Genomic DNA, 218,362 nt, shown 5'->3' with positions numbered 1-218,362 from the left:
CCATCACCCATGGATGAGAGAGCTTTTGTAGAAGTCCAGGAGACCAGAGGAGAAGTTCCAGCAACAACAACAACAACAAAAAATTAGAGCAAAAAATTCTAGTTTGAATGCATTGGAGAGGGTAAGAAGAACGGTTTGACTTGACTTGTACCACTCCTCTCCCAGGGCAACACAGCTGAGGGCCCAAGAGGGATCTTAGCCCCTGACTTCTCTTGTGGAGGGAGATGAAAGCATGAATGAGTACCTGGCTTCCCCAGCTGTGCAGAATGCCACCAAAGAGGTTTCTTTTCCTCTTTCCTCCTTTCCAGAGTACTGAATCTTGAGCTGCATGACTTCGGGGGGGGGGGGTGTGGGGGCGAGGGCAGTGGTGGGAAGAAACTGGAAAGCAGCAGATTGGGCTCTCAGAGGGCATTGAAGAGATATGGATCCTACCAACTGTGTCATAGACTCTATCAAGAAACTCAACTACAAACCATGGGGAGTACCTTGCCTGCAGATCCCCTCATCTGACCCATGGAGTACCCCAGTGCTCAGTGTTCTCCACTCACACGCACATAGCCCCTGCCCAGTCCTGTGGCTGGTTCTTTGTACAAGTTCCAAAAGTGGTGGCAAGAGCAAGGCTTGGCAGACAGCTAGTGAGCACACACAGAAGGTTGGCCCGAGTATGTGGGTCAGGGAAAGGCCACAAACTTGAGCTTTACAGCAACCTTTGGTAAAACAAAAGGAAGGCGGTCACTACATGGCCTGGTGTGGAGTCAAGAGAAGACACATAAGCTTAAGAACTCTGCCAATACCGGGAACAAGAAGTGTGCATCAGCTGTATTCATAGAGGGTCTGATGATACCTTCAAGTTACTAGAGGAGCTGATGGAAGTTAGGTCTCTCCTGAAGCCAGTGATTAAAGACTGGAGGTGACTGCTACTTCATATAGGAAGACAGCAATGCAAAACTTCACAAAACATGAAAAAAACAAGGAAGCATGACACCATCAACCGATCACAGTAGTTTTCTAGGAACTGACTCCACAACATGGAGCTCTGTGATTTATCTGGTAAAGAATTCAAAATAGCAGTTTTAAGGAAACTTGATGAACTTCAAGATAACACAGAAAGAGAATTCAGCAAAACCAGGAAAACAATACATGAGCAAAATGAGAAGTTTAACAAAGAGATAGAAAATTAAAAAAAGAAACGAGCAGAAATTCTGGAACTGAAGAATACAACAAATGAAATGAAAAATGTAGTAGAGATCGTTAGCAGAAGAATAGATCAGTCAGAAGAAAGAATCTGTGAGACAGAAGACAATGACTTTGAGACAATCCAGTCAGGGGAGAACAAAGCAAAAAGAATGGAAAAGAGTAGGGAAAGCCTATGTGATCCATGGAATACCATCGAAAAAACCAGTTTCTGAATTATTGGGGTTCCAGAAGGAGATGAGAAGGAGAAGGGGGCAGAAAATTTATTTAAAGAAATAATGGCTGAGAACATCCCAAGCCTGGAAAGAAATTGGATACTCAAGTTCACAAAGCTCATGGGTCACCACATAAAATCAATTTAGATCCCCTTCAAGACACATATAATAAAGCTGTCAAAAAATTAAAGACAAAGACTCTTAAAAGTAGCAAGTGAAAAAATAAAAGCTTGTAACTTGTAAGGGGCCCCTATAAAGCTATCATTGGGTTCCTCAGCAGGAACCCTGTAGGCCAGGAGAGAGTGAGCTGATACATTACAAGTACTGGGAAAAAACATCCCTGCCAACCAAGAATACACTGTCTGGCAAAGTTCTTCAGAAAAGAGGGAGAGAGATTTTCCCAGACAAACAAAAGCTGAGGGAATTCATCACCACTAGAACTGCCTAATAAATGCTGAATTGAGTTTTTAAAGCTGAAATGAAATGATACTAATTAGTAACATGAGAACATATAGAAATATACAACATACTGGTAAAGCTAAGTGTGTAGTCAAATACATAATACATAACAATATAGTATTATAATACTATAATATGGTGGTGTGTTAACTGCTTCACTCTAGTATAAAGAATAAAGGACAATAGTGTTAAAAATAACTGTATAGCTATAATAATTTGTTAATGAGTCCACAATATAAAAGAGGTAACTTGTGACCTCAAAAACAAAAAGGGGTAATAAAAGGTTAGTGTTTTATATGCTAGCTTCTGTGTGTTTTGTAAAATACACTGTTACACCTATAAGATGTTTTATGTTAGCCTCATGGTAACCACAAGGCAAAAACCTACAGTAGATTCACAAAAGATAAAAAGAAGGGAATCAAAACCTACCACTATGGAAAATCATCAATTCGCACAGGAAGGCAGCAAGAGAGGAAGAAAGAAACAAGGGAACTACAAAATAGCCAGAAACCATAAGATGGCATTGTAAGTCCTCTCCTCTCTATCAATAATTACTCAGTGTAAATTGATTGAATTCTCTAATCAAAAAGAATAGAGTGGCTGGATGGATAACAAATCAAGACCCAACTATACGCCACCTAAAAGAGACTCACTTCAGCTTTAAGGATACACGTAGGCTAAAAGTGAAGGGATGGAAAAAGATATCCCATGCAAGTAGAAAGCAGGGGTAGCTTATCCTTGTATCAGACAAAATGAACTCTAAAGCCAAAAATGGTAACAAAAGCAAAGAAGGTCATTATATAATGATAAAGGGGTCAGTTCATTAAAAAGATATGATAATTGTAAATATATATGCATCCAACAACAGAGCATCTAATATATTAAGCAAAATACTAAGAGATCTGAAGGGAGAAATAGACAACAATACAATAATAGTAGGAGACTTCAGACAATACTGGAGGACTTCAGGACTCCACTTTCAATATTGGGTAGATCATGCAGACAGAAAATCAACCAAGAAATGTTTGACTTGAACTATACTTTAAACCAAATAAGTTAACAGATATGTAGAGATCTTTCCATCCAATAACAACAGACTATACTTTCTTCTTAAGCACACATGGAACATTCTCCAAGATAGGTCATGTGATAGGTCACAAGTCATAGCAAATTTAAGAAGATTGAAATCATACCAAGTATCTTTTCTGACCACAATAATATGAAACTAGAAATCAGTAACAGGAGGAAGTATGGAAAATTCATAATCATGTGGAAATTAAACAACATGCTCCTCAACAACCAATGAGTTAAAGAAGAAATCAAAGTGGAGATCAAAAAATATCTTGAAACAAGCAAAAAAAAAAATATTCAAATAAATTAAAATGGAAACACAACATACCAAAACCTATGAGATGCAGCCAAGGTAGTTCTAAGAGGGAAATTTATAGATATAAATACCTACATTAAGAAAGATCTAAAATAACCTAATTTTATACCTTAAGGAACTAGAAAAAGGAAAACAAGCTAAGCCCGAAGTTAGCAGTAGGAAGGAAATAACAAAGATCAAAGAAGAAATAAATGAAATAGAGACCAGAAAAACAATAGAAAAGATCAATGAAACTAAGAGTTCCTTTTTTGGAAAGATAAACAAACTTGACAAAACTTTCATCAGATTAAGAAAAACAGAAGATTCCAATAAAATCAGAAGTGAAAGAGGAGACACTACAACTGATACCATAGAAATAAAAAAGTTTATAAGAGATTACTAGGAACATACACCCTAGAAACATATACCCTACCAAGTCTGAATTGTGGAAATAGAAAATCTGAATAGACTGATTATACAAGGAGATTGAATCACTAATTGAAAACTAACAAAGAAAAGCCGAGGACCAGATCGGTTCACTGGTGAATTCTACATTAAAGAAGATTTAGCGCTATTCCTTCTCAAACTCTTCCAAAAAATGAAAACACTTCCAAACTCATCAGGCCAGCATTGCCCTGATATCAAAGGCAGATAAGAATACTGCAAGACAGGGACGCCTGGGTGGCTCAGTCGGTTAAGTGTCTACCTTCAGCTTAGGTCATGATCCCGGAGTCCTGGGATTGAGTCCTGAATCAGGTTCCTTGCTCAGCAGGAGTCTGCTTCTCCCTCTGCCTGCCACTCCTCCTGTTTATGCTCCCTCTCTCTCTCTTTCTGACAAATAAATAAATAAAATCTTAAAAGAAAATACTACATCTGAAATGAATATAACACAATACATTAATTATACTGGAATTAAAAAATAAAATTAAATGAATGAATGAATGAAAAAGAACACTACAAGATAAGAAAACTACAGGTCAATATCCCTAGTGAATATAGATGCAAAATTTCTCAATAAAATACTAGCTAACTGAATTCAAAAGCACCTTTTAAGGATCACACACCATGATAAGTGGGATTTATCCCTGGGATGCATGGATGGTTCAACATGCAAATGAATAAATGTGGTGCACCAATTAATAGAATGAGGGATAAAAATCATATCCTTTTAATACATAAAGAAAAAACATTTCACAAAATACAACATATTTTCATGATAAAAATTCTCAACAAACTGTGTGTAGAGGAACATACTTTAATATAATAAAGGCCATGTATGACAAGCCCACAGCTAACATCATACCCAATAGTGAAAGATTGAAAGCTCTAAGATCAGGAATACCATAAGGCTAACTCTTACCACTCCTATTCTATATACTACTGAAGTCCTAGCCAGAGCAAAACAAGACAATTTTACTTCTTCCTTTCCAATTTTATTTCTTTTTCTTGCCTGGTGTGTGTGCGTGCATGTGTGTATAAAATACTAAAATATATATATATATATATATATATATATATATATATATATATATATATATATATAAAAATACTAAAAGCCCCACCAAAAAAATTTTTCTTTCTCTGTCTGGCTTATTCCACTTTGCATAACGCCCTCCAGTTCATCCATGTCGTCACAAATGGCAAGATTACCTTCTGTTTTATGGCTGAATACTATTCCATTGTATATATTTATATACACGACATTTTCTTTATCCATTCATCCATTGATGGACATGTGGGGTTCTATATCTTGACCATTGTGACTAATTCTGCAGTCAGCACAATCAGGAGTGCTGATTTCATTTTCTTCAGATATCTACCAAGAAGTGGGATTACCTGAATCATATGGTAGTTCTATTTTTAACTTTTTGAAGAACCTCCCCATAGTGTTTTCTCTAATGTTAAACCACCACATTTGTGGTGATTTGTGATGGTAGCCTAAGGAAACTGATAACAAGCCTCTAATCAGAGAAGCCAAACAAGATACTTTTATTTAAAAAAACAAAACACCGAGGGTAATGAGGCTCTGAGTTGGGCTGGTGAGAACAGAGGACAGATGGCTCTGAGAAACATCCATCGTCTATATGGGAAAGGTAGAAGGGTGATAAAAATTGGCTTGAAAAATGCTGTGACATTGATGGAGAAGAGGAACTCTTTTTTTTTTTGGCTTTTATTTATTTATTTATTTATTTATTATTTTTTTAATTATGTTATGTTAATCACCATACACTACATCATTAGTTTTTGATGTAGTGTTCCATGATTCATTGTTTGCGTATAACACCCAGTGCTCCATGCAGTACGTGCCCTTTTTTTTTTTTTAAGCACGTGCCCTTTTTAATACCCATCACCAGGCTAACCCATCCCCCCACCCCCCTCCCCTCTAGAACCCTCAGTTTGTTTCTCAGAGTCCATCGTCTCTCATGGTTCGTCTCCCCCTCCAATGTCCCCCCCTTCATTCTTTCCCTCCTGCTATCTTCTTCTTCTTCTTCTTCTTTTTTTTTTTTAACATATAATGTATTATTTGTTTCAGAGGTACAGATCTTTTAGAAGGAAGATGATTTATTCTTTTGGCTTAGAGGTGACATCAGAGCAGAAGGTGTTCAGAAGTGTGGCCTGCAAGGTACTAACCAAACACAGATGGGTCCCAATGTGTACTGTTTGCTTGAGTTCTACTCTTGTTTTCCTAGTTCCATTCTGGTTCTAGGATTATCCACCTATATCCACCTCTAAACAATGACGGCCCTTCTGTTTGCTTCACCAGAATCGAGTTCTGAATTTAGGCCAAAATGTATTTCAGTCTGTTCCTTGACACACAAAGTAGCTATTTGTTCCCAGGTCACAGTGATAAGAAATCTCTGTGATTCGTTTTTCTTACTCACATCTCTGTTTCAGATGCCTGCTCCCAGTTTGTGAACCCTTTGAGAAAAGGACTGTGTCTTTGCATCACTTGATTCTTGCCTTTGGCAAAGTCCTTGGTATCTAGTGGAAGTTCAGTGAGTGTCTTCTCTTTTGCCAAGTTTTTGATTTAGTGTGTACCTTCCTCTGGGTCAGTTTTGTTTTATCACAGATTAACATCTGAAAGTCTTTTGTTAATATAATATATATTAAGAGAATTTTTATCTAAAGCCATATAATTTTATATAAAAAATAGGGAGGAGAGACCATCATTACCATATAATCTATAATCCAGCTTTTCCCACTCTACAGAAAAAAAACAAAGCCTTATGGGAATTATGTCCATAATTTTGGAAAAGAAAAAAAATTGTTTTTAAGAAATTGGAGTGGTCTGGTAACAGTATTGTACCAATGTCAATGCCCTGGGTTTGCTTTTGTCCTACAGTGACTATATGCCATCATTTGGGGAAGCTGGATGAAGGATCCACAGCACTCTACAGTTTTTTCAAATTCCTGTGAGTCTATAATTATTTCACAACACAAAGAAAGAAGAAATAGGAGAATCAGTTAAACTTAAAGATTTGTTGCTCTTGAAATGATAATAATTTGGGCTGAAATCTGAAAAAGAGGAGTTACGCAGGAAGTAGTAGGAGTGAAGAGATAGGTCATAGGGAAGGAAGGAGAGATTTCAGGTGGAGGAAATAGCCTGTTCAAAGAGAGTTTGAAGTGCAGAAAGAAGGACATTGTGGTTGGAGCTGGCTGAACGAAGCAGAGAGTGGCATGAGGCACCTTGGGGGGGGGGGCGGGTAAGCACAGTTGCCTGCTTTCTTCTGGGAGCCCTCCCTGACAAAATGGAGTTTGGGAGTGTCTGAAGTTAAGGACCAGATCCTGAGCTATGATGACCATCCCCCACCTCAAACCCCAATCACCACACTGTAAGGAGAAGCCTAAGATACCCGGGGAGGCCACATGTCTTAACTCAGCTGAGCCTCCAGCCCACAGCCAGCATGAAGCTCCAGCCATGTGAGTGGGCATCTCAGACATCCAGCCCAGTCAAGTCTTCAGATGCAGACACAGCCAGCATCTCACTGCACCCTCATGAGATAAGAACCACCTCGCTGAGCCCAGTCAATTCAGAGAACTGTAAGGGATTATAAAAACCACTGTTTTGATTCGCCTGGGTGGCTCAGTCGGTTATGCATCTGACTCTTGATCTCAGTTCAGGTGTTGATCTCAGGGTTGTGAACTCAAGCCCTGCATTGGGCTCCATGCTGGGTGTGAAGCCTACTTAAAAAAAAAATAAAAAACCAAAAACCATTGTTTTAAGCCACTCGATAGCTAACAAGTAGTAACTCTTCCAGAGCCTGTAAAGGATTTTTCACTTACTTTAACTCTCTTGATCTTCAAAGGTATCCCTCTAGGCTGCAGTGTCTTGGTGGGCACCTGGTTCACCGTGGACTCCAACACCTGTAGCAATACCTGGCACGTTGAAAGTCCTCAATAAAAGTATATGTTAAATGAAACAAAAAAGTGTTGCTCTTTAAAAAAGATTAAACAAAAGATTTTCAGGGAGCACCTTCTGCACTTGTTGTCCTCTGTTCCACTTGGAACTTCTAACATCAAGGTGAAAGACCTCTGCCCTTGGAGCCTGGAGAAATCAGAATAGCAAAGAGAAAAGCAGGAATGCTTCCAGATATGTACAAAAGGCAAAGGTACATGATGAAATATTTTCACCTGGCCTCTTTCAAAAGAGCCAGTCTTGGTCATAAGGAAAAGTGACCTTGGAGCTGGAAACTAATGTTTTCGCTTTGTCCCCTGGGCAGCTACACGGAAATGTTTTCCCTCTTATTGATCGTCACTTAGTGTATGGAGAAGCACCTAGTCTCTCCAGTCAGAAAAACCTGGGTCTCTCTTTTGCCTGCCAGTTTGTTAACATGTATGATTCTTGGGCAAGTTGTTTATTTTTCTCTAAGCCTTTATTTCCTCATTGGCAATTAAGGGATTTCGACAGCTCCTTATTGGATTACTTGAGCACGAAATATTATAATGAAGGATTTAGGACAATATTCAATACCTAGAATATAAGCAAAAAAAAAAATGTGGGTTGCCTTCACTTCATATTTTTCTTGCTCTTCAGGGCTACCAGTTTTCTTATGTGAAAAGGAAGTTGTGTTTTGTATTTATTCCTTTGACAATTATCTGAAGTGCCTTCTGGACTAGATGCTGGGAGCACAGTGTTAAGACAAGGAGCCCACAGTTTAGGAGACAAGAAATTAGGTTAGTAATATGTATTGGTGCCATGAGGCAAGACTTCTTGGGGAATCAAGAAGAAAGCGATCACTTTTCCTGGAAGTGGTTTGAGGATTAAAAGGCTTCCTGGAGAACTGAGTATCTACCTGTCAGGTGGACAGTAGGGAAAGGGTGTGGACACAGAGAGCAATGGAGAACAGCCCGGAAGCCTGGAATGGGAAATGAGTCAGGATGGTCAGTTTCCTGTGTTGTGTGTTGGGAGGAGTGAGTGGTGGCCACCACAGGGATGAGTCTGCGAGGTAAGGTAGGAACCAGGCCCGAAAGGCCTGCTGTGCCAGAATAGATTGATTTGTATTCTTGCCGTGGTCTTTTGAAGTAGTGAGAGTATTGAGATACGCCTTATTTTAGAGGGTCCACATTCCTACACATGTGCAGTGAGATTTCATAAAATGAACCACATCTTACCTTTTTGATTTCCATTATAAAGGTGAAAATATATACCTTATGACTTCCATAAGTGAGGGAAGAAAAGAACACACTTTAGAAACCTACCCCGCATCTCCTAAGCACATGGGTAGCCCGCAAGAGAGCTGCTGTGTCCGTAGCATTTCATTCACAAGCATCCAAAGGGAGGCACAACTCCTAACGTCTTAGGCAGAAAATCACACTATTCTATTTGAGAAGGAGGGGAAAAGGCACGGTAAGGGAAGGAGGACTTTTTTTTTTTTTTTTTACCTTTTTAGTCAAAAGAGAGAGAAAGCTAAAAGAGTATTATCAAGGTCATAACTCTAATATTTTATTTCTATAATCAAACCAGTTTACAGCTGAGGCTTCCCTATCCAATCAGAATTTGAGTGTGACAAATTTTTTCATTTCCAAAAAGTTCATTGTCCTTCCTCAATTCTCTTATGCAAAACGTGACTATCGGTGTGGGCATTGACCCCACGACTCCCACCCTTTAGAGTTTAAATAGATGACTCACCTGGGATTTATCCGTGGATTGTTTACATTGCTTTGGGAAAGTGGCAGCTCCAGCCAAGCTAGAGCTGAGACTGTCTGAACTATCTGAAATACTGCATGGCTATAATAATCTACCTCCCTAAACTAAAAAATGGTATAAAACTCTCTGGGATCAGATATATTCCAAGTCTGGAATATACAGACAACACCTGCAGAGAAATAGGCCAAAATGGAAGTTGTTGGGTTAAAGTGGAAAACTACAGAAGGATTTTCTCTCTGAGAACAAATGCTTAAAAGGATCTTTAAGAATGTTGGATGATGTGGTGTTTCACAACACTTAGCAGTCATGAAAGTCTTTTGCATATACTTTAATTCTGAAAGCAATTTTTTGAATAGCTCAGTTTTCTATTATGGGTTATTATTGGCTGTTAACAGATGAAATTAAAATTCAAATACCTTTTAAATTCTCAAAATTTGCATTTCTACCAGAAGGGTTACTTTAGCCAACAATTTTATCTATTAGCATTGCATATCAAGGCCAAAGTCATAAGTGAGCTATGCAAATTATCAGCACCAAAACTCCCATATACTTTGTACATCTCTTTATGTTTATATTTCACTCTGTATTTTAACCACTTGCTTATTCTTCACTCTGTTTTGGTTATTTTTGCATACCTGAGGGCTGGGTCTCTATCTTCTTGTCTTATGTCCTCGTTGGGCTTAATGGCATGTCCTGACACAGTCGATGACCACTTCAAAAGTGTCTCATGAATCATGAACAGTCACAGTCAGGAAATGGCAGAGTTCAAATATCTTTAGCCACTTTCCAGAGACTTCCACCTTGAGACATGGGCCAAATATCTTCCCTTTGCTCTTCCCTGTTTACTCTCCACCCTTCTCTCCATACTGCTCTCTGCCCTGGGAGATCGACTTCTGTGGGTTCAGCTGAAGGGGAGCCTGGGAGAAGTTGGAGGGGCTCACTGGCCTTCTCAAAGCAGTTTTCCCTGTTTGACACTTAATACGGGTTCTGGCAACTGCTACCTCCCCTACATGCTGGCCTAGGGAAGGCAATGGCCCCCCATTTTTGTGGCCCAAAGGTCTCCCCTACCCATTATGACATATCCCCGATACCCTGTGTTCTGCCCATATCTTTATTACTAGTTCCTTCATTAAATCCTCCTTGAATATCTTAATTTGAGCGAACCATTCCTCTCCTGCTGAGACTTTGACTGATAAAAGACAGTTTGTATTATTGCAAAAAGTATTTATCATTCTTGACCAGTACAATGTTTGCTTTCTAAAAACCATCTCTATAGCCTCTGTAAGTCTAAATTCCTCCTTCATTTTTAGTCTCTCAGTGTGTAAAACCTCTTCCATACCACCGCATCCTTATCTGCCTCTCACCTCAGCCAAATTAAGATCACAGTCAAAGAAAGATCACACATCTTTCTTCCAGGGCTCCGCTCTTCACCCCTAGCTGTTCTTGCATGACTTCCCTGCTCTTGGAACTTTGAGACTACCTTTCTTAGAAGTAGCTTTATGTGTATGGCTAAAGAGAGCATGAATATTATGTTTTCAGTGGGTATTGGGGGGTGGAGGTGGAGGTGGGGGGAGGAAACACAGCTAAACAAAGCTAAATGATGTTTACTACAGAACTTCTCAATCTTCGATGTGCATTGTAACCCTCTGAGAGAGCAGTGTGGTAAGCAGCATTTCTCAAACTCATCTGACCAATGAACACTTGTTATCTAAGGGATCCTTGTTACCTACTTAGTACTTGCTGGCAATCCTCAGTTCGCAGTTTGGAAAACTTGGCTCTAGGGGGATACTTCTAGTTCATCCTCTCTACCTCCATAAATATGTATTGAATAAATGAACAAATATTGACAAAATTGGTCAAAGCTCTAAGAGGAAGGAAGTGGAAGACAGCGTTCTACAACCTTTTTTTTTTTTAAGATCTTATTTATTGATTTGAGAAAGAGAGTGAGGGGGGAGAGAGAGAGTGCACAAGCCGGGGGTAGGGACAGAGGGAGAAGCAAACTCCCCACTGAGCAGGGAGCCCTACACAGGAGTGGGGTGACTCAACCCTAAGACTTGATCCTGGGACTCTGGGATTGATTCCAGGACCCTGGGATGATGACTGGAGCCAAAAGCAGACACTTAAGCGACTGAGCCACCCAGGCGCCATGACAACCCCTTCCTTTTAATCCCGTGATGTCTGTGTGTCAGGATCTTCTAAGATGGTGTGAGTTGGGAGGTGGCCAGCACTTCCTCCTGCAAGATCTAGTTCAAGGTACTGATTGATGGTACCTGGCTACTGATTCAGAGGTCTTCTTCAAGCCTTTAAGCCTAGATTAACTGCAGATGCAGTTTCTCCTCTGGGCGTTCTGCCTTCATCCTGAACTAGCAAGGGGTGGAAAAAGGAGTGGACAAGAAGGACTAGGATTTATCAGGTATTTGCAATGTGCCAGCTACTATATTTGGATTATCTCCTTTCCTGGAGAAGCGCACAGTCTAGGAAGCTCACAGGAAGGAAAAGATGTAAAAATAAGTATAATGAATGCAGTCTAACATAACATAACGCAAAACATAGCATAAGGCTGTATGAATGAAGAGCTTGCACCCTGGTTTCTTTAACATCGCCTCATGATTCCACTATGTCAGCATCCATAAATATTGGCATTTGACTCCCTATTTTATTGTGGGGTAAGCTTGAGGCCAGACTGAGATAGCGTCCACCTATTCTCATGTCTTATGTAGAAAAATGTGCAGATTTTTGTAAGTAGACATAGTGGACTGGATGTTACTAAGAGGGTGGGGGGGGGAAATGAGCAGATTAGTTCGAGAAATCTTTTTAGCGAATACTTCACATCCCTTCCTCTAGTGATGAACAAATACAAATACTGGCTAATTTGATTTTAGGATCTTCTTCCTTTGCCTCTGCATTTTATTAGACAAAATGGATTTAGAAAATTAGGCAGCATGTTCAAGGAAGATGGAGTAGATGTATTTTTTCCTATTCCTCTTGTTAAGTCCAACTAGAAACACTGAACCTTATATGTAAAACAAACATAAGAAGTCTCTGAAAAAAGCAAACCAGATAAGGACATTTGAATCCAAAGAACGACATGGTAGTGAATTTCTGATTTTCCCTTTTGTTTTGTTTTGCTTCATTCTTGCCCCTTATGTCCCAGGCTTGGAGCAGAAGAATGTGAAATACCAGTGTGCACAGACAAGAAGGAGCCCCAATGAAAGCCTGTTCTCTCCGGCCAAAGGACCAGGAGAGGGGCAGCCTAGCAAGACAGAAAATGTTTAGACAGTAGCTACTCTACTCTAGCCAAACAACATGGGAAAAAACTGTGATATCACTCAGAGTCACACCTGAAAAGGCTAAGTGGCAAGCCTCAACTTCCATCCTTGTTAGGCTGTAAGAAGGTACCCCGACCTCACTGTCTGCCCCCAGCCATGTCAGGGAAGACTAAATGGAAGCCGACTTTTCATCCTCAGCTGATAGAAGTGAAGCACTCTCTTCCCTTTCCCTCCCAGGTGGTGTCAGAAGGGGTTCAGGAAGGGTTAGGACTTTCACCACCACACAGTGGTCCCAAGGCCACCTCGCCATCTTCCTCCTTCCCACCCTCATCCTTACGTACTTACCCCCACCCCCACGGTGCTGGTGGAGACCATGTGGAGAACTCTAACAATGCACTTCTACTCCTCTCAGCCAGGAAGGTAGCAGAGGAGGCCTAGTAGGAAGCCAAGACTCCCACCTGTGCCCAGCCATCATGAGGAACCCCTCCCACTTCAGGTGTGAATGGAGCCCAAGTGGAGAAACTGGACTTCTCTCCCCACTTACAGGAACGAGGAAGGAATGATACCCCTTGATACCTCTTTTTCTGCTGAAGTAATGTCTAAAAATCAAGGAAAACAGAAGGCTTAAGTAAAATCTAGAATCTTATAACATCATACCTCCAATGTCGATGGTTCAATTGAGTTACACTTAACAGACCAAGAACCGGGAAGATCTCAAACTTAATATGGGAAATCTCTGTACCTTCTACTTCATTTTGCCATGAACTTAAGCTGCTTAAAAAAAAAAAATAAAGACAAAAAAGAAAACTAAGTATAAAGAAAAATATTGTAAACAGCAAGGGGAAAATGACACATCATTTTAGGGAAAAATGATTTGAATGATACTGGATCTCTCATAAGAATCTATCTTTCAGATGCTGAAAGAAAAGCACCCTCAACCCAGAAGCCCATATTCAGTGAAACTATCCTTTAGGAATGAAGGAAAATGAAGATATTTTAATTGAAGGAAACCTAAGGAAATTTGTCACTAGCCCACCTACCCTAAAAGAAGGGCTGAAAGAAGTTCTCCAAACAGAAGAGAAAGGATAAAAGAAGGAAGCTTGGAATATTGGGAAGAAAGAATGTGATAAGCAAACACATTGCTAATACAATAACCTGTCTGTCTCCTATTGTGTTTTCTAAATGTTTTTGATGGTTGAAGCAAAAATGTGTTTAAAAAATTAGCCACACAGCCTGGTACCGTTTTAAATGTAAGTGGAGGAAAGATATAAGACCATCAGATGATAAAATAGAAGAGGGTAAATGGCTGTAATGGAGATGACATTTCTACATTTCACTCAAGCAAGTAAAATGCGGTAACAGTAGATTGTGGTAAATTATGCATATGTGCTGTGTAATACTCAGAACCATACAAAATGGGAGTTTAAAAAATGTTGAGGTAACCCACAGTCTCTTCCAGAAAATAGAAGTGGAGGGAATGCTTCCCAATTCATTTTATGAAACTAGTATTGCCTTGATACTAATACCAAAGACAGACAGATGGGAGGAAGGAAGGGAGGGTGGGAGGGAGGGAGGGAGGAAAACTACAGACCAATATTCCTTATGAATTTTGACACAAAAATACAATATATTACAACTGGGGAGGGTACAGGAGATCTCTCTGCGTTATTCTTACAACTGCATGTGGCTCTATAAATATCTCAAAATAAAAAGTTTTTAAAAACCAGAGCAAAGGAGTGGGTGAATACAATCTTAGATTCCATCTGATATTAGTAGAGCTCCAAAAGTGATTTACACATGATTGCAAACCCAAGTTAATTTTGCTTCGATAGGATTTCTGAACATTTTACAACACCCTTTCAATGGTTGAAGAACCCTTAGGAAGCCATCATTTTAAGGCTAGGAAAGAGTGCAGTGAGTAATTGAAAACTGGTATCAAATGCAAACTTGAGGTTACTGTTCCTTTTTGTTATATTATTTTATGGACACTTCAATATTAGCAAATATCTGAATCTGTAGAAAAGTAAAGTGCAATCTTTTGAAAAGGTACGGTTTTGTAATAACCTTAGGAGTAGGTCAACATAAATGACCTAAAGCATAGTAACCCTGTCTCCTGCTTATTCATTTCATCTCTAACCTTGGCACCTTGCAGCCATTCCTGTCCACCTAATCATTCCCCTAACCCTCACAGAGCACAAAAATTCCATTAGGCAATGTGACCTTGGAACTCTCAATGTGCACCATTACTCTATGCTGACAGAAATGATATCACTGTGATTTGTAGCAAACTCTTCCCAACTGCTTCTCGAAGGTCTGTCATGGTACCTTTGTAAGTCCACCCTGGTTTGAGAGGGTGTAAGGAAGAGTTCATTGGGAAAGAGAGAGCTGAATTGGAACCACCCTTATCTTCATCATCCTATGAATGCCTTCCAATGTGCCGAGCCAAATTAGTTAGGTGAATTGTATAATGAACAAAAGAAGACTGAGATCAAAAGCAAATTTTTTTTAGGAGAAAGCTAGGTCAGAAGTGGAGAGGGATTTTCGTTTTGTTTTTCAAGTGATGAAAAGGTTTTTAAGAAAATTTTTTGGAGAAAAGTGCAAGAGGTAGCATAGTTTGGAGAAGGTAAAGACAGGGGCAATCAGTCTATAAACTCTGAGAAGAAGATGGAAAAGTTAGGCATAGGTTGAAAAGTCCTGGTGGCAGGCAGTTTGGAAACAGTACTGGTAAGTGTGGCCACATGCAAATATAGTAGTTGAAGATAGTATCTAACCATCTTCAGAGATGAAAGGTCAGGGTTTTTTGCCACAAATACAGTGTAGATGAGGGAAAACCCACAAAGCATATTATGGTCAAGCTCAAGGTCAACTGGAGAAGGAGCTGAGTCCATCATAGTCTCTTCAGGGAAAACTGTTGCAAATTAATTTGTATTTAAAGATAAAATAAAATATTATAACATTATTGTATTATATAAATATTACATATTATCATATTACATATATATTTTAATGTATGTTGGTAGATGGCATTTGTTCTTCCTTTTGTCTCTTACTTATAGGAAACTTTTTTTTATACTCTTTTATGCTATAACTTTAAAATATTGATCTATTCAATACACATTTAATAAGCCTCCTAGTGCTGCGGAGACTAGAACTATAGGTAGGCATGGCCTCTGGCGGGCAGTAGTCTTCCCTAGAGATACTGAAGGGGCAGCTGGGGTCACATGGCCGGGGTTGGAGTCCTAATGCCATTGTGTCCAAGCCACGTGGAAATTCACCTACTCTTCAGCAATCCCAGTTTCTTTTTTTTTTTTTTTTTTTAAAGATTTTATTTATTTGACAGAGAGAGCACAAGCAGAGGGAGAGAGAGGGAGAAGCAGGCTCCCTGCTGAGCAAGGAGCCCGATGTGGGACTCGATCCCAGGACCCTGGGATCATGACCTGGGCCGAAGGCAGCCGCTTAACCAACTGAGCCACCCAGGCGTCCCATGCAATCCCAGTTTCTAATCTTTACATTAAGAATAGCTTCTCACTTGTTGACCTTAAACATGATTCTTGTTTTGATAATCGAATGGGATAATATATGTGTGTGATGGGCTCTGTTCTTTATAAGGCACTATATATTTCTGCATGATTTATGTGCTGGTTTATTCTCAGTCCATTGTAGGGCAGGAACTATGCCCTATTTTCTTTATATCCTCAAACCCCAGCACAGAGTCTGGCACATAGTAAGTGTGGGCAGCAAATGTTGGAGAGCTCAGTGAATAATCCTTACTCGCGTGGGTCTTACATACCACTGAGGTGACAAGAAATAACAAGGTTAATAAATCTGTGAGTTGTATAGTATACTAGAAGTGATGAATGCTGTGGGAATAAGAATCAAAATAGAGTAATGGGAACTGAGAGCCCTGAAGATACGGAACACAGTTTTTAAAGGGGACATCATAGTTGGTCTCATTGAAAAGGTGGTAATTGAGAAGAGACTTGTAGAAGGTGAGGGTGTTAGTCATGTGAATATTTAGGGGAAGCAAATTGGGGGCGGAGGAAATAGCTAGTTCCTTAGTTGGTGGAACTCTACCTCTCTTGTTTGAGGAACATGGAAGAAGCCAGTGTGGCTGGGGTGGAGGAACGGAAACCGAGGGCAGGGAGACCACGGAGAGGGTGAGCCACTGCAGGCATGGCTCTGAGAGTGTTGGAGATCACTGGAGAATTGTGAGAAGAGTGACATGATCTCTTTTCAGAAGAATCACTCGGGCTGCTGCTTTGAGAATGGACAAAGGCAAGAAGAGGGGGCAACAGCAGCAGAGAGATTGTTAAGAAGCTACTGTAGGGGCGCCTGGCTGGCTCAGTCGTTAAGCGTCTGCCTTCGGCTCAGGTCATGATCCCGGGGTCCTGGGATCGAGCCCCGCATCGGACTCCCTGCTCGGCGGGAAGCCTGCTTCTCCCTCTCCCACTCCCCCTGCTTGTGTTCCCTCTCTCACTGTGTCTCTCTCTGTCAAATAAATAAATAAAATCTTAAAAAAAAAAAAAAGAAGAAGAAGAAGCTACTGTAGGGGGAGCACCTGGGCGGCACAGTCGGTTAAGCGTCTGCCTTTGGCTCTGGCCATGATCTCGGGGTCCTGGGATCGAGCCCCACGTTGGTCTCCCGGCTGAGCGGGGAGTCGGCTTCTCCCTCTCCCTCCACCCTTCTCCCCACTTGTGCGCCTGCTCTCCCTCTTCATCTCTCTCTGTGTGTCTCAAATAAATGGGGGGGGGGAAAAAAAGAAGCCGTTGTAGTAATTCAGGTGAGAGATGACAGGGCCTGTACCATGGTGGTAGAACTGGATAAAGAGAAGTGGTGAGATTATGGAAATATTTTGAGGATAGAGCCCATAGGATTTCCTGACAGACTGAGTATGGGGTGTGGAAGACAGACGAGCAGACAAAATGACTGCAGGGTTTTTGCTGAGCAACTGGGAGGCTGGAGCTGCCAACTGAGAAGGAGCCTGTTGGAGGGGCCAGCTTGGAGCAAAGATCAGGAGTCAAGGTTGGGCACAGTAGACACCCCAAGAGAGATGTCAAAGATACAGTCATATATATGAGTCAGGAATCCAAGAGGGAGGTCTGGGCTAGAAATAATAGTTTAGAAATTGTTGGATACAGGTGGTATTTAGAGCCAGGAGGCTGGCTGAGATTACAGAGGGAGTGAGAATAGACAGAGAAGAAGTCCAAGCAGGGAGGCTTGGAGCACTCCAGCGGTAGTTTAAAAGTTGAAAGAAGAGGAAGACAGGGGCCCCTGGGTGGCTCAGTTGGTTGAGCGGCCAACTCTTGGTTTTGGCTCATGTCATGATCTCAGGGTTGTGAGATGGAGCCCCCACCCCTACCCCCCCCCCCACCTCGTGCTCTGCACTCAGTGGGGAGTCTGCTTCAGGCTCTCTCCCTGTCCCTCTCCCTTCAGCTTGCTCACGTGCTCGCTCGCTCTCTCTCTCGCTCTCTCAAATAAATAAATAAAATATTAAACAAAAAAAAAAAAAAAGAGGAAGACAAAGGAGACTGAGAAAGAGTGACCAGTAAAGCATTACAAAGTCCAAGAAATATGTGGTGTCCAGGAATCCAAGTGAAGAAAGTGTATTATGGAAAAGAGAATGATAAACTTGTCAATTGCTTAAATTTGTGAAGTAAGATGAAGGCAAAGAATTGACCTTTGGGTTTAGCAATATAACGGTTACCCGTGTCCCTTAAAAGAGCAGTTTTAGTGGTGTAAAAGAGTCAAACTTCTAATTAGAGTGGGTTTAAGGGAAAGCAGGGGGCCAGGAAATGAAGATAGTGATAGAAATAACTTTTTTAAGAAGTCTAGCTGCACAGAGAGGGAGACAAACCATAAGAGACTCTTAATCATAGGAAACAAACTGAAAGTTGCTGGAGGGGTGGGGGAGTGTGGGGATGGGGTAACTGGGTGATGGGCATTAGGAGGGCACGTGATGTAATGAGCACTGGGTATTATATAAGACTGATGAATCACTGACCTCTACCCCTGAAGCCAATAATATATTATGTGTTAATTAATTGAATTTAAATAAAAAAAAAAAAAAGAAGTCTAGCTACAGAGAGGAGAGAAATGTGATGGTAATTGGCAGGAGAAGTGGGGTCAAGAATGATTTTTTTTTTTAAGAGGGAAAAAAATAACAGCATTATATGTGCCAACAAGAGTGATCCAGTTGGGATGGGAAAGTCGGTGCTACAGGGAGAAAAACCATTCTTACGAGGATGGGATCTATAGTATAAAACGCAACCATCAGACCGGGTGGTAAATAGGGGCATGGACTTTGTTTCATGGTGAGACCTTCCAGATGGTTTTGTGTTTTTCTTCAGCTGTGTTCTTCAGCATAGTGTAGCCTTGCTGTAGCTGGATCATTTAAATTAGCCAGCATCGTGGTTTTACCTAGTGAGATCCATAAAAAGAGAGGACAAGGGGGTCGCAGATGTTCACAAGATGGGTTATGAAGGAAGAGAGTACATCAGGGAAGTCAAGAACAGTAAAAAGGTGGTGAGATCAATGGATTGGAGGATGAATGTGTTTAACCATCTGATACATTTGACATATCTTCTCCACTCCCACTTCCCTGCCCTTCTTAACATGGTGGCTAAGAACACTGTCTGGATTAGGGTTCTAGCTGTCAATTATAAGATCTTGATTCTGTTCTACTTTAATTTTGTTTAGCCCTATCTAAAACACATTGCCTTAGTTGCTATGGTTTCATAGTAAAGGTCTTGATAGCCAATAAGGCAAATTCCCAATCATTTTTCAAAATAAAGGCAGAGTACATTTTCAGGAAAAAAAAAGTGAGAAAATTAATCACCAATTAAAGGAAATACAAGATTGTTCTTCAGGTAGAAGGAAAATGACCCAAGATAGTGACTCTGAGATGTAGGAAGAAATAAAGAGCAAGAAAAGGACAAATACATAGATAAATATAAGTGAACATTGACTCTATAAAGTAATAACATTCTCATTAAGGGTCATAAATAGAGAAAATTAAAGTATATGACAACAGTGGTGTACAAATCAGAGGTAGATGAATGAGGTTTGAGAGTCCGAAGATTTTTGCATTGTTGTAGCAGAGGAAAAGGTAGCAATTGTTAGTTGAAGATACCTGTTATAATCTTTAGAAAGGGGTTATTTAATAGATAATAAGAGAATGTATATTTAATAAGCTAAGAGAAAGGAAACCAAAATAACAAAAATATTCAATAGATCCAAAAGAAGATAAAAATTAAGATTAAAGAAGAGGGGCGCCTGGGTGGCTCAGTCGTTAAGTGTCTGCCTTCGGCTCAGGTCATGATCCCAGGGTCCTGGGGTCAAGGCCCACGTTGGGTTCCCTGCTCGGCAGGAAGCCTGCTTCTCCCTCTCCCACTCCCCCTGCTTATGTTCCCCCTCTCGCTGTGTCTCTCTCTGTCAAATAAATAAAATCTTAAAAAAAAAAAAAGATTAAAGAAGAAAGATAAAGTGAACGGAACAAATGGGAAAAAGTAAGCTAGCAGAGTGGTGGAAAGACAACTGTATATATCAGTGAGAACAAAGGAGAAGTATCTCAAAATCCTACCCCAAAGAGAAAGTTAGGATTTCTTACAGCCTGAGTGTCATCGAGAAATCCAGCTTATCACAGTGGCTTAAATATGGGCTTTTTTTTTTTTATTTAAGATTTTATTTATTTATTTGACACAGAGAGAGAGCACACGCAGGGAGAGCTGCAGGCAGAGGGAGAGGGAGAAGCGGGCTCCCTGCCGGGCAGGGAGAGCCCGGCATGGGGCTCGATCCCAGGACCCTGGGATCATGACCTGAGCCGAAGGCAGACACTTAACAACTGAGCCACCCAGGCACCCTAAATATGGGCTTTGAATGAGTGACTAAGTGGATGGATGCACAAGTAGGGTTGTTTCATTGTTACCAAAAAAATATAAAAGGAGCCCTTGGAAATGGCCCTAGTACAGGCAAACACAGAAACACTGTCATGTTGGCCTGGCTCCTTTCTCCACCAACACTCACTTGTCCTAGATTCTCACTTCCATTCTGAGACACAGAAAACTCATGATAAGCACTTTTTCAGGGACAACTTTGTGAGCTGACTCAGACAGACAGGCAAACACATCTCATTACTGGGTGCATTTTGTTTGTTTGGTTTTTGGTTTTAGTTCAACAGCTTGCTACTGCTTCAGGTATCTGCCTTTTTACTCCCCCAAGACTTCTTGCCTAGAAACCGAAGAGGCTATCATCCCTATAGTCTACCGACTTTCATAATGTCCTCCAGCTACCATCAGGCCTTCTTTCAAACTAAACAATTCCAATGGCTTTCCTCCCAGAGGATCTTAAAAGAGGGATCTGACCACCTGTTAGACTCCTGAAAAGGGAGACTTCTGGTTGATCCAAAAGAGAGAATGCTCATGGTGATGGTAGACTGGATAAGGAGGAAAACTATTTTGAGGAAAACGTACTTAAGTAAATTCATTTCTATCACCTAATTCGAGAATATGCCATAGTTTCAGTCAACCCCTAACCCCTTTCTTTTCAGAGAGGTGTCCAGAAATTAATCAGAAGGGACGGGAACACCATACAGGGGACTCAAGTAGGCCCTAGGTGCAGAGACAATTTTGTATAGGGAGAAGTCTGAGATCAGAGTAGGGAGGCAGGGGAGGGCACTGGAGACTGGATTCTGGACCTGCTGATGTAGCCTCAGGCAAGACTCAGCCTCGCTAGCATCAATTTATTCTTGTAAAAAAAAAAAAAAAAAAAAAGTCGGGTTTTAATAGGGTGATCTGTACCAGCCCTTCCAGCCCGAAAGTTCTGTGTCTCTAAGTAGTAAGAGGGCACCAATAGCTTTCTCTTCTCCAAGGAGCATGATGTGCTGATACTAGGTCGTCCCCGGAGATGGTTGGGCTCCGTGCCCCCAGCACCCGACCTGGGGACGCGTTAAGCGGGAGGCAGGTCCGGTGCTCCCTCCTCGGCCGCCCTATGATTGTTGAGGGTCCTGAAACAACCCCCCGCACGGGTGTAAAAAGAAAATTGAGCGCCAAGAGAGTGTGACAGTCACTTTTGAGCTCGGGTGGCCCGCCAGGGGAGGCTCTCCGAGCACCGAGCCGCGGGAACACCAGCCTGGTGGCTCGCCCGGGTGGGCGGCGGCGAGGGCGGCCGGCTGGGCCCCTCCCCCGCGCCTGGCCGGCGGAGGAAGCCCGGTGGGCGGCGGGGGCTGCCTGGCGCCGGCGCTGTGGCCGGCGGAGGCCTCGGGAGGCGTCGCCGGGGCGCGGAGCGCGTAAGGGGCGGGGGCGACGCTCCCGCGAGCAAAGTCCAGGCCCCTGGGCCGCGGCGCACCGCGCTCTAGGCGGCTGGGACAGAGAGCGCGAGGTCCGAGGTGAGTCAGGCCCTGTGCTCCGGGCCGCGGCGGGAAACCCCGGGGCCGCTGCGCGGGAGACCCGGACAGCGGGGCCTCCGCCCGGCGCCCCTCGGCCCCGCGACCGTGTGCCCGAGGCTGTGCGGAGGCTGGTTGTACTCCCGAGCTGGGCCGGGTGCACCTGGACCTGAGGCTGTTGGTTTCTCCCCAGGTCGAGATGGATCGTGAGGCGGGAAGGAACGGAACTGTCCCGCGCCCCAGGAGAGCGGAGGGCGACTTTGAGCTGGGCAGCAGCAGGTACCTCGCCGGCAGGCACCGCTTTCCGTCACACGCCCATCAGCAGGGCCACATTCGGCTTCGGAAAGTGGAGCAAGTCTGTTGATGCCTTTGTGTCAGGGGCTTCTCTGGAGGGTCTTGCCTAAGGTTCTGACTTGCCTCAAGGAGTGTCTCAGAGGCTCCTTTTGGAACAGGCTTAGGAAGAAGAGGCTGCCTTTAAAAGTGCCGCTTGCCCACTTTGTGCCCATATTCGATGAATATCTGTGCTGTGTAACGTTCCTTGCATTATATAACTCAAAACTTTTACAGATAACTTTCATAAACATCATGTGAGTTTTCTTTTTAATAGAGCATGAGACATCTGCTGTTGATGGTTGCGCTTCTTGAACAAGACCAGTGAGGCAAAAAAACAAAACAAAACAAAACAACAACAACAAGAACAACAGCAACAAAAACCCTCCTCCCCCTGTTAATTCCTCTTTCTCCAGTGTTATCCCCTCCCCCCAGCATCTCGAAGGTTCCCATTTCTCCCTTTGGGGCAGTGAGGTGGAGAGGGGGACCATAGGGAGCCCCATTCTTCTGTAACCTGTGCTTCCAAATCAGTGTTTGTTCAGATGCAAGGGGGAAAACCTGAGCCCTTCATTTGCTTGCTCTTTCTCCAAGGTTTCTCTTTGGTTCTCAGGGGCCCTTGTTAAGTGCACTTCACAGGCCTTAGTAGGGGCAGAAACGACCAGTCAGTGGTGTGTTGTCCTTGTTTCCTCTTTCAGTGTGGGAATAGTGAATCATTTTTGCCTTTAGCCTCAAATAGTTTCTGAGGCTCTTATGGTCTCTGAGTTCATGCCCAGCCACCCAGAACTAATTGACCTGTGTCATCAAGTAATCACCCAGAGGGACCAATTTATCAGGTTCTGTAGTGTGTCCTCAAGCTGCAAGGGGCCTGATTAGCCAAGTGAAAATATGCCTACCTGATGTTTAAAGAATTATTTTAGTCTGTTAATGTCTTCCTACAGTGATATTGCTCTATTCCTTCTAAGTACCATGGTATACATTCATAAAAATTTAGCTTGCCAAATAGAATTAGAAAACAGATGGATGGTATTATTTCTGCCAGAGGGGGGAAAAATGCGGTTTTCATCAGCTGGCAATATAGGCTGGGATTGACTGTGAATCTATAAATAGATGGCATTTTTATGAAGGCTATTTCTGTATTGCACTGGCTGAACATTTGATGAGTGCACAAAGGAGCTCTCCGAAAAATGCAGTAATCCTCCAGAACCCAAGGGAGTTCTCAGAAGTGAAGTTCACAGCCTTGTATTGGAAACACAAGAAAACAGTTCAGAAGAGAAATACAGAAAGTTAATAGTAAGTTAAGACTGTAGGATTAAGAAAGCATATGTTGAGACTAATTTTTACTAAAAAAAAAAAAAAAAAGGCAGACCGAAGGTTATTCATTCCAAGGAAGTCAATCTCCCTTCAGTTATTTAGGGCCAATGGCAAGTTAGTTATATGCTAGTTCCAATCATGCTGCTATATTGCCTTTGGCACCTTCTTTTGAACATATTTAGTGGCAGATGTCTGTCTGATTTTAACAAATGTTCTAAATAATTTGGGATCAAGTCTTATGAGCAAAACTTTATCACCTACCTAAACTAAATAATTAACAAATTAAGCTAAATAAATGCATTTAGATTAAAAAAATATCCTCATGGAGTTTACATTATTGTAGGGAGGACAGACATAAAGAATACTTGTGCAGGAGCGCCTGGGTGGCTCAGTTGGTTAAGCGGCTGCCTTCGGCTCAGGTCATGATCCTGGAGTCCCGGGATTGAGTCCGCAGTGGGCTCCCTGCTCAGCGGGGAGTCTGCTTCTGCCTCTGACCCTCCCCCCTCTCATGTGCACGTGCTCTCTCTCTCTCATTCTCTCTCTCTCAAATACATAAATAAAATCTTAAAAAAAAAGAATACTTGGGCAAAATAAGTAAGCTGCAGCAATTAGAAGATAATGAATGCTATGGGAAATGTTAATCGAGGCTAGGGAAATCAGGAGTGCAAGGACGAAGTAGTCTGTAGTTTTAAATAGGGTGGTTAAGATAGGTCTTATTGGGAAGGCAGTATTTGAGCAAAGACTGGAAAGACATGAGAGGAGGGAGCTGTGTGGGTGCCTGAGGGGACAGCATTCCTGGCAGAGGTATCTGACCATATAAAGACCCTGCTATGAGAACGTGTTTGGTGTGTTCAAAGAATAGCAACAGCAGAGAGGCCAGGGTGGCTTGAAGCAAAGCAAACAGGAATAGGAGTAAGAAGTCTGGTCAGAGAGGGCGCCTGGGTGGCTCAGATGGTTAAGCGTCTGCCTTTGGCTCAGGTCATGATCTCAGTGTCCTGGGATGGAGTCCCGCATGGGGCTTCTGGCTTAGTGGGAAGTCTGCTTCTCCCTCTTCCTGTCCCTCTCCCTCTGCCTCTCCCCCTGCTCATGCTCTCTCTCTGTATCTCTCTGTCTCAAATGAATAAATAAAATCTTAAAAAAAAAAAAAAAAAAGAAATGTGGTCAGAGAGGTAACAAAGAGACATATCGTGTAGGGGCCAGAATCCAATGTAAGAATTTTGGCTTTTACTCTGAGAAAAATGGGAGCCATTGTAGGCTTTTTGAACAGAGGACTAGCATGATATGACTTGAGCTTGGGAATGATTATTTGCATGCTGTGTTGAGGGCAGACTGAAGTTGGCATAATTGAAAGTAGAGAAACTAGGCAGGAGTTCTCCTGGGCTATTGGGATAGCAGTGAAAGTGATGAGTAGTTGTTGAATTCTAATTATATTGTGAATGTAGAGCCAACAGGATTTCCTGACACCACTCCATATAGTCCTTCAGAAGAGTAGAATTTATTTTTGGGTCAATACAGATTTTTTAGCAACAGAAGAATTTAATTATTTGGCAGAAATTAACCTATGTGTTTTCTTTCTGTGTATGAGCTCTGCAAGGCAGGTGACCATTTCCCATCCAGATACCCGTGTAGTACCTTGGACAGTTACCTTTCCACTTGGTGATTGCCTTGCAGTGTTTGTTAAACTAGATAATTTGGACAATTTGTGGATATCCCTGTTTTATATTTGAAAAATACTTGGATGTGATAACTACTCAAGTTTATATTCAATGGATTGTGAAACATTTGGTAACAGTTTTAAATTCAAACAATTACGTATTTTTTTTACAGCAACCAAGACAAGAAAAAAAAGAGGAGGAACCTGATTGGACCATTAACTTTGGTAAGCTGTGAAATATTAAATATGAATAATTCTTGTTTTCATTCAAATTTGGTGTCTTGAATCAATAGATGTGGAGCTTCTTGTAGTCAACGAACCACATTCTCAAGGTAGATGATAAAAGGTAGGGGTAGGCTGGCTATGAAACAGAGCAGAGCTAGGACTAACTAACTGATTTCAGGAGAACACACCTCTGCATTTCTTTCACACACACACACACACACACACACCCCTCACCATCACTACCACCACCACTATCACACAAACCCACCCACCAAATTTTGCTTAAAATAAGCTTGCATATAAAGAAAGTGATTGTTAACTACAGAAATTTAGAAATAAGTAAGAAATCTATTTCACATTTGACTTCCAAGACAATTGATTACATATGGAGTAACTATTAGAGATTCTGATTATGTTTAACACAATTGTCAGTGCTTTTCTGCTGGCACAAGCAAGCCAACATGTTTTGGAAGAAGTCTAATCTGTTTTTCATTTGTAATATGTCTCAGAGAGGCGGGCCAAGAAAGTGTTTGCCTACTTTGAGTAAGTATGATGGGTTTCAGACTATGACAGCCTGTATTCCGTAACAAAGAAGTTGGTATTAAGTAGCATGTCAGCTGAAATCTCCAGCTTAGTAAATAAATGGATGAAAAGACACCAAAACATCCTGTCTCAAACATTGGTGCACATTTCTCATGTCGCTACAAAGCCCCTATTCATTCTCTTCTCCCTTATTGTTGTAGTGCTTTAGAGAATAAATTGTTTGTAAAACTAGATCTAGTTTTAATGTACATGTTTTAGATCTGCCTCCTTCAGCAAATAAAACACCACAAAACTTGAGGTAGAAACTTAGTGCATTTAATTTGAACCTAAACATTAAAATTTAAATTAAATTGAAATATCTTTTCTGCCTCTGAATAGATTTTTTTTTTTTTTTTTGTCCTGAAAGAGGTTCAGGACAATACCATTTCTAACAAGAATTAGAAATTCATCGTTTGGTTGAAAATCACTTGAATCTAAGTTTGCTTAGGAAACTGTGCTGTTGCTGTGAAATGTTTATAATTTTAAATTTAAGCTTAGAGACAGTGAAATTTTATTTGCTTAGAGACAGTGAAATTTTATTTAAGTAGCATGAAAAGCATTTAAAATGATCCTCAGTTTTATGTAAATGCTCACTAAAGAGAACATGACACGATGACCTGATCCTGTGCTTGTAACTGTGGCCAGTAGACCCCAGTGCTCTATGTCCCTTCCCTCAGAGCCACTAAAATGAACCTTGGAAACGCCAGTCCCTTTTCTAGCAACTTTCAGGATGCTTCTCCGTTTGCTCTTCACTATACCTGCTCCCCTTGTTCTGCTCCAGGCCCCGCCTGGCTTCTGACCCTTGTGTTCGTGTTTGCCCTGCATGTTTGGTGATGGAATTTGGCCTCCCTATACTGAACTTCTGGAACTCTGTGAGAACAGTTTGCACACCCCTCCTCCCCACCAAGTGTGTCTGACCTCAGACTGCCCTGGCCTGTTGACCCTGTTTGACTCAGCTTCAGCTCTCAAAGACCCCACTTCTGCTAAGCCTGACTCATCACTCATTCTCCTAGTGACTGCGTCTCATCCCCAAAATGGGGTGGGGTGAGGGAAATGGGTAGAGGGAAAAGATTAAAAAGAGAGGACAGGGACACCTGGGTGACTCAGTTGATTAAGCATCTGCCTTCAGCTCAGGTCATGATCTCAGGGTCCTGGGATGGAGCCCTGCATCAGGCTCCCTGCTCAGCAGGGAGTCTGCTTCTCCCTCTCCGTCTGCCCCTCCTCCCCCCAGCTCGTGCTCCCTCTCTCTCTCTCAAATAAATAAAAAATCTTTAAAGTCATTAAGCGTCTGCCTTCAGCTCAGGTCATGATCCCAGGGTCCTGGGATCAAGCCCCGCATCGGGATCCCTGCTCCATGGGAAGCCTGCTTCTCCCTCTCCCACTCCCCCTGCTTGTGTTCCCTCTCTTGCTGTGTCTCTCTCTGTCAAATAAATAAATAAAATCTTAAAAAAAAATAAAAAATAAAAATAAAAAACGAAATAAATAAAAAGGGACAGAGGGAAAGATATAGAGATGGAAATATAAGAGAAGATAGATGTAATCTAGAAGGCAGAGGAAGAGAGAAGACAACAGAGAAAGCCATAGAATAATCAGTCAAAAATGGGAAGAAAACGTGAGAAATGAGAGAGGGCTAAAAAGACAGCGAGGGACAAAGTCTTTGAAGTACTATGACATTGATTGGCTGGTAAGTTCTCGGGCATTGTACATGTCACTGTAACAACTGGTGTCCGCCTTCTAAGTGATAGTACTAAGTACACTGTACAGTGATAGTACTAAGTCTAGGACGGTTGGTGGGGCCCCTGCCTCTTTCTAACGTCAGTTCCCACACTGTGCACTCTAGGATTTCCCCTGCAGGGAGTTCCCTGAGCACTGCATGCAGTTTCTAGGCACCTTGCTCTTCTCAGCCTGAATACCCCCACTTCATCTGTACCCCCCAATTCTTCTTCAGCAAATTCTCCCGTATCATTCCAGATTCTGCAGGGAGCATCATCTCCTAAAGTACACATGTAGGCACTCCCTAATGTTTTCTCATTTCACTTCTGAGTTGCCTTTTAAAAAGCTAACTGAAACCTCTTAAAGAGAACTTATCCGTAAGACTCAGGAGATCTGTTTTCTCCCTATTTGTAATTCTCTCTCTGAAATATTTTGAATATTGTTTTAAAGGATGTGCTGTGTGTGCGCATTTATGTGTACTTAGTGTTTCCTCCTAGGAAACTTAGTGTTTTAACTCACTACATAAGGAACTCTGGAAGATCAAACCACATTTCTTAATGGAACTAAACTTTTATCCCTTCCGATTATATTGTAATCATTCAACCAAAGAAGATACTGATGAAACAGAATCAGATTATTTCTTCACAGGATATAAAATAAAGAATCATAAAATTAATCTGACAAGAATTTGGATGGAAATCCTCCTTCTTCCCTATTACATTTATCTGCAACTACTGACCTTAGATAAAGTACTGACCTTAAATAAAAGTACTGACCTTAGAGGCGCCTGGGTGGCTCAGTTGGTGAAGTGTCTGACTCTTGGTTTTGGCTCAGGTCATGAGCTCAGGGTCCTGGGATCGAGCCCCATAACGGGCTCCTGCGGGGCTCTGCACTCAGTGGGGAATCTACTTAAGGATTCTGTCACTCTCCCTCTGCCCTGCTCCCCCACCCCCACTCACTCTCGCACGCTCTCTCTCTCTTTAAAAGCAATCAGTCAATCAATCAATCAATCTTTTTTTTTTTAAGTACTGACCTTAAATAAAAATCCAAAGAACATCTAGTTGTGGAGAAAGAAAAATTCTTTTCTGTAACGTATTCTTTTATTTCCTTTCTTTTTATTTTTTAGTTTCGATATTCTGACTGGCAGGATAAATTATTGATGTCCCTGGGCACCATCATGGCCATAGCTCACGGATCAGGTCTCCCCCTCATGATGATAGTATTTGGACAAATGACCGACAAATTTGTTGATACTGCAGGAAACTTCTCCTTTCCAGGTAAGCATTTATGTATTAAAAAAAAAAAAACACACACACATTGTACTCCTTTAACTGGATGAAAGACCAGAAGTTGATTTTGCTCTTTCTCATCAACTTGTTTAATGGTTTGCACTTCTGACTGACTCCAGATGTCACTGAAGAAGTTATAAAATTCTCAGAAAATTCCTTGAATCCTCATTTAAATTTCAACAACTAGATCTCTCCTGTTTGACTTTTAATACAGAATAAGGGAATGTACAGAAAGCTTTGCATCTAAATAAAGCAGGGAAATCCCTCTACTTGAGGACAGTGGAACTATAATCTGAATATATCTACGCAATGTCCATGCCTTTGGTGATTACAGACACATTTCAAAATACTTCAGTTAGTATGGCCCTACTTCTTAGCTATACTCAGCTTGTAAATCTGTTGCTGGTTTTCTTTTTCTTTTCTCTCCCTGCACGCTTTTTGTAAAAATTCTATCCATCTTCTGTCTCTAATTAGTGGATCAACCAGGTTGACTGGAACTTGATCTAACACTTCACTAAAGAGTGAATGGTTTCAATATGAGAATGATGTGTTTTGAAACTCACACAGAGGAATGTGATTACTGAAGAGTCAAAGGAGTCCCATAGTTAATGTCATCCATAAGAGGGACTGTGGCAACAGCCCTGGAGTTAGGTTCCAGTGGACAGAGTTATTTTCATATTAGCCAGATTCAACAGTGAAAGTGAAATCTTGATGCTTTCTACCAAGCCTGATGGCTCAGTTCTTCCCAAGAGATTTTGTGGGCACTAGGCTGGAGAAGATTGAGTGACGCTTTATTGGCACACAGATTGTGGAATATAAGGGGAAAAAAAACTGATAAAGGAAAGGCAGCTTACATCGCAAAGATACCTGAGAAAAAGTGGACTCTGTCATTCAGATCAGGTAGGAGTTCTCAGTGTTTGCTGATTCAGAACTATGTATTTGGTTAGCATTGCAGAGCTTAAGTATTATTACCTAAGAGAATAGGATTGCTAGATTTATACAATAGGATCTGTTTACATAAACATTAATATCTTTTAGAAATCTAGTAAAAGTGCCTTTTTATTTTTATTTATTTATTTATTAAAGATTTTATTTATTTGTCAGTGAGCGAGAGAGAGAGCGCACAAGCAGGGGAAGCAGCAGCTAGAGAGAGAGGCTGGGATCGCAGAGGGGACTCTGGGATCATGACCTGAGCCGAAGGCAGACACTTAACCAACTGAGCCACCCAGGTGCCCCTAAAGAATAAACTTAAATAAACATCATCTCTATGAGATGAGCAAGTGAGCTCTGCTAAGGCTAAGTACAGCTAAGTACCTGATCTTCTCTCAACTTCCATGATTTTTGCTAAACCCTAGAACTCTCAACATACCGGCAAGCTCTCTGGATTTAGACTGAGTATGAAATTTAAAGATTTCACTTTCTCCAAAGAGGAATGACAATATTATCTTTACAAACTACTAAAGAGTGGACATGGGAAATTAATAACATTTGAGGGACTTCCCATCGCAAATCCTCTGACAGCCTATAAGCCTAATCACAAATGTGGCTATAGAAGAGCAGCAGGCGTTTCATCTGGAAGCTATAGAAAGTAAGTTGGCAACTCTGGGGAGTTTATCACCCCAGCAGTCACAGGTTTTTAAGTGACTGGTTCACGCCATTCCCCAGAGAGACCTTGAATTTGGCCCTGGGCACGGCACATGGCACCGTCTGCCATGCCCCGCTTCAAAGCTATTTGCTTGCATAATTAGAAACAAGTGAAAAAACAAACAAACTGTCCCAAATAAGAAAGTTGTGGAAGTATTCTGGTGTTAATGAAAACAAAAACAGGACTGATAAAATTGGTCCAAACACTAACTCATCTGTGCTAAGTGTGAGGCATTATTTTAACTTCATTTAAAAAAAAAAAACTTAGTCAAGATAAAATACGTAACAAAATTTACCATCTTAACCATTTTTAAGTATACAGTTCGGTAGTGTTAAGTATATTCACACTGTTGTACAATCAATCTCCAGAGTTTTTTCATCTCGTAAAACTGAAACTCTGTGACCATCAAACCAGCAGCCCTGCATCAGTCTCCGCACTCAGCACGGAATCTGCTTGTCCCTCTCCCTCTCCCATCTTGTTCTCTCTCTCTCTCAAATAAATAAATACAAATCTTTTTAAAAAGGCACTTTTGGGACACCTGAGTAGCTCAGTCAGTTAAGCATCTGCCTTCGGCTCAGGTCATGATCGCAGGGCCCTGGGATCGAGTCCCGCATCGGGCTCCCTGCTCCGCGGGGAGCCTGCTTCTCCCTCTCCCTCTGCTGTGCTCTCTCTCTATCTCTCTCAAATAAATAAATAAAATCTTTTTTTAAAAAGTCTATTCTTTAGAATTGTTGGATTCTTGGACAGTTGGACTTAATGGGAGTCAAATAGGCAGGGAATGTTAAAAGAAAACAAGGTTTAAATTACAGGAGGGTTTGGCAGTGAATGATTGTGAAGAGAGCGCATCGTGTCAACAGAATAAAGCTCCTCAGTGACAAGGTTTGTTCCCTCACAATGACTCAGCTGTGCAGAAACTATGCACATTCTGCATCCAAAACCTCAAGGACAGAGTCAGAGGAGACATTTTTTATGCAGAGCTTTAGGAACTTGATATATTTTATGTCAGGTCTATGTGACTGTAATGATCTAGAAGATTCCGTAGAGAAATCAGCACACCCTGCATGCCTTTGCATTGCTGCGTGGTTGAGAGGAAAAGGCACATTGGAGACCCTGGTTACCTTAACTCACTGTACGTGCCGCCTGTGTACGTGCACCAACACTTTGTTTTGTGCTGAATATTTCCGTAGGATAAGAGAAGTTCTAGGCAGAATTGAGGAAGGCAGACACTGATTTGAGACTTAAACAGGACAGGACTCTCTGTGTAATGTCTCGCTAGGTAATCCTTAAGATGTGCAGTTATTTAGACCCTTCACTTACCAGCTGTTTGACCTTGGGCAAGTTACTTAACCTTGTCATTCTTACTGTGCTCATCTTTGAAAGGTGATCATAGACTTACTGATAGAATTAAATGAGATGATTTATGTAAAGCACTGGAAGATAGTAAATGATCAATAAATATTGGGGAAAACTCGCTGTGAAAACTTGGAAATGAAATGACCACTCTAAAATTCTGTTTCTTCATCCATAAAATGAATGGACTTTATGGGAGCTCTCTAAAATAAATGGGCAGCTTCAAGAATTCTCCATTTCCTTGTTCTGGGAGGCATTCAGGCAGAACAGAGTGGGAGTTCTCCATCCCAGCACATTAGAATCAAATGAGGATACTTTTTTAGAAATGTGATGCTCTAGACTCAGCCCGAGGTTCTGATTGAACTGTTCTTGCATGGAGCCTGGGCAACTGTATATTTTTCAAGCTCTTCCATGTCAGTCTAACAGGCACATAACATTGAGAACCCCTGAACCAGTTGACTTGGAGATTGTTTATGAAACTGAGGTATAACAGGTAGCATCTGAGAAGACCAGGCCGAGGCCCTTTCAAATCTAGAGTCCCATTCGATTCCCAGATCTAGAATTCCAGATCTAGAGCCCCATGAGATGTCTAGATCTAGAATCCTGTGAGATTTCCAGAGATTTCTAGATTCCACCTAGAATCCCAGGTCTAGAGTCCCATGAGATTTCCTGGTCTAGAATTCCAGATCTAGAATCCCATGAGATTTTTTCTGATCTAGAATTTCAGATCTAGAGTCCCATAAGATTTCCTGGTCCAGAATTCCAGATCTAGAATCCCATGACTTTTCTGGGAACACATCAACACACATCTGCCTTACCTTAGTCCTTGGGCAGCAGAAACTCTCCTAGGAGCTCCTAGGGTTATTAACCCAGGCCTAGATTGCCATTCTTGGCTTGGACTCTGAAAAAGGAGCATTTCAAATTATGAATGCCCATAGTTTTTTATTTCCTAGGAGGGAGAATCAGTCTGAGTTATAATATCCTCACTGAGAGAATGTAAACATTTGAGGTAGGCATTTGGAGGAGAGTAAAATTCATTTAAGATTCTACATGATTTTTAAGTTCTGGGGAAAAACTAACCCTGTACACATATATGTAGGGTTTTCCCAAGGTTTGAACAATGATTTCCACCATTACCAAGTTTTAAGTAGCTTGTCTGCCTGTGATTCCAAATACAGTTCCAACTGAGCATCTCCAAGTTGCCATATTTAAGAACTCATAGAGGAACTGAGTACACACAACTGAATTGATAAGAACAGAAGTAAAATAGGGTCTAATTCCTCCCGGATCTGATAGATGATGGAGAGCTAGATTAACAAGAGGAAACACTTTACTCTGAACATCAGTAGAAGTTACAGTTTTGAGGGAGAAATTATGCCATAGTCAGGGAAGCATGCCTGGTAATTGATCCTGACAGTAGTTTGAGTTTAAATACATTTTGACCTTAGCCCCTTTTGGAAGAAGATGAGGAAGATACCAGAAAACATGACTACTGGGTTATTTATACATGATAAGTAAACAAAGGCTAGTTTCTGTCCTTGCATCATGGTAAATGGGAAATACCTACTCTGGTATGTTTTCTCAACAATGCTGTGGCGATATTTTGTCCTATTATTTTGACATAGTCTGTTTCCTTTATACCTTTTCATTTTGTCTTTTTTAAAAATTTTTTAAAGGATTTCATTTATTTATTTGAGAGAGAGAGAGAGCTCAAGTGCACGAGTCAGGGGGGAGGAGCAAAGGGAGAGGGAGAAGCAGACTCCCCACTGAGTGGGTTGCCCAACGCGGGGCTCGTTCCCAGGACCCCAGGATCATGACCTGAGCTGAAGGCAGACGCTTAACCGACTAAGCCACCCAGGTGCCCCTCACTTTGTGTTTTTTAAAAAGTGAAAATAAGTCATTACCACATGAAACAATCAGTGTAGTATAAAGTTAGGAGCTATGTGTATAGTGAGGACTCTCAGCCTGCTTGCTAACTGTGTGACTTTGGATAAGTTACTTTATCACTCTGTGCCTCAATTTCCTCATCTGTGAGATGGGGATTCACAAAACAGTCCTACCTCATAGGGTTGTGGTGAAAATTAAATGAATTAATACATGTAGAGTGTTCAGAACAGAGCCTGGCAGATAATAAAGGCTCAATACATGCTGGCTATTACTAAAACAGGAATGGCACATAGGCATTTTTATCAAATTAGTTCAAATTAATAGACAATGTATTTCCTTCCAATTAATAGCACTTTAAAAATACCAGAAAACAGTTTTGCCAGCAAACAGGATGTGGAATACAGGATGATGACCAGTTCCCAGTGATCCACTGTCTCATCTTTAGACGACTCACTTAATCTTCCTTGTCTCTAATTTTCCCTCCTTTACAATGCATGTAATTCAGCCTTTGTATTTCTTATGTCAAAAGGAAGCATGTAAGAGAAAACACGCATGTATTAAAATAAAACTAACAGAAACAATTACCTGTAAAGTGCTTTTAGCCACTAAGAAAATATGCCCCTTAAATCTTGTATTTTCTCTTGAGACCATTTCCTTTTCCTCCTCTGCCTTCTATATGCCCTGCATGCCCTCCATCAGCTCCTCTCTGCTGCCTTAGGAAGCCCTTTTTGCTAAAGGCCTGAGACCGCCAGGATCAGGGGCGAACCTAGGAGGGCTGTCTTTCCCCATCTGGGCCCTAGATGTCCTGCACCTAAATCCTTGGACTCTTTATTTGAGCAAAGTGAAAAGAATTCACTGAGTTTGAAAAGAAAAAAAAGATTTTTAAAACCTAGTAACATCTTTTAATAGTTCAACCTTTCAAAAATGTCTTATTTTTGTTTTGTTTTGTTTTTATTTAGTGAATTTTTCATTGTCAATGCTAAATCCAGGCAGAATTCTGGAAGAAGAAATGACTAGGTAATTGGCTAATGCATACATATATATATATGTAGGTATTATATATATAAATATGTACATTTATATATAAATATTTATGATATACTTTTAAAAGTGTTTTATTTGAGGATAATTGCAAACTTTCGGAGAATTTTAAGAATATACAAAGAGTCTCTGTATACTCTTTACTTTTTATTATATTCTTTGACCTATTGTTATCATTTTTTTAAAGATTTATTTATTTATTTTAGAGGGAGACAGAGAGAGAGAGAGAGAGAGAGAGAGAACATGAGCTGGGTAGGGGCAGAGGGAGAGAGAGAATCTCAAGCAGACTCCCTGGTGAGAGTGGAGCCTGACGTGGGCCCCATTCCAGGACCCTGAGCTCATGACCTGAGCTGAAATCAAGAGTCAACAACTTAACTGACCGAGCCACCCAGGCACCCCTGAATTATTATTATCATTTATACCCACCCCCCGACCTCCACCATCTGAGGTAACCTGCATACATCATCATGGCTCCTTACTCATAAATACTTCAGTGTGGTTCCTAAGCATAGGATACTCTCTTCGTAACCATAGCACGATTATCAACTCCAGTAAATTTAATATTGATAGAGTACTTTGATCTAACCCACCATCTGTATTCCAAGTTTGTCGGTTGATCCAATAATGTCTTTTATGGCGTTTTCCCTTCCTTCAGCCTTAATAGAAATCTCAAAAGTCTGTGACATAATGTTTGTATGTTTACTTATCAATTAATGTTGCTGATTTAAATGAGCTCCATCTGTATGTTACTGCAGGCCTGAAAGGCTTCTATCTGGAAACAGTTTGTAAAATTATATAAAAAGTATCTTTGAAAGTATCAAAACTGAATATGTTCTTTTTTTTTTTTTAATTCTATTTATTTGAGCACGAGCAGGGCGGAGAGCAGAGGGAGAGGGAGAAGCAGACTCCCTGCTGAACAGGGAGCCCGATGCGGGGCTCGATCCCAGGACCCTGGGATCATGACCTGAGCCGAAGGCAGACACTTAACTGACTGAGCCACCCAGGCACCCCAGATTTGTTCTTTTTAAAGATACTAACTTTCCTCTAATTTAGTTAAGACTTCACTCAAAGTTAGTTTGAATTTATGATGTTTTTAGCATACTATTAAAAAATATTTTTGAATTCTGCCAAAGAGCAAGAGGGTTTTTGTTTTTGTGTTTTTTGGCGGGGGTTGGGGGGTCTTGCTGTGAACAATATGAGAAAACTTACACTAAGTACCATTTCACATGCTTGATCTGTTTATTCCATATGTGAATAGTAGTGAACTTTTTCAATACAATAAGATATGCAAGTCTAGAATCTTAATTATGAAAGAAGAATCACACCATATCTACAAATTGTCAGTATCAGTTTTAAGATGATTCATTAACACCATTATTTTTTGCACTTAACCACAAAATGTATCTGTTTTCTGGTAATTCAAGTGAATAGATTTGCCATCATCCTCTTCTAGTTTAAGAAAGAGAAGAGAAAAAATGTTAATGTGTCTTTGTTACAATGTCCTACACAATCTATATGATTTCAGTAAACTTAACTCCCAATTTTGAAGATTTTTCCTGAAAGAGATGAATAAAGAAGAGTATTTAAAAGAAACTTTATAATTATTTTCCAGGTATGCATACTATTACTCAGGGTTAGGTGCTGGAGTTCTTGTTGCTGCCTATATACAAGTTTCATTTTGGACTTTGGCAGCCGGCCGACAAATCAGGAAAATCAGGCAAGAGTTTTTTCACGCTATTCTACGACAAGAAATAGGCTGGTTTGATGTCAGCGACACCACGGAACTCAATACACGGTTAACCGAGTAAGTGTATTGTTTATGTCACACTTTCATAACAAAATGAACCACTAACTATGTGAAAATGTGTCATGGTTAGACTTTAAATTAAAAAAATTACTAGATGAAACGTTTGAGATGAATGGGGACTGGATCATCCAACAGCCATTTCTAGCATTTATGTTCTGTGCTCCCATGCATTTTCCTTATCTGTTAGTTTGTTCTTCTCAGTGATTTAATAGGTTAATTTGAAGACTGAGCTCACATCTTACATTTACTTATCTTTCCGTGGAGCTTGCTACAGGGCCTGACAGATGTTATCCATTCAATTAAGATGGTTGAAGGAATGAGTATATGTGTGCGTGAAGTCACAGCAAGACTTGTCTTCGTAATTGTTGGCTCTTCACTTATTCGACACATATTTGAGGGCCTATTATATGCCACGCACTCTTCTAGATATTTATGATACACCAGTGAACAAGACAAAGATCTCTGTCCTCTTGTTGCTTACTTTCCAGCAGGGGGAGATAGATGACAAACTTTGTCTTACTGGAGTTCCCAGCAAAAGAGTCCCGAGCAAATGAAGTTAAAAAATCAGGGCAGGTCAAGGCATTTAGGACCTGGTTGGCCTCACTAAGGACTTCAGCTTTGACTCATAGTGAAATGGGCAGCCATTGGGAGTTTTGCTGAGGAGTAACACGTTCAGACTTCCATTTTCAAAGGATCACACTGGTTGCTATTTTGAGAAGAAAGTGGGTTGAGAGTAGGGCCGAGGGTAGAAGCAAGTAGCCCTTCCCTATTACTGTTGCAATGCCCTTCCTAACTCCTGCTTTTAAACAATTGGACTCATATGTTCAGAATGCTAATGCTTCTCGAATAGGATTAACTAATTTAATAGCATCAACTTTAATGATACGAACTTCTTAGAGGCATGAACTGAACCTGAATTTCTTCCTTTGTACAGTATTTAGGTGGGGAAAAATCCCATTCAAGAGGCTAACTGTGAACGAGGCTTGCAGTAGTGTGAACGAGATTTACCTGTCTATGTGTTTGTCCAATGTCTGCTTCGGCTCTCTGATTGAAGACCTCCTGCCCGTAACCACTTAGGTGTGATCTTTTTTAGTGACATCTCCAAAATCAGTGAAGGAATTGGTGACAAGGTTGGAATGTTCTTTCAAGCAGTAGCCACGTTTTTTGCAGGATTCATAGTAGGGTTTGTTAGAGGATGGAAGCTCACCCTTGTGATAATGGCCATCAGCCCTATCCTGGGACTCTCCGCAGCTGTCTGGGCAAAGGTGTGTGAATCGGGGGCATTTTCCTGTGGGTTAGCCCACACGTGCAAGAGTTATTTTTAACATGCAGGGTTCTGGTTCTTGTCGCTGTCCAGATCTGTGTGACATGTCAGTTGAAACCACATTTAAAAGCATGTTGTTAATGCCGTAATAAAGAAATCCATTTTTAATATGATTTAAAATGTCAGTTTTTACCTCACTTACAGATTTTTTGCACTGCTATTATTTGTTTGGGTAAATCTTCTGGCATAGTAGTTTAAACCACTTAAATGGTTATGTCCCTATTTAAGGAAACAGTTTTAAAACATAACATTCTTCCAAACCATTGCATGAATATAAGAAAAAATAAAGTTTGGATTTGTTTTATTCATTTTTAATTGTTACCTGTGACAGTTAAGTGGCACTCTGCCAATTTGGCCTTGCCCTAAAATAAATAAATAAATAAATAAATGAATAAATAAATAAATAAGTATATAACCTGTTCTACTTCAGACAACACTGCAGAGTTGAGAAATTTTACTGACAATTTTGCTCTTCTGGAGGTTGATGATTTGCTTAGTGAATTACTCGTATCTCTTTTATTTCGATTATTCCTTTACCTGTCTCCTGCAACATCTTGTTTAGCTGTCTTATTATTAAGCAGAATGCCCATGAGCAGATCTGGAAGTATTGTTTTCATAGTAATTAAAATCGTGATACAATAAAGGAAAGAATAGTGACTTTCCAAAGGAGTAAGGTTTTAGTTTAGTTTATTTTGCAATTAGCAGAGAAGAAAACATGGTAGGTGTGGAACTTGACATTAATCCTCAAGATGCTATGTAGAGAATTATATGTGGATTTTCTGTTCCTGACTACTCTTGGGAGCATACCACCAGGGTAGATCAGATCTAGCATTTGTAGAAGGTGAAAGGAGCCACTGGATCTGGTACACGGGCTGTTGTTTACTTCATGATGTCAGTGTCTGGGAAGGGATAGGGTTTGGGAAGAAAAAGCAAGTTAAAGAGTTGACCAGACTGCCTTTTAAATTTTCTCCCCATACGAAAGTCACGAATGTGTCTCCTCTGTCCAGATACTCTCAGCATTTAGTGACAAAGAACTAGCTGCATATGCCAAAGCGGGCGCCGCGGCCGAAGAGGCTCTGGGGGCCATCAGGACGGTGATAGCGTTTGGAGGCCAGAACAAAGAGCTGGAGAGGTCAGGAATGTTCTTTGTCCACTAGTTCAAAGAACCCTCTTTTGCATTTTGTTGCTCACTCTTTTGTGGTGTGTGTTGTGTTTACTACTTTCATTTTCTTAATATTAACCCCTCCCCCACAAAATATAGGGACACTTTGCTGATGTCTGGAGTTGAATGTCAACCCCTAAAGCAGGGTTCTTACCCTTTTTAAGTTCCACGGACTCCTTCGGCAGTCTGATGAAGCCTACGGACTCCCTCCTTAGAATAGTAATTTTAAATGCCTAAGACAAAATACAGAGGATTACGAAGGAAACCAATTATAGTGCAGTACAGTTTTCAAAATACTTTTAAACTGTGGTACAGTAAATACCTGCCTTTGTTGTTAGCGTATTAAATAATAAGAGCAAACTATGGGTCCAGTAACTATTATAACTCTGAGGTAGAAGTGCAGGTAAAAGATACTTCAGGGTATTTGTTTCAAGTGTAACATGATATAAAAATGATCCGTGATATAAAAATGATCCGTGATCTCTACTGGCAACAAAGCCATAGTTCCTGCTAATTCTGAGTGGTTTGTTGCCTATGCTGATAATCCAAGGAAATGCTACATTTCAGATACAGGTTAGTGAAAATAATTATATAATTGTTTCCACATTCGAATTCCTTGACCACGGATCCCAGGCCACATAGCCCTGCTCTACAGGAACCTGATAGGTAAAAACCAAAATGCCAGAACAAAGCCCACGGATAAAGGCTAGTCTGTTTTTCTTTAATGTCCCCAACAAGTTTTCTCCAAATAACATGCCCTAATACAAAGTATGATTCTGCATGAAGTCTTGCCGTTCCGTGGGACTTCTGGTACCCACAACTTTTTGCAAGAGAAATTCTCTGGAAATTCTCCCGCCTTAGAAGCCAAGTTGCCCTCCAGTCCCTCCATTTTCGTTCCCTATTTTTCCATTCTGTGGGCCCTCTTCAAAAGCGCCATGTTCCTTGTTCTCTGATCTCTTCCTGTTTCTCACTGCTGCTTCCTGTATCCAGTAGCCCACACACAGCACCCTAACCCTCCCTGCGACCTCTGGATGGGCGTGTAATCAGCACCGCTCCGTTAGCTGCAGTAAGCAAGCCGCCTCGGCGCAGGTCATTACAGCATGTCCTCCACTGTCCCCGGAGCCTGGTGTCACATGGGGGCTGACCTGAATCGCCCTGGGCCTTGGGGCCCAGCCACACAAGACTAATCACAGGGCTGGAGGCTCCCCAGGGACGCATCTCTGCAGAAGGAAAGCGGGGAGAGCTCACTGAAAAGTAGGCTGCTTCAAGTAATTAGACACAGAAACTTTTTGGTGGCAACTGCATTTTTTAAAAAAACTAATGAATCCTCAACATCTCATTTGGTTAAACTAAAAAAAAAAAAAAAGATACCTGTTTTTGTTAGAAACACACTATTTTATATGATACTACCCCCCACAGTCTCATTTTATATGTCTTGTGTTTTTTCCTAATTTTAGGAAGCCAAAATTAAATACACACTTTCTGTACCTAGTGTGGAAAAGTAGATTTAATTTAAACTGATGTAAACAGAAATTGTAATTTAACAGACCCATTATAGACATTTGTACCTTTGTATCGACTCCTAGAAGCCGGTAATAGGAATTTTAATTGTTACTCAAAAATGTAATAGAATGAGCACTCTTCAGGAGGAGATTAAATTCTAAAACAGCAATAGGAATAATGAGAGGAACAGAAATCACCAGGTTTGCCAGGTGTGTGTGCCAGCCCCGTGGTAACCACGCTCCGTAATTATCTTTCAGTATCAGAATTACCTTGCAAGGTAGGCATTATTAACTCCATTTTACAGATAATGTAACTAAAATCTAGAAAAATTGAGGAAGAACCCTGTATGTAGTGACCACTTTAGAACCTTGTGCCCTGGCTTGACAGTGGAAGATCAGCCTGACCAAAAAACACAAAACAAAACAAAACAAAAAAAAGCAAAGGCCCAAGTTTAAGTACAAGAATGTGTAAAATTCCAGTTCCTCACCCAAAGGGGCAATAGAGGAAGGTTTTTCTCTTCTCTAGAGAAGAGAAATTGAGCTGTGTAAAGAATCAATTGTAAGCATCGCACAGCGTATTTACGTTTTAGTGCCATTCTCCTTTGACTTGGTTTCTCTTCTCCCACCCGAACTTTGGCTCGTGTTGCTGGCCGGGAAGATGATGGCGAAGCTCTTCCATATCCCAGGAGACGTTCAATCCTGGAACAGCTACAGGAACCCTGGTTAGACTGGAAGGGACCAAGGGAGACGAGTCCAGGCCAGTAAAGAGAAGGCTCAGATGGGTTCTAGTCCTGGCTGATCCTGAATTGGCTCAATTCCCAGGAAGTTGGGTTTCAGCAGGGTTTCTTACTGTGTTGGCATTGTTCCTTAAACCTCCAACTACACGGGAGGCGAACCCGGCTCTGATTATGGATTGTTTTCTTGTTACAACGTTTTCCCCTCATTTTCTGGTAGGTATGAGAAACATCTAGAAAATGCCAAAAAGATTGGAATTAAAAAAGCTATTTCAGCAAACATTTCCATGGGCATCGCCTTCCTGTTAATATATGCGTCATATGCCCTGGCCTTCTGGTATGGATCCACTTTGATTATATCAAAAGAATATACTATTGGAAATGCAATGACCGTAAGTAGTTTTCCTAATATTTATGAAGAAACCAAAAATATTGTTTATCCATCTACCTTGTGTTTTCTTTCTTACTCCTCATTTTTGAAGAATGAGCCTGATTATAGGCTTTTCTCTTTTGGTGAACCTTTGCTCTGTCCTGTGGGCAGAGCTCGCCTTCTAGAATACACAGGGCACAATTATGAGCTGGGGGCAAAAAAGTAGCATGTAGTTAGACCACTTGAGAAGCTATACATCATATAAAAGGAAGTAAAAATTGAATGAATTTACGAATGAACAAATATGGATTGGAGGCATCCTCTTTCTGTCATTGAGTTTTCGTTATATAAAAAAATAAACATTATTATAGACAGGTCATAGTATGCGAGGATGCTAAGTTTACATAATATAAAACATCAGCTACTCAAAATATAAGATGGAAAATTATTCTGTTTTTCAGAATGAACATAGGTTTATTTTATGATTCTGAAAATAATATCTACTAGTTACACAAAGGATTAGAATACAGAATTTTTAAAATTACAAATTACTTAGAATCTAATAATCCATATATACTTAATGATAAGTTTTGGTATAGATCTCCCAGATCATTATATATATCTATATGTATATATATACACATACATATACATATATGTATATATGTATACATACATATACATATATACATATAGATATATATATGTTTTTTTCTTCCAAAACTGGGATTGTATTATGTGTATCTTTTTATAACCACTTTTTAAAAAGATTTATTTATTTATATTAGAGAAAGAGAAAGAGCGCACAAGCAAGGGGAGGGGCAAGGGGAAGGAAAGGGAGAGGGAGAGAATCCTCAAGCAGACTCCCTGCTAAGTGCAGAGCCTGCCATGGGGCTTGATCCCAGGACCCCAAGATCGTGAACTGAGCTGAAATCAAAAGTCTGCTGCTTAACTGACTGAGCTACCAGGCACCCCTATAACCTTTTTTATAAACCAGCAATATTTTGTGACCATCTTTATGTGTCAGTGATGATCAAAACAACATGTAACCATTCAAAGAGCAATCTTTTAAAACTTACACTTCTCTGTGTTTCTAAAGAGAGGATACTGATGACCCCAATTTGGCTCTTTGGTGACGCATGAAGACCATTATGAAAATTAATCATTTCGAAATGTTTTCCAGAATGGTATCTTCAGATTCCATTAGGTGTTGAGGGCTGCTTGCTGGATGAGCTTTTATAATTGTGGAGTAGATTTTTTTTTCCTTTTCTTTTTCTGGGGGGTTGATTTTTTCTCCTATTGGCCTCCTTTCTGGTGGTCAGCTTGGAAGTTCTCCACCTTCTTCACTTCCTCACTTGCAAAATTTTGTAAAGAAGAGAGAGAAAATCCTGACTCCTCTCTCTGGCCCAGTCTCCACATTTGTACCACGTGGACAGTGACATCTCCCCCCCAGGGCTGGAGAGTGGGGACCCACAATGCAGAGCCCAGCCACACCCTCTGTGTAAAGGGAAAGAGCCCTGGTGCATGAACTTTATAACATCTACTTTGGTAGAGACTTTTTTTTGCTTCCTTACTGGTTCTTATCTGTATTGCAGACAGTGGATAGATATTTGTGGGATATTTGAATTCTGGGTATGTGAAGTGTTACTGTAACTGTCTTCAGAGAAAAGTCAAGCTATATGTAGAAGTTTCATCATGCCCAGAGAGAAAGGAGTAATTTCTCTACATTTATGTTTTCCTCAGTTAAGTTTTACTAATCATATGCATTCCTGAAGCTTATATTCTTGGCTTTTCTATAGTAAAGGGAAATGTGTTAATTTCTGTTTGCCATAGTATAGAATAATTGTGTAAAGGAATTATTAATCAGTGCACACAGGTGTGATTTAGTGATTTATAATGTGTGAACTGTTACTTTTTGTATTAAAAATCTTATCAAAATATGTATGTAAAAAGCTATTTTTTTAAGGAAATTCTGTGGGCCCCAAATCTGTGTTTCATCTTGAACATTCTGTGTAATTCCACGCATAGGTAGAGAAAGTCATAACAATCTGAATAACAATACTGATGGGAAATGTTTCGTTCTAGTGGCCCCTGGCTTCAGAGTCAAGGAAATAGGTCTGAAAAAACTTTCTGACCCTTTTAAGTTCAGGAGAAGAACAGATAGTTCGGCAAGCTAGACAAAGAAGTATTTTTGAGATTGAAGAAGCCAATTGTGCAATGAAATCCTATATTAACCTTATAAACTTTGCCCTTTTGCTAAAAAAAAAAAGAGATTTAAAGGGATAAACCTAAACTTAATCCTTAGTGTAGTACGTGTTTCAAAGAGTCATATTTGAGATAATAATGGGCAGCAGAAGGGGGTTTATAACTGTTCCTCATGTTCTTTTGCTCAGGTCTTTTTTTCAATCCTGGTTGGAGCCTTCAGTGTTGGACAAGCTGCTCCATGCATTGATGCTTTTGCGAATGCAAGAGGAGCAGCCTATGCGATCTTCAACATCATTGATAGTGTGAGTCATTTATTATTGCCATGTCAAAAAATTCTTTGAGGCTTGCATACTTAACTCTGGCTTTAGGTTAAAAATCATGTGAAAATTAATAATGTGAAAATAAGGGACCTCTTCATAGTAATGAGTGAAACAAAGTGCTTCTTATTAATATTTCTAAAAGTTCATCTTGAAATAATATAATAACCTGATCTCATTTTGGAAAAGTACATCTGCACCATTGTGTTATTATTAGAGTGCAGAGCAAAGATGTTTGCTCTTCTGAGTTTTTCTCCTTTGCTCTTCCATGTTGTAGCGAGGCTAGGAATATTATGATTTCTATAGACAGAACGAGTACGTGGAAAAATTATTTGTGGGACCCATATTGACAGTATATTTTGCTGCACGTTGCCCCCTTCGAAGAAAAAAATCACTGCATGATTCATATGACTTTGAGTCAACCACACTGAATGAATGCAGTGAAATAAAGAATATAGTTTTCACATGTTGAAGCATGTCACTGCATTTACACAGATAAAATGCAAAGTAGGTACCTGAAATGTGGTCATGTAATCCAAGCAGATCCTCCTGTTTCATTGACCTAAGTCAGGAGAAAATTGCTCAGCCTCTGAATATATTTACAGTTTCCATTGCTCCTAAATAACTTGGCCCTAGCCAATTGTTCAGTCTTCACAACCCAAATCCATTTCATTTGCTGTTTAGGAATACTAATTTTCACTAAATGCTGAAATACCTGGCTATATCAATTCTAATATGTCTTGTTATCACACTTGTAGAAGCATGCATATCCGACCATTTAGAAAATGTATGGGGATATGCCAAAAACTTAAAGGGAGATATTGTAAGAAACGAAATTAATATATTCCTATGTACTTTTCAGAAAACATCTGTTTTCTGCAAAGGAATATTTCCTTACACACACACACACACACCCACAAATCTACAAGTAGGTTCTGTCTCATGGGAAGAAAGTTGTGCCATTCCAAGTCCTCTTTTTGGAATTTGCTAAATCATATTCCTTAAAAGTGCAGTTGTTTGTTCTATGATGGAATAGTCATTGAATTTTGTTTTATTTAGAATCCTAAAATTGACAGTTTTTCAGAGAGAGGACACAAACCTGACAGCATCCAAGGGAATTTGGAGTTCAGGGATGTTCACTTTTCTTATCCAGCTCGAGCTAATATCAAGGTACTGTAAGTGATATTTATAAGAATTCCTAACTCAGATTGATTGTTTAACCATCATAAAGAACCTAAAGTTGCTACTGTTTTGATATTTATATGCTTTTTCCTTTTGTGGTTTTATTCCCTTATGTGATACTTTTTTCACAATTGAAACTGAATCAAATTAGTCCCCTTTTAGGCTTTTGCTGTGAAGTGTGTCCTTCCTCTCTCCTTTCCCTCACAGATCTTGAAGGGCCTCAGCCTGAAGGTCGAGAGTGGGCAGACGGTGGCGCTGGTTGGGAACAGCGGCTGTGGGAAGAGCACGACAGTGCAGCTGATGCAGAGGCTCTATGACCCTGACGAGGGTAGGGTAAGTGGGAAGAACCAAGTTCTCAAAGTGGCCAGCTGGGTACCCATTAGCCCTTCGAAATTGTTTTTTCAGTAGCAAATTTGCATGGGAATCCAATTTTGGTAAAAAGGCTATAGAATTGCAATGCATCTAGATAATGTATTCAAACACTTGGACGGGTTTAAAAAATATTCAAGATGATAAAAGCCAAAGAGGCTAGACAACACTCTCTTCTGTTCTAACTAAGCATTTCATAACTCACTAACTCAACTGGAAAACAGTCATCCAGACCACTGAGACTGTTATTTTCAAGAAATTATTGGGCTTGGTCGAAAATATTCCACATAGCAATTTTTGAGAACCTGATAATCAAGGTCACAAGAAATCTCAGGACAGTAATTAAATTCATCAAAGACAGTTGAGTTTTCTTAAATGTTAGAAAATCTGAAGGGGAAAGTGGGATAGTCTCTTAAAAAACTTCCGGGGACTTGCGAGACATTAATAGCCCAGGCTATATTTTTTTCCTTTTAAGAATTTTCTCATGAGGTGCCTGGGTGGCTCAGTCGGTTAAGCATCTGACTCTTGATCTCAGCTCAGGTGTTGATCTCAGGGTAGTGAGATCGAGCTCCACATTGGGCTCCACGCTTGGCATGTAGTCTACCTAAAAATAAATAAATAAAATTTTTTAAAAAACTTTCTTATAGATTGAAACTTAAAAGTTGCAAGCAGGAAACACATATAGTCTTCACCCAGATTTACTAATTGTTTATATTTTGACCCATTTACTTTATTGTCTTCTCTCTCTCTCTCCATATATATAATAAACACACATGCACACATGTACACACACACACATACACACACACAAAGGCATATTTTTTTCCTGAACCTTTGAGACTAAGTTAGGGACATCATGTCCCTTGACCCTTACATACTGCAGAATATATTTTCTAAGAAGGATATTCTCTTACATAACCACAAAATAATGATCAGAATCAGTAAATTTAATTTTAATACAATACCAGCCCACAGTATATATTCAGATTTCCTCAGTTGTACCAACTTCAGGACACTGAGTTTACCTGGTACTAAAATATATTACAATTCAACAATTATGAAAACAGAAGATGATTACAAGTTTCAAAGAAAAACAAACAACACTAAAAGGCATTGAGATAGAACAGAGATTACAGGAATGAACACAGAGTTCTAGGGTACATGAATTATTTATTTAATTAACTTCATAAAATACACATTTTGGAAAAATCTGATATTATTGGGGGGAACACAATCCTATCCCCACTTATTAAAGCAAACTGTAGGTTGGTTCAAGTGTAAACATTTTTATTTTTAAAAAAGACCCTAGTAAAATACTAACCTTTAAGAATATGCCTTTGAAAATATCTTATTTTTAAAATTATTATTGGAGTAGGAGTGCCTGGCTGACTCAGCCAGTGGAACGTGCGACTCTTGATTTTGGGGTCATGTGTTCAAGCCCCACATTGGGCATAGAGTCCAGTTAAAAAAATTAAAATTATGAAATTATGAAAAATTAAAAAACTGAAAAAATAAAATAATTATTGGAGTAATACGTATTTTTTAAATATACATGTCAACAGGGAAAAAGTCTTTAGAAATTCTATAACTCAGAGATATTCACTGTTCGCATCATGATTTAGCAATTTTCTTACTAAAATATTAAAAGAAATGTTCAGTGGTACAGTTCATTTATTTAATTTTTCCTTGAACTCCTCTTTAATTAAACATAGTAAAGCTAAATAAAAGAAAGCAATAAATAGAAATATGATTTATGATATATATGGAAAAACTATTATATTTAATATTTGAGAAATTAATATGAATCTATAATAGGATATGAACATGAAAATCTTTTGAGAATAAATATGCTTCTGTAGGGGGCGCCTGGGTGGCTCAGTCGTTAAGCGTCTGCCTTCAGCTCAGGTCAAGATCCCAGGGTCCTAGGATCGAGCCCCTCAGCGGGCTCCCTGCTCGGCGGGAAGCCTGCTTCTCCCTCTCCTACTCCCCCTGCTTGTGTTCCCTCTCTCGCTGTGTCTCTCTGTGTCAAATAAATAAAATCTTTAAAAAAAAAAATGCATCTGTAAAAATTTTCAAGAAATGTTCAGCCTCATTTATAAATATTTACAAAACAGGGGCGCCTGGGTGGCTCAGTTGGTTAAGTGACTGCCTTTGGCTCAGGTCATGATCCTGGAGTCCCAGGATCGAGTCCCGCGTCGGGCCCCCTGCTCAGCGGGGAGTCTGCTTCTCCCTCTGACACTCTCCGCCTCTCATGCTCTCTCTCTGTCTCATTCTTTCTCTCTCAAATAAATAAATAAAATCTTTAAATATTTACAAAACAAAGCAAATATAAGGTACCAGTTTGCACTTATTAGAAAAAAACAAATTAAAATTATGAGACCCAGACCTAGTAAATTGCCAAAAAGCAGATACATTTATTTATTTTTGCTGACACTATAAATTACTAAACTCTTTTTAGAGTGTTGTTTATTCAACCTTTATCCAGCAAATAATAAATACCCAACATACACCTGTCATTGTACAGGTAAGAAATTGTTATCAGAGAAATAAAAAGAAATCATACTCTTCAACCTGATAACTCTCTACTTCTACAATGATTGTCTTTCAAGTTCCTTGAAAGAAGTCAAATATCTAGCAGGTGGGAAATGCTAAAATAAATTATGGTATATTATATCTAGTAAAACATCATAATGCCATCAAAATGATATGTAGACTATGTAGGTAAATGGACATTTTTATTCAAATTTAAATAGTGATAAGGAAAAAATAATAGTATGCCAAAAATATATAACCTAGTATCATTTATGGAGAATAATCCAACCATGAAAAAACTGTATGTGTAAGATGATAAATATGCTTTTCATTTCTATTCTTGCTCATTGCTGTTTGTTTCTAATTCTCATTTCTAACCATTTGTAGCCACAAAAATAAGTTAAATAAGTTAATAAGCTAAATGTTAGCTAAGACTTTTTGTATCAAATTAAAGAGTCTTAATGCTTTAGATGTCAGATGGTTTAAAATATTTAATGGAAATATTTCTTTCTTTCAGATTAACATTGATGGGCAGGATATTAGGACCTTTAATGTAAGGTATCTCAGGGAAATCATTGGAGTGGTGAGTCAGGAGCCAGTGTTATTTTCTACCACAATTGCTGAAAATATTCGTTATGGCCGTGAAGACGTCACCATGGATGAGATAGAGAAAGCTGTCAAAGAGGCCAATGCCTATGACTTTATCATGAAACTACCACAGGTAAAGGCTCTGTTAATGTAGTTGCCCTTGGAATTTGAATTTGACTTCATGCGAGCGAGTTCTTTCTTCAACGTTTCAGCTAAGAATGTTTGAGATGCAAGATTGTTCAACTTTCCTTAGGCAAAGTCCCTTGCATTATTCAGTTGGAGTTGTAAGGAGTTCGGCCTGGTACAGGAGTCCTATAAAATTTTATGCAGAGTATATGGTAGTAGTTTTTTAGAATTCAGTATTCATTGATTTTATTATAATTTAGGACTCATTACCATAGTCAAAATGAAGCTCCACGTCATCTTCATGAACTTCTAGACTCCAGAGCCTTTTCTGTTTAAACTATATCAAGCGTTCCTCCATGTTTTCTGTGTTGTAGAAATTCGACACCCTGGTTGGAGACAGAGGGGCCCAGCTGAGTGGCGGACAGAAGCAGAGAATCGCCATCGCTCGGGCCCTGGTTCGCAACCCCAGGATCCTCCTGCTGGACGAGGCCACGTCAGCCCTGGACACTGGAAGCGAAGCAGAGGTACAGGCGGCCCTGGATAAGGTCAGTCAGCCCGAAACACCTGAAGGACCAGCACGCTGAAGCTTTATTGGAAATTCTTGCTGAGGCTTTGTGCCTCTAGATTGAAGAACATAAACACGAGAGCAAGTGAAGCTCTCTCCTGGGGCTTTATTGATTTCCCTTTTCTGTCAGGTCACGAGGCAAAGAGAGGTAGATGGCCCGTTAACCAGCTTGCTCTGACGAAAGTGCACGGGGTCAAATCAGGCGTATGCACTGAGCCACTTAGCGCCGTTTACTTCTTGCTCAGAGGCTATTGCTTTGATCAAAAGTAGTCATGTTAAAAAAAAAAAAAAAGTCATGTTAAAATGTCCAAAGAAAAATCTGGTTACCTAGACACCGGTCCAATGGAAAAACAGCTCAAAATACTTGCCTTATTCTGTAGGTAGGCAGTACCATTATCTGTATTCATGAAGGCGAAAGGAAGGCAAAAGGAAGTAAAGTTCACTTTGTGTGTTTGTCTAAGCACGTAAATAAGTGACACATTTTAAGGATGTGAGCTCACATGCCCAACTCTGGTATTTCTGAATCTCTCACTGTTGGTTTTCAAAGCTGAAGCTTCACAGGAAGAACCTTATGTTGGGACACTCTTGCGGTCACTGCTGATGTCATCTGTACTAACGACCCAGGATAATAACCAGAGTCAGAGACACTGGATCAATGGGCCTCAAAAACAGAAATATCACGCATGTATTTGGTTTCAGAAAGCTTAGTAATCAAGTGTGCCAGTGACTTCACGGCTTCTATCCAAACTACCTCTTGCAATTTTAGGGATAAGCTGTCTGAATCTTATTTTTTCAGGAAAACTTACACCTGAATCCTAAGTAAACACTCTGTGCTATAAACTGTAGTTAATCAATGCTTCACGGTTCATCAGATGAACATTTTGGCTTATTTTATATAATTTAATCTAATAATGATTAATGAGATGATAGTTATTACTCACAAATTCTTGCACCGAATTATATTGCTTTCATGTATGTTAAGTCTCAATATTAAGGAACCAAAATATATACACAGGAAACTGACATTTGGTTGGTTAATCAGGCATGACTTAAAGCAGGAAATTATTTTATTAAATGCATAAATTAAAACATAAAAACTAACTTAAATGGGGATTCGTGTGTTGACATAGACTTTTTTAGGAGATGTCAGGTAGGATAAGAAAGATATTAATGGGGGGAAGGCCCATTCAGGTCCCATTTAGGTCCCTAAAACATAGGTCCCAATACTTTCTAGGATACAAATATTCAATATATTAGCCCTTTATATGCTAAAAGAACAGAATTATTGGACATGTTATTTTTTGTGATATGGATCCTATCAGAAAAATTGTAGTCTTGCAAGTTTTAATTCATACTTAGACAAGTTACTTCATTCAATTTTAGCAATTGGGGTTCTCTAGGATTATGACCCACTCCCCAGGTGATAAACTTTTAGGTTTTAAAAATAAAAATAGCTGATGAATCACCCATAATTTTTTTTTAATTTCTAAGAAAAGCCATCAGCAGCTTGGAGAGGGGTTAAGAGCACAGGCTTTGGTGCTAGACAGCCTGAGGCTAGAGTCCTGGCTCTGTCCCTTTCTAGCTGCACGATCTTGGGCAAATTAACCTCTCTCTAAGCCTGAGATCCTGCATAAGTAACTGGGGAGAGGGGGAGAAATAATGTCATAGGATGGTTGAAAAGATTAAATGAGTACTACATGTAAAGTTATTAGCACATGCCTTGCACATTGGGGAACACTGATGCTATTATTATGGTGACTGCCATTACCATGATTATTAATTGTACTAATTGCAGAATTGGTTACCTATTGCTGCATAACAAACCATCCCAAATTCGGATTTAAAACAATAATTCTGTGGATTGGCTGGGTGGATCTTCTGCTGTTTTCACCTGAGCATATGGATGCTTTTACCTGGAGGGCTGACTTAGCTAAAATAGTCCAAGATGGCCTTACTCCCATGCTGACTGTTGACTGGGCATCTCATGTGGATTCTCATACTCAAACTCATACAGTAGGCTAGTGTGGCTGCCTTCCATGGCCTTCTCAGGACTTTGTCCCAGAGGCAGAAGCTAGAAGACATCTAGAGGCTTAGACTCCAGAACTCACACAGTGTCACTTTCATCACATTCTGTTGGTCCCAGCAAGCCACAAGGCAGCCCAGACTGAAGGAGTGAGGAGACAGAGTCCACCTCTTGATGGGTGAGCTGTAAAGTGTCTGTGACCATATTTAACCTTCCACAACACACTCTCTCCCACAATTACTCACCCTTCTCCCATGTGCAAGATAAATTCACCTCTTCTCAATACCCTCAAAATTTTCATGCAGCTATGACATCAGGTTCAAAGTCCAATACCTGAAGATCTGTATGAGGTCCAGATATGGATTGATTCTTCATGTTATGTTCATCTTGGTCCAGAGATCTGTGAACTCAAGAGACAAGTTGTCTTCCACACACACCCCCAACATGCAATGTTGATGCAAGAGCAGGATAATAATAGTCACTCCCATTCAAAAATTAGAACAGGAAGCACATAGCAGTTACTGGTCCAGAGCAATTCTGAAGTGCAGTCAGGTGCATGTAGCCAGTTACCCCACTGCTCCAGGGAAAGGGAACATTCCTTGATTACGGCCCAGTACCACCTCCAACAGTGGAGTGGTCTCCTTGGGTTTGGGCTCCACCCCCTGGGCCCTTAGATCCTCTCTCTGGGAGGTCTTTCCTTTGCAATAAGAAATGGCCTGTGTCTGCAGCTGAGTAGCTTTCTCGGCATGCTTTCTGTCCATAGAAATTTGGGACCTGCAGGCCTCTTTACATTTTGAATTTTCTCAGTCTCTTTCAGTTCAAGGTGGTAGATATTCTTAAAGACTGTGAGTTTGTATGGAATCCGACCATGGCTCACTCAAGCCCCAAAAGCTACATCTCTAAGTTTTTTCCAAAATGAACCTCTCTCTACTTTGGGCCACATGTCAAGCTCCCATGAGAAAACCCTTACTTAAGAGTCTCCAAAGCCCTTTTATGTAGTTGTGGGTGTCTACGAGAATCTGCCTTAAATGTCTCAGAGATTTTAACCAAAAAGTCTTCTACTCACACACTGATTTAATCTTTGGCTTCACTTCACTGGATGACTGACAGTTCATTCCCCAACCAAGCAGGTAGTGGGTCTTCTGTGTTTCCTCTAGATTCACCTTGCAAGCCAAATAGCTCCTTCTTAAGCTCACCATTCTCTTCCCGTACTTTGAAACATAGAGCCAGTGGAATCCCATTGGCACTTTAAACATTCTATTTCGAGATCTCTGGAATCTTCTTAGCCTGATGTACAAGTTCAGTAGATTAAATACCTTTTCTTTCAAGTGACTGCAGGACACATTTTTTTTCCACTATTCCAAGGTTATATAATGCAGGCAACCCTCTTTCCAGGCACCAGTAGCAATGTCCTTACTTTTCTTCCAGTCTTCACTAACAAGATTTCTGCATCAGCTGCTTTAAGTCAAAACTTGGTGAGACGGCTGGTGTTGTTCCTCTGTTGGTTTGCCTAGTCTCCCTTAGGCAGCTACTTTCAGCTCAGGGTCCGCTGGGCTGGAACGTTCAGGATGGCCTCACTCTTGGGCCCGGCAGTTGGTAATGGCTGTTGCCTGAGGAAGCTCAGTTCTGCCCATGAGGCTTCTCATCTTCCAGTAGATTAGACAAGCTTCCTTTTACTGTGATTTCAAGGTAGCAAACTCACAAATATAAGGCCTCTTGAAGCCCAGGTTCTGGAAATTGCCAAGTGTCAATTCCTTCACATTTTTTTGATCAAAAAAGTCACAGGACCTGCCCAGATCTGAGGAGTTGGAGAAATAGACTCCACCTCTGGATGGGAGTGTTTGTGGCCATGTTTAATGTACCATGGTTGCTATGACTACTTTATAATCTACCTAATCGACTCCATACTTTGCAAGATAACTAAGCTGATCTATTTTGCAGACAATAAATCATATCTTTAAAAGGGAAATCCTTCATTATTGCACTTCCCTCAATGATACTAGTCAGTCACTTGGGCCAGTCATTCTAAGGTACAAACTATATTTTAACAATGATAAGTTGAATTATGTAAGTTATTATTTCTCCTCTGAGAGGCATAAGGATATGGCGCTATTACATCTATTGCTCTTCCCTGATTACCTATCCTGTAAGAAGAATATTTTTCTTCTGTGTATCCTTCATACATGTATCAATACCTCACGTGTGACACCAACTTGTCGTAGTTATTTATTTACTTATGTGCCTCCTCTCTCCTAGAAAGAATAAATCCTCTAAGAGGCAGAATTAATAAATGGTTCATGTTTATATCTTTTTTTTAAGTAAGCTCTATGCCCAACATGGGGCTTCAACTCAGGACCCTGAGATCAAGGGTCAGGTGCTCTACCAACTGAGCCAGCCAGGTGCCCCTGTGTTTATATCTTTTTAACACTTCATCAGTGCCTAGCACGTAGTAGATTCTAAATAAATATTTACTGAATTGATTACCATGGTCCAGCTCATTGAAATAATACATGTCTACATAAAAAAGAATTTTTAAGGACCATATCAGCTGTTGACTCAATAGATAGCAAATATTTACCAAAACAAACAATAGGTTTTTCCATATAAGATCTTAAAAAATACAAATGCAGATTTGTTATTTTTATTTTTAAAAGAAAGTCAATAATCAAAAAGTCTCATACCTACATGACTCTCCTACTCACAGTGTTACCATACTGGGGGGGGCAAGAGAAAAATAAAACTAGCCTCCATGTAATTTTATCAAATGATTCCAAAGGTTTCATTTTATACTCCCCCCTGCCCCTTTCCCTCAGAGGTTCCAGAAAGGCTAATGGATTAGTACTCCCTTTGTTTGAACCTGCCTTTTATCCCTGCACATCCAACATTTGCAGAAGATCCACATTTCTTAACAGTTGGTGTCCTTGAATCTAGGATATTTATTTGCCAATATTTTTTCATCATTGGAACATTGGAGAGTTCTGAAAAAAACAAAAAAACAAAAAAAAACCTCTTCGTTTCAAATATCTACTCTTGCCAGAATTTCTTGGTCAAGGGTGACAGTTGCTAACTTTTAAATTCACCAATACATCCTTTGTTTCTCCTGCACACCAGTCATTTACTCACAAGTCTAACTGTAATTCCTCTGGGCTTTTTTTTAATGTTGACGTAGTATCAACCTATGATTATCATAATGTTAATATAGTCACTGTTAACAATTTACTCATCACTATTAGTATCACGAGTATGATTAGAATGATCAAATTATTTCCTACGTGCCTTACCATACATGGACCAAGCCATGCAGCTTTCACATCGGTGGGTATTTATGAATGCTTCCTTGGGGCCTGGGTATTAAAAATTGAAAGTCTGAAATGTTATCCAATAGAGCAATGCTCTAGTCTCTGTCTTTTTCTGTGGTTTAACTCTTTTATACTTATTTAAACACAGTTGATGATGGTAATGTTAGTGTAAGGACTGACAGAGAAAGACCACATTATTTTTTTCCAAGTGGCTACGCAGTTGGTTCTATACCACTTATTGTACAATCTACCCTTTCCCCTACTGGTAGACAATGCCGTATTTATCATATACTAATTCTTAAATGTTTTATGTCTATTTCTGGACTCTCTATTTTAGTTTATTGATCAAGTTGCCTATTCATTGATAGCTTCCCCTGGATTTTACTATTGTAATTCCTATTTTAAGTAGCATTTTATGCATAATATCTGTTGGAGGTTTTCCCCTCTCGCTAACTTCTTTCTCAGAAATTTCATGGCTGCTCTTTGTTAAAAAAAAAAATTGGGATATAATTCATATACTGTGAAGTTCACCCTTTTGAAATGTACAATTCACTGATTTTTAGTTTATTCACAAGATTTTGCAACAATTACTGCTGTCTAATTGCAGAAGATTTTCATCATTCCCAAAGGAAACCTTGTACCCATTATCAGGTCACTCCCCATTCCATGCTCATCCCAGCCCTTGACAATCACTAATCTACTTTCTGTCTCTATGGGTTTGCCTATTTTGGAAATTTCATATAAATGGAATCATACAATGCATGGTGTTCTGTAACTGGTTTCTTTCATTTAGTGTTATGTTTTCAAAGTCCATCCATATTCAAGCATACATGAGAATGTCATTCCTTTTTACTCCATTGCATGGATGTACTTCATTTTGTTTAATCCCTTGATTAACTGATGAACATGTGGATTGTTCCCACTTTTTGGCTATTATGAATCCTAGCTGTCATTTTTAATTTGCATTTTTAACTACTTAGGTGAATTAAGCTCTCCTCTAATAACCATCCTAATGACGTTGTTTTATTGCCTTGGAATAGGAGTGCTCTTAAGAAGCTATAGCCTAAGAGAGCCATTGAGTATCAAAAAGAATAACCTTTATTAATGATATGAATAATTTGATGAGCATTTTCCAGGGTTTAAATGCCCATTGATAAACCCACCAAGCTAACATGTGAGTTCACAGAACTACTTAACGGAGTGATTTGTAGATTTTAGCAGGCATAAAACTCACCTGGGGCACTTGTTAAAAAACAAACGTATTGGCCCCACTCCAGAGATAAGTGATGCAGATGGTCCCTGAACTATTATTTAAACCATCCTGATCCCCAAGTACATTTTCATCTGAACTGCCTGCGTGCAGCCCATCAGAATTACAGCTGAAATCAGGCTCCTCCAAAGTAACCCTACAGGAGTGCCCCGGAGAAGGCTGCACTTGACAACAATTCTGCTAACAGGTCACTGCTGAAGCTCTAACCTGCCATATAACCGGCAAGGAAGGCTCCTCAGACAAGTGTGAAAACACTAGAGAAGGGTCAGACCTTCTCTTGGTTTTCTTGGGTAAGCCTCCACCACCGTGAGCCTCCCAAATTATCCATCCTCGTACTGGAGAGGTTGGCCTCCTTTCTGGTCCAAAACTCAAGCCTCACCTTAGCCTTCCATAGATGAGGGTCCCCGTCCCACAGGGGAAGCTGCTCTCATCAGCTGCAAACACGTGCATCCACGTGCTGATCCGTGCATGCACCTTGTAACCCTGCTGCGTCTCGTCCGTCCTCCCCTTCAGGCCAGAGAAGGCCGGACCACCATTGTGATAGCCCATCGACTGTCCACTATCCGAAACGCAGACGTAATCGCCGGGTTTGAGGATGGTGTCATTGTGGAGCAAGGAAGCCACCGGGAGCTGATGAAGAAGGAAGGCGTGTACTTCAGGCTTGTTAACATGCAGGTATGTGCGCCCCAGGATTTTGTTTTCGGCTTCTCAGTAGATTGTTCTTTATATTATTAAAACATCAGGCAGCTAATGCCATGCTGAGAAATAGAAAACTTCAGGAAGATACCAAAAATGTGCATCTGAGACTTGAATTCAGAATCAGCCAAAGAATCCTGAAAGAGAGAAAAGTGAGGGAGGAGGGAAGTAAAGGAAGACGTCAAAAACATTTCGAATTTATTCCTCAGGACAGAGATCCTTAATTGCCCCGAGGAATGTGTTCAAGCTAGCAGGTCCTTTCCACCATGAGATTAAGGACCATCAGAGAAGTGGCAGGAGGAAGAGGGCAATGCCAGGATCTCCAGCAGTTGGAGGAGGTCCTGTGTGATTTTAAAACGCTTCTTAGATGATCCTAACAAAACCAGCAACAAGAGTCATGACTTTAGGAAGTGAATAGTGTGGTCTTTTTAAAAAAATCATTCACTCTAGTTCCTAAAACAGGTACTATTGATAATTATTGGTTTGTATTACTATTGTATAATGCTTGTGCAACTTTACAGAATAATTAACCTAGAAATATTTTTCTATAAACATGATTCTTATATCAAAGCAAATGTATATATATCTATAAATGTAACTATTATGTACATGGGTATTTTGTTTTTTTCTTAACATTTCAGATATATCATCCAGATGTTAACATTTTATTTCATTTTCTAAAAGATTTATTTATTTATTTATTTGATAGAGACAGCAAGAGAGGGAACATAAGCAGGGGGGGTGGGAGAGGGAGAAGCAGGCTTCCCGCTGAGCAGGGAGCCCGATGTGGGGCTCGATCCCAGGACCCTGAGATCATCACCTGAGCCAAAGGCAGACGCTTAACGACTGAGCCACCCAGGCGCCCCAGATGGTAACATTTTAATGGGTACTCAGCAGTCCATTATATTAATGTGTAATAAATTGCTTAGTCATTTCTCTAAAGTTGGACACTTGGTTTATTTCCAGTATTTCTCTAAAATTTTATTTATTTATTTGAGGGAGAGAGAGAGAAAGTGTGCATGTGCAAGCACGAGCGTGTGGGGGGGACAAAGGAAGGGGCAGAGAATCTCCAGCAGACTCCCTGCTGAGCGCAGAGCCCCATGCGGGCTCAATCTCACGACCCTGAGATCATGACCTGAGCTGAAATCAAGGGTCGTACACTTAACTGAGCCAACCAGGCACCCCTATTCCTCTATTCTAAATATGTTTCCTCTGCTATCCAAAAGTAGAATGCTCCTATAAAACCTTTCATAAGCCAAAATGGTGTAAAGCAAAGAAGAAATTACCATTAATTTACATGGAAAAAAACTGTGAGCATTCCCAGACCCAAAAAATAACCTCTCTTGGGCTTTTCTGATACCTTAGGACAGATTTTGCTAACGGGTACACAAAACAAATCGACATAAAGCACAGAGGCTCAGAGACACAGCGCAAAGCTCTGGCCGCCAGGTGCTGAGATGCTGAGTGTCGTCTGGGAGGAGCTTGGCCCTCTCTGGCGGCCGAACCAAGGCTGAACGCTATTTTCACTCTTCGCCTTTTTTTCATAAGACCGAAAATCCTCTTCAGATTTCTTTTTGTTAGTGAAAATAGGTACTAATGTAGGTTTTTCGTAAAAGTGAAGCTGCATAACGTGAACTTTCAAGAAAAGCAGGGAATACTTATATTACCCCTTGGAAACGTGGTTCCAAAAAAGTTGAGTCAAAACTTGGCTTTGTTTTCTGACAAGTAACCTCTCTAAGCCGTAGTGTCCACATTTAAAACACTAAATCTACCATGCAAGCTTGTTATAAGGTGAAGAAATAAGCATCTGAATATGCTTTAAAAAAAAAACAAACACTTTAAAAGGGTTAATTTTATGGTATGTGAAATGTTTTAATAAACTTATTTTTTTTTAAAAAAGCATCCGACACAAAATAGATGCATGATAAATAATTAGTTACTGAAATTTTCAAAGTCCCCAAAGTGAAACTACCACATGAAACGATGGAAAATCTTGTAACTCTTGCTTCAATTTACCAGAGAATGTTTTCCGGGAGGAGGGAAGTAATTATAGTGTTTTTACTAATTGCTTCTATATGGCCTAGCCATCACAGGGTCTTTATCATTTCCCTCATTTAAAAAAATAAGTATAATGTTCCTTTAATTCAGTTTTAATTTTCATTTTATTAATGGTTCCTACTGCTGCGTGGTTTTGCCTATGAAGATCTGTTCGATCCTCCAATGAGGTAACCATATTCTCTCCTGCCTGGCAGCTTCCGTGCCCCGTAAAGAATGACCTTCCATTCCCAAGGGCACTTAGGCTGGGAGGTCGCCAAGGTGGATAAGGACAGCTCTGACCTTCTATTTCGTATTCCATAGCCTTTCTTTCCTAGGAAAAGTCGTACAATTGAAGATTGAACAGTGTCCTGTGATAGATGAGGCTTGTCACCAACCAAGCCGTGGTTTCAGCAAGTCCTCGCTTGTTCAGCTCAAGATGACCACTCATGCTTCCACCAGCTCTGGCAAATTCTATGATTCTTAGTCCCCTTGAACTTCTCCACCTTGGCACTCACATTTCCCACTTCTGGGTTGTTGGTGCTGGTGCAGAGTTGGAGGAAAGAGCCGCAGGGAGCCTGGGTGTTCACTAAATGCTCATGCCAATGTGCTGCTTTTTCTTCCAGTTCCAAAGACCAACCAACCTAGAGTCAAAAAACCTTGTCTCGGTTTTGTTTCCAAGTAGAAAGGTCCTTGCTTTTTCATTAGGTAGACTGGTGGCTCTTGGTTGTTGCTTTCAAATGTATTTTAATTTTTTCCTGATTATAAATGTCAAGCATTCTTATTTTTAAAAATCCAAGCATTAAAAAAAAAAAAAAAAACCTCAAACATGACTATCTTAGAAATTTGAGAGATTCTCATAATCCAAACCCCTGTTGATAGGCACTAACAGCCACTTGGTATTTATTTTTCATCTTTACTAGCCTAAAAGAGCTAAACAGTATTTCCAGATTTCTTTCATTATTCATGAGATTGAGCATCTTTTCACGTGTTCATTGGCCATTTGTATTTTTTCCTCTGTTAAAGCATCTGTTCCTATTTTAGGACATTTTTCTCTTGGGTTGTTCCTGATATTGACTTATAAGAACTCCTTGCATAAAAAGGAAATATACTCTTGCATGTATTGGAGATATTTTTCCTGCTTTTCTCTCTCTTTTTTTTTTAAGAGGGAAGGGGGAGAGAGAAAGCACCTGTGCACGCGCACACACATGCGCGCACTCGACGAGGGTGAGGGGCAGAGGGAGAGGGAGAATCTCAGACTCCCCACTGAGTGCGGAACCTGTCACAAATTCTGTCCCACGACCCTGAGATCATGACCTGAGCAGAAATCAAGAGTCAGATGCTTAACTGAGCCACCCTGGTGCCCCCCTGCTTTGTTCTTTTAATTTTGCTTTGCAGTTTGTTTGGCTACCATAAAAAAAGCTTTAAAATCGTATGTAATTATATTATCATTTTTTCCCTTCATGTGTTCAGGATGTGGACCTGTTCTTAGGATATTCACCCATATTTTCTTTCAACATTTGTTTTACTTTTTATAATTAAATATTTGAACCAGCTGCTGAGGTATATTCAGGTGTAAGAAATAAGGGTTATTGGTTTTAAATAAATACTTTTCATCACCTGTTAAAGTGGCCATCTTGACTTTGGAGCTCAGTGACCTCAGCACCCACCAAGTGAGGGCTTTAGGTAAGGCACAGAAAAAAATATCATGGGAGAGAGAAAGGGATTGTTCATTTGGTCACAGAAGGCTAAACTCATAGCGGGCTTAGTGGGAGAACTGTCCGTTGAGACACCCTTTGATAGCATGGAGATGACAAGGAGGAGAAGAAAAGGTGTTCAAAAACGTAGTCCAGTTTGACTTGCCATGAGCTAGAATTTGGGGGAGCCAGGCTTAAGCGTGCGGTGGGGACCTTTGGAAGATTTTTTGAGCTGGGATGTGATTTGAGCAGAACTGTCCTTTAGGAAAATGAATCTGGTAGCGGTGTGGGAATGGATGGAAGTGAGGATGCAGGGATCAGTTAGAAGACTAAGGCTTTAGGTTGGGTTGGGTTGGGAGATGGTATGAAACAGTTCCAGTGAGAAGCAAGCAGGGAAGTCCACCCCCCAGAACATATCACTGCAGTGTGGTTCAAGGCACATGAGAGATGTTTTGTCGGGTATTGAAAGCACAGCTGAAAAGCTAGGATCGGATAATACACAGAGCTCTGGAGAGGCCGCTGTAGGTGCAGTGGGCACTTGTCATAGGATTGGGTTTGGGGACAGGACCTGAAGAAGAGGAGCAAAAACATGACAATACTACAGTAACTCAGGTCCTGGATAAACCATTAAGAGGTTTAGACTCAAAGTTAGACTCCAGCATCATTGGCTTGATGTTCCTCACCAGGCATTAAGCCAGAGGTTGGAAAATTACCCTTCCCCTGGCCTCTTTAAGGAGAGAATTGATCCCCATGCAGGCAATGAGGCTTAGCCTGCAGGAGGGGTCACCTGGGGTGAGGTGAGTCTGAGCGGGATACAAGGAAGAAAATGAATGCACTCGGCCAGTCAAGGAAAGCAGTTTAATTGCCTCCCATGGGGAGTGACCAGCTTTTCCTTGGTTGTAGCTTTAAAAATGAGCCCTCAGTAATATCTCTATTTATTCTTCTTCCCTCTGGTGGTGGTCATGACTTGTTTCCTGCATTCCCAAGTGCAGAGAAAATTCCTACGTACCTGCTAGATGATGGAAAATTTGCCTTTTAATTTTTAGGAACTACTTTTATTCTCCAATTTTTATATGGTTCAAATGAAATTTAACCTTTTTGTCCTTTTTAACCTTTAACACAGCTTTTCTGTGTTGAAACACTTCTTTACAGTGTTCGAGATAATCTTGATTGAGAAGCTGTTAGGGAATCGACAAGACAAGCCGTGGCACATGTGATATTCAAAATGGCTTTATGGGTCTAAACTTGGAGGTTATATCCATCTGGAGACACACACGTGCACAACTTAACATTTTATTCTTTCAGACATCAGGAAACCAGATCCACTCAGGAGAATTTGACCTTGAACTAAATAATGAAAAGGCTGCGGGGGATATGGCTCCAAGTGGCTGGAAATCTCGCATATTTAGGAATTCTACTCATAAAAGCCTTAGGAATTCACGGAAGTATCAGAATGGCCTTGATGTGGAAACCAAAGAACTCGTAAGTTGTTTTCCACTTAAATTAAATCTTTTATGGTAAAGTTTTGCTGTTGAAATTCCTACATTTGCAAATATATTGCAGACACAGACGATTCCTACTCTGAATGATACCCTTCCTGGAAAAAAGGAAATTTCAACCTTTAAATGCAGTTGACAATGAATTAAAATCAATTCCAATTAAAAGTGGATTTCCGGGGGTGGGGGAGGAATAGATCAGAAACATAGTCTTTGTGTTTAGATGCTTAAAGGTAGACATGCCATTCATCTTTGAGATCCAGAGATAAAGCTACAGTAAAAGGCCCTGATATTTGCATTCTGTTAGGAAGGATTACCTCTGATGGTCTATGCTGAAAAGCCAGAATAACATCAGTTTAAACAGATTAAGAGTTTTCATTTCTCTTTCACCTAAGAAAGCCTTAGTGGTAAGAACCCCAAGGCTGGCGTGGTGGTGTCTCCACAGTTCCCTTGGATTCAGGCTCCTTTCATTCTTATCTTCACTATGCTTGCTTGTGACCTCCATCCTCAAGGATCTAAAAGGGCTCCTGAAGCTCCAGCCATAACATCCACAGTCCAAGCAGCAGGAAGAAACAAAGATGTTCCAGAAGTTCCAGACAATACTTTTACTTACATGTCACTGGCCATAACTTAATCCCATGGCCATACCTAGCTACAAGGGAAGGTAAAAAAAAATCTAATCTTTTTACTCTACGCATTGCCACTCTGAATTAGATTGGAATTCTCTTACTAAGAAGAAGGGCAGAATGTCCAAAAATAGCAAAACTGTATGTTCTTTAACACTTTCCATCTGAAGACTTGTGGTATCATTAATTCAAGTTAATAGAAACTTTTATCATTGTAAGGGAATCCATTCTAAGAAAAGGTATTTTCTTATTTCAAGAAATTGAAAATACATTTGGATGTTACTTGATAAATGTGGTTTATTTTTACTCCTGTGTTGGCCTGAAGAAACTAATCCTGCTGAGAGTTGATTGCTTCTGTTTTTCTCTGCCCGCAATATTATTTACTGCAGAAATTACAAGGGCTCTCTTAGAGGTCTTAATCTTGGTATATTTATGGAAAGAAGAGTAACAATTACACTATTGTGAAGTTACTTTATCTTAAGATAAAGAATTCCAACCTACTCCCCTTTTGGCCATGGAAGTATCCACTTTTTATTTTCTCGTTTATCTTCAGAGCTATGCTGCTAAGTCTTTAGAGTCTGGCATTTGAGAGGACCACTTCTCTTGAAGAATTGCACAGAGAAGAGGGGGAGGCAGAAAATGCCACAATCAATAAGATTGTCCCAAGTACCATCAGAGGGGGTTTGACAACGTGCCCAAGGAGAGGGAGGAATTAAGCCTGATGAGAGGGCCTGGGGAGACCTGTTTGTGTGTGTTGAAGAGAGTAGTCTGGGGAAAACGCTCATTTATCAGGCTGGAGACTGGGACTTAAAGATAACGCTAACTAGGGAATAAAATAAAATGAAAGAAAAGAAACAAAAGAAATGAAAGAAAAGAAATAAAAAATAAGAAAGGAAAATACAAAGAAAAGAGAAGAGGAGAATATACAAAGAAAATGGGTGGCTTGAAAAAAGAGAGCTGAGAAGAACCTACCAGTATGTTCTCTGTTTCATAGAGACCCAAACATGATCTCTGTAAATGACCGTAAAGCTATGGGATTCCATAGGCACTTTTTGTATCTAGTTTAATTCTAAAGGAGAATATTCTGACTATAGAGGTAGTTTATGTGACTTAAATCCTTCATGTTTGAGAAGACATTGAGTTTGACATTTGCTGAGAATCTGGTATGTGCCAGGTATTGGGATAGTTTCTAGGGATATAAAGACATACACGCTTCACCTTTAAGAACAAAACTCATATTATAAAAGGAGGCATGTAAATACATAAGAAAAAAAAATCACAAAACGAGCTAAGCTTTGAAATAGGAGAAGCCTGCCAAGGAACAGTGATAAAAGAAAATGGGCATAATTAAGTTGATTTTGTGAGTGAAGACCATGTCCCAGAAAAAGGCAGCACTGGATGGGGTTCTGGGGGTGAGGAGACCAGGCCCGTGTTCTCAGGTTATTTATGGTGTCCCACATTTGTAAGGACCTTTATCCATCTGTTCATGGGTATTGTCTCCTTTGACCCCAACATCATCCCTGAGTGGAGTTGGGACCTGAATCCCAGAGCATTTTGTCCTGCCTCGCCTCCCTCTGCTGAAGCTGGAACAGAGATGGGCCGATGACACCATGGAGACTGCTTCTCAGGTGAACAACTCTCCCTCAGCTTACGCCGAGTCATCAGTCGCCAGTGTTAGGATTTTATAACAGAATGTCTCACTCTTCAGGAGTTGGATGTGGACGGGTCCTTCTCTGCGCCTTGTCTGCAAGTTCCTTGAGGGCAATGCTGTCTTTGTCTACACACTCTGGTTAACTGTTGTGTCATCACCAGTTGGTCCTGATACATGTATATTTGTGTGCATGTGTGTGTGTGCTCTAGGAAGAAAATGTGCCGCCAGTGTCTTTTCTGAAGGTCTTGAAATTGAATAAGACGGAATGGCCATACTTTGTGGTCGGCACATTGTGCGCCATTGCTAACGGGGCTCTGCAGCCGGCGTTCTCCATCATATTCTCAGAAATGATAGCGGTAAGTTTGCAGACATCGCTTAGCAGCTTGAATTAAATCCGTTCTCATCCCAGCCTCACCACTGGGTCCATTTTGGAGTAAAGCAGCCTCAGATTAAAGTACGCCGAAGTTTTAAATTCCCTTTTGAGGAAAGCTGTGAGGCAAAAGAAAAGTAGCCTTTCAACCCATTCCAAGTTAGGATATTAATGATATTATAAGTCAGAATCACTGATGGAGGCCTTTAATTATGTCTCTTCATTGGGGTGAAACTGGGGTCAGGCAGTCATCCCCTTCCCACCTGTGGAGACGAGATGCATGCTCACAGCATGGCTGGGGGCGGGGTGGGGGGCGGGTGAAGGAAGGACAGGCTCAAGTCACAGCCTCTGAGCGGCCAGGTGCTCGGCACAGGCTGGACCGCCACTTCCCAGCTGTGCAAAACTTGGGCTAGATGCTGTCCCTCCTTGTGCCTCAGTTCCTTCATCTCTAAAATAAACGTACCTCACAGGATGGCTGAGGATGGAAGGAGATTATATAGATAACTCTAAGGTGAAGCGTTTAAGAGTGTCTGCTTCGAAGTAAGTATTCAAAAAGCAATAGCAAGTACATCATTGCTTGAGCAATCCTTCCAAGGCCTGGGGAGTCAGAGACCTAGAAGACTCAGACTATCCAATTGTTAACTTCAGTGGGGGATATTTTTAGGAACTTACCAGAAACGATGTGAAAGTTCTGGCTGTGGGTAGTGGTGAAGGTTGCACCACATTGTGAATGAACTTCATGCCACTGCATTGGATACTTAAAAATGGTTACAATGGTAAATTTTTTGTTGTAGATATATTACAATAACCCCCACACACACACGTTCAAAGCCTCGTGTTTCAACTGTGACGCTCAAGTCATTTTTTTATGGCAAGAGTGAAGAGGATCATGTAATCCAAGTAGGCATTTTAAATGTTCTTTTGTAGGTTTTTGGACCAGGGGATGATGAAGTGAAGCAGCAGAAATGCAACATGTTCTCATTGCTTTTTTTAGGTCTGGGAATTATTTCCTTTTTTACTTTCTTCCTTCAGGTAGGTACCTATGATTTCATCTTCTCATCAAGTCCACATTCTGTTAGAGAATATAAATTATCTATTAGCTAGATTTTCATTACCTATTAATACACAGTAATTATCAGTTAATCAAAACCTAATGGAGCTTCCAAATCTTAGATTGAAATGAATTGCAGGGACGCCTGGGTGGCTCAGATGGTTAAGCATCTGCCTTCGGCTAAGGTCATGATCCCAGGGTCCTGGGATCGAATCCCGCACAGGGCTCCCTGCTTAGTCGGGAGTCTGCTTCTCCCTCTGCTTGCCGCTCCCCCTGCTTGTGCTCTCTCTCTGTCTCTCTCTCTGACAAATAAATAAAAGCTTAAAAAAATGAATTGCAAATGCAGTGTGTGAGGCTCTTTCAGAGAGCAGTGTCCTTAAGCGGAAGGATTTGTGACTTCCCTGTGTGCTAAATTCTATTACATTCCAGGTTTGCCCACAGCAAACATTGATTACAAAGGAAAAAAAGAGACTTGAATTCATAGGAGAACATAAGTTCCAGTTAAACTCATGATAAACCAGAAAAAAAAGTCAGTACAACAGTATTCTCTTTTCTGTTGTGACTCTGTGTACAATATGAAGTAACTTCTCTGATTTCTTCCTCCTCGATGGATGAACTCTATGAAAAAACATGTGTCCTCTTGGATTTAGACACTGTGGCCCTAGCCAGAGTGAACTAGTCAGCCCTGCTCTGTTTGTCCTCTTCAACCTAGACTCCTAGTACATTTCTTCTGTCTCTGTACCTCAGCACCACGTGGACCTTTCTAACACAGTCCATTATGTCAGCAAAATGAGCTTTCCTAGCCCCGTCCAGCGTGCTTGTCTTCTGTCGTCGTTGAACCGATGGTAAAAGCAAGGCAAGCATTTTATTCAGAGATCGTTGCCTCACTAGTAGCAGCTCAGGGCTGCAGTCCAGCCCCAGGCCTCGGTGTATTTAGGGAGTGGAGCTGGATTTATAAATGTGTTTTGGAGGCTGGGACAACAGTGGGATGACACATAAGACGGCGGTGCCCACATGGTCCTTGAGCGATGTGCCCGCCAGGGAAGGAGGAGACCAGAGGCGTCAGGCCAGTCTCAGACACCTGGGGCTGACACCTCCCCAGGCTCTGAGCACCCGTCCTCCTGGCTTCATAAAGACTCCTCATGTGTCCTCCCCAGAACACACTCTCCATGCCTACACCAACGCTCAGTGTGCCTGGAGGTTCTCGCCCATCCCAGGGGCCCTGGAAGCAGGCCCAGCTGTGGACATCTGGGTTGCTCTTCAGTTGGAACATGGTATAGGTTAGAAAGGAAATTTTCTGGCAGGGATGCTTGGGGATAAAGAATAGCCTAATTGTTCCCCATTCTGAGAGTAGGTGGAGCTGTGACAGAGAGCCAGTGAACCCATTTGGAACTTGTTCCTACAGGCGTCCTCCTTCCCTCTGCCCTCCCCTCTCCACTGCAGGAGCCACAATGTATCCCTGCACAGAGTTATGTTACTTCTGCTTTCAACTGCCTGAAGTGTCAGGAACACACTGAGAGTTGTAATTATGTATGGTATTGTTCTTACTGAGATGTTGTCCTTGAAAGTTTGGAAAAGGAAATAGATTTAGAATGTTTTCACAGCCAGAACTGGACTTTTGTCAGGTCTCTGGTGTTGGGATTCTTTCTGCATGCTAATGATCGGGTACTACATGAATTTGAAGTTGGGACTTCGAATTAGTGTTTGGTCATAGACTTGTGTTACCTGAATAGCAGATTAATATGTAAGTAATGTAAAAATCAATGTGAATATACCTGCTTTGGTCAGAATACTAATGATCAAAAAGGCACAATAGCTTTTCCTCCCCACCTCAACCAGGGCTTCACGTTTGGGAAAGCTGGGGAGATCCTCACTACCAGGCTTCGCTCGTTGGCGTTTAGAGCAATGCTAAGACAGGTAGGTGTGCGCACTGGAGAATGCCTTCTGTCCGGATTTCTTTCGCTCGAAGCCTGTTTCTATTGTTCTGGGTGTGCTGTAATTCACGTCTGTACCTGCCTGCCCCATCCATGCGTTCCTGCAGGGACTGGCCAGCAGCCGGCACACTGTCCTGTTCTTTGAACATCCTGTCCTGGTCTTTGAACATCCACAGTCTTCTCAGGGATCTCATGGGAGTAGGCTTGATCTAGGTAGCTTTGAGGGGTGATTTTGCCACGATTTCTATGCATGTGGATACTGTCATTTCAAGGACCTGTAGCTCTTCTCTGGATTCTATGCAGGCCCCAGCAAGGCATTTGAGACTCCAGGATATCGTTAAACAAAGGAAAAGGTGGTAGGTACTATTCATGATTGACTATGCTAACAATTTCCCCAAATGTTGGTAACCGTTTTGGTTTTGTCTTATTTGAGCTCTGTTTTCATATTAATTCCTTTGTTAATTCACTCAGTCATTACCAACCATGTACCAGTGTGCTGGTAGCTGGGACTATAAAATGCATTATCTACCCTATTGAGAAGTCCACAGTCTAGTGTGGGACATGTGGGAAAATGTGCAAATTTCAATTCTCTGTTTTTATAGAGGAGGCTTAAGAGAGGGCCAGAATATTACCTATGCCCTTGACAGGAGTTGATTATATTCCTGTTCACAAAAGAGCCCATAGCAGTTATCCTATTTTGGGCAGGTCTGAGTTTACAAACTTTTTTCCAGTATCTTTTAAGTGTTGCTAGGTAGGGAAAATTACTTTCTATGAAACTAAAGGTGCTACGGATGAGTAGCCTATAGTTAAAATCATTTTTAACATACACCTTTCAATTCTTGTTTTAAAAAAAAACAAAACACGGTGAGAACCTAGGGCTGATTTTCTCATGCCTAGATTTTCAAGAGTTGTGTTGAGCACAACTCCAGCCCCTTTAGGATGGTCATGACCCCATCAGGGAGGAAGTGTCCGTAGTGTATGTTGTCAGGATTCGGCGACGGCCTGCCCACCTGTGCTCCCCACCTCAGGTGCAGCTGGTGTGAGCACAGCTCAATCTAGAGAAGCCCTACCCCATCCCCCGGCCCCCAGCAGAGCAGTGTGGAGCCAGAGTCCTGGTGGACCCCAAGGGTGCCTGCTCATGGCAGGACCAGGGCTCTGCACTGCATGTCTCCTCTCCCCTAACTCCAGGGCCAAGTTAGGGGTGGATATTTCCAGCACTGAAGGTTGTGGAGGTTTCATCTACTTTTCTTTGTTTGTTTTAATTTCGAACTCATTTAAAGGTGTGTTTTGTGCCACAGGACATGAGCTGGTTTGATGATCATAAAAATAGTACTGGTGTGCTTTCTACAAGACTTGCAATGGATGCCTCCCAGGTCCAAGGAGTATGTAGACTTCGTTCTATTCTTCTTTAATGTTTTTTTTTTTTTTTTTAAGATTATATTTATCCATTTGAGAGAGAGTCAGTAAGCCCCCGGGGTGGGGGGGAGCAGAGGGAGAAGGACAAGCAGACTCCCCGCTGAACTCTGAGCCCTCCAGCCACGGGGCTTGGGCTTGATCCCCAGCCCTGAGATCATGACCTGAGCCAAAATCAAGAGTCAGACGCTTTAACCAACTGAGCCACCCGGGTGCCCCTTCATTGTGGTTTTGAATTAACATAGAGCATAGCTGCATCAGTTAAGCTGCTTTCGGCTGCAAATGACAGAAAAACTCAAACTGACCTAAACATTAAGAGGAAGGCTGGACTTCAGGCTTGATTGATTCATTGACTCAAAAATGTCATGAAGGACACAAGTTTCCTGTGTGTGTGTGTGTGTGGCTCTGAGTGGCTTTGAGTCCTCCGAGGGGGCTTCATCCTAATGCTCCTTGCCTCGTGGCCACGGGATGGCTGCTGGCCGCAAATGGAACAGTCCAGTGAGGGAACACCCACCCGTACCTCAACCACAAACCACCACCTTCCCTTAAATCTAAGTTTTTGGCTACTTTGGGTCATCTGCCCAAGCCTCAGTGGCTTACTGTCTCTGGGGACAGCCGTGCTCTCCTTGGCTGAGGTCCCCAGCCTTGGAGCTGAGGGCTGTTACTTTGAAGCTGCCGGCTTCCACCCAAGCCGGAAGCAGAAGCGGTGGGAGAGTCACCCGCAGTGCCCAGTGCACCTGCCCTCCTTTTCTGAGCCCTACAAACAGTAATTCAGCTCCATGTGTGCTTGGTGGTGGATGGTCTCTTAGGATAGAAGCACTTTGTAGCAGATGGTCTCTTGGGGGTGTGTACCTTTCCCTCTTAGCCATGTGCAGCAAAGGGTTCTTAAAATGACCAGAGTATACTAGGGTTCGTTTTCTCTTTAAATGTTGCCTTTGTGCCAAAGTACCTGTGCCCCACATCCTCTCTCCAAGCTGCTGACCTGGTTTTGTAAGGCTGAATTGGTGTGGGCAGGCCAGGAATAAGAACTGCAGGGCATGAGCAAAGAAAAACTTGCAAAGCCTCGTAAGGGAGGCACCGGTGTCTTGGGTTGACTGCAAGGAGAGGGAGCAAACGTAAGCCGGGCCCACAGCCCTCTTCTCCTGGCCGGGAAGCCTCAGACTGCAGCTTATGCATTTGCAACTTAAAACACATCTCCCCCTTTGCTTTTGCTCTTGCAGGCCACTGGGATGAGGTTGGCGTTAATTGCACAGAACACGGCTAACCTTGGAACTGGCATCATCATATCCTTTATCTATGGCTGGCAGTTGACCCTACTGCTTTTATCAGTTGTTCCCATCATTGCTGTATCAGGAATCGTTGAAATGAAAATGTTGGCTGGAAATGCCAAAAGAGATAAAAAAGAACTGGAGACTGCTGGAAAGGTGGGTCAAATAAGGCTTCAGTGAGTATAAGTAGTGTTTTTAGACATGTGTTTTAGTTGATTTCGCCCAAAATGCATGTTTGGATAACTAAATGTGCTCCCTGCAGCTGACAACTGTCGCCGCTGCATGGAATATTTACTGTAATATTAATGCCGGTAACTTGATGATGGGATAATTAATGGAAGGCTCTTAGCCTGTCAAACAGCACTTTATGTGTGGTTTTTAGAATTTCTGAATATCCGAAGTACATTTTACCTTTCACTTAATAGCCCTGTGTCATTGTTGAGACAAATGTCACCCCTCTGTTACATGAGGAGTCCTTAGGGCAGAGACTATAAGTGAATCGTTTAATTGCTGGTACTTGGGAGATCATTCTTTCCTTCTTGGCTGTGATTTCTACAATTATGGTGGGTAGCCGCCAGATGACAGTAAATGCTTTGATTTGTGGCTCCGAACTGTCGTGGCAATTGGGCAAACATTTACTTGGGCCTTCCTCTGTGCCCTTTATTGTGTTAAGTACATGCACCAGCTCATTACACCCTCACCTAATCCCATGAGGCAGCTATTACTGTTATCCCAATTTTATAGATGAGGAACTTGAGGAACTAGGTAAAGGCATGGCCGGGATTCAAGTTCTGGTTTGATTTCAAAGCTCTTGACTTTGCAGTCTCTTCATATGTATTGAAATGTATCTAAATCTACATAGAAACATTTTATTTACATGTACATGCATTTAGCTATTTAAACTACTGGCCAGGAGGGGCGCCTGGGTGGTTCAGTCGTTAAGCGTCTGCCTTCCGCTCAGGTCATGATCCCAGGGTCCTGGGATCGAGCCCCACATCGGGCTCCCTCCTCAGCAGGAAGCCTGCTTCTCCCTCTCCTGCTCCCCCTGCTTGTGTTCCCTCTCTCGCTGTGTCTCTCTCTGTCAAATAAAGAAATAAAATCTTTAAAAAATAAACTGGCCAGGAATATTTTTACCTGTGTCAATAGTATCCTTTATTGACACATTAGGAGAGGGAGCAGACAGTGATAAAAATTGGGATAGAGTTTCTGCAGCACCACACGAGACAAAGCTCTTTCGCACATGAGGGCAACCGGCCTTCGCTATGGTTATGTGAGGTGGGGCAGGTAGGAGGGCCCCCGCACACGGAGGAGGGCATTCAGAGGTTCCGTGACTTGCTCCAGATGTGTGTCCTGTCAGGAGTGAGATGAAAATTCCACCCAAGCATGTTTGCACTAAGCCAGTTATGTCCAGTGAAGCCATTTCCCCTGGTCTTCTAACCCACATCAGCCGCAGTGCAGTGTTGGTGTCCGCCCCCCCCCCCCCCACGGTCCCCCGCTCACTCCTGGTGTGCAGCTCGCATCCCCCCCCTTAGAGCCAGAAGCCTGTAGATCACTTCGTGGTTCTGGGACTTGAGAAGCCCTGGGTGTTCATAGGGCTTGAAGATCCTCTTGGCTGCTGGCTGTGTGTAATTGAGGGCATCGTTTCCTGGTCTTCTATTTGACACAACTAACTGCTGAAAAAATACTTTGGTTTTTATTTCCTTTCTCCCCGAACCGTGGTCCTTCCACATTTCAGAAGGGAGAACTGTCAGTAGATAGAGTGAAGATCGCGTTTGCTTAGACCAGTTATATGAAAAAAAAACATCTTGAATCTAGTTAAGATTAAAGAAGGCTAATAACACTGAAAGGTATCAGAATTTTGGCTGCAGTAGGGCAGTTAGTAATGAGCTTACGGCAAATGAAACATAGCGCCTTGGATTATTAGTCTTGGTCTTGCTAGTCATGGTGTGGGATACTGAAGAAGATCCCCAACTTCTCTGGTCCTCCCTTCACCCTTGAATGAAATGGGAACCTGTATCAGATAATGTCCCGTGTTCCTCCCGGCTAATACTCTCATTCTAGGAATCAGAATAACTCAGAGTGACCAAAATTATTTTTAATAGCCACTTAAACCTAATAAGGCTTTTTTAAAAATACAGTGTGAGAGATGAGAAATTTTAGATGTTAATTGTTAGCAATCAATCATAATTCAATTTTGTTTACTCAGTCAACTCTTGATAGAACACAGAATGAGGGTTAGAAAGAAGGTCCTGGAATTCTCCCACCCCCATCACTGTCCTATGTTTTTTGTTCTTGTTTTCAAAAAGAAAACTCTTACTAACCCGGGTGCAGATAAATCATGGTTAAATTACATCAGGATTTGGGATACGTTCCCATTTTCATTTTTCATAAAGGGCTTGGTAATGAGGGTGTTGACTCCCTGGCTGGTAAGGAGGTAGGGAGAGTCTGCATTTAACCCTCTTGACTCAGGCCCTGCCTCATGACTGAGATTACAGCCCTGCCAAACCAGGACTAGGCCTCAGAGCAATTAATCCATGACCAGAAAATCACGAATTGAGTGTGAAGTCATTAACAACTAGCTTCTCCTTATATACATTACAAAGAGGGGGAAGCAGAAAAGCATAAAGGGTTAAGAACAGGACTTGGCGTCAGATAGCCTGATACAGAATCCTTGCCTACTTATTAACTCTAGGGCTTGAGGCAAGTCATTTGACTTATTGGTGTCTCAGTTCCTTCAGCTGTGACAAGAGGATATTGTTGACCTCACAGGGTTGTGTGAGGTGAAGTGGGAGCCTGTCAGTGAAGCAAAGTACCACCACCCGGCACAGAATAAAAACTCACCAGTGTGCCCCAATCTGGCCATCATTGCTGCAAGATTTTTCATTTCTAACTAAAGAGAGAAGGTTAGTCAGCCTGAGGTAGCAAATATCTTGCCTTCACTTGGTTGCAGAAGAACTGAGGTAAAAAGTCTGAAAGCAGAGCAAACAAAAACGTAAAACTAAAATCTGATGCTCTTTGTGGTCATGGATTTAGATAAGTCAGCTGCAGAACTAGGCTTTAACCTTCATAGCTAAGTCCCAGACTATTAACATGAGTCCGAGGTGGTTTGGCCGGAACAGTCAGAGAACTGCTCTGGCTGGTTTGGGTAAAAGGGATTTGAGGTAAGGACGCCCAGAACTGCAGGGAATCCAGATGGAGGGTGTTCCTGTAAAGTCGCAGGCTCTCAGAGCCACACGCTCCCCCTGTTGGAGTCTCTCTACACCTTTGTTCCATTCCGCACCTGCTAAGGATTCAGACCAGCTGCCTCCACATGCCCAGTGGCGCTCCCCAAATGGAGAGCTTCCTCTCGGGATCCACACAACCTCTCCGTTCCAGCTGTGGCCTCCATCCAAGTCCAGGAAGTGGATGAGTCCGGTGTCCATCCCTGGTTTAAGTGGGGACTGAAGGCAGGGTCATGTTGTTTATAGTTGGGACCTTCATTCTAGCTGTGACTGACTGGTCTCTAAGGAGGGATACATGCATGGGGGAAATGACTGGCACCTCCAATGGGTCCTTAGAAATCACGTAGCCTAATGCCCTCTTTTAGGACCCTACCCTGGGAAATGACTGGCACCTCCAATGGGTCCTTAGAAATCACGTAGCCTAATGCCCTCTTTTAGGACCCTACCCAGCAAAGCCACCAAAGGCTGTGACAAAACCCAGTAATTAAAGTAACTGACTGGTGGCTGGGCTGGGAATAAAATCCAGTTTCTGGTGTCCAGACCTCCATGCTTGGTCTCAGCTTGTCAGTCTCCCCGGGCATATGAAGACTCGCCTACCATATCTGGTACAACCAGATTTGCTTTTAAGATGGGCGGTTCTGTCATGAGCTCATCTTGAAGAACACATTATGCCTTTGCTTTCAAAATTGAAGGAATTAAAAACCTGTCAACATAACCTTCAGGATTCCTCCAAAGTTTGTAATTTTCATTATCCAGGAGTAAAACCCCACTTCTAATCAAGATCTGTTCTACGTTACAGATTGCAACAGAAGCAATAGAAAATATTAGGACAGTTGTGTCCTTAACCCAGGAAAGAAAATTTGAATCGATGTATGTTGAAAAATTATATGGAGCTTACAGGTAATGAACATAAATGATTTTTGCTAAGAACCCAGTGCTTTCCTGAGGCTTAAAAATTGTTCCCAGAAGATAATAAAACTGCTCAAAAAAAAAAAAAAGCCTGAAAGGATGACATTCTTTCAATAGCTCACTGAGAATAAGTAGCTTTTTGACGCAACTGGGCTATAGGATTGGATTTTTACATCTTTTTTTAAATTTAATTTAATTTAATTTTATTATGTTAGTCACCATACATCATTAGTTTTTGATGTAGTGTTCCATGATTCATTGTTTGTGTATAACACCCAGTGCTCCATGCAGAATGTGCCCTCCTTAATACCTATCACCAGGCTAACCCATCCCCCCACTCCCCTCCCCTCTAAAACCCTCACTCTGTTTCTCAGAGTCCATAGTCTCTCATGGTTCGTGTCCCACACCAATTTCCCCCCTTCATTTTTCCCTTCCTTCTCCTAATGTCCTCCATGCTATTCCTTATGTTCCATAAATAAGTGAAACCATATGATAATTGACTTTCTCTGCTTGACTTATTTCACTTATAATCTCCTCCAGTCCCATCCATGTTGATGTAAAAGTTGGGTATTCATCCTTTCTGATGGCTGAGTAATATTCCATTGTATATATGGACCACATCTTCTTTATCCATTCATCTGTTGAAGGGCATCTCGGCTCTTTCCACAGTTTGGCTATTGCGGACATTGCTGCTATGAACATTGGGGTGCATATGGCCCTTCTTTTCACTACCTCTATGTCTTTGTGGTAAATACCCAGGAGTGCAATTGCTGGGTCATAGGGTAGCTCTATTTTTAATTTTTTGAGGCACATCCACACGGTTTTCCAAAGTGGCTGTACCAACTTGCGTTCCCACCAACAGTGTAAGAGGGTACCCCTTTCTCCACAACCTCTCCAACATTTGTTGTTTCTTACCTTGTCAATTTTTGCCATTCTAACTGGTGTAAGGTGGTATCTCATTGTGGTTTTGATTTGAATTTCCCTGATGGCTAATGATGATGAACATTTTTTCATGTGTCTGTTAGCCATTTGTATGTCTTCTTTGGAGAAGTGTCTGTTCATGTCTTCTGCCCATTTTTTGACTTATTTGTTTTTTGGGTGTTGAGTTTGAGAAGTTCTTTATAGATCTTGGAAATCAGCGCTTTGTCTGTAGTGTCATTTGCAAATATCTTCTCCCATTCTGTGGGTTGCCTCTTTGTTTTGTTGACTGTTTCCTTTGCTGTGCAGAAGCTTTTTATCTTGAGGAAGTCCCAAAAGTTCATTTTTGCTTTTGCTTCACTAGCCTTTGGAGATATATCTTGAAAGAAGTTGCTGTGGCCAATGTCAAAGAGGTTACTGCCTATGTTCTCCTCTAGGATTTTGATGGATTCCCGTCTCACATTGAGGTCTTTCATCCACTTTGAGTTTATCTTTGTGTATGGTGTTAGAGGATGGTCGAGTTTCATTCTTCTCTATATAGCTGTCCAATTTTCCCAGCACCATTTATTGAAGAGACTGTCTTTTTTCTATTGCATATTCTTTCCTGCTTTGTCGAAGATTATTTGACCAGAGAGTTGAGGGTCCATATCTGGGCTCTCTCTTCTGTTCCATTGATCTATGTGTCTGTTTTTGTGCCAGTACCATGCTGTCTTGGTGATCACTGCTTTGTAATATAGCTTGAAATCGGGCAACGTGATGCCCCTCAGCTTTGTTTTTCTTTTTCAACATTTCCTTGGCGATTCGGGGTCTTTTCTGATTCCATACAAATTTTAGGATTATTTATTCCAACACTTTGAAAAATGTCATTGGAATTTTGATCGGGATGGCGTTGAAGGTATAGATTGCTCTGGGTAGCATAGACCTTTTTAAATGTTTATTCTTCCGATCCATGCACATGGAATGTTTTTCCATCTTTTTTGTCTTCATCAATATCTTTCATGAGTGTTCTGTAGTTCCTAGAGTATAGATCCTTTACCTCTTTGGTTAGCTTTATTCCGAGGTATCTTATGGTTTTTGGTGCTATTATAAATGGAATTGTTTCTCTAATTTCTCTTGCTACAGTTGCATTGTTAGTGTATAAGAAAGCAACTGATTTCTGTGCATTGATTTTGTATCCTGCCACATTACTGAATTGCTGTATGAGTCCTAATAATTTGGGGGTGGAGTCTTTTGGATTTTCCACATAAAGTATCATGTCGTCTGCGAAGAGAGAGAGTTTGACTTCTTCTTTGCTAATTTGAATACCTTTTATTTGTTTTTGTTGTCTGATTGCTGTTGCTAGGACTTCTAGTACTATGTTGAACAATAGTGGCGAGAGTGGGCATCCTTGATGTGTTCTGATCTTAAGGGAAAGGCTCTCAGCTTTTCCCCATTGAGGATGATATTCGCTGTGGGTTTTTCACAGATGGATTTTATGAACTAAAGGAATGTTCTCTCTATCCCTATACTCTGAAGAGTTTTAATCAGGAAAGGATGCTGTATTTTGTCAAATGCTTTTTCTGCATCAACTGAGAGAACCATATTATTCTTCTCTCTCTTATTATTAATGTGTTCTATCACATTGATTGATTTGTGAATGTTGAACCACCTTTGTATCCCAGGGATAAATTCACTTGGTCGTGTTGGATGATCCTTTTAATGTATTGTTGGATCCTATTAGCTAGGATTTTGTTGAGAATTTTGGAATCCATATTCATCAGGGATATCAGTCTGAAATTCTCCTTTCTGATGGGGTCTTTGCCTGGTTTGGGGATTAAGGTAATGCCTCATAGGATGAATCTGGAAACTTTCCTTCTGTTTCTATTTTTTGAAACAGCTTCAGGAGAAGACTTGGTATTATTTCTTCTTTGAATGTTTGTTAGAATTCCCCAGGGAATCCATCAGGCTCTGGACTTTTGTTTTTTGGGAGGTTTTTTATCACTGCTTCAATCTTGTTACTGGTTATTGGCCTATTCAGGTTGTCAATTTCTTCCTGTTTCAGTCTTGGCAGTTTATAGGTTTCCAGGAAGGCATCCATTTCTTCCAGGTTGCTTAATTTATTGGCATACAGGGGCACCTGGGTGGCTCAGTTGTTAAGCGTCTGCCTTCGGCTCAGGTCATGATCCCGGGGTTCTGGGATCGAGCCCCGCATCAGGCTCCCTGCTTGGCAGGAAGCCTGCTTCTCCCTCTCCCACTCCCCCTGCTTGTGTTCATGCTCTGTGTCTCTCTCTGTCAAATAAATAAATAAAATATTTTTTAAAAAATTTATTGGCATATAGTTGTGATAATAATTTCTAGTAATTGTTTCTATTTCCTTGGTGTTAGTTGTGATCACTCCCCTTTCAGTCATAATTTTATTAATTTAGGTCCTTTATCTTTTCTCTTGGATAAGTCTGACCAGTGGTTTATCAATCTTATTAATTCTTTCAAAGAACCAGCTTCTAGTTTCTACTGTGATCTCTTCCTTTTCATTCATAATTTTATTAATTTAGGTCCTTTCTCTTTTCTTTTGGATAAGTCTGACCAGTGGTTTATCAATCTTATTAATTCTTTCAAAGAACCAGCTTCTAGTTTCGTTGATCTGATCTACTGTTTCTAATTCATTGATCTCTGCTCTAATCTTAGTTATTTCTCTTCTAATGCATGGCTTAGGCATCGTTTGTTGCTTTTTCTTGAGTTCTTTAAGGTGTAGAGTTAGTTGGTGAATTCGGGATTTTTCTGTTTTTTTTGAGTGAGGCTTGGATGGCTATGTATTTCCCCCTTAGGACTGCCTTTGCAGTGTCCCATAGGTTTTGGACTGATGTGTTTTTGTTCTCATTGGTTTCCATGAATTGTTTAAGTTCTTCTTTGACTTCCTGGTTGACCCAAACATTCTTGAGCAGAGTGGTCTTTAGCTTCCTAGTGTTTGAATTTCTTCCAATTTTTTTCTTGTGATTGAGTTCCAGTTTTAAAGCATGATGGTCTGAGAATATGCAGGGAATAATCTCAATCCTTTGGTATTGGTTGAGACCTGATTTGTGACCCAGTATGGAAAAAGTTCCCTGTGCTCTTGAGAAGAATGAGTATTCTTTTGCTTTAGGGTGGAATGTTCTGTCCATCTGGTCCAGTGTGTCCTTCAAAGCTCTTTTTTATTTGTTGATTTTCTGCTTAGATGATCTGTCTATTGATGAGAGTGGAGTATTGAGGTCTCCTACAATTAACGTATTATTATCAATATGACCCTTTATTTTGGCTAACAGTTGGCTTATGTAGATGGCTGCTCCCATGTTAGGAGCGTAGATATTTATAATTGTCAGATCTTGTTGCATAGACCCTTTAAGAATGATACAGTGTCCTTCTGTGTCTCTAACTACAGTCTTTAGCTTAAAATCAAATTTGTCTGATATAAGAATTGCTACCCCAGCTTTCTTTTGAGGTCTGTTGGCATGGAAGATGGATCTCCATCCCTTCACTTTCAGTCTGGATGTATCTTTAGGTTCAAAATGAGTCTCTTGTAGACAGCATATGGACGGGTCCTGTCTTTTTATCCAATCTGCAACCCTGTGCCGTTTTATGGGAGCATTTAGGCCATTCACGTTGAGAGTGATTATTGGAAGATATGAATTTATTGTCATCATGTTGCATGTGAAGACCTTGTTTCTATAGATTGTCTCTGTAAATTTCTGTTCTACATCACTCTTGGGGTCTTTATCCTTTTATAGAACTTCCCTTAATATTTCTTGCAGGGCCAGCTTAATGGTCACATATTCTTTCAGTTTCTGCCGGTCTTGGAAGCTCTGCATCACTCCATCCATTCTAAATGACAGCCTTGCCAGATAAAGTATTCTTGGCTGTATGTTCTTCTCATTTAGTACCCTGAATATGTCTTGCCAGGCCTTTCTGGCTTGCCATGTCTCTGTGGATAGGTCTGACGTTATTCTGATGTTCCTCCCTCTGTACGTAAGGAGTCTCTTCCCCCTAACTGCCCTTAAGATGGTTTCCTTGGTTCTAAGATTTGCAAGTTTTACTATTACATGCCAGGGCGTTGGCCTGTTTTCCTTGATTTTGGGAGCAGTCTTCTCTGCCTCTAAGACACAAATGTTTGTTTCATTCCCCAGATTAGGGAAGTTCTCAGCTACGATTTGCTCAAATATATCTTCTAGTCCTCTCTCTCTCTCCACCCCCTCAGGGATCCCAATAATTCTGACATTGGAATGTTTCATGGTGTCACTTATTTCTCTGATTCTATTTTCATGGATTTTGTGTTGTTTCTCCCTGGCCTCCTCTTTATCCTTCTTTTCTATCAATTGGTCTTCTAGATCACTAATTCGTTCTTCTACCCCATTTACCCTAGCTGTTAGATTATCTAGATTAGATTGGATCTCATTGATAGCATTTTTAAGTTCTGCCAGTTCAGCTTTCATTTCTGCCCTTAGAAACTCTATGTTGCTATTAATCGATTTCTCCATTCTAGCTATCGTCTTCACAACTGCTACCCTGAATTCCATTTTCGACATCTTGGTTATATCTGTATCCATTGTAAATCTGTGGCAGAAGTCATAGTCTCTGAGTCTTTCCTATTTTGGGGGTTCCTCCTCCTAGTCATTCTGTTGCGGGGTGGTTGAGGGAATGTACAGAGTCCAAATTATTGACCACAACCCAAGCAAGATGCACCTGTTTTATAGGGACCTTAGGGTGGTTGGCCTCTTGTTCTCCTAGCCTGTCTTCTGGGGGAGGGGCCTGCCATGCTGTTACTCAGGCAACCCTGTTTGGGCAGAGTTGCCCTGCCCCTTGTGGCGGGGGGGCTCAGTGAAAACCGGTTTTTTGGGGGCTTTTGTTCTCTGGCGGCTTTCTCTGGCGGCTTTCCACATCTCTTCTGAGAGTCAGAGCAGAAGAGATCTTTTCCAACCCTCTGCCTCAGAGCAGAGAGATCGCAGTCTGTTCTTCAGTGAGCTCTCCAGGCCACATTCGCTTCGCTTCTGTCCATGCTGCTATAAACTGCAGTGTCCTGGGTTGTGCGCCCCTCAGCAGTGCTCCCAGTCCTCACCTCCAGGTCGGGGCACGTCTCTGCCCTTTTTACTTTTAAAACTGCCAGCTGCCCCCAGTTCGCTCGCATGGCCCTGCTGCTCCAGGTTTCAGTCCGGGGGGCTGCCTTAAAGTCCTTTCCCTGTTGCTGCTGGTCTGCGAGTCTGTGCCCCGTCCCCATCGCGGGAGGCTAGTGTTCACCAGTGGTGTAGGATCACCACAGCTCCCTCCCCCTTCCGTTTATCTTCCAATATCTGCCCACAGAATCATGGCTCCCCACTTCATAGCTCGAAACCAGCCAACTGCGATACTCTCTGGAGATCCAGATCTATCTTCTTACATCACAGGCTGATTTCGTGGGTGTTCAGAGTGGTCTGGTAGATATCCAGCTCGATTCCGGGGACTGGTTGGAATAGGGTCCCCTACTCCTCTGCCATCTTTTCCTCCCCCAAGATTCTTACATCTCTTGTGAACAGAGGAGGGTCTCCGAGACTGAACAGGCACAGAGGACTGTGCCAGTGTGTGCTCCTTGGTGCAGGCAGCGTCAACAGCCTCTCTGGGCGATGGAGAAGTATTGCAGGGAATTCTTCACGCTCGCATTTTCTTGGAATTGTGTAGACTGAACTAAGGATGAGACTTAGTATTTGGCTAGAGTATCCCATTTTTTCTCTGGATGAGGACCAGATCCAACCTCCTCATGAAACCCATGCCTAGTCTATTTCACTGGTTCATAATTGAGCAATTGAAGAAACTCCCAGCGGCATGATTGGCTACTTGCTTCCAACCGGGGCCTGTTCTTATAAATGAATATATTTTAACAAAACTGAACACCACTTAGACTACAACTTTGCAGACTAGAACAGTAGCTTGAATGCTTACAAATTTGAGAAGGGAAAAGTGAGATTTTCATTTTATTCCATCTCCTTAGTTACATATACTACATGAAAGTACATTTTTCTCTCCATTTGATGTAAGTATATATGTAACATGTAAATATATATGTGCCGTTACCTAAGACTTATGGTTAATTTGAACTTCAAGGGACTTAAGAGCTAATTTTTAATTTGATTATAATTCAAAGATGGAAGAGTACTGCAAATTAATAATTTTAAGTAATGTAAGACCATTCTCACAGCATGTAAATTAAAATATCCAAATCAGTAATAGCTTGAATTTTTCCAGAGTCTTTCCAAATGCCTTCCTTCTAATCTGGGAGTAAATAAATCACTGTTCTCTTGGAGGATGTACAATACAAAGTATAGTAAAGTAGCTATACTAATAAAGGATAGCATGTGGTCTAATTAGAAAATAGTGCAGGGGAGGGGGTTGGGAGGATGGGTTAGCCTGGTGATGGGTATTGAGGAGGGCACGTTCTGCATGGAGCACTGGGTGTTATGCACAAACAATGAATCGTGGAACACTGCATCTAAAACTAATGATGTAATGTATGGGGATTAACATAACAATAAAAAATTTAAATAAAAAAAAAAGAAAATAGTGCAAAACGAACTGTATTGGGACTGGTGGGATCTAGCTCAGGGAAGAACTTCTCATGCATGTCTGTATATACCTCAGTGACCCTGCTTTTCTGAATCTGAAACATAAATTGTGACATGAGACTATAACTAGTCACAGAAGACAAGATAATACCTAAGAAATCGCATTCAGACAATTCAAACTTTAGTCCTCACTTTGACAGCCTCCATATTTTTTTATTCAACAGTCTTATATCATAGGGGTTGAATTTCTGATTGACTAGATATTAACATGTAATAATATCAGCAACTATCAATTGAAAAATCAATATGAGGTACTATGCTAGACATTTATATTGTTTCTTTAGTTCTCAATTCTGCATCATATTGGTTATCCCCATTATATAAATCAGAAAACTGATACATAGAGAAGTTGTCATGTACTCTAACAGAAGGGGAGGCAGAATATATACCCAGGTCCACCACACTTAGAAGCTGTGCTAAGAGAGGCCAAAGAGATGATTATGAATATGCTAATTTGCCTTTCAGGAATTCTGTGCAGAAGGCACACATCTATGGAATCACTTTTAGTATTTCACAAGCATTTATGTATTTTTCCTATGCTGGTTGTTTTCGATTTGGCGCCTACCTCATTGTGAATGGACATATGCGCTTTAGAGATGTTATTCTGTAAGTAACTTTAAAAATAAAAGATTCTATGTGGTTTTAGTAGGTCTGTGCAAAATTGGAGAGTGGTGGGGGGAGCTCACTTGTTCTAAAATGAGGTCAGAGTTGAATCTACCACAGAAATTTGATCTTAATAATACTACAAGTACAGTTGAATCATCCAAGTGGACTAAAATTAACCAAGTTCATAAAAAAGATCATAAACCAGAATTGTAGTAATGCATAGAACTCCAGTCAGGAGGATAGCAAACTTTCTCACTGTACAGTGTAGGCTGAAATAAATCATAATGAGAAAACTGCTTGTCACCTTGGACTCAAACCAGAGGGTTAAATACACTGTTGATCTGCAACCACAAGATGGCGTTGATAAAGGGATGGGAATGCTTGACTGAACTCTGGCAAAGGCCTCTTGCCCTGACTGGGCCTGAGATGACCCTGCCAACGTTTGGCCTTGTAGCCTCTCCTTTTTTCTTGGCTTCCAAGGCTAACCAGCGGTCTAATTGATGCATTCGTCTTTTCAAAATATGTTAACTACATTCAATTAGGTTGTGTTTTTGTCTTGCCAAAGGGAAGCCATTCTTTTTAAGACCGCTTGGCATATTTCTGCTCTGGTGGAATGATTTTAAAGTAGTCGTGGACAGCCTCTTTTTTGAACAGGGGGAGGACAAGGAAAGTGTTTTCATCCAAAATGAAAATAACTGTGGAAAAAGTATATATAATCTTTATATCATTCAGTATCCCAGCAGGAAACAAATATCCCTTCAGATGGGGTAACTAAGGAGAGTACTAAAGGGTCTGTTTACAAAAGTGTGAGAAGTGTTAAGGTGAGCAGTACCCAGGAGAGCTGTCAACTACCAAGCAGTTCCCAGCTACGAACCGCTAAGACCCTCAGCCTAAAGGGCAAGAGGAAGGAAGGATTTTCAGAACCCAGCATAGGGGGCTTCTGTGGTCCTTGGGGGAGGGCCACCAACCACACAATCTAACAAGAAAGAAGCCAACAAATGCCCTCACCTCCTGCTAGTGCCTATCATTGCCAAGCCCCTTCAGAAGCCAGGGGACAAGAAAAACTTTCTGATGCAGTCCAGGAAGGTCAGCCTCTCAGGCAGGGAGTGGGATGGGACAAGACAGAGGTGGGGAGGGAGCAGAGAGTGGTTTCGGAGGGATGAATGGCAATATCTGGCTCTGGGCATTACAACTTAGAGTACTTTTATTGTCTAGAAGAGCATCACTGAAGAAATGGACCCTGCTTTTTTTGGTTTTTATTTCTACCATTAAAAAATTAAGTTCTAGATAATTAGAAGACAACTTTTTAGTCTTTTATGTTAAATCTCGATGATAGGCTATATAAGAAAGTTAGGCAGCAACATCTGGGTTGTTCATCACTATTTTAAAATTTAATTTTTGGTAACCAACCTTAACCAAGTATTTAAGGGAGAGCCTTACTATACCCATCATTCCTGCCCCCCTTCCCCCATACTTAAAACACATTTCAATATCTTAGATTTAGAAGTTTGGGAAATGAAACATTCCTTTAAGTTCTCCAGTATTAACTAGATAAAAAATTTCCTCCCCTCCCCTTGTTCTCAGAGAGCTCAGGTGTCAGGAGTAAATAGCCTCCTGGAGATGTAGATCTCAGAATCTGAAGCCCTTCCTAAAAGATGTTACAATCTCTTTCCAGTCTTCAAAGAGCATATCACTGGAAAACAGAACTTTAGCTGAGGACGAATGTTTTTCTCAGGGTAGCGCCAATCGTTCCCGTAATCGTAAGAGAAAAACGAGTTGTAGTAAAGGCGCCTTTTCCCTAAGCAGTTTCTGTAACTGCAGCGCGCGGTACTGGGTGCGTGGGAACACAGAAGAAACCACGGACTGGCAGTCAGGGCCAGCGATGCGGTAGGAAGCGTCACTCCTTGTCCGACACTGACGAGGAACCTCCAGCACTCTGTGCTTCAGTCCCCTCAAGTCCAGAGAGGATAGAACCAGTCACTAAAATTGCTGGAGGTCACAAGTCAGTTACCAGCCACCTCGCGGAAGAGAAGAACTGTGGAAAGTTACGGGAACTCTGGCCTCTCCTCTAGGTTTCTTTGGTTAATGGGATTTCATGGAAATGTGTGTAGTGGTTTTGGCAGGGGGTCGGTGGAGCGGTGCCTGTGGGAGTAGAGAACATGGACACTGGTAAGCGGTTCGTATTTGGACTTTGGAACTCACAGAGCTAATTATAGAAGCTAAGTTGTTAATTCCTCTACTTCTGTCCAGGGTGTTCTCAGCAATTGTGTTCGGTGCAGTGGCTCTAGGACACGCCAGCTCCTTTGCTCCAGACTATGCTAAAGCCAAGCTGTCGGCAGCCCACTTATTCATGCTGCTGGAGAGACTGCCTCTGATTGACAGCTACAGTGAAGAAGGCCTGAGGCCTGTGAGTTCTCTGCCGCCTGATGAATGCTTGGTTAATTTTTCCTCAAGGTTTGCTATCTGCTACGTGATCACCACAGGAAAAATTTATCATGATTACACTAACCTATATTTAGCTTACTCTGTGATATTTATAGGCCTAATATTTGGCCAACGTTCTTAACATTTTAAAATTTCATAGGGGGGTGGGGGGTGGACACCTGGGTAGCTCAGGGGGTTAAGCGTCTGCCTTCGGCTCAGGTCATGATCCTGGAGCCCCAGGATCAAGCCCCGAGTCAGGCTCCCTGCTCAACAGGGAGTCTGCTTCTCCCTCTCCTGCTCCCCTGGCTTGTGCTTTCTCTCTGTCAAATAAATAAATAAATTAAATAAATAAATATAAATATAAATATAAATATAAATAAATAAATCTTAAAAAAATAAAATATCATAGGGGGTTTCAAGGATTCTGAAGTTGAGCACATCAAAAGTAAAGAAGGAGGTATGTGGTTGGCTCAGTCAGTTGAACATGTGACTCTTGATCTTGGGTCATGAGTTCAAGCCCCACGTTGGGCATAAAGTTTATTACTTAAATTTTTTTTAATTTAAAACTAAAACCACCTGTATTGAATGAAAATCATAATAATAAACTTTTTAAAAAGATTTTATTTATTTGACAGAGAGAGAGCACAAGCAGGGGGAGTGGCAGGCAGAGGGAGAGGGAGAAGCAGGCTCCCCGTTGAGCAGGGAGCCCGACACGGGGCTCGATCCCAGGACCCTGGGACCATGACCTGAGCCGAAGGCAGATGCTTAACGACTGAGCCACCCAGGCACCCCTGTAATAATAAACTTCAAGAAAAGTTAAAAAAAAAAAATCCAGATGTACTAGAACTGAGTAATTTCCATGAAAAATGTTAATTATTGCTGCATGAAGGCATATGCATGTCACTCTGTATGTAAAGGCAAATAGCAATGTGGCTTTAATCACATTTTTTAATGACCAAGTTATAAATGGTAAGAAAGCTACTTTATTCACATTAAGAGTAATAATCCTATACTGTCTCCAAAGTTAACTCAAATTTAGATCTGAGCGTACTTTGTATGACACAAGCTGCTGCCCGTATTAATGCACGAGCAGTGGTATACGTAGACAGTTTTTCTGGGACTTTATCATGGATTTCGTGCGCTGAGAAAATTCCTGTGCCCTGTGAATGAGCTAAAGAGGTGGCCAGGGTTTGAGATAAGGGCTGTCCACTGAGACCTCAGGTAGACGCTGCACCAGATTCCCAAGCCTTTGAGCCTTGGGCCACTGGCTTCACTCTAGCCTCAGAACCATCACTTGGGAAATCTAAATATTTGTCTAAAAGACCGGAAATTGAGTTTGGATAACAACTCTCTGTAATGTGATTCTGTCTGGTCTAAATTTTACCCCCATCTCCCATCTTCATTTTATATAACAACAGCTTGCTTTCAGTAGTAACTCGTGCCGACACTTAGACTGAATGTGAATTTTATGTTCCTCTCCTACAGTATTTGGTCAAGTTTCTGTGAAATCCTTCTCATTCCAATAATTATCAGACTAATCATAATAGCAACATTAAACTTTGTTTTAGGATAAATTTGAAGGAAACGTGACATTTAATGAGGTCGTGTTCAACTATCCCACTCGGCCAGACATCCCCGTGCTTCAGGGGCTGAGCCTCGAGGTGAAGAAGGGCCAGACGCTGGCTCTGGTGGGTAGCAGCGGCTGTGGGAAGAGCACGGTGGTCCAGCTCCTGGAGCGGTTCTATGACCCAGTGGCTGGTACAGTGGTGAGCACGCTTTAAGTTAGTCACCTGATACAAGATTTTATTTCAAATGGCTAATAAACCAATATTCTTCTAAGAGGAAAAAAACTGGACAAATAAAGGCCTATAATCCTAGTTGATGCAATGACCACATTCTAAAAAAAAACCAAACTGGTACCCATACTCAGGCAAATTTATGGGGACAAGAAGGTAGAGCATCCGGAGTTTAGTATAGTTCCGAAAATACCAAATATGAAGCTAACCTCTGCCCTGCCCTGGGCCTTTTGAGCCAGCCTGATCCTCCTAAATATTCACTTCCTGGTTTGTAAAGGTGAGCCACAAACTCTGGCCAGAATTCTAGGCAGACACCCAAGACAGGCTAGTACCTTCTTACTCCCTCCTACCTCCTTCTGCCCTGTCTCTCAAACACGGAACTCAAGGCTTTTTGACTTTGACCCTCATCTCCAGCCCTTTCATACTTAGCTTTCATCAGTGATTTTCTAGTACCTAGATTCTGGCTCTCTGCCATGAGTGAACTCTTGGCTTTTACTGATAATACCTGCATCTCCCATTACCTTGGGATGGCACCCACTGACCAAGCCCTCGGAGTCCATTCCCATTTAGATGGTCACCAAAGTGTTAAACCTTGTGTAGTTTGCTCTTTTCAGGAAATCGTATGCTTCCACTATTAAAACTACTCTGCAGGTATTAATACAGGCAAACCAGCTTGACAACACGATGTGCTGATACCATGGTAGAATTTCTTTCTTTACTGAGAGACCAAGACTAACCGAACTTGTTTTTATTCCTTCACCCAGAAGGAAGCTGCGTTCTCAGTTGATATATCACAAGACTCCTCTAGAAGCAACATGTCTCCTGCTTAAAGCAAACAAAAAAAATAAAAACACCACCACCAAAACTGTTCCCAAAGACACTGTCCTTTGAGCTTGTTCACTTTCCATTGAATTCTTGTCCTCAGTGCTGTCAAAAAGAGAAATGGGAGAAGCTTAAGGCTGGTATTTCTCAGGGGAAAGAGTGGTAGAGGTAGGGTTGGAAGTAACCAGCTTGGAGAGTCTGGGGCGATACTACTGATGAGCTTTTTTATCTGGCTGCCTGGAGGTGGGGAATAAAGTCAAGTTGAAATGTTGGAGTCATTCTGGGAACAGCAGATACGAGTAGGACACCTAATTGCAGACTTAGAGGCAAGATGGTATAATTACCTGGCGGAGGGTAAATAAGGACAAAGAGGAATGTGGAAAGACAGGGCCAAATGGGCTATCATTTCACCAGTGAGATGAAGAAAGGATGGCCTAATCACTATAAAAATCATTTTTTTGGCCTCCAGCACTGTAAGTGCTTAGAGGCTGTGAGCCTTGGTATTTCCCAAACCAATGATGCCCACATGTCACGATCCTCCAAATGGTTAATCTGTTAATTTATGATTTAGGGCTTTTTTTTTTTTCTTCTCTTTTTAAGCCCTCTTATAGTTTGTGGACTTTGGTTTTCAGCTCCTAGATGGTCAAGAAGCAAAGAAACTTAACATCCAGTGGCTCAGAGCCCACCTTGGAATTGTGTCCCAGGAGCCCGTCCTGTTTGACTGCAGCATTGCTGAGAATATTGCCTACGGAGACAACAGCCGGGCTGTATCACAGGATGAAATTGTGAATGCAGCCAAAGCAGCCAACATACACCCCTTCATTGAGACCTTACCCCATGTAAGTTAACTGGTAATTTCTTAGGATGAAATCACAATGAACTACAAACGCTTTTCATTCTGAAAACCGTTCCCGAAGTTATACACAAACAAAATCTTACAAGAAAATTTTTCTATGTAGTAGCACTAGGGCCTTGAACAACACACTGAACTGCATGATAGCAAGTTTCCTTATCGGCAAATGAGATTATCAGGTGTTGGGTCTAGATCTGATAAATGTAGTGAGAGGCAAATGAAGTGGTATTGATGGTAGGCACCATATCTCTGGTTGCAAACTGGTGGTTGTGGGCTGCATTCAGATAGCAGTCGTGTTTGATCTATCCCTTATAGTACTTGGATTTTTAATTATTTTTATTTTGAGATATACATTCACATGCAGTTGTAAGGAACAGAGATTTTATGTACTCTTTACCTAGTTTCCTCCAGTGACATCTTGTCAAAACTGTAATACAGTATCCCCACCAGGATATTGATATTGATCTAATCCACTGATCTTATTCGGACCTCCAGTTTTCCTTGTAATCATTTGCATCTGTATTTAGTTCAGTGCAGCGTTATTGCATGTGTAGACTCACGTATCCACCACCGGTCGCGATACAGAACATTTCCTTGTTAGCAGTGCAAAAGTAAAATTAAATCATCCATCCAATACACTGAATGCTGACTCTGTGCCAGGCCCCATTTTGCAACGGTGTAAACAATTGTGATAGACCACTGCTGCCTTATTGGAACTTAGAACAATCTGATTAATACTCCCAAGGTTGTATTCTGAGTGTTTCTCCAAGGCAATAAAAATATCTCCCATCAGGTCCTCTACACAAGGTTGTTCTTTGGGTTAGTCTATGAGCTTATGAGATGGAATTTACTTAGCACTTACCAAGCTCATTGTAAATAAATATAATTCTTATTAAAAAAAAAATAGAGAACATTTCCATCACCACTCCGATCCCTCATGATGCCCTGTTAGAGTCACAACCCCCCCTTCCCTTTTGTCCTCACACCACCCAACCTCTGGCAACCACTAACTGTTCTCCATTTCAGTAATTTTTTACTTTAAAAATGTCATTAAGCACACATACAATATATAACCTTTTGAGGTTAGCTTTTTCCACTCAGCATAATTCCCTGAAGTTCTTGTATCTATAGTTCATTCTTTACTTCTTCAGTGGCATTCTTTTTAGTAGGATGATTAGGATTGTAGGATAGATATGGATTGTACCACAGTTTGGTTAACCATTCACCTGTTGAAGTGTATCTCGGTGGTTTCTAGGTTCTGGCTATTAAAAGTAAAGCTGCTGTAAATATTTGTGTACAGGTTTTAGTGTGAACCTGAGTTGTTATTTCTCTGGGATAAATGCCCACAAGTTCAATTGCTGGCCATATGGTAATTGCATGGTTAGCTCTCTAAGAAACTGCCAACCTGGTTTCCAGAGTGGCTGTGCCATGTTACCTTCCTACCAGTAAGTATGAATGAAATTTTCTCTGCCTCTTTCCCAGCATTTGCTGTTTTAATTCTGATAGATTGCAGTAAAGCTCATTGTGGTGGATTTCCTAATGGCAAATGATGTTGACTTTATTTTTTTTATTAGCGCGGGGAGGGGCAGAGGGAGAAAGAATTTTAAGTAGGGTCCATGTCCTGTGTGGAGTCTGATGCAGGGATCAATCTTATGCCCCTGAGATCACAATCTGAGCTGAAATCCAGACTCAGATGCTTAACTGACTGAGCCACCCAGGAGCTCCGGGACATCTTTTTATATACTTGCCACCTGTATTTCCTTTTTGGTGAAATGCCTTGTTTTTTTGCCCATTTTCTAATTTTCTTTAAATGTTGAGTTTTGAGAGAAATTTATATATATCTGTCCTTTGTTAGATATATAGTTTATAAATACTTTGTCCCAGTCGATAGCTTGTTTTTTTCATCCTTTAACAGGGTCATATGCAGAGCCAAACTTTTTAATTTTGATAAGGTCCAATATAATAATTTTTCCTTTTGCGATTGTGCTTTTGGTATCAAATATAAGAACTCTTGCCTAGCCTAGGCCTTCTAGGTCCTAAAGAATTTCTCCATTTTTTTTTCTTTAAGTTTTTATGATTTTACATTGTAGTCCATAATCCATTCTAAGTTCATTTCTGTATAAGGTTTTTCTTTCATGTTCCATGTTCTTCCTTTGGAGAGGACATATACTCTCCCGTTACGGTCCCCAGCGCTCCCGTTAGCTTGTTATAGCTGCTCGGTCTGTAGCCAAAGTGCAGTGACGTCAATATGGATTTGAAAAGTAAGGAAAAGTTCAGTGAAACAATTTTCTTCAGTAATGGGTAAAGGTGAGTACTCCTGCAAAGAGGATTTGAAGCCACTAAAAGCGATGGCAGGGATCATTAATCTCGTGGTATTGATCTAGCTTCGTATTCTGCTGTAATGAGCAATCACACTTAAAAACTTTCAAACCCTAGGGACACCAGGGTGGCGCAGTCAGTTAAGCGTCCGACTCTTGGTTTCTGCTCAGGTCATGATCTCAGGGTTGTGGGATGGAGCTCCATGTTGGGCTCCCTGCTCCGTGCACAGCCTGCTTGAGATTCTCTCTGTTCCTCTCCCTCTGCCCCTCCTGCTTGTGCGCGCTCTCTCTCTCTCAAAGAAATAAATCTTCAATGAAGAACAAACCTTTCAAACCCCCCTCCATGTTAGTTAGCCTTACCCTTAACAGGTAGTCACTGACTTCAAGTATAGGATTTGATTAATAGAAAAACTTTGCTGATACTGGACTTCAGGAAATTAATTCACATTACTACATAAGCGCTGCAGTACTTCTTTGGCTCTTTATTCATTCTACACTTTTTCAGCCTAGAATGTTCTTTCTCATGATCCAGCATCCCAACTTATGTACAAAACTATCTTTCCTTCATGCATCTCTCCTTTCTGTTCCTACCTTATCTCCATAATTTTTATTCGCTTCTTCTGATCTTTCATAGCATGTTGCATATACCTCTCATTTGGTACATACTGGACTTTATACTGAATGCTGTACACCCAGTTTTGTCATCGCATTATAAATTCCTTCAGGGTAGGAATTTTTGTATTTCTCGAAGTTTTTGGTATAAGAGAACAAACTAGGCTCCATGTGGGTCATATGAATATTTCACATTAAATATTTCTATTTAATCTTTTTAGGACTCCAAACACATAAGATCAATTGGCATTATGAGAATGGTAGGAATTCAGTGCTCAAGTTTCTGTTGCAGAAGACCACTAAGAACTAAAGTAACTAGTTTTCTAGTTTGACTCTGAAAATGAATATTCTCTTAAGTGGGAAAAATACTAAATGGATCACTATGTAGCTGTTATAGCAACTTTTGTTTATAAATGTGTTTTCCTGTGTAAGTAGAACTATCAAATATTAAGTACAAGTTTATGCAGTATATCATTAGTAATTTTTTGGGTTAGGACTTGATTAACTTTACTAATGGCTAACTTGCAGAAATATGAAACAAGAGTGGGAGATAAGGGAACTCAGCTCTCAGGAGGTCAAAAACAGAGGATTGCTATTGCTCGAGCCCTCATCAGACAACCTCAAATCCTATTGTTGGATGAAGCTACATCAGCTCTGGATACTGAAAGTGAAAAGGTGGGGCCTCTCTGCTCACGTTCCATTTAATTTGTACAATAGAAGTTTTTTGGTCATGAAGAGGATAGAAATTTACTGGTTATATTTTGAAGTTAAAAAAACCTTACTCCTTCCAGTAGTTTCCAAATTTTATAAAATGATCTTAATTTCATAAGCCAAAAAAAAAAGCATTCAGAAGAAAAAAGCTGCATACCTCACATTTTTAGCACCTTAATCATGAAAAACTAGAAGATAAAATAATACAAGGGAACTAGTAAGATACATTCATGGACAGAAAATTTAGATACTTGTGATTTAGTGTGAGAATTCGCTTTTAGACTAAAAAGGAACTAGACTATAATGCCATTTATGTAAAAATACACATGCCTAATAAAAGGTAACATTTTGCTGTGATGGTAAAGGTTTAAGACTTCTGTTCTGATTCACCATTAGATTGTCCAAGAAGCCCTGGACAAAGCCAGAGAAGGCCGCACCTGCATCGTGATCGCTCACCGCCTGTCCACCATCCAGAACGCAGACTTAATAGTGGTGTTTCAGAATGGCAAGGTCAAGGAGCATGGCACGCATCAACAGCTGCTGGCTCAGAAAGGCATCTATTTTTCCATGGTCAGTGTCCAGGCTGGGACACAGAACTTATGAACTCTTGTTAGATCTTAAATTCAAATTAAAACTTTTTCTGACTTAAACTAGAAATCTTTTACAAATCATAAAATACAGGTATATCTTATTCCATATCAATTTAGAACATCCCATTTGGTGTTGATATGATAGCATCTGAAATGTAAGAGTAAAAAGTGGTAACCTGTCTTGAGTTATAAAAACAGCAGCCTAGCTCTTGAGTTACCAGAAACATACAGAGAAAGCAAAGTTCAGATACATAAACTTGTAGAACTAACAGAAATCACAGACCCAGGGAAACTTCGTATGGTCCTGAATAGTTGGGTAGATGACACGATGGTTGGGGAACAATTTTCACAAGAACAAAGGAAAAATATATTGTTCCACTGCCTACTCTCTCCCTTGCTGACTTTCCAAATTATTCTTTTGGGAATGGAGTTTTTTTTTTTTTTTAATAAATGTATTCCCCAGCTTTATCATCAAAGTCCATGAGAAATGAGATAGCCCTTAGATAAGCTAACTTTACAGACACACATCTGTTCCATAAAGCAAAAAGAAAAAAAAACACCAACCAACCACATACCATTGAATATCTCTGAAAATTTTAACTCAATAAAAATTTCAACTATCTCAACTGCAATTTGAAACATTGGCAATAACAATGAAATGCTGAGGTTCTATAGCATCTCCATTACTTTTTATCACTAATTTGCCCATAATATGTGTAGATAGAGCACCAAAAAAAAAAAAAAAAAAAATCCAGGCCACCTTTAGAAGCTAACCACATGGCAATCTTTTTCCTTACGTTTCCATTTGTTTTCTTTATAATTCACTGAAGCAGTATCAGTTCTCACCACTATCACAGGTTCTTTAGGTCAGTAAACTACCCAAACTAGTAAGTTCCTCTATCTGTAACAAACCAGATCTTACCAAAGACGCTTTCAAACGAAACCATGTGTATAGTGGACTAAATTTCATGTTAACCAAGAGAAGAATGGGACAAGGGGTACATTACCTCAGTGACTCAAAAGCCTCTGGAACCAACTCTACAGGTTTGGGTAGAGACCCAGAAATCTCTCTGTAAAAAGCATTCCAGGTTATTTTTAACTTCAGGCAGGTTAGGGAAACATTTTAGAGTATCACAGAAGAGGTTTCTCTGCAGGAAGTGAACACTTTCTAAAATACCCGTCTTTAGACCTTTAAAAACCACCAACCGAATGATTCTAAAAGCCATCGCAGTGTAGTATATAAAATTGTACTAGTGAGGAAAAAGGTCCACAGTATAGAATGGGAAGAAGAAACCTGTTAGGGATATATCAAGTGCCACAGAAGCCAACTCAATGTTTTCACAAAGAAACAATAAACCAGTCTTACCAAATTCAGAAGACAGGAAAATTTAAAGGATGTATACAACCAGTAAATACACTGTAATCTTGATATAGAACATTGCTACAAAAACGGCCCCCAGTAAATGCTCCTATTTATCTACATTTATAAAATGACTTTGCTGTTTTCTCATATCAAGAGATGACACTTTCCCCCCACTCCTTGAATCTAGACTACTGTTACAACTTTTCACCACTAAAATTCAAAGTAAGTAATATCCTGTGACTTCAGAGCCTAGGCCTCAAGAGGCCTTGCAGATGCTACCTTTCTCTCTTAGAACACTCCCACTGCCAAGTACCTAAGGCAAGGCTAGAATACTGAATAATCAGACCACATGGACAGAGTCCCAGGTACCAAGTCCTCAGGCTGCAGGGGAGGCATCTTCAACTTTACAGCCTCAGTCCAGCACCCTGATGAATGCAGCTGCATAAATAAACTCCAGCAAGACCAGAAGAACTATCCAACTGGGCACAATCAACTGATAAAATCATGAGAAATAATAAATTGATTTAAGACAGTAAGTTTTGGGTGGTTTTTTTTTACACAGTAATACATAACTTAGACCAGAAAGCATAAGGTCAAACAGGAGTAGATTAGTTATCCAAACACGAAATAAGAAGCTACATGACTGAGAACTTTATTTTCTATTTTGAACAGCAGGAAAAAAACCTGTAAAATCCTGAGAATTTGATTCAGCAATCTTCTTCAAGTCACCAACTCTAATTTTAAAAATAAGTGCTTTAATTTTATATTCACAAAACTAAGTTCAATATACTATAATGAATTTTGTTAGGGTTCTTCTGTGTGTGCTTCAGAGTATAAACCTCCCTCTAATTCTTCTGTCCAACAGAAGCTCTACTTTTGATGACCATTAAATTGTAGTGGTCTTTCTCATCAAACACAGTAGGCTTGTATCCCTGTGGTGAATGTGGAAGGCAAGGATTTCAGGGAAGTTAACATCTTATCATGTATTCCATACCCTTTGGCAACTAGGAAATGTTAAAGTGCTTGACAGACCCTACACAATGATGTTGAGAGAGGATTTATAACCTATATAGGTAACCAACAAAAATACTTCTAAGAGTAAGACTTGCATTATTAAAATTTGTAGATTTGCATTGTTGAGGCCTATCTTCAACTTTTGCATAGTTCCATATTTCATTATATCAATTTGCATTGCTACTGCAACAGAGGAAGCTTAAAAATCCTATTTTTATCTTCCTATGTGAGAATAAATTTAGAGAGCATGATTCTACTAATTTCTACATTTAACAAGTTTCCTTCAAATATTGCTTCATATCTCACATCACCAACCCACTCTCCACACCCAGTCTAATATTTTTATAAATGCTAAATAAATGATTAGTCTCTAAAGATGAGCAGTGTTCATCAGCTGCATCATATCATGGAAAGCCTGAAACACCAGCAGAACTAGCTTTTCCGCATCAGTCTCTGGACAGGATTTCCAGGCTGAACAGGCCACAACAAACCTGTGAAGCACAAATAAAAAATGAGTAAGTACTATGCAAAAATCACAACACAAAGAGGCTCCAAATGGTGACGATGAATACAGCCATGACCTTTACTCCATCTAGCTATTCACATATCAAGTGTGAATTCTTGCTGACATTAGGTAAATGTAACTGGACACAACTGAAGGTAAAGCCATATGTATACATAATGCTAGGAATACCTAATCTGTGTGACTGGAGACTAAGGACAAAAGGAACAAAACATTAGCCAGAGCTCAAGAGTGCTTTGGAGTAGGTCTTACTCTGTTCAACCAACCCACCCACCTCTTCCTAAAAACAAGAACAACAGAAAACCCTCCTAACATTCCCTAATGTAATGAGTTTAAGAGTGAATTCACGCGACTGTTTGCACTGAAACTTGAACTATTTGGGGAGGATATGTGCTATGGTGAGCGCTGTGAATTGTGTAAGACTGTTGAATCGCAGACCTGTACCTCTGAAACAAATAATACATTATATGTTAAAAAAAAAAAAAAGAAGAAGAAGAAGAAGATAGCAGGAAGGGAAGAATGAAGGGGGGAAATCAGAGGGGGAGATGAACCATGAGAGACTATGGACTCTGAGAAACAAACTGAGGGTTCTAGAGGGGACGGGGGTGGGGGTATGGGTAAGCCTGGTGCTGGGTATTAAAGAGGGCACATACTGCATGGAGCACTGGGTGTTATACGCAAACAATGAATCATTGAACACTACATCAGAAACTAATGATGTAATGTATGGTGCTTAACATAATTAAAAAAAAAAAAGTAAAAAAAAAAAATATAGTGCCTGAAGACAGTTCAAAAAAGAAAAAAATAGAGAAAGGGTAAGAGGAGAGAGAAGATGTTTCTAGAAAAGCCAGACAGAAACTCTCTTGGGACAGGTCATGCCTTCCACCGTCTCCCAAGCTCTCAAAGACCTCTGAGAAGGGACGGCTAGACTATGTGAATGAGGACCTCCCAAGCCTTTCTACCAATTTCATATTATCTTGTTCTCCACCTACCAAGTTATAGTATTTTCTTTCTCTTTCCACAAACCTCATACAACACAAATGAAGTGCATCTGAATTGGAAAAACATACTTTTTTTGAACATAATTTACTTAGTCTCTTATCTTGGTCACATCAGTACTATCTATGACTACACGAAGCACCACATATTTATAGGCAATCAAATTTTATCTGAACTTAGCATAAAACACCTTGGGTAGAACAAGTATGTTAAAATGTGTACTGGGTTCTGAGGATGATGATGGTATGTCACTGAGCAACTTTAAATGGTGTTCTGCACAAAACACCTAAAGGACTGATTTCACCAAGTGTCCCAAAAACAGGATAGCGAAACAAACATACATTAAATACCTAATAGCCTTACCTGTCATCTCTGATGTGGTAGAAAAATCCATAGCCATTGTGGACCATGGGAACCACCATTCCCAGGATTCTTAAATAACCAATCAGACTTGTTGAGAGAACAAAGTTTCCACCTCCCCCACTGTGTGGCATAAAGAGAGGATATTTTACTAGGCTGACAGAAACTTATATTGCTTCTGAAGAGCTTTTAATCATCAGAAAAAAGGATTTGATGGATCAAGTTATAAAACACTACATTATATTACCTTTTGGAGAAAAGTGGGTCTGTAAAGAGTTCTGGAACAGGAAGACCTTCCTCTTTTGCTATGAGTAAAAGACCTAAAAGATGACGGTCAAATCCTGCAATGAAACCCCAAGTATGAAGGTATAAAAAATTTTTCAACATGAGACAATTTTTTTAAAGTCAGAATAATTCCAATGTAGGTACCTTTTCCAGCTGAAAAATCTTTCATCATTTTATTATGTTTTGCAAAAGCTTGTAACATCTTCTGCTGCCGCTCAAGAAGCTGAGTTAAAAATCAAGACATACTTCAGTAAACTATAAAGAAACCAAATTTAAAAAACCCTGAATTCAACATAATTGAACATAATTTGGGTAATCTGAGAGAGAAAAGATTTCTAGAAAGATATTAAGACACATGCTTCTAGGGCGCCTGGGTGGCTCAGTTGTTAAGTGTCTGCCTTCAGCTCAGGTCATGATCCCGGGGTCCTGGGATCGAGTCCCACATCGGGCTTCCTGCTCAGAGGGAAGCCTGCTTTTCCCTCTCCCACTCCCCCTGCTTGTGTTCCCTCTCTCGCTGTGTCTCTCTGTCAAATGAATAAATAAAATCTTTAAAAAAAAAGACACATGAAAATATATAGAAATATATTTTCCTTACTTCTACTGCCTTTTCTTTCCTATATTGTCCTTCATCTTGATGATTTCTTTCCAGGAAAGGAAAATAGGAACTTGTGGGCAGCACTGAAGTGATATTCGTTAAGTGTCAAAACAGAAGCAACTAGGATTTCAAAACTAACACAGAGCTGTTCAAAAACGATAACGGAACAGTTCTATGATATTAAAATAAATGAACCTATATATAACCGTGTCTATCAAAACTAAAGAACAAATATGACACCAAAACAGCAGTGGGAAGGAACTACCCTACTGTTTAAATGGTTTAAAAAGGAGAAAAAAAAAAAAAAAGACAGGGGCACCTGGCTGGCTTGGTTCGTAAGGGATGCAACTTCTGATCCCAGGGTTGTGAGTTTGAGCCCCACAATGGGTACAGAGACTGCTTTAAAAAAGTATAAAACAAAACACAACTGTTCTGGTTCTAATACATGAAAACAAGAATCTGTGATTTCAAAAACTTTCAACCATATCAAGAAAAGCTTCCTTTGAAGGCACTTTGGGACAGTCTGCACTTTACTGGTGTTATTCTAAAGGTAGATCAATAATAGTAAAATATTCATGGTATTAAAGATACTTTGCCTAGAAAGTGACACAAAGGGGCTTCTTCTCAGGTCTTTCCTGTTTCATATTCTTTCCAAGTATACACTTCACTGGTAAATGAATGAATGCTCTGAAAACTCGAGGGACAAATATCTGCAAGTATTTTACTGATCCAGGGGAACTGAAGCAGAGAAGTAGTTATTCAAGGACTAAGGTTCCTTTAAAGAAGTAAATAACTACTGTGCACTTTTTTCCTTTCAACACTCACACCAGTAGAAGGATCCTGCATGGACTGGCACCACCCGAGCGCTTCTACTGTACACGTGCGCATAGTCTCTGTTCGGCCATGGTAAAAATACCTTGTCATAGCAGTCTCATAGCAGCTGCCAGGGCTACAAGAAAAAAAAAAAAAGAACATGTCATAAGAAAGAAAATGCTCAAATATTATTACAAAGAAAGCTTACCTAACCGGCTTTGGTCAGAGACTAAGTTCTACACTACAGACCACTGTTTAGACATTCAATAACAAAGAGACTACTTTCAGTAATCCAAGAGTAAAAAAGTACTCTGATCCACAGGACCTGGTACAATACGGGCTGTTTCAAAGGCTTGGCTGGGGTCAGGTTCTGTAAGAGCAGTGTGTCTGTGGCAGGTGGCCTCCAAGATGCAACCCCAGTGATCCCTGCCTCCTGGTAGTAATACTCTGTGTGACTCCTCAGTTTGAGTATGAGATGGACCTTGTGATTTGCTTCTAATGAAAAGAACAGGACAAAAGTGATAGGATATCATTTCTGAAATTAGGTTACAAAGAGAGATCTTACTTGGTCTCACTTCCTCAGCATGAGGAAAGCCAGCTGCCATGCTGGAAGGTGCCCTACAGAGAGGCCAGGATGGTGAGAAACTGAGGGAGGCCTCTGGAAAATAACCTTAAAGGAACTGATCTCTGCTGGTAATCACAGGTGAGCTTGGAAGCAGATCCCCTCTGAGGAGCACCTTCAAATGAGAAAAGAGCTGAATGACCCTCTGACTACGACTTCAGGAGCCCTGAAGTCAGAGGCACCCAGCTAGCCTGCACCTGGGTTCCTGTGAGACAGAAAATATGAAATAACATTTATTGTTTTCTGCCACTAAGTTTGTGGTAACTGTTCCACAGCAATAGATAATACAGAGTCCTTGGCCTTTAGTTCCTTCATACACTACATGAATGACTACAGAATGAAGTAAAAGCATTCTCTAAGAAGTTCCCCAGAGTGCTGACTGTTTTCCTGGATTAAAGAATGATGTAAACAATTTTAGATATAGAGCTCTCTTACTTAACATTCTTATTCCTGGTGGTTGGAATTCAGAGTTAAAGAGATCAAATGGATGAGAGGAAAAGATATGAACATGGGCAGTAAGAAGGCTCAAACAGAATTACTAAGCCTCTTCTGCCCAGTGTGTCTATATGGCTGTCTCCCTGAGCTGAAATAGTATCCTTTTAAAGTACAAAGGAGAAAGTGTAAATAAAAACTTAACACTAACATTCTTTAAAAAAAAAACACAGATTAAAAATAAAAGCAGTAAGTAAAAATATCACTGCTCTGTAACCTCTAATAAAAAAATAGATCTTCGTTATGATCACCAATGCTTACTAAAACCATTAGGTAAAAAACTCAAGGAGGAAACTTTGTAATGGACATTGGCTAACAAATCCACTCTTAATCTCAACAGGATGAAACAGAAAACAAATGACATTAATTATTTGACTTACTATGGTAAAAAAATAATAAAAATAACTGATTCTTACTCTCAAGTGTCTAGATCTAACTCTGAGCTTATAGGAAACATGGGAGACAGAGCAACATGTTTCATAGTTATTTTTATTTGACTTAGAAGGCAAGTGCATAAAACAATAATATAAACTTGTATCAATGGGCAATGTATAAAGACATAATCTGTGGCAAAATAAAGAGTACAGAGATGTACAGAAGCAGAGTTTTGTATACTACTAAGCTGTTATTATTCAAACGAGGTTGTTATAAATATAAAATATGAATTGTATTCTCCAAGGTAATCATGAATAAAATAGATTAAAAATGTGAAGAAAAAGAGGGGAGTCAAAATAGTACATTATAAAAAAATCAAGCAAATTAAAAAAAAAAAAGGTAGTGGAAGAATTTAGAAACAAAAACCAAATAAGACCTACAGAAAACATAGGTAGGTGGCACAAAAACATCTCTTTATCAGTAATTATTTTAAATGTAAATAGATTGGGATGCCTGGGTGGCTCAGTCGGTTAAGCATCTGCCTTCGGCTCAGGTCATGATCCCGGGGTCCTGGGATCGAGTCCCACATCGGGCTCCTTGCTCAGCGGGGAGCCTGCTTCTCCCTCTGCCTGCAGCTTCCCCTGCTATGCTTTCTCTCTCTCACTCTCTGACAAATAAATAAATTAAAAAAAAAAAAAAATTAAAAAATAAATAAATAAATAAATGTAAATAGATTAAACTATTCAATCAAAGGCAGAGATTGACAGGATGGATTAAAAAACCCATAATCTATCTATATGCTATCTACAAGAGATTCACTATAGATACAAAGACTTTAAGAGGTTAAAAGTAAAAGGACGAAAAAAGATATTCCATAAAAATAGTAAGTACAAGAGTTGGAGTGGCTATATTATCAGACAAAATAGATTTTAAGTCAATAGGGTTAAGAGGCTAACAGAACATTACATATTAATAAAAAGCTTAATTCATCAAGAAGAGATAACAATTATAAAAATATATGCACCTAAAAAGAGCCCTAAAACACATGATGGAAGTACTGGCAGAATTAAAGACACAACCAGACAGCACTCCAATGGCAGCTGGAGACTTTAATATCCAACTTTCAATAATGGAGATAGCCCGGGGAGCCTGGGTGGCTCAGTCGTTAAGCGTCTGCCTTCGGCTTAGGTCATGATCCCAGGGTCCTGAGATCGAGCCCCACATCGGGCTCCCTGCTCCGCGGGGAGCCTGCTTCTCCCTCTCCCACTCCCCCTGTTTGTGTTCCCTCTCTCGCTGTGTCTCTCTGTGTCAAATAAATAAATTAAAATAATAATAATAATAATGGAGATAGCCCATGTAGACAGGGGATCAATAAGTAAACAGAGCACTTGAACAACAGTATAAATAACCAGACCTAACAGACATATAAAGAACATGCCACTTCATAAAAGAATACAAATTCTTCTCAAGTGTACATGGAACACTTTCCAGGAAAGACCACTGAGTAGGCCACAAAACAAGTCTCAATAAATTTAAAAATACTGAAATCATACAAAGTATCTTCTTCAATGGAATGAAGCCAGAAATCAGTAACAGAAGAACAACTGGAAGATTCACAAATATGAAGACATCCAACAACACACGAACAACCAATTGGTCAAGGGAGAAATCACAAGGGAAATTAGAAAATGCCCTGAGATGAATGAAAATGAAAACGAACCTACCAAACCTTATAGGATGAAAAGTGTTCAAAGGGAAGTTTGTAGCTGTAAATACCTGCATTCGAAAAAAAAAAAAAATCACAAATCAATAGACTAAGTGCACACCTTAAGGAACTGGAGAAAAGGAGAGCAAAGTAGACCCAAAGCTAGCAAAAGGAAGAAAATAATTAAGACTAGAGATAACCAAAATATAGAAATTAAAAGTTAACTAAACTTGGTTCTTTGACAAGATCAACAAAACTGACATTTAGCTACAATGATTAAGAAAAAAAAGGGGGAAAACTCCAATTACTAAAATTAGTTATGAAAGAGAGGGCATTACTGCCTTTACAGAAATAAAAAGGACACGAGAATACTATGAACAACCATATACCAATAAACTGGATAATCTAGATGAAACAGACATATTCTGACAAAACACACCAACTACCAACTCTGACTCAAGAAAGAACAGAAATCTGACTGGACCTACTGTAAGTAAGGAAATGAAAATGTAATAAAAAACCTCCCAACAAACAAAAGTCCTGGACCACATGACTTCATTGATGAATTCTAAGACTCAAAAAATTAACACCAATCCTTTTCAAATTCCTCCAAAAAACTGAAAAGGAAGGAACATTTCCTAACTCAGTGAGGCCAGCATTACCCTGATACCAAAAACAAAGACACACATTTTTCCAAAGAAGACATACAGATGGCCAACAGACACATGAAAAGATGCTCATCACTCATCATCAGGGAAAAAGGAAATAAAACTACAATGAGATACCATCTCACACATGTCAGAATGGCTAACATCAACAATACAAGACACAATAGATGTTGGTGAGGATGTGGAGAAGGGGAACCCTCTTGCAGTGTTGGTGGGAATGCAAACTGGTGCAGCCACTCTGGAAAACAGTATGGAGGTTGCTCAAAAAGTTAAAAATAGAACTACCCTACCATCCAGCAATCGCACAACTGGGTATTTATCCAAAGGACACAAACACAGTGATTTGAAGGGGCACATACACCCCAATATTTACAGCAGCATTATCTACAAAAGCCAAATGATGGAAACAGACCAAATGTCCATTGGCTGATGAATGGATAAAGATATGGTATGTCCAGATTACTCAGCCATAAAAAAGAATGAAATCTTGCCATCTGCAACGACCTGGATGAAGCTAGAGAGTATTAGGCTAAATCAGTCAGTCAGAGAAAGACAAATACCATATGACTTCACTCATATGTAGAATTTAAGAAACAAAACAAATAAGCAAAGGGTCGGGGGTGGGAGAGGAGAAGGAGGCAAACCAAGAAACAGATTCTAACTATAGAGAACAAACTGATGGTTACCAGAGGAGAAGTACATGGGGGATGGGTCAAATAGGTGATGGAGATTAAGGAATGCACTTGCTGTGATGAGCACCAGCTGTTGTATGGAAGTGCTGAATCACTAAATTGATTCTGAAACTAATACCACACTGTGTTAACTAATTGGAATTTAAATAAAAGCTTTAAAAATCAGACATTACAAGAAGACACAATAGACCAATATCCCTTTATAAATAAAGATGCAAAAATTACTAACAAACCAAATTCAGCAGGATATTAAAGGGACAATACACCACGCCCAAATGGGATATATCCTAGGAATGCAAGGGTGGTTCAACAAATGAAAATCAATGTAATACTCCTTGACACAGGAAAGCATTTGACAAAATCCAACACTCCCCCATAATAAAAACACTCAATATACTAGGTATAGAAATAAACTTCCTCAACATGATAAAGGATATCTATGAAAAACTCACAGCTAACATCATACTCAATTGTAAAAGACTAAAAACTTTCCACCTAAAGTAAGTAATATGACAAGGATAATTCAGCGTACTGTTGGGTGTTCAAGCCAAAAGAAATAAAAGGCATCCAAATTGGAAAGAAAAAAGCAAAACTATCTCTATTGACAGATGATTTGATCCCAACTCTACAAAATACTATTAGAATAAACAAATTCAACAAAGCTTAAAGACACAAAACCAACACACAAAAATCAGCTGCATTTCCATACACTAGCAATGAATGACCTGAAAAGAAAATTAAGAAAACAATTCCATTTACAACAGCATAAAAAAGAATAAAATTCTCAAGCTTAAACTTAACCAAAGAAGCAAAAACTGGAAACTACAAAACACTGCTTAAAGAAATTTTAAAAAACATAAATGGAACAGGGCTCTGTGTTCTTGGATTGGAGACTATTTATCATTAAGGAGACAATGCTACCCAAAGCAGTCTAGAGATTCAAAATTCCAACATTTCTGCAAAAATGGAAAAACGAATCCTAAAATTCATATGGAATTTCAAGAATAGCCAAAACAATCTTGAAAAGAAGAACATAGGTGAAGGACACACACTTTTGGATTTCAAAACTTACTACAAAGCTACAATAATCAAAATAGTATGGTACTGACACAAGAAGAAACATATAGACCAATGAATAGAATTGAAAGCCCAGAAATAAATCTTTACATCTATAATCAACTGATTTTAAACAAGAACATCTAGACCATTCAATATACAGTCTCTTCAAAAAATAATGCCAGGAGGGTTAGCCTGGTGATGGGTATTAAAGAGGGCACATATTGAATGGACCACAGGTATTATACGCAAACAATGAATCATGGAACACTACATCAAAAACTAATGATGTAATGTATGGTGATTAACATAACATAATAAAATTAAAAAAAAAAAATGATGCCAGGAAAACTGGATATCCACTAGCAAAAGAATGAAGGTGGACCCTTACCACACACTATACACAAAAATTAGTTCAAATAGTATCAAAGATAGGTGCCTGGGTGGCTTAGTCAGCTAAGTGTTCGACTCCTGATTTTGGCTCAGCTCATGATCTCAGAGTCATGAGATCAAGCCCCGCATTGGGCTCCATGCTAGGCATGGAGTCTGCTTAAGATTCTCTCTCTTCCACTCCCTCTGCTCCTCCACCTCCCCCACTGCTTGTACTCTTGCTCTCTCTCTAAAAGAGAGAGAAAAAAACATATCAAAGATATAAAGTAAGAGCTAAAACTATAAAACTCCTAGAAGATAATATAAGGGTAAAACTTCATGACACTGGGGGGTGCTTGGGTGGCTCAGTCGGTTAAGCCTTCAGCTCAGGTTATGATCTCAGGGTCCTGGGATTGAGCCCCGCATCAGGCTACCCACTCAGCAGGGAGCTTGCTTCTCCCTCTCCCTCTGCCACTCCCCCTGCTTGTGCTTTCCCGATTTCTCTGTCAAATAAATAAAATCTTAAAAAAAATAAAAATAAATAAAACTTCAGGACATTGGATTTAGCAATGATTTCTTGAATATGACAACAAAAGCACAGGCAACAAATGAAAGCAAAATAGATAAACTGTACTTCAAAATTAAAAACACTGTGCAAAGTATACCACCAAGAAAGTGTAAAGAAAACCCACAGAATGGGAGAAAATACTTGCCAATCACATATCTGATAAGGGTTTCATATCCAGAATACATAAAAAACTCTTACAATTCAACAACAAAATGACAACCCAATTACCAAAAGCACAAAGAACTTTTATAGACAGTTTGCCAAAGGAGATATACAAATGGCCAATCAACATATGAAAAGATACACAACCTCAGTCAATAGGGAAATGCAAATAAAAACCACAAGGAGATACTACTTCAAAACTAATAGTTATAATTTTTTTAATGAAAAAAATAAGTGTTGGCAAGGATATGGAATAATTGGAACCTTTGTATACTGCTGGTGGGAATGTAAAATGGTATAGCCATGGTGGAAAATAGTTTGGCAGGTGCTCAAAGAGTGAAAAAGAATTATCACACAACCCAGCAATCCCACTCCTAGGTATAGACTCAAAAGAAATTAAAACAGGGACTCAGATACTTGTATGCGAATGTTTACAACAGCATTACTCACAATAGCCAAAAGGTGGAAATAAAACAAGTGTCTATCAACAGACGAATGGGTAAAGAAAATGTGGTACATCTACATAGTGGAATATTTAGCCATAAAAAAGGATGAAGTTCTTATTCTACAATATGGATGAACCTTGGAAACATTATCCTAGGTTAAATAAATCAAAGACAAAAAGACAAATATTGCATGATCCCACCTAGAGGAAATATCTAGAACAGGCAAGTTCAGAGACAGTGAAAGTAAATTAGAGATTACCAGGGGCTGAGGCAAAAGGAGGAGTAAGAAATTACTGCTTAATGGATATAGTTTCTCTATGGGGCAATGAAAAAATTTTGCAAATAGACGGTTGTGATGGTTGCACAACACTGAGAATGTAATTAATGCTACTAGATTATACACTTAAAAATGGCTAAAATGGAAAGTTTTCTTTTATATATATTTTACCACAAGAAAAAAAAAGATAATCAACTGCTTAATGCAAATAGTAACAGTGTATTGTGAGGCTTACTACATATGTAGAAGTATAATATACAACAACAACAGCACAAAAAACAGGAGAAGCATTCTGTTTTAAGTTTCTTATGTTACACTTCAAGTGGAAAATGTTACTTGACGGTAGACTAGGGTAAGTTAATCGGGTAAGTTAAAGATGTATTTTATAAACCTCAGTGCAACTACTAAAGACAAAATGAAACAAAACAAAAGAGTACACCTGACAATGGAGATAAAATGGAACAATTAAAAAAAAACACTATGAGTTCAAAAGAAGATTAAAAAAACAAAAATCAGATATGGTAAAAAGAAAAGAAAGAGCAATACGGTAGACTTAACCTCAACCTTACTGATAATTATACTGAATGCAAATGACCTAAATATCCCATTTAAAGACACGTATTCTCAGACTGGATATTTAAAAAGCAAGATCATGGAGCCTCTACTTCTGCCTAGGATGTAGAAAGTCACAACATACCATCTCTCCTATCCTAAAAATTCGTAAAGATTGGATAATCTATAAAAACATGAACCCATGAGGAAACTGAGGCTACAAGAAAACCAAGTGATTTGAATTCCAAAGAACAGTAAAACCTCTCTTAGAAGACAGCAGACACTTTAGGTGATGAAAAACAAGACTGTAAAAGTGTCACACATCAAAACTCTAATACACTGATGATGGAAGTCCAAATTAGGACATGGTGCCACTTGGGGAAAAAGTCAGGAAAAAGACTGGGGAGTGAGCATGGAATAGCTATGCTAAAGATATGCCCTTGGACTTCAAGACTCTGAAAATGGAAAATGAATGGTCCTCACCGTCCATAAAATCTATAATAGGCCAGCTGAAGTCCAAGCTGAATAAATGTATCAGGGTGAAGCATCTTCTTCTTGGTTAGCTTTTTGCCAAAAGATGTAAAGGCATACACCACAACCTGCAGATCAGATGCCTAACAAAAAAAATTAAATGGGAAAAGTGAAAAATCAGCCAAGAACACCCCAAAGATAACCAAATCATCATTTGCATTAATCATTACACATAAAAAAATTAAAGGTATCAAAGCTATAATTTAAAATATTTTAATGTTGTTTGGGCACCTGAGCCCAGTCAGTTAAGCATCAGACTCTTGATTTCAGCCCAGGTCATGATATCAGGGTTGTGAGATCGAGCCCCATATCTGTCCGTGCTCAGCGGGGAGTCTGCTTGAGATTCTTACTCCGCCTTCTCCTTCTGCCACCCCCCACCCCCGACCACGCTCGTGCTCTCTCTCTCTAAAATAAATAAATCTTTAAAAATAAATAAATAAAATGTTTTATGTTATCATGCTTGGATGATAGCCAAAATTTTTATGTGGTAGTTAAAAGAAAAAGCATTAGTATCTAAGAAAAAAAAGTTAAAAAATCTACCTGCTTGAGATATTGGGCTTTAGCTTGATTAATGTCATTTAGTATTTTATCATCCACAGTGAAAACAAGCTCCTCTGGAAGTGATAGATCCCGTACTTTTTCTGAACCCTGAAAACAGAGAAAAGACTTAAAAATGTTAAATCAAGACTATTAAGACAAAAAACTGGGTGTCGGAGCCACTGCCGCCAAGTCTGACGCCCGCCCGCCGCACATGCACTCCCAATTCCTTTTGGTTCTAAGTCCAAAATGGCAACTCTCAAAGATCAGCTGATTCAAAATCTTCTTAAGGAAGAACATACCCCCCAGAATAAGACTACAGTTGTTGGGGTTGGTACTGTTGGCATGGCTTGTGCCATCAGTATCTTAATGAAGGACTTGGCAGATGAACTTGCTCTTGATGTCGTGGAAGACAAACTGAAGGGAAAGCTGATGGATCTCCAGCACGGCAGCCTTTTCCTTAGAACACCAAAAATTGTCTCTGGCAAAGATTATAATGTGACTGCAAACTCCAAGCTGGTTATTATCACAGCTGGGGCACATCAGCAAGAGGGAGAAAGCCGTCTTAATTTGGTCCAGCGTAACGTGAACATCTTTAAGTTCATCATTCCTAATATCGTAAAATACAGCCCAAACTGCAAGTTGCTTGTCGTTTCCAATCCAGTGGATATCTTGACCTATGTGGCTTGGAAGATAAGTGGCTTTCCCAAAAACTGTGTTATTGGAAGCGGTTGCAATCTGGATTCAGCTTGGTTCCGTTACCTAATGGGGGAAAGACTGGGAGTTCACCCATTAAGCTGTCACGGGTGGGTCCTTGGGGCGCATGGAGACTCCAGTGTGCCTGTATGGAGTGGAGTGAACGCTGCTGGTGTCTCTCTGAAGAATCTGCACCCTGACTTAAGCACTGAGGCAGATAAGGAACAGTGGAAAGAGGTTCACAAACAGGTGGTTGACAGTGCCTATGAGGTGATCAAACTGAAGGGCTACACTTCCTGGACCACTGGACTGTCTGTGGCAGATTTGGCAGAAAGTATAATGAAGAATCTTAGGCAAGTGCATCCAATTTCCACCATGATTAAGGGTCTCTATGGAATTAAAGATGATGTCTTCCTTAGTGTTCCTTGCATCTGGGACAGAATGGAATTTCAGATGTTGTGAAGGTGACTCTGACTCCTGAGGAGGAGGCCTGTTTGAAGAAGAGTGCAGATACACTTTGGGGGATCCAAAAGGAGCTGCAGTTTTAAAGTTTTCTAATGTTCCACTTCACTGTCTAGACCACAACAGGATTTTAGTTGGAGGTTGTATGTATTGTCCTTACTATCTGATCTGTTACTCAAGTAATATTAAAATGGCCTAAGAAAAAACATCCGTTTCCTAAAGTTCCAAACAGGAATGGTTCACCAAACCCTGCAGCTGTATCCTGATGCTGGATGATACCTGGCTTTGTAGCCCTAAGTTGGTTAACGTAAGTTAGCCCCACCGTCTGCCAGTACTGCAGAGCTGTGGTTGCTCTTCACACCAGATGTGTGTTTACTGTGTGTTCTGTCACTTCTGGTTCCTTCCCCCAACACCCCACATGCCTAGTCCATCTTTTCCGGTCAGTCACGTCCTGGGATCCAATGTATAAATTCAGTATTGCATGTATTGTGCGTAACTGTTCTAAAGGATCTTATTTTGTGTACCATATATGTCAGAATATAGTGTACATGGCCATATAATTATGGTAAAAAGACAATGCAACCAACTATCCTAAGTGTCATACCAACTAAAATACCAAATAAATTTTGAACAGTGAAAAAAAAAATGAAAAAAAATGAAACATTTTTTCTAACATACCTTCCATCTTCCTTCATTCTCAAAAATCTTCTCATCAACATAATGGCTGATGTTTACCATAGCCATTGCATCAAAAGGAGCATGCTAAAATGAAAATACACAAGATTTTGAATACTTTATGTCAACTTAAAACTTGACCCAATATTTTATTTTCAATATCCCTCCCCTCCAATCTTAATACACACTAAAGTGCAGAATTCCAATGCTTCACCTAAAGACAAAGACACAGATATCCTGCAGCATAGTAAGTGACTGATGTATTTTATTTGCTGCAAAAGAACAAATACTTAAAGTTGGAAGCACCTAATTAGGGATCTTGAGGTAATGGGGAGGGGTGTAAAGCAACCATGAACAATCTAGAGAAAATAACTTGCTATTTAAATTGGAAATGAAAGCAGGTATATGTGTGCAGTGTTAAGATGTTCTGAAATTTTAAAAGCACTGTGCAACAAGCAAAGGAGGATGACAGACTTTCTGAAGGCTAAACTGAGCATTCATATGAACTTTATCGGTAAACACATAGGCCACTAAGTGAGTATTAAAAAGCATAATCAGTTTGTGTTTCTGACTAGAAGAGTGTTCAGATGTGGCAGAAATAATTCTCAACGTTTAAGGAATGCTGGAAAGATGGTCTGAGTTACAGGAGTATTACAGGTTTGACAGCTATACTGAGACAAAGGAACTGGAGCTAGTGAATTTTTCCATCATTTATTCTGGAAGACAAACTTTTTCCCTTTTTTCTCCATGTCCTTTGGCGACAATTACATCAGACAGCTTTTTTCCTCCATGTTACTGCTATCACTGTACATTAAACAGTTACCATTCATGAACTGAATGTGGCACTACCAGCCCTGGAGAGAAAGAAGGGAGGCTTAAGATATGGACTAGCATACTTGGGTCCACATTCAGAGGAGCAAATTAGGTGTCTTAAGTATCACCCTAACATTACAGAGTTCTGTTGGCCTATCTCACAGCCCAGTGGAGCCTAGAAGTACAGTATGAATACTGTGACCAACTAGATAGCAGCCACAACATCAGGAAAGACTCTTGAGGGAGGTCAGAAGAAGATGCACGAGCAACTCACCCCATCTGTCTTTTGATATAATAATGAGACTCACAGGTCATTGACAAGCCCATTCTCTAACTGCATCTTACAATTTTACAAAGAATGTGCACAGATATCATGTATTGTTTCATTTGAGACAGTAAAATTAATTTCTAACTCTTTTACTGGACCCAGTAAGAAAGAGCAAAACTGAAGGACAAAAGTCTCTCTGTGGTAATTCTACCTACCCATCTCATGGTGGAAAGCTAATCATCAATTTAAAGAAAAATGTTAGAAAATATGAAAACTTCATATGCTTTCCTGATGTTTTATTTGTTCATATAGTTTTTTCTTTTTTTTTTTATTTATATGGAGACAATATGTATAACATACTTTTTAGGAATGAGGGCTTCAATCCTGTGTCCAAACTCTGCCATTTCCCAGTTGTGCAACTGTTGAAGTTACTTAATTCTTTAAGTAAACAGGCTCATCTATTAGTGGGGGTAATAATCATATAGTTGGTGTGAAAAATGATTTTAATAATGCTTATAAAGTATTTCCTACAGAATGTGGACCACAGCAATAATCAGTAACTGCTGTTACTAATTTAAGTGTTTATTACATGCTTCCTATGTGCCCTTCACAAAGCCAAATGATAAACCCTAGATGGATAAGACAAAATAGTTGACCCCAGTATTTTAAATCTCAAGAGGGAAATGTAATTAACTACTACTGTAATCGCAAAGTACATATTTAAGCACCAGTGGAATAGAGCAGCAACATGGCATTGCATTTAGAAACAGACCAACTTTTACAGTATACAGCTCACCCTTGAACAATGCTGACCTCTGATGCAATCAAAATCCACATATAACTTTTCACTCCCCAGAACTAACTTAATTACTAATTGCCTATTGTTGACCAGAACATAACATTTGCCAATAACAAAAACAGTCAATTAACATGTTTTGTGTTGTAAGTATTATGCACTGTATTCTTACAATAAAGATAGAGAAAATAAAATGTTATTAAGAAAATCATAAGGAAGAGAAAATACATTTACTGTACAGTACAGGAGTAGAATAAGGCACCACACATCTCCTCATCCCCACCCAAAGTTAGCAAAGCTACCCAGGAATGTGGGAAACTTCATTTTCAAGCAGAGTCCAGGGAAAGGCAGAGAACTGGGGAAGGCACAGCACTGTTATCCTTCTGTCTAGGTTGCTTTCTCCACCTGACCCCTCCACATGGTTCTAACTCAGTTTCTGCTTGTGAGAAATGCTGGCAAGCTGTTCCCTGAAGTAGTTCTCCGCCTTAGAGAACTTTCAGCACCTCAGACAGCGCTCCTTCCTGCCTTGGGCTTTGCAGCCCACATTACTACCTGGTGCTATCCTGCCCCAAGTGTTCTCCTGGACCCCTGAGGGTGGAGGGGGGATGCAGATTATCATTCTGCAGTCCTTGGCCAACTGTGGACAATGACTGGTCTTGGCACTTCACTGAGAATCCCTCTCCAGAGCCGGTTCCTTCGCAACTTTTTGTTCAAGATCTCAGGGAACCAAACTCTGCACAGGTAGTGGGGTGAGGAGTACCACAAGCAGGTGAGAGCCTGCTGTTTCAGCCTTCTCAGCATTTCTCCGCCACGTTCCCTTTACTTTTAAGTCATTTGGCAAATTCTACCCTATTTTACAATCAAAATATAAAATATGCATTTATTGAAAAAAATCCATGTATTTAAGTGGACCCACACAGTTCAAACCCATGTTGTTCAAAGGCCAACTATATACACTTTACTAATGATGTTTTACATAGGTTAAAAGGGAAACCAACATGGGATTTTTAAAAGCAGATTATCTAGGGGAGATAATCAATTTTATAAATAAATGGGTGTTAATACATACACATAAAACATGTCCATATACTTACTACAAGAAAGATCTCATTTGTGCTGAGATATGTGTTCATTATGGGACCAATATTCTTTATTTAGATAACAAAGATCATTAAAGTTATTTTCATCCTGAATTTGAGCAAATAGCAAGAGTTTAGTACTATTAGTAAAAATCAAAGTAGTGCGATGTGGTTTTCTTTTGTGGGGGGGGTTGAGGGCTGGAAGTGAGGAAGGCAAGTAAGATGATGAGTTCTTGATGATGAGAACAATTGAATCTTATGTAACAATATAATATCCACTTTGAACAATATACAATGAAACAAAATTCTCAAAATGAGAATAATAGGTAAAAACTAGAGAAGAATAACTGCTCCATCAACTGATGAATGGGTAAAGAAGATGTGGTATACATACACAATGGAGTATGACTCAGCCATAAAAAAGGAAAAAGTTCTGCCATTTGGAACAACATGGATGGAGCTAGAGAGTATTATGCTAAGCTAAATGAGTCAGAGAAAGACAAATACCATATGATTTCACTCGTATGTGGAATTTAACAAGCAAAACAAATGAGCAAAGGGAACAGTAAAGAGAAAGACAAAGAAACAAGACTCTTTTTTTTAAATTTTTTTTATTGTTATGTTAATCCCCATACATTACATCATTAGTTTTAGATATAGTGTTCCATGATTCACTGTTTGTGCATAACACCCAGTGCTCCATGCAGAACGTGCCCTCCTCTATACCCATCACCAGGCTAACCCATCCTCCCAACCCCCTCCCCTCTAGAACCCTCAGTTTGTTTTTCAGAGTCCATTGTCTCTCATGGTTCTTCTAGAACAAGACTCTTAACCATAGAGAACAAACTGATGGTTATCAGAGGGGAGGTGGGTGGGGGTGAGCGAAAGAGGTGATGGGGATTAAGGAGTTCACTTGTAGTGATGAACACCAGGTGATGTATGGAATTGTTGAATCACTATATTGTATACTTGAAACTAATATTACCCTGTATGTTAACTAACTGGAATTTAAACGAAGACTTAAAAAAAAAAAAAAGACTAACTGCAAGCTACCTATATAATAATGGTCAATGAAACTATTAAACCAGGGAAGAGAACATGCACAGGAGGGAAAAAGTGAGACTAACATTAAGGTCTGAATCAGTAGATAGGAAAAGACCATTAAGATGGAGGCAGAGTTGGAATACGTATGAGGAGGGTAACTGACTGTAGCAGACAGGTCGAAGAGACATAGAGGAAGATGCTAAGAAGTAGTTAGCTACTTTATAAGGATAGTTTTCCAGGAAATAGTGAGGATATAAGCCAGACTGAGAAAGTCAAGAAGAATAAAAGAAGAACCCAAGAGAAGAAAACTGAGGCAATTAATAAGAAATATTTTGTCAACAATGAACTCCAAGAGGAAAGACAACAAATCTTTAAAAGGACTCATAGCAACCTTTCACTCTGATGAGTTACTATAATAGACATCTAGTTTTATTACCTGCTCATCAACCACTTCACCTTCTTCTGAGATTTTCCTGTAGGCAACCACCACACATTTGTGATGTTTTGGATGAGAATGATTCTACCCCCTAGATTGCAAGGTTTAACATGTGACCCAGGCCAGGTGAGTAAGAGCACCTGACTCCTCAGAATGGGCACATGATAGACAAAGGCCAATAACAACCAGTGAGCATTATTCCTAGGACTTGTGCTGGAACCACTGGGGGGAAGGAAGGGAGGGCGGCGGTGGTAAGCTGTCCATTTGCATAGGGAACACTAATCTATGAAAGGAGCTGGAAGACATGAGATTGTGGATACAACAACCACATGGGACATTCTACCTGAAGATGAAGTCAAACATAAGAAAGTAGTGCCAAAAAATGGAGAGAGAAATTTCTAATGAAAGCATTCGGCCACTGGAAGTCAGTCTTACCCAAACTTAGCTGTACTCCTATGCCAACGAATACCTTCTTAAACTAATGGCAGTATAATTTAGGTTTCTATCACCTAAAACTGAATAAATACTGATTAATACAACTGTTGAGCCCAGATCAACACGACAGGCCTTTTTAGTATTGTACAGTTGCTAAATGCTTCTGGAGGAAGGCCACCAAAAACAAAAAAAACTACCTCATGCTACTTTATAGCCAATTATGTATTTTATAAAAGATCTTACAATGAGATTATAAGTGTATATTGCAACCTCTCATTTTTTAATTTTCTTGGTTCATAGACTTCTTGAATGTCCATCAGAAAATGGCAAGGTAGAGTTAATAAAGATGATCACAGGAGAATAAAAGAGAAACAAGTTTTTTCTTTTTTTATCAAGAAGGTAAAAAATGGGGGCGCCTGGGTGGCTCAGTTGGTTAAGCGTCTGCCTTCGGCTCAGGTCATGATCTCAGGGTCCTGGGATCGAGCCCTACATGGGGCTCCCTGCTCCGCGGGAAGCCTGCTTCTCCCTCTCCCACTCCCCCTGCTTATGTTCCCTCTCTCGCTGTGTCTCTCTCTGTCAAATAAATAAATAAAATCTTAAAAAAAAAAAAAAAGAAGGTAAAAAATGGTAGAAGCACCAGGCACTTTAATATCTATAGTGTAAATAAATGTTCCAAAGATCACGTGCCATTTTAGGAAAATAGTTAAATTACTGGGAAAAATCTAGAAATATATCCACATATACCTCTCTGTGCAAAGAACACAGACATAATGCTGTATCTTTTAAAGTAGGTTGTAATTCAGGCACCTGGGTGGCTCAGTCGGCTAAGCATCTGCCTTTGGCTCAGGTCACGATTCCAGGGTCCTGGGATGGAGTCCTGCATTGGGCTCCCTGCTCAGTGGGGAGTCTGCTTCTCCCTCTGCACCCCGCCCCCCGACTCATGTTCCCTCCCGTCTTCTCCCTCTCTCTCTCTCTCGCAAAAATAAATAAAATCTTCAAAAAAAAAATAGGTTGTAATTCTCAATAAATAAGTAACAGTGCATTTTAAAGAGCTTCATAATTCTTTAAAATCCATAACTACATAAAATACATGCAAATTCCACTTTGCAGATACATACCAAACTATTAGCCATACTACAAATGAAAATAACTTGTCCTATACTCTGTTTTCACTGAGAATTCATTAACTAAAACCTTTTCATTATAATGCCACAGAGCTACAAAAGTATGTATTTATATGACCACAGAACAGCCTAGCTAGTTAATTGCCACTAAATTAACCTAAACAATTGAAAGGAAAAATAACTTCACTAAGTTTACTTACATCACAACTACAGCCAAATACTCCATTGGAAAAGGAAATCAAGTTATAAGATTTGTCTCCCCAGCGTACAGTTGGATCTCCTGTAAGGGTCATTGTGGTTACCTAAAATAAATATTTTAAAATTAAGAGATTTTTAATATTAAGAGGGTTATAAGTATTTATATTTTATATGTATGTGTATGTATATATATATTATATAAATGTACACACACACACACACACGTCACTTTTCCTCTTCAGGTAAGCCAACCTTAATAAAATGATAATAATTATACTCAAGAGATAATACTAATTCCAGCCCTGTCTTTAAATATTTCTCAAAATCTCAAGAAATCCTACCAGAAAACAGAAAGCTGGTTCAATAGTCATGGGGGTTTAGAGAACTTACAAAGGAAAAGACAAAGCTTTTGCAACTTGAATAGTCTAAGAAGCTGTGGTAAGTTTAGTCATTAGAGTCTACTTATGAAGAAAATATTTTAATAATATTTAATATTTTAATTTAGTTTAATAATATTTTAATATTAAATATTATTAAAATATCTTAAGAATTCATATCCCACTAAGCCTGTTTCTCACACACTCAATTTAGTATATCACAGTAAACATTCATTACAAAAGAAAGGACAAAAGAGAATACAAATATTAGGATCTACCACAGATACTATAAGTAATTACTATTTTGTGAAACTTCTGTTACGTGTGTATATGTATGTAGTGGGCTGCAATCTAAACACAAGTCTACTAGATTCTAGCAGTAAAAGTTCAAACAACACTACATTAGAATATATTCTTCCTCAAGAAGTTTGGTAACTCTCCTACTAAAAAAATACAGCTAAGGTTATATAAAGGAAAGTTATTTCTACCTACAAGATTTTTCAATCCTGTATTATTTCTTTCATTTAATATTGATGAATGAATTATGAAATAATATAAGTGTTTTCAAAAGACTAAGAGACTTCTACAAATATGACTACTACCTTTTATTATTTCCCAGGAAATGATAATATTACCCAGGGTGGGTGGGGGAGGGGAAACAAAGTAAGGCCACATTTACTCTTAAACTCACTAAAGTCTGTTTGTCAATAAAACTAAACGCTAAAATAAATAACTTATAAGAGTGCTATAATTCTTAGGACCGACCCCATCGACCAAGGTGTCAAGACACACTGGTGTGGGTTACAGGAAGGTTCTCATGCCACCTTTGGCATGATAAGTTCATTTAGCCCAGTGTCCTATGCAAATATACTGTACATGCAAACAATAGTCATACTTCTTTAAATAATGTTCAAGATATATCTAAATTACCTAAACAATGATGCCAGAATTCACAAAGGATTATTTATGTATAAGCTTCAATTTGGTACATATATATGACAGCTATGAAAAAATTTTAAGAGACTGCATGTAACAAATAATCTTCTCATCTTCTGTATACAGAAGAGTCTTCCAGAATAATTTGTGAGGAGAAATAGCGGAGCAAGATAGTTACGTACCTGAGAATAATCTTCTGGTGTTACATGTGGACTGCTATCCTCTATGGTATATACCAGTAAACTGCTCTGAATTTTTTCTAATATAGTCAAGTTCTCTGGATCAAGACTAATCAAATATTCTCGTGCCTAATGGGCAAAGAGTTAATGATTAAATGTTACAAATTAAGTATATCCAGAAAATCTCAAAATAGTTCATTAAGGAAAAGGTTCATTAAGGAAAGTGTAAACTGCTATCTGGAAGTAGAGCATTCCTAAGTCAAAATGGAATAAAGCAAAGAAGCAATTACTATTAATTTATATGGAAAAATGTTTGAACATTCCCAGGCCCAAAAAATAACCTCTCTTAGAGGCTTTACTGATAACATAGGACACATTTTGGTAGAGGATGTACAAATAAAGTGAGATACAGCACAGATGTTCACAGGCACAGATGTTCAAAGCTTGACGCTGAGATACTGAGGGTAGCTCCTAGGGAAGGAGCTTGGTGCTGCCACTCTTGCTGCTCAGGGAGCATGCAGTAAAATAAAAGATGCTGAACACTATTTTTGCTTTTTGCCTTTTTTCATAAAAGCAAAAATCCTCTTTGGGTTTCTTTCAATGAGCAAAAACAAGTACTAATGTAGGTCCTTTGTGAAAAGTGAAGTGGCATAACACAAACTTACAAAACGGGGCAGATACCTTTAAAGTTAATAATGTTGTATTACATATTTGAAAATTGTTAATAGAATACCTCTTTTTTAAAAAGATTTACTTATTTATTTATTTGAGGGAGAGTGAGTGAGAGAGAGAGCATGAGCCAGGGGAGGGACAGAGGGAGAGGTGGAAGCAGACTCCCCACTGCTCTGAGCAGGGAGCCCCACGTGGGGCTCAATCCCAGAACCCTGGGATCATGACCTGAGCCACCCAGGTGCCCCTAAAATACATCTTAAAAGTTCTCATCACAAGAAAAAAATTTGTAATCATATGAAATGATGGATGTTAACCAGATTTATTGTAATCATTCTGTAATATATATATATACACAAATATCTAATCATTATGTTGTACACCTGAAACTAATATAATTTTATGTCAAGTATACCTCAATTAAAAAAACAAAAGGGGCGCTTGGGTGGCTCAGTTGGTTGAGTGTCCAACCCTTGATTTCGGCTCACGTCATGATCTCAGGGTCGTGGGATTGATCCCCATATCAGGCTCTGTGCGGAGTCGGCTTGAGATGCTCTCTCTCCCTCTCCTGCCCCTCCGCCTACTCGTGCTCTCTTTCTCTCTCTAAAAAATAGATAAAATCTTAAAACAATGACAACAAAAGAAAACCATATAACCTTAGCCCATTGAGTTCGCTCCTCACTAGTCAATGCTGCTATCCCAGGCCCATCAGGTTCACTATGGCACTTCTTGTGAATGTATATCAATTGCCTTAGGGAAGATTAAAAAAAGAGTATTTAAAAGAGCATAGGCAGGATTACTAGCTACTTTTAGCCTTTAATAGGTCATAATATTTATCAGTACTTATATGTTTTTATATTACCCAAAGAAAGGTATAATGATCTCAACAGCAATGGATTTATTCCCCACACCACATCTTTTTTTTAAAAAATGAGTATATGGCCTATTAACACAAAAGTATATTAGACAATAATTTAAGTAAATAAATTGGCTGTTTGGCTAGTATTATTTATACTTTCAAAATGTACTTGTACTTCTGGTGTCCAAGTAAAAATACCCCTTACAATAAATACCCCTTACAATAGAGAACTTGAAAAATATTCTGGTAAATAATATTATAAATATTATATCTTATCTAACTAAAAACTATGTGCCTATATATTTAACAAAGGAATTACACTATATCTGATTAATATTTGTGTGTAACCCCAAAAACAGAAGTACTATGTAGTCAGTTTTAAATGTTTTCACATTTGCTGTTGTTACTTATAATCGTTATATTTTAAAGACTCCATTAGATAAAGACAAAGCATTTTCTCCCAAAGTACTCTATTCTCCCAGTCTGATGAGTTTCATGTATCTTTAAACAGATGACAGGTAAATAACAGGGTTCTTCAACAAAGACATACATTTTCATCGGACAAAAATCCACAGGTTTCACAAAGACAACAAAAGCACAGACAACATAAGTAAAAATAGACAAATGGGATGACATCAAACCAAAAGCTTCTACCCAGTTAACAACAAAATTAAAAGGCAACCTACAGATTATGAGAAAGTATTCACAAGCCATTTATCTGATAAGAATATCTAAAATATTTAAGGAACCCCTACAATTCAATAGCAAAAAAACACAAATAATCTGATTAAGAAATAGGCAAAGGAACTAAACAGACATTTCTTCAAAGAAGACATAAAAATGGCCAGCAAATACATGAAAAAGTACTCAATATGACTAATCATCAGGGAAATGTAAATCAAAACCACAATGATATATCACCTCACAGCTATCTGGATGATTATTACCAGAAAGATAAGAAATAAGTGCTGGTGAGGCTGTGGAGAAAAGAACTCCTGAGCACTGTTGAGGGGAGTGAAAACTGATGCAGCCACTATAGAAAACAGTATGGAGATTCCTCAAGAAATTAAACATAGAATTACTTTATGATCCTGCAATCCCAATTCTGGATATATATACAAAGGAATTGAAATCAGGACCTTGAAGAGACATCTGCACTCCCATGTTCACCGCAGCATTATTCACAATAGCCAAGAGGTGGAAGCAACTTAACTATCTGTTGACAGATGAATGGGTAAACAAAGTGTACTAAAGATACACACACACACACTGGAATACTATTCACCCTTAAAAAAGAAGGAAATCTTCACAGCTATTCGGATGGTTATTATCAGAAAGAGAACGGGAAATTAGGAAAGAGTTAACTTTGTGGTGATACATGAATAGAGACATAAAGCATGAGAAAGAATGCTTGCTTATTCAAAAGGTGGCCAAGGCAGAAAGGGCATTCCAAATAGAAAGCATGAGGACATGCAAAGATTACAGATAATCTAGTGTGCTTTAAGAATTGCTAACACAGAGGACTTTCCAAGATGGCGGAGGAGTAGGAGACCTTAGTTTGGTCTGGTCCCTGGAATTCAGCTAGATAGCTATCAAATCATTCCATACACCTGTGAACTTGACCGGAGCTCTAAGAAAAGAATTGCTGCAATTCTACAAATAGAAAAGCGACCACTTTCTGTGAGGCAGGAGGTGTGAAGAATTGAATCTAAGGAGATATATAGGAAGATAAACCATGGGAGCAGGAAGACTCCATCAGCCGGCACCAGAAAGTGATACAGCAGCAGAGCACAAAATCAGAACTTTTAGAAGTCTGCTCTGGTGAGGGCACCCAGGTGGCGAAGCAAGGTGGAATCCTAGGTGGGACAGTGTGGTCTCAGGATCCCCGGGGTCACAGGAAGACCGGGGGTGCCTGAGTGCAGCAGAGTTTCCAGGTATCGGAGCGGGGAAGCTGGCTATAATCAGCTAGCCCAGGAGTGGGCTTTCAGCTCAGGGTTGCCATAAACCATGAATCATGGCATGAAAAAGTGCCACATCATTTGGCATCAGGGAAATACAAACCAAAACTACAATGAGATACCACCTCACATCAGTCAGAATGGCTAAAATTAACAAGTTAGGAAATAAGAGATGTTGGCAGGGATGCAGAGAAAGGGGAACCCTCCTACACTGTTGGCGGGAATGCAAGCTGGTGCAGCCACTCTAAAAAATAGTATGGAGGTTCCTCAAAAAGTTGAAAACAGAGCTACCCTATGACCCAGCAATTGCACTACCAGGGATTTACCCCAAAGATACAAAGGTAGTGATCCAAAGGGGAACCTGCACCCCCGTGTTTATAGCAGCAATGTCCACAATAGGAAAACTATGGAAAGAGTCCAGATGTCTATCAACAGATGAATGGATAAAGAAGATATGGAATATATATACAATGGAATATTACTCAGCCATCTAAAAAAAATGAAACCTTGCCATTTGCAACAATGTGGATTGAACTAGAGGGTATTATGCTAAATGAAATAAGTCAATCAGAGAAAGACAATTATTATATGATCTCACTCATATGTGGAATTTAAGAAACAGAACAGGATCACAGGGGAAGAGAGAAAAATAAAACAAGATGAAATCAGAGAGGGAGACAAACCATAAAAGACTCTTAATCATAGAAAACAAACTGAGGGTTGCTAGAGGGGAGGTGGGAGGAGGGATGGAGTAACTGGGTGATGAGCATTAAGGAGGGCATGTGATGTAATGAGCACTGGGTGTTATATAAGACTGATGAATCACTGAACTCGACCTCTGAAACTAATAATACACTAAATGTTAATTAACTGAATTTAAATTTAAAAAATAAATAAAACTTTGTTCATACCCTCAAAAAATAAAAGTTTTAAGCTAAGGAAATCAGTTTTATAAATAAAATATTAGGTAATGATAGAAATTATAACAAAATTACATACATCTGAAATATTTCATTTTTTTCTGTAAATAGGTAATTATAACACCATATTGTATCTGTCTGCTGTAGCATTTTTTTTTAAAGATTTTATTTATTTGTTTGACAGAGAGAGAGTGCGAGAGAGCACAAGCAGGGGAAGTGGAAGGCGGGGAGAGGGAGAGGTAGGCTCCTCGAGGAGCAGGGAGCCCAAATGTGGGGCTCAATCCCAGGACCCTGGGATCATGACCCGAGCCGAAGGCAGAGGCTTAACCAAATGAGCCACCCAGGTGCCCCGTCTGCTGTAGAATTTGTCAATCTTTTGACTTTTTCAAGAAAAATGAAGGAACGGTTTGCACAATGGGAGGCAAATGTCAGATCTCTTTTCTGTCACTGTCATATAAATTTTTATTTAAGTTATATGAATGAATAACACATAAAACATTAAATGAGATATTGTTTAAATTGTTTGACTTTAAGCAGCTGAAGTAACATTATGTTACCGCCTCCTGTAAAAAAAAAAAAAAGAAAAGAAATGCTAACACAGAAATGTGATAGGAGTATAAGATGCACGAGAAAGAAGAGGAGGACACAAGGCTGAAAAGACAGGCAAAGGTCAAATTTAGACCACTGCTAAGAAACTGGGACTTTATTCTAGACCACAAAGAACCATTCAAGAATTTTAACCAAAGATGAGATAACCATCAAATTTATATTTTAAAGCCATAGACTGATAACCATAGACTATGTATTTACATACATACTAGGTATAAAAAAATACATTCTTTTTTTACAAATCTTTATGTGCATATAAATTCATTACAACAGATATGGAAGGACAGAATATACCAAACTAGTAAGAGTGATTAATTCTGGGGCAAGAAATGGAAATTGTATTATTTGCAATGTTTTCCTTTTTCTCCAAGTAGAATATATTCATATACATCTAGTAAAAGTAAAAATTAATTAAAACTAGAAATAAAATAAGGGCACCTGGGTGGCTCAGTCAGTTAAGCGTCTGCCTTCGGCTCAGGTCATGATCCCAGGGTCTCGGCATCAAGCCCCGCATCAGGCTCCCTGCTCAGAGGGGAGCGTGCTTCTCCCTCTGTCCCTCCCCCTGCTCATGCTTTCTCTCTTGCTCGCTTGCTCTCAGATAAATAAAATCTTTTAAAAAATAAAATAATAAGGGGACTAGGAAAGATGGCAGAGGAGTAGGGGACCCTATTTCAACGGGTCCCCAGAATTGAGCTGGATATCTACCAGACCACTCTGAGCACCCACGAAACCAGCCTGAGATATAAGAAGATCTGGATCTCTACAAACAGAATATCACAGGTGGTTGGTTTTGAGGTACGAAGCAGGGAGCTGTGATTCCGCGGGCAGATATCGGAGGATAAACGGCGGCGGGAGGGTGCCTGGCCGTGGGGATCCTACACCGCCGGTGAGCCACAACCTCGCTCGCTGGGGACGGGCACAGACTCGCAGACTGGTAGCAGCGGGGAAAGGACTTTAGGGCAGCCCCTGGGGTGGAAACCCGGAGCGGCGGGGTCGCGCAGGCGAACTGCAGCCCCGGGACAGAAACCCGGAGCGGCGGGGCTGCGCGAGGGAACTGGGAGCGGCTGGTGGTTTTAGAAGCACAAAGGGCAGAGACATGGTCCATCTGACCTGGAGGCAGGACTGGGAACACTGCGGAGGGGTGCACAACCCAGGACACTGTAGTTTATAGCAGCACGGACAGAAACGGAGACGGTGTGGCCTGGAGAGCTCACTGAAGAACAGACTGCGATCTCTCTGCTCTGAGGCAGAGGGTTGGAAATGGTCTCTTCTGCTCTGACTCGTGGAAGAGACGCGGAAAGCCACCAGGGAAAGCTGCCAGAGAACAAAAGCTCCAAAAACTGATTCCTGCTGAGCCCATCTCCCGCCACAGGGGTGCAGGGCAACTCCGCCCAGCCTGAGTAATAGCACGGCAGGCCCCTCCCCCAGAAGGCAGGCTGGGAAAACAAGAGGCCAGCTACCCTAAGGTTTCAAGAAAACAGGTGCATCTTGCTTGGGTTGTGGTCAATAATTTGGACTCTATACATTCCCTCAAACACCCATCAACAGAATGACTAGGAGGAGGAGCCCCCAAAATAGAAAAGACTCAGAGATTATACTTATGCTGCAGATTTACAAAGGGATGCAGATATAACCAAGATGTCAAAGATGGAATTCAGGCTAGCAATTGTGAAGACAATGGCTAGAATGGAGAAATCAATTAACGGCAACATAGAGTCTCTAAGGGCAGAAATAAAAGGTGAATTGGCAGACCTTAAAAATGCTATCAATGAGATCCAATCCAATATAGATAATCTAACAGCTAGGGTAACTGAGGCAGAAGAGAGAATAAGCGACCTGGAAGACAATATAATAGATAAAAAGGGAAAAGAGGAGGCCAGGGAAAAACAACTCAGAATCCATGAAAATAGAATCAGAGAAATAAGTGACACCATGAAGCGTTCCAATGTCAGAATAATTGGAATCCCAGAGGGGGTGGAGAGAGAGAGAGGACTAGAAGATGTATTTGAACAAATCATAGCTGAGAACTTCCCTAATCTGGGGATTGAAACAAACATTCGCATCCTAGAGGCAGAGAGGACCCCTCCTAAGATCAAGGTAAACAGGCCAACACCCCGGCATGCAATAGTAAAATTTGCAAATCGTAGAACTAAGGAAACCATCATAAGGGCAATTAGGGGGAACTGATTCTTTACATACAGAGGGAGGAACATCAGAATAACGTCAGACCTATCCACAGAGACCTGGCAAGCCAGAAAGGCCTGGCAAGACATATTCAGGGTACTAAACGAGAAGAACATGCAGCCAAGAATACTTTATCTGGCAAGGCTGTCATTTAGAATGGATGGAGAGATGCAGAACTTCCACGACCGGCAGAAACTGAAAGAATATGTGATCACTAAGCCGGCCCTGCAAGAAATATTAAGGGGGGGGTTCTATAAAAGGAGAAAGACCCCAAGAGTGATATACAACAGAAATTTACAGGGACAATCTATAAAAACAACGTCTTTACAGGCAACATGATGACAATTAATTCATATCTTTCAACAATCACTCTCAACATGAATGGCCTAAATGCCCCCATAAAACGGCACAGGGTTGCAGATTGGATAAAAAGACAGGACCCGTCCATATGCTGTCTACAAGAGACTCATTTTGAACCTAAAGATACATCCAGACTGAAAGTAAAGGGATGGAGATCCATCTTCCATGCCAGTGGACCTCAAAAGAAAGCTGGGGTAGCAATTCTTATATCAGACAAATTAGATTTTAAACTAAAGTCTGTAATTAGAGACACAGAAGGACACTATATCATTCTTAAAGGGTCTATCCAACAAGCAGATCTAACAGTTATAAATATCTATGCTCCCAACATGGGAGCAGCCATCTACATAAGCCAACTGTTAACCAAAATAAAGAGTTATATTAATAACAATACGTTAATTGTAGGAGACCTCAATACTCCACTCTCAGCAATGGACAGATCATCTAAGCAGAAAATCAACAAGGAAACAAGAGCTTTGAATGATACACTGGATCAGATGGACCTCATAGATATTTACAGAACATTCCACCCTAAAACAACAGAATACTCATTCTTCTCGAGCGCACATGGAACTTTCGCCAGAATAGACCACATACTGAGTTACAAATCAGGTCTCAACTGATACCAAAAGATTGAGATTATTCCCTGCCTATTCTCAGACCACAATGCTTTAAAACTGGAACTCAATCACAAGAAAAAATTTGGCAGAAATTCAAACCCTTGGAAGCTAAAGACCACTCTGCTCAAGAATGTTTGGGTCAACCAGGAAATCAAAGAAGAACTTAAACAATTCATGGAAATCAATGAGAACGAAAACACATCAGTCCAAAACCTATGGGATACTGCAAAGGTGGTCCTAAGGGGGAATACATAGCCATCCAAGCCTCACTCAAAAAAATAGAAAAATCCCGAATTCACCAACTAACTCTACACCTTAAAGAACTAGAGAAAAAGCAACAAACGATGCCTAAGCCATGCATTAGAAGAGAAAATATTAAAATTAAAGCAGAGATCAATGAATTAGAAACCAGAAACACAGTAGATCAGATCAATGAAACTAGAAGTTGGTTCTTTGAAAGAATTAATAAGATTGATAAACCACTGGCCAGACTTACCCAAAAGAAAAGAGAAAGGACCCAAATTAATAAAATTATGAATGAAAGGGGAGAGATCACGACTAACACCAAGGAAATAGAAACAATTATTAGAAATTATTATCAACAACTATATGCCAATAAACTGAGCAATCTGGATGAAATGGAGGTCTTCCTGGAAACCTATAAGCTGCCAAGACTGAAACAGGAAAAAATTGACAACCTGAATAGCCCAATAACCAGTAACGAGATTGAAGCAGTGATCAAAAACCTCTCAAAAAACAAGAGTCCAGGGCCTGATGGATTCCCTGGGGAATTCTACCAAACATTCAAAGTAGAAATAATACCTATTCTACTGAAGCTGTTTCAAAAAATAGAAACAGAAGGAAAACTTCTAAACTCATTCTATGAGGCCAGCATTACCTTAATCCCCAAACCAGGCAAAGACCCCATCAAAAAGGAGAATTTCAGACCGATATCCCTGATGAATATGGATTCCAAAATCCTCAACAAAATCCTAGCTAATAGGATCCAAACTACATTAAAAGGATCATCCATCACAACCAAGTGGGATTTATCCCAGGGATGCAAGGGTGGTTCAACATTCGCAAATCAATCAATGTGATAAAACACATTAATAAGAGGAGGGGGAAGAACCATATGGTCCTCTCAATTGATGCAGAAAAAGCATTTGACAAAATACAACATCCTTTCCTGATTAAAACTCTTCAGAGTATAGGGATAGAGGGAACATTCCTCAAGTTCATAAAATCCATCTATGAAAAACCCACAGCGAATATCATCCTCAATGGGGAAAAGCTGAGAGCCTTTCCCTTAAGATCACGAACACGTCATGATGCCCACTCTCGCCACTATTGTTCAACATAGTACTAGAAGGCCTAGCAACAGCAATCAGACAACAAAAAGAAATAAAAGGTATTCAAATTGGCAAAGAAGAAGTCAAACTCTCTCTTTTCGCAGACGACATGATACTTTATGTGGAAAACCCAAAAGACTCCACCCCCAAATTACTAGAACTCATACAGCTGAAATTCAGTAATGTGGCAGGATACAAAATCAATGCACAGAAATCAGTTGCTTTCTTATACACTAACAACGCAACTGTAGAAAGAGAGATTAGAGAAACGATTCCATTTACAATAGCACCAAAAACCATAAGATACCTCAGAATAAAACTAACCAAAGAGGTAAAGGATCTATACTCTAGGAACTACAGAACACTCATGAAAGAAATTGAAGAAGACACAAAAAGATGGAAAAATATTCCATGCTCATGGATCGGAAGAATAAACATTGTTAAAATGTCTATGCTACCCAGAGCAATCTATACCTTCAAGGCCATCCTGATCAAAATTCCAATGACATTTTTCAAAGTGCTGGAACAAACAATCCTAAAATTTGTATGGAATCAGAAAAGACCCCGAATCACCAAGGAAATGTTGAAAAAGAAAAACAAAGCTGGGGGCATCACGTTGCCCGATTTCAAGCTATATTACAAAGCTATGATCACCAAGACAGCATGGTACTGGCACAAAAACAGACATACAGACCAATGGAACAGAATAGAGAACCCAGATATGGACCCTCAACTCTATGGTCAAATAATCTTTGACAAAGCAGGAAAAAACATGCAATGGAAAAAAGACAGTCTCTTCAATAAATAGTGCTGGGAAAAATGGACAGCTATATAGAGAAGAATGAAACTCGACCATTCCTAACACCATACAAAAAGATAAACTCAAAGTGGATGAAAGACCTCAATGTGAGATAGGAATCCATCAAAATCCTAGAGGAGAACATAGGCAGTAACCTCTTTGACATTGGCCACAGCAACTTCTTTCAAGATACATCTCCAAAGGCTAGTGAAGCAAAAGCAAAAATGAACTTTTGGGACTTCATCAAGATAAAAAGCTTCTGCACAGCAAAGGAAACAGTCAACAAAACAAAGAAGCAACCCACAGGGTGGGAGGATGGGTTAGCCTGGTGATGGGTATTGAGGAGGGCACGTTCTGCATGGAGCACTGGGTGTTATGCACAAACAATGAAGCATGGAACACTATATCTAAAACTAATGATGTAATGTATGGGGATTAACATAACAATAAGAAAAAAGTGGAAAAAAAAAAAAGAGGCAACCCACAGAATGGGAGAAGATATTTGCAAATGACACTACAGACAAAGCGCTGATTTCCAAGATCTATAAAGAACTTCTCAAACTCAACACCCAAAAAACAAATAAGTCAAAAAATGGGCAGAAGACATGAACAGACACTTCTCCAAAGAAGACATACAAATGGCTAACAGACACATGAAAAAATGTTCATCATCATTAGCTATCAGGGAAATTCAAATCAAAACCACCTTGAGATACCACCTTACACCAGTTAGAATGGCAAAAATTGACAAGGTAAGAAACAACAAATGTTGGAGAGGTTGTGGAGAAAGGGGAACCCTTTTACACTGTTGGTGGGAATGCAAGTTGGTACAGCCACTTTGGAAAACAGTGTGGAGGTGCCTCAAAAAATTAAAAATAGAGCTACCCTATGACCCAGCAATTGCACTCCAGGGTATTTACCCGAAAGACAGAGATGTAGTGAAAAGAAGGGCCATATGCACCCCAATGTTCATAGCGGCAATGTCCACAATAGCCAAACTGTGGAAAGAGCCCAGATGCCCTTCAACAGATGAATGGATAAAGATGTGGTCCATATATACAATGGAATATTACTCAGCCATCAGAAAGGATGAATACCTAACTTTTACATCAACATGGATGGGACTGGAGGAGATTATGCTAAGTGAAATAAGTCAAGCAGAGAAAGTCAATTATCATATGGCTTCACTTATTTATGGAACATAAGGAATAGCATGGAGGACACTAGGAGAAGGAAGGGAAAAATGAGGGGGGTGGAATTGGAGGGAGAGATGAACCATGAGAGACTATGGACTCTGAGAAACAAACAGGGTTTTAGAAGGGAGGGGGGAGGGGGGATTGGTTAGCCCGGTGATGGGTATTAAATAGGAGGGCACGTACTGCATGGAGCACTGGGTGTTATATGAAAACAATGGATCGTGGATCACCACATCAAAAACTAATGATGTATTGTATGGTGACTAACATAACATAATAAAATTTAAAAAAAAATAAAAATAAAAAATAAAATAATAAAATGAAATGAAATAAAAATAGACTTCTTAAAAATCAGCATACATAAAATTCTTATTTTTTAGCTCATTCTCACCTTATGAAAAAGGAAATTCTGAACATTTTTTTTTTTAACTCAAGCAAAGGCTTAACACTTCAAGACTCAAGAAAGTAGTTTGAAAACCTGTAAATCTCTGGGGGGGTGATCAAACATCCTTCATGTATTACATCAAAGACAAAAACTCGGCCTCGACAAAGCACTGCAATGTGAGTTGGGGAATGTCCTTCACTCTCTGGAAAAAGAAACAGAAACACAAACTCAATTCTCAAAGTTAAACAAGAGTTAAACTGCATATTTACATCCAATAGAAGAAAATAATCCTTGCTCCAATACTTGACATATACTCATCAAATATATCCTATGAACAGTAAGGTGATAGACTTTCAATTATGATATAAATATACACTCTTGAAAACTGTCCACGTGAAACATCCAAAATCCATGGAGTTTCAAGTATTTGTATACCTTGAGACTCCTATAAATCCCAAGCTACTGCAGGGCTTTCTTATTTATTCATGGATAGCAATGACAAGGGGAAAAGGGTAGCAAGGAATCCTGGAGAAGAGCTTTTTGAATTACTAAGTTTCTCTTTGGGTTTATTTCAATGTTGACTGTTCATCAGATAATTTAACTGCAGTAATATATAGCGATGGTTTCTAAATAAAATAGTTTTCATTTGAGGGGCACCTGGGTTGCTCAGAAGGTTAAGAGGCTGCCTTCGGCTCAGGTCATGATCCCAGGGTCCTGGGATGGAGCCCCGCATCGGGCTCCCTGCTCAGCGGAGAGCCTGCTTCTCCTTCTCACTCTGCCTACTTGTGCTCTCTATCTCTCTGTCAAATAAATAAAATCTTTAAAAAAAAAAAGTAGTTTTCAGTTGAGAAAGGGCACTGTTTGCCTAAGTGGCAAGGAGAATGAGTGGCAAGGAAATCTAGTTTTACTTAAGGCTCTAATGATACCTGGTAAGCCACTGGTAACTTATTCTATGATTCTCTGGGTATGCCTTAACTCCCCAAGAACTACTACTTTGCTGTAAATCTCAGACTATTCTGATTTAGCCTCATTTTCAATTATTATTTCCTTTAACAAAGGGCTTCCTATATGATCCCTGCTCCTTCCCTCTAAGAAAAAAGAAAAAGAGAAGACATATACTACCAATGGAAGGAAATTTACTGGTTGATATTACGTACAAGGAACTGTGGTAAATGCTTTGCACACATTATCTCATAAAAATCCATCAACTATGAGGAAACACCATCTCCTGACAGCACTTTTTTTCTCTAATATCCTATCTCCTCAAGTCCTAGGAGGTGAGGTACGTATTTTCCTTGTTTTTCATGGCTATTTCCAAAACATCTCTTCTCTTTCTCCTTCAAAAACCTCCATATCTTTTTACATTTACTACTACTACTTTTTTTTTTTTTTGCTGTCATTTACTGACCAGGTCTTAACAGGTCTGGGGACCAGAAGTCTGAAATGTGTCTTAGTAGGCTAAAATGAAAGTGTCAGCATGTCTGTGTCCCTTCTGGAGGCTCTAGGGCAGAATCAATTTCCTTCACTTTTCCAGCTTCTAGAGGCTACCGACAGTCCTGAACTCAGGACTCTCCTCTTCCATTCGGAAGCCATCAAGGGAGGTTCACGACTTTCCATCAATTTGCTGCCATTAATTTGGTTCTCTCTATGCCTCTCTCTTCTCTTATAAGAACTCTCGTGATTACTTTGTACCCACATGAATAACCCAGAATAATCTTCCCATGTTTAGGTCAACTGATTAAGAGCCTTAATTTCATCTGCAACCTTAATGGCCCTTTACCATGTAACCTAAAACATTCAATAGGTTCCAAGGATCAGAAAGCAAACATCTCTGGGGGGTGGGGAGGCATTATTTCACCTAACAGATAGGCTAGTAAATTTAGTGATGGAAAGAATGCTTTACATTTGTTGAGAATAAGAGTTCATTAGCTGAGAATAAGCAAGGAGAAAGGCATGAAACTATCTCTGGAAGTGAGAGAATAACATGACAATATGGCAAGGTCATGCTGTGGATCCATTTGAGGTTTGAGAAAATTAAATGAGGTTTTCTGGTTTTCTCAGGCCAAGTAAAATTGCTAGGGTAGGTATCTTTAATATGTAGAGGCAAGACAGAAGATGAAAATTAAACCATGATGAGGTGTGGGTAGAGTGATGAGGGAGCAAGTGGGCAAAGATTTGAATGTGTATGCGAAGGAGTGATTACAGTGAAGAAGCACAGAAAGAAGTACAGATTGGGGGTGGAGGAGGGAGGAATGGAACTGTGAAGAACTGTAGCAAAACTCAATTTAAGTCACAGTGTGGTCAAAGAAATAGCTAAGGTAAACTACTAAAGGAAGTGAGTTATGCAGAGAAGGTGGAGATCAGAATGAGATGCTTATAATTTCTATGTTAGAGGACATGGAGTTTTTTATAATAAGTTCTAGGGCATGACCACAGGAGTGTGTGGTTGCTTGAGAAGGAGTGGAGGTACAGATTACTAGAGGAAAAAAGTGAAGGAAAGGAGAGGTCATGGATCATCTACAACTGGAAGCTAAAGTCATCAAGAATGTGAATGGGGGTGGGTGGTGGCCGCCTGGGTGACTCAGTTGGTTAAGCCTCTGCCTTAGGCTCAGATCATGATCCCAGGGTCCTGGGATTGAGCCCTGCATCGGGCTCCCTGCTCAGCAGGGAGCCTGCTTCTCTCTCTCCCTCTGCTGCTCCCCCTGCTTGTGCTCGCTCACTCTCTCTCTCTGTCAAATAAATAAATAAATTCTTAAAAAAAAAAAAAAGAATGTGAAGGAGGTAGTGATGAAAAGAAAGATAGTGAGACTGGTGATAAAGCAATGGGGGAATACTAAATTCTACCTCAGAAACTAATAATACAGTATATGTTAATTAAATTGAATTTAAATTAAAAAAAAATTTTTAAGAAGAAAAAAAAAGCCACTACAACAAAGACAAGCACTGGTGACATAACCTGATAGCTTTCCTTTTTTCAAGAGCTCAAACTGTAAGGAAGAAAGGAAAGGGGCAAGGGCCACTGGAAATAAAAAGGACACCAACATCTCCTACATACCCTCTAGTACCACAGTATGAGAAAAAATACACCCACTTGAGATGGTTATAGGGAATGCAGTAAGCTCAAAGAATAGCCAGGTTCAGTAACCGTACCTTTCACAGGGAAACAGGAACTCTCAGAGAAAAGGTTGAGGATACAAAGGATTTTGCTGACCATGAGCTCCAGAAACTATAGCAGAAGAGTCTGGGAAACGGAGGGAGGGTGGGTCACAGTAGTGGGAAACTTGGATCAAATTAGGCTACACACAAATCCCTGAATCTAGATGATAAGAGAGGACCTGAGAGGTTGAACTGCTCAGGCAAAATGAGGTTAACAGGGTAAAAGGCAGGACTGAATTAGTCTTAATGGTCTCTAAGTGGGTAAGTAAAATAAAAATAGTTTTAAGTACTGCCTCCTTAATGACATTAGCCTCTTAGCCATAGCGGCTTACAGGCTGCCTTCACATGCATTAGCTCTTCAATTTTCTCCATATCGAAGATAGATACCATGGCCCAGCATTTTAATTTCTTCCTTGCAAAACCCTTGAATCCTTCACTCTCTCCCTCTACGCCTACCTGATTGTTGCTGAAGAAAAAAACAACATACCATCTAATCTAACTTTAAATTCATAAACACACCATTTCAAATGGGCACTCAACACTCATCAGCTACCCTGCATTCCCCTAGCACATCTGCTTCTCCCACTTTCCAAAATGACTAGTATTTTATTTTTTTTAAAGATTTTACTTATTTATTTATTTATTTTGAAAGAGAAAAAGAGAAAGCAAGCTGGGGGAAGGGTGGAGGGTGAGAGAGAAAATCTCAAGCAGACTCCACGCTGAGTGTGGAGCCCAACATGGGGCTCCATCCCACGACCCTGATCATGACCTGAGCCCGAAATCAAGAGTCAGATGCTTAATCAACGGAGCCACCCAGGCACCCTCCCAGCTTTTTATTTTAAACCTTCTTTCTCCCCTAATCTTCTACCCCAGCTAATGACCTCAGTTCTCATTTCACCAAGGAAAACACAAAGAATACATAGACCTCCTCATCTTCCCACAACAAAATTGGCCCATCGATTTGCATCTAGATGTACTTTCTGCATTCCTTCTCATCCTTTCTCCTGTCAAAGACCAGCCCTCCACCATTTCTACTCCTGACCCTCTCAGCTCTTATCTTTTCAATGACTTTGGCTGTTTATTCTTTTCCCTGAAAGATTATTTTTCTTTCTCTCCTATGTCACTCCTATGTTATAATATCACTCTTTTTTTAAAATTAAATGAAGTCCCTCCCACTGCACATCAAAACTTTTTCCGTAAGCATTATTTCCAAATGTTGTCACATTATTTGGTTTGCTTTCACCTCCTCCAGTTGAGCTCCCTTCCCCAACTTCCACTGAGACTGCTCTTGTCAGGGCAGGCTCTGTCCACATCATGCCGATAAATCCAATGGTCACTTTTAATTTTTATCTCATTTGGTTTCTGGAACATGTGACACAACACTTCCTTCTCTTGGCTTATGGGAGACCACTGCCCTTCCTTTCTTCCCACCTTGGTGTCTTTTGCTGTGTTCTCCTCTTTAGGAGGTATTCACCAAATACCCTATTTAATTGTGGTAAGATTCGGTACTGGTTCCCCTGGTAATCTTCATCTGTATGTGTTACAAAAGTAACTTTAGCTGCTCTTATGCCTTTAAAAATGTTTTCTATGCCTCCTAATGGTGATTCTTAAATCTCTATATGCAGTACTGAAATCTCTCCTGAACTCCCAACTTTGTACCCAACTGCCTACCTGCATTTCCACTTCAGATGTCTAAAAGGCATCTTAAATTCAACACAGCCCAAGGGACCTCTTAATTTCCTCCCTAAATATTTCCTCCCAAAGTTTCCCACCTCATGAACCAACACAGCTATCTATCCCATTACTCAAGCCAAATATCTTGAAGTCATCTCTGATTCTCCTTTTTCTCTCTCATCTCACAACCAATCTATGAATAATTCTACTAAATCCAAATCCAAAATATATCCAGAATCTAACAACTTTTTACCAGCTTCATGATATCACCCTAGTTACAAGTCATTATTATGGCTCTCTTGGACTACTGAAACAATTTTCTAACTGATATCCCTGCTTCTACCCTGGTATGTTCCTAAAAATCTTATTCCTCAAATGGCAGGTAGAATCATCTTTTTAAAACATAAATCTGATCATACCACTTTCTTTCTCAAAACTCATTATCTATTCACATTTTAAATAAAAGCCAAAAACTTTAGTTGGCTTACAAAGTACTATATGATCTAGCCTCTAGTCAACACTCCAAGAGTCCCCTCTGCCTCCTGCCTGCTCTGCTCCATCCATATTCCCCTTCAAACATGCCAAGTTTATTCATGCCTAGGGGATTCCCTCAACACACAAAACAACAAACTGAACTAAACGAAAACAAAAATAAAAAGCCAAAAAACTGCTGGATCATCGTATCATTCAGATCCTCAGAGAGGTTTTCCCTGAATACCTAATCTAAAATAACCATCCAGTTACTCATGTTATTTGAATTCTCTATACAGTATTTATCAGTAACTCTGTTATTTTTTTGTTTACTTATTCCCTCAGCTTTGTCCCTATCTACACCTCATCACCTGGTCTTAAGTACAAGAATATACTAATCATGACAGCTTAAAGGACTGCATTAAGAGATACATTATTAAATTAATGAATCTGCATTTTACACACTGTAACAAAGGATTACCTTATCTAAGGACCTATGAAGTGATAAAGATTAAACTGAAAACCAGGTCTATTGATATTATATCCTAAATGATAGGCATATTTCTCTCTTTGCTACTGCTATTCTCCATTTTCTCCTGTTCATCTTTTGCATTCATATTTGGGCATTAAACTTGATGCCATAAATAATCAGGTCTTTCACTTGCAACATCAAGATAAATGTGAGTGGGCTTGAGGACATTAAATATCTCAAGCATCTAATGAGGTTTACAAAGATGAGTTCTACATGAAAGTAAACTCAAACTCCCCACACTACAAGCAAAACTGGCTACAGAAATTTTACTTTTAAATGAAGAAAAATATCTTTCCCTAATTACATTCCACAGTAACTATAAACTACATTATTAAATTTATAAAAAAGAAAAAGATCCTGAAATAACTGAAAACCAGCACTTACAAAAGAATTTTCCATTTTAAGATATGCTAGTACACCAAGCAGAATTTGCCATTAAGCTGACAGTAAAAACAGGAACTTTGATGAGTCATTCTCAACTCATATGCCTTCAAGAAGACTGACAGCAGGCTCTCACCTCATATGGCTGGGCGTGAAAGGGAGGGCATACTCACAAAGAGAAATGGGGCATGATAAGCACAGACAAGCACACTCAAAAAGAGAATTCAAAGAAGAGGGCAAAGACAGACAAATCCAGATCCTATGCTCCAGATTACCTAATACTGATTAATAACGCTCTTTAGAACTTAAACCCTCAAATCACACAACGTAAGCATCAGGTTTTGTACAGAACGATTTAAGACCAGTTTATAAAATCCATTCCCATAAATTATTTCTGACTAATCACAATGACTAAAAGGTTCACAGAAAGCCTCTGATCAGTCAAAATCCAGTAAAGAAATATTCAAAATAGTATGTTCCATAGTGTCATAGAAACCGTAGCAAAACTACCCAAATCCCAATGCCTTTACCAAAACAAACAAACAAACAAACAAAAAATACCACACCCATGTTTTTTACTTACCAGTCCTAAAATAACTCGTAATTGAATCTCTAGTAATTCCTGGAATCCTGCAGGTGGAAAACAGCATTCGGAATTGATTCATATCTAGAGGACTATTTCCAGATTTATCAACAGGTACTTTTTCTCTATTAAAACAAATGAAAAAAAAGTATTTTGATCAACAAGTCATTATAAAACTTATAAACCAAGTAGTCACAACTGTAGTATTCTCAACTAAGTAAATTAAGCTTCTCAACATTTTGCCACTTCAAACTTTGGGTAAATCTGCTACTAAATTCACATAACTGTCCTTACTTTCTTAATAGCTGCCAGTAGTTCAAGTTATGCCAAAGACTTATACTTCCTCTTTCCAACTGAGTGCCTTCCTTTGGAGGCCAGTAGTGTTCAATATAAGGTGCAGGACCAGCAAAATTGACATTCAGTTGCGATGGTAAACGAACATCCAGATAGGCAAAATTCAGCCACCATTCTTCCAGCTAAAAGAAATTAAGAACATCAACCTAATGCTATTGAGAATACTTGAATGTGTAACAGCAAGGAAAAAAAAAAAGCTGTATTTGTTCTTTTCTCTTTACTCTTTAACACTTAAAAACATGTTTTCTTACCTACATCCATTGTATACTAACAACGGATTTTATTATACATAAATTTTACCTCAGTAACTTTGTTCTGAAAGCAAAAAAAAATTAAGAAATAAAAACATGTTTTCTTGTTTTAAATCATCATAGATATTGAAAAATGCTATTGTGATCATTTCTTTTTTTTGGAACTACAGGATCTTAAATACTATTCAGCTTAACTACACTATCAAAAACAGGCAACAAGAAAGCACTGAAAAGGCACCTTTTCAGACGGATCATATTGGAGTCACAAATACCAAACTAAGTACTTAGGTGTGTTTTCTCAGAGCACCTTGGGTAAATAAATACAAAACAAATCCTCACTTAATTTTATCAACTATTAAGGCATTTGCAATTATCCTTTTCCAAGCAAAAACTGAAATACTAAATCAAAAATATAAAACCTTTTCAGTACACTTAAAACTAATTTAGATTTTTCAGAGCCAGAGCTTTACGTGTCCCTCTTTTACAACATGCAATTGAATTTCATGCATAAGTAAGCAGATCTCATCAAACTATCTGGAGTTATTTTTAAGAAACTGATGTTCTAAACTATAATCAATCGTTCAGAAAAAGAAATAAGCAAAAGGATACAGACTTCTTTACCTTTACCCTGATTTAATTAAAATCGTTCAAGTCTCAAGATTGAGAATAAGGGAATCTGGAAGTATAAAATTTTATTATTCCATCATAGGTATCAATAACTAATGGAAAGATCAGTTTCCTTTTTATTTCTAAAACTTAAAGATAGCTACTCCTGATTTCTAGATTAAGGCAATGTTTTTTAATTACAAAAACTTACCCTCTGGTTCATACTACAGAAGTAATTAAGCTGAAGAAGTCAAAGATTCTGCAGGAAATTATTGAGTGCCTCAGTAATTATTATACAACATCTCCCCTTCAATCTATCTAACTGAAACACTTAATACTCATAACCATTCTCCACTCCAATTTTGTAATGGCCCTTTCTCTCCCATATGATGTTTAAATATTTGTATGCCACCTACGTGGTAGGTCTATTTTTAGTGTCTGGAGTTTTTTCAGGCTGGGATTACCTGAACAAAATGTTTCTCACAAGCAAGGTCTACAGATCACCTCCATCAGAACCACATGGGACAGCTGTTAAAATAAGGGTTTCTGGGCCCCCATTCAGAATCACTGGTCCCAGGAAATCTGTATTTTGACAAGTTCCCCATATAAGAAAGGAGCTCACACACAACACTCAAAACTCCCTAGAGTTACACAATTCATTAAGTCTTTTAGATGACTATAACAATGACTGAAAGGACATTTACACTAATAATTTTAAAATAAAAGCTATTTACATTTTTATTTTTCATTCTTTAGGCATCATCAATTTTCTAATCCTAAGTACAATAACATAAATACCCAATTTCTTTTTCCTTTTGCCCTTTCAAGTAATTTCTGGTGCAGTTTTCTTCCAATACCATCTTGAAATTTTTGGACAATTTCTTTAGTTCTTTTGTATTCTTCTTTATTTGCAAACGGCTTTACTATAAGGAAAAAATATGTGTTAAAATATTTAGACATCAAGTAACACAAACTCACCTCCACTATTACACAAATAATGAGACTCAATTATGTAAAACAATTATGTATGCATTAATTATCATAGCAGTCCAATAAATCAGAGTTTACAACATGAAAATGACTGAAAAGCAACATAGTAAAATGCGGTAAAAAAAATTAAACAGTGGATACTATGTAATCTGATAACTCTTAAAATCATCCTGGATGATGACAGTTAAAATGATAAAGACAGGGCTATCCTCTAGCTATTGGTCCAACAGAGAAGTAAATTCTGTTTAGCAATGAATAAGAGAAATTAAAGCTTGTTTCCAACTAATGTTCAAGCAGAGCCTTGAACATCATGTATGTAAACGCAATACGTATGTAAATTTAAGTATAAAGCCTGCCAGAACCAGTAATGGTTTCCTTCCCCAAAAAGGGGGGAGGGGACAGGGGTTTCTAGTCCATGAAAATGAACACCAACTGTTCTGAAAATTAAGCTACAGACAAAAGTCAATTAGTAATCAAAGGACATTAATATCTTCCTTCTGCTTTATTTTGTCTCTTCAAAGTACTATCTTAAAGTCAATTTAAATAGCTGTATTTAGAAAAAGTACAAATGAAATGAATAATAAAAATATAGCAAATTATCAGTAAAGTTTTTAAAAAAGAAACTAGAATTCCCAGATAAAAGTAAATGAGGAAAAAAAGGAAGAAATTTTAAAAATATCAGAGGACTTTCATTTAAACAAAGTGAACTAAATGCATACATTTATCTCTAATCCTTCTAGAAGCTCACTAAAATGACAGTAATTAAAAAGGCATAAATCTATAAGGACAAAGAATGTGAAAGGAGAGGGCAGCAGACCAGTTAAGCTAACATTTCACACATTAGAAAACAGATGAGAAAATGGTAACTGAATTTGTAGAATGGAGAAAGTTAATATCTAAAGCCTGGAGAGTAGAAGGTAAGAAGAGACAAGGTAGGGTTAAGTGCAAACCAAGAAGCAAGCCAATGCCTGCAGTAGAATCCCAGAAAGGTTAAAAAATTCAAGGCAAATGGACTTCCAAAGGGGGCAAAGAGAGACTGAAAACGGGTTGCTTAAAAGTGTTCAGAAGCAGCAAACAGTCCCATCCACACCCACACCTGTAGATCTTTCTCCACTCTGGGAAGCCAGGCAACTCCTACCAACACCAGTAGAAATCTAGGACAAATTGAACCAGAGAAGCAGTATAAATAGATCCTAATCCATATTGAAAAAAAGAGAGATTGTAATCAAAGTGTACACCCAGAACAATAAGCCCTCCAGCCTCCTTCCCCTAGTTAGCTCCCAAAACACTAGGTATCAGGTTCACGCCTTCTAAACAAAAGAGGACTCTTCTCCGGGGAAACGGATCAGTCCAAGAGAAGTATGACTGATATCTGGGCATGCCCCGGTGGAACTGCTAGATCTCTGCAACAAGGCTCACTAGAAGGCCCACCGGTCACCAAGCCCCTACCCATGCACACAGAACTCTCAATCAGCTTTTTAGGGCCTAACTCTTAAAAATGAATGACTAATGATTGTCAGATATTTGAGGAAAGCCTCTCACATGAGAATCAAAGAGCAGAATAAGCAAAAACAGGATTGGTGACACCCAACAGTAAATAGACCAGAAAGGGAAAGGCACTAATAATGAGGGAAATAATTTTTTAATCAAAAGCTTAGTCCAGAACACCCCAGATCCAATTAACAGGAGTTCCAGAAAGAGAGGGCAAAGAAAGGAGGAGAAAATTATCCAAGAAAAAGTATTTTGAAAATTTCCTAGAATTGAATTACATGAATTTTTTTAAACTTCAAAGAATCTACTGTATATTCAGAGAAATAAATGAAAAAATCTATACACTAAGGGACATCAAGAAGTTCAGAATGGTAGGGATAAAGAAAAAGGTTTCCAAATACATCCAGAGTGTAAAAAACAAGTCACAAATAAAGGATCAAACAGAATGGCATCTCAGGAGGAACTTCTCAGGAGGAACAAACAGTACCTTCAAAACTCTTAAGAAAAATCATTTCCAACCCAGAATATTTTATACTCAGCCAAAAAATCAAGTACGAGGGTAGAATAAAATTTTAAGTCTTACATTCTTTCCTTTCCAGAAACACTTTTTCCCAAGTAGCTACTGAAGATGGACTTCACAAAAATAAGTGAAAAGAGGAAGAAAAAGAAAGACAGGAACCAGGGAATCCAAAACAGGAGAGAGAGGTAAAAAGAACTGCCAGAGATGGGGGAAGGAAAGCTCCAAGGTAGCAGCTGTCCAGCCAACTCAAGAAAAGTAAACACTAATGGGAGCAAGAGGGCAGAGGGCCCCAGGAGGGATGTCTCCAAGAAATGAAACTGAGAGAATAGCTTATGTATATAATGTATAGGTACATGCCTATATACGTATTTTATCTCATGTATATAATGTAGTCAGGAATTTTCAGTGTATTGAAGTATTTGGGAGTGAATTACTTAAGGATACAAAGCAAAGTAAGCAAATGAAAAATGAGCAAAACAAAACAATGCCATAAAAAGGCATTCAAAGTACACTGAATGGTTCTCTTGTGAATAACTGCATAACGATAAACCCTAGATGGTCAGGTAAATTAACTCACGTACATACTAATTTAAATCAGGTGAAACCTGGAATTAAATCAGGTGAGTACTAATTTAACCCAAATGGTGATTTTGTACAACTATACTGAAAGAATGAAAAGGAAAATGTGGGTATGTTGGATTGCCTATACGTTGGGTGTGAAGAGGGGGAAGGTTAAAGGTGTGAAAGAGCTAAATCCACGTCTTCTTAGGAACAAATTTATAATACCCACAACTAAAAAAACCTAAGAAATACTAGTATAAAAGTTTACTTTAAATCCGGAGATAAACAATACAAAAAAAAAAAAAAAGATAAAATATTTGTCAGAGGGAGTAGGATTGGGGTGGGGAATGGAGAAAAAGGCAGAGGCCTACTACTTTTTATTATAAACCTAATAGTAGGTTTATAGGCTTTTTAAACTATGGAAAAATTAACTTGAGAGATAAAGACAGAAAAGTTCTGGACATTTTTAAATGCCTTTGTTTTTTCGCTGTTTTTTTGAGAGAGAGAGCACGAGCGGGTGGGGATGGAGGGCAAAGGGACGGGGAGAGGGACAGAGAATCTTAAGCAGGCTCCATGCCCAGCTCGGAGCCCAACACAGGGCTCGATCTCAGGACCCTGAGATCCTAACCTGAGCCAAAATCAAGAGTTGGACACTCAACCGACGGAGCCACCCAGGCGCTCCAAGTTCTGGACATTTTAAGGATACTTTAATTATCATGAGCCTAAAGGAAAAAGCAATTAGACCTTCATCTACTTCTAATACTTTCAGTTTTCTAAGTTGCTAATAATATTATTATATACTAGAAGATTACAAACATACCTGATTCAAGGTATTTTTTTAATGATTCTTCAAGTGAAGGAACAGGCAGAGATGGAAGAGAATCCTGGTACTGAAATGTTCGTTCTTCAGTTGATTTAGCCAACTGATTTTCCATGATGCAAGCACAGCAGGAAAACTAAAGAAAAAAGCCCTGACAGTTTTCATCTCATAAATATTCTCATATATGCTAGTTCTAATTCACTAAATCATTATTTAGGGACCACAGTATATCCAGAATGTGGTCCTAGCCCTTGAGGAATTCATAAACTTGTCGGAGAAAATCAATTAAAACAAAAAAAAGCATTGACTCCAAGCGCTGGAATTCAAGGAGTCATCAGTGGAACTAGTGTAATTTTGATTTACTGAGCACCCACTATTTGCCAAGTAGTACAACAGGTGTGATAGAAGATATTTATCTAACCTTCATATTATCCCTGCCTTTTGACAGTCACCTCCATTTTGCATATGAAGAAATCAAAACTCAAGAGATTAGCAACTTTCCTAAGGTCCAACCCACATCTCTTTCATCAAAATCTTCGCCCTACATTAAAGCTAAGTGAGAATGGGTGAGGAATCTCCCGGTAGGTCTAAATGGGTAGGTAGAATTCAGTTGTGAAGAAAAGTATGATGGGTGGAAAGAGAGAACTCTCTAGAATGAGAGCAGTTTAAGACTCATCCAGCTGCAGAATATCGCAGAATACCTAAATCATGACAAGCTGCTGTAGCCTACTTATGCAGATGGTTTGAGGCCTACACAGAACAGTTTCAAGTATCCCAAAGCAATCTTAAACATTTACCACAAATTTATTAATTTTCCTCAGAGAAATCAAACTAACCCAAAATGTGAATGAGGTATACAAATGTTAAATGGAAAATGAGATTTCTCAAAGAAGCCTTTAAAAATTAAGTTATATAGTATAATAGCAATTGAGAAATCAAGGAACATTAATAAGAATTACCTTCCTTTCAAATACCACTTTTTAAATTAAAACTAATAGCAAAGCCAAACAAAATATTCCACTCACAGAAGGTTATGGAATAAAACATTATCAAAAGCTAGGGTGTGGCAGAGGTTGTTATCGGGCAATATAAATTTTCTCCTTTTTTTCTTAACAGAATCCTGAGTTCCAACTGGGTATAAAGCCACACAGCTTTATCTTTCCTACCCTGCTCTGGAGCTCAGTAGGACTTTGTAATATGTCTCCTCCAGGTCATGCCCCTATAAAGGACTAACTACACGTACTCTCCCTGTGTTTTCTCTCCTCACTGCCTAACAGGTAGGACCAACTGAAGCAGCACCTTGCAACTGTTTATGGAAGCCATGTATTGAGGTTATCAGAATCTTCCTACTAGCCCTAGCCTTCTCCCTCCCACTAGATGTATGAAAAAACATTTTTATTCATGTCATTGTATTTTGGGCTTTCTTTGTCAGGGTAAAAGAGTTTAACCTATACCACTAAAATAAAGATATAATCCAAAAATAAGACACAACAAAGATCTCCTAATTCCTCAGTTTCTTCCCATATAATGACTTTGGCTGTACTTTATTTTGACCATCCATAAATATTAGTTTTAGACCCAATGGAAATACAGGTAAATACCAACTCCACCACTCTCTAGCCATGAGCTTCTGGGCAACTAACTTTAACTGAATTTCCTTACCTGTAGAGAGGATAATTATATAATCAGAAAGAGGTGTTATTAGGACTATTTTTAAATGCCTACAAAAACACATTATAAAAATAATCTAGTTGAGACAACCATATTATGCTAGGCAAAATTTCCAGGAACGGCTCCCATGATTCCACCCTTACACTCCCCAGAACCTGTGAATATAAGGAGATCAGCACTTCCATGATTGTGACCATGTTGTCTTATACAGCGCAGGTAACCTTAAATAGATTATCCAGGTGGGTCTAATCACTGGAGCTCTCAGGAGGAGAATGCTTTCTCCAGCAGCGGGCTGTAGATGAGCCAGGGAGATTAAAAGGATGAAAAGGACTGAAGGTACTGTCTGGATATGAAGACACAAGCGGTCTTACGGAACTGAGAAAGCCCCCAGCTGGAACCCAGTAAGGAAATGGGGACCTCGGTCCTACAACTGCATGAAAATGAATTCTGCCAACAACCTCAACTAGCCTACAGGTGGATTCTTTCCCAAAGTCTCCAGAAAAGGGCCCGAAACTACAGAAACCTTTATTTCAGTTTTGTGAGATGCTAAGCAGAGTATACAGCTAAACCTACCTGGACCTCGGATCTATAGAAGCTGTGAGATAACCAATTTGTGATTTTTTTTTTTTGAACTGTTAAGTTTGTGATAAATTGTCGTCAGCAACAAGAATCTAATACACATATATAGAAAAGATACCCTAATTCGTTGTATACCTCCCATGGACTCTAGAAAACTGATACCAAGACTACCAATCCCATGCTTACTAGTCTTAACTCACCAAAAGGTACACACTGAAAATATGAATTACCTGATTCGTTCAGGAAGGATTATTCTGAATTCTCTACCACGAAGATTAAATAATTCCAAAAGAACCTACATATGCATTAAGAAAATGATGCCACTGGAATTAATTACAGTAGGCTTCCTCGGGGCAATAAAATGTAAACCATGAAAATAAAATGGAAAACAGAAACAGGAACGTAAGTAAAAAAAACATACTGTCACGTACCGGTACACCAAAATGAACTTCTTAGGACTGCGGAGTTTGCTGCAACAATTCTGTTTTGAAAACACAAGGGTTTGAACTAGGCTGGTGACCGTGGAAAGGAAAAAACAAGCTTGACAACTGCGGGGGAGGGCAGGGAATTTTAACAAACACTGGTGAAAGAAAGTGGAAGACAAAATCTAGAGACTGGGAAGCCCCAAGACTTAAACTGTTGGGAATCACAGCAAACACGTACAAACTTCATCGGCTAAAGAGCCCCAAGACTTAAACTGTTGGGAATCACAGCAAACACGTACAAACTTCATCGGCTAACAATTACTGTAGGATTAACCAGGCTTCGGACAACCACACTCTCGTCACACAAAGTGGCTCCCGGTGCCCGGTCTCAGGGCGACAAGGAGTTCAAAGCTCGGCTGGAGAAAACGGGGGCGGAGAGTGCGACGAGAGCTCAGCCTCCTCCCACCACACCAAGAGCAGCTCTGCACACTCAAGAGGCCAAGTGAGAGAAATCTAAATAAGCAGCACTATGGACCAGCCCAGCGGCCCAACCTCGGGGGTACGTCTCCGACCCCCGCAGGCAAGATGCCTGACAACACGACGCTCCCGCCGAGTCCTGGCACTTCCGCCGTTCTACTCTACTTAACTCTATTCTAACCAACTTAACTTTCCCCCACGATGCCCAAGGTTTGGGGGAGGAAGAGAGCGCTATCTCGTTGGGCCTGCGGGTCCTCACCGCTTGCGCTCCATCTACTCCGCCACAGCCGCTAACTAAGGAGCGGGAATTGGACGGAAAGCCGCGAGGGTCCCGCCCCGCGGTCACCGGGGAACGAGGATTGGACGGAAAGCCGCGAGGGTCCCGCCCCGCGGTCACCGGGGAACGAGGACTGGATGGAAAGCCGCGAGGGTCCCGCCCCGTACTTGAAGCCGGGGACGAGCGGGCCTGCGGGCTGGGAGGACCCAGCTCTTCTTCCCGTGGGCGTCCTTGGCAGTGAGGTCGGGTACAGGCTGAGCGCCTGGGAAGGGCTTCCCGGACGCCCGAGGAACGGCCGAAGCCCTGCGGCATAGCAGTTAACTACTTGTTGCAGGTGGAGCACCACGCCGGGTCAGGGGATACCGCGGAGGCTCGGGTCCCGCAGTGCTCCACCCACGCAGGTACACTTAACCGTCTGGGACCGATTCAGGAACTGGTGGCGTAGAATCGTTTTCACCCACTTTGTGCACGACTCGGCGCCCTGTTTCCCTTCCTCTTCTAGCCCCAGCTCTGGCTTACCAGTCGCTCCTCCCCCTTCCCAGTGAGACTCTTTTTGCAACCCCCAAGCAAGAATTTATACTAATGCCTCTGAAAGGAATCTTGTTCACCCTGTGTTCTGCTGGCAAGAGAGCAGTGACCGCAAAGATCCCTACTTACTCTCTTTCCCTTTATCCAACTGAGACTGAAGTTGGCCCAGCGTAGATAATGCTGGAGCACTCTGCAGCATGCCTGGCTTCCCTACCCTTCTACACTTCTTCCTGATCCCAAGGTCCGTGAAGCCCCGAGGGATGCTCACGCTACAAGCCTGGGGTTAATCTTTTCCTATTGCGCCAAAAAATGGGAGTTTTTAACCAAAGTGGAGCTAGACAAGTTCAAGAGGATCATAATGTAATTAACTTAGTTTCACAGGCTAGTCTATTTTACATTTCCCTTTTGAAACAAAACATACTGTTTCAGTTTTCATTTTAAATACATTGTTTCCTTTTTGTGGAAGAAAAGACCAATAGTTTACACTGGCTCTGAACCAGATATCAATGATAAAGAACCGGATTTCAGATAAACATGTCATTACAGGTCCCAGTCCTTTATCTGTCTTTCCTAACTCCCTTACTAGTTAAATCTGACCTGAATGCAATTGAAGCCGTGTATAACCGGATAATTCACTTGGTGTGAATAGTCACAAGTTTTCTACGGAACTACTAACGTGTTTAATTACAGAGCAGCTCCAACCCTTGCTGGAGGTGTTATTGCATAATATATGACTGCACACCTTTCTAATAAAAGTTCTGAATTCTGAGATATACCAGGCCAAAAAGGCTTCAGGTACGAAATTGAAATTACTTGTAGTAGTTATTTCTGAAGCTGTGATAAAGAATATATCTCAAAGTATGTAAATGCTGTGTCTCTCTCTGTCAAATAAATAAAATCTTAAAAAAAAAAAAATTGGCTTACAAGGTAGTATTTTTTTTTTTATGTGACAGAGACACAGCGAGAGAGGGAACACAAGCAGGGGGAGCGGGAGAGGGAGAAGCAGGCTTCCTGCCGAGCAGAGAGCCCCATGCGGGGCTCAATCCCAGGATCCTGGAACCATGACCCGAGCGGAACGCAGACGCTTAACGACTGAGCCACCCAGGCGCCACACAAGGTAGTATTCTTAAACAGAGTAATTTTTAAAAACTGCTCAAAAGCCTTCATTGTACATTTTTCTTCTTCCTGCTGAGTTTTGGCACCTCTTAAAAAGTTTGTGCATGTTTAATGCCTGTTGGTGGCATAGAATTTAGGGTCTCTTACCTTCACTGTCTTTCTCCTACTCTGGATATTGATTTAAAGGGAAGAAAAGTATTTCTGTAAAGATTCCTGGATTCTTGGAAGGGGAAAAAAATGTGGACTGAATGAAAATGACAGGAACAGAGACTTGAATGTGCAGAGCAAAAGATGTAACCTCTTAAAATATGTTATACTGGTAAGTGCATGTACCCATAGCCTAAAAAGCATATAAATGATTTTTCTTCAAAATGAGTAATATGTATTTTAATGGTTGATTCCAAATTATGTTATGTTCAGGTTAAATTTGAACTACTTTGCATTTCCTAGAATGATGTGGGCGATATTGGCTAAAAGGACGATGCTTCAGGCACATGAAGTACATTGATAACAAGTTGTCCCAAGATTAAAAACTGATTGTGAATCAAAATACTTTTCTGGACAAAAACTTGTAGGTACTGTAAGTGGTGGTAATAAGTTTTTTTAAGTTGCCATGAAAGAGCTTTCATTTTTAGTCCTACATAGCTCTTTCTCACTATACTACAAATAGAAAAAGCCCTTATGGACAAGTCTAGATGAGTTCCATAATAAAAAGTACAAAACTACCAGAAGTTTGCATTTCCATCTGCACATCTAGCTTACTGCTAAGACTTGTAACTCTCATGAGATAGGGAACTGAAGGGACTCCATTTTAGAAAAGCTCTATCTCTGGTGTTTCTCTGCTAGGCCCCATTTACTCATGTTCTATATTTCATCTTGCATCTGAGTAAACCAAAGAAGCTATGTTCCCACTCCAGGGGGGGAAGCAAGAAAGTTGATCATTTTCTGAGTTTTGTCCGGGGCCCCCATACACCTGATAACATCTTAAGAACAAACCACAGTGGACACTGGTGCCAGTAGCTCCTTCAGTGATTTATGGAGTTACACCTGTTGTTCACTGGACACTCACCTTTGATGGGACCCTAACCTGGATTCCTTTTTTTTTTTTTTTTGGTAGTTTTATGGCTTTATTAACACAAATATGAGGTGCACATAAGCTGTCTATTCATTTTCTTCACTGTGCAGCCTGGCATTGGGATTGGTGGCTCTGGTGGCCGGCTGGGCTGCTCTTTCCACAATGGCTTTGCAGTTCTCGGAGGAGACATTGTGAGCAATCTCTGCACACTAAGATTTGTTGCACATCAGCAGCACTTCAAGCTCCTTGACGTTGTGGACTAGAAACTGCCAAAAGCCACTGGGCAACTCAACAATCAATGTTGAGTATCAAGATCTGGCCCTTGAATCTTCTACGCACTCTATCATCACTGCCTCTGGGTTTCCGCCAGTTGTGCTTAATTTTGACATACCAGTCTGACTGGTGCCAAATGAACTTCTTGATCCTCTTTTTAACGGTCTTGGGCTTCACCAGAGGTCTGAGGGCATCCATGATGCCCAGTAACAGATGGCTGCCACCTCCTCAGGCAGCGCCGAGGAAGAGAGCTTAACCTGAATTCCTGAAGGAACCATACCCTGGACCCCTTTCCAGTATAAAACCCTAATCTCAGGCAATGGAGAAATTCACTTCTCCTTTTCTGAGCCTCCCAGACACTCCATCTACTATATGCTATCACTTACGCTATTCATTAAACTCTGCTTTCGTGTCTTCCTGGCTTGGGTTTGATTTCTATCCTGCACAAAGCCAAGGACCCTCTTGGCTTTTCCCGTGGGACCCTATTTGGGTCCTCAGACATGGCTTGCCTACATCACTAAGAAGTAATGAAGGACTCTGAAAAACAAACTGAGGGTTCTAGAGGGAGGGGGGTGGGAGGATGGGTTAGCCTGGTGATGGGTATTAAAGAGGGCACGTTCTGCATGGAGCACTGGGTGTTATACACAAACAATGAATCATGGAACACTACATCAAAAACTAATAATGTAATGTATGGTGATTAACATAATAATAAAAAATTTTTTAAAATGAAGTAATGAAGTAATGTATAAATAGCTCTAATCTATGAGATAGATCTTTACTTTCATCCCAATGCATAAAATGAACATAGTGAAGAAATAATTATGTGATCTTTTATTTTTAATGGGGAAGACAGTAAAAAAGTGGTCATTTTGGGAGGCAGCCAACAGCAAACTAAAGCATGCTGGATGCAAAGAGACCAACCAGAGACTAAAAATTAACTCCACTACCAACGACAGATGAACACACAAGGGGCCTCTTTTTGGCACTGATCATTGTTTTGGGATTGCCTTTGATGATATTTACTGTATATAAAAATTTACCACCAGAATCCTGGGGAAGAGTTAAGGTAACTATGATGTTTTATATCTGATATAAAATTCCTTATTACTAAACAGAACATAACATTTTAAAAAAATGTAAAGCCTTATCAAGATATAATTTACATACCATAGTTTGCCCATTTGAAGTATGTAAATCAATGGCTTTTACTGTATTTGCAGGGTTATGCAGTCACCATAATCGAATTTTAGAACATTTTTATCACCCCCAAAAGAGCACATTGTACCCATTAGCAGTCATTCCTCACCAACCCCCCATTCCTACCTTCCCAGCCTTATGCAACCATTAATCTACTTTCTGTCTCTATAGATTTGCCTATTCTAGACACTTCATATGAATAGTATCATACCATAGGTCTTTTGTGACTGGCTTCTTTCACTTTGCATCATATTTTCAAGATTTATCCATGTTGTAGCATCTATCTGTACTTCATTTCTTTTTATGGCTGAATGATATCATGTTGTATGGATATACCACATTTTATCAATTTGTCAGTTGACAGGCATTTGGATTGTTTCTGTCTCTTGGTTATCAAAATAATGCTGCTGCTGTAAATGTTCATGTACAAGTTTTTGTGTGAGCATATGTTTTCATACCTAGGAGCGGAATTGTTGGATCATATGCTAACTCTATGTTTAACATTTTTAGAAACTGCCATGCTGCTTTCCACCACAGCAACTGCACCGTTTTACATTCCCACCAACAATGAATCAAGGTTCCAATTTCTCCACACCATAAAAACAGTAACAATATAACAGTAACACTTGTCATTGTATGTCGTTTTGGTTATAGCCATCCTAGTAGATGTGAAGTGTTAGCTCACTGTGGTTTTAATTTGCATTTCTATGAAGACTAATGATGTTGAGCATCTTTTCCTGTGCTTATTGGCCAGTTGTGTATCTTTGGAGAAATATCTATTCAGATTTTTTACCCTTTTTTTTTTTAAACTGGCTTGTCTTTTTGTTGTTGAGTTTTAAGAGTTCTTTATATATTCTGGATACAAATCTTATCAGATAAATGATTTGCAAATATTTTTCTTCCATCCTGTGTATTGTCTTTTCACTTTCTTGATAGTGTCCTTTGAACCACAAATGTTTTTAATTTTAATGATGTCCTAATCAGTCTTCTATCACTTGTAATTTTGACAGTGTAGCTAAGAAGTCATTACCTAAGCTAAGATCATAAAGATATACTCGGGTGTTTTCTTCTAAGAGTTTTATCATTTTGGCTCTTATACTTATGCCTATGATCCACTGTAAGTTTCTTTTTATGTGTGGTGTGAGGTAGGGGTCCAAATTCACTCTTTTACATGTGGAAATCCAGTTGTCCCAGAATCATTTGTTGAAAACATTATTCTTTCCTCGTAAAACTGGCTTGGCTCCTTTGTCAAAAGCCAATGGAGTATAAATGTTAGGGCTTATTTCTGCACTCTCAACTCTCGTTGGTTCATCTATATGTCTATTCTATGCCAGTACCACACTGTCTTGATTATTACAGTTAAATTTTAAAATATGGAAGTCTGAGTTCTCCGACTTTGTGGGTCTTTTTTCAAGATCGATTTGGCTATTTTGGATTTCCGTGTTTCCAAGGACCTAACATTTTGCAGGATAGCTAGGGACACCAGAATATACACCAAATTTGATTTAGTGTATATATATATTGACTTTTCATCTAGATTATGCTTCTGAGAAACCAATCTAATCTAGTTAGTGAACTGGAAATACCAGTGTTCTTGGTTCTTTCCAGTATCATGCAGCTATATCTTCATTTACACAATTGTTATGAAGAAAAAGGTATTTACAAATGTGAAGTTTAATGTGAATATTTGTTAATAACACTAGGTTTATAATCTATATATGGCATAATATTCATGTTAACGGGTATCTAGGGGATCTTTCCCCAGATCAAAGAATAAGAGAAACAAGAGAAATAAGATAATAGAAATAATGTATATGTATCCTCAAAAGGACACCAGTCTTATTCCATTTAGTTTTTAAATAACTATAGTTTACCAAGAAAGTGCTGTGGTCAGCCCTCTAGGAAAAACATCAGTTAGGGCCAATCATCGGGCCGTAGGCTAGAAGGCAAATAGTATTATCAAGAATCTAACTTTGGTGCTCGCTTCGGCAGCACGTACACTAAACAAGAATCTAACCTTGAGAGTCATTTGAAAAACTGGTTACCATGGAATTGTGCGTGATCTCCCTGATTATATTTCATCATGTTTACTGACATTTGAACCTGAACTTGTTTTAGTTTTAGGAATATTTTTCCATTTTTAGTTGTGTTTTTATAATCAACAATATGAAATGTTCTACTAACATATAAAAATTGTCTATCAATCAACATTAAGTGCTTAGAGGAAAATGTCAGATTTTGAGAGTGACTTTTAATTTGTTACCTTTTTGTAATACACTGAATATTTTGTCTCTTTAAATTTGCATTCCATATTTATACCTCATATTTTGATACATACCTTATAATGTACTTTGTGTATTAAAATACATGTATATTTTCTTTGAAGTATATTGAAGGCATTGTATTATTTAAAATAATTCTGGGGTACCTGGGTGGCTCAGTCAGTTAAGTGGCTGCCTTTGGCTCAGGTCATGATCTCAGGGTCCTGGAATAGAGCCCTGCATTGGGCTCTCTGCTCAGCAGGGAGCCTGCTTCTCCCTTTTCCTCTGCCTACTGCTCTGCCTACTTGTGCTCTCTCTCTTTCTCTGTCAAATAAATAAATAAATAATCTAAAAAAATAATAATAAAATAATTCTGGGTACTTAACCATCATTCTGCATGGTTGTTTTTTTTTTTCTATCCTTCAGTTATTAGAAAGGATACCATACACCAAACAGAGTGAACTTCATTATGGGTTTGTACAGAAGGGAAGGTGTCATGTTATTCTGTATTTTTTCATCACAGTACTTTTACCAATTTGCAACTCCTCTGAGCTTCAATTTTTTTGTTTTGTTTTGTTTCCTTGCTTGTTTTTTTTCTATCGTGCTTGTGACTAAACACTAACACTTAAAATTACCAAGAACTTTTTGAAAGTTTTATTATAAGGATTTTTATGTCAGCCATGAGATGAGATGAAGTCACCTGCTATGTCACACTTCCTTGTAATTATGGAACTTAAAAAAATGGGAAGCACAAATAATTGGAATTTACGTTTAGTATATACCAAGATAATTGATGTTTATAAAGATCTGAAATGTTGCATAATCTCAAGTACCTTCTGAATTGCCAAAGAGATACGAAATTATGTTTTACATACTCAGGATCAAGCATCAGTTATTGTCCTTTTATTCTTGACAATCCTTATATTACAAATCAGAGGCAAACAAAGCATGGTGTGATGTTTGTACTACCATCTTTAATATCAAGAAGCTGAAGGAAGGGCGCCTGGGTGGCTCAGTTGGTTAAGCAACTGCCTTCGGCTCAGGTCATGATCCTGGAGTCCCGGGATCGAGTCCTGCATCGGGCTACCTGCTCAGCAGGGAGTCTGCTTCTCCCTCTCCCACTCCCCCCTATTGTGCTCTCTCTCTCTCTCAAATAAATAAATAAAATCTTTAAAAAAGAAAAAAGAAGCTGAAGGAAGATTTCCATTTCTGCTCCAAATATCAAACTTACCTTCCCCCATAATAGCATCCCCCTTTAGCATCCCCCATAATAGCATGCTAAAAAGGTTCAAAGCCTTGTCATCTAAACATATTAACATATAAGCGACTTGAGATATACACAGTATATGAATAAGATCGCTATTGTAGTGAAATTAATTAAATACAAATCCCTTTCCTTATTCTTTTTCCAGTTACTGGTTACTTTTCAAACACAAACTCATAAGGTTACTATGCTTCTTTGAAGAAGTAATTTCATTTTTTATTAGAGCCAAGTGGAACCATGTGTTCCTTGTTGAAACTTCTAAGGACTACTGATTTCTTCTGTACTGACAGTCCCTGTCTAGCTTTACTTGAATTCTATACATTCAGTATCTTTAAACTCTCCCATCTCTTGTGGCGCCTGGATGGCTCAGTCAGTTAAGCAGCTGCCTTCGGCTCTGGTCATGATCTCAGGGTCCTGGGATCGAGCAGAGCCCCGCATCACTTCCGTGTTGGGCTCCCTGTGCAGCGGGGAGCCTGGTTCTCCCTCTCCCTCTGCCCCTCCCCCTGCTTGTGTCCTCTCTCTCTCTCTCAAATAAATTAATAAATTTTTTAAAAAAATAATAAAATGTCCCATCTCAACTAGTATATTTGTGCTTTCCTTTAAGCTTTCTCTTTCTCTGAATTCACAGGACTTCTTGAACAATCTTTGTCTTTTCATTTTTATTTCTGTCTTGTTATACCTCCGGGGCACATCACCTCATGTGAGCCTAAAGCTCACAGGACACATGTGATTTGCAGCCAGGCTTCCCAACTTGGCTCAAAGGCACTATGTTGATGTTGAGTGGTCTTGAAAATTCAGAGGCCGTGTTCAGTAATTATTTGGGTGTACAAATCTGGAGCTCAAGAGAAAGTTTATATGAGGCTTCAAAGAAAATATAACTATCATATGAAATTTCAGGGAGAAAAAGTAGTGAGTTTTTTTAAGAGAGAACTTCAGCATCTGCAGCTCTCCCTGTATCTCCTTATTTTGTACCTTGGGTTCTTCTCTTTGGTAACTCTTACTGTCCGTTGAAGTGCTGAATTCCCCACCTAAATCAAGGAAGTTCCCTTTTTAGTTCAATGAAGACAAACTTAAATTTTCAAAAGGAATACAAACAGGAATTTTAAGACAAAGTGTGTAGAAACGACAATACAAACTTATCCTAACAACTTAAATCTAGCCATAAAGGGGCTTAGCTGGTACCACCTGGTAGCTGTCTCAGCATATTCTAAAGCAATAGTTTTCAAAATGGGGTGATTTTGCCCACCAAAATATTTTTGGAAATACTTCCAATGATCACAACTGTGAGTGGAGGTGTTATTGACATTTAGTGGGGAGAGACCAGAGATGCTGTTAAATATCCAACAAAAATAATTATCTGACCCAAAATGTCAATAGTGCTGAGGTTAAGAAACCCTGGTCTAAGTAAATATGTGAAAAGAAGGAGGTTCAACCACGCTGTTTGGCCTTGGAACCAAAGTGACTTAGGTTGGTACTTGAATGTACTGAGAGATCTGCCAAAGGCCAGGATCGACCTCAAAATCTTTTCTAATGCAGTGTAACCAGTATCTTCTCAGCCTAACAACAAATTCTTTTTTTTTTTTTAGATTTTATTTATTCTTGACACAGAGAGAGCAAACACAAGCAGGGACAGCGGCAGGCAGAGGGAGAAGCAGGCTTCCCGAGGAGCAAGGAGCCTGATTGTGGGGCCTGATCCCAGGACCCAGGGATCATGACCTGAGCTGAAGGCGGTTGCTTAACCGACTGAGCCACCCAGGCACCCCTAACAACCAAATTCTTGTTTCTTGTCAGTGGGAATTCTAAATCTGATACTTTTTTTGTGTGTGTGGAGGAAAAATAAAACCATATAGATAACCAATGATTAAAACTTTATGAATTTAGAGAGCTGGCTTTCTCTACATCCCCAGTTCTCTTTGATTACTTAGGTGCCCTAAGAAAAAAAACATGACAGACTTCCATCAATAGGTTTTAAGAAGCAGTAATGTGAAAGTTCCCTTAAAGAGGTAAAACAAGTCGTTATTTAGCATCTACAGAATGTGTAAAATTCTGCAGGGAACTATAGATGAGTTTTTTAAAGCATCATCTTCACTAGTTTTATGTCAGTGTTTTGCCTTCAGCTTTACTGGAGGCTGTCTCAAGGAACAACCACATGAAATTTGATATATGCTATAAACATGTTAAGAATGTAGTGTTACATCACTTACAATATCCTCTATTATGCCCCACATTAAAACTTTCTTTTAGGTTTGAGTTCAGGGAAAGCTTTGGTATAGTTCCTCCTTTCTGATAATGAAATTTAAATAACTTACTGGATTTCCCTATAGCTAACAGGAAACTCAGCAAAATTTTGATCACATGTTGTCCTTTGTCCTACATAAATATTTTCTTACCTTTTTTGTTGAAAGCACTTTCAAATCCTGTGTAATAAGAGAGGTGGATGGAAAAGGAAAAACCAAGAGGGAGAAAAAGTGTATGTAGTTAAAGAGTTCAGAAACAAATGTCCATGTGAAAATAACTAGAGAATATGATGTGTCTTTTAAAAATTGAGTACTAGGGCAGGGAGGAGCAAGACGGCGGATTTCATCCAGTCCCAGGAATTCAGCTAGAGAGGGATCAAACCATTTTGAACACCTACAAACTCAACAGGAGATCGAAGAAAAGAATAGCAACAACTCTCTGAACAGAAAAGTGACCACTTTCTGGAAGGTAGGACATGCGGAGAAGTGAATCTGAGGTGATATTTGGGAGGATAGATGGCTGGGGAGGGGGCCTCCATCGGTCGCTTCTGGCAAGTGATAGAGCCGCGGAGCACAAAATCAGAATTTTTAGAAGTCTGCTCTGCTGAGGGACGTCGCTCCAGTGGCTAAGCGGGGGGTGGAACCCTCGTGGGACAGTGTGGTCTCAGGACCCTCGGGGTCACAGAAAGAGCGGGGGTGCCTGAGTGCAGCAGAGCTCCCAGGTATTAGAGCGGGGAAGCTGGCTGCAGAGACAGAGCCGAGGTGCGGGCTCTCAGCTCGGGGTTGCCATAAACCATGATCCATGGCACAGTCGGGCCACTGCTCTTCCAGCAGGGACCCAACAGCAGCAGATCCGGGGAGACTCCCCTTCCTCCCCCGGGAGGAGCGGCACAGGAGCACACCGCAGGGATCTGCTGCGTTTGGGGACTCCAGACGGGGTCATGTGCCAGAGATAGAAACACTCGGTCACAGGCCAGATGAGCACGGAGAGTGGCCGGAGACCAGGGAGACGGGAGTAGGTGACTGCTTTTCTCTGGGGGCTCACTGAGGAGGGGGCCCCGAGTTCTCGGCTCCTCCAGGGCAGAGATTGGGAGGCCGCCATTTTCACTCTCAGCCTCCAAAGCTGGACGGAAAGCTTGCAGGGAACAAAAGCTCCCCAGAGCAAACCCCAGCAGATTCCTTAGCCTGGCCCCCTGCAAGGGCGGGGCAATTCCGCCTCCGGCAAAGACATTTGGGAACCACGGCAACAGGCCTCTCCCCAAAAAGATCAGCAAGAACAGCCAGCCAAGTCCAAGTTTACCGATCAATGAGAATGGCAGAACTCCAGCACTAGGGGAATACTGCACATAGAATTCATGGCTCTTTTCCCCCTGATTCTTAGTCTTTCGAAGTTAATTTTTAAAATTTTCTTTTTCTTTTTTTTTCTTTTGAGTTTTTCTTTTTCCCTTTTTCAACCAACATCTTATCAATCCCTTTTTTTAAAAATCTTTTTTATTTTTCATTTTTAGAGTCATATTCTATCCCTTCATAGTAGTTAACCTTATTTTTGGTATATATATATAAGTTGTTCTCTCTTTAAAATTTTGGGATACAGTTGCTTCTAACAGACCAAAATATACCCTAAATCTCTAGTGTATGGCTTTGTTCTACTCTCCTGCCTGATCACATTCTCTCCCTTCTTTTTTTAATTTCTCTTCTTTCTTTTTTTCAACCACCTTCTTATCTATCAATTCCTTTTATAAAATCTTCTATAATTTTCATCTTTACAGTCATGTATTTACCTTCATCGTATTTACCCTTATTTTTGTACATATATAAGCTTTTCTTTCTTCAAAATTTTGGGAGGCAGTTTCTTCTAACATACCAAAATATGCCCAAAATCTAGTGTGTGGCACTGATCTATTTACCAGCCTGATCATATTTGGTCATATTCTTTTTTTTTTTTTTCATCTCTTTCTTTTTCTTTCTTTCCCTTTCTTTTCCCCTGGTTTCAGGTCTCTTCTGATTTGTTCAGTGTATATTTTTCTGGGGTCATTGTTACCCTGTTAGCATTTTGTTCTCTCATTCATCTATTCTCCTCTGGACAAAATGACAAGACGGAAAAAATCACCTCAAAAAAAAAAGAACAAGAGGCAGTACCGACTGCCAGGGACCTAATCAATACGGACATTAGTAAGATGTTGGAACTAGGGTTCAGAATGACGATTATAAAGATACTAGCTGGGCTTGAAAAAAGCATGGAAGGTATTAGAGAAACCCTTTCTGGAAAAATAAAATAACTAAAATCTAACCAAGTCGAAATAAAAAAGGCTATTAATGAGGTGCAATAAAAAATGGAGGCTCTAACTGCTACGACAAGTGAGGCAGAAGAGAGAATTAGTGATATAGAAGACCAAATGATGGAAAATAAAGAAGCTGAGAAAAAGAGAGATAAACAACTACTGGATCATGAGGGCAGAATTCGAGAGATAAGTGATACCATAAGATGAAACAATATTAGAATAATTGGGATCCCAGAAGAAGAAAGAGAGAGAGGGGCAGAAGGTATATTGGAGCAAATTATAGCAGAGGACTTCCCTAATTTCGGGAAGGAAACAGGCATCAAAATCCAGGAGGCACAGAGATTCCCCCCTCAAAATCAATAAAAATAGGTCAACACCCGACATCTAATAGTAAAACTTATGAGTCTCAGAGACAAAGAGAAAATCCTGAAAGCAGCTCGGGACAAGAGGTCTGTAACCTACAATGGTAGAAACATTAGACTGGCAACAGACCTATCCACAGAGACCTGGCAGGCCAGAAAGGACTGGCATGATATATTCAGCCTACTAAACGAGAAAAATATGCAGCCAAGAATACTACATCCAGCTAGGCTGTCATTAAAAACAGAAGGAGAGATAAAAAGCTTCCAGGACAAACAAAAACTAAAGGAATTTGCAAACACGAAACCAGCCCTACAAGAAATATTGAAAGGGGTCCTCTAAGCAAAGAGAGATCCTAAAAGCAACATAGACCAGAAAGGAACACAGACAATATACAGTAACAGTCACCGTACAGGCAATACAATGGCACTAAATTCATATCTTTCAATAGTTACCCTGAATGTAAATGGGCTAAATGCCCCAATGAAAAGACACAGGCTATCAGATTGGGAAAAAAAACAAGACCCATAGATATGCTTCTGTAAGAGACTCATTTTAGACCCAAAGACAGCGTCAGATTGAAAGTGAGGGGGTGGAAAACCATGTACCATGCTAATGGACACCAGAAGAAAACTGGGGTGGCAATCCTTACATCAGACAAATTAGATTTTAAACCAAAGACTATAATAAGAGATGAGGAAGGACACTATATCCTACTTAAAGGGTCTATCCAACAAGAAGATCTAACAATTGTAAATATCTATGCCCCTAACATGGGAGCAGCCAATTATATAAGCCAATTAATAACAAAAGCAAAGAAACACATCGACAATACAATAATAATAGGGGACTTTAACAACCCCCTCACTGGAATGGACAGATCATCTAAGCAAAAGATCAACAAAGAAATAAAGACTTTAAATGACACACTGGACCAAATGGACTTCACAGATATATTCAGAACATTCCATCCCAAAGCAACAGAATACACATTCTTCTCTAGTGCCCATGGAACATTCTCCAGAATAGATTACATCCTAGGTCACAAATCAGGTCTCAACTGGTACCAAAAGATTGGGATCATTCCTTGCATATTTTCAGACCACAATGCTTTGAAACTAGAACTCAATCATAAAAGGAAACTCGGAAAGAACTCAAATACATGGAGGCTAAAGAGCATCCTACTAAAGAATGAATGGGTCCACCAGGAAATTAAAGAATTTAAAAAATCCATGGAAACAAATGAAAATGAAAACAAAACTGTTCAAAATCTTTGGGATGCAGCAAAGGCAGTCCTAAGAGGAATGTATATAGCAATACAAGCCTTTCTCAAGAAACAAGAAAGGTCTCAAATACACAACCTAATCCTACACCTAAAGGAGCTGGAGAAAGAACAGCAAATAAAGCCTAACCCAGCAGGAGAAGAGAAATAATAAAGATTGGAGCAGAAATCAATGAAATAGAATCCAAAGGAACAGTAGAACATATCAATGAAACTAGGAGCTGGTTCTTTGAAAGAATTAACAAGATTGATAAATGCCTGGCCAGACTTACCAAAAAGAAAAGAGAAATGACCCAAATAAATAAAATCATGAATGAAAGAGGAGAGATCACAACCAACACCAAAGAAATACAAACAATTATAAGAACATGTTATGAGCAACTATATGCCAGCAAATTAGATAATCTGGGAGAAATGGATGCATTCCTAGAGATGTATAAACTACCAAAACTGAACCAGGAAGAAATAGAAAACCTGAACAGACCTATAACCACTAAGGAAATTGAAGCAGTCATCAAAAATCTCCCAACAAACAAGAGCCCAGGGACAGATGGCTTACCAGGGAATTCTACCAAATATTTCAAGAAGAATTAATACCTATTCTTCTGAAACTGGTCCAAAAAATAGAAATGGAAGGAAAACTTCCAAACTCGTTTTATGAGGCCACCATTACCTTGATCCCAAAACCAGACAAAGACCCCATCAAAAAGGAGAATTACAGACCAATATCCCTGATGAATATGGAAGCAAAAATTCTCACCAAAATACTAGCCAATAGGATCCAACAGTACATTAAACGGATTATTCACCATGACCAAGTGGGATTTATCCCTGGGCTGCAAGGTTGGTTCAACATCCGCAAATCAATCAATGTGATACAATACATTAATAAAAGAAAGAACAAGAACCATATGATCCCCTCAATAGATGCAGAAAAAGCATTTGACAAAGTACAGCATCCTTTCTTGATCAAAACTCTTCAGAGTATAAGGATAGACGGTACATACCTCAATATCATAAAAGCCATCTATGAAAAACCCACAGCAAGTATCATTCTCAATGGGGAAAAACTGAGAGCTTTCCTCCTAAGGTCAGGAACACAGCAGGGATGTCCACTATCCCCACTGCTATTCAACAAGGTACTAGAAGTCCTAGCCACAGCAATCAGACAACAAAAAGAAATAAAAGGCATCCAAATTGGCAAAGAAGGAGTCAAACTCTCACTCTTTGCAGATGATATGATATTTTATGTGGAAAACCCCAAAGACTCCACCCCAAAACTGCTAGAACTCATACAGGAATTCAGTAAAGTGTCAGGATATAAAGTCAATGCACAGAAATCAATAGCATTTATATACACCAACAACAAGACAGAAGAAAGAGAAATTAAGGAGTTGATCCCATTTCCAATTGCACCCAAAACCATAAGATACCTAGGAATAAATCTAACCAAAGAGGCAAAGAATCTGTACTCAGAAAACTATAGAATACTCATGAGAGAAATTGAGGAAGACACAAAGAAATGGAAAAACGTTCTTTTTTCAGAGAAATGGAACAAATAATCCTGAAATTTGTATGAAACCAGAAAAGACCCCGAATAGCCAGAGGAATGTTGAAAAAGAAAAGCAAAGCTGGTAGCATCACAATTCTGGACTTCAAGCTCTATTACAAAGCTGTCATCATCAAGACAGTATGGTACTGGCACAAAAACAGACATATAGATCAGTGGAATAGAATAGAGAGCCCAGAAATGGACCCTCAACTCTATGATCAACTAATCTTCGACAAAGCAGGAAAGAATGTCCAATGGAAAAAAGACAGTCTCTTCAACAGATGGTGTTGGGAAAATTGGACAGCCACATGCAGAAGAATGAAACTGGACCATTTCCTTACACCACACACAAAAATAGACTCCAAATGGTTGAAAGACCTCAATGTGAGACAGGAGTCCATCAAAATCCTAAAAGAGAACACAGGCAGCAACCTCTTCGACCTCAGCCACAGCAACTTCTTCCTAGAAACATCGCCAAAGGCAAGGGAAGCAAGGGCAAAAATGAACTATTGGGACTTCATCAGATAAAAAGCTTTTGCACAGCAAAGGAAACAGTCAACAAAACCAAAAGACAACCGACAGAATGGGAGAAGATATTTGCAAATGACATATCAGATAAAGGGCTAGTATCCAAAATCTATAAAGAACTTATCAAACTCAACACCCAAAGAACAAATGATCCAATCAAGAAATGGGCAGAAAACATGAACAGACATTTTTCCAAAGAAGACATCCAAATGACCAACAGACACATGAAAATGTGCTCAACATCACTCGGCATCAGGGAAATCCAAACCAAAACCTCAATGAGATACCACCTCACACCAGTCAGAATGGCTAAAATTAACAAGTCAGGAAACAACAGATGTTGGCAAGGATGTGGAGAAAGGGGAACCCTCCTACACTGTTGCAATGCAGTTGCAATGCAAGCTGGTGCAGCCACTCTGGAAAACAGTATGGAGGTTCCTCAAGAAGTTGAAAATAGAGCTACCATACAACCCAGCAACTGCACTACTGGGTATTTACCCCAAAGATACGAATGTAGTGATTCGAACGGACACATGCACCCCAATGTTTATAGCAGCAATGTCCACAGTAGTCAAAGTATGGAAAGAGCCAAGATGTCCATCAGCAGATGAATGGATAAAGAAGATGTGCTATATATATACAATGGAATATTATGCAGCCATCAAAAGGAATGAAATCTTGCCATTTGCAATGACGTGGATGGAATTGGAGGTTATGCTGAGCGAAATAAGTCAGTCAGAGAAAGACAAGTATCATATGATCTCACTGATATGAGGAATTCTTAATCTCAGGAAACAAACAGGGTTGCTGGAGTGGTGGGGGGTGGGAGGGATGGGATCACTGGATGATGGACATTGGGGAGGGTATGTGCTATGGTGAGTGCTGTGAATTGTGTAAGACTGTTGAATCACAGACCTGTACCTCTGAAACAATACATTATATGTTAAAAAAAGGAAGAAGATAGTAGGAAGGAAATAATGAAGGAGGGGGAATCAGAGGGGGAGACGAACCATGAGAGACTATGGACTCTGAGAAACAAACTGAGGGTTCTGGGGCGGGGAGGAGGATGGGTTAGCCTGGTGATGGGTATTAAAGAGGGCACGTATTGAATGGAGCACTGGGTGTTATACGCAAACAATGAATCATGGAACACTACATCAAAAACTAATGATGTAATGTATGGTGATTAACATAACATAACATAAATAAATAAAATAAAATATAAAAAAAAAAAGAGAGATGGGTACTCAATGAAAAAAAAAAAAGAAACCAGAAAGTTCAGGACAGTTCAGCCCAATAGATCATAATCACTGAGACTTCAGACCCACCCAAATTAAAGGGAAATTATCCCTTCCTGTCATTTGATGTCATGCCAACTTCAGTGAGGTGGGAAAGAAACTACCAATTCCAAAGGACAGATGGGTCTTTCTTGCCTCCAGACTGTATCTGACTTCCTGACACCCATAACCATTTCAGGGAGTCTTTGGAGGAGCCCAACCATCACTAGAAATGTTTAGTGGAGTGAAGAGGGGGCTCTGGAAGTTAAGCCAGGTCACATACAGGAGGATTAAATGGGACAAATGCATGATAACATGTTTCTCTTACTATTCCCAAACTGAAAGCAATAATGTACTTGCTCTTATAGGGTTTTTTCTAATTTTTTCTACTTTTAATTTGGCCAAATAAATTATTTTAATGTTTCAAATAAATAAATAAATAAATAAATAAATAAAAATTGAGTGCTAGGGGATGTTGTACAGGTCATAAATACCAGTACCACAGCATTTTAACACATGGGTGAGATTATCATGAGCTCTAACTCAGAGAAAATTTGGGAGAGATGGGCCACCAAGGAAATCTATCAGTTGGTAAGGAGGAAGGAAGATGGGCTTTCATTCTGAAAGTGATAACAGTAGAATGTTTGACAGGTGTGTAGAGGATGATGCGGCAGCCAGCGGAGATGGAAGATTCACACTGGGTATGCACAGAGGGAGAGAGATGGATAGATGGTGCTAATTGATGAAGAGCCTTGAATGCTACAGAGGAAAAAAATGCAAAATTTGAAAGCTGGAACTACAACCTCCTGTTTTAAAAATAAGAGACAAAGACCTCAACGGGTTGATTTCCCCCTCCACTGCCACTGGTCTAGAATGCAGATTCCCTTACTCTCTTTCTGCTATATCCTATTGCCTTTCGAGATTTCTCTTGTCAGTAGAAAGTCACTGTAGGCTTATATGCTAGAAAGTGTTTTATTTATTTTATTTATTTTTTATTTATTTATCAGAGAGATAAAGAGCACACAAGCAAGGGGAGCGTCAGGCAGAGGGAGAGGCAGGCTCCCCGCTGAGCAGGGAGCCTGATACGGGGCTCAATCCCAGGACCCTAGGATCATGACCGGAGCCGAAGGCAGACGCTTAACCAACTGAGCCACCCAGGCGCCCCTAGAAAGTGTTTTAGAAAGTGTAGCAAAGTGAGTGATAAGCTGTGAAGAGGGAGAACCAAAAAAGAGGCTTGCCTTTTCAAGAAGGAATTCATTACTGAAGGAAAAGAGAGAGAGAGAGAGAGCTTGTTGCTTACGAGGCACTCCCAGTGCCCACTACATTATTGTTATAGTTCCTGCACTGCAAAAGACAAAAAATATAAAAGTATTTATCAGGATAGGGATCTTTCTATGAAGCGTTGTGAATGTTCTACTTAGGTTATGGTCTGTGTCCTTTGGGCTGTCCCACCTGACCTGAAAGACAGCTGGCTTCCATTTCTTGATTACTTCATATTCAGAAGTTAGGCAAATTAGATAATACGGATTCTCACAAAGATGAACTACGAGTTTCCTTAGGAGCAACCTCTCCGATACATTTCATAGAGGATTCCCTTAAGTAGCAGTCTTTGCACTGTAGGGAATATGCAGCTCCATATCATTACTACTTTCCAGGAAAGTGAAAGGCGCTGAAAGATGCCTTTTTCCACATTTTGGAGAGTGCGTTTTATGAATGAGTTTAAATACTATAAATTTAATGCTTATGTTTGTTACTTGATACAAAATATTTTTGAGGAAATATTCCATTTAATCCTTAGTAATAGCTTTTCTCCTGAGAAATAGAAATTTGACAACTTGATGAAGTTTTTAGGCAAAACTTCAAATGACCTGCTCTTGGACCTGAATAGACATTTTTCCAAAGAAGACGTACAGATGGCCAATAGGCACATGAAAAGATGCTCAACATCACTCATCATCAGGGAAATGCAAATCAAAACCACAATGAGGTATCACCTCACACCCATCAAAATGACTAGAATCAGAAGACAAGAAATGTTTTGTTTTTTTTTTAAAGATTTTATTTATTTACTTGACAGAGAGAGACACAGCGAGAGAGGGAACACAAGCAGGGGGAGCGAGAGAGGGAGAAGCAGGCTTCCCGCAGAGTGGGGAGCCCGATGCGGGGCTCCATCCCAGGACCCTGGGATCATGACCTGAGCTGAAGGCAAATGCTTAACGACTGAGCCACCCAGGTGCCCCAGAAGACAAGAAATGTTAAGTGTTGGTGAGGATGTAGAGAAAAAGGAACTCTCCTACACTGTTAGTGCACATGTAAATTGGTATAACCACTATGGAAAAGAGTATGGAGGTTCCTCAAAAAATTAATAGAAATACCATATGATTCATTAATTTGACTACTGGGTATTTACCCAAAGAAAACATACAAAAAACACTAATTCAAAAAGATACATACACCCCTATGTTTAGTGCAACATTATTTATAATAGCCCAGATATAGAAGAAACCTAAGTGTCCATCATAAATGAAAGAATAAAGAAGATAAATACACACACACACACATATACACACACACGAACACTACTCAGCCATAAAAAAGAATGAGATTTTGCCATTTGTGACAATATGGATGGACCTAGAGAGGATGAAAGGTACAGCATAGGGAGTAGAGTCAGTGATATGGTAATAAATATTGTATGGTGACAGGTGGTAGCTACACTTGCGGTGAGCACAGCATAACATGTAGACTCGTGGACTCACTATGTTGCACACCTGAAAATAATGTAATACTGTGTGTCAACCACACTTCAATTAAAAAAAAAGAGTAGAGGAGGAAAAAAATGACCTGCTTTTATATCAGTAAAAATAAAGTATTTTTGGAGCACTAAGATTAAAGATACTTTAGTATCTTTTTAAAAGCTTAAAGATACTCTATCACGTTAGTGTTTACACAGTAGTGTATCAACTTGTACTCAACATTGTCTTCTTGCTTTATTGAGGCAAATATATTTCATATATAGTACCAAGAATGTCTGAGGTGCGTCCTGCGTCTCTTCCTGGTTCTGAGACTGTTCTTGGTGGACAAAACCATCTAGATTTTAGGGCCATCATTTTTCCAGAAAGATTTTGCTGATGAGAATATAATATTCCTTTTTTTAAAGATTTATTTATCTATTTATTTGAGAGAGAGAGAGAGAGCAAGTTGGGGGAGGAACAGAGGGAGAGGGACAAACAGACTCCCCGCTGAGTGGAGAGTGGAGAGTGGAGCCCCTTGCAGGGCTCGATCCCACAACCTTGAGATCGTGACCTGAGCTAAAACTGAGTCAGCTGTTTCACCAACTGAGCCACCCAGGGGCCCTGACTATACAATATTCTTGAATAAACGATGAACCTTCATAAATAGATTTCAGAATAGCCGTGGAAAACCTCAAGACTATAGCAGGACCATTGTAATCCAGATAATGTGGGATGAAACAGAGTAGTATAGTTGGAGCGCTCATGAGAAGGTCTAGGAACCTACTTCTGCACCTGATATGTGTTCTCAATCATGCGAGGATTAATCATGCAAACCCCAGGTAGGCTTCAGAGTTCTCTGGGAAATAAAATGATTACTCTCTGAGCTCCATCATCCCTACTTACTTTATACTTCTGAGAAACTCCCAGTGAGCTTTACCAGGAGTCCCAAAGCAGGACTCATCATGACCATGTCTGCTGCTGGGCAGAAATCCCAAGGGGAGCTGAAGCTGTCATAGTGTGAGCAGGATTTACCACCCACCACAGGAAACTTGTGAAGTTCTTAGAACACAAAATGGGTTCCAGCATCTCTTGGGGCTGCTATCCACTGTTCCACACAAATCCCTGTAGGAAACCTTTCTTTCCTCTCTTGTTCTCTCACCTTGTTACCAGCAACCCAGGCTGACTGCACACCTGTTTCCTAGCAAATCTTTCCCACTGCCCACCATTCCTATAATCATTGTGAATCTTTCTCAGGTGCAATTTCCCCCCTGAATCCCTGCATTACTGAAGCTGCTGGATGGGGACAGTGAATGTAACTGGGCAATGTGATAGACTTGTTGACACTGGCCACCTCATCCTGCAGCTTTCTTGTTAGCATTCCAAGTATTGTTCCCTCCACTTGCTGTGTGTAAGGTTCACTTCCTTTTCTCTGTGTTTCCTACAAAGTGACATGTAATTAGCTGAAGAAGTAAAAAGCTACTGCCCCTTGCCTAACATTCTGTTCAATACAAATGGACACTGGGGAGGGTATGTGTTGTGGTGAGCGCTGTGTGTTGTGTAAGACTGATGAATCACAGACCTGTACCCCTGAAATAAGTAATACATTATATGTTAATAATTTTTTAAAAATAATTTAAAAAAGAAAAGAAAAAAAAGAAAGAAATCAACAAGTCAATTCTGTATTTTCCAGTTTTCTGTACCCATGGTTATGACAGCTCATATAAGGTGGGAATCCTCAGGCATTTTTTGCTGTATTTTATGATGAAGCATATATACTATAAAAAAAAAAATAATCATAGACTGCCAAGTGTGTAACTTCTACCAAAAAAAGTGTATTTGACATTCTGCTTGTATAAATCCAAATGCGGAATTTTGTATGTTTCCATTACTTACACAATTCTGGGCTTCATGCTATCCCTTGTATTAATGTTTCCTTTTATTTTTTTAAGACTTTATTTATTTATTTGACAGAGAGAGACACAGCGATAGAGGGGACACAAGCAGAGGGAGTGGGAGAGGGAGAAGTAGGCTTCCCGCTGAGCAGGGAGCCTGGTGTGGGGCTTGATCCCAAGACCCTGGGATCATGACCTGAGCCAAAGGCAGACGCTTAACGACTGAGCCACCCAGGTGCCCCTTAATGTTTCCTTTTAAATCAAAATTCAAACATAGGTCGTGTTTAACTCATTGCCAAGCCAAAGTGGGTGCTGCTTGAATTTTTATATGTGAAAAAAAGTAATAATGAATAAGAGCTATTATCTCTGGGTCATAAAAATAGGAATTATTTTTATTTCTTTGCACTCTTCTGCATTTTTCAATTGGCCTGACATAAATAATTTGGGTATATACTTGTATGCATGCATTCATGCATACATACATACCTATATATATCGGTATGTTTATCTATATCCACAGACACGTTTTTATGGGACCTCAGGATATCATACAGTCCTGTGTCCCGCCTTCAGAAATATTATGTGCCATTATCCTTATAAGAGGTCAATCATCAGAAGCCTAGAAATATTAAGTGGCTTATCAAGAATTATACAAGCAAGAAGTAATGGAGAAGGGACCAGAACCAAGATGTTTCTGGCTTGTATTGTATTTTATATTTTTTCTGTTAAAATGTACATGACAGGGCGCCTGGGTGGCTCAGTTGGTTAAGCGACTGCCTTCGGCTCAGGTCATGATCCTGGAGTCCCGGGATCGAGTCCCGCATCGGGCTCCCTGCTCGGCAGGGAGTCTGCTTCTCCCTCTGACCCTCCTCCCTCTCATGCTCTCTGTCTCTCATTCTCTCTCTCTCAAATAAATAAATAAAATCTTAAAAAAAAAAAATGTACATAACAGGCGGAAGTGTGGAACCACCCTTCCTCTAGTATTGTACATACGTGGTACCTGCTTTATGTTAAACCTCTGGTATTCTGAAACGTAAAGTGTGAAGTACAGGTGTGTGTGTGTGTGTGTGTGTGTGTGTGTGTGTGGTCCTTAAGCACTTTGAAAATTTTGTCCTTTTTTTAATCTAAGAGTGTCTTATACAGTAATAGGCTTGTATTAGATTCTCAATAATTATGCCTTAAAATATAAGAAAACATTAACAGTGGTTGCTTCTGGGTTGTGGGTAAATATTTTCCTTCTCATTTATATTTTCCCATGTTTTTCTTATTTTCCATAATGACTACGGCATAGTTTACCAGTAATCAAAACTGATTTCTTTATAAGAACGCAATTGATATTCTTGAGTTCATGTTTTATTCCTCAAATAGGGAGGAAGTTTTGTTCTACTCAACAAGGACATATATTCAGGGTAAATATTTAACACTGTAAACGCATTGCTTTTTTAAAAAAATATTCGATCATAGGTTCATTTAATAATCTACTGGAAGTTATGAAAACCTCACCCCAGAGAAATACAAATACACATATACAAACAAAATGTAAAAAATTTCTGGAGGTTCACAGATGCCCTGAAGCTTGTTCATATATACCCTCTCAGCCTTGTTCAAAGCATGGGCTACAATTTTCATCAGAACACCTGGGATGCTTGGGGGCACCTGGGTGGCTCAGTTGGTTAAGCGACCAACTCTTGGTTTCAGCTCAGGTCATGATCTCAGGGTTATGAGATCGAGCCCCACGTCAGGCTCCACATAGGGCGTGGAGTCTGCTTAAGATTCTCTCTCTCTCGGGGCACGTGGGTGGCTCAGTCAGGTAAGCATCTGCCCTTGGCTCAGGTCATGATCCCAGGGTCCTGGGTTTGAGCCCTGCATGGGACTCTCTGCTCAGCAGAGAGCCTACTTCTCCCTCTCCCACTGCCGGCCACTCCCCCTACTTGTGCTCTCTCTCTCCTTCTTTCTCTCTGTCAATAAATAAATAAAATCTTTAAAAAAAAATTCTCTCTCTCCCTCTGTCTCTGTCCCTTCCCCTGCTTTCTCTAATATATATGTATATATATAATCATATATACATAAGCAATGCAATATATATATATAAACAATATATAATCATATTGCTTCCATTAATAGGCTTCAATGATAGTTGCTGCATCATCTCCCTCCTATTTATTGGTTCTTCTTTCTTTTACAATCTCAAACTCTTCCTTGCCAATCATAAGAAATGATTAACTCTTCATCTTCCGTATGATTCTTGTGGAATCTATGATGACTTACTCAGGACTACCTTATGCAATCCAGGCTACAATTATGTTGAACCCCTGCCTTGAGTCAGGCATTGTAATGGAAAGTGTGAGAATTACAAAGATGGCGGGGGGAGAAAAAGATCCAGTTTTGTTGTTGATTGAATCCACACCACCATCTTCGTCATGATCCATCTTCAGCCTTATTTCTGTTTTGTTTTGCATATAGCTTTTCTCAGATTTTCTGTGAATGCATTCCTGATTTCTGTGCTGAACACATAAAAAAACATAAATACTAATCAAGCGAATAGAAATCTAGAAAATTCCCTGGTGGTGGAGAATGTAAGCACATTTCTCTAAGCCTTAGAGGGAAAAAAGAAGAGCAGAAATGAAGGGGAGGACTAAAAGAAAAAAAGACCTATTATCATTTTGCAATGCTTAGATTTGGGTCATAATGTATTATCTATTTTATATGTTACTGGGTTTGGTTTGCTAATACATTGTCTAGGATTTTTCCATTTATGTTCATTAGTACATTAGCCTAAAATTCTAAGTTCTAGTAATGTCCTTGTGGGATTTTGGTATTAAAGTTCTGTTAGTTTCATAAAATGAGATACAGTGTTTTGTCTTTTTCTGTAAAAGTTTGGGTAAAAGAGATATTATTTTTTCCTTGAATTTTTGCTAGGATTCACCAGAGAAGCCCTTGGCCTATAGGGTGTTTTTTTAGTTCTTCTAGGTTTTTTTGTGTTTTTTGTTTGTTTTGTTTTTACATATTATTGCTTTAGTGTGTAAGTGAGCAGCTTATACAAATTTAAAATAGAATTAAATCTTTATTGTTAAGATATGACTTAAAAAAATTCTGGTTTGAAAGAATTATAGATTCACATGAAGTTGCCAAAGTAGTATAGAGAGGTCGCACTATACTCTTCCCCTAGTTTCCCCCAATGATACCATTTAACATAACTATAGTACATATAAACCCCAGGAGACTGACCTTGGAACAATGCGTGTATATAGTTCTACATTATTTTATCAAGTTTGTGTACATTTTTGTAACCGTAGCTGTAATGAAAGTACAGGGGTATCCCAACACCACAAAGAATGCCCTGGTGCCAACCTTTTATAATTATACCTGTTCTCCCCCCGCAACCTCCACCCTAATCTCTGGCAGCCACCAATCTGTTTCCCTTCTCTACAACTTTGTCGTTTCAAGAACATTGTATAAATGGAATCGTACTTTCGAGATTGGATTATTTCACTCAACAAGATGCTGCTGATACCTTCCCAAGTTGTTGTATGTCAAAAGTCAGTTCCTTTTTTTAAAAAATTTTTATTTAAATTCAATTTCATTAATAACACATACTGTATCTTTAGTTTCAGAGGTAGAGTTGAGTGATTCATCAGTTGCATACAACACCCAGTGCTCATTACTTCAAGTGCCCTCCTTAATGCCCATCACCCACTTACCTCATCCCCTGGCCCCCCTTCCCTCCAGCAACCCTCAGCTTGTTTCTTATAATTAAGAGTCTCTTACGGTTTGCCTCCCTCTGTGTTTTTATCTTATTTTATTTTTCCTTCTCTTCCCCTATGATCCTCTGTTTTGTTTCTTAAATGCCACATATGAGTGAAATCATATGGTATTTGTCTTTCTCTGACTGACTTATTTCGCTTAGCATAATACACACTAGTTCCATCCACGTCATTGCAAATGGTAAGATTTCATTCTTTTTAATGGCTGAGTAATATTCCACTGTGTGTGTGTGTGTGTGTGTGTGTGTGTATCTCCCACATCTTCTTTATCCATTCATCTCTTGAAGGACATCTAGGCTCTTTCCATCAAGACAGTATGGTACTGGCAAAAAAACAGACACACAGATCAATGGAACAGAATAGAGAACCCAGAAAGTTAATTCCTCTTTATTGCCAAGTGGTATTTCAAGGTTCAAACTTAGGTCAAACCTGAGTTTGTTTAACCATTCACTTACTGAGAAACATTTTGGTTGTGGACATTTAAGGCTATTACAAATAAAACTGTCTGAACATTTACATGCAGGTTTTTGTGTGAACTTGAGTTTCCATTTCTCTGGGATAAATGCCCAGGAGTGCAATGTTGGGTTGCATATGAAGTATATGATTTCTCAAGAATTTTCCAAACCTTTTCCAGAGTGGTTGTACCAAGTTTACATTACCACCCGTACGGTATGAGAAGTCTAATTTCTCTACTACCTTACCATTAGTGGGTATAATCAATTTTTTAAATTTTGGCTTTTCTAATAGGTGGGTAGTGGTATCTCACTGTGGTTGTGATTTTGCATTTCCTCAGTGGTTTGGAAATGCTGAACTTATTTTTATGTGTTTATTTGGTATTTATATATCCTCTTCAGTGAAATAGTTATTCAAGTACTTTGGCCATTTTCTAATTGGATTGTTTGAGTTTTTTACTGCTGAATTTGGAGAGTTCTTTATAAATTCTAAATACAGTTGGTTGTGGCTATGTGATTTGCAAATATTTTCTTACCCAGTTTGTACTTATCTTTTCATCCTCTTAATAGTCTTTTCCAGAGAAAAATTTCATTTTGATCGAGTTCAATTTATCAAATTTCCCTTTTTTGAATCCTATTTTCGTGTCTAAGCACTCTTCACCAAGTCCTAGATCCTGAAGATTTTCTCCTTTTTATTCTAGAAGTTTTATAGTTTTTTTAAAGATTATATTTATTTATTTGACAGAGAGAGAGAGAGAAAGCACGAGCAGGGGGAGGGGCAGAGGGAGAAGCAGTCTCCCCGCTGAGCAGGGAGCCTGATGCAGGGCTCCATCCCAGGACCCTGGGATCATGACCTGAGCCGAGGGCAGACGCTTAACCGACTGAGCCACCCAGGCGCCCCTACAGTTTTATATTTTACATTTACATCTATTATCCATTTTGAGTTAATTTTTGAATAAGGTGTGAGATTTGGCCAAGGTTCTTTTCTTTTTTTTGGCCCATGGATATCCAATTGCTTCAAATATGTGTATATGTTTAACATATGTCTATTTAACACTTAAATAAATATATGTAACATTTTCTCTTGTTGCATTTTTATACATTTTATTTTATTTGAGTGTAGTTGATGATGAAATTTGGAAGTTTTGGGTTTGTGAGCGAATGGCTAAGAAAGAATTCCTGAGACATTTTTGGTGCACAAATGTGATTTTATTATAGCATGGGGACAGGACCTGTGGGCAGAAGTGCTGCACCTGCAAGTGAGAGGGGTAACTGATTATATATTCAAAGTTTTGTGGGGGGGGTGGTAGAGATAACATAGGTTTCTAAGAAATTTCTGTATGCTGAAAGCAGGGTCTTACAGGTCCTTGAAGATTTAGCTATTGTCAAGGTAAGGTCACTTCTAATCTATAGTGAAATACAACATTAAGGCAACAAGGCAGCCATGAACTCCTTGAGGAATGTCACGCTTTGCATGTCTCAGATATCTATCAGCGGGCTGTAAGCCGTAAGAAGATTTAATTTAAACTGCATTGTTCTTGCCTTTCTCCTCCTCATCAGTTGACACACAATGTTACATTAGTTTCAGGTGTATAACATAGTGATTTCAGAAGTCTATATGTTATGCTATGCTCACCACAGATGTAGCCACCATCTGTCACCATAAAATATAATTACGGTATCATCGACTATGTTCCCTATGCTGTGCCTTTTATTCCCATAACTTATTCATTCCATCGCTGGAAGCCTGTATCTCCCACTCCCCTGCACCCATGTTGCCCACCCCCCACCCCTTTTCCCTCTGGCAACTATCATCAGTTTGCTCTCTGAACTCACAGGTCTGTTTGTTAATGGATTTGTTTTTTAAGAGTCCACATATGAGTGAAATCACATGGTACTTGTCTTTCTCAGCCTGACTTTTTTCACTTAGCATAAGACCCTCTAGGTCCAGAGGCACCTGGGTGGCTCAGTCATTAGGCGTCTGCCTTCGGCTCAGGTCATGATCTCAGGGTCCTGGGATCGAGCCCCACATCGGGCTCCTTGCTCCACGGGAAGCCTGCTTCTCCCTCCCCCACCCCCCCCGCTTGTGTTCCCTCTCTGGCTGTCTCTTTCTGTCAAATAAATAAAATCTTAAAAAAAAAAAAAAAAAAGACCATCTAAGTCCATCCATGTTGTGGCAAATGGCAAGATCTCATCCTTTTTATGGCTGTGTGATAATCCATTGTGTGGGTGGTGGGGTGGGTGTGTGCACACACAACATTTTGTTTAGCCAGTTGCCCTCTAATGATACTTATTCTTTAACTGGAATCATTATCTGACCAAATTGGATATTTTGAGATAGGTACTTTTCTTTGATAACTCTGCTCACACCAGTAAATCTGTTCATCTTCCCCAAAAGTGGCCATAAAGCTCAAATGGGTCTGTGTAGGCAATTTGAAGACGAACCTATAGAGGAATTCATTTTACCTGCACTAGATTTACCAAGTGCGATTTGTTTACCTATCTCAAATTATTTTATAAGATCAAATATTACTTGGATTAAATTAGGTCCAACTCATATAGTTTGCATCAGTGTCAAAGATCAAAGTTCAAAAATATCCAAATTCCAGAGAAAATATTTTGAAATAGAAGGGAAACCTTTGGTTATTTTCTAAATCTTCTGCTACAAAAACAAAAACAAAAAAAGGAACAAAGTGACACAGGAGGTTATTACCACTGAAAAGAATAATGTGCACTTTGATATTACCAATATTGTAGATTTCCAAAAGAATTGATGCAAATTCCACTGTATGTGTATTAACTTTCTGGAAAATGGTTTGGCAGTTCCTCAAAATGTTAAAAATAGAATTACTATATAACCCAGCAATTCCATTTCTGGGTATATACTCCAATGAACTGAGAACAGAATCTCAAAGAAATGGCTGCACACACATGTTCACAGCAGCATTTTTCACAGTATCAAAAATGTGGAAATAAACCAAATGTCTATGAACAGATGAACGGTAAACAAATTGTGGTATATGGATGCCTGGGTGGCTCAGCTTGTTAAGTGTCTGCCTTCAGCTCAGGTCATGGTCACGGGTTCCTGGGATGGAGCCCCACATCAGGATCCCTGCTCGGCAGGAAGTCCTCTTCTCCCTCTCCCTCTGCCACTACCCCCTGCTCGTGCTCTCTCTCTTCTCTCTCTCTCTCAAATAAATAAATAAAATCTTTAAAACAAAACAAAAACAAATTGTGGTACATCCATGCAATGAAATAATGTTCAACCATAAAAAGGAACAAAGTACTGATGTATGATACAACATGAATGAACCTTGAAAACATTATACCAAATGAAAAAAAACCGAAAGGTCACGTAAGTAAGATTCTATTTATATAATTCTGTAAATATTCCATTTTTAGAATAGGTGAATCCATAAGGACAGAAAGTAGATTTGTCATTACCAGAGGCTAGAATGGTGAGTGACTGCTAATGGGTTTGGGGTTTCTTCTTGGAGTCATAAAAATGTTCTGGAATTAGATAGTGGCAATAGTCATACACCCTTGTGAATATATTTCCTAAACTACTGAATTGTATAATTAAGAGAATAAATTTTTTATGTGAACTATATCTCCATTTGTTAACTTTAAAAATGAATGACTATTAAATATGACCACCTGTGTAATTGGTTTCTTTTCCTTACAACATTCTTAGTTTTGAGTTTTAAAAGTAGAGGATAAAAAGAATGAAAATTTAAATTGATGATCAAGCCACATTTATAAACAATCTGATTTATAAAAGGATGCAATTTCAACAGCAAATTCCTCTTTCACTGAGAAGAGCAAAATTTTTAGGATAATAAATAAATAGAGGTTCATAAAATAGGAAAGAAGCAACTTACATCTCTTAAAGAAAAATAATATGGTAATTTTATAGATTTTGAATATGAAAGGAACACTTGAGACCAGAGATAGTTATTTAATTAATAGAAATGTCTAAAACATCAAGAGAGGTTTCTAAAACCAATCAAACTTGCAGATATAAGAGAAATAAGTCTTGAGGATCTCATATACAGCCATGGTGAATATAGTTAATAATACTGTATCATTTATTTGACATTTGCTAAGACAGTAGATTTTAAGTGTCTCAACACACACACACAAAGGTAACTATGTGAGGTGATGGATATACTAATTAACTTGATTGTGGTAATCATTCACAGTGTATATGAATATTAAATCATGTTGTACACCCTAAATATATACAATTTGTTTGTCAATTGTACCTCAGTAAAGCCAGAAAAAAATAAATACAACCAGCCATTCGTGGATAGTTCTCCCGAACTTAGAATCCATGTTGGAATAAAGGTTCATTTCAAAAGGAAGCTTCAAAATAAAAATAAAGGCAGTCAGGCCATTTTTCTAAAGATGCTTCTGAAAGAATATAGAAATCCTATTTCTATGGAAACAGAATACTAAACCTAATGGACCCCTACATTCCAAAGGACAATCACAACTTAATGGTTGCTTTTAAAGGATTAGCAAGAGCATTGAATCTAAAATGAAGCTGTGTAAAACAGAGCCTTGAAATACTTTTTATTCTAACAGGGAAAACTGTTGCTGTAATTACTAACCAGAACAGCCGATATGGTCTGGTTACAGAACAGAACATAAAAGAATTACCATCACCATTAGCCTGGTGAATTATGTGAGAGCAAAATCTCATTCTATACTTCCCTTAGCTTGGTAGCTTCAACAGACTTTGCAAAATCGTGGTCAATAATTAGGTGAGGGTAGAAATAGATTATTTTGAATAACCCACTATCTACCCCTAGTTTTTTCTATTAATATTATGGGCAGAGATAAACAATACAATTCCCCTCTCAGGCTTTCCTCATTTAAACTTGTGAAGTCTGAGAAACTAGGGAGAGAGAGTGAGTTATTCAAAATAATCTATTCTTACTTTTACATAATTATTGACCCTGATTTTGCAAATATATTAAATATTAGTGATTTCTGATGGCATGATAATCACCAACAACTTTATCTTCAAATGTCAGTGGGGCCAAATAATGTCCTAAGCCTGTTGGTATCACCTAAAGGCAGAGACGGGGGGGGGGGGGGGGGGGGGGGCGCGGGGGGAGAGCACAACACATAAAAGAGGAAGAAAGGAATGCGATTGAAAAGGAGAGAGTAATATGAAAGAAAGAGATGAGAAAATTGAAAGTGAGTGGATGAGAATACCAGCAGCACTCCCCTTAAATGTCACTGAAAGAAAAATGCATGGAATATTACAAATAATGTATTGAGTAACAGGAAAAAAGGGATAGGTCAAGAAACAGCATGAGGAATCTTACTATCACACTGACCCACATATTGGGAGAGTAAACCAATGTATAGGCAAATATTTTTATTAGAGAATAAGATGTGAATAAATTTATAGTGCTATTTTAAATAAAAACAGGTATTTCAATAAAGAAAATAATTAGGGACCATTTTAAAATGGCAATCTTACCTCCATAAGTTTATCTTACCAAAATCTCATTGGCAAATTTACAAACTTTTCTTGAACAGACATGAATATTATTATCTGAGTTGCTATTTTAAAGACCCCAAATCCTTAACAAAATATTAACAAATAGAATTCAAAAATATATAAAAAGAATTATATACCATGACCAAGTGGAGTTTATTCCAGGAACGCAAGGCTGATCAATATCAGAAAATCAATCAATGTAATCCACTATATTAACAGGCTAAAGAAGAAAAATCACATGATCATATCAATCAGTGCCAAAGAAGCACTTGAAAAAATTCAATTGCCATCTATTATTTAAAAACAAAACAAAACAAAACCTCTTAGAAAACTAAGATTGGAGGGTAAATTTCTCAGCCTGGCAAAGAACATCTACAAAAACTACAGTTAACATCATACTTAATGGTGAAAAACCAAATGATGTTCCCCATAGATAGAAAATAGGGCAGAGATGTTTATTTATTCATTTTAGAGAGAGAGAGAGAGCAGAAGGGGCAGAGGGAGAAGGAGACAGAATCTCAATCAGACTCCACACTGAGCATGGAGCCCAATGCAGGGCTCAATCTCAGGACCCTGAGATCACAACCTGAGCTAAAACCAAGAGCCAGATGCCCAACTGACTATGACACCCAGGTGCCCCTAGAGATGTTCATGCTTAACATTCTTATTCAACAAAGTGCTTTATCTTGACTATGTTTATGTCAAAATCCTGTTCGTAATATCATACAATAATTTTTTGTAAGTTCTTACCATTAGGGAAAACTGGGCAAGTAGTCACTGGATCATTCTGTATTATTTCTTTCTAGTAGATATAAATCTACATATCTCAAAATAAAAGTTTTAATTTTAAAACCCTCATTTTAATTGGGGAGGGAGTCTTTGAGTTGGAATTCATAATTTTAGTCTGATGGATTAAAGTAATCCTTGAAAAATGATGTAGCATGATAAATGTATTATTCCTAATTCCTTAAATGGAATTGTTCTTTGAAATCTCTACCAATGAGCAAGATTCATTCAATACCTTTTTTATTTTTTTTAAAGATTTTATTTATTTATTTGACAGAGAGAGAGAGACATCGAGAGAGGGAACACAAGCAGTGGGAGTGGGAGAGGGAGAAGCAGGCTTCCCTCTGAGCAGGAAGCCTGATGGAGGGCTCGATCCTAGGACCCTGGGATCATGACCTGAGCCAAAGGCAGACGCTTAATGACTGAACCACCCAGGCGCCCCACATACAATACCTTTTTTAACTAATAAGTCGTTATGTGACTTCTCTTGCCTAATATCTTGTGCTCAGAATATCCCATATAATGGGCCTCTGTGGCAAATAACAAAATTCTTTAATGTGGTTGGCCTTTCACTTTCCAAAACCTTTTAACCAAATGGTTCTTTTTCAGTCCAGAGAAATGCGGTCTGAGGTGGGTTGAGCAACCATGCCCAGGTCTGAAAGAGTTTGGGAGGTTCTGTTTTTGCCAGTAACTACTTTGGTGAGGCCTGGACTAGGGCTCTTGGGGCAGCTCTGAGGCCTCTCAGCAATTCTGGGTCTTGATTGGCCTCAAAACTGTCTTAATTTCCTCTTAAATTTTCTTTCATCATATCAAAATAAAAGTTTTTAATCATGAAAAATTTTTCATGAAAAAGTATATTAGATTACATATTTTTCTCTCGTTTTTTGCCCAGAGATATGAGGAAATTTGTCAAATACTTCCTCTGACATAGAATTCCAAGTAGTAAATTCTCTTGAATCCAGGATCGTAAGTTTATTTTAATTTGCCAAAATGAATCCAGTGGATTTCAGGCCTAAATATGTATTACTTAAACTTAACCTCTCTGCCAAAAAAGGTGGTTTTCTATGCACATATTTTCCTCATCTAATTCTATAAATTTTATTTAAAAATCTTAGAAGCTTACACAATTAAGGAATGCATCAGTACAGTGTAAATACCACTGTCATCCACAATCAATGTTTGTACACTCCAGAATAAGAAGCTTATGAATGAGATGTACCATGGAGTTCTTCCATAAAGTTTTATTTTAGGAAATAAGGCATTTCAAGCTATAAGGCATTTGGAAGAAGATTCAAGAGGGAGTTCTCCACCAGGTTCAGACTCTAGATGAAACCCAGAATGAACTCTAGAACAAACCTAGGAAAATAGATCCAACTTATCAAATAAGCCTTTTAAAACATCCTACTGATTACTATAAAATACCAAGTGATAAAAGCCGAGAATATATCTGTATTATGATTTTAATTACATAAAGGAGGGAAAAGGCAAAGAAATCACGGGATGGATATATGCCAAAATGTTGGAGGTGGTTAATCTTGAATGGTAGACTTAGGAAGGTTTGTTTATTTCTTTGTTTACATGATTTCTTTAAAATTTTTAGACTTTCTGTTAGGAGTGTTTCTTTTATATCCAGGCAGGAAAGTAAAAAAAAAAAAAAAAAAAAAAACACCAGTCGAAAAAATTATTTTCTTAGTGTCCATGACTGTCTTAATCCCACCTCTTCTCATGAAAACCAGGAAGTTGGTTGGGGTAGAGTTAATTTCCAATAAGTTTAAATATATCAAATGAAAACTACCAAAGTCTCAATAAAATGCCAAGGCCACCAAAGAACAAAAAATCTATGGCATGATCTCTACATATTATGTCCCTGGCTCCCAAAGGGCTTGCAGCTCTGTCAAGATGTAAGACAGTTTGCAGAGACAAGAGCAGCTTGATACCAGATGGACCCTGAGCCTAGTTAGATCCATTCAAGTCAAGCTCTCAAACTGCCATCCCCATCTCTCGACCATAGTTATAGCCCAGAACACTGGCTATCTGGTTAATTTCTCACATAGGCTCGTGACTACCCACCTGAGTTCTACACATTTCCTTGCCTCATCCCACTGTTTCTCTCTTGAAATCTTCCTATTATGTTCTCAAGCCACAGATTAATTTCCAAGAGATCTCTCGAGAAATTTAGCTCTCTCCTAAAACGCTGCCATCTCTTCATTGTAACCGAAGACCTAAAGTTTGTCCCTTGACAAAGATTTGCCTGCTGAGTATCAGGTGGAGTCTGCTCACCCCTACACCCTCATCTCTAGACTAGGAAAAAGAGTTAGTATAATCTTGGCTCTGCCTTGTGCCTCTTTCAATTCATTGCTCTACAACCTTCCTTCAAAAATTCTCTCTCTCATTGAGTTTCACAATTCCTCACCTCAGCTTTAAGGATGTTCGCTTCCATTTCAGGAACCCACATACTATTTACCACCCTGAAATATTCCTTTAAAATTTTTAAGTCAAGGGGCGCCTGGGTGGCTCAGTCATTAAGCGTCTGCCTTTGGCTCAGGTTATGATCTCAGGGTCCTGGGATCGAGCCCCGCATTGGGTTCCCTGCTCGGCAGGAAGCCTGCTTCTCCCTCTCCCACTCCCCCTGCTTGTGTTCCCTCTCTCACTGTGTCTCTCTCTGTCAAATAAATAAATAAGTTCTTTAAAAAAATTTTTTTTTAATCAAGAAGGTAAATTTTATGTGATGTATATATAATGATCAGTAAAACACATCTTTGTTGTCAATTTCCTTTTCTGCCACCACTTCCCATGCTGATGTGGATACCGCTCCCTCTCCCTCTGTGCCAGGAAACCTTTCTATCCGCGTGACAGGACTGACAGCCTGCTGACTTCTCCCACTTCCCTCAGTTTATCTATAATTCCCAGGGAAAATGGAGATCATCTAGTCTTGAATTCCCTCAACTTCCATTCTCTGTCCCTCAGGACTCACCCACGTGTTTACCACTTCTACATTCTTCCTTTTTACTGCAGAGGAAAGAAGTGTCCTTTACCAGTTTTCACCTGTGTTACTATCGCCCTTGGGCTCAGAGAGCTTACTCCTAGCTTATCTGCTCATTCTCCTTTATCTTTAATCTCTGGATTCTTTGCCTCATTTATACAAACCGCTCCTTTCCTGCACATACTAAAACACAAACCAAACATTCTCCATGGATCATGCATCCCCCTAAATTGATTTCTCTTTTCACCTGTAAATGTCTTGAAAGCGTAGACCACCTTCACTTCTCTCCTGCTCGCCTCCCGTGTACTCAACAGTGTTTCCACAACTATCCATATCAGTGCCTCGCTGGGACCTCCATCATAAGTGCCCAGGTCTGTGGAATTCAATGACCTCTTTCGTTTCCCTATCTTCATCTTCCTTCATCTTTGAAGGAGACACAGCTGGCGGGCCAAAGTGGGTCCCCTTCTTGGTGCATTATAGACAGAGACTACCCCACGAGACTACACCACACAGAGTTGTCACACACAAGGTCATCTTTGTTTGTACAAATAAGGGGACCATGAGTAATCATTTCCAAATCTGTGCCTCCCTGAGCAAGGGAAAGCAGAGCACAATTTCTCACCTCAGCTTTAAGGATGCTCACTTCCATTTTATTAGGGTTTGGGATGAATATTCAGAGGGGAATTTTAACATGAGCGTGAGGCTGAGACACGTTCTGATTCATTTGTGCAGGTGTCTTCTTCAAATGTTTCTTTTTCTTTTCCCGCAGTTTGTCAGTTTCTTAAGGTAAGATGGACAGTGAGGCAGAAGGTCCTAGGAGTTCTGTTCCTAAAAAGTAAGATTGACAGGCAGAAGGTTCTACTAGAAATTTCCTGAGTTCAGGGGGTCAGACACCAGTGACAATACTGTTCACCCTCTTCCCTCCAATCTTCCCACCTTGACTTCCATGATGCCACTTTCTCCTGTGTAATTCCTCTCCCTCTAAAATTTTTACTTAAGCACCGTTTTGGTGGACTTGTGAGTCCCCTCTCCATCTTCACAGTCAACCTCTTGCAAATTCCTGTCATTCAACATCTGCAATGTCTCTTGAATCCATCCATTCCTCTCCTTTCACTGCCATGAACTTGGTCCAAGCTCCTCACCTGTTATACACCCCGTCCACCTCCTTCCCCCCGCCCACAACCTCTGTCCAACCATCTCCACCATTGCCAGAGCAATCTGTCTAAAACCCAAATCTGATCAAATCGCTCTCCTGGAAAAGAAGATGAGTGGTTCTCCAGTGATCCCAAGATAATATTCAGGCTTCATAATGGTCCCTACCTGCTTTCACTCATTGACCACCCCTGTGCCTTACACTCTCTGCTGGATTCTAAGCCAGATGAACTCCTACTTGTGCTTCAAAGCCAGATCACATATGACATCCTCTAAAGTTTGTTTCTAGTCTGCCTTTCCCCCCTTTACTTCTTCCTTTCTCTTTCACTATCCTTGAGAACCTGGCATAAGTATGTACAGAGCTCTTTGGGAATATGAAGATGGCCAGTTCAGTACCTTCTTCATGCTAAATATTCTCACACATTTCAATGTCATGAATAGGGCTGCCACATAAGATACAGGACTCCCAGTTAAATTTGAATTTTAGATGAACAACAAACTTTTTTTTTTTCATGTAAGTATGTCCCATGCAGTATTTGGGACATATTATAAAACTATCAAATTTAACTGGATATCGTTTAGAGTAAAAATAGTTTATTGTGTATCTGAAATTCAGATTGAACTGAATGTCCTGTATTTTTATTTGTTAGTCTGGCAATTGCAGTCATCAACCAGACTGAAGAGCAGGTAAATGAAAGTTTCACGGCTGATGAAATAGAACGAGGCTCAGAGAGACAATTTCCCCAGAGTCACCTACCTGAAAAAGATGGCAAGAGACATGATTTGGACCCGGGTTTGATTCAAGGGGTAGATCTGAACTACCCCTTCAGTGTCAGTAACCATGGGCAATGGTGAGAAAGTGGGAGGGAAATGACAGATCACAAAAGCTGCAGACCTGAGGTTGGGGCTAGTTGCCTCTCCTTCCAACACAAGTCTCCTCTGCATGGAAGAACCAGCTATACTTGACTTTGTGTGTGTGTGTTTTTTATTTTGTTATGTTAGTCACCATACATTACATCATTAGTTTTTGATGTAGTGTTCCATGACTCATTGTTTGCGTATAACACCCAGTGCTCCATGCAGAACATGCCCTCCTTAATACCCATCACTGGGCTAACCCATCCCCCCACCCCCCTCTCCTCTAAAACTCTCAGTTTGTTTCTCAGAGTCCATAGTCTCTCGTGGTTCGTCTCCCCCTCCAATTCCCCCCCTTCATTTTTCCCTTCCTACTATTTCGTTTCAGAGGTACAGGTCTGTGATTCATCAGTCTTACATAATTCACAGCGCTCATAATAGCACATACCCTCCCCAATATCCATCACCCAGCCACCCCATCCCTCCCAGCCCCCAGCACTCCAGCAACCCTCAGTTTATTTCCTGAGATTAAAGAATTCCTCATATCAGTGAGATCATATGATACTTATCTTTCTCTGATTGACTTATTTCACTTAGCATAATACCCTCTAGTTCTATCCACGTCGTTGCAAATGGCAAGATTTCGGGTTTTTTGATGGCTGCATAATATTCCATTGTATATATATACCACATCTTCTTTATCCATTCATCCATTGATGGACATCTTGGCTCTTTCCACATTTTGGCTATTGTGGACATTGCTGCTATAAACATTGGGGTGCATATGCCCCTTCAGATCGCTACATTTGTATCTTTGGGGTAAATACCCAGTAGTGCAATGGCTGGGTCATAGGGTAGCTCTATTTTTAATTTTTGAGGAACGTCCATACCGTTTTCCAGAGTGGCTGCACCAGCTTGCATTCCCACCAACAGTGTAGGAGGGTTCCCCTTTCTCCGCATCCTTGCCAACATCTGTTGTTTCCTGACTTGTTAATTTTAGCCATTCTGACTGGTGTGAGGTGGTATCTCATTGAGGTTTTGATTTGGATTTCCCTGATGCTGAGTGATGTTGAGCACTTTTTCCATTTGGCCATTTGGATGTCTTCTTTGGAAAAATTTGACTTTGTGTTTATTTGGTTTACTGAACTTGCTAAGACCTGCCTGACATAACAGTTGTCTTCCAAATGTGTCATAATGCTCATGTCCTACACGTAGCCTAAGCTCTACCAGGTTTCAACACCTAGCAGATCACCTCTACCCAAATTTCCTGACAAGGTAGGAGGAGGGAGGTAAATTACGGACCCCATGGTTGGGCTAGCTGGCTGCTGAGGCATATCCCATAGGGCTTGATAGTATGAATACTTGTATGAAAACTAGCTAGCTCCCATTCATTAAGACTTGATAGCATTAATACTAACACAAACAGTGGTCATTCTGTGTGTTGCATTGCTCAATCTCCTACACACATACATCATCTTGTGCAGTCAACACCCTTAGGCAGAAAATACCGTTATCTTCAGAGAGTCAAGTCACTTGCTGGAGGTGGTTGGTCAGAAGCAAAATTCCTGTTTAATTTGGCCTGCTCCCAAATCCTGTGATACACAGCTCTCTCCCCAGCTGCCCAGAAACCAAACCTAGGGACGGTTGCTGCAGCTCCTCACAATTACTCCAGTTTCAACAGAGAGCACAGGATGGTCAGGGATGGAAATGCGCCCCTCTCTGCCTGGGTTTACTGCCCTTACTTCTTCTTCTTCTTCTTCTTTTTAATTTAAATTCAATCAGCCAACATATGGTACGTTGTTAGTTTTTGATGCAATGCTCAATAATTCATTAGTTGCATATAACACCCCATGCTTACCACATCACTGTCCTTATTTCTAAAGAGATGTCTGAGCAGAAACAGTCCCTACTCACCTCACGGCCTCCCCTCCTTTGTTTCCCAATTAGTCACATGTGTCATAACCCAAAAGGGGCTTCTTTTCTAAAACTGTCCACCAGTCTCCAAAGTGGCCCACCCCCAGCATAGGATCCGTGTCTCTAGTGGGACCCAGGATGAATGAATAGGGTCTTATTATTTGGAGTTTTACTCAGTGAGCAAAGCAATTGCCATTTACTCTTGAGCGAGTTCTGTAGCTACCGTAACTCTTTGGTAAGTAAAGTACAAGAAGGAACGTGTCCTGTCCTGCCAAGGACTTCAGAAGGAACATACCTAACTCTGAGCCAAATCAGGAAATAAACTGTGAACATTGTAGTAAGAGTGCAGAAAGAATGGAACGAGGTTCACCCTCTTTTATATAAGAAGTTCAAAAGTTTTAATCATGAGAGAGCCATGGAAAGGACAGTGTTCAAAGATAATTATTGATCTTAACATAACACTGCCTCAAATGTGTAACAGTATGTTTTGAGGAAAGGTTTAGAAAATAACTTGTTCCGTTTATGTATGTTTAAAAAGTGTCAGGGAACCCTTATTAGAAACTGCTGGTCTAGACCCTTGCTACTCAGTTTGGTCTAGAAACCGGTAGCACTAGTGTCACCTGGGAGCTTATTAGACTCTCAGACCCAACCCCAGAACTGCTGAATTAGAATCTGCACTTGCACAATTTCCCTGGATGATGTCTATGCAGTAGTCTAGATTGGTAAATGGTAATAGCAGTTAGCCTGGTAGTGCTGTGTTTGTTCCCAGGTGGGGGTGGGGGTGGGAGAGTTGGGCTGAGGCCTAAAGTGATCCTCAGGTGGGAGAATTTAGACTGGGAGACGTGATTGGGCTGGCAAGGCAAGCAGGTGGATTATATGTGCAATATACAGTTGACCTCTGAGCGATGTGAGGATTATGGGCACTGACCCCTTGCACTGTTGAAAATCCACGTATGTATAACTTTTGACTCCCCCCAAACATAGCTATTAATAGCCTACAGTTGACTGGAGGCCTTACTGAGAATATAAAGCCAATTAACACATATTTTGTATGTGTGTATTAATATACTGCATTCCTAAAATAAAGGAAGCTAGAGAAAAGAAAATATTACTAAGAAAGTCATAAGCAAGAGAAAACACATTTACAGTACTGTTCTATAGTATATTTACTATATTGTACTGTATATTACTGTATTTACTGTACTGTACTATATTTATTGGAAAAAGCCCGCATATACATGGACTAATGCATTTTCAACCTGAGATATTCAAGGGTCAACTGCATATGTGTGTTTACATACATATGTACACATATACATATAAACATACATATCTAAATGTACATATAATTTCAGTGATACTATGGCTAGAAGAAAGCTATCAATTTGCCTTCTTAAACACAGGCTATTGAATGTTAAAAGCATTATCCAAATGTTAAAGTCATTGTTAGAATCAGTATTCATTTCACACCAACATCAACACAGCAGTAACCTCCCTGACTATCTATATAATAAATCAGTAGGAATCTACATTCCTGCAATCTACATCCTGCTGTTGAAAGCAGCAGAGCTTGACTTGGAACCTGAGGTTCTGGATTATGCTTCAAAGCTCACTGGTGACCACACACAAGGAGGAGAGTTAAAAGTGAATGACTATAGAAGAACAAGGAGACCTTATATATACAAGGGACAGCTATCACCAGTGTGGCCAGGAATGATGACAAGGAAGTTTGGAAATTCCCATGATTTTCACCACTCACTGGATCCAGGACCAGCCCACACCAGAGTGTCTTCATGTTGTCCCGGCTGTTAAGTAGGCTATTAAAAAAAAGAAGGGGGCAGTGACTCAGTATGTTAAGGGTCAGCCTTCAGCTCAGGTCATGATCCCAGGGATTGAGCCCTACGTGGGGCTCCCTGCTCAGAGCAGAGTCTGCTCCAGATTCTCTCCCTCTCTTTCTGCCCCTCCCCCTGCTCTCTCTCTCTCTCTGTCTCTAGAATAAATAAATAAAATAAACATAAACTTCTATACATCAAGAGCTGGCTCCTCATTTTCCTACCCCTCCACATTGCTCAGTTACTTGGTGCTGCACAAGAAACTACCCCAAACTTAGTGGTTTAATATAATAAGTTATTATTTCTCATGATTCTGTGGTTTGCCTGAGCTTTTCTGGGTAGCCCTGCTCTCCAGTACAGCTTTTTCATAATAGAGTTGACAGCTGATCTCCACTTGTCCTTTTGTAGTGCTTTTCATCTTAGGTGTTCCAGATTTTAGAGTCAAAGACAACATCACCAACATAAAACTGTGTCCCTGTAATTGCCTTTACCGAAAAGTAGTGAGTGACTAGAAGAAAACTCAATGTAGGAAGAAAAAAACCTTAAAATATGTTAATTACAATTGTTCCCACATTACAGATTTTTTTTTTAAAGATTTTATTTATTTATTTGACAGAGAGAGAGAGAGAACACAAGTAGGCAGAGGGGCAGGCAGAGGGAGAGGGAGAAGCAGGCTTTTTGCTGAGCAGGGAGCCCGATGTGGGGCTCGATCCCAGGACCCTGGGATCATGACCCGAGCCGAAGGTAGCCACTTAACCGACTGAGCCACCCAGGCGTCCCTCCACATTACAGATTTTCTAAAAATATTTAAGCCCTTCCCTGGACACAACCCCTTTCTCTGCCTTGGTGTCCACTCACTTCTTAGGAAAAAGAGGAAGAGTTTCTTTAGTATCTCCCAATACAAATTGCACCCCATCCTTCTGAAAAAACCCTTAACAGAGCTAAAGTTTGATTCCCTATCTCTTCCCCAGGGGCATCTTGAAGGCAACAATGTGCCATAGAACAATTCCCCAAATCTTAACATGATGTGAAGAGAGGAGCTCTGTCAGACTGGCCCCACATGGCCTTTGACCCTCCAAGTCTTCTGGTTTCTTTGAGAATTATCCACTGGTATGAAATAAGGATGGGACTCTTCATTCTTCCTGCAGACTCCTAATACATCTCCCCTCACTCCCACCCATGCATGCTTCAGGGATAAACAGTCGGAACCAGAGGAGTCTAAACCGATATCAAGGAGAAGAACCGTTGCTCCAAGGGCAACCTCATGAGAAGCTTCCCCTTCCCTCAGTGGGGAGAGAGCTTGACTGTGTAGGGCAACTGTGTCAGTTCATCATTGTTCATTTTCTCTGCTTCCAGACCTTGCCCAGAAACCTATTAATATTTTCACATTTTTAGAAGAGCAGATCCATTATAGTGTTTATCCAACAATGAAGAGTATAATCCTGGCGGCTACCCTTTAGCGATACAAAGTCCAAACTGAAGCAGATTATCAATTTGTCTTTACTTTGGACCAAATCAAATTCTTGGACATCAGCCTCTGTAAGCAGAGACTGAACAGTTTACAGAATGCTTTTCCCTCTGTCCAGAGCACACCCAGATGGGCTGGGTTGTATGGTGTGTTCTCTTTTATTTGCATATACAACTTGTATGTAGTATGTGAAGGCAATTCACCGTGATCATTTTCCCCCCAGGGGAAGAAAATAATCTGAGGCAAAATGTGCCCCATACTTAGATAGTAATCAGACACGCCTTTAAAGTCTGTTTCCTGTCCACCTGCATGCACTATCGCTTTCACCACATCAGGCCACGCAGCAAAGGTGATCAGACCATATGGCTCTAGTTTCCAAAATGGTCCCTTTAATGCCAAGCGTAGGCTTTACTTTCTTAGCGTTGTGACAGACTTATTCATTGAGACTCAGTTTCCTTTAGTAGCTTTATCCCCCAAAGAAAGCAAAACATACAGTCTCCCCACTTTGGGGAAATCTCCTAGCACATGCATTATCACCTACAGAGACTCTTAAAACACTTGGCTACAAAAGAAATTAATTTTAAAAGTGCTTCAAAGAATTCAAGGTAAACTGAAAACCCGATACATCTCCTCCAGGTGAAAATAAGCACTTGGGCACAGACTGGTAACCAATAACTTAGTTGTAGATTGAAAGACATGGATTCAGGGAGGAGGAGTTCTGAGCCTCCTGCAAATGCTGGCTGTGATGGAGCGACACCTTCTGGCAGATACGGAGTACTGCATGCTAGCAGGCCCCCTTGGAGGAGGCTCTCGCTCAGGTTAGCCTTAAACCAAGAAGAGTACAGTCAATTCCACTGACCAAAGTTCGGTTTCATCAACAGAGTCACAGGTCCGTGAGCATGTTGTTTGGAGAGTTAATAATGTCCACTGCTCGGTTTTACAAGTTGTTCCTGGCCACTGGCCTTTTAGAGAGAAACAAAGAAGCTTCAAACACACTTTTCACCCAGCATGTGGGAAGTATCAGCCAGACTCTCCCCACCCCCAGCTTCTCGTCCAACCCAAGAGGAAAATTTATAGGACTAAACACGAAATGGAGTCCTTGCAACAGTGCCCAGTCCAGACCCTCTCGGACTGATACAGGCAGGAGGCTAGTTGTTACAGGGTATTGCGGTTCATATCGTTCTAGTGGGCCCTGAGACAGCAGGGGGAAAAACCCCACAAACACGATAATGGGGTTCCTAACTTCATAAGAGGGAAACAGTGTATGGCTATTTAAATGTATTACTTTGCTCAGGCTGCAGTCACAAAATACCACCGACTGGGAAGCTGAAACAATAGAAATGTTTTTTCTCCCGCTTCTAGAAGTCTGAGATCCAAGCTTTCAGCAAGGTTTGTTCCATCAGAGGGCTGTGCAGGAGAATCTGTCCCATGTCTCTCTCCTAGCTCCTGGGGGTTTTCCGGAAACCCCTAGCTTCGGTGTCTCTTGGCTTGTAGACATATCATCCTAGTTTTTGCCTCCATGTTCAGATGATGTTTTCCTAGTGTGCCTGTCTGTCTCTCTACAGGGTGTTCTTTTATAAGGATTCTAGTTACATTAGATTAGAGGCCCGCCCTTCTCCAGTATGACCTGACCTTTACTCCTGATATCTGCAATGACCCTATTTGCAAATAAGGTCACATTTGGAGGTACTGGAGGGTTAAGTCTTCAACATGGGAATCTTCGGGAAGGCAGGGACACAACTCAACCTGTAACGGTTTCTCCCTTGGTCCCCAAAACTTATGTCCTTCTCACATGCAAAATACAATCACTCCATCCCCATGTCCTCAAAAGTCTTCATCCATTCCAGCATCAACTTTAAGTCAAAGTTTCTTCTAAATCATGTCTGGATGAGATCCAGGGTATGAGTCATTCTGGAAAACATTCCTCTCTGTCTGAGAAGCTATAAAACCAGACAAGTTGTCTGCTTGCAAACTTTGAAGATGGAACTGGCATAGGACAGACAATCCCATTCAAAAAAGGGAGAATTTGGGAAATTACATTTACCAATATTTGTGCCCATGTTTCAATTTATATTTGGGAAATACTGGCCATGTTCTCTCTCCCACCTGGCATTCTATAGCAAGTTCCCTCAACTGGAGAAATCTTATTTTGCTCCCCTATTATTCATATACAAATGCTCATTATTCTCTGATTCCTGGATTAGCCAGTAGTGCAATTGCTGGATCAATTACCAGAGGGGAGGGGGTTGGGGGGATAGGTGAAATAAGTGATGGAGATTAGGAGTGCACTTGTTGTGATGAGCGCTAGCTGATGTATGGAATTGTTGAATCACTGTATTGTATACCTGAAACTAATATTACACTGTATGTTAACTAACTGGAATTAAAATAAAACTTAAATTAAAAAAAAAAAAAAGGAAAGAAAAAGGGGTCATGGGTCCCAGGCAAGCCAGAAACCTAGCACAGAAAATTGCATTAGATTTTGAGACTCGAGAATCATCTTCTTTGGATGGATGCTGTCCTCCAGGCCCACTGGGTTGGCAGTAGCCTCCTGGAGCCAGGAAGTGGCCCTGCCATCTGGAACCACAGAGGAGCTGGTCCCTGCAGGGACATCCTTCCTTTTTTTTTCTTTTTAAAATTTTTTATTTAAATTCAACTTAGTTAACATATAGTGTATTATTAGTTTCAGGGGTAGTTCCCTTTTCTTGAAGAAGAAGAACACATATTCACAGCCAAATAGCTCTATTGTCCTGTTTCTTGCTTGGAAAATGCCAGAAGTCCAAAAGCCTCCCTTCATTTCTTGGAGTCTCTGCCCCATCTCAGTCCATGCTTGTAGAGGAGCGTCTGCAGAGATGGGTGATGAGGTCCACGAAACACACGCCTAATCTCTTGGTGTTCCCTCTAGAGACCTTTCTAATTTTTTGCAACATAGACAGGCCAAGAATTTTCCAAATCTTCAAGTTCTGTTTCCTTTATGCTTTTTATTTTTATTTAAATTCAATTAAATAACAGTGTATTACTAGTTTCAAAGCCAGAGTTCAGTGATTCATCAGTCTTATATAATACCCAGTGCTCATTACACCAGGTGCCCTCCTTAATGCTCATCACCCAGTTACCCCATCCCCCCTCCCACTTTCCCTCCAGCAACCCTCAGTTTGTTTCCTATAATTAAGAGTCTCTGATGGTTTGTCTCCCTCTCCGATTTCATCTTGTTTTATTTTTCCCTCCCTTCTTCTATGCTTCTCTGTTTTGTTTTTTTAATTCCACATATGAGTGAGATCATATGATAATTGTCTTTCTCTGATTGACTTATTTCGCTTAGCATAATACCTTCTAGTTCCAGCCATGTTGTTGCAAATGGCAAAATTTCACGTTTTTTGATGACTGAGTAATATTCCATTGTGTATATATTCCACACCTTCTTTATCCACTCATTTGTTGATAGACATCTGGGCTCTTTCCATAGTATGCCTATTGTAGATATTGCTGCTATAAACACTGAGGTGCAGGTGCCCCTTCGGATCACTCCATTTATATCTTTGGGGTAAATCCCTAGTAGTGCAATTTCTGGGTCATACATAGGGTAGCTCTATTTTCAACTTTTTGAGGAACCTCCATACTGTTTTTCAGAGTGGCTGCACCAGCTTGCATTCCCACCAACAGTGTAAGAAGTTTCCCCTTTCTCTGCTTGCTGGCCAACATCTGTCGTTTCCTGACTTGCTAATTTTAGCCATTCTGACTGGTGTGAGGTGGTATCTCATGGAGGTTTTGATTTGTATTTCCCTGATGCCGAGTGATGTGGAACATTTCTTCATGTGTCTGTTGGCCATTTGGATTCTTCTTTGGAGAAATGTCTGTTCATGTCTTCTGCCCATTTCTTGACTGGATTATTTGTTCTTTCGGTGTTGAGTTTGATAAGTTCTTTATTGATTTTGGATACTAGCCCTTTATCTGATATGTCAATTGCAAATATCTTCTCCCATTCTGTTGGTTCTCTTTGGGTTTTGTTGACTATTTACTTTGCTGTGCAAAAACTTTTTATCTTGCTGAAGTCCCAATACTTCATTTTTGCCCTTGCTTCCCTTTGCCTTTGGAGACGTGTCTAGCAAGAAGTTGCTGCGGCTGAGGTCGAAGAGGTTGCTGCCTGTGTTCTCTTTTAGGATTTTGATGGACTCCTGTCTCACATTTAGGTCTTTCATCCATTTTGAGTCTATTTTTGTGAATGGTGTAAGGAAATGGTCCAGTTTCATTCTTCTGCATGCGGCTGTCCAATTTTCCCAACACCATTTGTTGAAGAGACTGTCTTTTTTCCATTGGACATTCTTTCCTGCTTTGTCAAAGATTACTTGACCATAGAGTTGAGGGTCCATTTCTGGGTTCTCTATTCTGTTCCATTGATCTATGTGTCTGTTTTTGTGCCAGTACCATATTGTCTTGATGATGACAGCTTTGTAATAGAGCCCGAAGTCCGGGATTGTGATGCCACCAGCTTTGCTTTGCTTTTTCAACATTCCTTCAGCTATTTGGAGTCTTTTCTGGTTTCATACAAATTTTAGGATTATTAGTTCCATCTCTGTGAAAAAAGTGGATGGTATTTTGATAGGGATTGCATTGGATGTATAGATTGCTCTAGGTAGCATAGACATTTTAACAATATTTTTTCTTCCAATCCATGAGCATGTAATGTTTTTCCATTTCTTTGTGTCTTCCTCAATTTCTTTCATGAATGTTCTATAGTTTTCTGTGTACAGATCCTTTGCCTCTTTGGTTAGGTTTTTTTCTTAGGTATCTTATGGTTTTTGGTGCAATTGTAAATGGGATCGACTCCTTAATTTCTCTATCTTTTGTCTTACTGTTAGTGTATAGAAATACAACTGATTTCTGTGCATTGATTTTATATCCTGCCACTTTGCTGAATTCCTGTAGGAGTTCTAGCAATTTGGGCGTGGAGTCTTATTGGGTTTTCCACAGAATATCATGTCATCTGCAAAGAGTGAGAGTTTGACTTCTTCTTTGCTGATTCGGATGCTTTTTATTTCTTTTTGTTGTCTGATTGCTGAGGCTAGGACTTCCCTGTTGAGCAACAGTGGTGATAGTGGACATCCCTGCCATGTTCCTGACCTTAGGGGGAAAAGCTCTCAGTTTTTCCCCATTGAGAATGATATTTGCTGTGGGCTTTTCATATATGGCTTTTATGATATTGAGGTATGTTCCCTCTATCCCTACTCTGTGAAGAGTTTTAATAAAGAAAGGATGTTATATTTTGTCAAATGCTTTTTCTGCATCTATTGAGAGGATCATATGGTTCTTGTTCTTTCTTTTATTAATGTAGTATATCACATTGATTAATTTGCAGATGTTGAACCATCCTTGCAGCCCAGGCATAAATCCCATTTGGTTGTGGTGAATAATCCTTTTAAAGTACTGTTGGATCCTACTGGCTAGTATCTTGATTAGAATTTTTGCATCCATGTTCATCAGGGATTTTGATCTGTAACCCTCCTTTTTGGTGGGGTCTTTGGCTGGTTTTGGGATCAGGGTAATGCTGGCCTCATAGAAAGAGTTTGGAAGTTTTCCTTCCATTTCAATTTTTGGAAACAGCTTCAGTGGATAGGTATTCATTCTTCTTTAAATGTTTGGTAGAATTCCCCTGGGAAGCCATCCAGCCTGGACTCTTTGTTTGTTGGGAGATTTTTGATGACTGCTTCAACTTCCTTGCTGGTTATAGGTCTGTTCAGGTTCTCTATTTCTTCCTGTTTCAGTTTTGGTAGTTTATACGAATGCATCCATTTCTTCCATATTGCCTAATTTGTTGGCATATAGTTGCTCATAACATGTTCTTATAATTGTTTGTATTTCTTTGGTGTTGGTTGTGATCTTTCCTCTTTCATTCATGATTTTATTTATTTGGGTCATTTCTCTTTTCTTTTCAATTAGTCTGGCCAGGTGCTTATCGATCTTATTAATTCTTTCAAAGAACCAGCTCCTAGTTTCGTTGATCTGTTCTACTGTTCTTTTGGTTTCTGTTTCATTGATTTCTCCTCTAATCTTTATTATTTCTCTTCTCCCTGCTGAGCTTAAGCTTTATTTTCTGTTCTTTCTCCAGCTCCTTTAGGTGTAAATTTAGGTTCTGTATTTGAGAACTTTCTTGTTTCTTGAGTAAGGCTTGTATTGCTATATACTTCCCTCTTAGGACTGCCTTTGCTGCATCCCAAATGTTTTGAACAGTTTTGTTTTCATTTTCAATTGTTTCCATGAATTTTTTAAAATTCTTCTTTAATTTCCTGGTTGACTAATCCATTCTTTAGTAGGATGGCTTAGCCTCCATGTATTTGAGTTCTGTCCAAATTTCCTCTTGTGATTGGAGTTCCAGTTTCAAATCATTGTGGTCTGAAAATATGCAGGGAATGATTCTAATCTTTTGGTACCAGTTGAGACCTGATCTGTGACCCAGGATGTGATCTATTCTAGAGAATGTTCCATGTGCACTTGAGAAGAATGTGTATTCTGTTGCTTTAGGATGGAATGCTCTGAATATATCTGTGAAGCCCATCTGGTCCTGTGTGTCATTCAAAGCCACTGTTTCCTTATTGATCTTTGACTTAGATGATCTGTCCATTGCAATGAGTGGGATGTTAAAGTCCCCTACTATTATTGTATTATTGTTGATGTGTTTTTTTAAGTTTGTTATTAAGTGGTTTATATAATTGGCTGCTCCCAAGTTAGGGGCATGAATATTTACAATTGTTAGATCTTCTTGTTGGATAGACCCTTCAATTATGATATAGTGTCCCTCCTCATCTCTTATACTGTCTTTAGTTTAAAAATCTATCTGATATAAGGATGGCCACTCCAGCATTCTTTTGACGTCCATTAGCATGATAAATGGTTTCCACTCCCTCACTTTCAATCTGAGGTGTCTTTGGGTCTAAAATGAGTCTCTTGCAGACAGCATATCAATGGGTCTTGCTTTTTTATCCAATCTGATAGCCTGTGTCTTTTGATTGGGGCATTTAACCCATTTACATTCAGAGTAACTATTGAAAGATATGAATTTAGTGCCATTGTATTACCTGTAAAGTCACCGTTTCTGTATATTGTCTCTGTTCCTTTCTGGTCTATGTTACTTTTGGGCTCTCTCTTCACTTAAAGGATCCCTTTTAGTATTTCCTGCAAGGCTGGTTTACTGATCACAAATTCTTTTAGTTTCTGTTTGTCCTGGAAGCTTTTTATTTTTCCTTCTATTTTGAATGACATTCTTGCTGGATAAAGTATTCTTGGCTACATATTTTCCTCATTTAGCACCCTGAATATATCATGCCAGTCCTTTCTGGCCTGCCAGGTCTCTGTGGATAGGTCTGCTGCCAGTCTAATGTTTCTACCCTTGTAGGTTACAGACCTCTTGTCCTGAGCAGCTTTCAGGATTTTCTCTCCGCTTCTGAGATTTGCAAGTTTCACTATTATATGTTGGGGTGTTGACCTATTTTTATTGATTTTGAGGGGTGTTCTCTGTGCCTCCTGCATTTGAATGCCTCTTTCTTTCCCCCAGGTTAGGGAAGTACCCCACTATAACTTGCTCCAATATACCTTCTTGCTGCCTCCTCTCTTTCCTCTTCTTCTGGGATCCCAATTATTCTAATATTGTTTCACTTTATGGTATCACTTATCTCTCAAATTCTCCTCTCATGATCCAGTAGTTGTTTCTCTCTCTTTTTCTCAGCTTCTTTATTCTCCATCATTTTGTCTTCCATATCACTAATTCTCTCTTCTGCCTCATTTATCCTAGCAGTTAGAGCCTCCATTTTTTTTTTCTTTTTGCATCTCATTAATAACCTTTTTGATTCGACTTGGTTAGATTTTAGTTCTTTTATTTCTCCAGAAAGGGATTTTCTAGTATTCTCTATGCTTTTTTCAAGCCCAGCCAGTATCTGTATAATTGTTATTCTGAACTCTAACTCTGATGTCTTACTTATATCCATACTGATTATGTCCCTGGCAATCAGTACTGCCTCTTTTTCTCTTTTTTGAGGTGAGTTTTTATATTTTATCATTCTGTCCAGAGAAGAATAGATGAACAATAGAACAAAATACTAAAATGGGAACAACGACCCCAGAGAAATATGCACTAAACAAATCAGAAGAGATCCAAAAAAAAAAAAAAAAAATTAAAATTAAAAAAGAGAGAGAATATAATCAGACAGGTGAACAGAACAGAGCAATACACTGGATCCTGTGTGTATTTTGGTCTGTTTGTTAGAAAACTAGAAACCAAAATTGTAAAGAAAGAGAAATTTATGTATGTACAAAAATAAAATTAAATACAATGAAAGGATAAAATGTAACTGTAAAAATGAAAATTAAAAGACAAAAAAAAAAGGAAGGAATATAAACAGACAGGTGAACAGAACAGAGCAATACACTATAACCTGAGTATATTTTGGTCAGTTTGTTAGAAGAAACTACATCTCAAAATTGTAAAGAAAGAAAGACATATATACACAAAAATAAAATTAAATACATTGAAAGGATAGAATGTAACTGTAAAATGAAAATTAAAAAATACCTTAACAAACAAACAAAAAAAAAAGAAGAAAAAAAGAGAGACTATGATCAGACAGGTGACAAGAACAGAGTCATACACTAGATTCTGGGTGTATTTTGGCCTGTTAGAAAAAACTACATCCCAAAATTGTAAAGAAAGAAAAAGTTATATATATATATACAGAAATAAAATTAAATACAATGAAAGGATTGAATGTAACTGTAAAAATGAAAATTAAAAAAAGATTAAAAATAAAAAAGAAATTGGGTGAAAAAGGAAAGAGAAAAAGAATTAACTTTGAAAGACTAAAGAATCATGGGGAAAAAGTCATGAATTCTATGTGCAGTATTCCCCTAGCCCTGGAGTTCTGCCGTTCTCACTGATTGGTAAACTTGGTCTTGGCTGGCTGTTCTTGCTGATCTTCTGGGGGAGGGGCCTGTTGCTGTGGTTCCCAAATGTCTTTGCTGGAGGTGGAATCACCCCACCCTTGATGGGGGGCCGGGCTAAGTAATCTGCTGGGGTTTGCTCTCGGGAGCTTTTGTTCCCTGCAAGCTTTCCGTACAGCTTTGGGGGACGAGAGTGAAAATGGCGGCTCTCATGTTATGATACTTTATCCTTCTTACACTGAGAGTCTTTGTGGTTCTACTTCTGGGGTCTGCTGCCTGCTGTTTCTCTAAGCTCTTGTTCCCGGCTATTTGTTTCTTTATGAACACTGGGATTGTTGAAGTGAGTTCAGATTTCTTGGAACTTTCTCTGGGGGAATGCTCAGAGGCCTGACTTTAAAGTGTTTTCCTCCAGGGAGAATATATGTTTTCCAGAAGCTGCAGGCTCTGCAAACCCAGGGCCACTTTAAATGTTTGCCCTGAGGGCTTTTCTTTATCCACAATACCCTAATAGTGCTGTGTGGGGGCTGAGCTCTATCATGAGGGCATTTTGTGGTCATAAATTCTTGTTGTTTTATCTTCACCCAATATCAAGGTTTGAGACAATCAATTTTCCTTGTTGCTCCATGAAAAGCTCATTATTTCTACTTTACATTCACCCTGTGGATGTAGCCCTTTGGCACCCAGCATAAATGTGGAAGAATGGGAAGCTTTTACGATGCTCTCCACCTGGTGTCAATTCTAGATCTGGGGCTCTGTCCTCTGAATCCATAGATACCATTAAAAATGGAAACGCAAGCTCATCTGGGTTTAGTTAAAACCCTCAAGGTGAAAGCCAGTTTCAGCTCTTTGCCTGCTCTGATTTTTACTTTCACTTTGTTTTTTGTCTGAGAATTCCTTTCCTTCTTGACAACTCATCAATGCATTTTAAAGGATTTTTCCCCTTAATTTAATCCAGCATTAAAAAAATTTTTAGTGAAGTATTTCCCAAAGATACCTCCTCCATGATACTGCTGGAAAATGAACCTGTGTGTTCTTTTATTTATTTTTAATTTCTTTTTAAAGATTTACTTACTTATTTGAGAGAGAGAGCATGAACATGAGGGCAGAGGAAGAGGGAAAGAGAATCTCAAGCAGACTCCTTGCTGAGCACTGAGCCTGATGCGGGGCACGATCTCATGACCCTGAGATCAAGACCCGAGCTGAAACCAAGAGTCGGATGCTTAAGCCACTGTGCCACCCAGGTGCCCCTGTGTATTCTTTTAAAAAGATTATATGAAATCATACCTGGGATTTGCATTTAAATAATTCCATCGCCCCCCAAAACCACACAAGATTGGCAAAACTGGGTGATAGGTACAAAGGATTTTGTTATACTATTCCTTCCACTTTTAGGTTTGTTTGAAAATGTCTTAATAGAATTTTTTAAGAGACAGAAAAAAGGAGAATCCAGAGGTTTGATCACAAAAGGGCTCCCTTTTCTATTTCCCTCAAGGGCTGTCTAACCTGGACTACTTTTTAGCCACCAGCAGCAATGTTGAACCCTTCTACTCTCAGTACATATAAAAATGTAAAAATTTGAAAATAAAAATTATACTTTTACCAATAGCTATTGTTTATTGTCTTTACTCTGTTCCAGGTGAATATCTTCCCCATGGCCCAGTCAGGAGGTGTTAATATCTCCATCTGCAGAGAGGAAACAGAAGCTCAGGTAGATTCGAAATGACTTGTAGATAATCACATATTCCACCAGTGGTGGGGCCACTAACCGAACCTCAGTGGCCAAAAATCATTTCTTGTCTGTCTGGCTGCAAAGCTCTCGCCTCTAACCACTGCAGTAGATTGCCTCCCACCACATGTACTGGACCGAAAAGAAAAAACCAAAGCATGGGCCCCTCCTCTGCTTGGAACCTTTCAGAATCTCTTCTTCCTGCTAGCTCTTCCGCTCCTCTGTTCTGTGATTCTACTGTCTGTCCCTCACTGGACCCTTTCCTCACCTCCCCCCCCTTCCAGGCCTGGGTCGCCAGCTTCCTGCTGGGAATTTCCTATTGGCCTTTCCTTGCAACCAGCTCTTGGAGTCATAACGTCTTTAAGCTCGCCGCTCATCCCCAGTTAGTTGTGAGGCCTTGAATATATAATAGCCTTCTAACCAGATTCTCTCCTCCAGTCTCTTATTTCTCCAGACTGATCTGTATATCACACACGTTACTTGCACTAAAACCCTGCTTTTGTGTGGACTCTGTTCTAAAACCTTCAAGTCCTTGGGATGCCTGGGTGGCTCAGTCAATTAAGCGTCTGCCTTCGGCTCAGGTCATGGTCCAGGAATCCTGGGATGAGTCCCGCTTGGGGCTCCTTGCTCGGTGGGGAGCCTGCTTCTCCCTCTACCTGCCACTCCCCCTGCTTGTGCTCTCTCTCTCTCTCTCTGACAAATACATAAATAAAATCTTAAAAAATAAAAAATAAAATAAAATAAAACCTTTAAGTCCTCCTAGGACTTAGGGTTGGAATGACAAACATGGGTCACAGAAGAGCCCCTCTGTGCCCCACTGCTGTCCCTCACTCTTATCAGAGCACACAGCGCTCACAGACCACAGCGGTCTTCTCTCTCAACCCAGTGCTCCTGGAAACCCCACGGAATCAGGTGCACACAGGGGACACCCTTCTTGCTTGTGACCTAGAGCCCTGAGGGTAAACTCCTGCACTGCACGGTCAAGGCCCTCCCCTATAAAGGTTTCATTCTTCACATGGAATCTCTGTGGATACTTGCATGAGCCCTCTGTTCTAGCCAAACAGCTCTATTCCCTGTCCCAGGGACATGTCTGGTGCTTTCTCACCCTGGCTTTTGTTCTTTGCTCATGCCGTTTTCCAGATTTTGCCTCCCCTGCTCCCTGTTCTACCTACTGAACACTCTTCCCTGCCAGGTCCAGCTCAGATTCTAACTCCTCTCTCTCTTTTTTTTTAATTGAAGTGCAGTTGACATACAATGTTATGTTAGTTTCAGGTGTACAACATACTGATTCAACCACTCCATAGGTTATGCAGTGTTCCCCATAGTAAGTGTAAGGGTGGTTGCCATCTGTCACCAGGCAATGCTATTATCGACTATATTCCCTATGCTATAGTTTTTACCACTCCGACTTATTTATTTTATAACTGGAAGTTTGTACCTCTTAATCTCCTTTATTTATTTCACTCATCCCCTCACCTGCTCCCCTCTGGCCACCACCAGCTTGTTCTCCATATTTATGAGTCTGCTTCTGTTTGTTTGTTTTGTTTTTTAGATTCTGCATATAAGTGAAATTGTATGGTATTTGTTGTAATGGAGCCCAAGTTCATCTCCCCATGCACAGCAAAGCCAATCACTGAGACACTGAGTATGTAGCAAGAAAAGGGTTTATTCTAGAGACAGTCAAACGAGAGACAGGAGGCTGGCTCAAATCTGTTTCCTGGACTAAGATTAGAACAAGTTTTTTATAATCCTGGGGTTGGAATTACATACATATTGATGAAGAAGGTGGAGAAATTTATGACTATTTGTGAGGAAAGATAGAGCATGCACATTGTGCAAACATATATGTAAAATGCATCCCATGTTCACTTTGGGGTGGACACTTAATATTAAAATGAGGCAGAATTCACCTTCTGATGTCAGGAGGTTATCTTAGGACAAGGAGAGAGCTATAGGTGTGCTCCTAGAGCCTGTATAAACCAGATGTGGTCTTGGACTCATTAATCTAGGGTAAGGAATGCAGGGCCATGTTTGTTCATAGGCTGGAACCATATCAGTGACCTTCCAGTGGATCTGTTAGTGGAGTCTGAAAAGAAACAGTAGCCGATGAGGGAGAAACAGATCTCTGAAAAATAAGCTTTAAATTTCCTGTTAGTTTCAACCTCATTAACTCTATGGGTCTGGTTTCATTTGTCTGACTTACTTCACTTAGTATAATACCCTCTGAGTCCATCCATGTTTTTGCAAATGGCAAGATACCATTTCTTTTTTTAAGGCTGAGTAATATTCCATCACATATGTATATATTGTATATATCATATATATACATATCATATATACACACACACACATATATGTGTGTGTGTATATATATATGTGTATATATATATATATATAAATCACATCTTCTTTATCCATTCATTAGTCATTGGGCAAGTAGGTTTCTTCCGTATTGTGGCTATTGTAAATAATGCTGCAATAAATGTAAGAGTGCATATATCTTTTCAAATTAATGTTTTCATTTTCTCAGTGTAAATACCCAGCACTAAAATTACTGGATTGCATGGTATTCCCATTTTTATTTTTTTGAGGACCCTCCATACTGTTTTCCGTAGTTGCTACATCAATTTACATTGACACCAACAGAACATGAGGGTTCCCGTTTCTCTATATCCTCACCCATACTTGTTATTTCTTGTCTTTTTGATACTAACTGTTCTGACAGGTGTGAGGTGATATCTCACTATGGTTTTGATTTGTATTTCCCCGATGATGGGTGATGTTTAGCGTCTTTTCATGGGTCTATTGGGCATCTGCATATCCTCTTCAGAAAAATGTCTATTTCAGGTCCTCTGCCCATTTTTTTTTTTTTAAAGATTTTACCCATTTGACAGAGAGAGACACAGCGAGAGAGAGAACACAAGCAGGGGGAGTGGGAGAGGGAGAACAGGCTTCCCGCAGAGCAGGGAGCCCGACGCGGGGCTCGATCCCAGGACCCTGGGATCACGACCCGAGCCGAAGGCAGACCGCTTAACGACTGAGCCACCCAGGCGCCCCCTCTGCCCATTTTTTAATTAGATTATTTGGGGGGGGTTGGTGTTGAATTGTATAAGTTCTTTATATATTTGTTATATTAACCCCTTACCAGATACATCATTTGCAAATATGTTCTCCCATTCATTACGTTACTTTTTTTAATGATGTTGATGGTTTCCTTTGCTGTGCAAAGCTTTTTAGTTTGATATAGTCCCAATAGTTTATGTTTGCTTTTGTTACCCTTGCCTAAGGAGACATATCTAGAAAAATGTTGTTAAGGCTGACAATATCCAAGAGATTACTGCCTATGTTTTCTTGCAGGGGTTTTATGGTTTCAGGTCTCATATTTAAGTCCTTAATCCATTTTGAGTTTATTTTTGTGTATGGTGTAAGAAAGTGGCCCAGTTTCATTCTTTGGCATGTAGCTGTCCAGTTTTCCCAGCACCATTTATTGAAGAGACTGTTTTTCCTCATTGTACATTCTTGCCTCCTTTGTCATAGTTTAATTGACCATAGGGTGGGTTTATTTCTGGGCTGTCTATTCTGTTCCATTGATCTATATGTCTATTTTTGTCCCAGTCCCATACTGTTTTGATTACCACAGCTTTGTTGTATAGCTTGAAATCAGATTCTAACCTCTGTACAAATCTCCCTAGATTGCCCCAACTGGACATGTCATCCCCCACTTTAAACCCTTCTCCCTTGTCTGGCCCATCTCTTACCTGACAGTGACCATTTAGGAGTCTTACCATGTCTCTCTGGTTCTGTCCCTTTATCCCTTACACCAAATAGCTCACAGGCAGATGCTAGAAACATAATCTGTTCTGAATTTCCCAGGTAAAGAAACAAAATTGCAGAGAGGTTGAGGGATTTATGCAAGTTGACACAGTAGGTGACAGCAGCCTGGGGACAGAATGTCAATTTCTTTTTTTTTTAATAAAGATTTTATTTATTTACTTATTTATTTCTGAGAGAGAGAGAGAGCACAAGCAAGGGGAACGGCAGGCAGAGGGAGAAGCAGCCTCTCCACTGAACAAAGAGCCTGATGTGGGACTTGATCCCAGGACCCTGGGACCATGACCAGAGCTGAAGGCAGATGCTTAACTGGCTGAGCTACCCAGGCATCCCCAGAATGTCAATTTCTGGATGCCCCTTCAGCATCATCCCCCTACACTATGCTGTTTCCTTCACCAACTAAGTGCTAACTTCCTTGTGGGAAGAGAATGTATTTTGCACTTTGAATACATACCCATTCCCTCCATCGCCCCCAACCCACATACCTTTCCCCTGCCTCGCACCCAGTCTTGTTTTAGAAATATTTGTTGGTGATGAAAAGGCAGTCCCATTTGGAACTACGGTATTTGTGTAGTCTCAAATATGAAAACAATTTTTTTCCTTGGAGAAGGGGAACATTTCAACATATTACTACCAGAGAGAAGCAGTAATAGAAAAGAAATGCATTTAAAACCCTCTTACATAGTCAAACAGTTCTCAGAAGCACAAAAAAAGGATACTGCTTCCCTTTGCCCAAGGCCATTTTGAGAGTAGAGAGATCAGTGATGTCTTTCTTTTTCTGACTGCCAGATAATTCTGCTCAAAAATTCATCTCAGGGATCAGACATAGTGACCATGATCCCTAGTTCAGCTAAAATGTATTGGGACCAGCTGTGTGCAGATTTGTGTTCAGTCAGAGAGGAAGAGTAAAAAGTGAGACCTCACAGTTTAATTGGGAAAGATACATTTAAGAGCAACTCTACATCAAGACTCACTGTCAGGGCGCCTGGGTGGCTCAATAGGTTGAGCGCCCAACTCTTGGTTTTAGCTCAGGTCATGATCTCAGGGTTATGACCTTAGGGTCGTGAGATTGAGCCCTGCATAGGGCCCCATGCTGGGCGTAGAGCCTGCTTAAGATTCTCTCTCTCTCCCTCCCCCTCCTGTGCACGCACGCACTCTCTTTCTCTCTCAAATAAATAATCTTTTTTTTAAAAGGTTTTATTTATTTGACAGAGAGAGACACAGTGAGAGAGGGAACACAAGCAGGGGGAGTGGGAGAGGGAGAAGCAGGCTTCCCGCTGAGCAGGGATCCCGATGCGGGGCTCGATCCCAGGACCCCGGGATCATGACCTGAGCCGAAGGCAGACGCTTAACCAACTGAGCCACCCAGGCGTCCCTCAAATAAATAAATAAATCTTAAAAAAAAAAAAAAAAAAAAGACACACTGTCAAGGTGCCCTACTGGAGCGTCAAATATTAATGGCAGTAAGCATTTGAAAAATTATTCTACCTTACTAGTAATCACAGACAAGCAACTTTATGTAATAATAAATATCATTATTCCTTGATCAAATTGGCAAAGTTTTTTGGTTTAAATCATAATACCCAGTGTTGACTAGAGTTTTGGGCAGTGGGCTCTCAAACACTGTGGTATATCCTCTCAGGTGATAATTTAGCAGAAATGTTTTAAAACCTTCAAAATGTACATTCTTCCTCTAGCAATTCTATTTCCACAAGTAGACTTAAGTCTGTTTTCCAAAGATTTTGCTACAAATATCCTTGTTGTATCAGTATTTTACTTGTGATAGTGAAAAAGTGGACACAATCTAAATAATGATAATAACTAACATTTAATTGAGTATTTACTATGTCCCAGACACTTGCTTGAACACGTTACACACCTTAATTCATGCAGACCTTATAAAAAGCAATATGGGGGAAATACTATTATTTTTATCATCCCCATTTTACAGATGAAGGGCTGAGGCACACAGAGGTTATGTATCTGGTCATATGCCTGGTAAGTGGAAGAGTCATGATTTAGCTTCAGCTGTCTAGCTCTATGTCCATACTCTTAATCATTCCACTCACTTCCTGCCCGATCTAAACAGCCAATAGTAGCTATGGTTAAAATCAGTAATGTTCAACATGTGTGGGTATGAGGGGGTGGGAGAGAGGGAAAGAGAGAGAGAAAGATCGAAGGAAAGAAAAAGGGGGAGAAGGAAGAAAGAGAGAGTATATGAATTATAGCACATGTATACAAACACTATGCAATTATTAAAAATGATAATGCAAACTCTACAGGCATACCTTGTTTTATTGTTGTTAGCAGATACTGCATTTTTTTTAACACCAGGGTACAGGTGTCCTGGGAAGTTTCCTGCTTTGAGCAAGTCTATTAGCACCATTTTTCCGACAGCATTTGCTCACTTTGTGTTTCTGTGTCACATTTTGGTAACTCTTACACTATTTCAAACTTTTTAAATATTATTATTTTTGTTATGGCGCTCTGTGATCAGTGATTACACCTTGCTGAAAGCTCAGATGATGGTTAGCGTTTTTTAGCAATCAAGTGTTATTTAATTAAGATGTACTTTTTTAAGACATAATGCTGTTGCACAGTTAATAGACGATGGTAGAGTATAAACATAAATTTTATATGTACTGGAACATTAAAACATTCATTTGACTCAATTTATTGAGATACTTGCTTTATTGCAGTGGTCTGGAACCGAACCCGCAATATCTCTGAGGTCTGCCTATATTGAGTTGTATTCTAGAACAATGTCTTTAAAACTCTTTTGACATGACCTATATTAAGAAATAAATATTTGGGGTGCATGGGTGGTGCAGCTGGTTGGTTGTGGGACTCTTGGTTTTGGCTCAGGTTGTGATCTTAAGGTTGTGAGATCGAGCCCTGTGTCAGGCTCCACATTCAGTGTGGAGTCTGCTTGAGTTCCTCTCTCTCTCTGCCCCCCCGAAATAAGTAAATAAATCTTTAAAAAAGGAAGAAAGAAACATTTTGCTTCACAACCATGCCCATCTATGACAGGTGGAGGGTAACCCGGTTTCCACCAGTACAGCTGTGCTATTTGTATATGGTGGGTGTCTCTTTTTCTATGTCATGGCAGTTCTTAAATTTTTGGAGTATCATATACATTGGTTTACACATACCACACACATTTATACACACACACACACACCTGAAATAGAAGTTTCATGAAAACCACACTTAGTCTTACTAACTATGATGAAATCTTATATTTTCTCTTCTGTTCTATTCTATTCCATTCTTAAAATCCTGGTTGTCAGCCTGTAGTTGAGTTCATCATCCTAAATTAACGTACCCATAATTTGAAATTGATTCTGGAAGAAAATCACGGTGCTTGTAATACTTAAAGTCTCCACAAGAAGGCACCACAATTCTAGCCAGAAACGGTTTACAGCAAAGGCTTCCCCCCTCCCCCCACCCCGGGGGACTGGGAGAGGGCAGGGAATTTGTCTTTTGCAGGACACAACTCAATGATGGACCAGGCGCAAGGCACCTGGCCGAAGGACAGCTCATCTCTTGACCATGAACCTATGGAAAGGCTTGACACAAATATCTCTGCCCTGTGGAGACTCAGGGTCTCAGTCACAAGCATCTGACATGGAAACTGGAGAGATATAAATGATTGGCAGAATAAAGGAGAAAATCCATGAGATAAGGAGAAGGTGGAGGGTAATAATGGGTCAATAATAAGCCAAAGGTTCAGTAAGTTCAAGTTATGTTTGGAAGACGAAACTCAACAAGGAGCTAAGAACGCTACCTAGATCAGGGAAGCCTGCCCATAGGAAGAAGAGATAGCATCATAGCATCAGTAGACACCGAGGTGCAAGTCACATGGACGGTGTTACCCCGGAGGGAAGATCCCACACTCTCTGCGGGCGTCCCTGGAGCTTCCGGCTTTGTGCTGCCCGGTCATTCTTGATTTCCCTTTCTAGGAGCCTCCTGGATCCCTGTATTCCTGAGCGCCAGGGATCCTTACAGCAAACGCTTCCTCTGTTTGCTGACCCAGCAGCAGTCGAGTCTCTTCTGTTTATTCCTACAAAGGAGTCTAACTGAAAAAAAAAGCAAAAAGAAAGATGTTCCCAGCTTAAGTTAAAATGTTCCCATATTAAGTTAAAAAAAGGATATCCCTTCAGAGCATTTCTTTATAATGTAATTTTGTTTTAAAATGTATAACATAAAATCTGGAAGGGTATACGTCAAGATATTGACAGCGGTTATAGCTGAATGATGATTTGTGAGAATACTATTATTTTTTTTTTTTAAAGATTTTATTTATTTATTTATTTGACACAGAGAGAGACAGAGTGAGAGAGGGAACACAAGCAGGGGGAGTGGGAGAGGGAGAAGCAGGCTTCCCGCTGAGCAGGGAGCCCGATGTGGGGCTCGATCCCATGACCCTGGGATCATGACCTGAGCTGAAGGCAGACGCTTACTGGCTGAGCCACCCAGGCGCCCCGTGAGCATACTATTATTTTGCACAAGTTTTTTTTCTAAAATTATCATATACTAATTGTTTAATGTGTTAAGGGCAATGCTTATTGAAAAGAAAGAAGGAATTTTAAAAACCAAGATATTTTTTTATGTATAAATCTCTTTATTTTTTATTTTTATTTTTATTTTTATTTATTTATTTATTTATTTTTAAATTCAATTAATTAACATATACTGTATTATTAGTTTCCGAGGTAGAGGTCAGTGATTCCTCAGTCTTGTAGAATACCCAGTGCTCATTACATCATGACAACAGCACAGGGTTGCTGAATGTCTTCCGAAGGATGATACGATTTGGGCTGGGTCCCAGAGACCTTTCAGGGTACAGGTGTCCTGGGAACTTTCCTCAAAGGGGCCACTGTGAGTGAAGTCCGAAAGGCTAGTGCCCCCAGGGAATACTGGGGAAATGGGGGGGGCTGACTATAGCTGAAGCAGAGAGCACCCTGAGCTCTTAAAGGATACAAAAGTTTGAATATATTTGGTAGAAATTGTTTTATCTTTTTACAATTCTAAAAAGTATGCACTTTTTGATATTTGAAATGATATAATTTATATGTAAGTTATAAAGCATAATAAACAAAAATATATCCGCTACCCAGCTTAAAAAATAGAACATGACTAATACCCTTGAGACCCTCATATACCTCTCTACCCATCAAGCTCCTGCCCTTCCAAAAGTAACCACTCTCCTGAATTTTGTATTTAACATGGCCCTTATGGTTTTATTGCACAGTATACATTCTTAATAATTGTAACAGCTAGGGGCGCCTGGGTGGCTCAGTCAGTGGAGCGTGGACTCTGGGTTTCGGCTCAGGTCGTGATCTCGGGTCATGAGATAGAGCCCGGCATCGGGCTCCGTGTTCAGCAGGGAGTCTGCTTAAGACTCTCTCTCTCTCTCCCTCTCCCTCAGCCCCTCGCGCTTGTGCTCACTCTTGCTCTTTCTCTCGAAAATAAATAAATAAATAAATCTTTAAAAAAATAATAATAGTAACATCTAACATTCTTTGAGTGCTTGCTTTTTGTAAGACACTATTTTAAATTCTTTGTATTTTAACTCTAATCCTCACAACAACCAGAAAGGGTAAATATTGTTATTAACATCCCAATTCAGCAATTGACTGGACTGAGGCAAGGAGAGGTTGAGTGACCTGCTCAAAGTCACGCAGCTAGTACGTGGCAGGCCCTGGTTTCAAGCCCTGGCAGTTCGCTCTAGCTTCTGTACCCTTAACTACTTATTCTACGGACTCTTAACAATGTACTGCCATTCTCCTTATTTTTGCATCACGTACAAATAGAATCCCACTGTGTTAGTTCTGTCTGTCCAGAAGCGCATTCCAAGATGTGGGCTCTAATGAGAGTGGTTTCTTTGGGAGGTGAGCCACTGTATTAGTCAGAGCTCTCCAGAGAAATAGAACCAATAGGATATACATAGATGATATAAGAGGAGATTTATTTTTATTGTAGGAATTGGCTCACACGGTTGTGGGGGCTTAGAAGTCCCACCATCTGCCGTCTGTGAGCCGCAGAACCAGGAAAGCTGGTGGTATAATTCAGTCTGAGTCCAGAGGCCTGAGAATCAGGGCCCCATCGGGTAAATCCTGAGTCTGAAAGTCTGAGAATCAGTAGCACCATAAGTCCAAGGGCAGAAGATGGATGTATTAGCTCAAGCACCGAGCAAATTTGTCCTCTACCTGCCTCTTTGTTCTGTTCAGGTCCTCAAAAGATGGGATGATGCCCACCTGAATTGGGGAGGGCGATCTTCTTGGCTCAGGCTATCATTCAAAGACTCATCTCTTTCAGAGACATTCTCCCGGACACACCCGGAAGTGTTTTACCAGCTTAGCTCCTTAGTTCAGTTAAGTTGACACATACAATTAACCATCACAGCCACAAAAAACCAGGAAGGGAATGGAGTGGAAAACAAGGAAGGAAAAGCCAACAAAGAAGTTACCACTTTGGGGTGCCTGGGTGGCTCAGTCGTTAGGCGTCTGCCTTCGGCTCAGGTCGTGATCCCGGGGTCCTGGGATCGAGCCCTGAATCGGGCTCCCTGCTCCGCGGAAAGTCTGCTTCTCCCACTCCCACTCCCCCTGCTTGTGTTCCCTCTCTCGCTGTGTCTCTCTCTGTCAAATAAATAAATAAAATCTTAAAAAAAAAAAAAAAAGAAGTTACCACTTTGGGCAACTGCATCTGAGTCACACTAAGGAGCCAGAGTAGAATAGACACTAAAGATTTATCCCACCCAAGGGGGTGGGGGGTGGAACCAGAGTATTAATATAGCAACTCGTGGCGATCATGGGTTGAAGCCGGGCTCCTAGGTGTTAATTCCTGAGCACTCTGGCCTGCCTTGTGTGCAGACAGGGCGAGCTTCGGAAAGAAACCCCCCGGCAGAGGGTTGCAATGACTGACATAGGGCTTGGATTGACCTGTGCTGAAATGGTAAGGCCTAAGGGGTATGAGCAGGGAGCTTCTAGTATCTTGTCACAGACTCTGTGAATAATCCTGCAATTTGCTTTTATTTTTGCTTGCTGTTCACTGCTGTGGTTGTGAGATTCATCCATGTTGGCATGGTGGTCCATGTAAATTGTGGTTCATCCATTGTCACTGCTATATTCCATTCTAGGACTGTGTTCCATTTATTTATCCCTTCTTTTTTTTTTAATCCCTTCTTTAGTTAATGGACATTTGGGCTGTTTCTATTTTTTTGTTATCAGAAATAATGTTACCTTCTTTCGCAAGTCTCTTGTTGCCTTTGTCAGGAGTTTCTCCTCTATACCTAGGTTTAGAACTGTTGGGGGTAGGAAGTATTCGCATCTTACTCTTTACCACACAATGAGTACAGCAGTTGTCCCAGGACAAGTATCAGTAGCAGAGTTTCAGATTTCCTAATGTTTCATACCTTTGCTCAAGATGATACTGTTACAATTTTTGCCAGTCTGGTGGGTATAAAGTGACATTTCTTCAAATTTTGGGAGGATGCACACACACACACATACACACATTTTTTAAAATTTACAAGTCATGTGGGTCCTAGTTCAATTTTGGTCTCTGTCATTTTTTTTTAAAGATTCTATTTATCTATTTGAGAGAGGGAGAGCATGAGCAGGAGGAGGGGCCGAGGGAGAAGCAGGCTGTCTGCTGAGCAGGGAGCCCGATGCGGAGCTCGATCCCAGGATTTCGGAATCATGACCTGAGCCGAAGGCAGACGCTTAACCGACTGAGCCACCCAGGCGCCCTTGGTCTCTGTTTTTGTAATTTAAATTGTCAAAGAAAGATGGGAAATACTTGATGTTGTGACTATAAGTGAATGAAATTGTTTTGCTGGCATAACTTGTATGATGTTTCATCTTATGTGTCAACTTGACTGGATCATCCAGATATTTGGCTAAACATTATTTCTGCATGTGTCTGCGAGGGCATTTCCAGATGAAATTAGTGTTTGAATCAGTGGACTCAGTTAAGCAATTTGCCCTCTCCCATGTGGTGGGCATCCTCCAATCTGTTGAGGGCTTGAAGAGAACGAAAGAGTGGAGAAAGGCAGAATTTGGCCCTTCCTGAGTACTTGAGCTGGGCCACTGATGTTCTTCTGCCCTTGGCCCTCCTGGTGCCCAGGCCTTCAGATCTGGATTGGAATCCACATCATTAGCTTTCCCTGTTCTCAGACTTTTAGGCTAGGTCTGATTTATATCACCAGCTTTACTGGGTCTCCTGCTTGCTGATGGCAGATCGTGGGACTTCTCAACCTTTATAATTGCATGAGCCTCTGTTTGATAATAAATATATTTTATTTATTTATTTATGTATTTATTTATTTATTTATTATTGGCTCTGTTTCTCTAGAGAACATCAACTAGTACAACTTGCCAACAGGTTCTAAGGTCAATGATAGGAGAAGACTTTCAAAAGTATGAGTGAGGTTAGCACCTTGAGTCAGGTGTCGCATCTGAGGATACACAGTAGGATGACGCTAACGTTCTGCATGTCTTTTAAAAATTCAGTGTCCTTATTTTACAGGCAGATGGTAGCTTTCCCTCTCTGTACTCTGACTTAATGATTTTCTTAAGATCTTTTTCACTTTGGAACAAGTGGTTCTTCTGGAGGACTTATCCCAGGAGAGAGCTTTGTCAACATCAATAAATCTTGGCAATATCTCTAGTGAAGGAGGTAGCAGTCGCTAATTTAGTTTCTTAGGAGTGCTACGCCAAATTAGCATAAATTGGGTGGCTTAAAACAACAGAAATTAATTCTCTCACAATTCTGGAGCCCAGAAGTCCAAAATCAAGGTGTCAGTAGGGGTGTTTCCTTCTGGAGGCTCTGAGGGAGAATCCGTTCCATGTCTCTTTCCTGGTTTCTAGGGGCTGCCAGCAACTCTTGGCATTCCTTCAGTCTGACTCCGTCTTCACATGGCTGTCTTTTCTTGTAAAGACACTTGTCATTGGACTTAGGCCCCCCAAATCCAGGATGCTCTCATTTGGAGATTCTTACCTTAATTATAGCCGCAAAGACACTTTTTCTAAATAAGGTCACAGTCACAGGCTTTGGGGTATACTTATCATTTGGGAGTCCACTTTTCAATCTGCTAACGGGAGGCAACAAAAGACGCAGTTGAGAGGAGAGCTAATTACATTGGATATTCAGAGGTTCTGCTCATATCTCTCTTTTAGTCGGTGGGGTGGAAAAACACCATGCTGGGCATTAGAGATGAGATTTCTTCATTTGTGGATTCTGAGAGTTAGTAGCTTTTCCCCAAATAGAGGCACGGTAACAGATGTCTGATCTCACCGTACGGATTGTCAAGGAAGCCTGCCAAACAGGAGGTGGTGGTAATATTTTCACTGGGGAGAATATAAATCACTCTCTAAGAAGGAAAAATAAGGGCGCTTTTGGGTGGACAGGTTGCAAAAGAATTTCTTTATCTTGGTTGTTACTTAATTTTTTCTTCCTGATCTTAATATCTTTCTTAAAAAAAAAAAAAAAACACCCCCCTAAGTTCTTCCCTGGAAAATAAACCTATTCTATAACATTCTACGTATTTTATTGAAAAAGTCAGAAGTGAGAATGACAAGATGTGAACTTTTTAATTCTTGTTTTCTTTTTTTAACTTTTCTCTATTTTTTTACAGTGAAAAAATTTGGTAAATTTCCCATAGTTAGCAAGAGACGTCATAGATATTTTAAATAATGCCATTTACTTCTTCAGCTGTTTGTTGTTCTCTCTGAACCTGAATTTCTTTTTTAAAAAGATTTATTTTTATTTATTTGAGAGCGAGAGTGAGTGTGCGTGAGCAGGGTGGCGGAGGGGCAGAGGGCGAGAAGCCTCAAGCCAACTCCCCGCTGAGTGTGGAGCCCCAGCCCAACCCGGGGCTCTCCATCCCATGACCCTGAGATCACGACCTGAGCCCAAACCAAGAGTTGGATGCTTAACTGACTGAGCCACCCGGGTGCCCCTGAACCTGAATTTCTAAGCAGTAAGATCGTTGTATTCCTGTCTAGGCATCCTTAAAAAAATGAAAGTGACATTATTCGAAGAAAAGAAGTGTGATTACCCCACTGTTATGTCTATTTCGACAACACCGTAAGTAGTACGGACAGGCGCCTAGAACAAGGCTAGCAGGTTTGGACCGGAGGGTGTGGGGCTATGCATACAGTACTAAAAATATCTAAGGATCACAGGGAGAATACCTTTGTGAAAAAGATCTTAGCCCTCCAAAAAAAGGCCCAAAGTATCCAAAGTCACTATATAAAAAGCTAATACGACTGCACTGTGAACTATGGTACATTTATATTTTTCTCTTTCTTTAATTTTTGGCCTCCGCTCTTAAGGTCAAAGAGTCACACGATTTTCATGCTGAAGACCCTTAAAAAGTTACTTATTCTATTGTTCTCATTTCACACTGAGGAAGTGGAAACTCTTAAGGTTAAATAAATAACTGAATGTGACAGAGTTAGTAACAAAGCCTCCGCCTGGCACACACCTCTCCTGAAGCTAAATGCCTGAACGTTAAACAATTTATTCAAAATCATTATCAGGAATATTCTAGATCTCATATGAAATGATTACAAAAATTAACTGTCATTCCCATCAGTTTTTCCTAAGTTTTCTTAAGAGATATATTATAGTTCAAAACCTGAAAAATACTTAGTCCTTGCATCTTTATTTTCAAATTTCTAATTCATAAAATTAAAAACAATGCACACACACACAATTTGAAACCTAGAAGGTCCTGTAGTTACAGTGAAGGGCTTACCTGCTCAAAATTCTATTTGTTCCTATTTGAGAGGATTGGCCTAAATTGGCATATATGTTTAATTCAATTTCTCTGTGCAAATTTTGCATTTTCACATTGAGAACAGTGTTTCAGCTGTGGGCAATAGAAAGTTGCTTCAGATTTTATGCACTTTGGTATCAGTGCTAAATTCATTATTAAAACCCCTAAAAGTTGCTTTTTATCAGGTGTGGCTCATTCGAGCAAATAACACTTCAGAGTATAAAAATCAATTTCCCCCACCATATCCCATTTAATTCTCATACAACAACCCTGAGGAGGAATTTATTTTCCTTATGTTTTTTCAGCACATGTAAAACTAAGCCTCTGAGATTTGCTCAAAGTCACATCAGCCTTATTTAAAGTAGAGAGCTTCAAATAAAGTGTCTGTAGGTAACAGTATTATACCAACGCTAATTTTCTCAGGTTTGATAAATAAGTATACCATAGTTGTGCAAAATGTTAACATTGGGGAAAACTGGGTGAAGAATATACACTGGAACTCTTTAAAACTTTTCATGAAATCTCAAAGTATTGCAAAACTTAGATTTAAAAATAGGTCCTCTAATTAGTCTCAGGGTTTTTTAGCATTTTAGATCTGGCAGGGTAGAACGCAACCTTTCCATTTACAGGTACGGAAACTGGTGCCCAAGCTGACTTTCCTAAGCTCACCAGACCAGATTCCCAATGACTAAGCTGGTTCTTTCACCACACCTGCCTGGTTGGCACAGCACGTGTAGAAATCTTGCATACTTTGATTCAAAAAATTTTGTCAGCAAGCCCGCAGAGCCTATCTCCCTTGGGGGCACATGCAGAATGATCTGTTGCAATGCCTAAATTCATTATATTTGTGAATCAATCTTCCTATCACAAGACTATTCAAACTATGTGCACCTGCAAAGGCCCCCAGCAGTTCCTGCCACCTGGCCCCGGGATGGAGGAAGACACGTGCTCCCTTACTCTTGCTTCGGGTTGCTTTTCATTGGTGCTACCGCCTTTCTGCTAGCTGACTTCTTTCTTCCCACTTACCTCTCTTCTTGTGTCCACTGAGTGAGGCTGTGAGGGCGGCACTCAGAGCAGAATTCTGAAGGTGTGTGCTTCTCCCCACCCCCCCTATTTGAGAGACATCTCCCGGTTAGAGGTGCCTGGGTGGCTCAGTCGGTTAAGCCTCCGACTCCTGATTTCCGCTCAGGTCATGATCTCGGGGTTGTGGGATCCTGCCCCGTGGCGGGCTCCACACTCAGGGCAGAGCCTGCTTGTCTCTCTCCCTCTGCTTCTCTCTTGCCTGTGCTCTTTCTCTCTCAAATAAATAAACAAAATCTTAAATAAAAAGAGAGAGACATAGGTTCGATAAGTTTCGATAAGACTCAGGCACAAATTACCTGGCATGCACTCCTCTCATTTTTGAGCTCTGGGATCAAAGAGAAGCACACTTCTTCGAAATTCTGCTCTGTGATCCTACCTAAGTGAAGCTATTAATATTATTCTATTCCCCAGCAAAGGTTGTGTGTATAACTGCTTTATTCCTTTTGCAAGCCACCGCACTGAACAGGTGTTGGAATAAAGGAATTTTTCCTTCAAATCTGTTCTTACCCTTGGACTGTGAACACTGCTTCTCTCCTCACCCTCTCCTGATCTCTAGTTTTGGTTTCTGAAACCTGTTGCCCTTGGCTATCAAAGGATCATGTGATGCCAGTGAACATATACGAAGAGGAAAAAAAGAGAAAGAAAAGTAATAAGGAAGTACAAAAACATTATTGCCAGTTTTCCTGTCTTCTGGCAAAGGCATGGAACTGAAAAACCATGTCAGAAAACAGAGAAAGGTTTAAAAATAACAACTCTGCTTTCATATTTTTCTTTTTTTAAGATTTTATTCATTTTTTAAGTAATCTCTACCCCCAACGTGGGGCTCGAACTTAAGACCCTGAGATCAAGAGTCATATGTTCCACCAACAGAGCCAGCCAGATTTTCATATTTTTCATGTTTTTACGTTTTCATGTTTCCTCCCAGTCTTGGTTCACATGCGTAGATATGTTAAACGAGTATACTATAAAGATTCTACTTTATATTTAATTTTTTCCCTTTAACATTAAATCATGGGCATTTTTTTCATTTTGCAACAGTCTTCATTATGTTCATTTTAGTAGATGCATGATATTCACAGAGTGTTGCCTATGTGTCCAGTGTTCAAAATATGTTATCTAATTCCCACAAAACCCTATAGGGCAAGTATTGTTTTGCTCATTTCATCTTATTTACAAAAGTAAAAACTGAGGCTCAGAGGGGTTAAGTAACTTGTTCAAATTCATGTATCTAGTGACGGTGTTAGTCAGGATTCAAACCAAGGTGTGCGGACTCCAAAGTCTAGGCTACTGACTTGTCAGATGGGACAGTGAGGATATGCAGTGGAACTCCAGATCCAGTTACCTAGCCCGATGCTCTGCCCATAAACCAGTGGTTCTCTGGCTGTACACCAGAAAATATCTGGGGGAGCTTTGAGAACCATTGCTACCTTGTCTTAGAGATTTGGGTGTAACTGGCCTGGGGTGTGGCCCCAGGCATTAGGGTACTCCAAAACTCCAAGTGTTTTAATGTCAAGCTACTGCTCTGACAACTTTACTGGAGACACAACAGAAGAGGAGAAACACAAATCATAAACGAAATGAATGAGTTACTTCACTTCAAAAATGGCTTCGTAAGTTATCTGTCTCCTGCCACATTGCGGTAGTCTGTCCATGTAAGTTTGGGAGGCATTAGCGTAGAGATAGAAAGTGAAGCCACAGCTGTAGATGAGCCTGCTCTTGCAAAGCATGTAGTGAGAAGAGAGAAAGGATAAGAACAGAGCCCTGGGGCATAATATTTAAGAGATGGGTAGAGAAAGAACTGAAGAGCTATCACACAGCCTACTTCCAGGATTTTTAAATGCTAAGTGCTGCTGAGTGGCCAGGTCGGGGAAGGCCTGAAAACCTGCGGAATCAGCCCCAAGTCCTCGTGGGAATATTCACGGAAGAACACGGGGGAGCCGTGTGGCTAAGGCAGATTCCAGTGACTGAGGCAAATGTGGGAGGTAAGGAAGTGGATACAATCTATATGGAGTTTTTACTGAAATTTTGGCTTTAAAAACGTATCAGTGTGTGTTCAGCTGTAAGCATGGGAATACCCAAATAAAAGTGACTTACACAATAGAGACCCTCCCGTTCCGTACACACACACACACACACACACACATGCACACACCATATAACAAGAAGCCCGGAGGTGGGTGGTTCACAGATTTAGACTCTAGTTGGCTTCTCTGGGACACTCTTGGCCACCCTTCATGGTCATGAGATGGTAGAAGCAACTTCAAATATGACGTCCTCACATGACAACATCTAAGGGATAGATCTCCTCTTCTGCCTCTCTTTTTATTAGGGAGGAAACCCTCCTGAAAACCCCCAGCCAACTTGATCTAGTGACTCATTGCCCTTAACAGTCACATACCCCACCCCCAGCTACAAGGGATTCTCAGCAAGTGAACATCTGGCATTTTTGCCCTTTACATTGGGAGGTAGGCTCTGCTTTCAAAGAAGGGTGGGGAGAGAGAAAGGTGACCACAGAGTTGCACAGAGAGTATGAAGAGAGCATGGTAGCCAGAGGTAGACATGGGCTAAATGTAAGTTCTCTGCTTGTTTGTTTTAACATGGTTGAAGATGGGCATGCTTAAATGCTTGTCGTAGAAAAAAATATAATCATAATAGTGAGACCCCCCCTGATGGTGGGAGGCATGGGAAGTAAAACAGGAGAGATGGACAGGGGTCTCTTCCATTCTAATTGGAGGGAAGGAGAAATGAAAAGAGTGTCTTGATTTAGAAGCCTCCTTGAGGAAGCATTGCTGTCAACTGAAGCTGGTGGGTGCCCTCCTGTGTATTCCCTATAGCACTCCTTCCTCACCATTATGACAACCGCCATTTGGATATTTGTTTGCCAGATGTCTGGTATCTTCTCTAAACTTTTTTTTTTTTTTAAATAAAAACTGGTTGAGGGCAGATATGATCTACTTCAAAGCTTGTGCTCTTAGCCAATGGATCTTGCCTCTCCTTTTAAAAAAAATTTTTTTAAAATTTTATTTTATTATGTTATGTTAATCACCATACACTACATCATTAGTTTTTGATGTAGTGTTCCATGATTCATTGTTTGCGTATAACACCCAGGACTCCATTCAGTACGTGCCCTCTTTAATACCCATCACCAGGCTAACCCATCCCCCCACCCCCCTCCCCTCTAGAACCCTCAGTTTGTTTCTCAGAGTCCATAGTCTCTCATGGTTCATCTCCCCCTCCGATTTCCCCCCTTCATTTTTCCCTTCCTACTATCTTCTTCTTCTTTCTTTTTTTTAACATATAGTGTTATTTGTTTCAGAGGTACGGGTCTGTGATTCATCAGTCTTACACAATTCACAGCGCTCACCATAGCACATACCCTCCCCAATGTCTATCACCCAGCTACCCCATCCCTCCCACCCCCCACCACTCCAGCAACCCTCAGTTTGTTTCCTGAGACTAAGAATTCCTCATATCACCTGTCTCTTTCCTGATCACCCGACTACCCTCTCTGGTGGTTGGCTGGTACAGAGCAGCTTTCAAATGTATTTGTTGAATGAATGTGGCTGAATGTGACTGAAGTTATTTGTTAAGCCCATCAACCTTCTATCAGAACTGTGTGCAGGACTGCGTAGCAGTCCTGTTAAAACAAAAAATCCTGCACAAAAAATCATTTATGAAATATATAACCGGTAGATGAGATATACACCATACCTCACTCTACTCAGTGTTGCAAATTTCAAATCGATGGATTTGTGGTTCTTCGTCCATCCCCTGTCCTAATCCCTTGACCTAAACCGCCAAAACACCACCTGGAATCTTTGCTTGGGCTCTAAATGTTACATGGCTACAGCATTCCGACGCGGGCTCTCTTTAACCTCGGAGCTGCAGTGTCCCGCGAACCTAGCGTGGTTGCGTTTGTTCCCTAATACTTAATGACTCCAAATGCGGTGACACTATGGTGCCTTTAAGGCCTGTCCACCTCCAGTTCTCTGTGCTCTTAACACCCGGAAAAGAGGTTGACACACGAAGCTGGCTGCAAACATGCTTAGCCAGCACAATCACTAACAGCGTGAGTGTGCAAGTCAAAGAAGTACCTTGCCAGTGTCACATCCCGACTGTT

The 218,362-nt window shown here is 39.9% G+C and overlaps 2 protein-coding genes, 2 long non-coding RNA genes and 1 pseudogene across 10 annotated transcripts; 4 read left to right on the top strand and 1 right to left on the bottom strand.

Annotated features, from left to right (window-relative positions):
* Positions 1 to 21,895: 21,895 nt before the first annotated feature.
* Positions 21,896 to 93,117, top strand: ABCB4 (ATP binding cassette subfamily B member 4). 5 transcript variants are annotated; one of them, XM_036080859.2, is made up of 28 exons: positions 21,896 to 22,033; positions 22,224 to 22,309; positions 25,499 to 25,550; positions 28,972 to 29,122; positions 34,976 to 35,033; positions 36,670 to 36,861; positions 37,958 to 38,129; positions 39,196 to 39,320; positions 41,807 to 41,978; positions 44,350 to 44,463; positions 45,538 to 45,648; positions 45,868 to 45,993; positions 49,079 to 49,282; positions 49,650 to 49,820; positions 56,946 to 57,107; positions 62,165 to 62,341; positions 64,842 to 64,988; positions 65,930 to 66,034; positions 67,893 to 67,970; positions 69,286 to 69,369; positions 70,621 to 70,824; positions 74,689 to 74,789; positions 82,784 to 82,924; positions 85,175 to 85,331; positions 86,917 to 87,114; positions 88,599 to 88,805; positions 92,278 to 92,424; positions 92,857 to 93,117. In XM_036080859.2, exons 2-28 carry the CDS (start codon positions 22,230 to 22,232, stop codon positions 93,061 to 93,063), a joined length of 3,843 nt encoding a protein of 1,280 aa, XP_035936752.1. In that variant the 5' UTR covers positions 21,896 to 22,033; positions 22,224 to 22,229; the 3' UTR covers positions 93,064 to 93,117. The 5 variants fall into 5 exon arrangements, with proteins under 5 accessions (XP_035936752.1, XP_035936817.1, XP_035937079.1 ...); XM_036080924.2 differs by lacking the exons at positions 67,893 to 67,970; positions 69,286 to 69,369; XM_036081186.2 differs by lacking the exons at positions 21,896 to 22,033; positions 22,224 to 22,309; positions 25,499 to 25,550; positions 34,976 to 35,033 and having other exon boundaries at positions 29,011 to 29,122; positions 38,035 to 38,129.
* A 1,932-nt stretch (positions 93,118 to 95,049) lies between these two features.
* CROT (carnitine O-octanoyltransferase) lies at positions 95,050 to 145,361 on the bottom strand. 2 transcript variants are annotated; one of them, XM_036081730.2, is made up of 18 exons: positions 145,285 to 145,361; positions 144,555 to 144,604; positions 141,874 to 142,009; positions 138,290 to 138,414; positions 136,575 to 136,756; positions 136,281 to 136,405; positions 129,577 to 129,685; positions 118,898 to 118,991; positions 117,576 to 117,701; positions 116,083 to 116,184; positions 109,891 to 109,974; positions 108,058 to 108,165; positions 107,470 to 107,600; positions 99,015 to 99,138; positions 97,739 to 97,817; positions 97,557 to 97,650; positions 97,313 to 97,432; positions 95,050 to 95,918 (listed from the first exon to the last, which is right to left on the bottom strand). In XM_036081730.2, the coding sequence occupies exons 3-18, from the start codon at positions 141,986 to 141,988 to the stop codon at positions 95,798 to 95,800; spliced, it is 1,839 nt and encodes a 612-aa protein (XP_035937623.1). In that variant the 5' UTR covers positions 141,989 to 142,009; positions 144,555 to 144,604; positions 145,285 to 145,361; the 3' UTR covers positions 95,050 to 95,797. The 2 variants fall into 2 exon arrangements, with proteins under 2 accessions (XP_035937623.1, XP_035937678.1); XM_036081785.2 differs by lacking the exon at positions 145,285 to 145,361 and adding an exon at positions 145,101 to 145,263.
* Positions 108,289 to 109,328, top strand: LOC118529298 (L-lactate dehydrogenase A chain pseudogene; annotated as a pseudogene).
* Positions 145,362 to 145,441: 80 nt separating the features above from the next.
* LOC144379560 (uncharacterized) lies at positions 145,442 to 210,015 on the top strand. Of its 2 annotated transcripts, none has more exons than XR_013442737.1 (4): positions 145,442 to 145,703; positions 146,784 to 146,947; positions 198,450 to 198,521; positions 209,956 to 210,015. It is a non-coding gene; the product is annotated as an uncharacterized LOC144379560 (long non-coding RNA). The 2 variants fall into 2 exon arrangements; XR_013442736.1 differs by lacking the exon at positions 209,956 to 210,015 and adding an exon at positions 202,548 to 203,422.
* Positions 149,052 to 151,879, top strand: LOC144379561 (uncharacterized). Its single transcript, XR_013442738.1, has 2 exons — positions 149,052 to 149,363; positions 150,005 to 151,879. It is a non-coding gene; the product is annotated as an uncharacterized LOC144379561 (long non-coding RNA).
* Positions 210,016 to 218,362: the final 8,347 nt, after the last annotated feature.

The sequence above is a fragment of the Halichoerus grypus genome, chromosome 12 (assembly GCF_964656455.1).
Source record: "Halichoerus grypus chromosome 12, mHalGry1.hap1.1, whole genome shotgun sequence".
NCBI classification, from domain to species: Eukaryota; Metazoa; Chordata; class Mammalia; order Carnivora; family Phocidae; genus Halichoerus; species Halichoerus grypus.
The sequence above is the reverse complement of the archived record's forward strand: the minus strand, read 5'-3'. Positions and strand labels throughout refer to the sequence as shown.

What these genes read in the sequence shown, in the direction of transcription:
- ABCB4 (XM_036080859.2), top strand. Translation starts at nt 22,230, where the DNA reads ATGGATCGTGAGGCGGGAAGGAACGGAACTGTCCCGCGCCCCAGGAGA. An exon ending in TATTCTCAGAAATGATAGCG is followed by an intron (nt 64,989 to 65,929) that starts GTAAGTTTGCAG and finishes GTTCTTTTGTAG; the next exon opens with GTTTTTGGACCAGGGGATGA. An exon ending in ATGCCTCCCAGGTCCAAGGA is followed by an intron (nt 69,370 to 70,620) that starts GTATGTAGACTT and finishes TTGCTCTTGCAG; the next exon opens with GCCACTGGGATGAGGTTGGC.
- CROT (XM_036081730.2), bottom strand. Translation starts at nt 141,988, where the DNA reads ATGGAAAATCAGTTGGCTAAATCAACTGAAGAACGAACATTTCAGTAC. An exon ending in CAAAAGGAAAAAGAAATTGG is followed by an intron (nt 136,757 to 138,289) that starts GTATTTATGTTA and finishes AATTTCTTTTAG; the next exon opens with CTGGAAGAATGGTGGCTGAA. An exon ending in TGCAGGATCCTTCTACTGGT is followed by an intron (nt 97,818 to 99,014) that starts GTGAGTGTTGAA and finishes TTTTTAACTCAG; the next exon opens with CTTCTTGAGCGGCAGCAGAA.